The sequence below is a fragment of the Lynx rufus genome, unplaced genomic scaffold, assembly GCF_022079265.1.
Source record: "Lynx rufus isolate CCGP_SWC_20201006 ecotype Redwood Valley unplaced genomic scaffold, mLynRuf1.p SCAF_8, whole genome shotgun sequence".
Lineage (NCBI taxonomy): Eukaryota > Metazoa > Chordata > Mammalia > Carnivora > Felidae > Lynx > Lynx rufus.
This window is the reverse complement of record NW_025814896.1, coordinates 110,479,996-110,703,869: the sequence shown is the minus strand read 5'-3', so window position 1 is coordinate 110,703,869 and position 223,874 is coordinate 110,479,996. Positions and strand designations below refer to the sequence as shown.

Below are 223,874 nucleotides of genomic sequence, written 5' to 3'. Positions count from 1 at the left end.
TTTTTTTTTTTTGAGTGCTTTGTTTATTTTCAAAGTCCAATCTGTAATTTCTAAAGTCTTTCATTTTCCTAAAATATAAATCCAAAATACTGGAGCTTCTACAATTCAAAATGAATAGACTTTAATACACAAAGTTTGTTTCCCTTAAATACCTTTTTTTAAGTGTTATTTGCCATTTAACTGTTGAAATTTGAAAGTGAACATTATTATTTAGTATTAGACACATTTTGTAGGATCAAGCATATGAAATCCTTAATACTTTTATTTCCCACCGATTCAAAAGCACTTACAGAGTTCCTGCTTTACGCAGGTCAGTAGGCTCACTGCCTTGGGGTAAACAAAAATGAGAGAGCCTGTCCCTGCTTTCCAGAAATTCATCAAAAGAGCCACACAGGAAAAACTGAGCTCCCAAGGCAAATTGGTAAGCATAATACTGAGGCACTGGACAAGAGCAGAACTAGGAAACAGTTCCATTCTGGGTGGGGGACAGTGGAACATGATGAAGTCACACTGAATTTGATTCTGAATGTCATTTCAATACTTGAAGTTATGAGGAAAGGGTTACAATATAACCCAGCACTTTCACTCCCAGTATTTACCCAAGAGAAATGAAAACATACATCCACATAAAACTTGCACATGAATATTCATAGTAGCATTGTTCATAATAGCAGGAAAGTGGAAACAACCCAAATGTCCATCAACTGATGAATGGATAAATAAATTGTGATAGAGCCATAGAATTGATTATTAGTTGGCCATAAAAAGGAAGGAGGTCCTGATCCATGCCACAACATGGATGAACCTCAAACACATTATGCTAAATGGAAAAGACCACATATTGTATGATTCCATTTAAATGAAAGTCCAGATTGGGCAAAAAATCTCTTTGGGATTCTCTCTGTCTCTCTGTCTGTCTCTGTCTCTGCCCTCCTCTGTGCACTCTCTCTCTAAAAAAAAAAAAAAAAAAAAAAAAAAAATAATTTAAAGATTAAAAAGATAACATCCTGGTGACGGTTGCACTCTCAACATGCATGATGTCACTGAAATGCATAGTTTAAATGGGTGAAATGTACGGTATGTATTCTATCTCAGTAAAATTGTTATTAAAAAAAGAAGGAGATTTTAGGTAGAAACCATAGTTGAGAGCCATTGAGTGCAAAACCTTATTCAGGTAACACAGCTGACCTGTGTGGCAGGAGCTTAGTCAAGTAAGTCAGTGAACATGGGTCATGGAGTGGGAACCTCCAGAGGAACGTGGCCCTGCCAACACCTCGACTTTAGCCCAGTGAAACTCACTTCAGGCTTCTGGCCTCCAGAAGTGTAAGAGAATAAATGAGTGTTGTTTTAAGCCCCCAAGTGTGTGGTAGTTTTTCAAAGCAGCCATAGAAAACTAATACAGGTCTCAACCCCTGAAGAGTCACACATATTTGAGAGGTATTTGCCTCACAGTTTTATCTCTTCTACTGTTTTTAGTCAGAGTTTAAACCAATAGTGAGAACACTGTACATCTATCAACTGTAGTCCCTTCATCTGAGACTGTTCTGAGGACATGCAGGATTGGGACAGGCCATAGTTACAGACAGAGAATCACACAGACGTCAAGGACAGGGTTGACATTTAGATATAAAGAGTAAATACCTAAATGGAGTGTTTGCCATACTTTGTTCCTTAGTCTGCCTTCCTCTGCATAATCTCCCCTGGATTCAAAGTTGAGCCTCAGGGGTTACTTCCAGATAACATACACATCACTCTGTGTATGAATCCATCCTCTCTCTCATGTGTTTTCCACGGTCTGCTCGACCTCTTCACCTCAATATTCTGGCAGCAACACAAACAGCATCTCCAAATGAGAGCTAACATTTTACACCCCATACGTGCTCCCCTCATCACGTGGACAGATGTGCGGTGGCCTTCCTATTGGCTTAAATCCTAACGAAAAATTGTATAATAGATAAAAGTGTGAGACAAAATATCTCTCAAATATGTGTGGCTCTTTGGGGGTTAATCCTATTGAAGCCTACATCCTAATCTGGCTACTCACCTTCAAACAAACCTGGAGGTAATCTCTGGCCGTACTTTCTCCTTAATCCTCACAACCAGTCACCGACTCCTCTTGGTTCTGTCCCCAGTATCTTTCAGGCCGTCTTAGCCTCTCAGCCTTCTGGTCTTTCAAATATAGTCTCCTCCTGCTCCAACCCATTCTAAACACAACTGTTTCAAAGAGCTGGCTGGGTCATACCGCTGCTCAAAAAACGAAAGCCTTATTTGTTGCCTTTGGGGGTTACCAGGGCACCAACTCATTCTAAAATATTTATTCCATCTATTCCATTCTGCTTTAAAGAAAGTTCTTTATAGAATGACCACAGATGATAAAGATTACAGAATCCAAAAATCTCTATTTTGCAACCCCTAATGAAATAATGGATCCAAACAACAATCTCCAACCATTAGGTGGAAGATTGGAAAGAAACTTTATAGTAGATTACACCACCAGAACCCACGGATCAATCTTAAGATCACTGAAAATGAAACAACCAAACATTATGTTACTCCTGAAGAGATGTCAAGGAAAGTATACACCATCACCTATGCAGTATTCTTGGGGAAAAAACTTGAACCAGAATCAAATCAAGCTTCTAGTCCTAACTAGACACCATGGGGATACCATCAGTCAAGTCCTGAATGAAGGAAATTCCACAGGATATATGATCTAGTTCCTTCCTCAAATAAATGGCAAGAGGAAAGAAATTTAAAACAGGGGTAAATGTTACAAAGCAAAAGAGACATCAGCTAAATGCAATGTTGGATCCTGATTTAAACAACTGGCCAAAATATATTTTTGTGAAGAAAACTGAATACAGACTGGTTACTATACAACCATCAAGGAAATATTAATTTTGTTGAATGACAATGTATCATGGCTTTGTTAAAATTCAAAAGATCTTAAGTCAGAAATACATTTTTAAGTATTTACAAGTGAAATGATACAAGGACTGAGAGTTGCTTTAAAATACTCCAGTAGAAGAAAATTTTAAAAAGGAAGGGGGGTTGGGACATCTGTGTGGCTCAGTCGGTTAAGCATCTGACTCTTGATTTTGGTTCAGGTCACCTCACAGTTCATGAGATCGAGCCCCATGTCTGGCTCTGCACTGACAGTGCACAGCTGCTTGGGAGTCTCTTGCTACCTTTCTCTTTGCCCCTGCCCTGCTTGTACAAGCTAGCTCATTCTCTTTTTCAAAATAAATGATTAAACATTAAAAAAAAAAAAAGGAAGGAGGTATATATAACAAAGAAGGCATAATATTGATATTTGAATGAATGAATGAAACATAGTTTCATTATTCTGTTTTTGTGTATGCTTTAACATAAAATTTATTAAATTAAATATGAATAATATTAGAATCATTCAATATTCCATAATATCCCATAATGAAATATTCCACAATGAATTCCAATATTCCATAATGAAAAGTTAACATGCCAGGAACCTCAAGTTATGGTGGACACTCCAGTAGGGAATGGATGTTGTGAGTTTGTTTCTAGTGAGGGTCCTGGATAATCTGAGTCTTGGAGAAGCTGGTATTTAGACTTCTAAACATTTCATCTCAGATACATATGCATGTGCACGTATATATGTATGTATACATATATATCTTCACATATGTCTGGCTTTACAGCTGTGGAACCTGTGTACAAAGCTCCATATTCAAGAAGTGACCCATGGTTAATTACTGAACAAAGTCCCCATGTGTTCATTTCACTGGGTCCCAAATTATGTAGCTGCCCATACACACACACTTATCTATGTATATGTGTATATATAAAAGCTAAATCACATATGTGCATAAATAACTTTATCCTCCTCCTGGATTTATCAGTCATTCAGTTGTTAACATTTTGCCCCATTTGCTTTTTCTCCCTTCACATACATAATGATTTTCACTAAACATTTGAAAGTTGTCCCTATCATGCCACTTCACCCCTAAATATTTCCTCATGCACTGCCTAAGACCTCTTCCTGCATGACTGCAATATCATTATCACACCTAAGAAAGTTAAAAATTATTCTATAATGCCATCTAATATGCAGTCCATACCCAAATGTTAACTGTCCCCAAAACGTCTTTTATAATTTGATGGGTTTTTTTTTAATGTTTATTTATTTTTGAGAGACAGAGAGGGAGTGTGAGTGGGGGAGGGGCAGAGAGAGAGGGAGACACAGAATCTGAAGCAGGGTCCAGGCTCTGAGCTGTCAGCACAGAGCCCGATGCAGAGCTTGAACTCATGGACCACGAGATCATGACCTGAGCCAAAGTCAGACGCTTAACCCACTGAGCCACCCAGGCGCTCCAGGTTTTTTTTTTTTTTTTTTAATCTCTTTTTTTTTTAACATCCAAGATACAATCAAGGTTCAAGTATCACATTTGGTCATTATACCTCTCTATTTAGAATACTTCCTCTACTTTTTTGTGTGTGATATTGACTTTTTGAGAAGCCCAAGGTAATTATCTTACAGAATGACTTAATTCAGGATTTGTCTAATAATTTCTTCATGATTGAGTTCCAGTTAAATGCTTTGGCAAGAAAACTAAATAGGTGATAGTACATAACTCTTACATCAGGAGAGGCCTAATATTAGGTAGTCAGTCCCACCTTCAGTGATGTTGATTTAATCACATGGTTATTAAGGAGACCAGGAGGTCTTTCCATTGTAAAGGTACATTTCCCTTTCCCCCTTGTAACTGATATATCATCTGTGGGATTATATTTAAATCCTTTGAAGATCTTGTTCCCCAACACCTTTTCAACCAATGGTTTTACCCTCCATTGATAAACTTTGCCTTGATCAAATACTGCATTGAGAATTGAAAACCATATTAACTGCCTTCAATAACTTTTTAGAAATAGCTATAGCCTTTATAAAAGCCTTTCTCTGTGACTTTTCTGCCTAGCCTAAACTTGGCTCACTTTAAAAACTGTAAAATTATATGACAGGTTTTTTCCCCTCAGGTTTTTTTCCAAGATGTCACCCAAATTATCTTCTGGTATTCTCTCCAGCAATTCAGGGAAACAAAGTATACCCAACATTCTTAGGTGTATCTTTTCCAGAACTCAAGCCATGGCTCTTGTCCAGACTCCTGCCCATATTTGCTCCTCACTACTTGTCTAAATCCCTAGCCTACTTAGAAGTCTCACCGGAATGCCACTTCTAAGCCATATGCCATGATACCTCAGTAGAAAGTGATCTCCTGGAAACTTCTCCAGACTGATTCTTCTCTGTGCTTACCTACTGCCTTCTAGCACAGTTATCTCTTTAAAGTGTTCTAATAGAGGGGCGCCTGGGTGGCGCAGTCGGTTAAGCGTCCGACTTCAGCCAGGTCACGATCTCGCGGTCCGGGAGTTCGAGCCCCGCGTCAGGCTCTGGGCTGATGGCTCAGAGCCTGGAGCCTGTTTCCGATTCTGTGTCTCCCTCTCTCTCTGCCCCTCCCCCGTTCATGCTCTGTCTCTCTCTGTCCCAAAAATAAATAAACGTTGAAAAAAAAATTAAAAAAAAAAAGTGTTCTAATAGATACAAAATGTATTTAAGATAAAAAGAGTACACAGTAAACAGTAGTGAATGCAACATCTGGTTTAAGACAAAAAAAGTGAGGAGTGCCTGGGTGACTCAGTCATGATGCTTAAGCATCCAACTCTTGACTTTGGCTCAGGTCATGATCTCGTGTCTCAGGAGTTCGAGCCCCACATCTGGCTCCATGCTGTAAGTGTAGAGCCTGCTTGGAATTCTCTCTCCTCTCTCTCTCTCCAAAGTAAATAAATAAATAAACTTAAAACAAAGTGAACTGTTATCTTTGAAGTTTACTTCCCCTATCACACCACTTCCATCCCTCCTCAGAAAACCACCATCAAAATGTAGAATTTCTTATTCCTTTCTTTCCCTTTATTGTTTTACCACATTTGTTTGGGTTTCTAAACAAAGTATTTCATTTAGCGTGGTCTGCAACTTTATGTAAATAGAATCATTCTGTATATGTTTTCTGTAACTGGCTTTGTTGGCTTAACTTTATGTTCCTCAGAGATGTATCATGTTATTGCACTTAGCTATATGATTCGTTCATTTTCACTGCTATATAGTATTACAATGTATGAAAAAATACATTTATCCATTCTTCTTGTGATGTACATTGTTTTTTGTTCTTTTAGCTGTTATGAACAAGGTTTCTATGAACATTCTGGTAGGCAAGCATGTAGGAACCAAATTGATGGCTTTGAGGGTATATACACCTTCAACTTTACCAGATCATACCAAATTGTTTTCCAAAGTGATTGTATATCACTTATCTTCTTATGAGTACCATATTTCTCTAAATTAGCTATTTCAAACAGTGAGAGATCTCATATATTTTTGGCCTAGAAACAGTGGACATTTAATGAATATTAATTGATTTGCTAATATTTTAAAAATTTGAGAGATATTCTCCCCTATGTTTATAATAAGAAGATAAGCTCAGGAAAAGAAAAGTGTCTGAATGTTTTTGAAGTAAAAAAAAAAAAAAAAAAAAAAAAAGATTCAAACCTTCTTAAAATTTAGTGAAAAATTAAGAGGAAAATAAAAATAGAAGGTAAATACCCAATAGGTGTCCCTAGAAGATTTTAGACAGTTATAGAAAAATTGAATATCCAAGGCAGGATACTTTTTTTAGAAGAGCTCTAACATGTGCTTTGTTTCTTATTCTCTTTTACATTCCTCCACTCCTTCAAAGTCTCCAGTATTTCAGATGCATGAGGCCGTTTCGTGGGTTCGGGTGACAGTAATTTTTGCAGAAGAATTTTCTGTAATGATAGTGAGTCAATACTAATAAACAGAATACTGAAATGAATGAAAGTCTGATTATTTTCAAGTACTTACTTCTCTGCCATCAAATACGTCTGAGAACTTGCCGTCCCTTAGCTCTTTAAAAATCTGAAAATAAAACACACACACACACACACATATATATATACACATATATATATATACATGAGGAAGTTATTCACTCAGGAGGAAAACCAAACTTGCTTCTTGGCCCAGAAGCAAGCAGGACTCTCCTCTCCCGCCTTTCCCCATCCTTAACATCAACATGTTGAAGTGCTAAGAGCGTCATCTGCATTACTTCCCTTCATCCTTTTTGGCATCCTACGTGCTAGGTATTTTCATCATCCCTGCTGTCCAGAGAAGGCTGTTGGCTCCAGCAAGTCGGTTTACTGAGCTTCAGACCAAGATATCCCTCCGGTTGCCTAATACCTTTAGCAGCCCCCCACTGCCCCCATAAGAAAGTCCATAATCTTGCGTTAATTTAGTCCCAACATGTCTCTCCAGTGTACCAACCATCCCTTCCTTGTCACTTACTACTCCAAGAAAAATGATTCTGTCTGCTAGTCCCACCCTCTGCACAAGGAAGGCTGGAATGATCTTTCTTCTATTTTGGCCTATTAGAAGCCAACCAATCCTTCAAAGCCCAACTTAAATACTCCATGAAACCTAAATCGCTACAGCTAGAAAGATCTCTGTCCTGTTTCCCCAAGACTTCGTGTCTTTTCCCAAAAACATGTAGAGCATTCTCTTATAGTATCTTCCCTTCTAAAATAAAAGCTCCATGAGAACAAGGCTTATTCACATTTAAAACCCTGTAGCACTTAGCACAGTGTCTTAGGCAAAGCAGGCAATCAATAAAATTTTACTGACTGACTCAAATAAGAAGAAACAGCTTTAGTTTTGTGAGATGTACACACCTTCAAAAGAAGACCAAAGTTTCTGGTCTGAAGCAAAAAGTTTTGGTTGCCCAACTGTGTGAAAGATTAAATCCATATTTCCTTCTCAGTCAATACTAATATATTCAAGTCTATCCTCACATAAGGGCAGTTACTGTAGCAGCACTTTGGAGATGACTGCTAATAATTTTTGTTGCTTAATTCTTTTTTGTGATATTATTTACCTGTAATGTTTCTGAAACAGTGGGACATATGTAAAGGAGTTCCGCGAGAATTAGCCCCAAAGCAAAGATGTCCACTTCGTTTCCATATTCTTGTAAAGAAATCTAAAGAGACCAAAATATGTTTATATTTGTTACTGATAGATACCTGATATAAACATCCATGGCTTCTCAAACCAAAACAGCTATTTGACCAAACTATCTTATATCGTGTAACAATGCGTGTTTATTAGCAAGATCTAAGGAGTCTCACTGCCCTGGTTCAAATGTGTCACTAACTGGCTGCATCACTCATGTAAATTAACCATCAATGGTGGAATAATCTCAGCCGTAAAATGGGGATAACAAAAATTTCAGCCTCAGAGCTTGACAGTAGTGTTAAATAAGATGCAGGAGGCGAAATAGTTAAGAGTTCCCAGTAAGTGGCTTTCATGCAAATGTTCATATGTATTCATAATGTTCTATAACTGGAAGCAATCCAAATGACCATCAGAAGAATAGAGAAGCACACTGTGGTATATTCAGGCAATGGAATAGTACTCAGTAATGAAAAGGAATAATCTGCTGGTATAAACAACCACTAGAGGTTCTCCAGCAGACATTAGTTTGACTGAAGTAATCAAATACAATAAAAAAATCATACATAAAATATGATTCCACTCATATGAAGCTCAAGACAGGGAAAACTAATCTGTGGTGACAGAAATCAGAGCACCGGCTGCCTCTGGGAAGGAGGGAGGGACTGGAAAGGGCCTGAGGGAATTTTCACAGGCGAGGGAGATGTCCTACATTTTCACAAGCGTATGGGTTTCCCAGGTATATATGCCTTTGTCAAATGACAAATGTACCTTTAAAATACATACACTTCATGATGTACAAATTATTTCTCAATAAAATGTTTTTCAGTTTAAAAACCACTAAGGAAATGAAAAGAACAATGAGGAATGATTTTTTCAAAAATATTTTAGGGTGACAATACAGGGTGCAGGAGTTAAAGTTTGTCTTCCACTTTCCTATTCCACAAAAAAAAATTAAATTATGTTTTTATGCCACATGGTTCCCAAGGGGAAAAGGTGGATTTCCTCTCTACCCTAGGCTCTCAAACATCAAAAAGGTGAAAACAGACAATAAGCTATCAACCAAAAATGGAGACTATCAGAGTAATGAAACTACACATAAGACAAACATTCAAATGTTCTCCTTGATGATGGTTTCTTGTTATTTCTTTGTTTAAAATGTAGCGTAGAAGATTTTAAGTTGTCATACAAGAACATTTCTGTAATATGGTTAACAGATACAGAATCAATATCCAAAATATATAAATATTCCTTACAAAGAAATTAGGAACAGATAACCTAATTAAGAAAAATGAGGAGAGCACATGAATAGAAAATCTGCAGAAAAGCTGTAAGTACATACATATGTAGATGGCCTACCTTACTAAAAATCTGAAAAATGCAAACTAAAACATCAGGATACTCTCCATTCATCACCGAGGCCAAAATGCAGTCTGCTAGCACCCTAGTCTGGTTGGGAGTGTGAAGGAGAAAGCAGCATTGTCCTACACTTTGGGAGGAGGGCATAATAGAATCACTTTTTTCCGAATGACAGTTTCACAGTATTTACCAAATTTGAAATGCACCTGTCAGCCTACTCAGTAATTTCACTTAAAGGAATCGATTACAGATTATCATGGAAATACTCATTTTTAGGGGCACCTGGGTGACTCAGTTGGTTAAGTGGTGGACTCTTGATTTTGCCTCAGGTCATGATCTCATGATTGTGGGATCGAGCCCCGTGTCAGGCTCCACACTGAGCACAGAGCCTGCTTGGGATTCTCTCACTCTCTCTCTCTCTCTCTCTCTCTCTCTCTCTCTCTCTCCCTCTCTCTCTCTGCCCCTCTTCCTGCTCACTAGCACACTCTCTCTTAAAATAAATAAACTTAAAAAAAAAGAAATATGTGTTTTTAGAGTCAAAGATAAGGAGGAAAACACGTAAAAAGTTGGTAACAGCCTAAATAAACACTCATCAATAAGGGAACAGTTAAATAAATGATGGTATAGCTATACTTCAGTATACAATACAGTCGCTAAAATGGATGTCAGATCCGTCTGTGCTGGTACGGAAAGATTATGATACATTGTTGAGTGAAAAAAAAAGCCACAAAATAACAGTACAGTCAGTTATAGAAACATCTCTTTATATTTTTGTGCAAAAAGTCTGCATATATATACAAATGTGTGTTTATAAATGTCTATAACTCACAGAAAATGATCCAAAAGGATAAACAACAGACTCTATGAGAAGAGTAGGAATAGAAAGTTGGGTTAAAGGGAATTTTCCACTTTCTTCCTATATCCTTCTGTGATGTTTTAATTTTATAAGAGGTGTCTGTTATCTTTATAATTAAAAATACAAAAGAAATGAAAACTATATAGACAGAAAGGAAAGGGACCTCACCTGTTCTGGGCTCATGTATCGAAGAGTTCCTGTATTCCTTGTCCGATTTGCGTAATTTTTCAGGGATGTCACAAGTCCAAAGTCTCCTATCTTTACTTGTTTTGTATCTACCAAAAACACGTTACCTGGCTACAAAAAAAGAAACCCAATATTGAATTTATAAGCACCAATTTGACAGACTGTTAACACATATCCAAATCACATTTAACAAGGGCTATTTTTATAGTTCCTTATAAGACATTTACCCTTACACAGGTAGCCCCAAACAGGATATTTAATATCACAGGTCTTTAAAATGCCAGTTGAAGAAGTAAGGATTTCTCTGTCTAAGAGAAGGCTTTGGGCATTGCTGCCTTCAAGTCTCTGAAGACATGTTTAATGTGAGGTGGATTCACTCTGTACGGTACAAAGGGATGGATCCAGGACTGGTGGGTAGAAAAAACCAAAAGGTTTGCTTTAATATATCCTAATAAACTAACAGTGTGGTCCAAGGAATGGGAATTTGAGAGTCCCCATGTCAGAGAGTATTCAAGGTGGGGCTGGACACCCACTTGTTAGAAATGTTGCAAATATGAGTCCAGGATCTGTTGGGGATTGAAGTCGACACCTTTAAGATCTCTTCTAAGTTTGAGATTCTCAGAATGAGTCTCTTGTCAATGATGTTGTAAGATAGTGCATGCAGCAACCATAGTAGAGAAGCTAGAAAAGTTGGAAGATGGAAAGAAGGCTCAGGAGTATTAAGGTCTGATCTCTGAGCAACTACAGACACGGAACAAACATCGTCTGCAAACAGACACAAGAAAAGAACACTGTGACACAGGGCAACAGGAAGTATGGGGTACAGGAGAGAACGGGCAAGAGACGTGCTAGAGAAAGGAACATCCAGTCAGCACCAGTCAGTTTCGAGAATTCATCCAGAGCAGGGAAGCCTGGGAGTTAATACCCAAACTTCTGCATTTATTTGCAGGTTACTTTATAAGTAAATAAATGTGCTTAATTTGTTACTTAACTATATATATCTCCTATTCCAAGGTGAAGGCATAGCCAATCGAAATGTATTTTTCTGAACACAGTTCTTACAACATTCCAACTTCAAAGAGCACCTTCAGATACTAAAGCAGATGAAAGTAGGTGGACTCCAACACAAAGGCCTTGGCCATCCAGCTCCTGGGCAGACCAAAGACACAATATCTTTTATGGGCCAATTATTCCTATGTAGGCCCAACAACCACAACTGTGGGTCCTTCTTTTACTCAAGAAACTCTTTTGTTTCATCCTTATTCTTGACTATTTTAGATGGGTGGGGTAAGCAAACAGCCAAGATCTACACAGAAAAGGTGCTTCTCCTGGATCCAGAGTCATCAGGAAAGGCTACATGAAAAGCCTGAGACCAGAGAAGACAAGCAGGAGAATGTTCCACGCAAGAGGAAGAGGAGCAAAGCCTCCGTGATAGGATTCAGCATGGCCAAAGTGTGACGGAAGTAGGCCAATTACAGGGAAGAGAGAGTGAGGGAGGCTGTGAAAAGCTGTTCTGTCTTCTTTGATTTTGATGAGGAGGTAAAATGGGAAAACAGCTCATCTCAACCATAAAAGAAGCTAGGAAGCCAGCAGAAAATAAAAATACAAAGGTATGCTGTGTGTTCCAAGTTCTGGATTACAATTTTCCAGTCATGGGGTAGAAATGACTAACCAAATGCCAGGAAAGTTCTAGACTCTGGACCCAGTAGCTATGATTGCCGTCATGAATAATGACTGATAGGGGCGCCTGGGTGGGTCCATTGGTTAAGCATCCAACTGCATCTCAGGTCATGATCTCAAGCCCCACATTGGGTTCTCTGCGGTCACCACGGAGCCTGCTTTGGATCTCCTGGCCCCCTCCTGTCAGCCCCTCCCCCACTTTCTCTCTCTCTCTCTCTCTCTCAAAAATAAATATTTAAAAAAAGAGTAATGGGGCGCCTGGGTGGCGCAGTCGGTTGGGCGTCCGACTTCAGCCAGGTCACGATCTCGCGGTCCGTGAGTTCGAGCCCCGCGTCGGGCTCTGGGCTGATGGCTCAGAGCCTGGAGCCTGTTTCCGATTCTGTGTCTCCCTCTCTCTCTGCCCCTCCCCCGTTCATGCTCTGTCTCTCTCTGTCCCAAAAATAAATAAACGTTGAAAAAAAAAAAATAAATAAAAAATAAAAAAAGAGTAATGACTGAGAAATTGGGAGAATCATGTTCCCAAAGCCAGTCATCAGAGTCCCTTCTGCTTCTCAAACAAGCCTGAGTAGCAGCAGAGGCAATGACAAAGCAGCCCACTGGCTGTGGTAGCCACAGTAATTCTTTGCATGCAAAGGTAGTTTACTGAAGCAGTGTTTGCAAGCGGAGTATACAGAGCAGCCAGATAGGACCAGAAGTGAATGAGCTCCTTCCTATAGGGCTCACTGATTTGTCCTGAAGATCCTCTGAATGGTCCTATGGAATGGTATTTGGGGCAAGATCTAGATCCATTCTAACTTCAGAGGATCAGAGATATTATTTCCTCAGGACTGTTAATCAATTCTAAAACTACAGAAGATACGTTTTAGAATGACTAAACCATAGGGGCGCCTGGGTGGCTCAGTCGGTTGAGCATCTGACATCAGCTCAGGTCATGATCTCGCGGTCCGTGAGTTCGAGCCCCGCGTCGGGCTCTGTGCTGACAGCTCAGAGCCTGGAGCCTGCTTCGGATTCTGTGCTCCCTCTCTCTCTGCCCATCCCCCGCTAGCACTCCGTCTCTCTCTCTCTCTCTCTCTCAAGAATAAAACAGACATTTAAAAAATTAAAAAATAAAATAAAATTACTAAATCATATTTATCAATTCCTAACAAAGTACATTTTCATTTACCTTAAGGTCTCTATGGATTAACTGTTTGCAATGTATATAATCCACACCTGTTGTTATTTGTTCATACAATTCCAAAGCCAAATGTTTGTCTGGTGTCTGGCCTCTTCTGCTGTCAATCCATTGCTCCAATGTCCCTTTACCACAGAATTCCATTTGGATGAAAAGGCACTTAGTCTTTGGTCTGGATATAAAATTCACAGTATATTACAAATAGCAATAAAAAAATTTTATAAAAAAATAACATTTCTTTTTAAAATTATACTTCATCTTCTTAAGAATCCCAAAACATGTCTGAAGGCAGAAATCTAGGGGTGCCTGGGTGGCTCAGTCGGTTAAGTGTCTAACTCTTGATTTTGGCTCAGGTCATGATCTCACAGTTCATGAGATCTTGCTAGCATCTGGCTCTGAGCTGTCAGCACAGAGCCTGGTTAGGATTCTCTCTCGCCTCTTTCGCTGCCCCTCCCTTGCTCACATATGTGCACACACATGCTCTCTCTTTCTCAAAATAAGTAAATAAACTTAAAAAAACATGAAAATCTAAAGGTAATAAACTTGAATCAAAATACAATAAATCATTTTTGATTTAAATTGTAAGTTCCCAAATGTCCAGAGCTTTATTTGTTAAGTAATTTACAAAGTATGAGACTGCCCATTCTCTAATGGTAAGGGTCCTTGATCACCTTTGCTAGTAGAAAGGAATAGGAACACCAATACAATGGAATTAAGGAAAACCAAATTGCATTACTACATAAAGTAATTCTGGAACATTTTAATTCACTATTGGCCTACTGAGCATCTGTTTTGTGAAAGGCCCAGAAACAAAGGGGAAACAAGTTAGATACTATCCTTGCTGTCATGGGGGTTATTAGTTTAATGAGAGAGAAATACAGGAAAAACAAATCGAAAACAATAGTGTAAGGATCGTTTCTCAAAGAGGAATGCCAACAAATTGCTATGACATATACTTGCGAGGACTAATTTTGCTAACCATGTTTTTATCTTGCTTTATAAACTAAGTTGGCTTCAATATTAATTTATTTTCTTCGAACTTCTGTTGGTTAGAAAATAGGAAAAGAAAGCCAAAAATCTGCTGAAAGCTGAAGAAGTCCTGTCTGTATGCTGATGGTGAATGAGTCCTGAAACTAATGATAAAGTTCTCAATCACATGGGGTGGATGGAGCTGGTGCTGGGGGTGGGAGTCGATGAATGAACAGACCCTCATTGTCCTCAGGATTTCGGTGAGGACAGTCCCCAAGAAACACCGGCTGACTTTTCAGAAGCAGATGCCAGGTCTTTAGAGACCTCCAGTCCTTTGTCAGGGTCTTACCTGAGACAAAGCATGAGTGATGCAAGGTGGGGTACCTCCTTGGTCTTAAATTATCTTCAATGCCCACCACTCCACTGTAAGTGGTGTGGTTGTATTCAAAAGGGACCCCTTGGGGTGTCTGGCTGGCTCAGTTGGTAGAGCATGTAACTTTTGACCTCAGGGTCATGGGTTCAAGCCCCACGTTGGACATGGAGCTTAACTTAAAATATTAAAAAAAGAGAGAGACAGAGAGAGACAGACCACTTAACTGCACCCCAACAATCAGGAGTCTCTGAGAGGGACAGAAAAGTGTTGGCAGCTGAGGAGGGGTTTCCAGCTGTAGCATCCATAATGTGTTCAAACCTTCTTCCTAAGACTGCATGTACAGCCTAGCCTGAAGCCGGGGTAAGTGAGCAAGCCTACAAATTAAACAATGGAGACAAAAAAGCTAAACCTGAGATTTTCAAAACAGATGAGGACAGGGATACCTGGCTGGCTCAGTCAGAAAAGCATGCAACTCTTGATCTTGGGGTTGTGAGTTCGAGCCCCACACTGGGTGTAGAGGTTACTAAAAATAATAAATAAACTAAAAAAAAAAAAAAAAGTATAAATTTAAAAAAATAAAACAGTTGAGGACAATAAAAAAAATTTTTTTTTTAAATTTTTTTTTTCAACGTTTATTTATTTTTTTTGGGACAGAGAGAGACAGAGCATGAACGGGGTAGGGGCAGAGAGAGAGGGAGACACAGAATCGGAAACAGGCTCCAGGCTCTGAGCCATCAGCCCAGAGCCTGACGCGGGGCTCGAACTCACGGACCGCGAGATCGTGACCTGGCTGAAGTCGGACGCTTAACCGACTGCGCCACCCAGGCGCCCCTAAAAAAATTTTTTTAAGCAAGTGTGGAGCAAGGGATAGAAGCAAGGACAAGATTATTGTCTCAAACGGTGTTTGTGGTTGGTGATTATTAAATGTAATAACTAATGGCCTTATCTTCTGACCTACACCAAGTAAATAACAGTTTCTTCCATCCTGTTAGGGCTATGAGAATTCTTTTTAGTTACCTTGAAGTGTTAATGCTGTCCACAGAATGGTAATCATCGCCAAACCAGCAGCTGTAGTAGTGAACGATATTTGGGTGATTGAGAGCTGCCAAAGCTTTTACTTCACGCTCTGCCTTCCTGATTTAAAGAAACAGGGAACATAAAAGTGTCAGCATCATCCCTGCTATGAACTACAAGTCAGGTGACAGAAGACAACTACCTACTCTCCCTTATGAAACAGTTGCCGTGGTTCCCACACCCTGAGTTTTTAGAATGGAGGCCAGGAGTACTCGAAAGGAAAACTGAACACACAGAAAAAACATGGCTGTCCTCACTCTCAACATGAGAAAAAGCAGTGACTTAATCAAGTTCAAGCATCAGACATTTTAAAAGCCATTTGTGGCCGTCTTTGAAATGCCAGTCAAGCAATTTTTGGTTGCTAATTCATACATCATATTTTGTTTAGCCTTGTGTTGAAATCACTTTGGATTTCATAAGCAAACCCTAATAGGGCAGCAAGGGTAACCCAGGCAACATGATGAACCTAACTCAAAATTTTAAATGTATAACAGAAATACACAAAGGAGATATCTACGCAGAGAAAGCAAGACTTCACTGTACGTGTGGGAGCTTTATAGTGATCTGGAGTCAAGAGCTGAGAAAATGCTATGCTACATGGAATAAATAAATTTGAGATTTCAATGAGGAGAAAAGATAAGCAAACATTCTACACTTCCATTTTTTAATTTGCAAAGTTCCATAACTACATGACATAACATTTATAAAAATAAAGGGAAAAAAAGTACTCATCCATCAACAGTCCTAACACAATCAGTTATCGTTTGGATTGTTTCTTATAGTCTTTCTTCCTATACATTTTTATATACTTGTAATAATAGTATATAGTTTTTAACCTATTTCTCCATATAACAGGTTATCTTTACCATTTTCCTTGTTACACAATTTGTATAACCATCATGTAAACTTTTTAATGTAAGATTTCTAAAGTATAAAAAAGTAGAGCAAATAGATTCATGAACTGCTACCTAGCCATTACCCAAATGAAACTGTTATTAACTCCTGGCCAATCTCGTTTCATCTATACTCTCACCCACTTCCTCATCTTCCCTGGATTATTCTGAAGCAAATTCCAGCATCATATCATTTCATGTCTGAATATTTTCCGTATGTAAGCTTGGCCATCGAACAGGGGAGAGAACAAAACATACTTAATCATTTCTTCGTTGCCGGACCTTTAGTTTGTTCTAATTTTTCACTGTTATAATGACACAGTGATTTACATCTTCTTGTATAACTTTTTCCATAATTTGGATAATATCCTTAGAATAGGTTCCCAGATGGGAAATCCATGGGTCAAGGTGTATAAATATTCCAAGTATATTTTTTTAAATTTAATAATCATTTCTGAGAGACAGAGAACACAAGCATGGAGAGACGCAAACAGAGAGGGAGACACAGAATCTGAAGCAGTCTCCAGGCTCGAGCTGTCAGCACAGAGCCTGATGTGGGGCTTGAACTCACGAACCACGAGATCGTGACCTGAGCTGAAGTTGAATGCTTAATCGACTGAGCCACCCAGGTGCCCCTCCACGTATATTTTTAACTGTGTTATACCAATTTATGAAGCTACTAAAAATGTCCAAGATACTGTACTCTTATCATCATTACATATTACCATTAAGAAAAATGCTACTGAATGGAAAGAACAACACTTCATTCATGTTAAGCAAAATAATGTAACGGAAAAAAAAGCCTTGTTTTGATGCCAGGTGGACAAGGCAAGGCATTGTCCGTGGGAAGGGAAGTAGGTGTGTCTGGCTGAGATGAGGAATGGCCAGGACTCCATGCCTGCTTCTCCTTTACTTATGTCATTTTCCATAGCTCGTATCTGTTTCCCATATCCTTCCCTAGTCCTTGAGGGATAGGTCTACCAAGTTATACATAGTCCAACTGTCAGAAACCAACAAGCAAGATTGGTGAACCGGTGAGCTTGTGATTTAATACTTCCTTCCCACATGTTCTCTTTTCTGAAGGAGTTCTATCCAGTAAGTGGGAAGGGTGGGAGTAAGTGGGTGCAGACAATACATGAAACAAACATGGGGAGCAAGGGGTTATAGTGGGAACACAATGGATCAGCATTCCAGAAAACAAGTTCTAAATCTCCACCTTGTTACCATAGTAGGTAGCATCCAAAGATGGTCATCAATTCGTGTCCTCCCCATACATACATCCACTCCTCAGATTAAGAGGTAGAGTCTATTTGCCCTCTACCTGAGTCTGAGCTGGCCTTAGTGATGTTGTTTAACCGATATTATGTGGAACTTCCAAGACTAGGTCAAAAGTAGCCTTTGCTGTTCCCTCTTGGGATGACTTTCGCTGAGGACAATCCTTCTTGGAACGCAGCGACTAGGTTGTGAGAAGCCCAGGTGACATAAAGAGGCCACGTAGAGGCGCTCTGGTTAGCAGCTGAAATTCCAGCCCACAGCCAGCATCAACTGCTAGCCATGTGCGACAGCCATCACTAGCCAAGCTTTCAGATGACTTCTGACAGCAAATGCGTGAGAGACCCCGTGTGGGGATGGCCCAGATGGCCACAGCCAACTCAGAGGACCATGAGAGATAATAATACCTGTTATTTTTAAGCCACTACATTTTGGAGTGGTGTATGATGCAATAATAGACAAACAGTTACCTATTTACCTTTGACAAATCAGTTCCCAGCTTTGGGTCTCAGTCTCCTAGTCCTTCCGATAAAGGAGAGGAGACCAGAAAATCTCAAAGGTCACTGTAAGCTAGATGATTCTATTACTTCTGTTTTCATCAAGACAAGCTCAAAAGAATGATCAATGGTATATTCTTTTTTTTTTTTTAATAACCACAGTAAAGTGAGGTCATTTCACAGTAAGCCAAGCCCCTGATGATAGAGCAACATTTTTAAGGAAGACTAGAAAAAACTAAATAATATGCTAATGAAGAAGAGAGAAACATAAAAAAAGAATAGTGCAGGTTCACACACCTCATTCAAAGAAATAAAACATTTACTACTTACTCGCTATCATATTTAACACGTTTAACAACGTAAGTCTTCCTATCAATTCTGTGTTTTGCTTTGAAAACTTGGCCATATCCACCTGAGCCAATCGGTTCTATTTCTGTAAAATCGCTGGTAAACCTTAAAAGATAAAAAATACATGGTTATTCTGAGGTTCAATGGTCACTGCCCACCCAGCCTCCCAACCCTTCCACTTTCCCTTAATGTCACTGGCAAAATGGACTCTACAAGAAACAAGGCTCTCTCCTTCTAAATGAGAAGAGTCTACTCCACAGAAACTCTTGAATCACAAAGGATAGCTACGCCTGCTCCTGCTCCCAAAATAACAGACCACCTCTGGTAATTACGTTCAACTTCTGGCTTTTGTACCAGCCAGATTTTATCTCAAGTATAAAACTTTAGAAAGAAGTGCCATGGGGCACCTGGGTGGCTCAGTGTGTTAAGTGTCCGACTTCAGCTCAGGTCATGATCTCACAGTTCGTGAGTTCAAGCCCCACGTCGGGCTCTGTGCTGACAGCTCGGAGTCTGGAGCCTGCTTTGGATTCTGTGTCTCTCTCTTTCTCTCCCTCCCCTGCTTGAGCTTTGTCTCTGTCTCTCTCCCTAAAAATAAATAAAGATTAAAAAAATTTTTTTAATAAAAAAAATAGAGAGAAGTGCTGTATTATGTTCCACAGCTATCACCAAGCTGTCATAAGAGAAATGAACATGTTCTCTGAGCCTGCCTAGGTCTGTAACTACCTGGGGTTCCCCTCTCTCTCCTGTCCTGCATTCCATCATTAAGCCCTGCCAATTCTAGTTCCAAAACCTATCACTGGTATGCACCCACTTTCCTCATCTCCAACAGCTATACACTAGTCCAACCTTCTATCAGGCTCCTTCATGAGCCACACAGCAACCAGTGTGAAAAAATGGAGTATGATCATGTCTCTCTATTGCCTAAATTCTCCAATAGACTCCTTTTCATTAAGCCAAAGCCAGAAAGTCCTTAGATGGCCTATAAGGAGTCTCCTACTTCCCTGCCCAGCCTGTCTCATGGCACCGTGTCCTTGTTCCCTGCACTCCAAGCACACAGCCTTTGCTCCTTGAACACTCACCTACCTTTCCTACCTTTACTTTTCCACATGTGGCTCTTTTGCAGAGCCACAGAGCTTCTCCACCTCCCTGTTGTAACTCATCCTCCAGGCGCCCCCACACCGGTGACCCTACAGGAAGCCTTGCTTCACCCCTCACACTAAACCCAAGGTTCCTATTTCCACTTCTTACCATGTCATTGCTTCTAAGACCATACGTGGTAATTACAGATTTTTCATGGAATGATTCTCCCCACAAAACTGTGAGGGCGGAAGATGTTTCTATTTGTTCCACTCTAAATCCAATGCCCAAAACTGTGCCAGGTGTGTATTAGGGGCTTATGAAATGTTTGCTGATTCTTTTAAACTTGTATTCAGTGTCCTCCTATTGCAAATAGGCTTCATTTGTTTCAGATACTTTATTCAAACCCAAACATGCAATCTACCACAAGGGGAACCTTTTTCCAAAGTGAAATCTGGAATGGAGCTGGAAAGTGGAAAACATATTCAAGTGGAGATGTTCGGATTCCTGCAAGAGTCTTTTCTAAGAAATCATTGGTTTATAGAAATATTTACCTTCAATATTAAAAACGTCCATGGATGTCAGAAAAATTCACGTAACTATCCAGTAGATCTACACTTACCACATTCCACCTGGATTCATCTAAACTTTCCGTCTCCAGGAGACAATGATCCTTTGCGGATCTGAGTGTACTAAAAAATTAAACTGTTCAGGTAGAAATATAATTTAGCCTGGCTGACGAACAACAGTCCCTTAAGAAACTTTTGTCGAAGGGGCGAACATATCTGTAACCAGATTCTTTGTCACAGCTTTCCCTCTTACCTGAGTTCCACAGAACACCTGCTGTCTTTTGTCACAGGAGAGTTAAATGTAGGTGCCAAACTTCTAAGATTTAAGACAAGAATATGAAACTCAAATAAAACTGAAATCAAATATAACGTTAGAAGAAGTTTTATGTCATGCACTAGTTTTTTTTATATATTCAGTCAACTATTAGAATTACAGGGTTGAAAGCATTCACCTTTTCCTTTATAAAACAATAAATTTAACAGCTCTCCTCTGTCAACTAATGATTTTTCATTCCTTTTCTGAGTCCTTATTTACTTATTTATTTATTTATTTATTTATTATTTTTGCCTGAACACATTTATTGCTGGTGTGCCCCAGCCTCCCTTTTTCTCCCTCCAGACTCAGAACCAAAGGACTTCTATCTGCTTGCACTGTCATTCCGGTCATTTTACCCTTTGTACTTTATTCCTTACTGGCCATGACACCTGCTTTTGGAAGTTCAAACCCCACTTAAAACTAAACCTCTTCAAATTGCTATCTTCCCTTTAAGCCCTCAGGTTCCTAACACCATCAGCTGTTAGGCCATCAGCCATGATGCCTGATTCCCGTCTACATCTCACCCACAAGGAATAGTCTTAAAATCCTTTCTCCATTGCTTCTTCCCCCAGTTACTGGAACCATACTCCCTCAAACCCTGCCCACTCTTCTCGTATGGTCTGTCTTGCAAATTCTCCTCACCCTCCTCACTGCCACGATAACCAATGGCTGATGTCTGGATCACCTCACATGTACATCTCTCTTCTCTCCACCCAAACACCCACATCAGGAATCATCTTTCCTTGACACACCTCCTACTCTTCAGAATATATCGGTGGCTCATAATGGCTCCTACTGCCACCTCATCCTCACGGCTGACTTATAATTACGTCCTCGTTTTTCTCTTCAGGTCAAAAAAACAATCCATGTGGGGCGCCTGGGTGGCTCAGTTGGTTAAGTGTCTAACTTCGACTCAGGTCATGATCTCACAGTACATGAGTTCGAGCCCCATGTCGGGCTCTGTGCTCACAACTCAGAGCCTGGAACCTGTTTCAGATTCTGTGTCTCCCTCTCTCTGCCCCTCCCCTGCTCACATTCTATCTCTGTCTCAAAAATAAACATCAAAAAAAAAAAAAAAGAAGAAGAAGAAGAAAAAGAAAAAGAAAGAAACCAATCCACCATCATTTATGTAACATTTGGTCTTTTTCTTTTCTTGCCCAAGTCATTACACCATCTCTACCCTACCTGGCTGTCTGTAAAATAACATACTTCATGGGAGAGTACTTCCCTAAGCCCACATCTGTCAGCCTCATCCAAAATAATGCCCTTAACCAATGAATGTAGTGACCCCCTACAGGCTTTATGTCCACAGTGCAGTATATACATCCATTCAAAGATTTCTCTACATATTTACAATTATTCGTTTGTAGATGTCAAGCTTTCTGTGATCCTCAACCATGCTTTCCACCTCTGAAACTCCACACAAATGACGATGTATAGTATTCTACAAATACTAAAGACTTAGTAAATAAGGCTAACAAACGAAGTCTGAAATAAAACTTCGTTTCAAAATACAGTCACTGCATAATGATACTCACCTTTTCACCTTCTTTTCACTATTTCTGACATTGTCCTATAATAAAAGAAAATGAAACATAGTTTCAGATGATTAAATCAATTCTCTTGCTTGACCTTGCTCTTCTTCCTGCTGTACTTCTAGATGGTTCTGTGACATTTTTTTGGTCCCTTAGATGAACAGCATCATCAACTTGTGTACTCTCGTCACGCCCTGCTTCTCAGGTTGGCTACATCAGTGTTCTCATCTATTATAGCAACCAGATAGACATGGTGGGAAGGGCAAAAAGGTCCTAGGGCATGTTCAGCAGAAGCACAGATTCCCCTGGTACAGAACGTGGCCTCCCTGGCGACGCCCCGGGCTGGTGGGTCTCACCAAGTCATCCACAGTGCTAATGAAGAAGAAATGGAGCTCAGGGACTAGTTTAAAGTAATACCCCAAGTGTTTCTGATCTGATCAGTTAAAAATGGCAATGCTGGGGCGCCTGGGTGGCTCAGTCGGTTAAGCGTCTGACTTCAGCTCAGGTCACGATCTTGCAGATCGTGGGTTTGAGCCCAGCATCGGGCTCTGGGCTCACGGTGCAGTGCCTGCTGGGGCTGCTCTGTCTCCCTCTCTCTCTGCCCCTCCCCTGCTCGTTCTCTCTCTCTCTCTCAAAAATAAATAAAATTTTTAAAAAATCCAAACTGTTTAAAAAAATGGCAATGCTGAAATATTCATTTTTAGCAAAAATTAACAATTTAATTTAAAAAAATTTTTTTAACGTTTATTTATTTTTGAGACAGAGAGAGACAGAGCATGAACGGGGGAGGGTCAGAGAGAGGGAGACACAGAATCTGAAACAGGCTCCAGGCTCTGAGCTGTCAGCACAGAGCCCAACGCGGGGCTCGAACTCACGGACCGCGAGATCGTGACCTGAGCCGAAGCCGGCCACTCAACCGACTGAGCCACTCAGGCGCCCCAACAATTTAATTTTAATAGTTAAGAAAAAAAGAGGAGTCCTGGATATATCTCAAAAACTAATTTCACATAGCTATTCTTTATTCATATTCACTTTTATTCTGGTAGGTTTGGTAACTTTGTAGTTTTACCAAGTTGAGTATGTTGACACAGAGTGGGGAGCGTCGAACTAAACTTTTGAGCTCATAGCACCTACCAGCCTCAGTATTGTGTGATGACTAAGCTATGGTTAATTTAGCCATTCTGTTAATGGACAATGTTTTTCTTCTAATCTCCTCCTGTTACCAATGCTGTTGCAAAGAACGTGCTTATCCAATGTCTCTGTACATACGTATGAGTGTTTCTCTAGTATACATTCCCCAGGAAGGGAACTGCCTGAAGGCACGGCACACACACCCTCCACTTCACTACGTGTCGCCAAACCGTTCTCCACAATGACTGCACCAATTTACGCTTCCACCAGCAGCAGCGTATAGTGGTCATAACTGGAACACAGCTGTGCCAATGTTTAGTACTGCCAGACTCAAATTTTGCCATGGTAACGGGCTTAAAATGATACCTAACTGTGTTTTGATTTGCATGTTCACGATTACTATGCAGTGAAGCATCTTTTCATATGTTGGGGCCTATTTGGGTATCTCTTCTCTGACCTGTTTGTTCAGATATTTTGCACATCTTTATACTGAGCCACTTTTCTTTTTCTTATTGATTTGTTCATCGCTCGTTATAAACAGGACACTTTTATAACACTAATCATCACCACAAAAATTATCTGATTTTTTAATTTACTTTTGAGAGAGAGACAGAGAGAGAAAGAGAGAGAGACAGAGCACGAGGGGGGAGGGGCAGAGAGTGAGCGAGACACAGAATCTGAAGCAGGCTCCAGGCTCTGAGCTGTCAGCACAGAGCCCCATACAGGGCTTGAACTTGTGAACTGTGATATCATGACCTGAGCTGAAGTCAGATTCTTAACCGACTAAGCCATTCGGACGCCCCCCAAATTATCTGATTTTTAACATTAGTTCTGATTTTTTAAAACAAGAGCAGAACTGGGGTGCCTGGGTGGCTCAGTCAGTTAAGCATCTGACTCTTAATTTCAGCTCAAGTCATGATCCTAGGGTCTTGGGATTGAGCCCTGTGTTAAGCTCCGTGCTGAGTGTGGAAGCTGCTTAAGATTTCTCTCTCTCAAGCCAAACCATAAGAGACTCTTAAAAACTGAGAATAAACTGAGAGTTGATTGGAGAGGGGGGTGGGAGGGAGGGGGGTTGGGTGATGGGCATTGAGGAGAGCACCTGTTGGGATGAGCACTGGGTATTGTATGGAAACCAATTTGACAATAAATTTCATATTAAAAAAAAAAAAGATTTCTCTCTCTCTCCCTCTGCCCCTCTCCCCCACACATGTTCGTGTTCTCTCTCTCTCTCTTGAAAATAAAACAGGAGCAGAATTATATTAATGGACCTTTCAAGTACTAATTGATAGAAGATAAGCATGATCATAGGAATATATGAAAACATGAAGGTGAGTAGGGAGAAGATGAGAGTGAATAGTGGAGGAATTTTGCATGTGAGGAATGGGAGTTAATAAAGGAGGAAGTTAAATGCTGCCACATATCAATATGAAATAAGAGTGCACCAGATAATAGAAAAATTACGGTTGGGTACGGGAGACACTTTTAAAATGAGGAAATACAAAGAAAATAAGGAAACTAATTAGGAAGCTAGAGGCTAATACTATACCATAGGAGATGAAGAATTGTTTACACGGCCCCTGTCACAACTTCCTCCTGATGAATTTTCCAAGAAATCATTTTCAGATGGTGATTCAGAAGCACTGGAAGAAAGGGGAATAATTGTTAATTTGTGAATTCTGCCTATTTTTTGTTGATCAGTAATTTCTTTCTCTAAATTCTCCTTCAACATTTTCATAAAATGTGCACTTTCAGGCAGCAATCTTAATTTGTTAAATATCACAGCTGTTTGCTCATACTTACGATATGCTTTTCACCAAATTGTTGCTTCCAGAGTCACCAGGCGAAGTAATCAAAGAACCAGCTAATACCGAGTCAGCTTTCTGAAAGAAAGAGTACCCCTTAGGAGTTTGAAGACCAATTAAATTATTGCTCCATACTGACTCAGTCTCTGCGTGCTAACTACCACATTTATTTACGAATGCTTGATCTGGATTTACAAAACAACCCTGAGGGGGGTGCCTGGGTGGCTCAGTTGGTTGGACGACCAACTCTTGATTTCCAGTCAGGTCATGATCTCACAGTTTGTGAGTTCCAGCCCTGCATCAGGCTGTGCTACGAGTGCAGAGTCTGCTTGAGACTCATTCTCTCTCCCTCTCTCTGCTCTTCCCCCGCTCATGCACGTGCTCTCCCTCTCTCCCAAAATAAATAAATAAATATTCAAACAAACAAACAAACAAACAAACCCTGAACTGCTGACAGAACTTTGATCTCTGGGGCCTCATGGCCCCATGGCTCATGGTTCATGGCTCATTGGTGAAACACAGAATGGAGGAATCCTTTTGCTATGTTACTGGCTGTCCTGGCATCATCTAAACACAGTCTAACCTTTCCAGGGGAATTCTACCAAACACTTAAAGAAGAGTTAACACCTATTCTTTTGAAGCTCTTCCAAAAATATAAATGGAAAGAAAACTTCCAAACTCATTCTATGAAACCACCATTACCTTGATTCCAAAACCAAAGACCCCACTAAAAAGAATAGACCAATTTCTCTGATGAACATGGATGCAAAAATCCTCAAGATATTAGCCAACCAGACCCAACAATACATTAAAAGAATTATTCACCACAACCAAGTGGGATTTATACCTGGGATGCAGGGCTGGTTCAATATCCACAAAACAATCAATGTGCTACGTCACATCAATAAAAGAAAGGACAAGACCCATACGATCCTCTCAATAGATGCAGAGAAAGCATTTGACAAAATACAGCATCCTTTCTTGATAAAAACCCTCAAGAAAGTAGAAATAGAAGGATCATACCTCAGGATCATAAAAGCCATATATGAAAGACCCATCGCTAATATCATCCTCAATGGGGAAAAGCTGAGAACTTTCCCCCTAAGGTCAGGAACACGATAGGGATGTCCACTCTCACCTCTGTTATTCAACATAGTATTGGAAGTCCTAGCCTCAGCAATCAGGCAACACAAAGGAATAAAAGCCATCCAAATCATCAAGGAGGAAGTCAAACTTGCACTCTTCAAAGGGAATTTTAAAATTTAAAAGTTAAATCCAAAGGCAGTACGTACCATTGAGGTTTTCTCTGAAAGTATCTGCTCATACGCAAGCTTAGCGGCTGACTGTTTGGCTTCTTGCTTAGTACTACCTACACCAATACCGTATTCTTTCTGGCCAATTTTGCATCTACAATGAAATCTAGGAGAAATGATGGAGAATATGTAACCCAAATACCAAAAAACAGTGAATCTAATTTATGATGTGGAAACAAACACATATTAACAAAGACCTTAATATGATGTGATAGGTAGAATTACAGTTGGTAGCTTGTATGATATAAATCTTCAAAACTGGCTGACCAGTTTCCCAGAATAACCAGGATTGGTTGACATCCTAGCTTGCATTTTCCAGCCAACTTCTCTTTGTTGCTTCACTGAAATTCTGCAAAGGTTGGGGCACCTGAGTGGCTCAGTTTGTTAAGCATCCAGCTCTTGACTTCAGCTCAGGTCATATGAGTTTTAGCCCTGCATCAGACTCCGTGCTGACAGTGTGGAGCCTGTCTGGGATTCTCTCTTTCTCCCTCTCTCTTTGCCCCTCCCCCCCTCATGTTCTCTTTCTTTCTCAAAATAAACAGATACAATTTTTTTAAAAAAACTTTTAAAAAATTCCTTGGGGCACCTGGGTGGCTCAGTTGGTTAAGCTTCTGACTTCAGCCCAGGTCATGATCTCAGCATTCGTGAGTTCAAGCCCCACATCAGGCTCTCTGCTGTCCATGCAGAGCCCGCTTCAGATCCTTTGTCCGTCTTTCTGTCTGCACCTCCCCTGTGCTCTCACTCTCTTTCAAAAATAAATAAACATTAAAAACATTTTTTTTAATTCCTCAAAGATCAAAAGATATGGAGGAAAAGAAGGACGAGAGAGATCTGGTAAATTTTTCAGAGATGCTCAAATGGAAAGAAAAAGCCTGAGTAGGGAAAGTAGGACCTCTACAGTAGAAACAATAAGGTTATAGTGTTTTGTAGGGAATGGGCAAATCATAGATTTGTTCTAACTTCAGCATTTTCTGTCCCCTGCTCATGTGCCCCCAAACCTAAGAAAATCCCCACAGTACAAAAGACAAAAGCCCCATGCTGAAGTCCACACACCCCTCATATTATATGTAAGAATATTTGTGGTTAGGCAAGGATACTTGGACAATTACATGAGAACTATATTTAAGGTAGCAAAGCAATGGACATGGTAAGTATCATCGAGTTACTATATATTACCGCAAAATTATTCTAGTATTATTTGCCATAGAGGCAAATACATCCAACCAGGGTGAGTCTTTGCTGCTGGGCCCTGAAAGCAGAATTAGGTTGAATGACTGGAGGGTTTCTATGGCTCTTATTCTCTCAGACACCTCTAACTAGACTTCTCTCTTTTAGGGAACTGACATTAGAGCACTTAAGCCAAAGGAACCAAACAGATGAGCTATGAAAAAATAAAATGGCCTCTTACTTTATTGAGATTGACCCACACACTTCACTATTTCATGCCAATGAATACTATCCTGCTTTTCTCATCCTGGTTCTGGCCTAAAAGCCATCAGAGTAAAATAGTCAATAGCTGAGTCAATTCAGAGGACAGTGGGGCACGTGGGTGGCTCAGTAGGTTGAGCGTCCGACCTCTGCCCAAGTCATGATCCCGTGCTTTGTGGGTTCAAGCCCCCCGTCGGTCTCTGTGCTGACAGCTCAGACCCTGGAGCCTGCTTCAGATTCTGTGTCACCCTCTGTCTCTGCCCCTCCCCTGCTTGCACTCTGTCTGTCTCCCCAAAATAAACAAACATTAAAAAAAAATTCAGAGGACAGTATCCTAAGGTAGTTATTTGGGTTATTTGTCAGTCAGATTTTTTTTCTCTCATTTACCTGGTTGGTTGTAGCCAAGAAACAATCCCCTTCAGACTCATTTGCTTTCTGCTTTTCCTAGTTCTTATCTATTCTTTATCCTTACTTCCAAAGTCTTGGCAGCTCTGAAGCTCTACTCCATCCCTCAAATCATATTCCTAAAATCCTGGTCTCCTCACAGTCTACGACTAAAACCCATTTCTTTTAATACCTGGTATTTGTCTAGGGAGTGACACCATTTAACTGAATTTGTAGGACAAACACCTGGACAAACAGCTCTCTAATCTGATGATGGTAGAAGGAGAGTCATTTTGCCTACACGTGTGGCACAGCCATTTTCATCTAGCCACTCCCGCTGTGACCCCTGGGATGGAAATATCTCTGCACCCCCACACTCCCAAGCAGGGGCACCTCACACTCTCATAGGTCTCCTGCAGACTAAACCATCCAGATATACCTCAGAAACAAAGGATTCCCCAGATTTGATCTATTATGGTACATGGGTCCCAAGTCTTCAGCAAGTAAGCACTTTAATATTTCAATTACAAAGATGTCCAATTGCGTATGAGTTCTATAAAACCTTCCCTGCAGAATATACAAAAAAGGAAGACAAATATTTCTGGAAAATTAGACATGAAACAAGCCCGTTATATTGCTGTTATATTGCTTAGATACAATGAAACAGAAGGAAAAGCTGAATTACGTCTCACCTTTCAGGCCCAGGTTCTTTCAATTCACATTGTTCATAATTTACAGACAGTTGTTCCTTCTGGGCAAGCCTATTGATACGGCCTATGAAATTCCCAGTGGATCCTAATCCTAATCCTTCTGATGAATGTGTTGTTGGCAGTGATACAGAACTAACTGCCTACAAAGAAAGAAAAATCTTGCTTAATATACATGAAAACAGAAGTTGAACTATTTTGATAAATACTAAATAAAATTTAGTTTATTTAATAAAATTTAATAAGATTACTAGAAGAATAATTTGAAAGGCAATTTAGATCTTATGTGTTGTCCTACTCTACTACCTTGAGTACAAGTCTAAGTATGTATCTTTTTCTACCAGAAAAAATCCACAAGGGTAAGTGTTAACCATAGGAGCCACCATTTTCCTTTGATAGTTTCCTAAAGAAAAACAAAGTAGTTAACTTTCTTGTTTATCCACGCAAAATACTATAACACTGTCTCACTCACCCTTTGTAAATCTCAAAAATGAAGACAACCAAAATTGAAGTAAAGCCATATCCTGGATCACACCTTAGTGGGAAAGATGAATATAATAGCACATTCCTTCCATTATAAGAATGGAATGTACTTTTTTTAATCTGACGAAAGCTTGTCCAAAGTTTTTCTATTTAATTAATCTTGTCAGAGAACTAACTTTTGGTTTTACTGACCATCTTTATTATTTCTTTGTTTTCTTGTACATTAACGTCTGACCTTGTTATTATTTTCTTCTGCTTCTTTAGGGGAAGGCATTCTATTGTTCTTTTTCTAACTTCTTGATTTGATTTTCTGGCTCATTAACAATTCATGAGTTCACAATTTTGCCTGATTTACTTTTCCCAATTTGAGTTACCAGGGAGACATCATCGAGTAAGATTTTTCAGGAAAGTATCTTGAAAGTCAATGTTTTCAAATGTTCAATATGTGAGAATGATCCTCTCTTGTCCCACATATAAACGAGCTCTTGTCTCATGTTACAGCCATTTCTCGACTATCCCTTGGCTTTTAACGTTGCTATGGAGAGTATGATTTTTTTTCATTTTTATATACTTTTAAAGTATTTATTTATCTTTGAGAAAGAGAGAGCACAATCAGGGGAGGGGCAGAGAGTAAAGGACACAAGAGGATCCGAAGCAGGCTCCACGCTGACAGCACAGAGTTTGATGTAGGGCTCAAACTCATGAAGCTGAAGTCAGATAGCTAACCAACTAAGCCACCCAGGCACCCCTTCATTTTTACATTAAAAAAAAATTGTTTTTAATGCTTATTTATTTTTGAGACCGAGAGAGACAGAGCGTGAGCAGGGAGGAGCAGAGAGAGGGGGAGACACAGAATCTGAAGCAGGCTCCAGGCTCCAAGCTGTCAGCACAGAGCCCTACGCGGGGCTCGAGCTCACGAACTGTGAGATCATGAGCCAAGCCAAAGTCGGACGCTTAACTGACTGGGCCACCCAGGTGCCCCCATTTTTACATTTTAAATAATTTACTTTTGGGGGTGCCTGGATGGCTCAGTCGGTTAAGTGTCCAGCTTTGGCTCAGGTCATGATCTTGAGGTTCGTGAGTTCGAGCCCCGCATTAGGCTCTGTGCTGACAGCTCGGAGCCTGGAACCTGCTTCAGATTCTGTGTATCTGTCTCTCTCTGGCCCTCCCCTGCTCATGATCTGTCTTTCTCTCTCTCTCTCTCTCTCAAAAAATGAATAAACATTAAAAGAAATTTTGAAAAAAAATTTTTTTTAAATAAAAAATTTTTTTAAATTAAAAAAAAAAATTTCTTTTCTGCCTAGATGCTTGCAGGATTTTGTCATCACGCCTAGAGCTCAGGACTTTCCCAATGATTGATCGATCTTGTTCTTGGTGGCTCCGTATTTTTCTATGATCTGTTGTTTTAATCTGGATGCAGGTCTTCCTTTATTTCAGAAACATTTTTGACTGGAATCCCTTCAGACAGCTTTTTCTGTACTCTTTACTCTGTTCTCACCTAGAACAGAGCTCTTGATCAGGCTCTCGATCATCTGCCCTCCTGATACATCACCCTCCTCACAGTCCCTCCACCTCTTTGTCCTTTCCCACTGCACTGCTCACTTAGGTGGAGGGGTCCTGCCAGGACCTGTCGGCTCATTTCACACTGTTTCCTTTCCCCATTCTTCCAACTTCAGAGGCTACCACTACCATTAGCATTCTAAATAGGTATGGCCAAGCTTTGCCCACTATCTCCTAGATATATCTTTCATTCAGGGCTTTACAGAAATGGAGACAGTGGGGGGGGGGGGGGGCGGAACTTCTGAATGTAAAAGAACTTGTGGGAGCACCTGAGTGGTTCAGTTGGTGGAGACTGACTCTTGATATCAGCTAAGGTAGTGATCTCTCAGTTGTGAGACTGAGCCCCTTGTCGGACTCTGTGCTGATAGCGTGGAGCCTGCTTGGGATTCTCTCTCTCCTTCTTCCTAAGCTCCTCCCCCACTTGCCCTCGCTCTCTCTCTCAAAATAAATAAATAAACTTAAAAAAAGAAAAAGATGGGGTGCCTGGGTGGCTCAGTCAGTTAAGCGTCCGACTTCTGCTCAGGTCATGATCTCATGGTTCGTGAGTTCAAGCCCCGCATCAGGCTCTGCGCTGACAGCGCGGAACCTGGAGCCTGCTTCGATTCTGTGTCTCCCTGTCTCTCTGCCCCTCCCCCGCTTGCACTCTGTCTCTCTCTCTCTCTCTTTCAAAAATAAATAAAACATTTTTTAAAACTTTAAAAAAATAGGGGCGCCTGGGTGGCCAGTCAGTTAAGCGTCCGACTTCTGCTCAGGTCATGATCTCATAGTTCGTGAGTTCGAGCCCCACGTCGGGCTCTGTGCTGACAGCTCAGAGCCTGGAGCCTGCTTCGGATTCTGTGTCTCCCCCTCTCTCTGCCCCTTCCCTGCTCATGCTCTGTGTCTCTCTGTCTCTCAATAATAAATAAATATTAAAAAAAATTTTGTTTTAAAAACTAAAAAATTAATTAATTAATTTAAAAAAAAAAGAACTTGTGAATGGCTCTACTTTGTATGGGTATTTTCTCACAGAGAAAAGTTAAAAAGGGCATTTACTCACCTTGTTTTCTTTATTAAGTATTTCAATCGCCAATTTGGCTGCAGCATTTCTGGCCTCCTTCTTCGATTTACCTTCAGCTTCTGGATATTCTTTCTCATCTATGATAACTTGGTATTTAAACCTGATTACAAAGACAATATTCATAAAATATTATAAAATTCATACATTATCTAAAGACAAGTGTTCTAATTACACTGCCTCCTGTGACTACCCTGAAGGTTTAACCCATTCCACATAGAATTTAAGCAGTCACCCCCAAACACCAAACAGCACATCATCTTTGTTCTAAAGCTAAATTATTATTTTTTTCTTTTTTTTAAGTTTATTTATTTATTTTGAGACAGAGACAGAGAGACAACAGGCAAGGGGCAGAGAGAGAGAGAAAGAAAGAGAGAGAATCCCAAACAGGCTCTGTACTGTTAGTGCAGAGCCTGACATGGGGCTTGAACTCACAATCTGTGAGATCGTGACCTGAGCAGGAATCAAGAGTTGGATGCTCAACCGACTGAGCTGCTCAGGTGCCCCCATAGCTAAATTATTGACTTCAAAATTGTGCCAGAGTGGCCATTTTCCCAGTTCATATTTTATGGAGATATACCTTTTAAAAACCCCAGCAATCAGATGTGCTTGGGTGGCTCAGTCGGTTAAGCATTTGACTTTGGCTCAGGTGGTGATCTCGAGGTTTGTGAGTTTGAGCCCTGCGTCGGGCTCGGTGCTGATAGTACAGAGCCGGGAGCCTGCTTCAGATTCTGTGTCTCCCTGTCTCTCTGTGCCCCTCCCCCACTTGTGCTGTGTCTCTATCAAAAATAAATAAATGTTAGAAAAAACAAAACAAACAAACAAAAAAACAGCAATTTGAAAGACCTAGTTGGCCCAGTCAGTCGAGCATGCAACTCTTGATCTCGAGGTTGTAAGTTCGAGCCCCACATTGGATACAGAAATTACTAAAAAAATACAATCTTAAAAAAGAAAAAAGCAATGTACCTTAAGTTATGTGGAGGTCCTGTCTTAGACAGTTCCTGATACTTAAGTACCATGTTGTGCTTCTGACAGTATACATTAAGTTCTTCTATAAAAAAACTTGGTGGACGATGATTGGCCATTTCTTCTAATAACCTAGAACAGAAGAGATGTTTGAAAAAAGTAACACAGAACATATTTAATCTGATTTTCCCAGTCCAGTTTAGGAGACAAAACAGGGTAAGAAGAATCTTCTTTAGAAGACTCATCTCTGGGCACCTGGGTGGCTAAGTTGGTTAAGTGTCCAACTTCAGCTCAGGTCATGATCTTGCACCTCATGAGTTCAAGCCTCGCAATGGGTTCTGTGCTGACAGCTCAGAGCCTGGAGCCTGCTTCCGATTCTGTGTCTCCCTCTCTGCTCCTCCCCCACTCGCATGCGCACGCGCGCTCGCTCTCTCTCTCTCTCTCTCTCTCTCTCAAAAATAAACATTAAAAAAAGAGACTCATTTCAGCCCCACATAAATACAGAGAAGACTTTGTTACAAAACCTTTTTCTCTCATGAACTGCATACCAAAACTTTCTACTTTCATAACTCAACTGGCCAAAAAAGGAAAGGGATCTCTCTCTTCCACTCCACTCTCTGTTTCTAGTGAATGTCAGGTACAAGTTTATCTACCTGCCTGAGAAGGTAAAAAGGCTACAGGAGTAGAATAAGAATTCTTCATGCTGAGAAGAAAAAGGTCGAGAGTACATATATAAAGTGAAGTTTATGAAATCATTAAAGACTTTGCAATGCAGAAATAGACTTCCATATGAAATCTCCAAAATCTTTCTTTGAAAAGCCAATTTTAGGTAAATTTACCTGGGTAAATTATGACCCCAGTTTATGGGTCTCATTGGACCAAGACAGTAGCAATGACTTAAATCATAAGAAAAATCTAAAAAATATATAGAATCTAAATACAGGAGCTCAAACTGTAAAACTCTTAGAAAAAAAGACATAAGGGTAAATCTTTATGATCTTGGATTTGGCAATGGAATCTTTGTTATCACAGCAAAAGCACAAGCAGCAAAAGAAAACACAGATAGACTGGGTTTTATCAAAAGTAAAATCATTTGTGTGACACAAGCCACTATGAAGAAAATGAATGTACAGAATGGGATATCTATAAATCATATGCTGATAAGGGTCTAATATCCAGAATATATAAAGAACTTTTACAACCCAACAACAAAAAGACAACCTAATTAAAAACTGGCAAAGGACTTGAACAGACATTGCTTGTAAATATTCTAGTACCCCAGGGTCCAGTCCTTGGATCTCCTCTCTCTTCTAACACTCACTCCCCTGGTGATCGCCTCTAGAATTATGGCTTTAAATTCCACCTACACAATGGTGGTGTGCAAAAGAACACTTCTACCCCTCCCTCCTGACTCCTAACTCCTTCTGTCCAACACGCTGCCTCCTGAAATGTTCTTGGCTCTACCCCTTCCACTGCCTTCGCCTGGCCAGCTCCTATTTCCTATAGATCTCAGCTCAAATGTCACTTCTCAGACACCCTTGAAGAGGTCCTGGTTTGGTGCTCTATCACAGCTCTTGTCCCCTTTACTGCAATTGCTTATATAACTGTGCGCCAACAGAGTTCACAAGCTGTAAAAGGGAAGGGGGCAGGCTGTTATAGAAGTGGCTCAATAATCAATGACTGGATGCCCAAGTATCTGCAGACCTCCCCCCCCCAAGACCTCCCCCGCCATGACTTGTCACATGCTTTTCTCTTTGTTGTGAATGCAATATGTGAGCCCTCTGTCTACCAGGCAACTCCCACTCATCTGTGAGGCTCCACAAGTCTTCTTTGATGTTGGAGGGCCCACTAGTATTCCTCCAAGGCCCGGCCGCTCCACTTTGCCCAGCTCTGATAACAGCCCAGTGAGTTCTTTGGGAAGTAGGTTCTATGTCTTACTCATCTTTGTATATCAACACCCAGTGGGCAGTGGTAAGTGCTGAACAGGTGAACGGTATACAGGAGAATGAAAGAATGACTCATTAAAATTAAATACTGCACGTTCAATCCCCTCGTCTTCTCCTTTTTCTTTATCTGCTGTTTTCTGTGTATCCTTTCTTCATTTATTCAGTAAATGTTTATCAAGTGTCAGGCACTGTTCTGACCATGAGTATACAGATGTGCACAGGACAGATTATAACTCTACCTGCATTCCACTGAGGGAAGACAGAAAATGATCATGTACAGAAACAAATAAAAGGAATGGATAATATGATGATCAGATGGGGGCGCCTGGGTGGCGCAGTCGGTTAAGCGTCCGACTTCAGCCAGGTCACGATCTCGCGGTTCGTGAGTTCGAGCCCCGCGTCAGGCTCTGGGCTGATGGCTCGGAGCCTGGAGCCTGTTTCCGATTCTGTGTCTCCCTCTCTCTCTGCCCCTCCCCGTTCATGCTCTGTCTCTCTCTGTCCCAAAAATAAAAAAAAAAAAAAAAATATGATGATAAGATGGCTGAAAGTGCCACAGTGAAATTAAATAGGGGTGCGGCATAGAGGATGAGCTCTGTTGGTGGGGACAGAGGGAGGTGGTTGTAGACACAGTGGTCAGGAAAGACCTTTCTTAGGAGGCAATATTTAAATGAAGACTGAGTAATGAGAAAGTCCATCATATTAAGATATGGGGGAAGAGTATCTCAGGAGCCAGCATGGCCTTTGAAGGGATAACAAAAAGATCAAGGGGACTGCTGCACACTGAATGAGGGGGAAAGAGTAGGAAGTGAGACAGAGAAGTGGGCCAGTGCCACCCACATAGACCTTGTGGTTCACGGTCAGAACTGGTGGATGTTACTACAATTGCAATAGGAAGTTAGTTACAGAAGGTTCTCTAAGTAGTGGGGGGATGTGATTGGATTTACATTTTAAAGGATTACTCTGATACTATGTAAAGAACAAGGTACTCGGGCAGGGACAGGTGTGGAAAGGGAAGCAGAGCACGCGCAGAAGTAAGGAGACCAAAGAGAGGCGGCTGCAGTGGTTTGGGCGAGGGGTGCTGGTGGCTCCCAGTGCCTGGAGCCCGAGCAAAGGTAAAGCCCTCACATGACTGCTTACTGTCGTAGAGACAGGCTTTACAGCCACACGGACCTGGGCTACACCCTCTCTGAACCTTTTATTTATGACTTGAAGACAGGAATAAAAGCACCTGAGTTCAATGTTGTGGGGAATAAATCAGATGAAAAGCATCCAGCAGAGTCCTTCCCACACCATTAACCTTCAATCAATGGCGCTCCTGGTCTGCAATTCCAAAATCCAAACGGCACTGAAAATTGAGGTTTATTTTGTTTTCATTTATTCGTTTTGTTTTTGATAGGTGTGTAGCCCCCTGTCTAGACCTGAAATGACACGAGCTAGCTTTATGATACTTTGCTGTCCACTTATACAGTTCACTATGGAAACTGTTTTATTAGAGAGTGCTGCCCCCAAATCCCGCTGACAGCATGGTATAATAGACAGGATGTATGCTGCCCTACCTTTCTAAAATCCAAAAACCTCTGAATACCAGAACACATCTGGCCCAAGGGTTTTTTTTTTTTTAATTTTTTTTTTTAACGTTTATTTATTTTTGAGACAGAGAGAGACAGAGCGTGAGCAGGGGAGGGGCAGAGAGAGGGAGACACAGAATCTGAAACAGGCTCCAGGCTCTGAGCTGTCAGCACAGAGCCTGACGCGGGGCTAGAACTCAAGGACCGCGAGATCATGACCCTAGCTGAAGTCGGCCACTTAACCGACTGAGCCACCCAGGCGCCCCGAGGCCCAAGGGTTTTTGATAAGGATCTGTAGACGTACCATAGGAACAGTGTCATTTACTTTGGTCACAACTATGAGCCCATATGTCAGATTGGGAGGGGATCACAGACTTCAAAATAGCAGTTATGGAAGAGACCATAAGTTCTCTCAAATGCTCTAAATCCTCTGTACTCTTAATTTTAAGTAACTGCCCATCATCAGAATTTAAGTGAAATATACGTGCAACCTAAGAAAGTGCTGAATTAACATGTTTGCAAAAGTACTTACAAGCCTGGAAAAAAGAAGCAGCAGGTTTCTTTTCCAACTACTGTAAATTAATCTTGTTTTAAATCTATGTTATCATTTTCCTAAAAGAAATCCCCACCTAAATCACTGACGAGTGTTATGTATCCATCTTACTCATGCCCGGAAGTCACTATGACTGTGGCTTTGCCCCTTCTGGCAGACTGTTAGCTCCTTGTGGGCCCAGCCCCCTCCCGGGCCTCCACAATGCTTGCCACACAACACGTATCATCTAGTATCTGACTAATGAAATGAGTAAACTATAGGTCCAGGGTTATGGATCCTCAGGGTCAAATAAGCAAATGGCAGAAGAGCATAATCTGCCCCAAATTCAAAACTCCTAAGTGACAGCAAAGTCTATCTTTCAGCCCTCCTTCGGCAAGACATTTTTAGTGCTTAAGAAATCACAGGCTGGGAATGCAAACTGGTGCAGCCACTCTAGAAAACAGTATGGAGGTTCCTCAAAAAATTAAAAATAGAACTACCCTATGACCCAGCAATTGCACTACTAGGTATTTATCCACGGGATACGGGTATGCTGTTTCAACGGGGCACATGTACCCCCATGTTTATAGCAGCACTATCAACAATAGCCAAAGTATGGAAAGAGCCCAAATGTCCATCGATGGATGAATGGATAAAGAAGATGTGGTATATACACAATGGAGTATTACTCGGCAATCAAATCAAAATTTGCAACTACGTGGATGGAACTGGAGGGTATTATGCTAAGTGAAATTAGTCAGAGAAGGACAAGTATCATATGACTTCACTCATATGAGGACTTTAAGATACAAAACAGATGAACATAAGGGAAGGGAAGCAAAAATAATATAAAAACATGGAGGGGGGCAAAACATAAGAGACTCTTAAATATGGAGAACAAACAGGGTTGCTGGAGGGGTTGTGGGGGGGGGGATGGGCTAAATGGGTAAGGGGTATTAAGGAATCTACTCCTGAAATCATTGTTGCACTATATGCTAATTAACTTGGATGTAAATTTTAAAAATAATTTAAAAAAAAACACAGGCAATAGGAAGTCTCGTTATTCTGTAATTCAAAAGAGAATTTATGAATTGCCATTCATTAAACAGATATTTAATGAGAACCTATTATGTACTAGGTGCCCAGGCAGTACCAGTGAACAATACTCTTGTGAACTTACTAATGGAGGAACTCAGACAAATCCATAAAAAATGTCACAGGCTGAAAACTACCATGTTGAAAACTGAACCAGAGTAAGGGGGGACTGCCAGGGAAGGGAGGTGTTTTGTTTGTTAATAATAGTATTCAGGGAAAGCTACTCTGATATAAGTGACATTGCAGGAAGCACAGGGTAAAACAGGGGAGTCTGGGTGGCTCAGTGGGGTGGGGGTCCAACTTCGGCTCAGGTCATAATCTCATACATAGGTCATGATCTCACCGTGGCTGGGTTGGAGCCCCGCATCAGGCTCTATGCTGATAGTGGGGAGCCTGCTTGGGATTCTCTCTCTCTCCCTCGCTCTCTGCCCCTCCCCAACTTGTTCTCGTTCTCTCTCTCTCAAAAACAAATACACTAAAAAAGAAGAAGTGCAGGGTAAGGTAAAAGAACGGCCCAAGAAGGTATCGGGGGAAGAGCTTTCCAGGAAGGGTAAACAGGCAGTGCAAAGGCCCAGAGGCAAGCATATGCTTGGCTGTATCCCAAGAACAGCAATGGGGCCTGCATGGCCGGAGTGGAGAGAGCAAGGGGCCTTGTCTGTGCCATTTACGGAATTCTGATGAGACGGTAAGCCATTGGGATGATCCGAGCAAAGGGTTGTCCTGTTCTGATTAAAAGGACCCCTGGGGCAGCGGCAGTGTTGAAAAAAGGCAAGGGGGAAAGGATGGTAGGGAGTTGGGGCAGGGGAAGGAGGAAGGGATGGGGGCGGGGGAGAGGAGGAGACGGGGCGGGGGGGGGGGGGAAGGTGGGGGGAGGGCTAAGGCCAAGCAATCGGGAAACAATTAGAAGTGTCTAGGCAAGGGATTTTTAGCCAGGGCCTATTTAGCCAATCTGTGAGAAGTCCAGGCCTCCGTATTTCCGATCTGTCACATTCCCCACGTATCTGTTTTCCACTAGATCCCCCGCCCCCGCACCCCGCACCCCACCACCCCGCCACCCCGGCCTGGGAAATTCGTTACTTGCTCTGACCGAAATTCTTCGCGGAAAAAAACAGCTCTCAGTCGCCAGGGCGCTGAGGGATCCCCTCCCCAGCTGCGGGCCTCGGACAGCGCTTCCGCGCTGCCAGGCCGGGGGTCCGCGGCGTCTACCCCCGCCGCCACTTCCCGGGCCGGGGCCGCGCCCCTCGCCGCGCCCAGCACCGCCCCGCGCGCTTGCCGCGCGCCCGGAGCCCCGCTGCTCACCGTGCACCGCCGCTGCCGCTGCCGCTGCCCTCCTGCCGGGTCCGGGCGGCTCGCTCTCGCTTTCCTTTTCCCCGCCGGCTCCGCCTTCTATGACCGCGCGCGGCCCCTCCCGCACCGACTCGGGATCGCGGGAAACTCGAGTCTCCTTCCGAGTCCGCGCCGCGCGCGCTGCCGCCCACGTGCTGCCGGCTGCCCGCGGGGCGCGCGGGGACTCCCCTGCGGCACCCCCAGCTCCAAGCCCTCCGGCTTCCAGGTGTGTTTGTGGCCGGAAGGGTCCGCCGGGAGGAAGGGAGGACAGAGAGGTGTCCAAGCGCCCGTGGCGTGCGAGGGTGGGTATTATTCGCCCCATTTCAGGATCGAAGACACTGAGTAAATTAACTCGTCCAGAGTCCTGCTGCTGCTAAGTGGCAAAGTCAGGAGTCAACTCAGGGTCAGGCCTGTAAACACCGAAGTACTTCGTCCCCGTTCCCTTCTGCCTCCTAACTTTCACGAGACTGGGGATGAAGAGATCTGAAGGCCTAGCCTTCCTTCGGTCAGTTTCCACCCATTTGTCTATTCATTCAACAGGTACTTGCCAGCGCTGTTCTAAACACCGGCCGCAGGTCCAGCCATTAGGAGAGCTACCTGCTCCCTGTGGGACCTCGTGGAGTTTTGCTCCCGAAGCCCTTACGGGTAGTCCTCGGTTTATAAGAAACTGACACAGCGAAGTAGGTACCCATTACTGTACCCATTCAACAGATAAGAAAACTGAGGTCTGGGGCACAGAGAAGTTCAGTAACACAGAAGTTAAGTAAGCCGGAGAGCTAGAATTAGAATTACAAGTCTGTACCCTCAACATCTGAGCTAGAGTGAGGGAGTGAGGTGGTCCCAAGATGGACCTCCGATATACTATTGGTATTGGGCATTGGCTCTAGGACTCATTGCCCACTCCTCTTCTCCATCCCTCCGGAGTTTCAGTGGCTAAACTGAATGGCTAAATTTTCGGTGGTTAAACACTATATTTTCTTTAGAGCCCAGGTCCTGGGCAGAGGATTTAAATTCTGCAAATGTGAAGTACTGGTGGAAAGTTTGAAAGATAGATAGGAGACAGACCCATCTTTCTGTGGGATTTCCAGATGACGGAAAGCTCCAGAAATAGCGGGGATTTGCATGAGACCATTTACCAGGTTTGTGGGTGCGTGGTGTCTGTGACAGCAGCAACAGCAGTAGCAGTGACAGGTTTTCTGAAGGCCCTGAACTGCCCAAGAGAGTTTAAAGACAGGAAATGACAATCTCAAGCGTGGTGAGAGGATACAAGCTTTAATAAATGCCCAGAAGGACCTCTTATTTCATGTAGACTCAGGGCTGATATTGCAGAAATTAGGTGCAGAGTCTGCAGCTGCAGGTAACAGAATTTTGCAATACAAATTTAATTTGCAGCCTCCCCAGGTCTCTTCTATGAACATTGAGGGCATTGAATGGGAAAGAATGAGGCCCTGGGAATTTGGGGGGATTTGAGTGAATCCAAGTACTACTGCCCTCCCAAATACTGCTGAGCCTTCAACAGTCCTCTGCCCATGTTTGGTAAGAGTGGTACAGCCTGGTTTGAAGATTATAAAGTAATCACCTTGCAGGGAGGTGCTGATTCTCCAAATGCCCCATACCTACCTCATACTTTCACTCCTAGAACTAGAATCAGATGCTAGCATGCCCCAAGAGGATACGGACAAGATCTGATCCAGAGGAGATAGTTTATGGAACAAAAGATTTGCAAACTTCCACTAATTTTTATCAGCAGAAACCCAGGAAATATGCATGGAAATGATTCGAAAGGTGGCATTTAGAAATGAATGTAATTCAGATTATGCACTCAGTGTGCTGGCTCCAGCAGCTGGAAATGGCTCATTAGAAATATTACTGCAACCTGGGCTCAGGGGTGGCCCCATTAAATGAAATTGTGATGCCAACTAATACAGATAAATCAAAAATACTCAGGGAGTCAGGAATATTGGAGTAGAATGATGGCATTCATTCACTCCCTAGCCATGCTCCCCGAGAAGATCCAAAGGACCCTTCTTCCTCAGGCATTGAGGAAAATATTGGAGTGAGGATCCATTGGAGTGATGTATCCTTGATGTATCCTTGAAAAACTCTGTAATGCCTGACCACTGTAGATTTAGAGAATGTCAGTGGGAGGTGCTGCCATTGGAAAAGCTCCCTAATTTCAGTGGGGATTATGGCAGGTATCTAAGACCCCCATGGCACTCACCCCTGCTCTGTCAACCCACAGCACTGAGCTCATGGAGAGTTCCCTGTGACCAGATGACTGAGAAAGAAAAAATCGAATGAAGCACAGTATACTGGCGTTAATCAGAAGTGGATTGATGTATTAAAACAGCCCCTCTGGAAGGTGGCCAGAAAGGGTATTGGGAGAAAGGAAATCCAGCAGGCAGAACTTTGAGCAGTACATTTCGTTGTCACTTGGAAAGAGAGCAAGCCAGTGGCTTGAACACACCCAGTGTCTCGCAGGCTAGCTGGAGATTCAGAGATTTGGAAGGAAGAAGATCAGAGGGTTGGTCATAAGCGGTCTGAGGAAAATGGTGTGGGTGAACCCCTTGGACACGATGAGCATATAGTGAATGTTCATCAAAGGCATCTACTACTTCTGAGGAGGCTTTTGAGGAGCAGGTGGCCAGGAAGACTTCTGTAGAGGTCAGTCAGCTTTTCTCCAGCACACCCAGTGCTTGTTCACGACGAACAAGGAGACGACAGCAGTAGCAGGGTATGGAATGTGTGAGTTCATCGACGCGAAATTCTCATCAAGGCTCATCTGGCTGCTGAGCACCCAGCAGTCTCCCATCAGGGACCAACTCTGAGCCCCAGTGTCAAGCACCATACCCCAAGGTAGACCAAGCGGCCACTTGGTGGCAGACAGGTTACACAGGAGCCCTTCCATCTGGAGTGCACAGGGATTTGCCCTGTGGGGAGTGAGCATTTATTTCAGGTACGGATTTGCATTTCCTTCCTACAGTGCTTCTGCCAGCATCATCATTGTTGGATATTCTGTATACTTGCTCACCATCACAGCCTGTCTTGCTAAGAAACCCGTTTTACAGAAAAATGAGGCAGTATACTGACTGCTGTAGAATTCAGTAGTTTTATTATGAACCTCGTCACCCCAAAGCAGCTGGCTGTACAGGGCAGTAGGGTGGAGTATTGAAGGCTCAGGTGCAGCCCCAAGCAGGAGTATACTGAGTGTATACTCAGCTGAGTGTACTGTCCTTTGGGCAGTGGATGTTCTAAACCAGATTGCTGTTTCTTTCATGGCCAGTACACCTGAACTCAGGAAACAGTAGAAGTGAGAGGGTTGTGTTCCACAATGAAACCTAGTCATGCCCTTGCAAAATAGTGCTTCCTGTTCCTATGACATTGGGCTGTGTTTCCAGTAGGAGACACATAGTTCCTTGAATAGGAATTTGAAACTGCATCTGGACATTTCAGGTTCATGATGCCATCAGGCCATCAAGGAAATAAGGAAGTTACCAAACCAGCTGGGCTGATTTATGGGAAAATAGTGATGTAGCCACACAACGGAGTTAGAGACAAGCATGTCTTTAACTCAGGAGTTCCTCTTGAGTTCCTTCTAGTAATTCCCTGTTCAATGATACATGTTAGTAGAAATCTACAGCTGTTCAACAAGACAGGACTGTTTAGGGCTCAGATCCTTCAGGATTGAAGGTTTATGTCACCCTACTGGCTGGGAAGATTTCTGAGGGCAAAGAGAATAAGGAATAAGGAATAAGGAAGTAATAAACACCAACTACAGTTTCATAACCTGTTGCATTTTTCTTCCTTGCTTTGTTTTTGTATTAATAAACTTCTTTTCATTGCTTTTCACTTTCCTTTTCTATAAGATTTGCTGGTAGTGGTTAATTTTATAAGATAGTCTTCTGGTTAGAGTGTCTTACGGTAGAATTTGTGACTAAAAGAGAAGAGGGAGGAATATCACATAGCCATGGGTATAAAGACTAGGGGCTCGGATAAACATGTTTTCATTTGAAGAAGGGAATGGGTGCATTAGGTGGGAACATAGTTCTGTTGTCTGCTTGAAAGATTATTAGTGCAAGCAGTGGACTGCACGATATTGTTCATTTTTATTTAGCTTCCAGTCTCATTCCTTTCTATGTCTCCCTGTCTCCTGGATTATAAAGTATGGAAAGTTAAAATCACATTGTCCGGATTTTTATGGAATTAAAATTCTGGAGTTCTGCTAATGACTGATGAGCCGTGGTGCAAGGTTTGGAAGATGGAAGGAAGGAGAAGGCCATCCTCATGTGATAGAATGAGCTGATGAGCAAACTTCTGTGCTCATGACTCCAGGTGCTCTTGTCAGTTCTCCAAGGGTATGGTGCATCTGTGGCGACAGCCGTGGTAGAAGCAGTGTCAGTGACAAGGTCCTGAGCTCTGGATGGCAGGTGCAGTGGAAGTCTCCTGGTTTTCATTCTGCCAACCTTTCCGACATATATGCATTCATTTCCCACTGAATCCTTATGCTTGACATACTTATAGTGGTTTCTGTTTCCAGTACTTCCCAAAGAGAAATCTCCCCCAAAATGGAGGCTACACTGAGGGGGTAGAGTTGAGAAGTGAAGGTTGAGAATCGGGCCCTTTTTTGAGCTCTGGATCAAGACTAATCTGAACCAGACCCATCCTAGGCCAGTCAGTTGTAAGACTTCTCCCCTCCTCTTCTTTCTACTATAAACCAGTATGTGTTTGATTTTCTGTTTATTACATCAAAAGGATCCTGACTGATTTATATTCTAAGTAACACTTCTTGGTTTTTTTAAAAAAAGTCCCTTCGTTCATTAATTTATTCAATAAATATTTATTGAGTGCCTACTATGTGCAGCATTGTACTGGATACACGATGATGGCACTATGTCCTTAAGTGTTTATGTAGAAATTAGTTTCAAAAAGATAGAGTATAAGAAAGGAAGCAGCCATTCAGTTGGTCTTTATTTTTTTAAGTTTTTAAAAAAATTTTTTAATGTTTATTTATTTTTGAGAGACAGTGAGCAGGGAGGGGCAGAGTGAGAGGGAGACACGGAATCCGAAGTGGGCTCCAGAGCCCGATGTGGGGCTCAAACGCACGAACTGTGAGACCATGACCTGAGCCGAAGTTCAACACTCAACCAACTGAGCCACCCAGGTACCCTTTAAGTTTTTTTTTTTTTTAAGTTTATTTATTTATTTGGTGAGAAAGAGAGAGAGAATGAGTGGAGGAGGGTCAGAGAGAGAGGGGGACAGAGGATCCAAAGCGGGCTTTGTGCTGACGGCAGAAAGCCTGAGGCGGGGCTCAAACTCAGGAACCATGAGATTGTGACCTGAGCCGTAGTTGGACGCTTAACTGACTGAGCCACCCAAGCACCTCTTGGTTGTTCTTTATATACTCTAAATAGTAGCCTTTTATTTAGTAACTTCTTCAAGTCTCTGCCCTGCCATTTTACATTTTTGGGTTTCACTTTCTTAATGACACAGTTTTACTTTTTAAGATTTTTTTTTTTTTTTTTTTTTTTTTACTTTTTAAACTACATCCAGCCTGGGGCTAGAATTGACAACTCTGAGGTCAAGAGTCAGGACTGGGCCAGCCAGACACCCCACAAAGATGTTTAGATTTTAATGTAGCCAAAAACATAAATTGTGTCCTCTTTGTGCTTTCTGTTTCTTCTTTAAGAAATCTCACTCTAGTTATAAAAATATTATCTTGTATTTGCTTCCAAAAAACTAAAGCTTTAACATCTTTTTTAAACATATGGTTGTTTAATTTGCAAGAAATTCATTTTTGTGAGTGATAGAATGTGAGAATCTGATTTTACTTCTTCTGTATCATAACCAATTGTCTTAGTAGCAAATATGGAAGAGTGTAATTTCTTCCTAGATATGCAATGGCAGCCCTGTCCTCTATGGGTCAGTTCAACAGCTCTGTTTTGCTCTATTTGTCTACTCCTGCACCAGTCATGGGGGTCTGGGCATTAAAACCCAAGCCTCTGTTGCTGACAAGTCTCTCAGTAAATGGTGGCTTAATGTCATCTCTGATTATTACTTGGTCTCCTTCTCTGTTCCATCTGTGGTTTTGGGCCCTGATGAGTCCACTTACTCTACTGGGGGCTGAGAAATTCAACTAAAAGAATTTGTAAGAATTTTTATCCAGACTTTCTTGGTGTTCTGAGGGAAGGGTTTTCAGGTTATGTAATCCACCATACTACCAGAAATAGTAGTCCTGCAGTCTTTCTCAATGCAAATTTTTTTTTGAAAATTTAATATTTATTTATTTTTGAGAGAGGGAGAGAGAGAGAGACAGAGTGCAAGTGGGGGAGGTGCAGAGAGAGAGAGAGGGAGACACAGAATCCGAAGCAGGCTCCAGGCTCCGAGCTGTCAGCACAGAGCCTGATGCAGGACTCAAACTCACAGACCATGAGATCATGACCTGAGCCGAAGTCAAATGCTTAACTCACTGAGCCATCTAGGCACCCCTCTCAAAGCAATTTTATTTAACTTTTCTATGAACCCTTCTATTCTTCACCGTGACTAGCTATGGTGTAAAGATTAGGGACTGTTGAGAGGGTTCGTCCAAAACTTTCTTTACCTTCTCTCGTAAGTTCCACCTTACTACCTAGGGTTCTGTAGCCGAAAAGCCTTTATGCCAGAATGACACAATCTCTAATATTTAGCTTTGAATTAAAGGTTGTGTTAAATAGACATATAATGCCCCTTGAGAGTGGGGCCTCCACGGGGCTCACTGCAGGGACATACACAGAGTAGATGAGCAGTGAATGCATTTTCCTTGAATTATATGAGGATAGGATTTATTCATCTTAATTCAGTGCAGAGTTGGAATTAAATCCCCCCCGACAGTAAGTCTGAGATAACTACAAGTGCTTTGGTCTGTAGTGAGGGACAGAGGAATTATTCTGGGAGGACAAAAAATTGTGCATCACTGGGAGCCCTGTCTCATCTACACACCATTCAGACGCCAATTTACGTGTGTCTCTGATAGTATCTGCTTATGCTCTTATGTGAACCCAGAGCATGAAAGAAGTTACAACCCCAGCATGCCACATGAGCAAGAGTATCCCCTTTGGACAGCTAAATGGTCTTTCCTCAAAAAGCAAATGGGCGCCTGGGTGGCTCAGTCGGTTGAGCGTCCGACTTCAGCTCAGGTCATGATCTCACAGTTTGTGGGTTTGAGCCCCGCGTCGGGCTCTGTGCTGACAGCTCAGAGCCTGGAACCTGCTTCGGATTCTGTGTGTCCCTCTGTCTCTACCCCTCCCCCGCTCGTGCTTTCTCTCTCTCTCAAAAATAAATAATAAACATTAAAAAAAAGTTTAAAGGGGCACCTAGGTGGCTCAGTTGGTTGGACATCTGACTTCAGCTCTGGTCATGGTCTTGTGGTCTGTGGGTTCGAGCCCCGCATCAGGCTCTGTGCTGACAGTGCGGAGGCTGGAGTCTGCTTCAGATTCTGTGTCTCCCTCTCTCTCTCTGCCCCTTGCCCACTCACTCTCTGTCTCTCTTTCCCTCAAAAATAAATAAACATTAAAAAAAAAGTTAAAAAAAAAGTGAACAACTCTGCACTCAAAAACTTCAATGTTATCATTATTAATGTTTTATTTATTTTTGAGACAGAGAGAGACAGAGCATGAGCAGGGGACTGGCAGAGAGAGTGAGAAGAAGACACAGAAATCGAAGCAGGCTGCAGGCTCTGAGCTGTCAGCACAGAGCCCGATGCGGGGCTCAAACTCACAGACCGCGAGATCATGACCTGAACCGAAGTTAGATGCCCAACCCACTGAGCCACCCAGACGCCCCAATGTTATCATTATTATTAAATTCATATTATGTATATCTAAACGTTGTTTAATTATCATTAGTTGATTATTTGATCAACTTAATTTCATTATTTAATAATCATTCAGGAAAAGAAAATACCCATGCCTGCTGAATTGGCAATCGGATGGCAGTAGGATTCCTACTTCAAGGGTGGCAGTAGGATTCATACTTCAACTTTGCTCCTAGGGAAGTGCCTGCCAAGCACTGTTTGAATTTTTCATCCATTTCCTGGTTCTGAGTTTCACTGAACAAATTTTTCCAATCACCAACTTCACCTACAACACACACAAAAATAACAGACCCGGACACCTGTTAGAAGATAGTTTCCTGATTTTTTTTTTTTTTAGCTATTTATTTCATTTTATTTTTATTTTTATTTGAGTATGGTCGGCACACAGTGTTACATTCGTTTCAGGGCTGTCACATAGTGGTTCGACAACTAGACACACTATGCTGTGCTCACAAGTATAGCTACCATCTGTCACTGTACAACGCCATTTATAATACCGTTACCTGTGCTGTGCCTTTTAGTCCCATGACTTGTTCCTTACTTAACTGGAAGCCTCTACCTCCTACTTCCCTTCACCCATTTTACCCATCCCCCTATTTCTTCTTGATTTTACCATTTTTTCAGTGCAGCATTTCACTTTGAAATGTGAAATGGAGACATGAAGAAAATTAAGCAGTCTTAAAAATGAATGTAATTCCTCCTGTAAAGTTAATGGTATCCATTGGGGCCTCCCCATCTGTGGCATAGTAGGTGATGTGCTTTCTTTATATCACCGAAGGGACTGTTGGCCTCAGTCATCTCCTAGCCCCACCCCTGTCTCAACACTTGGGACCTAAAATTCCACTTTTTGAGAGTCATTCTTTTCTCCCCCTCTGTAAAGTCTTTTAAATACCTCACCCCTTGAGAAGTTATCATTTTACAACAGGTTTTGGTTAAGACCTCAGATGCTGATAATTTTGCAAAAAGTTACTACTTTGCCTGAGATTAGGATATGTTTTTCTTATTCCTTTTTTTTAAATTTTTTTAACGTTTATTTATTTTTGAGACAGAGAGAGACAGAGCTTGAACGGGGGAGGGGCAGAGAGAGAGGGAGACACAGAATCGGAAGCAAGCTCCAGGCTCTGAGCCATCAGCCCAGAGCCCGACGCGGGGCTCGAACTCGCGGACCGCGAGATCGTGACCTGAGCTGAAGTCGGACACTTAACCGACTGAGCCACCCAGGCACCCCTCTTATTCCTTTTAAAAACATGGGGCGCCTGGGTGGCGCAGTCGGTTAAGCGTCCGACTTCAGCCAGGTCACGATCTCGCGGTCCGTGAGTTCGAGCCCCGCGTCGGGCTCTGGGCTGATGGCTCAGAGCCTGGAGCCTGTTTCCGATTCTGTGTCTCCCTCTCTCTCTGCCCCTCCCCCGTTCATGTTCTGTCTCTCTCTGTCCCAAAAATAAAAAAATAAAATTTGAAAAAAAAAAAATTTATAAAAACAAAGGAAGTTGGGGCGCCTGGGTGGCTCAGTCGGTTGAGCGACCAACTTTGGCTCAGGTCGTGATCTCACGGTTTGTGAGTTTGAGCCCCGTATCAGGTTCTGTGCTGACAGCTCGGAGCCTGGAGCCTGCTTCAGATTCTGTGTCTCCCTCTCTCTCTGCCCCTAACCCACTTTCATTCTGTCTCTGTCTTTCTCAAAAATAAATAAACACTAAAAAAATAAAAAAAAAACAAAACAAAGGAAGTTGCTTCTTTCTTTAGAATCTTTTGGTGATTTGGGTTGAAGTTGCAAGTTCCTTGTTGCATAGCCATTGAAATGTATGTTTATAAAGAGGGTTTAATGATAAGGAAGTGCTTGGATGTATGAAGGGAGTAACATAAAACACAAAGCTGTTTACAAATGTCATCCACTATAAAAAACATCACAGAATGAGGCTGGAAGAAATATGCCAAAAAGTTAAACTTGCCTCTGGTGGGAGAAATGTGAATAATTTTTAACGTTCTTGCACATTTACCTGTGTCTTCTGAATTTTTGCAAAGAATATTGTAAAATACTTAAGTTACCACTTTATTTTAGAATTTTTCTGTTCTGAATAGCGGCGTGATTAACGCCTGGGTGTTTCAGTTGGTTGAGCGTCCGACTTTGGTTCAGGTCATGATCTTGCAGGTTTGTGAGTTTGAGCCCTATGTCGGGCTCCATGCTGGCAGCTCAGAGCCTGGGGCCTGCTTGGGATTCTGTGTCTCCCTCTTTCTCTGCCCCTCCCCTGCTCTCTCTCTCTCTCTCTCTCTATCAAAAATAAACATTAAAAAATTTTTTTAAAAAGCAATATAAAGAGAAGTTCTATTTTCTTCCCCCTCCTTTAAAGCTAATCAAGCAAGGCATAAAAATCAGGGGTAAAGTCAGGAATCAAGCCCAAGCTAGATTTACATTCAATGTTCCATTCACAGTGGGTATTTTAGATGGGTCTTCATTTGATAAAGTAAAGTGGAGTAGACTCAAGTAAACCTACGTTCAAATCCTGACTCCATCGATCATTAGTTTTGTGGCAACGGACAAATTAATTTCCCTGAGCTTTGGTGCCCACATTTATAGAATTAAGGAATTCATGAATTTTTTTGCTGTAAAATTTATGCCTAGTAAAAGGTCTAACACATAGTGCTGCCTCTAAATCATGTTATACTTTATATATATATAATTTTTTTCTTTTTTTTTTAATTTTTTTAACGTTTATTTATTTTTGAGACAGGGAGAGACAGAGCATGAACAGGGGAGGGGCAGAGAGAGAGGGAGACACAGAATCTGAAACGGGCTCCAGGCTCTGAGCTGTCAGCACAGAGCCCGAAGCGGGGCTCGAACTCACGGACCGTGAGATCATGACCTGAGCCGAAGTCGGACGCCTAACCGATTGAGCCACCCAGGTGCCCTATATATATATAATTTTAAAAAACTGGTAATACCTAAGCTATATTATCATAAACTGTCATAAGAAGTTAGATTGCCTTTAAAAAAATCACAGTTCCCAACCAACAGGGCAGTAAGAGGTGGCCAATGAGGTATAAAGAAGTCACTGATGAAGCTTCCCACAAAGTTCTTTAAAGGGGCCCCGCTCAGCTAACATGCGATTCTGTATCTTGCTATTCCCTGTTTATTTTAAAAATATATAATCCTTTAGTTTTAATGTAATGGTGGAGCTGTGGCTGTTGTCCTGCCATACATACTGGCAAGCAGAAAGGTACAAGGAACTTAGTACTCTAAAAGATACTTTAGATATTGTGGAACTCACTCAGTCTACTTCTGTGGAATTAGTACACAGTAGAAGTATACTACTCAGTGGAACTCAGTCTACTTTGAACTCACTGTGTCCAAACTTACTGAGGGAGAAACAAGAAAATCCTGTCTTAACTGAAGATAAAAGTATTTGGATTGGGGCACCAGTCGGTTAAGTGTCTGCCTTCGGCTTGGGTCATGATCTCATGGTTCGTGGGTTCAAGCCCCACGTCTGGCTTCGTGCTGACAGCTCAGAGCCTGGAGCCTGCTTTGGATTTGGGGTCTCCCTCTCTCTCTGCCCCTCCCCTGCTGGTGCTCTGTCCGTCTCTCTGTCTCTCAAAAATAAATATACATTAAAAAAATTATAAAAATAAAGTATTTGGATTGCCTGTTACATGCAAACCAATGGATGTCCCAGAAACAAATGCGACTTTACCTTTGCGGAACAGGAAGGGCCCAACGGCACCGTGTGTTTCCTGGGACTTTGCTCGCATTGCTTGGAAGGTACTCTGGGCTGAGATGGTTTGGATCTGCTCCCCAGTTAAAGAGAATCCAAAGAACTCAGCAATTTGTTTTATTCCAGCAGTCAGGTTCTGAAAACAACATTTTCAAGGATAAACTTCTTTCTATGGGAATTGTGCCCGAGCAAAGACAGGTTTCTTAGCCAGAATGGATTTACTAAGCCTACCTCTCCAACTCACCTTTTCATCTCTCTCTTTGGACTTTCTTTGATACTTCTGTATCAATATTTGAGATAGCCCTACAAAATATTCTGTATTGTTTTTACTTTGTAGTTTCAATGGGTGACTCTTACTAAACTCCTCAGGATACAAATAATGATAGCAAGCATTAAGTAGTAGGTCTTATCTAAGATGATACTCATTTTATTAAAAAGCACCAGTCTAGGGGAACCTGGGTGGCTCAGTCGATTAAGCATCCGACCTTGGCTCAAGTTATGATCTCCCAGTTTGTGAGCAAGCCTTGCATCGGGCTGTGTGCTGACAGCTCAGAGCCTGGAGCTTGTTTCAGAATCTGTATCTACCCCTCTCTCTCTCTCTGCTTCTCCCTGGCTCTTGCTGTCTCTCTCTCAAAAATAAACATTAAAAAAAATAATAAAAAAAAGCACCAGTCTAAATGAGCTGAGGAAATCAATGTATTTGTACATGCCCATTCCAATTCTCTTTTCTTCTGAATCCTATTTATAGCTATTGTTTAATTCTATCCAGAAAGTCTAATTTTTAGAATCCTGAAAACTAGAAGGAATCTTGAAATTAATCTTGTCTAAATACCCTTGTAACCAGTATCCCTACCAATGAAGATTCAAAATCTTCTAGAACAGTTTCTTAAACTGTTTTTTCTACAAAATACTAATTTACTTCAAGGTGGCTATAGATGTTTTATGAAAAAAGAAAAGAAAAGAAAAGGAGAGTGAAGGGTGAGGTCAAATAAGTTTGGAATCCTTTTGGTTAAATAAAGAGAAGTTTGTTTTGTTTTTCCTACAGGATCTCTCACTCTTGACTATGTCAACTTGCAATGTGAATGTCCCAAAAGAGCCACAGTCCCCAAATCAGTTTGAATAGGCAACCTCCAAGCAAGAATTATTAACATCTGGGCAACATGGCATTCCATGGAACACAAGTTTCAGAAACATCATTGTAGACTAGAAGGATAAAAGACTAAATTAGTATGTTCTCTCATGTTACATAAATGCACTCGAGAAACAGAAGGGATGGATTCATTCATACTTCCCTTTGATAAGCATGTCAGAGGAGACTGGTGTTAATAACCCAATTCCTCTAGAAAGCATTTGGCATGCTCCCTTTTTAACATACTTTCTCTACTGGAGTCCAGGACTCTGGCTTCCCTCCTGCCTCATTAGCCCCTCCTCCATCTCCTTTGCTGGTTCCTCCTGTTTCCCAAACAGTCTATATGGGGGACTCTAGGGCTCAGTTCTTGGTCTCCTTCTCTTCCCTATGTATATACTTACATACATGTAAGTATGTAATCTCATGGCTTTAAATGCCATCTATGTGCCAAATTTATATATACAGCCCGGCACTCTCTCCATTCAACACATTTATAGTCAACTTGACCTCTCCATTTGGATGACTAATAAACATCTCAGACTAAGCATGTGCAAAGCCAAACCCCTGATCTTTCCCACAATCTCATTTCACCTGCTGGCATCTCGTACTCAAGGGACGACAATTCAGTCCTCTCAGTTGGTCAGGCCAATAATATTGGAGTCTTATTTGACTTCATTTTTCTCTCACTGCTCTTTCTCCCATCCAATCCAGCAGCAAATCCTAATAGCTCTTCTTCAATAAATATTCAGAATTTAACTACTTATTACTTCCATTGCCACTTCTGGTCTAAGCCACAATCTTCCTTTGCCTGGACTACTATAGTACTCTCCTCATGGGTTTCTCTACACAATCTTTGCTTCTCTCTAGTACGTTTTCATACACCAACCAGAATGAACCTGTTAAAAACACAACTCCTATCACTATTCTGCTCGAATCCCATAATGGTTTTCTATTTCACTCAGAGTGAAGGCCAAAGTAATTTCAATGGCTGGCCACATTATTCCCCACACTCCTCTCTACCCCACTCCCTTGCCTCTGTTCTCATTGGTTAATCTCCCCTGGTTCACCCCTACTGACCCAGCCACATCCGCCTCCTTCATATCACTTAACCATACCAGGAACACTCCTACCTCAGGGTGTTTGCTCCAGTTGGTTCTGTATGCCTGGAAAATTCTTATTCCAGTTACCTACTCTGCTTACTCCCTCATCTTCTTTAGATCTTTGCTCAAATCACATCCATTCCATGAGGTTTCTACCAGCTATCTTATATGGGGATTTGTCCAACATCCCAATTCCCTACCCCTGACATTTCCAGTTTTCCTTAATCAGTTATACCATTTCTTTTTTCTCACATATTGTAAACATTTTTAAAATGTTATATTTATTGTTTTTCTCTCTCCCTGCCTCCTCCAGCTAGAAGGTAAGCTTCTCCAGGGCAGTGAATTTTGTCTGGTCTGTTCACTGATGTATCACAAGGGCCTAGAACAATGCTGGGCAGCACTAAATGTTCATGAATGGGGGAGGGGAAGGAAAAAAAAAGAGGTTAGAGTGGGAGACAGCCAAAGCATAAGAGACTCTTAAAAACTGCAAACAAACTGAGGGTTGATGGGGGGTAGGAGGGAGGGGAGGGTAGATGATGGGTATTGAAGAGGGCATCTTTTGGGATGAGCACTGGGTGTTGTATGGAAACCAATTTGACAATAAATTTCATATATTAAAAAAATAAATAAATGTTCATGAATACCAATTTAAAAAATAACATTATATGGAAAAATCAATTCACAGCCAAATGCACGTTCAATTCCATCTCAGTTGAAACCTACTTATTATTTCTGCCATTCTTAAGTTGGACTATCTACCACAGAAGGAAAATAAAGCAGCCACTGTTAGTAATAAGTTGCTAAGCATTATTTTATTTCTGTAAAATAAACAACCTAAGCCCCTATGCACTGTGTTTTTTTTTTCCTAGCATTGTACCACAAATCTGGAATATTTATTTTTTTAATTGAATGCAATATTTATTCACACAACCAGACATTAAAAGTAGGTTCTCTATGTGATATTTTATAATAAATCTTGCTATAGAATGTCAATAATCAAAATCTTACCTTTTTCAGGTCTTCGTATAATATGAACTTAACATTTTCATCATCAAGATGTTTGTTCCAGTTAATGGCAAAATCAAAATAGCTTCCCCAGGAAACTAAAAATATAAGGAAAAAATTCTTAGGGAATTTCAAATAATTGAGGTTAAAATTATAGATGGTTAATTTATGCTTTAAAATATAAACTATATATATGTGTGTGTGTATATGCTCAGACAAGATGTTTGTATGTCATTATAAATCCCTGCTCCAGAAGAACTGGCATACGGCCATTCCTGTGTCAGATTTCTATTCATTTTATTATTTTCATAAATAATAACTAAGCAAGTTGCAAAAGTGATTTGATAAAAACTACCAGACATTCATGAATATTTAGGTGAATAAAATGATTCAGAAATAGTGAAAGGTACACGAAAAACGACAGATAGTACCAGAAAGAAAAGAAATGATGAGACAGATGTTTTCTCGATCAGCATTGTCCAATAGAAATTTAATGAAAGCCACATCTGTAAATTTTAAAAAATGCTTATTTATTTATTTTTGAGAGAGAGAGAAAGCAGAAGCAAGGGAGGGACAGAGATAAAGGGAGACAGGATCCAAAGCAGGATCTGAGCCTGGTTTGCGGCTCGAACTCATGAACTGAAAGATCATGACCTGAGCCAGAGTCAGAGGCTTAACTGACTGAACCACCCCAGCATTCCCCCCACCACATCTGTAATTTTAAATATTCCAATAGCCACATTAAGAAAAGCAAAAAGAGGGGTGCCTGGGTGGCTTGGTTGGTTAAGCGTCCGACTTCGGCTCAGGTCATGATCTCACGGTCCGTGAGTTCGAGCCCCGAGTCGGGCTCTGTGCTGACAGCTCAGAGCCTGGAGCCTGTTTCCGATTCTGTGTCTCCCTCTCTCTCTGCCCCTCCCCTGTTCATGCTCTGTCTGTCTCTGTCTCAAAAATAAATAAACGTTAAAAAATTTAAAAAAAAAAAAGCAAAAAGAAACAGGTGAAATTAACTTTAATATTTTATTTTGTTTAACTAAATATATCCCAAAATATTATCATTTCAGAATATAATCAATATAAAAAATTACTAAGGAACCATCACACTTTGTTTCTAAGTCTTCAAAAGCCGGTGGGCATTTTACACTTACAGAGAATCTCAATTTGAATGCCAAATTCTTTATCAAAAATACTTGATGTATTTTTAGACCTTTTTTAAAGTTAATTTGTTTATTCTGTGAGAGAGAGACCACAAGTAGGGGAAAGGCATAGAGATAGGGAGAGAGAGAGAGAATCCAAAGCAGGCTCTGCAGTGTCAGTGCAGAGCCTGATGCGGGGCTCAAATTCACAAACCCGTGAGATTGTGACCTGAGCTGAAATCAAGAGTCAGACCCTTAACCGACTGAGCCACCCAGGTGCCCTGGTGTATTTTTAGGCGTTTACAACTTAAGTTGAGAAAGTAGATTCATATACTCAACTTGTACCAAATTCATTTAAAAGTTTCCAATAACTGAATTATCTGGGTTTTTTTTTTTTAATGTTTATTTGTTTTTGAGAGAGAGAGGGAACAAGCAGGGGAGGAACAGAGAGGGAGGGAGACACAGAATCTGAAGCAGGCTCCAGGCTCCTTGCTGCCAGCGCAGAGTCTGATGCGGGGCTCAAACTCACGAATCTTGAGATCATGACCTGAGCCAAAGTCAGATGCTTAACCGACTGAGCCACCCAGGTGCCCTGAGTATCTGTTTTTAAATTTAAACTAATTAAATAAGATGTAAAATTTAACTCCTCGGTTGCACCAGTCACAATTCGCGTGCTCATTTGCCACATGTAGCTAGTGGCTACTACACTGGACAGTGAACATCTAGACACTGATTAGCTGTGCTGCTTATTAACTGTATGACTTTGAGCAACAACCGAAACCTCTTTGTACCTTAGTTACCTCATTAGTAAAATGGCATTGTTGTCAGACTTAAATGAATTAACAACATCAAATGGTTAAAACAGTGCCTGATTAATAGTACCCACTCAGCAAATTTTAGCCGTTACTGTCATCGCTAGTAATAATAATATTCTCAGAATTCTTATCATCATCATCGTTATCATTGAAGCCCTTGCTTTGAGCCAGGCTATTTCCACATGTTTTCTTTGTTGAGGCAGACACTGTATGTTTCATACCCAATATCCAATATATTCCTGTTTTTGCTGCTAACCAAACTCTGGTTAGTTACTTGGGTCTAAGCCAGTTATGGGAATTCTGGTTCCTGTTTCTTAGCCTCCCTTCGCGCTGTGATTGGTCTCAGGATATGGTTCTGGCCAGCAAGACACAAGCAGAAGTCTGCTGGAAGGTTTCTAGTAAAACCGTTGCGGTCTTGATGAACCTCCTTCAGGATCTGAAAGTGATGCTTGGAGGCACAGTAGCCAGCCTGAGAGTATGTTGCAAAAGGCAGAAGGGAAAGGCCAAGGGAGTGGCAGAGGCGTTGGCTTTGCCATCACTGGGCAACTGAACCAGCTGTCTCTCTTCAGGCTTCTTGTTGAGTGAGAAAAATTAAACCTATCTGTTTGGGCCACTGCGGTCAGGTTTTCTGTTCTTCCCCATGCACTATTAATTGATAGTTACACATTTGATCCTGGGATCTTTAAAGCAATCCAGGGTGATAGGTACAGGTTTTATACCTATTTTGTTGGTGGGGAAATAACCGCTTTAAGGTCACACAGCAAGTTATGGGTTTTGTCGTCTTTCAACATCTGTCTGACACCAGAGCTGTAGTGCTGCCAAACAAAATGCTCTACTGTCCTACTTCCTGCAGGTCAGATATTCTTACCTTTCCTTTATAAGTCAGGAAACCAATGTTCATAAAGATTAAATGTCTTGGGGCGCCTGGGTGGCTCAGTCGGTTAAGCGTCTGACTTCGGCTCAGGTCACAATCTCGCGGTCCGTGAGTTCGAGCCCCACGTCGGGCTCTGGGCTGACAGCTCAGAGCCTGGAGCCTGCTTCAGATTCTGTGTCTCACTCTCTCTCTGCCCCTCCCCCATTCATGCTCTGTCTCTCTCTGTCTCAAAAATAAATAAACGTTAAAAAAAAATCAAATGTCTTGCTCAACATCACCCAGGTGTGAGTGATTTGAACCTGAATTTAAATTCAAGCTCTGCTACTTAGTGGCTGTGTGACCTTTTTATGCCTCTATTTCCATCTTTACAAAAGCGGACAAGTATAGGATTTGTCCCCATGGGGTTCTTAAGAGAAATGGAAATTTTGGGGAGCATCTGGGTGGCTTAGTCGGTTAAGCGTCCAACTCTTGGTTTCGGTTCAGGTCATGATTTCATGGTTCGTGTATTCGAGTCCCTCATCAGGCTCTGTGCTGACAGCACAGAGCCTGTCTGGGATTCTCTCTCTCCTTCTCTCTCTGCCCCTTCTCCGCTCTCTGTCTCTCAAAATAAATAAACTTAAAAAAAAGAAATGAAATGTTAAAATGTACGCGAGAGATAGTATATAGTGCCTGGCATGTAGTAATTGCTCAGTAAGTGGTAACTATTCTATCTAATATTAATTACTGATATATAATAATAAATGATGAAGCCAATCCAGTCCTCCCATTCCAAATCCTGCATGTTTTCCAGTACATTGAGCTTCCTTCATAAGTTGAACGTAACAAAGCGTGCAAAGAAGAAACTTTGCACCACTTAGTGAGTGGTTTCCAGACAAACAAAACTTTGATTGTGGTGCTTCATAAGCACCTTCTGTGCACTTTCCCCCCCTCCCCCCCCCCCAATCCCAATACTTAATCTGTGCTTAGGAACCAATACTGTACCCAGTGGCCATGCATGTGGGGCGTGGTGTTGCTGTGCTGGTCACCTTTAGAAGTGGTCCTCTTTGGGCGCCTGGGTGGCTCAGTCGGTTAAACATCCCACTCTTGATTTCAGCTCAGGTCATGATCTCACAGTTTCATGTGTTTAAGTCCCACATGGGGCTCTGCATTGACAGTGCAGAGCCTGCTTGGGATTCTTCCTCTCTCTCTGCCCCTCCCACACTTGCGCTGCTCTGTCTCTCTCAAAATAATAAATAAGTCCGTGAGTAAATAAATAAATAAATAAATAAAACTTTGAAAATCATGTTAGGATGAGCACTGGGTGTTGTATGTAAGCGATGAACCACAGGAATCTACCCCCAGAACCAAGAGCAGACTGTACACGCTGTTTGTTAGCCAATAAAATAAAATAAAAGTGGTTCTCTTAGAGTGACCTGTCAACAACTTCTCAAGGATCATGTGGCATTAATTCTGCCTTCTATGACACTGCCAAGACTGAAAAGAGCCACCAACTAAAGGAGGCATCTTTAATCTCTGGCCATTATACCCATGGAAGCAGAGTCACTGGGGCTTACAAGCAGTGGGACCACTGGCAAGTGTTTTAACTTTTTGGATTAGTTTTCTCATCTGTGCAAGGGGCTGGAAATACTTTATTCATAGTTTGTTATAGTCTTAAATGAAATCATGCACATACAACACCTCCTTTAGTACATTGGAGCATCAGTAGGCACTTACAAGAGTTTTTTTTTAAGTAATCTCTACACCTAATGTGGGGCTCGAACTCACAACCCCAAGATCAAGGGTTGCGTGCTCTGCTGACTGAGCCAGCCAGAAGCCTCAGTAGGCACCTACAAAATTGCAGTTATCAATAACCAGAGGTAAAACATCAACATGGTCTAACAAAGCCTTTTCCTTTCTGGCAAACAAATAGATGTGTTTGCTCGACGTCATGGTTTTATCTCTCTCTCTCTCTTTTTTTTTTTAATCATTGTGTTATATAGAGACTTAGGGGAAATTAACCAGAGATGCTTTTCTACATGACTCTGTATAGGCCTCTTGGTCCTATGTCTGTTCTATGGCCACCTCATACTTATAGGCAACATGTAAATTGCCCAAATTATTTTTAAAAACAGTAATGTATTATTGTTTGATGTGCAGAACTAGTGGTGCTATAAAACTTCATTAAAGTTTCATTAAAAGCAACTTTTTGGGGGGCGCCTGGGTGGCTCAGTCGGTTGAGCAAACGACTTCGGCTCAGGTCACGATCTCGCGGTCCGTGAGCTCGAGCCCCGCTTCAGGCTCTGTGCTGACAGCTCAGAGCCTGGAGCCTGTTTCAGATTCTGTGTCTCCCTCTCTCTGACCCTCCCCCGTTCATGCTCTGTCTCCCTCTGTCTCAAAAATAAATAAACGTTAAAAAAAATTTAAAATAAAAGCAACTTTTTGGTTCCTGGATCCTCCCTAGTCTTCTTTCTTTACCTTAAAATACATTTGATTTTTTGTACTTTTGTGGTCATCTGTCAAAGTAAGAATTCTTTCACCAACAGCCATACCTTGGCCTTTCATGAACTGTCTGAAGAATTCATCCCAGGAGCCATAGCTTGGAATATCAGGGACATCGTTGTGGAAATGGAAAAAAGATACTGCCGTATCTTTAGGGTTTCGAAATATCACCAAAATCTAGAAAGAGAAAATTAAGTTAATTTATTCAGGTCTATATTTTGAACTTTGGAAAAGTGAAGGGGTGAACAATATCATTGTGTAATCTTGTATACGACATAATTTTGTTAACATACAGAGAAACTGAAGAAGCAGGGGTGGCAGATGGGGAAGTCTGGGGAGAGGGAAGAGAAAAGAAGAAAAAGCAGACTGATGTTGTAGCAGAGAACTTTTGCTAATGAACTTAGACATTAAGAAGGCATGTGTAGAAGATATGAAAAAAACAAGGTGCCTGGGTGGCTTAGTCGGTTAAGTGTCTGACTCTTGAGTTCGGCTTAGGTCACAATCTCATGGTTTGTGGGATTGAGCCCCAAGCCAGTTTCTGCACTGACAGTGCAGAGCCGGCTTGAGATTCTCCCTCTCTCTCTCTCTCTCTCTGCCCCTCCCCCAGCTAGCATGTGTTCATGCGTGAGCAGTGCACACACTCTCTCTCTTTCTCAAAATAAATAAATAAACGTTAAAAAAAAAGGAAGATACCAAAAAGGAAAAAAAGGGCAAGCTCATTAGAATAGTCATAAGGGCATGATCTGGAAGGGTAAACCACAAAGTAAAAATTGCAAAATAATATTAAAGAAAAAGTAATATTAAGGACAATGAAAATAATGTTCAGAGTTTGGTCAGCGAAGATCAAACAATGATAAGAGTAGCCAAAGCACCTATAGTTATGTTTGCAGGACATGAAGTTTGCTATTATACGTGAAATTCAGAAATAAAATTGCTTCAGACTTCACATAAATAATGCTCACCAGAAAGAACAAAAAAACACAACTTCTCGTTTTCCTATCGCATTCTTTTGTTAAACTCTCTAAATATCTTAGTGGGATTCTGGAATCTATTCACTATAAAACAGATTTTAAAATATGTTCAATTCTAGGTATATGTTTTATATCCTAACTGAAAATGCATTCGCTTTGAGCACAACAATAGCAAATATATTTGAAGAAAGAAACAACAGAAGAAATGCTAAATCACACGTTTCATTTCTCAAAATTCTATGATAAGATGCAGACTTCATCACATAGCTCAGAAAGACAATATCTAGACATTAAAAACTTCAAACTGAAATACGAGTAGGGAGGGACACTCACCTTGGCTTTATTCTTGAAGATGGACCCAGGTAATTTGTCATAATGGAGATGAGTTGCCAGAATCCTTGGGGATGGAAATTGTTTCATTCTCTTAAAAACAGACATGGTAAAGTAAAAGCGTGTATGTCTTATGGTGAATTTCTCTTAAGTGTAGTATCTGAATGGTAGTTCCAAGTATCACTACTGTGCCTTTTCTATTTCCCCCTCCAATTTTTTAAAATTTATTTGTTTTCTTAATTTGTGGGGATGAGGAATGGAGAAAGTCATAAATAATTTAAATCATCCTTTTGGGAGGCGCCTGGGTGGCTCAGTCGGTTAAGCGTCTGACTTCGGCTCAGGTCATGATCTCGTGGTCCATGAGTTCGAGCCCCGCATCGGGCTCTGTGCTGACAGCTCGGAGCCTGGAGCCTGCTACAGATTCTGTGTCTCCCTCTCTTTCTGACCCTCCCCCATTCATTCTCTGTCTCTCTCTGTCTCAAAAATAAATAAACATTAAAAAAAATCATCCTTTTGGACCGCCTTATAGAGTTTGGCTTACCATTTTGGAGGGGTCTTTTTTTTGAAAATTTTACCTTTTCTACAATCATACTAAATTCTTTTTAGAATTGATTCTTTGCAGCTCATAATTTGTGATCTATTCTGTCTTCATTTGGCTCTCTTCTATAGTCAAGGTCTTTACCAGAAATATTCAAGTTTTTCCATTGGTCTCCCAAACCCACTTTTAATATCTAGACTTTTTTTTTGTCAACAAAATTCCATGCAATCAAATATCCTAACAGAACCTGGAAGTGCACAGTCACTTGAATATCTGAGAAATATTTTACTAGAGAAATTCTTGTCAATGTAAGGACTCAGTGATTGATTCTGTGTGTGTGTGTGTATGTGTGTGTGTCTGCTTCTACTGATAATTTTGAAAATGAAGTTACCTGTTTAATCTGCCAGGGCTAAGGGTTTTAGTACGTTATATGGGCTAAAGCCTCAAGTTTCATTTCCACACTTGTAGAGGTCACTCACAGCTGGGGCACATTATTTCAAGTGGTAAAATGATATTTAGACGTTTATAGCCAATGTTTCTGTAGAAACTTAGTGGACATCAGACACCAGCTCGTGTCATGATCTCGCAGTCCATGAGTTGGAGCCCCGCCTTGGGTTCTGTGCTGACAGCTCAGAGCCTGGAGCCTGCTTCAGATTCTGTGTCCCCCCCCTCTCTCTCTGCCCCTCCCCTGCGCGCTGTCTCTCTCTCTCAAAAATAAATAAACATTAAAAAAGAAGAGAAGAGAATAGTCATAATACTTGATTTACATCAAATTTCCCTAATTTTTAGTTTTGAACATCACTTTTACATTCATTCACAGCAATCCCCTCAGGTGGATATTATAACCCCCATTTTAGAGATTAACAAATGACTCTGAGGTTTTAAGGGCTTTGTGCAAAATCACACAGATGGTAATTTTCAGATTAAGTTATAGAATGCAGTTTCCACTGCACTGCATGGCCAAAAATCACAAAAAGACATATGAGAAATGGTAAAGTTCCTAATAGGATTAAAGAAATATCCAGGGAGAAAACGGGAAATAACTAACAAAACTGATGTGTCAACGAAAATGTGTGATGGGGCCAAACTATAAGCAATGTAAAGACTGGATATAGACATATTTTAAGAAAATACATGTATTTAATTTTATTTATTTTTGTAAGTAATCTCTATGCCCAATGTGGGGCTCAAACCCACAACACGGAGATCAAGAGCTCACATGGGACACCTGGGTAGCTCAGTCTGTTGAACATCCGACTCTTGGTTTTGGCTCAGGTCAAGATCTCACAGTTTGTGGGTCTGAGCCCCTCATTGGGCTCTGTGCTGAGGCACGGAGCCTGCTTGGGATTCTCCATCTCCCTCTCTCTCTGCCCCTCCCCTGCTCATGCACTATCCCTCTCTCTCTCTCAAAGTAAATAAATAAATTTAAAAAATTATAAATAAAAGGGGAGTTGGAGGGGCGCCTGGCTGGCTCAGTCAGAGCATGCAACTCTTCATCTCCAGATCGTGAATCTGAGTCCCAATTCGGATGTAGAGTTTACTTTAAAAACAGTTGGAGGGGCACCTGGGTGGCTCAGCCGGTTAAGTGTCTGACTTCGGCTCAGGTCATGATCTCTCGAGTTCGAATTCGTGAGTTCAAGCCCTGCATCGGGCTCTGTGCTGACAGCTCAGAGCCTGGAGCCTGCTTTGGATTCTGTGTCTCCCTCTCTCTCTCTCTCTGCCCCTCCCCTGTCATGCTCTGTCTCACTCTGTCTCTCAAAAATGAAGAAATTTTAAATAAAAATTACTTTTAAAAAAAGTTGGAAAGCTAGAGAAATGTTAGCATAAATTTTAAAGGTGATGATACACATCCTCTTTAGATAAAAGGTTATGCAGTGGCCTGGAGAGGAAAAATCAATGGGGCTTTTCATCAGCCCGTTCATCTCTACCTAGGAAAGTTTCTTAAAACTCCTGTCCCCACATCCTGAACTGGTCCTGACCTCCCACCTCTGGGCCCTGCTGTGGCTGCTAGGCCTCTGCTTCCTCCTGACATTGCAGCCCCCCAGATCCAGGATGCACGCTTAGCTCCCCACTCCAGCCCAGCCCCAAGTCCCTGGATACCTTACCTGCCTGTGTTTTTCTGTTACTTTAACCCAATCCATGGAAATGGGCTTCCTTCCCCCTAGGATCCAACTTTTCAGTTTGTATTTGTCATCATGCCATGTGTCTCTCGTTTTCCAGAAACCCCTTCGTCAGTCCCGATCCAGTGACTTAATTCTCAGTAACTGAGTTCTTCTGTCTGCTTGTTGGGAGTCCTGGCGGTAAGCACCTCTGAAAGTTTTGCTGAGACTGTAGCCGCCCCCCCCCCCCAAATGCGTTTCTGGCAGGGCTGGGGCTGGCCCTCCTCCCACCTGTCCTGTCCAGGCACTGAAGTCTTGAGGCAGATCCTTCCTCCCTCCCTGTCCTTGCCTTTACTGTCTGGGAACAGAACTTTCTGTCTCACACCCAAGCCTCACCTGGTTACATTGGTAGTGGGAGCAATAACGTGTGGTAAAGTGAATTAGAACAGGTAAGGGGGCGCCTGGGCAGTTCAACAGGTTAAGTGTCCAACTCTTCATTTTGTCAGGTCATGATCTCACAGTTCGTGAGATCGAGCCCTGCATCAGGCTCTGTGCTGATAGCATGGAGCCTGCTTAGTGTTCTCTCTCTCTATTTCTCTCTGGCCTTTCCTTGCTCATGCATGCTCTCTCTCCTTCTCTCTCTCCTTGAAAATAAATAAATAAACATTAAAAAAAAAAAAAAGAAGAACCTTAGGGTGCCTGGGTGGCTCAGTTGGTTAAGTGTCCAACTTCGGCTCAGGTCATGATCTCATAGCTCGTGAATTCTAGCCCCGCGTCAGGCTCTGTGCTGACAGCTCAGACCCTGGAGCCTGCTTCGGATTCTGTCTCCCTCTCTCACTCTGCACCTCCCCTGCTTGCACTTTGTCCCTCTCTGTCTCTCTCAAAAATAAAAATTAAAAAAAAAAGAACCTTTATGCACATCAGTGGCTTACTCTCTCAGCTACTACCCTTTCCCATCCCCCACACACCAGAGACATCACTGATACAGGGACACCAAAGATAGTGTCTTATTAGGAAAAGACTGGGGGGTGCTGACATAAACTGAAAGCAGAATGATCCAGGCCTTAGAGGAACCCTTCTCTTGCCATCCCACCAAGTTTCTGTCTTCAGAGAGAAAGTTTTTATGGTTTTAATTTTTTTAAAGAGATCTTATTTTTTAAGTAATCTCTACACCCAACATGGGGCTTGATCGTACAAACCCAAGATCAAGAGTAGCATGCTTTACTGACTAAGCCAGCCAGGTGCCCCTCATTTTAATTTTTTTCTTCAGGTTTCTCGGCTTACTTTCCCTCCTAGTTCTCTTTAATAAGTAGGCTGTCCATATTGTGCAGAGGTTAAGAAGCTCAGATTGGACAATTTGGGTTCAAATCTTGGCCCTGACATTTATAAGCCCCTTGACCTTGGGCAAGTCTCTGACGGTTTGATCTTTTGAGAAACGGTGATGAGGTTTTTTTGCCCTGAAATGAGACAATCCTTGAAAGGTGCTGGGCTTAGATGGTACACACAAAATAAGTTGCAATGATTATTAGTATTAGAACTTTCTGAACACAAAACTAAAAAAATCCCCCAAATGGAAGAAGTCTTTCTATGATAATTTACTATAAGTTTAAAGGCTGTTTTGTACTAACCTGATATTTTTCTGGGTCCCCACATTCAAGAATTGGAAATTCTGGATATTCATACTTTTTGTTAGATTCAGCAAATATTAACTCACTAATGATATGTAGAATCCAATTTGAACCTATAAGAAAAATCAGAGAATCAAGCTCATTAAAAGAACCTTGGTATAGCAAAGGCATGTTACTTGTGCATATACATCATAAAAATTAAAATCTATAGCCACTCTGTGGTGTGTACAATTGGTTCTTCTGCATTTGAAATAAACTGGGCTATGGAAAGAAATAGAGTTTTGTGGAAAATAGAACATACTTACATTAGTATAAATTCAGGTTACCTTATTTTTCAGATTTCTATTTTAACAAGAGGCAATTCTTCTTAAATCTACAATATGTTCCTTATAGAACAATGTTATGTTATAGAAATGATTGTTTATTATATATCACATATTATTGTACCTTACATTAGTAAATATTTTCTTTGAAAAAAAATTTTTAATGTTTATTTTTGGGAGAGAGACAGACAGACAGACAGAGCCTAAGCAGGGGGCAGGGGGGCAGAGAGAGTTGGAGACACAGAATATGAGGCAGGCTCCAGGTTCTGAGCTGTCAGTGCAGAGCCCCGATGCGGGGCTCGAACCCATGAACCGTAAGATCATGACCTGAGTCAAAGTCAGATGCTTAACTGACTGAGCCACCCAGGTGCCCCAGTGAATATTTTCTAAAAAAGTATATATAATTTTGAATTTATAAAAACTCAGCATTAAATAATAGAAAGAAAAATATCAAATAAAGATGACTTTAGTAAACACTTAGAGATGAAATAACAGTTTAAAAAATCAGATTGTGTAAAATAGGGACTTAGATTCTGGGTTTTTTTAAATGTATTTATTTATTTTGAGAGGGAAAGAGAAAGGGGGAGAGAGAGAGAGAGAGAGAGAGAGAGAGAGAGAGAGGAAGAGAGAGAGCGCTCATGGGGGAGGGGCAGAGAGAAAGGGAGAGAAAGAATCCCAAGCAGGCTCTGTGCTGACAGCGCTGAGCCCCATGCAGGGCTCGACCCCACGAACCATGAGATCATGACCTGATCTGAAATCAAGAGTCAGACTATGTCACCCCGGTGCCCCACAGATTCTTAATTTATCCTCCATTGATAAATGACCATTGTAACACTGGTTTGACAAGCTGGAGGATTGATGATGTTTGATCCTGAAAAATAATTACATGGAAATCATCATATACATTATAGACATGGCCATGCTCCTCAGTCAAAAACCAAGATGAAAATCTTTCCTGCTCTCAGTGGCTGATGGCAAATGGACTTTCTTGCATTTCTCTTTCTGGTTGCTAGCCCCACCATGACTCCCTTTTTGCATCCATCATCCTTCCCTCAGACCCCAGGATTTCTAAATCTAGCAGTTCTGGTTATTGATTTCACAAGCTATGTTCTTAACCATCTTGGTCGTCCTCCTCCCTGACTTCTGGCCAGCTTCATGCAGAGAGGAACCGCCTTCCTCCCACCTTTGCCTTGCACCCTGCCCAACCTACTCCTTATGAAAAAGCGCCCTTGTAGAAAATGACTTGTTATTTACCACACTTTGGATAAGATGCAAGCACTATGTCATTGCTTCTGGCTTCAAAGGTGTCCAAGGCCTGGAAAGTTTCTGAAGTGCACATGGTGATGGGGTACGGAATCCCCTGGTGGGTGAAAAACAAGCGAGAAAGTGCAGTTTCTTTTGATTTTTCCAGAGCTTCATCAATGTAGTCAATAAATTTCGACTTGTTGGCCATGCTGGCTGTCTGCTAATGAACCTGTTCTGTGGTTGTCCGGTGGCAGCCATCGCTTTTAAAGGAGTTTTTCAGGAGGTGGAATAAAGGACTCCTCCCATTCACATGAGAAACAAGTCATTTCATTCTCACCCCTTCCTCCCCCACCTGCCTGTTTGCACGCCCACCTCTGACAAAAGACAAACCACAGGTGCAAAAACAGGCTGAGGATCAGGGAGTATTACCCCAGGGGTTGATTATATTACCATTATGGACAATCCTCCCAAGGAAAGGAAGAGTAGAATCTCTGACCAGACGACAGTAGATAACTATCTAGCAAATAGTTCTTTAATTGAATCAGACATACAATTTTCCATCACCGAATTGAGGAAATTTTAGAAGTCAGCAGAACATATCTTACTGAGGCAGGTAGTACACGTAGGGGAGCAACTTTCAATGTCCGTTTTACAGAGGGAAAAAAGAGCTGACCAAAGAGGGTTCCCAGTTAGATAGGGTTCTGAGTTTCACCTTATTTATAATAATGTCTTTTTAAAATGTTGGTAAAAAGGTAGAATTGGAATGTCCAACTGTCTTACTATTTTTGTATTTCCTTATGTAACAATGGGATGCTATTCACTGTAGGTGGGAAGGTGGTGTATTTCAGAATCTCCCTCCCCACCCCCTCCCGGCCAAAAAGGGAGGTAAGATTGGACTCCCTGCCAAGCTGCTTAGTGGGATTGTCCCTTACATTATAAAGAGTCTTTGTTTACCTGAGTAAGGTAGAATTTAAGGTATTAATTCAAATACTGCTGTTGTCCTTAGCTTGCTTCTTAGTGAGTAAAATGTTAAAAAAAGACAATATGCCTGGATCCTGTTTTGACAGTAATGCCTGTAATTATAGGAGGATTTGGAGGACTATTTGGACTTGGTAATGTGAGCTCTGATTCTTCTTAGTCTCCCTAGGCTCAGGGCAAATGGTCAGTCTTACAGTTCTACCTCCTTGACTCTGTTTTATCTGCAAGATTTTATTTTTTAAAGTATTCTCTACACCCAATGTGGGGCTTGAACTCACAACTCCAAGATCAAGAGTCGCATGCTCCATTGACTGAGCCAGCCAGGTGCCCCCCCTACTTGACTCTTAAGTGTCTACATGCATGATGCAGGGAAACAGCATGAATGATTGTAAAATAACCTACATTATATGCTCGTGTGCACTGGTGTGCTTTTGAGTGCAGGTAGGCCCCAGGTTCTTCCATTTAGCTCCTGGATCCACCTAGGCTGGAGATAAGTGGTGGGGGACCTCTCAGACGGCACTGCCCAGGCTTGGTTCACGCTCCTTGGTGGGAGCAGCACAGAAGGTTTGTTCAAAGCTCCTTTTCTTGAGATTACACACATTGCTCCCTCTTTAAAAAAAAATTTTTTTTAATGTTTATTTATTTTTGAGAGAGAGAGAGAGAGAGAGAGAGAGACAGATTGTGAGCAGGGGAGGGGCAGAGAGAGAGGGAGACACAGAATCTGAAGCAGACTCCAGGCTCTGTCTGAGCTGTCAGCACAGAGCCTGACACATGGCTCAAACTCACAAACCACAAGATCATGACCTGAGCGGAAGTTGGATACTTAACTGACTGAGCCACCCAGGCGCCCCGAGACATTGTTCCCTCTTAACTTCTTTTCTTTTTATTTTTTTCTCTAGGCTATGGACTTACGCCAGATGACAGAGAGAGACAGAGAGAATTCTGGAAAGAGAGATTGAGAAAACAGGTGACAAAAAATGTCTAGGGTGATTGAACTCAAGTCTGGTTAGTAAAGCAAGCAAGTGAGGATTAAGAAGCATATGTGCCCATTGGCCGCAGGCTGATTTTTAGGGGCAGGTAAATCGGCCCCTCCTGTGCCATCCCTCCCTTTATGGAGTGGGATGCCCCTTCAGGATTAAATTGTGCTTTTTTTGTCTTCTTTAGCAAGAGAAGTCCTACTTGCTAGTGTAGTACAGGATTGAAATTTACTTTGGAATCCTACATGCAGGGAGAGGGCATAGCCTCTTGGTATTCGGGGGAGTTTATTAAAAATTGGCTTCCCTCTTTAGAACTTGAACACCAGAAAGTCAGGGATGATGTGTATGAGTTAGTGGATGCTGAAAACATTCAGGATCCAGGATGGTTTATCTGGTGACACTTTGACATCCTAGAATGGGGACAATGAAGAACCACTCCACTCCAGCCCTGGGCAGCTGGCAAGGTCCTGTCTCCACTGCCCGTGTTTCAGGGACAGTGCCACCAGAGGCTCAGTCACCCACTGTTCTGTGTTCTGTGGCCCTCCTAAGGGAAGGCTGGGTTGTCACCAAAATCCTGGGCCTCTCTTTTCCAGTAGGTGCCTTTTGGCACCAGTGGCCATGGGTCATCTAATCTCTGTAACCTCATGCCAGTTAATTGAAAGAGCTTTATTTGGAGGATCCCAGACAGGTTGGGTAGCTGCTCTTTCTCTGAGATAACCATGGGAGAATGGTCAGCAAACCTCCTACGTATTTATTAGTGAAGAGATCCCTGCTGCCTTACACCTGCTACTTCTGAGTCTTTCCAATTGACGCTGGTGGGAATCGGTGCTGCTTTGAAAATCTGCCATCAGAGTCTTTCCCACCACCCCCAATACCCTCTGCCCTCTACCCCAATTCACTGATTGTATTAACTTAACACAAGTCTCCATTGGAGTCTATATTTCTCCTGTTCTAAAACTTGTGGGCAAATGGTCCTTACCTGCAAACATGTTTGTGAAATCTATGATGGGGTCCAGGATGTGTAAAAAATGAATATGAGGATGCCATATAAGTTTCGTGTAATACCAGGAAACTCCCACTCTAATGGACAGCCTCCTTTAATTAGTTTATATACACTCTCAGTAGAAGTGATTGCGTCTCTGTGCAATTATTTCAGCCTTTGTTTTCAAGTTTTTTCTTTTCTTTTCTTTTTTTTTTTTTTTAATTTGAGAGAGAGAGAGAGAGAGAGGGAGAATCTTAAGCAGGCTCCATGCTTAGCACAGAGCCCAACTCTGGGCTTGATCCCACGACCCTAGGATCATGACCTGAGCCAAAATCAAGGGCCAGATGCTCAACCAACTGAGACGCCCAGGCGCCCTTCTTTTCTTTTCTCAATCTGAACCATTCCAATTTACCTTTTCGTCTTGTTTTGTCACCCTGGTTCATATATCTATGTGTGTATGTATATAACAAATATAAATATAAATTATATATTATATCATATTGTGTATTAAATACAATATATATTAAACAAATTCCTGGAAGTCATTGGGGCTGCTTTTGAAATGGGAAATATTTATCCTGGGTGAATCTTTGAATAGAAATGAATCTCTAAAGACTGCACATGTCTTGGCTGGAGGAAAAAGAAGAACATTAACAGAGTAGGTAATAGCTGGGGGTGGAGTTCTGAAAAGTTTTGAGAAAAACTTTTAAGTTTTTTTTAAAAAACTTAAAAAAAACTTTTTAAGTTTTTTAAGAAAAACTTATTGCAAAAACAATAACTGACAAAATGAAAAAACAGACCAAAAAAAAAAAAAAAAGAGATCTTAGGAGAAAAACTGGAGAGAAAGTCAGATATATAATATTAATAGAATGGGGGCTCAAGCCAGAGATAGTTACTATAGAGCAGATAGAAGAGATAGAGACTATACAAAGCCCAGACGTTAAGCGGATACTGATAAAGCCGTGTTGTGGAAGTTGGGGATCTGGATCTGTAGGGATCTGAGTGATCTTGACTAATGACATGCTCTAAATTAGTAGTTTGCAGATCCACATTTCTCACAACTTACGATGGTTTAGTTGTGTAAATGAACCATGTATGCGGCACTGTGGGGGTTGTACAGGAAAACTGGGGCCATCACAAAGAGCTCCTCAGAGGCACTTCCTTTACCTGGCTTTGACAAAGACAGCTCCAACTAGCTTGCCGAAGACAACTCATCCCTTCTCTAAAACCTCAGGGGTCCTTCAGATTAGTACCAAGACCCTAGGGGCTCCTGGCTGGCTCAGTCAGAAGCAAGACCCTAATCGCTGTGTACTTCTCATTGGCTATTTGTGAATGTATTTTACCCCCACTAGACTATAACCTCAATGAAGGTAGATCTGTGTAACTATTTTGGCTAGCCCAGGCTTCGTCTTGTACATAGTACCATAATAGACCTTTATATTCCTTTTCTCCTCTTCCTCCTTCTCCCCTTCTTCTTCTCCTTCTCTTCCTTTTGGGTGGTATAGGCAGTGCATCTCAAAATTCAATTTACAAGCGAATTGTCTAGGGATCTGGCTAAAATGCAGGTTCTGATTCAGTAGGTCTGCATTTCCTACAACTTTGTTTTGTTTTTTAAGTAGCCTCCATGACCAGCATGGGGCTCAAGCTCATGTCTCTGAGTTGCTTGCTCTACCGGACTGTGCCAGCCAGGTGCCCCCGTAGGTCTGCATTTCTAAGAAGCTCCCAGGTTGCTGATTTATCACACTTTGGGTTGCAGAGTGTAGAAAAATAATTGAGCACAGGTTTTCCAGTCAGTGTCCCGAGTTCAAATCCAATTTTAACTCTTGTTAACTCTGTGCTTGTGGGCAGGGTAAAACTCCCACCTTCTCTGTAAAATGAGACACTCATACCACCTAGTATGACATAGGGTTTTTCTGAGGATTAAATAAATTAACGTACATAGGCGGCAGTCAGGATCTACTTTCTGTAAGGAAAGCACAATAACGGGGCACTTGGCTGGCTCAGTCGGAAGAACATGCGTTCCTTGATCTAGGGGTCGTGAGTTCCAGTTCCACATGGAGTGTAGAAATTATTGAAATAAATAAAACTTAAAAAAAAAATAAAAGGACCACAATAGGGGCGCCTGGGTGGCTCAGTCGGTTGAGCGTCCGACTTGGGCTCAGGTCACAGTCTCACAGTTCCTGGGTTTGAGGCCCGCATCAGGCTCTGTGCTGACCGCTTGCTCAGAGCCTGGAGCCTGCTTCGGATTCTGTGTCTCCTTCTCTCTCTGCCCCTCCCCCGCTCACGCTTTGTCTCACTCTGTTTCTTAAAAATAAATAAATGTAAAAAAAAAATTTTTTTTTAAAGGAGCGCAATAAAAAGTAATCACGGGGCGGGGCGGGCCCAACGCCGGGAGGGGCGGGGCTTTGGCAACACTCGCGCATGCGCAGTCCGCAGTAAGCGCCTCAGGTAAGAGCGAGGGCTGACTCTGGTTGAGAGTCCTGACTCTTGACCCTCGGAACGTTGAGCCGAGCAGGTTTTCTTTGGCGGGGGTAGGAGGTGGGGGTGGGTGCGCGCTAAAGTTCTGGGTTCATACGGAGGAAAGTTGGGTGTCGCTATATCCATCCATTCAGCGGGAGAGTCGCGGGAGAGGACCGAGTGTTTCCGGGTCGCTCGGCGACCTTGGCCCCGTGACCGGGCAGTGCAGCCTGCGATGATGCCCGCGGGAGTCGGCTGCGGGCCGGGCGGGAGCGTCCGGGGAGCCCGGGCAGGCGGGAGAGCGCGGGGGGCCGCCGAGATACACCGGAGACCCGGGGGGCTGGGGGCCGCGCGAGGGCCTGAGGATCGTGGGTAGCCAGCCTGAGGCAGCTCCCGGAGGCCTCGCTGGTTCCTTGGTTCTTGACCGTGGGAATCTGGACAAAGTGCTTTAGCTAATCAAACCCAGGGACGTAGCTGAGAAACCTTGCTCTCCAACATCTAGCGTGCGTGTGAGAGACCTTGCTGTGTGATAAATCGTATTGCCTGCAGATGCTGAGCCGTGTCGGTTTCCAGCTGTAGTGGACGGATGAGGCGTTTTCAGACGCAACATTTGCACGTTTAAGCTTGTGCACCCTTAATCAGCGTCTCAGCCCGGTGCTTTGTGAACCCCCATGACGCACAGCCCTGCTTTCCTTCGAGCCCATTCGGGGACTGCTTTCTTTTAAACTTCGCCTAAGTTCTGTCCTTCTCCAAAATCTTGTCTAATCTTGTTCCTCCGCTGCTAGTTAGTAACCTAACTTCGTCGTGGACAGGTATGCCTTTGGTGGTCTTTGTCAGCTAGGCTTTATCAGTCGTTATAAACACCTTTACTGAAGTCGAGGGACTTGTAATGTAAAATGTGTATATATATTTTTCAAAAAGGTGAACGCTGAATTATACAGTGTTACTTGTACTTTATGTTTTGAACCCTTAACCTCACCTTCTCCCAACAGAACAAAACCAGATTTTACTTGGATTCCATAACTGTGGTTATGGCTGCAGGCAGGCTTTATTTTTAAGTTAAAAAAAATATTTTTTTCACCCGTTGAACATTAAAATTTACCCCACGAGAGGTCCCTGTACCAATCATGACTTACTTGATGTCAGGTACGGCATTGTAAACAAAACAGTTCTCCATTCCCACTCACTCAGCTGCCTGTTGGTTACATGCAAGTTCTTTATTAACTTCCTCTGCTTTGGTTTTTAAAGATCCGAATAATAAAGTTTTAATCTTATAGTCCCCAGGGTGATCATATTATCAAAATGAGGGAAAGGAATTTTGGAGGGAAGGGACACCTGGTAAAGAGATTAATAGGATAATCCCACAAAGTAGGGTATTTAATTACCCCGTCTGAGGCATTATAAAAAGGAGTCAAAAGGAAATGGTGCAAACGCGTGACCGTGAGCAGAGAGCTGGGACTGTAGAATATCACAGAGCTTACCATCTCTGCACAGATGTTAGAGAACAAACACTATGACACAGCATACATTGACGATATCAAAATCCTAAGATTAAAAACGACTGGTTTCTCCTGTTGTTGGGGTTCTAGGGAGGCAGAGTAATAACTGGAGTTTATGTTTCATATACTCAGTAAGAGTCATATGTTATTTTCTTGATTTATATAGCCCCTTTCCCTTGTTTAGCTTTTACATTAGAGAAAGAGAATGAAGACTCAAACTCTTTTTGGTTGGCTTTTATTTTAATTGAAGCGAATCAAGATCTGAAGTCTAGGTTGCCACTTACTGGATGGTGGTGATCGGTTTTCCTAATGTGGTACAGGGGCCTCTTGTATACAAGTCATTGGAGTTGTGTGCAAATGGGCACCTTACTGGGATGCTAACCCTCAACTTGCTGAATCAGAAAGCTGGAAACTCGGGAACTGCAGGGTGAGGCCCAGGAATGTGCATTTTTTTTTTTCAACATTTATTTATTTTTGGGACAGAGAGAGACAGAGCATGAACAGGGGAGGGGCAGAGAGAGAGGGAGACACAGAATCGGAAACAGGCTCCAGGCTCTGAGCCATCAGCCCAGAGCCTGATGCGGGGCTCGAACTCACGGACCGCGAGATCGTGACCTGGCTGAAGTCGGACGCTTAACCGACTGCGCCACCCAGGCGCCCCGGAATGTGCATTTTTTAAGAAGCCTTGTGGGTATGTACTTAGTTTGAAAGTACTTTTAGAATAGCACCTCCCCAGAACAAGTTGATTTGTTGCTCAACTTTGAAATGCTTGGGCTGTGGCACCTAGTTCAGTATATGCTGTATAAATAAATGAAAACCTCCAGCTATGAAACATGTACAACCACTTACGGAATAGCCTTACTTTTTGTAGGGTACTTACAAAGGGCTTTCACATATGCTGCCCATTTAGATCATCTTAATATTTTTTTGGTTAAAAAGAAAGGATTTACCCTCTCTCTCAACATTCTATATTCTTAGATAATTAAAAATCTTAGTTCCATAAATTGTTAGTTCTTTTTACAGTGCTTTTTTCAGTTTTATCTCCTGCCTGTGCTTTATCCAATGGTGTCTTTGGTTCATTGTGCCCCTTAGGGGTGGAGATTGAAAACTAGGAATGTGGGACATCTAATACAAATAAGTATACAGTATACATCATTCAAACTGGGAATGAATTATTTTTATGGAAGTGGTATTAAGTTTGTATATGTTCACTCAGGTTTACATGTTGTTATTGTTAAACTTAGGATGGCCCGCACTATGGAACCACTGGCAAAGAAGATCTTTAAAGGAGTTTTAGTAGTTGAACTTGTGGGCGTTTTTGGAGCATATTTTTTGTTTAATAAGATGAACACAAGTCAAGGTAATCCTAATTCAGAAGTTAATGTTTTCTAGAGGGGTGTACAGTCTGTTAATGCATTTAGGTGCTAAACAGTTTTAGAGAAATTGCTTCTTCCAGGTATTAGGCATTTTTATGGGTATAAGAGGAACACGTGGTGTTAATTATGGACCTAATGACTCTTCTTCCTAAATGTTGTTTGTAGATGAAAGAGAATGTTTCACACTTCTATGGATTTTACTAGTCGGGGGCATAGAGCAAGTATTTTTGGTCTGGCTTAGTTTGGGAACATGGGTGGAAGAAATTCAGCCTGCCAATTATGCCTCATCGTCTGGTAGAGTAGTGGTGGCATAGCTGAATCATCAAGTAACCACTCTCAAAGGCTATCATATCTGAGTTCTTCCTGTGTGTCAATATTGGACACTAAAAACCTTTCCCATGCCACCGGCTATCACTGAAAGTGCTTGACATTTTGTGGGGGGAAATTTTAGAGTCCTCAACTTTTTGAATTAAGTGCTGCTTTCTTTCCCTAAAGCAGATAATAGTAGTCCTGGGTGGTGGCCATCTTTGAAACTTATCATGTGTCTTCTTAAAGTATTTTAGTTCAACACTGTGTTCTGGATGCTATTCGATCTCACAAAGTCTCTACACTTTTCAAGTGTAAGGGTGTAAAAGAAAACATCGACATGGAATTTAAGAGCAAATTAAAGTTTCTAATTATATTAAGAGGGTAAAATAGAATCCATCGAACAATGAATTTTTATGGATTCCATTTTGCCTTACTATGGAATTAGAAATATGTCTACTCAGTTTTTTTATCTCAAACGTCATAGCTAATGTGTCTCAAACGCATTAACAATGAAAAGTTGCTTTTTGTCCCTTTTCTAAGTAAATTACATCATGTATACAAGCCAAATTTGAAAAACTCCAAAAGGAACTATGGGAGGCAACATGTAAGGCAAGTACAACTTACACCCTGTCCAAAAGGATATAGTTCCTGATTGCCAGAAGGACCTTAACACAGATTCTTATCTCATAAACCCTAAAGCTAGCACTAATTATGGAATCTATGCTTTAATATTTAATTTTAACACTTTTTCTCCATCAGATTTCAGGCAAACAATGAGCAAAAAATTCCCCTTCATCTTGGAAGGTATGTTTTAAGAGTAATTTTTTAAATGACCAATTAATGGTTGAGACTTTAATTTTGTGGTGTCCATTTCCAAGAATTACTGCCTATCCCTATTTTAGCTCCTCTGAGAACACAGGGTGGAGAAGATTCTCATTTGGAGATGAGAGTAGTTAGCCAGTGGTTAAAAATGTAGACTTTGGAATGAAACCTATCTGAGGTGGTGATGGAATCAAATCACAACCTAAAACTTGAGTGACCTCTGGTTTGCTAATTTCTTGGGAGCTGTTTCTCCATACAGTAGTGATAATAATGGCCATCTTTATGAACTGTTGTAAGGATTAAACAAGATGACATTGTGTAATCACTTAGCGCAGTATCTGCTATAAAGTAATGCTTAATAAATAGTGCTTATTATAACAGTACAGATGCTAGAGGGCTTGTAAGTGAAATACGTATCCTACTGTCTTTTTTACTTTACTATTAAGAAATAAGGAAAAGAGGTTTGATTTCTTTCAATATAGTTTAATTTTGACACTTTTACATGATTTTATAAATGACAGCTGTCTTTATTTATAGTTTATTACAAATCCATTGAACAGTCTGGAATGTATGGAGTCAGAGAGCAAGATCAAGAAAAATGGCTGAATAGCAAAAATTAAGAGTAAGTACAATTTTACTTATAGTTTATTTAGAAAACAATCAATTTCTTTGCTTTTTAATTTTCTGAGTGGTTTTTGGCCTCTTCTTTTTGAAATTTTTCTTTTTCTTGATGATACTTTTTACATCTCTGTTGTGTAGCCAGTCATCACGTTCAGCCTCCCATCTAAGCTGTTTGAGACCTTTGTGGGGAAGAAGAAAGATGAACACACCATGTTGTAGACTCCTGGCCCCACAGAACAAAACAAGAACTTCTGGTCTGCTGTGGCTTACTCATTTCCCATCCACTATGCAAATCCCCTGCTCTTGTTTGTTGCTTTCCTTCTGCATTTATTGTTAAAGATTACTGTTTAACAAATAAAAGACTAGGTCAACAAAGGAACAAATACCCTAAAGATTTTATTTCCCCTGAACGCTTTTATTGGCAAAAAAACAGAAGCCAGTAACAATATCAGAAATTATGTCTATAAAGTACTTATAAAGCTAGTAAGCATACTCACAATATATAAAAACTGCCTCTCTAAAAGAATTAAACAGTTTAAAGTAACTACAGTCTTTATTAAAAAATGTTTTTTACATTTATTTTGAGAGAGAGAGGGAGACAGAGTACACAAGTGGGGGAGGGGCAGAGAGGAGAGACAGAATCCCATGCAGGCTCCGCAGGATCCACAAATCATGGGATCATGACCTGAGCCAAAATGAAGAGTTGGATGCCTAACTGACTGCATCACCCAGGGGCCCCAAACGTAACTACAGTCTTTATTGCTGTAGTCTAAATGCTTTTTAATCCTACATGCTCCCCAGACACTGATGAAAAAAGCCATTCCTTCAGGGTTGTAAGGAACCATTTTATTTATCCTTACTAAAAAAGGTTGTCTAAAAATACGTCTTCGGAAGTTGTAAGTTAAGGCTATTTAAAAACCTCCATAAAAATTCAAGTTACTTACTTGCATTGTCTTTGTTAGCCATGGCATTCATGCCAATGTTATCAAACTTGGATCCCATATTTTCATCCAGTAGGTGGCCAAACTTAAAAAGAGATACATTTATTAGAAAACTCAAAGCAGTGTAGAATAGCTAGCTTTTTTTAAAAAAATTTTATTTTTTAATCTCTCCACCCAACATGGGGCTTGAACTCAGAACCCTTAGATCAAGAGTCCTGTACTCTACCGACTGAGCCAGCTAGTTACTCCCAGAGTAGCTAACATCATGAAGCAGTATTTTAACCTTACCTCTTCAGCTGATACAAATAGGCTGGAGTCATTGAAATTTCCTTTCTTTTTTTTCCTTGGTCCTAAAAAAAGTGTAAGTGTAGGTTATTAAATTGTAAATCCATTAATTTTGGAAAAATACAACATTTTTAAGTTGAAGTATAGTGGGCACACGTTACATTAATTTCAAGTATACGACAGTGATTCAACAATCTTTCAACATAGTTTTGTTGTAAAAAAGTTGTATTGGGGTTAAAATACAGAATTAGTTTCCTGATAGCACCATTAAGTAGGTGGCATTTTAAAATAAATATATTTTATTTAAGAGTTGGTATATAGTACTTTTAAAATTGTATCCTAATAAAATTGTTTAGATGACAAATAGTGTCTTCTTGACTGCCTTTCCGATTTGGCCACTGATCAAGGTTTACCTAATTTCATAGTATCAGGCAAGATTAATTCTAAGGGTGACATGGATGAATTTTGGAATTTTTAAGGCAAACTGTAAATTCTCATTAAGTCAGAGGTTTTATTCTTTGGACTAACAGTGAAGAAAGTGATGGAAGGTATATTATGTTGTAAATGAAATTTTTGTTTACACTTCTCAAAATGGTTCTCCTTAGAAAAAATAACTCAACTTATAATTGTGAATATAAACTTTTTTTAAGTTTGTTTATTTATTTATTTATTTTGAGAGACATTGGGCGCAAGAGAGGGGTAGGGGCACAGAGAATCCCAAGCAGGCTCTGCGTTACCAGCACAGAGCATGACACAGGTCTTCAACTCATGAATGCGAGATCATGACCTAGGCTGAAATCAAGAATTGGGACGCTTAACTGACTGAGCCACCCACATTCTGAACATAAACTTTTCAAAATAAAAAACTAGAACATCTATTTCTAATATTCATTAAATTTTAATTCATACACTAATAAAGATTTTTTAAAAATGGCTCTACTAGATGCAAAGAATTTGAGTAATATTGTTTCAGAAAAAGTGAAAATGGATAAAAACAGTATTTCTAGTTAATATATTTTAGATAATGTGATTTTAACTAGAAATACTGTTTTTATCCATTTTCACTTTTTCTGAAACAGTATTACTCAAATTCTTTGCATCTAGTAGAGCCATTTTTAAAAAATTTTTATTAACTATGGGGCACCTGGGTGACTCAGTTGGCTAAGCATCCAACTTTGGCTCAGGTCATGATCTCAGTGCGTGAGTTCAAGCCCCAGGTCAGGGTCTGTGCTGACAGCTCAGATCCTGTCTCCCTCTCTCTGCCCCTCCCCCATTCACATTCTGTCTCTCTCTCCCTCTCAAAAATAAACAAACATTAAAAAAACCTTTTTTTGATTTTTATTTACTTTTATTTTTTGAGAGAGAATATGCATGTGTGAGTGGGGGAGGGGGAGAGAGAGAGAATCCCAATTAGGCTCCACATTGTCAGCGCAGAACCTGACATGGGGCTTGATCCCATGTACCATGAGATCATGACCTGAGGCAAAATCAAGAGTCAGACACCCCATAGTGGGCCAATTTTTAAAATAGCTTTATTAGGGAATAAAATTCATAATAAAACTCAGCTGTTTTTAAGTGTGTAATTCAGTATGTTTTAGTAAATTTACAGAGTTGTTCAACGTCATCACAATGCAATTTTAGGACAATTCCATCAACTCCAGAAGATCCTGGTGCCCATCTGCAGTCATGTGCCCTTTTCCCAAGAAGGCTTTTGCCTTTTCTGGTTATTTCATGTAAGTGGGATCATTATGTGGTATTCTGTATTTGGCTACTTTCACTTAGCGTAGTATTTCTGAAGCTCATCCATGTTATAACATGTAACAGATCAGTACTTAATACCATTTTATTGCTGAATAATATTCCATTATCTATTCTTTAGTCAACAGACATTTAAACTGTTCCCACTTTTTGGCGGTTAATAATAATGGTGCTACTAACAATCATGTAAAGTCTGCATTGATACCAAAGCCACTTTTGATAAAATAGTTTCTACAGCATTTCATCTCAAATTTTGTGTATCCTTAAATGGGATACTGTTATTGAGTATTTTCTCTTTAGCTAAAATTCCCATTTGTGTATAGCACTTGGAAACGCGTTTTTGGTGTTCACTCACATTATATGTATACATCTATAACTTCAACTGGTGAGCCCTGTTACTGCCCTCTTAAAGTTGTCTTAAGGTTTGTTTATCCTTAAGGATATCCAACATTTGCAAATATAGGGTGAATACCACCCACCTCTCCCTCTGCAATTTATCAATGTTTGAAATTCCTTTGCCTTCTTTTGTTTTAATCAATTATGTCAGGTATCCTTTAATTCAAAACTATTGTCAGCTGAGATCTAACATCTTTCAGGCTCTGGTCTTCAGAAATAATAGTAAGGTCACTGAGAGCGCATCTTTTAATGAAAGTCTCAGTAGGACTTAACGATAAAGCAACATTTTTAAGTTTACTTATTTGAGAGAGCACAGGGGGGAGGGGTGGAGAGCGAGAGAGAGAGCCCAAGCATGCTCTGTACTCAGTGCAGAGCCTGACATGGAGCTTGAACTCAGGAATGCTGTGAGATGATGACCTAAGCCAAAACAGTTGCATGCTTAGCCGACTGAGCCACCCAGGTGCCGTTTTCATAATTTTAAGTAATCTCTACACCCAACATGGGGCTTAAACTTAGAACTCCAAGTTGCATGCTCTGCTGACTGAGACAGCCAGGAGCCCCAATGTTTCTTTTTGGAGATGATTTTGGGGAAAGCTGTCTTATATTTGAGAACAGGCTAGTATTAAATTGCCACCTTACACCACTCAACGGATGACAAAATCTGAAAGATAATGTTATCATTTACATATCAGGTAAGTCAATCTAATTAAGAGGACTATGGTTGTCAGTACTTGAAAGGGCTTATAAAAGTTTTGCAGGTATAAATGTCTGAGAGACTACTACCAAAATATAGTTACTATTTTTGATACTTATTAGCAAAAATATTTAATGTCCAAAATATTTTAACATTTAATTTTAAAAGAAATGTTGTCAAGCATTTTAATTATTTTTAACTTTGCAAATCTATTTTTATTCGTTATCAGTATTTATTAGTCAGCAGAAACGAGACATTAGAAGCAAAGCATAGAAAAAAAGTAAGCCTATGAATTTATCACAGATTTCAGGAATAAAATATAATGCTTTCTACATCACAAAAAATTTTTTAATGTTTATTTAGTTTTGAGAGAGAGAGAGAGAGAGAGAGAGTGAGAGCGCACAAGCAGGGGAAGGGTAGAGAGAGGAGACACAGAATGTGAAATGGGCTCCAGGCTCTGAGCTGTCAGCACAGAGCCTGATGTGGGGCTTGAACACACAAACTGTGAGATCATGACCTGAGCCAAAGTCAGACGCTTAACCCACTGAGCCACCCAGGAGCCCCTTGCTTTCTATACATTTATCAAAAAGTTAAAATTGTCACCTGATACAGTACCTTTTTCTTTTATTACCACTTTACAAGTGTTAACATTAAAAGGCATAATCTGTTATGATATACTTTATAGATGATCGAGAGATTTAAATAAGAAAAAAGTTATGAAGAGAAAATAATTGAAGGCATATGTGGCAAACAACTTTCACATATTAAAAATAGAGAAAACCGTTATTATCCATTATAAAAACAAAAACTAAATTGGACTAACCAATTAAGAAGTTTCCCAAAATAATAATGAGTGGTAACTTTCCCATAACCACTGTTTAGGTTTAAAAGAGAGTAAATGCATTCCTTACCTTGAAATGATCCAGCAAAGTCCAAATCATTTGCACCTTTCCTTTTGCTTCTCTTTGTATTGATTTTGGAGCTGACGTCATCAACTTCTATTTCAAAAAACCCAAAACAAAAAACAACACCATGCTATTAAGCAATTTAAAAAACAGAACTGCCACTGGGCTAAGAAAAATGATTATTTTGACTAACTTTTAGAAATAATTACTACTCTAAAATTTAAAAAGGGGAACGTAACAGCTCAACAGGTATTGAAGAGACAGCTTAAGTGCTGATTAAAATAAAAGCCCAAACACCTGGGTGACTCAGTAGGTTGGGTGTCCAATTCCTGATTCTGGCACAGGTCATGATTCCAGGGTAGTAGGATCAAGCTCTGCATCGGGCTCTGCACTGAGCACGGAGCTTGCTTGGGATTCATATTTCTTTCTTTCTCTCTCTCTCTCTCTCCCCCTCTCCTTCTGCCCCTCTTCCCCAGCTCATGCTCCTTAAAATAAAATAATATATATACACATATATATATATTTATGTGTATATATGTATATATGTGTGTGTGTATATATATATATAATATATATACACATATAAATAAATGCCCAAAACTCAACTCTTTAAAAGAAAAAAAAAAAAACAAAAAAACACAAAAAACCCTTCAGTTCCAAATAAAAATAAGAGGGGAAAAGGTCCTATTTAAATTTTTGGCCGATCTCATTATTAATTTGAATATAGGATAATATGTAAAAAAAAAAAAAAAAAAAACACTGTAGTAGAAAAACTAGCTTACACTGAGGAATAAAGGAAGATATGTTTTTTTGGCCCATATTTAAAAAATACCCTTACTTTCCTCATCCGACACATCCATGAATGTTCCTCCATCTTCATCAATTTCAGTAAATTCTTCATTCAGACTTCCTAAAGAAACTTCATCATCATCTAAGTTATCAAATAGGTCATCATCACTGCCTTCTGAATCTTCATCTTCTGGGTCTTCCTTAGCACCTTTTTTTTTCTTTTTTATGTTGCTGAAGAAAACCAAAAACTTGTAATGGAGAACATTGTTTTCCTAAGTGTTTTTTGGTGACCAGAGGGTACTAGGCTAATAAGAGCACAGAATCTCTATTTAATACACTAATGTGTATTTTATAAAGGTCTAAAATGAAAGTACAAATTCATTTCCCAAACTTATTTCAATAAACTTCTTCTACACATCATAGTCCTGTACTTTACTGTTCTGAGGACAATTTGGGAAATGCTGAGAAAACAACAAAGTTAAGAAAAGACCAAAAAAGTTGAAGTATTTTACCCAGCAAAATCAAGGTCATCCTTTCCAGAGGTGAAACAATTATCATCTTCAAATGTGTCTGTCAGAACAATATACAAATTGTCAGATATAGCAAAGAATAACAAAGTTGACCTATGTCTTCTATTTGAATCAATTAACACAGTTATGATTGTGCTAGTTATGACAAGCAAACACCAAAACGATATAAATCTGATTACTGCTGGTGTGTTTGATTAATCTACATAAACCTATGAATATACTGACCTTAATTAAATCCCCAAACTAACGTGGATTCCAGTTAATTTCAACTTCTTTCTACAACTCTTTTATGGAAAGAGGGTAAATATCAAAATACTTAGCAATGTGTAGTCCTTTTAAGTGGTTGTTGTTTAAGCGCTTACGGTATTCTATCTATACGATGCACAAGAAAAACAAACTCAATGTAAGCTTTTCTAATTTCCCATTTTTTGTTTTAGCCTAAGTATAGATTAAAATTTTTCTAGCTCTGTGGATCACAAAGGTAAAACAGATGAAACAGCAGACTACTGCTACGAATAGTGCAAGGAGATTATTAGTAAAAGTAACAATGGCTTCTCTTTTATAAGAGATTAGGCCTTAAGAAGGAATACATACCATGTAAATACAAACTTATTTTTCCCATTAATAGTCCATGCACAATCCCATACATTTCTCTGGAGCAAGTGTAGGTGAACTACCGTATGCCACCAAGGTACTTCTCAATCCTCTGTTGTCATTTTCATGGCATTCTTAGCTAAATGATTTTTCTAAAACTAAGATTATTACTACAACTAATATTCCAATATTCTAAAAGGAAATAGAAATAGATTATTTTACAAATTGAAGAGCTGACAAAAACAAATTACCAATCATCTTTTCAAATTCCTCATCATCCACATCTTCTATACTTTCTTCATCTGCATTCCGTTTTTGTTTCTCCTTAACAATAGCAACCTTTTTATAGTATCTAAAATAAAACAGATGTTATATATTTGATAATTTTATGAAAGAGCCCATTTAACTATAATTAAAGCACCTATGACCAGTGACACAAACAAATGTAAAAACTTAACTCAGCTGGATATAAATGACTAAAATTTGCATTTATTGTAGAAAAAGTTTTGAATTAAAATAGAAGCCTCTGGATGTGAAGTATAATACATTTCAAAGATTTCATAAAAACACTTCATCTTAATTAAACGGCATAGTAAAAAGTTGTTTTAGCATCAACACTAACGATCTAAGTGTTAGAATAAGACCAACTGTGACTCTAGAGAATATCTAATCACAATATTTTATCAGTCAGATGCATCCTCTTACAAGGGTACGGTGAAACTTGGCATTCTGCAAATGGGATCATACCCTCAAAATTCTTCACACAAAATGTTTTTTAAAAAGCAAATCAAGGGGCGCCTGGGTGGCGCAGTCGGTTAAGCGTCCGACTTCAGCCAGGTCACGATCTCGCGGTCTGTGAGTTCGAGCCCCGCGTCGGGCTCTGGGCTGATGGCTCAGAGCCTGGAGCCTGTTTCCGATTCTGTGTCTCCTTCTCTCTCTGCCCCTCCCCCGTTCATGCTCTGTCTCTCTCTGTCCCAAAAATAAATAAACGTTGAAAAAAAAAAAAAGCAAATCAAATCAAGTGGAATTAACCAGTCAGATAATGATAACAGTACTAGTAGGTTTAGGACTTCTCTCTACAGCAGCACAGTGAATTTTGCTAATTCTGCTTAGAACCATGTTTTAGACAACTTACTCATGAGTTGCTTATTATGTTAGACTGGTAACAGATTGAAAGCCTATAAGACAATTACTATATTAAAAAAATAAGAAAGGTAAGTTTCATAAAGTCAAGAGTCATAAAAAATTCCCCCAAATTTACTTGTTCTTAAGTTTCACTTACATATCCTTTTTTTTAATTTGAGAGACAGAAAAAGCGGGTGAGACAGAATGCACATAAGCTGGGGAAAGGGGTAGAGGGAGAGAGAGAATCCCAAGTAGACTTGACACTCAGCAGAGCCCGAGGCAAGGCTTAAGACAAAATCAAGAGTCAGACGTTCAGCCAACTGAGACACACAGGTGCCCCAGATTTCACTTAGATATCTTAAGATTAGCAAACTGAATGATTTATAAATTCCCTTTGCAAAACAACAAAAAACCTACCTTCTAATCTTTTCAAGACACACCTATGTTAATGAAACATTTTATGGAATCTAAAAATTTCAATTTTAATAGTACCCCAAATGAAACTGTATTAAGTATATTACCTGTAGAAAAATAGTTCATCCACTGGTATTTGGCTTTCTTCTTTTGCAAGGAACTCCTTACTGTTCACTACGAAAACAGATTAAGACAAAAATTTATTAAAGTAATCCTTTTTTATGTTATTCAAGCTCTTAAGACTACATACAGCATACCTATAACTCTAAAGTCTCAAAATGTTAAGGAAGATGGACAGAAGGCATCTTCTAGTGCATAGGACAATCTCTGGAAAAGTCTGAGTGCAGAAGACCCAACATTTGAAACTATTTGTCAGCTACAATGAAGTATGCAGCCACCAGTGCATCACAGAGAAAGAACATGGTTCTCTCATTGTCCTCCAACTGCATCCAGGATCCCAATTTCTTTTTTTTTTTTTTCAACGTTTTTATTTATTTTTGGGACAGAGAGAGACAGAGCATGAACGGGGGAGGGGCAGAGAGAGAGGGAGACACAGAATCGGAAACAGGCTCCAGGCTCCGAGCCATCAGCCCAGAGCCTGACGCGGGGCTCGAACCCACGGACCGCGAGATCGTGACCTGGCTGAAGTCGGACGCTTAACCGACTGCACCACCCAGGCGCCCCAAGGATCCCAATTTCAAGAGAAAATTAGAGTTCTCTTAATAATCACTTTAAATTTTTTTTTTTTCAACATTTATTTTTGGGACAGAGAAAGACAGAGCATGAACGGGGGAGGGTCAGAGAGAGAGGGAGACACAGAATCGGAAACAAGCTCCAGGCTCTGAGCCATCAGCCCAGAGCCCGACGCGGGGCTCGAACTCACGGACCGCGAGATCGTGACCTGGCTGAAGTCGGACGCCCAACCGACTGTGCCACCCAGGTGCCCCTCTTAATAATCACTTTAAACTTGACATTTTCATCTCAGAAAAAAGACAATAATGCCTGCCATTCTGGAACAGGAAGTAAACGTAAACAGAATTATCCACAATTTTACATAATACTAAGACGGAAACTAAGGAACAAGAACAAGGCACTATAGGAATATTAGTTTTCCCTCTTCTGAATAAAATTTTCTAACTCCTCTTGATTAAAAGCAGATTTGGGTGAATTCTAACTATTAACTTTGGGCAAGTCCATTTACATCTCTGGGTCTCTGTGAAATCAGTTGGGAATTAAATGATTTATAAGGTGCAAATTAACCCTAGTCTCTGAACAAAAAGCTGTGACTTATTATATAAAGAAATATCTGAATACAGAAACAGAATCAGGTCCACAAGATGGGTACTCAAAACCCACAGAAGGTTATCAGCTAGTTTAAAATGATGCTTTGTGGGGCGCCAGGGTGGCTCAGTTGGTTAAACGTCTGACTCTTGATATCAGCTTAGGTCATGATCTCACAGTTTGTGGGATAGAGCCCCACGTTGGGCTCTGCTGCTTGGGGATTCTCTCTCTGCCCCTCCCCTCCCCTACTCTTGCATGCGTGCGCACATGCTCACTCTCTTTCAAAATAATAAACATTAAAAAAAAGGGGAGAAATCTATTAAAAAGAAATGATGCTTTGTGACAAAAGCAGTTGTGGGTTTTCTGCTGAACCCATATTAGAGAGCTTAAGATGGTATTCAACTATGAAAGATAGTTATATGTGTGTGTGTGTGTGGGGGGGTCATCACCAATAAAGCTATAGATGATACAGAAATGGCAAAATATTGATAACTGTTCAAGCTGGTGATAGTTATAGGGGGTTCATTATACTATATGTGTATTTACTCTGGATATGTTTGAAACTTTCTGTAATGTAAAAAAAAAAAAAAAAAAAAGAAAAGAAAAGAAAAAGCCCAGTCAGACATGGTAAACTCACGAATGCATACACATTTTTGGGAGTAAGAGATGGATAATGTCTCTGGTGCTCAGTTTTATTCTGGTAAAGTGGAGGAAAGAATAACACAACTTATGTATTATTGACTTGTTCATTTCAACTGTCCAGGCTTGATGCTTACCAGCAAGACTACGAACATCCTTCACAAAATGTTTTCTTTTTGGCTGCATCACAACACTATCTGTGTTTTCTGAAATGTAAAATCAAGACAGTGCAATGTAAAACCTAGTTGTATGCTCATTTTATTTATTAAATATCAGCACTGAAAACCAAATAATTAAATAGAAGCATACCTTTGCCTTTATGTGGCTTTGGATTTCGGTATACAAATCGATCTAAGAATCTCATTAATGTAAAATCCTGGAGTGGGTCCCCTGAATACTGAATATGATTTCCCTGAAAGGCGGACAGGGTGGGAGGATTAAGAGCTTAACTCAAGTTATATAGATGCATCCAGATAAGAAAAAAAAAAAAAAGGAAAAACACAATGCACAAAGGCACAAATATGCCATAAATGATGGTTCAAATATCCGTCTCATCCCTCTTTACTTGAAGAATTACACACACACTCATATATACACATATGTACTTTATGATGCACTGCTAACTTTATCAATAGGCCAATGATATTAATACTATAGGTCATCTATTAACCAGGAACACTGACGTGGCAAACACAGCAAATGGGAAAGGAATGGGCACTCTTTCCTCAGGAGACAAGCCAGAATGTAGTTAAGTAATGGCTGAAGTTTTTTAATATCCTGTATTTCCATTCACCTCAGAGTGGAAGGACTTATCTGCTGCACTGTATTAGACAAGCCACTGCTCCTTTACAACAGCAGAAAATGTTTATGATTCTATGTGGTAGACAGAAAACAGTGTATGACCAATTATTGATTATCTAAAACTAGATTATTTATTCTTATTTCTTATCTTTGTAGTATTTTAGACTTACCTGAAGGATAGTCTTTGCAAAAAGGGCCACAGAGGGATGAAAATGCTCAGATAGCTAAAAAGAAAAATGTGAGCAAAATCAACTTTTACTACAGTAAATCCAAAAAACTGAAACTTGAGCCAATACATTAGAGAAGATTCTCAAAATTTTGGTCTCAGGAGTACTTTATACATTTAAAAGTCAGGGACCTCAAGAGCTTCCTTAATTTAAGTGGGATATATCTACTTTTATTTACCTAATTAGAAATTACAACAGAAAACATTTTTTTAAGTTTATTTATTAATTTTGATAGAAAGTCAGATGCAGGATTGGAACTGTGAGATCATTACCTGAGCTGAAACCAAGAGTCAGATGCTTAACCAACTGAGCCACCCAGCCACCGGCAAAAGAATTTTAAGTTTTTATTTACTTAAATAATCTGTACAGCCAAAGGGGGGGCTCAAACTCGACCCGGAGATCAAGAGTCACACACTCTTCTGACTGAGCCAGCCAGGTGCCCCACAACAGAAAAATTTTACACAACTGTTTACAGTCAACTTAAAATAACAATGAGCCTATTATACAGTAATGTAAATAACAGGGTTTACCAAAAGTTAAGTTTCAGGATAAGTAACTATTAGAAGAGCAGAATTATTTCACAGTTTTGTAAAACTACTCAATGGCTGGCTTAATAGAAGACAGTGGATTCGCATACATGCTTCTGTAGTCCATGTTATTTTTAGTTGGAAGTATATGAATGGTCTTTCTTCACACAGATACATAGTTGGAAATAGGAGGGTTAACTAATAGTCTTTCACATAATTGTGGATTTTCTTCTTTGCTACTACACCCAAACTGAAGATTAGTTGCAATATGGAATCTGAAACCATTATCAATCAGCTTTTCGTACTTGCTACTTAAAATTAATTAGTCTACTTTGAATAGATCTCTTATTCATGACTTTGTAACACTGTGCATCAGTCGTTTGGAAAATACTGATTGAGTTATGCAGTTCTTCCAAATGCTGGTTACATTATCACAAAAATTACACTGGTGGTATCCCACTGATTTTATCAGAAAAGTTTTTACATATTGAGAAAATGTCTAGTTCAAGGTGGTGGTTACAAGATTTCTAAACTTTTAGTCTTTGCTTAAAGGCTTGAATTTTAAGGGTGCCTGAGTGGCTCAGTCAGCTAAGCATCCGACTTCAGCTCAGGTCATGATCTTGCGGTTCATGAGTTCGAGACCCACATTGGGCTCTGTGCTGACAGCTCAGAGCCTGGAAACTGCTTCGGTTTCTGTGTCGCCTTCTCTCTCTGCCCCTCCCCGCCTGCACTATCTCTCTCTCAAAAGTGAATAAACGTTAAAAAAAAAAAAAAAGCTTGAATTTTATCACTGACCATAAATACTGTCAGCTGTTTCACTTGAAATGAGAGATTCACTTCATTCACTTTCAAGAAAATGTCTCCCAAATACCCAAATCTGAATAACCGGTTTATCAGTCAGCCAGTCTTTCATGAAAAAAGCAGCTAGTTGAGCTTACAACAAACTACACATGTACTTTTCCTAAGACACGAGAAAACCTTCATACTTACTTAGGTATGCACAAGTATGTTATGGATTCTTGCTGTATATGCACACAGAATATAAAAAGACATGTACTCTAGGGTAAAGATCATCACTAATTTTTCCTGTTTCATCATTCCTATGTGATACTGGCTTTTTTTGGTTTTTCTTGGAAAGTAAGTGGTAATGAAGAATATAATGGCCATGAATGCAGTATGGTGCTACTGTCCCTATGTGTGCTAAGGCACAAACAATTTTATCCATTTTAATATCATCAGTACCACGGTCAACACAGTTACAAAGGCAAATAATGTGCCTTGGTGTCACTATGAAAGTAGCTATGACCTTGTAGACTCATTGAAAAGGTGTGAAGGACACACAGGAGTCTATAATGAAGCACTTGTTTAACCAAAGGTAACATAGAAAGTTTATTGGATATATTAATTCCTCTAATGCATTTATTTAAAAAAACTTTTTTTTAACGTTTATTTATTTTTGAGAGAGAGTGTGTGAGCAGGGGAGGGGCAGAGAGAGATGGAAACGTAATCTGAAGCACACTCCAGGCTCTGAGCTGTCAGCACAGACCCGGACACAGGGCTTGAACTCAAAAACTGTGAGATCATGACCTGAGCCGAAGTTGGACACTTAACAGATTGAGCCACCCAGGTGCCCCTTCTCTAATGCATTTAAAAAGTAACTATATTTGTAAATAGTTCTATCTACACAAAACTTCTCAGGGAGATCTAATGCATGAAGCAAAATTTACCCTTTATATAGAGTCCTTATATGCAATAACCTGCTAAAAACACAATTTCTTTTATTAGTATTAAGATGTTACATTTATTATTTATTAATTTTGCATGCGCATTATTTAAGATTTTCTACATGTGAATGTAGAAACGTATAAATGCGTAAATTTAGGGGTGCCTGGATGGCTCAGTCGGTTAAGCGTCCGGCTCTTCATTGCAGCTTAGGTCATGATCTCACAGTTCATGAGTTTCAGCCCTGCAGTGGGCTCTGCGCTGACAGTGCAGAGCCTGCTTGGGATTCTCTCTCTCCCCTCTCTATGCCCCTCCCGTGCGCATATGCACGCTCTCTTAAATAAACTTCAAACAAACAAACAAATAAATAAATGTGTAAATTTAATGTTTAGCAGAGGCCACAGAAGTATGAGTTACAAAGCATTACAGCTGGGTGACATACTTCAAATTGGTTCCTTATGCCAATTAACTAATGTCTAAGCAAGTAAACACTATCATTTACAAGAAAAATGGAAACTTCAAAGTGTTAAATCCATGAGGGCAAATAGAAAGCGCTATTGAATTAAAAGACAATTTAAAATTACTTTACCTTTTTGAGTTCCCAAAGACTTGTGTTTTCAGCTCCACAGAACAGAGGGTTTCTACTGAATGGATCATAGGTCTTTAACTTTTTGCCACCTGAGAATAAAAAAATACTATTTCTCAAATGCTTTATTCCCAGCCCAAGAGTTCACTAAAAGCTATCACCATTAATGTCTCCAATAACTATAATATGTATGTGTATATGTAATGTAACTACAATTTTCAACATTCTTAGTTAGCCAGGTATCTACCTAGATTAAAAATTCTAAGCCCCAACGAGAATTAGTTATGGTACCCAAAATAGCATTTGCTACCTTGAAATAACAAACTGAATAAACCAGGCAGCAAAAGGTACCCAAATCTGGGTCAATTAGGTCGTTAGTGTTAAAATGGCAAATAACCTGATGATGAAATACATCTAAATTCTTTCAGAACTTTAAGAGCACTGAATATTTGTTATTAAATTATGTGCAGAAATAATTCTCACTTCAAACAAGTTTTACATTATCTTCATGTTTGCAGAAACTCAGGATGAAAAATTTAAGAGAACTTTCAGAACAGATCACAATGTCTCTACTTCACAATGTACATGCTCATCATCTTTCTGATGGATTCTTTTAAAAACTTTCCTGCTTGCTATCATACTTCTTTTATATTTCACAGGCAAACTGAATCTGGGGAGATGAAATAATTTGACTAAGAGTCCCATGACAAGTTTGAAGAAATGGATCTGGCCCATTTCTTGATCTCCAAGGTTAGTGTGCTTTTCTTTTAGAGCCTCAAATGAAGAAGCTGCATTTCCAAAAGGTATTTGCTTTATTTTTTAAGATCTAAATTACTTTAAAATGTGCTATTATCTATAATATTATTATTAAACAGATCAGTGATTCACTATATTAAAAATTTAGTTCTAAGTTCCTGAATATATCTGGTTATAAAAGCTCTATTTTATTTTATTTTATTTTATTTTTTTTCAACGTTTATTTATTTTTGGGACAGAGAGAGACAGAGCATGAACGGGGGAGGGGCAGAGAGAGAGGGAGACACAGAATCACAAACAGGCTCCAGGCTCTGAGCCATCAGCCCAGAGCCCGACGCGGGGCTCAAACTCACGGACCGCGAGATCGTGACCTGGCTGAAGTCGGACGCTTAACCGACTGCGCCACCCAGGTGCCCCTAAAAAAGCTCTATTTAAAAAAAAAAAAGAAAGAAATACTGAGGTCTTCTAAAATGGTATACTATTAATTTCTATTAAGATCAAAGGGGAATCCAATTCCCTGGTTTAAAAGTTCAAGAGAAAAATTTGAAGATTAAGAAACTCACCTTTCAAATTATCAAAGTGCACCCAAGAAGCAGACTCTGATTTTTTTGTCCCCACAGGTCCGTCAGACACAGTTTCTTCTATCTCAGCTTTTTTTACTGTATCTGTTTCTTTATCTGCATCAGTGAATTGTTCTGTGTCTTCATCATCTCCTATGTCAATAAAATTCTCTTCATCAGACTCCTAAAACAATGTTTTAATAAATCTACATTAATCAGCTGAAAGTCTGTATTTAGTTAAGTGAGGGAGTTCTGAAGAAGATCCACTTATTGCAATAATGGTGAAACATGAAAGTTCCATCAATCAAATTGATAATGAGAGGATTCCATGTTCTTTTTCCTAAATGTAAAAGGAATTAAGTTTTCAGCCACAATTCCCTGAAGACTTTGGGGATTTTTTTTGGTTTTTTTTTACATGAAAACATTCAGCCCTCAAATTTCTGACATGTTATAAATAACCCTATGAAGTAGGTGCTGATATGTCCATTTCACAACCAAGGAAACAGGTTTAAGAGATCTACTAGCTTTGTAACTATCTGTAACCACCTCATATAATTTTAGTTTAGTACAGTTTATTATGAGTAAAGGGATCAAGCAACATGCCCACCTAGTAAACTGTACACCTGGGATTAAAATCTAGGTCTGTCCAAATCCAGGACTCACACTTGTTCATGTTCCAGAGAACTAAGTTATTGAAGCAAAGAAGAAAATACCAATATATTTCAGAACCCACTCGATTTAAAAAGCAGTTGTGAAATATACCGGATGATCATCTAGTTGGCTTCTTAAACCTGGTTTTGCTTTAAGGATCTCCGACACAAGATATAAAGCTCCACATATGAATGGTGGCATCTGTTCGCAAGTAACTTGGAGTAACCTCTTCACAAAAGCCTTGACCCTGCGCAACACGATGTCCGCTTTCAGAGACTTGTAGACAAGATTAAGAAACATGGCTTGCTTAGAACACAACATCAACCCTGGATCCAACATCTTCCTATAAAACAAAAACAAGATCAAATATTTATTCATAAAATACCTCCACAACCAGCAGCAGAGGCAGATGCTAACCTCATCTTAGTTAGGGATAACCTTCCTGTTTATTTTACAACAAGAGACTATTTCTGGTAAAATGGAAGTCAATGACCAAAACAGAAAGAATGATGATCTTGGGGGTGTCGGGTGTGTGTGTGTGGGGGGGGGGGGCGGGAGTTATCACAGGAGAAAGAGGCTTTTTGTGGGTTTCTTTTCCAAGTGTTTCTCCATTCTCTAGGATAACAGCCTAATTTTTATATGGATACAAAACCGTACATGAAAGGCTAATCCAAAACCAAATACTGAAAACTGACTTATGAAAGCAGTGGACTAGACCAGGGCTCTTCTTATCCTTGTAGTACTACCTCCTACCTGGGGACCAGAGGCAGCCTCGACATATTTCTTTTTTTTTTTAATTTTTTTTTTTTCAACGTTTATTTATTTTTGGGACAGAGAGAGACAGAGCATGAACGGGGGAGGGGCAGAGAGAGAGGGAGACACAGAATCGGAAACAGGCTCCAGGCTCTGAGCCATCAGCCCAGAGCCTGACGCGGGGCTCGAACTCACGGACCGCGAGATCGTGACCTGGCTGAAGTCGGACGCTCAACCGACTGCGCCACCCAGGCGCCCCTCGACATATTTCTAATGAAAAACACACATGTAGAGTAGAAAACCGAACATGATACTTTTAAAATTGTCTTTATCCTAGTTGCTGAATCCTAGAGATGCTTCAGACATTAGGATATCCAGAATTAACACAATCCTTGGTATATGCTCATGTGCAGTATTATTTCTTATTCTAAGCACTTCTATTAACTTTTTCCCATTAATACTAGAAATGGAAATATTTCATCTTGTGAAACATTTTCATATTGCTCTGCATCTCAGTTTTCCCCATTTGTCAGTTCTGTAATTCTGGTGATATTCTGAGATCTCCTATATTATCTAATCTTTGATATTCAATTTTCTCTCTGCACATTTAAAATTGTCAGTATTTCCATCTGTTTTATGACTCATTTTTTAAAACACTTGAGAGTTTAGATAGGTGTGTCCCCACCACTTGGCAGAGAACATGCTCTGGAAGTTTTTGATAAATCATATTTTTGTAAACGAAATCATCTGTTTCCTTTATCCTTCAAATAATATTAGGGAATTTTTGTTTATAGGGAATTCTGCTTAAATAAAATACTATAAGAAGGCTTAGATGCCCTTTGAGGAGATACATCTGTGAGAGCTCCTGGCAAGCAATAATTTAAAGAATTTAAGAATGTACTCCTCAGATATTAGACTGTTGTGTTAAACACTGAGATAGTAAATGGATATTAGAAAAGTATGTTTCCAATAGACTCTAAATGTTGTCCAAAAGGTTCTTGTGACCATCAAAAGTTACAAAAAAAAAAACCCTAGGACCCTGAAACCTCTACATTTTCAGTCCTGGAACTCTTTCCAAAGTAAAGAAGTTTTTATTACTTAAAAAAATTGTAGACTGTTAGGAGTTATGGAAAGGACTCTTAGATTTTCTTTAGTTTACCAGTGCAGTCAGTACCGTGCAACATTATGAATTCCCAGAGCTCGAAGTCCAGGATTTGCCATCTCAGTTGGCCTTGTCTTGTCTGTGTGATTTTGCACAAATCACTGTACCTCACAGACTGGAGAGGTGTTAAAGGGAAGAAATTCATGTGAGTAACATGAATAACAATAGCAGCCAACACTTGCAGAGCACTTATTGTATATGAGGCATTATTAAACACAACATACATGTGAAGATTACATGGTTTAACATATACATGGACTCAATAAAGCCCCAGTTCTGTCATTTTTTAGCTATGTAACCTTGGGAAATTTTAGAACAATTAACCCTACAGGAGAGGTGCACTCCTTTCCATTTTACAGACAAACTGGGCCACAGTAAAATGGGATCAATCATGTTTACCAACAGGGTTTTAAAGAGGATTAAGTAATTTGTCCAAAGTTACACAGCAAACTAATGGCTGGGACTCAAAGCCAGGCGCTGGGTCTTAAGTTCAAAATATTAATTAGCACATTGTATTTCTTATAAAATACATGTATGTAAAATTAGTAAAATGAATTAGAAAGGAACATAGGGGTGCCTGGATGGCTCAGTCGGTTAAGTGTCCGACTCTTGATTTCAGTTCAGGTCCTAATCCCAGGGTCGCAGGACTGAGCCATGCGTCAGGCTCCATGCTGGGTGTCAAGCCTCCTTAAGTTTCTGTCTCTCCTCTCTGCCCTGCTCCCCCACTCACACTTTTTCTCTAAAAAGAAAAAAAAAAAAAAAAAGGAACATATAGCTTGTTGGTATACTTGAACAATTCCAAAGTGTTTGTTTATACACTGTTCAAAATACCATCCCTCAATAGGTGTCAGGACAATTGCAAAATTCAGTAAACAAAATCTTAATTCTAATAACTAAAAAATTCCAAAAATGCAACCCTAGCCCTCCCTAACAGACTTTCTTTCTTTTTTTTTTTTTTTAAAAGGCATTTTTATTTATTTTTGGGACAGAGAGAGACAGAGCATGAACGGGGGAGGGGCAGAGAGAGAGGGAGACACAGAATCGGAAACAGGCTCCAGGCTCTGAGCCATCAGCCCAGAGCCCGACGCGGGGCTCGAACTCACGGACTGCGAGATCGTGACCTGGCTGAAGTCGGACGCTTAACCGACTGCGCCACCCAGGTGCCCCTCCCTAACAGACTTTCTTATGTACCATCTGTCTTCCCCATTATAAACGTAAGCACCTCTAGGGGTAGGAATTTTGTCCAGTGCTATAGCTGGAGCACTTATAACAGTGTCCAGCATATAGATGTCACTCAAAAAAAAAAAAAAATTCCTGTTGAATGAATTACTAAATGGCTGTGTGAAGGGCAGGGGGAAGAAATATAGGGCTGAGGATGGGAGTGGTGGGAAATTTTAACTGCAGTTCTAATTTTTTAAATTTCCTTTATTTTTTAAAGTTTATTTTTGAGACAGAGAGGGTATGCATGTGAACTGGGGAGGGGCAGAGAGAATCCCAAGCAGGTTCCTCCCTGTCAGCACAGAGCCTGACATGGGGCTTGATCTCAATGAACCACAAGATCATGACCTGAGCCAAAACCAAGAGCAGGATACTTAACGGACTGAGCTACTCAGGTGCCCAGCAGTTCTAATTTTTTAATATTTGAAAGATTTAAAACAAATATAGCAAAATGTTAAAGTTGAAATATTAGGTGGTAGAATATGGATGCTTTCTTTGGGGAGGGTATTCTTATGAATTTTAACAACTTCTTAAAACAAAAAGTAATGTATGCAAAACATTTAACAGTTTTCCAAGAAGGAAACAAAGATTAAGTGACTTACTCAAAGTCGGTGATTAGCAAGTTGCTGAGGAGGGGGACCCAAAATCCAGTTTTCTAAGTCTTTTTCCCCAAAGTGGGGCACAGTAGGTGCTGTATATTAAATCACATTATTATTAAATCATGTTATTAATGGTATGTACTTACCTATATAGTGCTGCATAATATCGATCTGATATTGTCTGCTGAGAATTCATTACTTGAAAAAGCAACATTAAAGCCTGGACGCTGGTATTAAAATTCACAACATGTAGCACTTTAAAGAGCGTGTCAACCTGCTCCCTCACTTTGTCATCACCAGTCTGGGCATAAGGGTATGCTCTATTTACTCCTGTTAAAAGGGCACTAAGCATTTTTGATTCAATATCTTTTTTCTTGATACAAGTCCGAAAAAAACAAAAATAAAGAGTAATTAATTTATTAGCTAATTCACTTTCTTCATGGGAAAGGACCATTTGATTTAAAAAGCAAATTGCATAATACTGGGCTTTGGAGCTGATATTTGAGCGAAAGAGCAGTCTTTCTACTTCGCCACATACAACTCCTTTCATATTTGGATGTTTAGAAAGCAAGGTCTCTAACAGATGGGAGGCTTTTGTGGCTATTCTGTTCTGAGGATCTCCCAGTTTATTTACCACCTGCACAAGAAGAGCCTTTTCTTCCTCTGGTTTGTTGCAGAGAAGTTCATGAGCTACCACAAGGGCTCGAGTTTTAGTGGCCACTAATGAATCATGACTTAAAGTTTCTAAGACCTGCACAAATTCAGCCACTAAATGTTTCAGCTGGTGTTCAAAATACCATAATATCAGCCTTCTATCTCTTGAGTCCTTGTTGCCACTGGACAACTGTTCCAGTTTGTTGAAAGGATGCTGGCTGAAAATCCGTAGTTTCCGACTGTCTGGCAAAAGGTCTGTAATCAGTAACTCTTTGAAAGTATCCAAAGCCATGAGGCACTGCTGTTTGCTACCCTTCTTTTTAACAAGGCTCACAAGAGTTTCTACAAACTGCAGTGTGTGAATAGCATCATCCTGAATAAGAAGAATCATGGCTGCCATCCTGTCACCTAGCGTCCCTGACGACACAATTGCCTTCATCCAGGTAGAAGCAGCTCCCTTTTGATTATTTGTCTTATTTTTGAATAAGTTGATTTCATGCTCATACAATTTCTGAGCTAAGGTTTTGTACTGAGACACAACATCCCGAGGCTGGGGTTCCAAAGAATACTCGTTGCTGTATTCTAGATCATACCATTTGCCTCCAGGCTTGAGCAACAATGTCTGTCTCTCACAAAAGTCAAAGATGTCCTGTTGTTTATCTTTCTTAACTTTTGGTGTGGCACTGTTGTTCTCACCAGAATGCTGTTCTGGCCTCTTCTTATTCTTCACCTTACCGAGTGATGTCCTTTCACTTTCTGCTGCGTTTTGCTTTTTTTTATCTACTTTAGATTCGCTTGCTTTTTTGCTGGCATTTTCTTTTTTAGCTGGTTCATCTTCTTCAACTAAGAAAGCTTTTGCATACTTGGCCAAACTAAGATTTTGAATAAATGCTTCTAATTCACCTTGCTGAAGGTCGTCAATTGCTCCTTTTTTGCCTCCATCCACCACTTCCTCATTTTCATCCAAGGTAGCCAGCATAAGGTAATCTTGCTGCATTAAAACATAAGAAAGTTTAAATTACAAATCCAACAGTTTAGGTAAGTTTCAAAAGTTAATTTGAAATCTGTATCTTCAAAAGCAATTAAATTCAATTACCATGGTATTGCCTGGGCTCCCACCCCACAACCAAATAAATACTTGATGAATTAAAGATTTATGTGAAAAATAAAACCATAAATAGGAGGATGCACACTGTAATTCAACTAATTTCAGAGTAGAGAAAATCTTTCCAAATCTGACATACACTGCAGGCCTTTAAAGGCAAAGATGGGTATGATTGTCATTCACAGAAAACATGCAAAAGTCAAAACACAAATACGGGGAAAAAAGTAATGGCAACTGACATCAAAGTAATTGGGCTTAATATTTAATACAAAAGTTCCTACATGTCAATTAAGGAAGTGACAACCAAAAAGAAAGATTTGCAAAGGATATAAACAAATGGTTCACAGAGAAAAATGTATTTTTTTCAAAATATGAAAGGATGCTCAACCTCACTGACATTAAGAAAAATCCAAATTATGGGGTGCCTGGGTGGCTCAGTTTGTTGGGTATCTGGCTTTGGCTCAGGTCATGGTTTCACGGTTCATGGATTCGAGCCCCACGTCAAATGAATCTGTACTGTCAGCATACAGCCTGCTTCAGATCCTGTCTCCCTTTCTGCCTCTACCCTGCTTGTGTGCACTCTCTCCCCAAAATGAATAAAACATTAAAAGGAAAACAGGATTTAAAACCACCACGATTTTCTAATGTGTCAGATGAGCAAAGATAAAATTATGACAGCTGGTGCTGGGGAGAGTGTGAGGAACAGGCATTTTCCTACATGGTTGATGGAAATGCAAACTAGCACAACCTCTACAGAGGGCAATTCGCTACCTTCAAATCAAAATACAAGACACACTTCCTTCGATCCAGCAGTTCCATTTCTATCAATTTGGGTTATACATAACACTTACAATGTGGGAAAGGATTTATTTTCAAGGTATTCACTGAAGCATTATTTAAGATAGCAAAAAGTTGACAACCCACAATAAATGGCTGGTTAGACAGATTAAACAACGATTTATGCAGGCATAAAACCAATAAAACCAGTGACACAACTGCATATACTGATAGGGAAAAATCTTCAAGACAGCAAGAAAAAAAAGACACACAAAATATTATACAATATGGTATCTTTTGTGTAAAAAAGAACCTGTGTTGTGTGTTTGCTTGGAAGATATCCAAGACACATAAAAATAATGGAAAGGAAATTGCATGGCTGGACATAAAAGCGGGAAAGACGACTTTTTACCGTGTACTCCTCCTTTTTAAGAGAACCTTTTTGTAACATCGGAAATATTATATATTCAAAAATTAAGTACAGGGAAAATTGTGAATCTGCCCCTGTAAAGTGCATTTCTCCTGCCCCCATGTCTCCCCCTCCCCAAGCTATAGTCTCAAACATTTACTAAAAAAATAAGCTAAATTCTGCCAGGTATTTGCTCCAAACCTTTTAAGGTTTTCCATCAAACCCAGGGACAGGCCTACATTCTTACCTTTTTTACTTCATTTCTTACACTGTCTCCTTACCTCACTGCGCCTCAGCTACACTTGACATTTTTGTTGTTCAGAGAGCAGCATGGCTCACTCCTTTCTTTCCTAGTTTTATGCCTAAACATCTCCGTGATGAGTTCCCCGATCACCTCATGTGAAACTGTTACGCCCTTCCCACTCATTACCCTCTTTTCTGATTTTCTTTTTCTCCGTGGCACTACTCAGCATCCGACGTTCTATGCATTCAAAAGTTGGTTACTGTTTCTTTTCCTTAATTAGGATGTAAATTCCGAGAGCGCAGAAGGCTTCTAGAGCGCACAGTAAACACGTGCATGTACTCCGTGAGGACAGAAGTTAACGTTCCAACCGCACTGGAGTACAGAACACTGATGCCACGATGTCAGGACCCAAAAAAGGTCAGTCCTCTCTGACTTTATGGAGTGCCAATTATCCATCAGTGAAAATGAGTGACCTACATCCTAAGAAAGGCCATAGCGTAAACACGTTCAATTCTAAAGCACTCTTCTCTCGTAGAGAGCAGTAGAAAAGAAGTGCAGGAAGGGCACAACACAGTTTCGAAGCTGGAATCGGGGTTCAGGACACCCTCCCCCGCCACTCGCCGGATCACTTGCGAGACCACCCCGGGCGCCTCTGTCCCCTTGTCTGAGTCCGAGGCCATTACCTTGGTGCCTCCAAGCCGTAATACTTCCTCCAGAGAGAACCCATTTTCGGCTTCATCGTTATCCTCTTCGCTGTCCTCGTCCGGATCTTCTACCGCCTCCTCTCCGCCCCAGGGCCGTTTGGCATGGAACTCCAAAGGCTTCCTGGCGGCCGCCATTACCAGCACAGCACGCGCAAACAGCCCAGAGCCTCCTTTCGTTTGCCTGAGTGACGTACTTCCTGCAGGGGCGGGCCCTCTCCCGGAAATGGCTTTACTCCACACCCCGGGACTGCGCGCTGCAGCCTGCGAAGTTCGGCATGAGAGTCCTTGCAAGGGTAGGCGTGGGGCCGCTGTGCTCCGCGGCTCGCGCGGGTAAGCGTTCGCCTCGCCAGAGCCCCGGTTGCGGTAGAGACTGTCTGGGGTGCCTTCCTCAGTTGGGCGCTCCTGGGGTGCAGGACGCCTCTTGGGGGTTTTGAGGTGCAGACGAGTCCAGCCTCAGACCCCAAATGGCTGGTCGCGGGCACTGTGCGTTCCTGCCGGCGCCTGGTGGGCTTGCTTCGTGCGAGGTTAAGAGTTAACGCAGCTGCTTCGGAAGCACTCAGGCTGCTTGCACTTGCAAAGAAACTAAGATTTTTTCATGGTCCCGTTTAACTGTTTTTCGCAGTCATTCCCTGTTTTTGGAGAGGGAAATACTTCAGTTCCGGGAGAGAGCCGGCAGAAAACCAGGTGACACCAATGCTGCGGCATCTTGTGTACAAAATCAAAGCAACTGGCCCCATCACTGTGGCTGAGTACATGAAGGAGGTCTTGACCAACCCCGCCAAGGTACCAGTCGGGGAGCCCGAGGACCAGGCCCTGCTCTAGCGGCCTTGAGGTGTGAGCCAGGAGGGGTGTGCACAGGGAAGCCCCAAGTCCAGGCAGCGGTGGTGCCTTCTGCAGGGGAAGAGCCACTCCCACAGACCTGGAGATGGAGAATTAGTGTCAGGTGGTTAGGGATGGATCAAGTCAGTGGCAGTGCCATAAAGAAGGGAGAACGAATTCCAAAGCTGTTCAGGAGGCAGTGTAACCCACTGAATTTAGGAAATGAGGATGTCTTTCCTACCTGGGCTGATTGATGGTAGCTGGTGGTATCATTTCTCTGGGAGAAGGGAATGTAGAAGGAGAAAGAGCAGTAGCCTCTTTAAGAGGGAGGGAAAGGACAGAATTCAATCCAATATATGAACCTGAAGTGCAGACAGGACTTAAGTGGAAATCTACAATAGGCATCTGGAATTATGAATTTAGTCCTGGAGCTTTGTCTGTGTTGGGATGGCATTAGCAGGCATTGGAAGCATATTCTGGGTTTCCTTTTTGGGAATGGAAGGTCTAGTTCTTTACGCTTCAAGGATTAAGCACTGCCCCTGCTCTCTGTCCTGGATTTCCTTCTCTGCTCAACAAAGCCACTTGGTGAAAGCTGGGGTCCTTTTGGTTTAGAATGTATTACCTGTTGGTGGGTCGAAATATGAAATCTGGACTTCTGGGGTTTGTTTGGCCTATTGCTGTTGGATGTGGTGAAGGCAGGGATCCTTTCATACCTATACTGAGTGCTACCACATACCAACAGTTCACATAGGGAGAAACTTTAGAACAAACATCTGTGTGTTAGAGTGAGGGTTCATTCATCATTGATTCAGGCTCCAAAAGGACCAGGCACTATCTCAGCCACTGGGAATACTGCAGTGGACAGTGGAACATGGCACTTATGTTCTAGTGAGGAAATGATCTATAAATAAGGAAACAAGATAATTATAAATTGTTGCAAGTGCTTCTGAAGGCAAGGAAAAGAAGAAAAAAAAAAAAACCTCAACGGGTTGGTGGGGTTGAAAATAAGTGGTGCAGTGGGAGTAGGGGTTGTAAAAGTTCCCTTGGTAGGTAGGTGGCCAGGAAAGGCTAGATGGTTGAGATGGGCCAGCCTGGCAAAGAACTGGGAGTGAGTCCCCGATGGAGGAAGGGGAAGTACAAAGTTTTGGAGCTGGCAAATGTCTTGGCATTCACAGAGAAAAAAAAGGCACCAGTATGGCTGGTGGGTGGTGGCTGGGGGTGGCAGGTAATGGTGAGGAAAGTAGATGAGTTTGAGGGAGGAGCCAGTTCATTCAAGGCTTTCCTGGAACTTAGACTTTTGTGTTAGTGCAAGAGGAGAACATCAGGAGGTGCATTTGATGCATATTGGTGATGACATCCAGGCGGAGACAGCAAGTGAGCAGCTGGCTGTAAGGGTCTAGAGTTCTTGAGAAAGATTGGATATGCATATATTAATTTGTTCACCAGTGTATGGATGGTGTTAAAATCCAAGGAATCTGAAAGAATATATTTAGAGAACCGAAGGTTACCCTAGATTAAGCCTTGAGGAAACTCTTTGAATTTAGAGTAGAGGCTTTTTTTTTTTTAAATCAGCCTTAATTTTTATTTAAAATTTGTTAAACCTTTTTTTTTAATTGGAGCATAGTTGATACAATGTCACAGTAGTTTCAGGTGTACAACATGGTGATTTCGATGACTCTACCTTATACTATGCTCACCACAAACGTAGCTACCATTTGAAAGTAGAGTTTCTTAACCTAGGGATCCTTGAATAGAAACGGGGCTGTGACCTTGGATGGGAATAAAAATTACACCATTTGCATTAGCTTCTTTTTTTCCCCCATTTTTACTGAGAAATAATTGATGTACGTCACTGTATAAGCTTAAGGGGTACAGCATGATGGCTTGATGTGCACATGTTGTGACATTACCACAGTGAATTCAGTTAATATCCACCTTATGTAGATACATTAAGAAGAAAGGAAACAAAATGGGAGAAAAATTTTTTTCTTGTAATGAGAACTCTTAGGATTTACTTTCTTTTTTTTTTTAATTTAATCTTTTGTTTTTTAAAATTTACATCTAAACTACTTAGCATATAGTGAAACAATGATTTCAGTAGATTCCTTAGTGCTCCTTACCCATTTAGCCCACCCCCCTCCCACAACCCCTCCAACAACCCTCAGTTTGTTCTCCATATTTATGAGTCTCTTCTGTTTTGTACCCCTCCCTATTTTAAATTATTTTTGTTTCCCTTCCCTTATGTTCATCTGTTTTGTCTCTTAAAGTCCTCATGTGAGTGAGGTCCTATGATTTTTGTCTTTCTCTGACTAATTTCACTTAGCATAGTACCCTCCAGTTCCATCCACGTAGTTGTAAATGGCAAGATTTCATTTATTGCTTGCTGAGTAATACTACATTGAATACATATACCACATCTTTTTTTTTCTTTTTTCTTTTTTCTTTTTTTTTTTTTACCACATCTTCTTCATTCATCCTTTGATGGACATTTGGGCTCTTTCCATACTTTGGCTATTGTTGATAGTACTGCTATAAACATGAGGTTGCATGTGTCCCTTTGAAACAGCACTCCTGTATCCCTTGGATAAATGCCTAGTAGTGCAATTGCTGGGTCGTAGGGTAGTTCTATTTTTAGTTTTTTGAGGAACCTCCATACTGTTTTCCAGAGTGCCTGCACCAGCTTGCATTGCCACCAACAATGCAAAAGAGATCCTCTTTCTCCACATCCTCGCCAACATCTGTTGTTGCCTGAGTTGTTAATGTTAGCCATTCTGACAGGTGTAAGGTGGTATCTCATTGTGGTTTTGATTTGTATTTCCTTGATGATGAGTGATATTGAGCATTTTTTCATGTGTCTGTTGGCCATCTGGATGTCTTCCTTGGAGAAGCGTCTATTCATGTCTTTTGCCCATTTCTTCACTGGCTTATTTGTTTCTTGGGTGTTGAGTTTGATAGATTGTAGAAAACTTTGTAGATTTTCGATACTAACCCTTTATCTGATATGTCATTTGCAAATATCTTCTCCCATTCTGTCGGTTGCCTTTCAGTTTTGCTGATTGTTTCCTTTGCTGTGCAGAAGCCTTTTATTTTGATGAGGTCCCAGTAGTTCATTTTTGCTTTTGTTTCCCTTGCCTCTGGAGACGTGTTGAGTAAGAAGTTGCTGTGGGCAAGATCAAAGAGGTTTTTGCCTTCTTTCTCCTCGAGGATCTTGATGGCTTCCTGTCTTACATTGAGGTCTTTCATCCACTTGGAGTTTATTTTTGTGTATGGTGTAAGAAAGTGGTCCAGGTTCATTCTTCTGCATGTCGCTGTCCGGTTTTCCCAGCACCACTTGCTGAAGAGACTGTCTTGATTCCATTGGATATTCTTTCCTGCTTTGTCAAAGATTAGTTACCCATACGTTTGTGGGTCCATGTCTGGGTTCTGTATTCTGTTCCATTGATCTGAGTGTCTGTTCTTGTGCCAGTACCATACTGTCTTGATGATTACAGTTTTGTAGTATAGCTTGAAGTCTGGGATTGTGATGCCTCCTGCTTTGGTTTTCTTTTTAAAGATTGCTTTGGCTATTCGGGGTCTTTTCTGGTTCCATACAAATTTTAGGATTGTTTGCCCTAGCTCTGTGAAGAATGCTGGTGTTGTTTTGATAGGGATTGCATTGAATATGTAGTTTGCTTTGCATAGTATCGACATTTTAACAATATTTGTTCTTCCTATCCAGGAGCATGGAATCTTTTTACATTTCTTTGTGTCTTCTTTAATTTGTTTCATAAGCTTTCTATAGTTTTCACCTCTTTGGTGAGATTTATTCCTAGGTATTTTGTGGTTTTTTTGTGCAACTGTAAATGAGATCGATTCCTTGATTTTCTATCACTTCATTGTTGGTGTATAGGAATGCAACCGATTTCTGTGCATTGATTTTGTATCCTGCAACTTTGCTGAATTCATGAATCAGTTCTAGCAGTTTTCTGGTGGAATCTTTTGGGTTTTCCATATAGACTATCATGCCATCTGCGAAGAGTGAAAGTTTGACCTCTTCCTGGCTGATCTGGATGCCTTTTATTTCTTTGTGTTGTCTGATTGCAGAGGCTAAGACTTCCAATACTATGTTGAACAATACTGGTGAGAGTGGATATCCCTGTTTTGTTCCTGACCTTGGGGGGAAAGCTCTCAGTTTTTCCCCATTGAGGATGATATTAGCATTGGGTCGTTCATATATGGCTTTTATGATCTTGAGGTATGATCCTTCTGTCCCTACTTTCTTGATGGTTTTTATCAAGAAAAGATGCTGTGTTTTGTCAAATGCTTTCTCTGCATCTATTGAGAGGATCATATGGTTCTTATCCTTTCTTTTATTGATGTGATGAATCATGTTGTTTTGTGGATATTGAACCAGCTCTGCATCCCAGGTATAAATCCCACTTGGTTGTAGTGAATAATTTTTTTAACGTATTGTTGGATCCGGTTGGCTAATATCTTGTTGAGGATTTTTGCATCCATATTTATCAGGGAAATTGGTCTATAGTTCTCCTTTTTAGTGGGGTCTCTGTCTGGTTTTGGAATCAAGGTAATGCTGGCATCATAGGAAGAGTTTGGAAGTTTTTCTTCCATTTCTATTTTTTGGAAAAGCTTCAAGAGAATAGGTGTTAACTCTTCCTTAAATGTTTGGTAGAATTCCCCTGGAAAGCCATCTGGCCCTGGACTCTTGTTTTTTGACAGGTTTTTGATTACTAATTCGATTTCCTTACTGGTTATGGGTCTGTTCAAATTTTCTATTTCTTCCTGTTTCAGTTTTGGTAGTGTATATGTTTCTAGGAATTTGTCCATTTCTTCCAGATTACCCATTTGATTGGCATATAATTGCTCATAATATTCTCTTATTATTGTTTTTATTTCTGTTGTGTTGATTGTGATCTCTCCTTTTTCATTCTTGATTTTATTTATTTGGGTCCTTTTTCTTCTTGATCAGACTGGCTATGGTTTATCAATTTTGTTAATTCTTTCCAAGAAATTTGTTAATCAAATTTTGTTAATTCTGGTTTCATTGATCTGTTCTACTGTTTTTTTGGTTTTGATAGCATTAATTTCGGCTCTAATTTTTATTATTTCTTGTCTTCTACTGGTTTGGGGTTTTATTTGCTGTTCTTTTTCCAGCTCCTTAAGGTGTAAGATTAGGTTGTGTATCTGAGATCTTTTTTCCTTCTTTAGGAAGGCCTGGATTGCTATATACTTTCCTCTTATGACCGCCTTTGCTGCATCACAGAGGTTTTGGGTTGTGGTGCTATCATTTTCATTGACTTCCATATACTTTTTAATTTCCTCTTTAACTGCTTAGTTAGCCCATTCATTCTTTAGTAGGATGTTCTTCAGTCTCCAAGTATTTGTTACCTTTCCAAATTTTTTCTTGTGGTTGATTTTGAGTTTCATAGCATTGTGGTCTGAAAATATGCACGGTATGATCTTGATCTTTTTGTACTTACTTAGGGCTGATTTGTGTCCCAGCATATGGTCTATTCTGGAGAACATTCCATGTACACTGGAGAAGAATGTATATTCTACTGCTTTAGGATGAAATGTTCAGAATATATCTGTTAAGTCCATCTGGTCCAATGTGTCATTCAAAGCCATTGTTTCCTTGATGATTTTTAAAAAAAAATTTTTTTAACATTTATTCATTTTTGGGAGACAGAGACAGAGCATGAGCGGGGAAGGGGCAGAGAGAGAGGGAGACACAGAATCCGAAGCAGGCTCCAGGCTCTGAGCTGTCAGCACAGAGCCCGATGCGGGGCTCAAACTCATGAACTGCGAGATCATGACCTGAGCTGAAGTCAGACGCTCAACCGACTGAGCCACCCAGGCACCCCTCCTTGTTGATTTTTTGATTAGATGATCTGTCCAATGTTGTGAGTGGGGTGCTGAAGTCTCCTACTATTATGGTATTACTATCAATGAGTTTCTTTATGTTTGTGATTAATTGATTTATATATTTGGGTGCTTCCACATTTGGCACATAACTGTTTACAATTGTTAGGTCTTCTTGCTCTGTAGACCCCTTGATTATGATATAATGCCCTTCTGCATCTCTTGATACAGTCTTTATTTTAAAGTCTAGCTTGTCTGATATAAGTATGGCTACTCCGGCTTTCTTTTGTTGACCATTAGCATGGTAGATGGTTCTCTATACCCTTATTTTCAATCTGTAGGTGTCTTTAGGTCTAAAGTGGGTCTCTTGTAAACAGCATATAGATGGGTCTTGTTTTCTTATCCATTCTGTTACCCTATGCATTTTGATTGGAGCATTGAGTCCATTGACATTTAGAGTGAGTACTGAAAGATATGAATTTATTGCCATTTTGATGCTTGTAGAGTTGGAATTTCTGGTGGTGTTCTGTGGTCCTTTCTAATCTTTTGTTGTTTTTGGGGTGGGTGTGTGTGTGTGTATATATATTTTTTTTTCATCTTTTCTCCCCTCAGAAAGTCCCCCTTAAAATTTCTTGCAGGGCTGGTTTAATGGTCACAAACTCTTTTAATTTTTGTTTGTCTGAGAAACTTTTTATCTCTCTTTCTATTTTGAATGACAGCCTTGCTGGATAAAGAATTCTTGGCTGCATATTTTTCTGATTCAGCACACTGAATATATCCCGCCACTCCTTTCTGGCCTGCCAAGTTTCTGTGGATTGGTCTGCTGCAAACCTGATCTGTCTTCCCTTGTATGTTAGGGACTTTTTTTCCCTTGCTGCTTTCATGATTCTCTCCTTCCCTGAGTATTTTGTGAATTTGACTATTTGACTATTTGACTTATTGATGGTCGGTTTTTGTTGAATCTAATGGGAGTCCTCTGTGCTTCCTGGATTTTGATGTCTGTATCTTTCCCCAGGTTAGGAAAGTTTTCCACTATTATTTGCTCACATAACCCTTCTACCCCTGTTTCTCTCTCTTCCTTTTCTGGGACCCCTATGATTCTGATGTTGTTCCTTTTTAATGAGTCACTGATTTCTCTAATTCTTAAATCATGCTCTTTTGCCTTAATCTCCCTCTTTTTTTCTGCTTCGTTATTCTCTATAAGTTTGACCTCTATATCACTGATTCTCTGTTCTGCCTTGTCCATCCTTGCCGCTGCTGCATCTATCCATGATTGCGGCTCAGTTAAAGCATTTTTAATTTCATTCTGGCTATTTTTTACTTCATTTATATCTACAGAAAGGAATTCTAATCTATTTTCGACTCCAGCTAGTATTCTTATTATCATGATTCTAAATTCTGGTTCAGACATCTTGCTTGTATCTGTGTTGGTTGAATCCCTGGCTGTTGTTTCTTCGTGCTCTTTCTTTTGGGGTGAATTCCTTTGTTTTGTCATTTTGAAGGGAGAAAAGGAATTAATGAGGTAGAAAAATTGAAATTAAAAAAATTAAAATTAAAAAAATATTAAAGTTAAACATTAAAAACACACACATACACACAAATCAAATAGATAATGCTAGATCCTAGGTGTGTTTTGGTCTGGGTGTTGAAAGTGGTTTGACAAAGAAAAAAAAGGGGGGGAAGGAAATCATTTGAGAATTTGAAAAAATGAATACACTGAAGTAGACTAAAATGAGATGATGGGGGTAAAATAGAATTTGAAATAATATGCACAAAAATCAAGAATATAGTAGAAAAAAATTAAAATATTTTTAATAAAAGTTAAAAAATAAATATGAATTTTTTCATTTTCTGTATTTAAGAAAAAAGAAAAGAAATGAAAAAAAATAAAATCGTTTGAAAATTTGAAAAAGTGAAAACACTGTAGTAGACTAAAGTAAAATGGTGGAAGTAAAATAGAATTTGAAAAAATTTACATAAAAGCCAAAAATATAGTAATGAAAATTAAATAAGAATATTTTTAATAGAAATTGAGAGTAAAAATGAAGTTTTTCTGCATTCAAGAAAAAGAAAAGAAATGGAAAAGAGAAAAAGAAAGAAAAAAAGATTGTATGAAAATTTGAAAGATTGTATGAATACACTGAAGTAGACTAGAATGATGGAAGTAAAATAGAATTTGAAAAAATTTACACAAAAGTAAAAAATATAGTAATAAAAATTAAAGATATTTTTAATAAGAATTGAAAATAAAAATGAGTTTTTTCTTTTTCTGTATTCAAGAAAAGAATTGTAAAAGAGAAAAAGAAAAAAAAGAAAGAAAATTGAATAGATGAACCTGCTAACAGATTGAAGTAGGACTGAAATTGTTTCATTTTCCCCTAGAAGTCAGTCTATGTAGCTCTTTATAGTCCATAAATTAAGCCGATGGTGAGACTTGTGTTCTTAAAGAGCAAGGTTGGCCCAGTTGGGTGGGGCTCAGTGTAACAGCTCTGCTCTCCACTAGATGGCGCTGCTAGCCTATTGGGGTGGATTGTTGCGGCACTTGCAGGTGCATAGGCGCATGCACGGGAGTGGAGAAAATGGTGCCTCGCAGCTACTCAGTCTGTTCTCCCAGATCAGCAATCGCACACCCATCCTCTGTCTTCAGCTCTTGTCCACTCCCCGCTTTTTCACTCTCCATGATCCCAGGCAGTACCTCTCTCCCAAGTTTTGTCTCAGATGCGGCTGTTTTCCCTGGCCCCTTACTTCTGAAGGACTGTGGCTTTGACCCATTGTGCCCCTATGCGGGATGGTCTCACCGAGCGATAGCCGAATGAGCAATGGCCGAACGTCATCTGCACCCAGGAACGCCTGCTGTACCCTGCTGTTGCCGATGTCCTGAGGCTGCAGCCAGGTGCAAGCCTGTCCCAGAAAATGGTCGCAAGACAGTGTAGCAACAGCATTTCAGGGATTATGGAAAATCACAACACACATCTGGCACCAGGCCTCACTCTAATGGCCTTGCCCCAGCACCAGCGAATGTGGCTGCCTTCTGGGGTCTACTGGGACCAGGTGGCTTCAACAGTCTCTACCAAATGTCCTTTCATCAGTGGAACCACTTTTCCCTGTGTGGCCCGAGAACCTCCTGGACCCCACCTTGTTCCTGGGGATTTGCCCTTCCCACCAGAGCACCGCCAGGTATTGAGCGGCTGAGTTGCAGCCTTTGTGCTCCCCTTGTTTACAGTCTTAATGGAATTTAAACCCTCTCCTTTCTCCCTTTTTAATTTAGTCCCTGCGGCTGTTTCCAATTTTCCACTTTTTCCTCTAGCTGCTTTTAGATACTTTTAGATACTTTTCCCGTATCCAGCCCCCCCCCCCCCCCCGCCTCCGGTCTCCATCCTGCAAAAGTGGTTCCACCCGCAAAAGTGGTTCCCTACCTTCCGCGGCTTCTCGCTTCCCAAGTTCAGCTCTCCACGCCATGTGCCTGCTGAATTCTGTGGTTCAGGCTGTGCAGATTGTTGTGTTAATCCAATCAGTTTTCTAGGTGTGTAGAATGGTTTAGTGTTGGTCTGGCTGTATTTCGTGGACACAAGACATGCAAAAAGCTTCCATGCATTTCCGCCATCTTGCCTCCTACCCTCTCTTTAACATTTCTTGTCAGGCCAGTTTGGTAATGATGATCTCCTTTATCTTGTTTTGGAAATTCTTTGTCTCTCCTTCTATTCTGAATTTTAATCTTGCATGGTAGAGTATTCTTGGTTGTAGGTCTTGTCTTTTCAGTGCTTTTAATATAGCACTCCTTTGTTCCCTGTAAAGTTTCTGCTGAAAAATCAGCTCATAGCCTTATGAGGTTTCCCTTGTATGTTACAGTTTTCTCTTGCTTCTTTAAAAAAAATTTTTTTTTTTAAATGTTTGTTTAGTTTTAAGAGAGAATGAGCTGGGTAGGAGCAGAGAGAGGGAGACACAGAATCCAAAGCAGACCTCAGGCTCTGAAGTGTCAGCACAGAGCCCAATACGGGGCTCAAAGTCATGAAATGCAAGATCGTGACCTGAGCCAAAGTCGAATGGTTAACTGACTGAGCCACCCAGGGGCCCCTCTTGCTGCTTTGAAGACTGTCTCTATTGGGGCACCTGGGTGGCTCAGTCGGTTAAGCGTCTGACTTCAGCTTAGGTCATGATCTCATGGTTCATGGGTTCAAGCCCCATGTTGGCCTCTGTGCTGACAGCTTGGAGCCTGGAGCCTGCTCCGGATTCTGCACCTCCCTCTCTCTCTGTTCCTTCCCTGCTCTCACTCTGTCTCTCTCTCTCTCTCTCTCTCTCTCTCAAAAATAAAGAAAGATTTAAAAAAAATGAAAAAAGAAAAGACTGTCTTTATCATTACTTTATGCGGTTTTAATTATTATGTGTCTTGTTGTGTACCTCCCTGGTTTGTCTTGTTAGGTGTTCTGTGTGCTTCCTGGATGTCTGCTTTCTTCCTCAGATTAGGGAAGTTTTCAAGTATTATTTCTTGAAATAAGATTTTCGCCAACCTCTCTCTCTCATCTTTCTGGGATTCCTAATAATGTGAATGCTATTATGCCTGAAGATGTTGCAGAATTCCTTTAACTTATTCTCATTTAAAAAAAATTTTTTTTAAAGGTTTATTTATTTTGAAAGAGAGAGAGACAGAGCACGAGCAGGGGAGGGGCAGAGAGAGAGAGAGGGAGACACAGAATCTAAACAGGCTTCAGACTCTGAGCTGTCAGCACAGAGCCCGATGTGGGGCTTAAACCTATGAGCTGTGAGATCATGACCTGAACCTAAGTTGGATGCTCAACCAACTGAACCACCCAGGCACCCCTAAATTCTTTTTCTTTTTGGTCTTCAGTTTGTTTGCTTTTCATTACCCTGTTGGATTACTAATCTGTCCTGCATCCTCTAATCTGCTGTTGAGTCCCTCTAGGATATTTTTCATTTTAGTTATTATATTCTTCAGCTCTGACTGGTTCTTTTTGAATATTTTCTATCTTCTTGTGAAGTTCTCACTGCATTCATTCACTCTTAAGTCTGCTGAGTTTCTTTATGGCCATTACTTTGAACTCTTTATTATTAGGGTTATTGCTTATCTGAGTTTCATTTAGCTGTTTTTTCTGTGATTTTGCTTTGTTCTTTCATTTGGGACATAGTCCTCTGTCCCCTCATTTTGTTTCACTCTCTGTGTTTGTATATATGTATTTGTTAAACCAGCTACATCTTTTGGTCTTGAAAGTAGTGGCCTTGTGTAAAACAGGTCTTCTGATACCTTATGTGCGGTCTCCCCTGGTCACCAGAACCAGATGCTCCAGGGATATCCCTTGTGTGGCATGTGCCCTCCTGTTTATATACCACAGTTTCTTTATCCATTTATCCATTGATGGACACAGGCTGTTCCCATGTCTTGCCTGTTATAGACAATGCTGCTGTGAACATGGAGGTGCAGGTCTCTTTTCGAGGTAGTGTTTTCATTTTCTTTGGATATATTCTAGAAGTGGAATTGCTGAATCTTATGGTATTCTATTTTAAAGTTTTTGAGGATCTTCCATACTGTTTTCCATGGTGGCTGTACCATTTTACAGTCCCACCAACAGTGCACAAGGGTTCCCTTTTCTCCACATCCACACCAACATTTGTCATCTCTTTTGTTTTTGATGGTGACCTAACATGAGGTGGTATCTCATGGGTTTAATTTGCATTTACCTCCTTAGCTTCTGAAAGTTAGCATTTCTCTCATTATGAACAGAGGAGACATCCTGTGGCATCAGTAATACCTGTGACTTTAACATTAGTGGAAATCACTGATGTTGTCATACCCAACAGAGTGATCGTAGGTATCTCACAATACCATTGTGCTCATCCGTATTTCAAAACTTTGTTACTTATTGGACCTTAAGTTTGGCTTTATTAACATACTTCTAAAGCTGCATATATATTATTATATCATCAGTTTAGTTTTTAAATATTGGATAAGTATTTTTCTTTTTTTTTTTTTTAACCCTATGTGTTTTAAAGTCTTGCATTTAAAAACATTGTATGAAGGGATCCATAGTCTTCATTAGGCTACCAGAGTGGTTTGTAATGCACCACAAAAACATCCCTGCAATCTTCACTTATGAAGAGAAAGGCTAGAGGGGGAGATGATGTATGAAGTGAAAAGTTGTTTTCTGTTTTTTTTTTAAGTTGAGAGTGACTCAAGTATATTTCTGCTGCTGAGAGAGGGAAGTTAAAGCTATAAGAGAAGGGGATGATAACAAGATCCTGGCCTATGAGGGCTGTGTGAGGAGAGGCAGTGGTCCAGAGCACAGGTGGTGGGATTAGGTTTGGGTAAGAGCAGAAGGTGAAGGCATTTCATCCTTTGAGTTCCGAGGAACGAATGGGAGCAGGTGGAGGCCAGTTGGGGTCAGGAAGCTGAGTCAGTCCTATTTTGTAACATTCTTTACTTCCTGTGTAGACTGGAGCCCAGGTCACCTGCAAAGAGTAAGATGGGAAAGAAGGGGCTTGAGGAGCATAGAGGAATTTTTAACAGAATTCTTGAGTATTTCTTGAAGTTTAGACAGTATGCTGAAACTTGGAATAGTATGATAAATAAGATAGTTCTCTATCCCGAATAACTGTGTTTTTTGGTGAGGAACACAGATACATAAATAAATAAGCACATAAAAGGAAGCACTGCATTTAGTCTGAAGTTGGAGGGCTGGAGGAGGAGGTCAGGGAAGGTGACATTTGAGCAGATACTCACTTTTATTGAGTGTAAGATTGCCAGGGAGAAACAGGCAGGGAGAAAGGAGAGCATCTGCAATGGCATGGATTTGTGGACAAAGAGGGCTAATTAAAAAAAACAACAAAAAAACTTTTCTTGGAAATATAAACACAGTAAGCAGGATCTTACTGTGTTGGGTGTTGGGAGCAGGGAGGGGCTGGCGGGTGTGGAGATGGATGTGGTGTGGCTTCTGCCTTGATGGTCAAGGAGGGGTCATGTTGGGATAGTATAGTTCTGCAATGTGATTGGTGCTGTGTAAAGTTTAAATCAAGTCACAGTGCTTATCATGTTTATTTAGAAGACGGAACTTTCTTACCAAATGATTATGTCATTGTATACGTTATGTAAGATTCTGGAGGGGTGTTTTACAAAACTTACTTGAAAGTTAATCCATTTTCTCCACTTTCTCTTTTTACTCAGGGATATTACGTGTATCGTGACATGCTAGGAGAAAAAGGAGATTTCATTACTTCACCGGAAATAAGTCAGATCTTTGGGGAGGTAATCGTCAATTTCAACTATAAAAGAAGCTATTATCTGGGCGCCTAGGTGGCTCAGTTTGTTAAGTGTCTGACTCTTGATTTTGGCTCAGGTTATGATCTAACAGTTCATGAGCTCGAGCCCTGCGTTGGGCTGTGTGCTAAAGGTGCAAAAAAAGCCTGCTTGGGATTCTCTGTCCCTCTGTCTTTGCACGCCTCTCTCTCTCTCTCTCTCTCTCTCTCAAAACAAACATTAATTAAAAAAGCTAGTATCACAAATACTTGAGAGCAGATCAGGTTGTATTCTTCTGTAGTAAGTAGTCTTTTACACCTTTGCTTTTGTGATTCATCAAAAGTTTTAATTTTTAATCATTTATATGCTGGAGGAATACAGAATAATAGAGAAAAGAGAGAGAGAAAAGTGAAGGGAGAAAAGTTGTAAAACCCTGAGGAGTTCGTGGGGCGAGATGTGGTCTCAGGCCCCACCCTGCCGTGGTTGTACCGTAGTTCCAGTGGAAACCCCCCTCACAAATTTTCAATTCTCCTCAGGAATTCCAGTTCATTGATTTCCACATAAAAACCCCCGATGAATTTAGAAATAGAAAGTAGTACACAAGAGGAAGTGGAATCCAGGTATTAAAAATGGTATTTGTGCTAAAAAGCCATGTAATCGTATCAGTCATATGAATGTAAAGAAATGGCATCATCTTATTTCATATGTCTGTCTGCTGTCCCAACAGCAGCACCTTTCTGGAAGTGCTAGCCTCTTCCTTGTGTCAGGGGACCTCTTACAGTGGGGCTGCCTTTTAATGGTGCTCTGTTACTAGGCTTCCTAAGTGGTGTCTTTTGTAATGCCGCCTCCATGAGGCTTCTGGGTGTGCATACATATATGTACATAGTAAATGACATACATGTGGTCATTGGCAAATATTTTGCTTTCTGGCATAAAATGCATATTTCCTTGGAGTTTTATATACTTTTACGCTATAATATTTCAGTATAGTTTTTTTTTCCTTGTCGCAGCTGCTAGGTATATGGTTCATTAGTGAATGGATGGCCACTGGAAAAAATGCAGCTTTCCAACTGGTGGAACTGGGCCCAGGCAGGGGTACCCTCTTGGGAGATATTTTGAGGGTAAGTAATAAAAGTAACGTCTTCAGAGTCTCGTGTACTTGCCTGAACCCTCGTTCTTTTGATTTGTTTGCAAACTTCATTGACTTCAGTGGCTTTCGGTCCTCCCTCCTTACCTCCTCTTTCTCCGCTAAAATACAATGTCAGAATGATATAATGAATCATTACTTATTGTTGTCTGTTTGTAATCTAAAAAGTGAGGGTAGAGGAGAATGTGAAAGGGAAAAGTTTAAAACCTTTAGAAGACATCATGGGAGAATATATTTGTCTTCTAGGTGAGAAAAGAATTTGTGAATTATATAAAGGTAGAAGCCATAAAGGTAAAGATGAATAGAGGGATAATTTCAACTACATTAAATTTAAGAAGTTATTGTTCTTTAAAGAAATTAGGAATTTTTTATTCTTCAAAGACACTGTAGGGGCGCCTGGGTGGCTCAGTTGGTTTAGCGTCCGACTTCAGCTCAGGTCATGATCTCATGGTCTGTGAGTTCCAGCCCCGCGTCAGGTTCTGTGCTGACAGCTCAGAGCCTGGAGCCCTCTTTGTCTGCCCCTCGCCCGCTCATGCTCTGGTTCTCTCTCAAAAATAAACAAGCATTAAAAAAAATTTTCAAAAGACACATAAAGAGAGTGATAAGACAAGCTGCAAAATGGGAGGAGTTATTTGCAACACATAAAGAACTGGTAGTTAGCATACATGAAGAATTCCTTTCAATCATTAAGAAGGTGACAGATAACTCAATAGAAAAGTCAGGCTAAAGATGTGAACAGGCCCTTCATGAAAGAGGAAGTCCTCATGGGCAGTAAAAACAAAAAGATGCTCAGACTGATTGGTAGTCAAGGAAATGAAAGTTAAAATCAGAGTGAGATACCACCGTGTCCGCAAGATTAGCACATTTGGCATCACCAAGGGTTGTTGAAGATGGAGAGATGGGGAGCAATGGGGACTCGCAGACATTGTTTGTAAGAGTGTAATTTGGGGTAAGCACTTTGAGACGTGCTTTTTGGGCATCGTCTGCTAACGTCACAGTAACTTATACTGTATGAGCCAGCAGCACTTTTACTGCTAGACGTGTGCCCTACAGGAGCTAGTGCAGATGTCTACCAGGAAACATGGTCAAGAAGACAGCAGCATTGTTTAGAAGAGCAAAAAAAATGGAAACAACCCAAATGCCTATCAATGGGAAAATAGATCAATAAATTGTGGTGTAGTCAGTCATACAGTGGAACATCAAGGGTTGTGAAACTGCGTGAAATCACAGCAGAATGCACAACACTCAGATGGACCTCAGTGTCTTGTGAGTGAAAATAACAATTTGTAAAAGAATCCGGATCATATGATTGTATCTATATAAAATCCCCAAATGTCAACATTCAACAATTTGTGTTTGGTGATACAAATGCAATTGGGAACATTTATAAAGAAAGAGCAGGAAATGATGGTGGTGGCATCTGAGGGTGAGGGAGGACACGTTTTCGAAGGGAAGGGTCGTGTCACTTTAACCAAAGATGCAGTATCTTTCCATGTATTGTTGTTTCTAGCACTCTACCTAATGTTTTGTAAAAACACTAAAGAGGAGGAATATTGTTTATAGTACGTGATAAGTAATTGTGTTTGTTAAACTTTTGTAGTTACACTGTTTTGGAATCCATTAGGCTTTTAAAAACAAAAACACATATTCAGTATACATTTGAATGTCTTGATGCAGTATGATTTTTGCTTGAAATTTGGAATCAAAGGATTTTTAAAAACGTATAACATCTGACAGATAATCCTGAATATATCATATTTGGGGGTAAAAGAAATGAACCACTGTTTTAGGTTTCCAGTGTTCTATTTTATCGCTTTAAATTGGCAAAGTCATTTGAATACAAAATACTTAATAAGGTTCTCAAATAATATTGTCTTGTTTCAGGTACAATAAAAATCAAGCCCACAGCTCTTAAAATGCATACAGGATGCTTCTTTAGATCAAGTCCTAAGAACTTTAAAAAGCTAAAGAATTTAAAAGAATGTTAAGAAAATGGACAAAGACATAATTACGGACTTGTTTTCATTTTTTGATCATAATTTCTGAAGGATTTTTCTCTTGGGAAGTTTTCCATTTGTAGTTTCATTTCCAAACGAAATTTGGAAAAATTGTCTTATTATTAGCCTATACCTGCTTATTCAGATCTCAAAAATAGGAGGCAAATCAGCAGTGAAAATTACATTCAAATGAAAAATACTATTGGCGTACTTTATGCCTTGGCATTGAATTTTTAGCATTGAGATATTGATAAAATATCAGTGTACTCCTTTTTTCTTCATGTTTACAACAGTTATAAATGTGTGTGGCTAAAAAAAATTAAAAATTGAAAGAACTGCGAAGTTAAACTGTCAAGTTTTTAGTGCCCTTCGAATTTGATTTCCTGAGAACACAGCTGAAACATCTCAAACATGAGATTATTTCATAGACATAGCAGCTTCATAAAATCAGGGGGATATATACATTTCATGTTTTTGTTCTCTCTTCAGACTCCCTAGTCTGATTATTTACTGGATGCTAAATCTTTAATGTTTGTTTGTTAGTCTTAATTCTAATTTTTCTCATTAGGAAACCAAATTGTGCATTGTTCGTCTTTCATGTAGACTGTAATAACTGATAGCTTATGAATCTCACGGACTGCTGGAGAGTGGCTTGTGTGAAGTTCCTCTGAAACCAAATTTTACTTCTGTGACATGAGCAAAGTGTTAAGGGAAATGGTTAGAAAGCCTAAAATCTACTCAACACATTGTATTTTGCCATTTTTTTCTTTCTTTTTGTATTTAGGTATTCAGTCAGCTGGGATCTGTGCTGAAAAACTGTGACATTTCAATACATCTGGTAGAGGTGAGCGAAAAACTGAGTGAGATTCAAGCATTAACACTGACTGAAGAGAAGGTCCCTCTAGAGCGAAATCCTGGATCCCCCGCGTATATGAAAGGTGTTACTAAATCTGGGATTCCAATTTCCTGGTACCGAGATCTGCAAGATGTTCCAAAAGGTAATTAGTTTACACTGCGTGATGAGCTAATTTTGATTACCACCTACCCCAGCGATGATAGGCGACCACAAACGTGTAGAGCACTATAGTACGTTGACGCGATGCCACCAGGACCCTTACTCATAGGGAATAGCAAATTTGTTTCTAGAAAGTAGCATTGTATTAAAAAAATAACATGCCTAATAATAAGGAGAAATGCCTTTCATATGGTTTTGCACAAAAATGTAGATAGATCCCTATTGTACCTTTAAGTTTTTCCTGACCCCTAAGATAGCACTGACGCTGAGGCAGTCCAAGGCGGTGGGGACTGATGGAAGCAGAGTTAGGTGGTTTGAGTTTAACTGTCTCATCTTTTGAACATCCTTGCTTACCTTCAGAGAGGTGGGAAAATCCCTGCACTCGGCAGGGACCATCCACTATGTTGATGGACCTCTGCTCCCACCTAAAGTGGTGGTCTGACCTTGGCAAGCCACCTCGGCGAGTCCTGGGCTCAGCTGTCTCAGATGATTTTAGGAAGTTCAAAGCCTCTTTTAGCTAACAAATTTGGGTTCTGATTTCTTTCATGCCCTGTGATGAATAAAGGGTTAAATTGATAATTGGGATGTTTTGGCCGTCGGGTCCGGATATGTGGAAAATGAGGACGGTAGTAATTGGTCTTGAGCGTGTTCTCAGAGTAGGCGAAGCAGTGCCTGACGTGGATGATTCTCTGGTAGCGATGGTTGTGGAAGCCACCTCAGGTTCCTACTCGATCCGCTAGGCGCTTTCTTTTGTTGATGTTCAAAAGAACGATTAGATATTGCGTTAATGCTGAAACTATTTTTTCCTTCTGTTTTTAAATAGGGTACAGCTTTTATCTTGCGCATGAATTTTTTGATGTTCTTCCTGTGCATAAGTTTCAGGTATTGATGGGATAAAGTCATATTTATAATTGAATAACAAAGGGGCTTATGTTGGAAGAATAAACGTGAATGGTATTTGATTACTGTTAAAGTTAACTCTGTTTGGAATTCTGATGAATATAAATAATTGAAAAGCAAAAGTAAACGGTTAAGTAGAATCTTAATTGTCTTAGGATAACTATTAAGAATGTTTATTTCCCATAAGAGACTCTTAAACACAGAGAACAAATGGAGGGTTGCTGGAGGGGAGGTGGGGGGGGATGGGTTAAATCGGGGATGGGCAGTAAGGAGGGCACATTTTGGGATGAGCACTGGGTGCCATAGGTAAGAGATGAATCACTGGAATCTACTCCTGAAGTCAAGATTACACTGTATGTTAACTAATTTGAATTTCAATAAAAAAGCTTATTTTTCCAAGGACAAAGATAGGTGAGAATATAACATGGTAAATGGCTTTATTACAAGGAAGGATTACGTTTTAGCCAATAGTTTTGATATCCAAAGATTAAAATTTTTCCTCATTGAAACTGAAGTGAGCAGACTTAAGATTTGGTGGTAATGTATGTGTCCTGGTAATTTTTAAGGCTAAGAGCATGCATTGATTTGTTAGCAAAAGCTTTTGATTAGTCCTTCAGAGTCTGTTTTCCATGTTAGGGGGCACTTTCCATGCTGCTTAGTTTATCTTCAGCTCCATCACTTATCTAACCAATACTAGTAGTTTTCATCTGTCCGTCTTACTGTTTGAAGGAATTGAAGTAATGCCTTCAAGTGATCTTAGGTGGTAAAATCCTTTGTAAATGTTAGTCATCTATCGTGTATATGGCAGGAGAGAATTAATAGTTATTTTGGGGAGGCAGTTTTGAGGAAAAAACTTGTAAGAATTAGTTTTTATGTGTTATTTTGTGTTTAGAAAACTCCGCAAGGATGGCGAGAAGTATTCATCGATATTGATCCCCAAGCTTCTGATAAACTGCGGTTTGTTTTGGCGCCTTGTGTCACCCCAGCGGAAGTCTTCATACAAGTAGGAATACCATGCGAATCTTCATAGTCTTGTTTTCTGAGTTACTGCTTTACAGGGGCCAGGAGAGATTTGCTCATAACATATGCGGTGCATTTTATGAGTGGGAAGTGCAGAGGCTATCGAGTCAGGAGCCTGGGGTAAAATCCTTTCTTGGGTGCGTGACCTTGACGTAACAGGGAAGTTAGTAAGCACTTACTCTGCAAGTTCTTCTTCACCTTCTCCCTTCACTCACTTCCCTACCACGCGGTGATAGTATTGCCTACCTGATGGTACAGTAATGCAACAACTGTTTAATGAGTACTTTGTATATGTGACTCTGTATTTTCTCATTTAATTCTCAAACGATTATGGAAGCTTCATTCTACACTGCCAAAATGGTTCATGTGCTGCTGCTGCTTTTGCCCTCAAGGAGTAATCACAAGAGCCATTCTTGTGTTTAGGGTTCAAAAAACCCTATACTTGTGAGGAACGTTTAGGTTTTGGATTGCATGTTGTAAAAAGGTCTACTTTTTGGGCCATAACTAAGTACTTTTTCCTCAGAAGTTACTTGTTTCAAAATCACAGGAGCTTTTAAACATGAACCTATCAATTAAGTTTTGTTTTTTTTTTTTCCAGAGCATAATTAAATTCAAATAGCAACCTGAGTGCTTGGGGGCATTTCTGTTTTTTCATATTCTAGCTTCCCAGTTTTACCTGAGTGAGAAGCAAATTCATAGCTACCAAGAGCTAACCCCCTGCTCCTGGGAGATACAATTGTTTTCAGTTCTTGACTTAAGTGAGTGGTACTCACGAGAGAGGGAGCGATGACTTTCCCTCTCATTTGAATGGGGCAAATGGTGACAGAATCTGCCATCTTGAAGAGTGGTCGAAGATGGTAGGTATGTCACCACAGCACCCCGAGGTGTCAGTTTATGCCTGAAGTGGCTAATCTCATGGGGTTACAGTTCAACCACAGTAATGTATTTTATAAAGCTGGGGGATGGGGCACCTGGGTGGCTCAGTTGGTTAAGTGTCCAACTTCAGTTCAGGTCATGATCTTGCACTTCATGAGTTCAAGCCCCGTGTTGGGTTCTGTGCTGACAGCTCAGAGCCTGGACCCTGCTTCCGATTCTGTGTCTCCCTCTCTCTCTGCCCCTCCCCGACTCGTGTGTGGGCGCGTGCTCTCTCTCTCTCTCTCTCTCAAAAATAAACATTAAAAAAATAATAAGGCTGGGGGCTAAGTGCTTTATTGTTTGATTTAAGCCTCACGATAAGCCTTGTGTGTACATGATGAGGAAGCACTCTGCAAGTTGAAGAAACTTGTTTCTAGTAAGCAGTACGAAGAGCAGAGACTGAATTGCTAAGTGTGTGTGACTCCATACCTGTTAGCTCTGTGCCATTAGAAGCAAGATCAGGGCAGGTCAGTACTTCATTTTTTTTTTTTTTTTAATATTTATTTTTGGGAGACAGAGTACAAGCAGGGGAGGGGCAGAGGCAGAGGGAGAGGGAGACATAGAATCTGAAGCAGGCTCCAGGCTCTGAGCTGTCAGCACAGAGCCCAACGTGGGGCTCAAACCCAAGAAGTGCAGGATCATGACGTGGGCCTAACTGACTGAGCCACCCAAGCACCCCAGAACTTCATTTTTAAGAGTATATTAGGAAGGAGCAAAAGTTAATGCAGGTTTTCATAATAAAGACCAACGCTTTTTCCCATTTTCTCAGGAGTTAGTGTAATGTCATATATACTAGTCAAGTTGACAAGTTCTAATACTGTCATTTCACTTTTTAGACTAATGGGCACTAAAATAAACAAACATTAAAAGAATCATCTAGACTATTAGGCACTTATTAAGGACCCTTAGTAAATAGTTGAATATCTTGGGAAATTATGGCCTCAGGTACAAGGTCATGAGCTGAGGTTTCTAGACAGAGGGCATATCATTGGAGTATCTTTTGCCCTAAAAGAAGGTATCAAAACATACTTACTTGCTAGGGTCTATCTTGTTATATTGGATTTATTATCATTTGTTCTTTCAGCACAAACTATAGAGCATCTGTTATTTGCCAGGCACTATTCTAGGCAGAGAAAAATTCCTTTCCCATGCATTCAGCCCAGGGGAATATATTTATATGAATTACGAGCATAATATCACCATAAATAAAACTATAATGAACCAGCCATCTAGGGGTTTGGGAGGCATATGCCTTTTTATAAGAGGGATTAAAATTAAGATATCTTTGTAAACTTAGTGGACGGCATCAAAGCACTAGGGAGTTCCATATAATAAAGAGGACGTCATGTGGAAAGTTGAGTGTGGACAACATAATGCGTATTGAGGAGGAGTGTATTGTAACCAAGAAATGCTCATTATAGAAAAACCCCAAGGAAACCGTTCTTTTCAGTGATGCATTTTGATGCAGCTGTTCCTTTACCAGAGTGATGAAACGAGGGATCACGTGGAAGTGTGTCCTGAAGCTGGTGTAATTATTCAGGAACTTTCTCAACGCATTGCGCTGACTGGAGGGGCTGCGCTGATTGCCGATTATGGTCATGATGGGACTAAGACAGACACCTTCAGAGTACGTATAATTCAGCAAGATGACTTCTCAAAAGTTAATTGGCGTGCTCTATTAAGTTTTTAGGTTTGAAACTCATTGAAGATCTTTATCTTTGGCTTCTACAGTGGCTAGCATTGTAATATCACATTATTTTGTCATGAATATTCATTTATAGTATTGTAATTCCTTCTCTATTCCATCACTGTGGGCAGCATCTTCAGGCACTCCAGGCGGCACTTTATATTGGGTTTTCCACATAGCATCTCATTGAAGAAAGGGTGCTGTTTTAAGAGTTTGGAAACCACTGATTCAGGCTACGTTTTTCTTTTTAACAGCTGTTATGTAAAATGTACTAAAATGATAGCATTTCCTTAATCTTGATAACCACAAAAGGACAAAAATTCATCATTTTAAAATTATTTTCAAGGGGTTTTGTGGCCATAAGCTTCATGATGTCCTTATCGCCCCGGGAACTGCAGACCTAACAGCTGATGTGGACTTCAGTTATTTGCGCAGAATGGCAGAGGGAAAAGTAGCTTCTCTGGGTCCAATAAAACAACAGACGTTTTTAAAAAACATGGGCATTGATGTCCGGCTGAAGGTAATGATTTATTTCACTATCTTAAATATTTCAATTTTGTAGTATTTCTAATGTTACACTATGTGTTAACCAACTGGGATTCAAATAAAAAGTTGAAACAAAAAGTTTTGTAGTATTTCAAAAAAAACCTTTAAAATAATAAGTACGTCTGGCCCCAGCGCTCCTATTGTTAGCCAGATGCTTGGTATTGCTATTGTAGGGTATGGTGGAACCAGATCGCCTGTTGTGGCGGGGGAGCCTTGTAAGTTCCTGTGTCTCCGTGTGAGGTAGATTTAAGACTTCCAAATGGTGTTCGTGTTTGTTAAGAAAACTTGACTGTGTTTATCGGTAGATCAAACCACCTGGGAATATTTGCTAAACCTACAAATCCACAGGTTTGGGTCTTGGCAACCTACGTTCCCCCCGCCCCCCCAGTAATTTTTATTTTTTATTTTATTATGAGAGAGAGTAGAGGGAGAGGGAGAGAAAATCCTAGGCTCCATGCTCAGTGTAGAGTCTGACACGGGACTCAATCTCATGACCTGAGCCAAAATCGAAAGTTGGACGCTTAACCGACTGAGCCACCCCGGCGCCCCAGCAACCTGGGCTTTTAGTGAGCACCCCATGACTCTTGAGGCAAGTGATCAGAAATCCCGTCTTAAGTAGTGCTTTACTGAGTGGCTAACAGTCATGAGTGTTGCTGCATGTAACTAGGAATCCTTCTGGTTATTTCTTCTAAGAAGTTTTTCCTTTCAGGTTCTTGCAGACAAATCAGATGAGCCATCCAGGCAGCAGTTACTTCAGGGGTATGATATGTTGATGAATCCTAAGAAGATGGGAGAAAGATTTCACTTTTTTGCCTTGCTACCTCATCAGAGACTTCATGGTGGAAGCCATCCGATGAATGCGTGTCAGTCAAAACCTTCTCCGTCACCTGTAGCTGGGTTTGGTGAACTTGCCTGGAGGTGATATCTCAATGTGGACGTTTTACCCCTAAGTCTGCCTAAGAAAGCAAAATAAAGGGAACCCATTCACATATATCACAGGTAAAATCCATATCACAGTATTTTATGTCTCACAGCCAATAAAAATAGCCCATTTTAGATACAGTACAACTAAACATTGATCTTTTAAGGTTGTGTGTGGCTTTTGGCACAATTGTGTGCTTTCAGCTTAATGAAACAAGTTACCATGAAACAGAGTATCCTTAATTTTTTTAAAGTTTATTTTGTGGAAGAGAGCGTACATGTGAACATACTGGGGAGGGGCGGAGAGACAGGATCCTAAGCGGCCTTCATGCCATCATTGCAGACAGAGCCTGATGCAGGGCTCGATCCCACAACTGTGAGATCGTGATCTGAGCTGTATCAAGAGTTGGACACTTAACCAACTGAGCCACTCAGGCACCTTGAAATGAATATCCTTTAATTAATAAGGCTAGTTGCTGTATTTTTATTTTAAAAAGTAAACATGGAACACTGATTGGTTTAGTTAAAACTGGAAATCTAAGTGGCCTTTCACAGGGGATGGGTTAAATAGAACTATCCATAAAGTATTTTTAAAAAAAGAGGTAGAGTAGTATGTCCTTACCTCTAAGAAGGTAGTAAATGAAAAATGTGGTCAAGTAAAAATGTTTTATAGTTATGATTCCATTTTTGTTGGGGAGAAGCTGCATTTAAAGAAATGCTTAATTTCATAGAAATTAATGCAGACTGGTGGTTTTCTGTGATAGTTACTTATATATAAAAAGTGAGGAAAGGATGCCAGTAATTACTATCAAATATGCCAACGTAGCCTCTCTGGCTCTTGATTTTGGCTCAAGTCCTGCTCGCACGGTGGTGAGCCAGAACTCGTCAGGCTCTGCGCCGAGAATGGTGCCTGCTTAAGTTTCTCTCCATCCCCCTGCCCCTCCTCTGCTGTATGTGCACACGTGCTCGCTCACTCAAAACAAAAACAAAAACCCCAACATGGAAGTGGGTTTGAGGGGTAGAAATTCATTCTCCTTTGTGGTATTTAAATTTTTTTACCCTATGAGATTAAAGGAAAAGAATACCAGCCATGTTTTGAACTTACAGCTTAACCGTATTCGAAGTTTGCTGGCGGAGTGATCAACCCTTGGTTTTTTATTGCTTCTCTGGCTTCCCTCAGAACAGGACTAACATTCTGAATCTCACTCTTAAAATGAAGATGGAGGCCTTATTTTTCCCGTGCTGCCCAGCCTTGGGCCATTCATAGTCACCCTTATTTTTTTTTTCCCCTGCATTTTCTTTTCTCAAAAACTTGGTTGGGAGAATGTGGAAGGTGAAAATGCCTCATATTGGCCCCTCTCAATTATCTAGTAGTTTTACATTTAATGGGAGGAATCAGGCAATGCCTTGTATCTTAAAACTTAGAACATTTACTTTGAATGGTAAGTCTTCTAGCAGTGGCAGTAGTTGACTATTTGATGATAGTTCCCGAAAAATCTATAGTTGTAATTACTCTAAACTTTCATTCCAAGAAATGAGACCTCCAGATAATTACCTCAGATTTCATATAAATTGAAATAATGAGTTTTTTATTTTAGGTAGTTAAAAAAAAAAATCAGTGTTTTAAATATAGCATTAGTTCCATTTACAAATACTATTTCCAAAATAGTTCTTTTACCAAGGCCTGGGAAGACAACACAATCTAATAAAATTTTCTTTGGATACCTCTACTAGAGATAAGCTCAGGTTTTCACATAGAAAAGTATGGTGATATGGAAATACATTTTATTATCAGGTTTCTTTGAGGATATTTACAAAAGTGGGATGTAACAAAAAATATAAAAATGTACTGAACAGTGTCATTATAGACTACTTTGTACATTACCAAATGTTTCTAACAATTATTTCTTATACAAAAACAACTTCAAGACAAGAAGGTTATGCAGGTTATACAGTATCTGGAGTAAATTACTCCAAATTATCTGACAGTGCCTTTACAAATTTTTTAAGAAAACTTCTTTGCATTCAACAACACAGACACAAAGAGTGCAATTAATTTCATGGCTTGTAGTTTGATTACATAAGTAGAGCAAACCATTCCAGTTAATATTCACCTTCTGTAGTAAAACCACAATAGGGTGCCTAGTGACTTAGAACTACTCCATTTTAGCACATTGATATAAACAGACTTAGTTTGGACACATTTGGGAAGTCATCCTTTCCCACAGGGAAATTATAGTTCTAAAAGGTTTTGTGAAATTAATTTGGATTAATTTTTTAAACTCCTGTAGGAGAAGAAAATACCAGGAGACACTGTGGAATGTTTCCTGGAGAGGTTTATGGGAGGCAGTGCAGCAACATGGTTAGGAGGGAGGAAAGGGACTAGAGCCACACTGCCTGAGTTCAAATCCACATACCACCTGTGACCTCCAGCATCTAGGTACTTAATTTTCCTGTGCCTCAGTTTCCTTATCTGTGAGATGGAGTCCATAACGTACTCCCCTTCGTGGCTGTCATGAGGGGAACTAAAGACATGTTGAGTTGAAAGCATGGGAACCACGTTTGCTACTATCTCCACAGTAATTTTAGTCCTAGGTAAGGGAGTAGCTTCAGGGATCTCTTAAGACCCTCTCTTACACTGTATACAGGGACATTCTTTTCCTTTGCCACCTCAAATTCAGTGGGCAGTGACAGTTAACGCTTTTATGGTTTTTAGTTTATTGAATATGGATATGTTCTTCTATATCTGATCATCACAACACTGTGAGGAAAATAGAGGCAAGGGTTATAATCTTCGTTTTTTAGACTGATGAGGAACTTGAGGCTTAGATAGATTGGAGCCAAGACGTAAAAGACTGGATTTTCTGACTCCCAATCTTTTGTTGCTCTTTTTGGTAGGAAAAAAACTTACAGTGATTACTGAGGAGTGAAAAAACAAAAAGCCGCTAGTTTTTTAATAAGTGGGTGGTGCTAGATCCTGAACTTTTTTGCCGGGGGCGGGGGGGGGGGGGAACTATTAGTAACTTGTTAAAAGCTATGGAAAAATCTAACCTCTTAAATATTATATCTGAGTAGAAAAACATTTCGTTAGCTGGTTGCCAGTGCTGAAATGTAAAAAAACAAAACAACCCCCCTCCCCCACAATTTATAAGGGCAGGGCTACGTGATCAGCAGAGCAGATGAAAGAATAAGTGTTTCATGCTCTACCCCACCCACTCTCCCAAACTGCTTGAGATGATTGATTTACAAACATTCTGGATATCTGTAAAACCTTCCAATAAATTAAGGGAAGAAAAACTGGATAAGCTCTTTGCTGTTTCCTGCAGCATTAACTGATCCTGCACTGGCCTTACTTTTAGTAATTTTCTTCCTCAAATTATTCAACTCTGTGTAAAGATAAACTGTGTAATGAAAGTTCCCACCTAAACCTACTGAATGTCAGAAACCAACCATGGTGTCACAGAGCTGTGGGTCACAGATACGGGAGTTCGAGTACGCAATAGGGGGGCTGGGCTCCGAAAAGACATCCTTACTACCTCCGCACTTAGACCAGTGGGTTCTCCCCCCAGGTTTGTAGTATCGTTTGACCCCAAAATTATCTTAGAGGGCCTTCCAATATACTCACAAAAGGTGACAACTTAATTTCTATCTTGTAGAGAGCACATTAAGAATTTCAACTCCAAAATGTTAGGGATCACTGTTTTGGAGTCGACTGACCTAAAGAAAAAGAAAAAGGTACAAGAGTCTAGAGCTCCTCTTCTAGGCATGCAGGAAAACCCCCTCAATGCCTCTGTGGTCAAATATTTAGAGTTCTCACAGGAAATCACATGCTGGGAGCCCTTCTTCAGTTCTCTTTAAATGCAAACCTATTTAGTAATCAACTTTAAAACTCTTGTGTGATTTGGTCAAGCTATACAATGGCTGGACTCTAAGCCTGCCTTTTTCTCCTTTTTAAAAAATAATGTAACAGGAAAGGGAAGATAAATTAAATGCCACTATAGTATTAAAGTGAAGGATTAGGAAAAAAATATAAAAACCAGTCATTGCTTATGCTATAAAAATTTATGAAAAGCTTCATCTTGGTTCCGTTATGTGTTCTTATTACTCAGTTTCCCCTCTTGTACCTTCTCACGATGAACTACAGTATTGGTGTCACGGATTCCTTATCACATTTCCCCGTATCTTCGCATCCTTGCAGATGATAACCTACAAAGAACAACAGTTGTGCGGCAAAGTATCAGTCCATAACGTGAAATCCTTCCTTACTGACGTTAGCTCATTGACAACTAAGGATCTTCTTCCATATCATCTGGATTGGGAGCCATAATGAAGTGCTTTGGGTACACAAGATTGTGGGTGTATGCATGTATTTCCCAGCGGGCATCGTCACTTTCGTGCGTAATGTAACGTTCACCAATGCGAGTTTCAAATTCTCTAAGGTCAAGCCAAGTCTGATAGTCCTAGAAAAAAATGGAATTATAAACTATAAAAGAAATAAAATACGTTGAACTTTTTTTTCCTAACCCCATAGCTGCAAAATTGACAGTCTCTACTATGAGTACTTGCTATACAGTAAGTTCCATTCGTATTATTTTAAATTAGCAATGTTAAGATACTTTTTCAAATTTAGAGTCTCTAATGAAGGAAGTAACTAGTTTCTAAAACTAAAACTAAAACAAAACTGCCTGGGGCTTCTGAGATGGCTAATAATAATCACTAAAACATTCTGTTCTAAATTCTGACCTTATGCCCCACCTTACTCCTCAAAATAGGGGAAAGTACTTAGAATCTACTATCAGGATAATTTAATAATCACTGCAACTGTGCATTTGTTTTGAAGTTAATTCTACCTGCCAACCTCCACCCCAGTCCCCTTTAGAGTAGTTCTAAAGCTTCTCTTTACTCTGAAGCTCGGGGGTTCCTTTTAAGAAATCTATGCAATAGCTTTTGGGGGAATTAAGCCAAACATTTTTATTTTATTTTATTTTTTTAAATGTTTATTTTTGACAGAGAGAGAGAGAGACACAGAGCATGAGTGGGGGAGGGGCAGAGAGAGGGGGAGGCACAGAATCTAAAGCAGGCTCCAGGCTCTGAGCTGTCAGCACAGAGCCCGATGTGGGGCTTCAACTCACAGACTGCAAGATCATGACCTGAGCCGAAGTCAGATGCTCAACCGACTGAGCCACCCAGGCGCCCCTGAGCCAAACATTTTAAATGGCATTTCATATATCATTAGTGCAAATATGAATCTTTTAAGTGGGCATCTTAAAAGCAAAATCTATTTGACAAAATAACATGCTTATTTTACAGAAAGGGGAAATGAAGCATAAAAGGCCCTATATAAAGGCTAAATCATTGCTTTCAGTTTATGGGAGTTGAACTGCCTATCAGTTCTGCATGTGAATGGTATACAGCAAACCTTCCAGAGATTCAGCCATAGTACAAAGTAATCACTGAAGAACACTTAGAATATTCTAAAACGTGTAGAATCTGCTGATCTTAGAGTAGTTTGATTAGGTGAGACACATTACAATGAATGGCTCCAATGGGGATCACCAGAGAGAGATTTGTTTTTTTACCTGCAGCCAGGGATGGCTGAGAGATTTGTCCACACTGTAGCGCTTTCTCATCTTCACTTGAAGGAGGTTGTTTATCAAGTCAATTGCTAAGAGGAGAGAAAATCCAACCGGTGAACTGGGTGTATGGGGCACCCACACATACCGTGACTCTGCCTGGAAGGCATTCAAGCCACAGAAATACAGGGTGGGCGACTTTTCTCAAGAACATGGCCTTCCCGCTGACACGTTAGTGGTCCGTAAACGTTCACTGAATTTAGAGCACCTATTTTATGAAGTGTGCCTGTTTTGTTACAGAGGCGGTGTCAAGTCCAGGTTAACAGTGTAGACTTACTGCGTGTGCCAGAGGGTCACTTTCCTCTTCTGTAACATGAGGTTATTGAGAAGATGAAATAACACACATAAAGGGCTTAGAACGGTGCTTACTTAGCACGTAAGTGTTAGTATTATTATTATTTCCAAATGAATTAAAAAACTGATTACAGACTGACGTGTTGTTGCTGTCCTCCAGTGACACCGTTCTCTAGTCCCCGGCTTGGTCTGCAAGGGAGCCAAAGCCACTGCCTTGCCTCTACAGATGTGGCCGGACTTGCACGATCACTTCTCATCAAAAGTGTTTAACAGGTTTTATACAAATATGTTCATGGTGTTTTGGTGTGAGTGGGGAGATCTTGGCATACTTATTTTGCCCACTTATTTGAAGCAACAGAATACCACAAAACCAAAACCACCATGTAGCTACATACTGACTTCCACCTGTATGACGATACGCGTGAAATACCGGCACTAAGGCCTGGACCCAGGGCTGAACCAAGGGGAAGAGTCCCATTATATCACTTCTGTTTCTCTTCCGCACACCACAGTATTTAAGTATGAACTTCCCTGTGTTCAATACTTCAAACTTTTATCCATTGTTCCTTAAATGGTTGTCCACCATGTGCATCATAGTCATTTGGGGTGTTTATTAAAATGCATTCCTGTGTGTCATTCCAACTGGTGAACTGGAACCTCTGAGATCTAGCCACAGGTTTTTGCTTTAGTACGCTCACCAATTGATTATTCTGAAGTCTACAGACCACACTGCCCCAGGAACTCTAAGAGGATTCTGGGAACACCCAGACCCTCCTATAGTCTTCAATTAGGTATTCATTACAAAGAAAGCCTGCTACTGCCTTTACATGTTGTTCCTCAAACCTTCCCAGTTTAATGGACTGTCAAATCCCCAAGATTAGGTCTGGTACTTTTGGAAAACAAAAAAGGCCCGTGTTCCAAAGGTTGGCTAAATCCAGGTGGGGGTATTCCCCAGTAGGGTTCTATTCAATATGGGGCTGTTAAAGAAGTGTGTGCCTTTCCTGTCAGCGTCCGTAAACTAAAGAGACCCAAACAAGGCATTCTTGATGGGTACAGAACCAGGGCCCGCAAGCTCAAAAACCTTCACCAGGCAGGGAAAACAAATGTTACCATGCCTCCTAGGATTGGTCCACAGGGGAGCTGAAAACTGAAGAATGTCTATATCATTCGTTGTAGGTATAAAGAACCTGAAATACAGGTCTCTGAAAATAAGTAATTCTGAAAAGAAAGAATACTTCAGGGAGAATATCTCCTCCTAGTAGCCTAAGTAGATCTTACACAGTTCAGAGGAGGGGCTCCGGGAAGACTTCACAGATGAGCCACAGGCTAAGGGGTCCCTGAAGGACTGGAAGGATTTCAATAGTGAGGAGGGACTGAAGGCAGGGAAAGGTCTAAGCAAAATGCAGAAAGCAGCTGAGAAGAGTCAGCAGCTAGGTTTTAGATCGGGAGCAGTGGAGGGGAGGGCAGAAGGTGAACTTGGGCTATCTCTGAGAGACCTACAGATGCAATGTGGTTAAAGGGAGGCCGTGATGTAAGGGCACAGTAAGATGGAAGGAGGGCTTCCTGAAGACCGATCTGGCAGCAGTGGTGACTGGGAAGCACCGTCAAAAAGTCTAACGGGTAGAACCCTAGGTATTTTAGTAGCTTCAAAGGGAGGAAATTGGGTCCTGGGTTAGTGCTAGGTGTGGGAACTTTAAGGAAGTTAGAGATGAGACCGTCAGGAGGAAGAGTGCTCACGAACTGGTAACTGGTTGAATTTAGAAGAGGAGTATGAGAAATTAAAAAGAGAAGTCAGAAGAAATAGGCTGATTTGGGATCACAAAGATTTTTAGACTAAAGGGCACCGAGCTATATATATATATTTTTTTTTTACCTTCACCAGAAATTTCTCTCCACGGATTTGGTGGGTACATAAACGCAGCATTTTGGATTTGGTCATTTATATCTTCATCTTCATTAAAAGGAAATGTGCCACTGAGGCTCACATAGACGATAACTCCCACTGACCACATATCTAGAGAACGGTTGTAACCTTTGCTCCTGAGCACTTCAGGGGCTAAGTATGCTGGAGTCCCCACCACAGACCTCCTGAATGACTTTTCACCAATGATGCGTGCAAAACCAAAGTCACATAGCTTCACCTGCAAATTAAAAAAATGTTAGTTTTGTATTATTATCTATGTGTCAATCTATTATGCTTGTCCCTAAATGGTACTGTATCATTTCATTTTTAAAAGTTCTGTTTTTTTTATTTTGAGAGAGAGCGAGTAAGCAGGGGAGGGCAGAGAGGGAGAGAATCCCAAGCAGGCTCTGCGCTGTCAGTGCAGAGCCCTAGGTGGGGCTCGATCCCACCAACAGCTCATAACCTGAGCCAAAATCAAGAGTTGGACCCTTAACCAACTGAGCCACCCAAGCTCCCCGATACCGTATCATTTCAACACACTTGCCAACTGTACTGATCACGAATGTCAAATGATTGTCAATAGGGAAATTGTAAAATATGCTTTTCCCAAAAGGCAGATACATTTATGATCCTGTGATCTTCTGCCAACATGGTATGAAAAACTTCCCTAGTGCCTATTTCAAAAAACCACTTTGAAGTTTTAGCTTCCACAATGTCAAATACCAGCTGGGTGCTGTAAGTGGTCACAAAGTTTTGTTCGTCTGTTTTTAACATTTATTTACTATTGGGAGACAGACACAGAGCATGAGCAGGGGAAGGGTAAAGAGAGGGGGAGACACAGAATGCCAAGCAGGCTCCAGGCTCTGAGCTGTCAGCACAGAGCCGGATGCGGGGCTCGAACTCACAAACGGTGAGATCATGACCTGAGCCAGTCGGCTGCTTAACCGACTGAGCCACCCAGGCGCCCCTGGTCACAAAGTTTTTTGATGAAATGGAGGGTGCTGATCTTTCAGCATCTGACTTTAAAGGAGATAATTTTCTGTGAAAAGGAATTATAGGTTTCATTTTTAAATCCTCAGTGACTTCACAGCGCCTGAAAACATAAAGGCCCTCAGTAAATGCTGAATGAAAAATAAGTTGATATTTTTAAAGCTTACCCTTTATTTTGTTTAATCCTAGAACCTATATTCCCAAGGATACTGTCAATTGGCAAATAACTTGAGTGTAGTAAAGAACTACGAGGCTGCTTGAAAGAGGAGCAAAGGTGTTTCCTGTGACTGTGGAATAAATTATTACTAGTGAGATGTTTAGATTTGAAAAAAGTTCTGTCTGAAGGTAGTCACGGTTACTACAATGTCCTTTTGGGAAGAAAGTTCTGAAAGTGTGATGAGCTTGGCAGAGCTCAGAGCACTTCTGCTGCCCATCTTCTAGTGATGTTCAGATTTTGGTGATTAATGATGCATCCATGCCGAACAAGCAAATGCCAAGTACTTTCCGGAGGAAATGCCCTGCCTCATAAACTGTCTTCACAAAAAGCATTATGATACATTGAGAAAAAAAGAGATTTGGCCTCTACAAACCAACGGTACCAACAGTGCCTGGAGAGTGTATGATGAAGGTGTATTCAAATGCTGCTGGCTTTCTAGGACATGGACCCTCACGCACATTTTATGGTAACTGTTCCGCGTCATTATTGAATGTGATTCCCTCTTTGAGTATTGGAAGAATAGGATTATCGACCATGAAGACATATGAACTCTTCTGTTGTTAGATGCCGCATTTCAGCTAACATCTTGATAAAGAAAAGTTGCCTTGGCAGTTTGGCAACTGAATAAAGTGTGGCCATGGCTAGCACTTAGGCAAAAAGGCACGTCAAGTAAATGATGTGATTTTCCCTTTGTTCCTAACAGAGGTAAGAGAGACGGAGTTTTAGCCTCACTGTAGGGGGTGTGCGTCCTTTGCCCAAACTATTCTGAAGATCAAATGAGGTAACGACGTATGGAAGCACTTTATTTAAAACATCACGCCAACTATCAGGGAACCTTTTTTGGCCTCACAATGATAGGGAATCACTTTTAAGCACACAGGCATTGTAAAAGAATAGGATTACCTCCTTAAACGAGTTGAGTAATTTTTAAAAATACGTCTTTTTCTTTGAAAGACGATCTGAGTTGCATTTGACTCAAGTGAAACAGCTACTTGTCCTTAGCGTAGCCAACTAATTGTGCGTGTTTCAAATCTACATAAACAATAGTTTGAAGGAGAGAGTCTAGCTGATAGTTATGGGCACTGCCAACACATATTCCACAGGAAAATATTTCAAACTTTGGGTTTATGAACCATTTTGTAGGTTATTAAATAATTTTGGATCAAGGTCAACACTCTTCAGCGAAATGAAGTTTCACCAAGTAAAACAATCAGTGCATCACACACAGGACACACACACACAAAGGGGATACGCATGTGAGTGATAGCAGTGATGGGAAATGTAATTCTGACATAGGTTTTGGTGAAAATGTTTGAAATAAAGTGCCCTAAAGAGGAAGAGGAGCTGGCTGCCTGCCTCAAAATCTATGTCCCCCAACGTAGGGTCACCCCTCTGCCTCATTTTATGGGGAGTTTGTCCTGAGCACCAGGCACCAACCAAGGTGGCCTCTCCTAACTTCATTCCCTGCCCACGAGGAGAAGTGACCTGCAAACAGTCTACATGCAAAAAAGATACTCCTTAAGGTCTGCTGAAGTCTAAAAAGTCTTCATGAAAATAAACAATATGAGTAAGCTGAGTTCAAATTACTCAAGGATTAATCCTCACTGGCAGTTACAGGCTAATTACTTCTGTCAACATGTTTATGTATCCGAACCGACACCACCGCCTCTCATTATACGGGTGCTTTGTAACGTCAGACGCTCAAGGTTCCGGAGAGTATCTCACCTGAGGAAATGGCTCTGCTGATGCGAGCAGCACATTTTCTGGCTTTAAATCACAGTGCACGATATTTTTAAAATGTAGATTCCTCAAGGCAACAAGGATCTGTTATTGAAGAAAACAGTTTTTTCAGTGCCTGGAAAAAATCATAGTTCATCCCCACCTGGCCTCTCGAATGGCATAATTGGAGAAGTCCACCACAGTTCGTCAAGATTTAACCGAAGTGGTAGTTACTCTGTTCTCCACGGTTAATAATTCCCACCATATCCCTTTATGTAAAAAGCACTGCTATTTAATTCTCTTCATTTTAAAGTATTCTCGTTTCAAAAAAGAGGTAAAATACCTGTGTCACCATGAATTTAGTAATTCGTTCTGGAAGTCGACTTTTCTCACTGGACAGAATCATTTCCAACATATCGCCATGCAGCTTTTCCATTACTACAAAAACTCGTTCCGGAGTTTCAAACATGCATTCCAGGTTTACAATCCCAGGATGGTGCAAATTCTGAAGAGTTGCAGGATGTTTATATGACCAACTTAAGTAGAGAAATGGTTTTACTATGCAAATATCTAGCAATGTGCTACGATTAACTGTATGCATCACATGGAATGGGAAGAAAATCAGCTTAGGGCAACAGGCACTAAAAGCAAACAGCATCACGGATTCTGATTTGCCAAGATCTGTGGTGGAGAGTGGAGAGTGGATGCACTGAGGGGAAGGAAGGTGCATCCTAACTGATTACATAATTGCCCTTGTCCATTACTACTCCTTTTCCTTCTCATCTTTTGTCTTCTGCCTCTACTCTAAGTTTATGTTGTCCATGAGTGGGCACCAACTGCCAATCAAACTTTATGGTAAATTACGCAGAGCTGTGGCTCTTTGGGGCTGTATCTCTGCTCAAGAAATGGTTCTGTTTTTAAGGTAGTTTTTTGTCTAAGCCCGGATCTTCAATCACGCCTCGATTTGGTCTTCCCTCTTTCGGGCTCAGCATCTCTACCTCCATCACCTCAGGTTTCTTGAGCACCACTACGTTACCAGGGCTAGTGAAATAGAAAGCTGAATGTGATACAGATTCTGCTAATAAAAAAAAGCAATCTATCTTACCGGTTTAAAAAAAAGCCAAAAACCCAAAAAACTTTCCTCAAAAGTAAATTTGAGAAGTCAGTCATGCTCAAAAACATTCAATGGCTTTTTACTCTGGACATAAATCTATTCCTCTGCTTGTATTTTCACATCTTCAATAACATGGCTTCATTCGCCCTATTCAATTTTAAATATGCTCTATTGGTCCAAGTGATTTAACTTTTATTCTTCATTTATAGAAATCTATTTTTCTTACACTGTTTTCCTTATTATGGGTACCTAATTATGCCAAGAGGGCAAACTTCTTTTTGGCTTATGTGAGGCTGAGTGCCATCTCTATGTTTTTTGAACCTGCCGCCATCTCTCAATTCCCACCGTAACTGCTTTAATTTCAGCTCACGTTACCTCTCTTTGGGACGACTGCAGTATTTTCCACCAAACACCGTCTATCCATGTAGCAATACTTACCCCATGCTACTATGTCATGTGTATCTTACTCTGTAGCCTAGGAAGTTCCCAGGGAGCAGAGACTCTGTCTTAGTCATTTTAGGTCAATGTCTGAATCATGGTTGGTGTTTTAAAAAATGACTAGCAAGCACGAAATAAATACTGTTTACTAATCAGTTTAAAACAACTTAATGAGGTGGTATTCCAAGTAGCAAAATATAAAGTGTCACAGCTTTATAAATAAACAAAAGTGAAATGCGTGTGATAATAGCGGTAAGCAAGGGGAAGACTCAGAATATCACAACTCTGATCAACTTAAGAGTTGGTAGTGTGGCTGGCTGTCCCCATGCTGTAGTTGTCCGTCTCCCACTCTCCTGTGAAGCCGTATGTATACACATACAAAACCAGAAGTACGCTGTAACATTATTGTCTCTTAACTTCTATTTGTTTAGATGTCCTGTTTCCTCTGGAGTCTGTTTTGGGAAGTTATACTTTCATAGAGAATCATTTTCTCCAGGTGTTCAAATTTATCTGATCATGTTGGTCACGGCAGCATCTTAAAATCTCAAAATGCCTTTACATTTTTTTCAGTATTTGTGGTCATATTTCTTATTTTTTGCTTTCCTTAAGTTTATTGTTCATTCTTTAACTTTTTTTTTTTTTTAAAGTAATCTCTACACCCAATGTGGGGCTTCAACTCACGACCCCGAGATCAAGAGTCAGTCGCACACTCTCCCACTTGAGCCAGCCAGGCCCCCGTCATTCTCGCACTTCTCAAGTTGGATTCTTAATTCATTTATTTTCATTCTTTCTTGTGTAAATATTTGAGCTTATAGTTTTGTTTTTTTTTTCTGAGCAATAGTCTAAAAGCTGATATACAGTATTTTCATGATTATTGTCTAAATACTCTGATATCTTGACTTTGTTCTTTAAGAATTAAGATATTAAAAAATTTGTTTCAGAGGGCACCTGGGTGGCTCGGTCGGTTGAGCGGCTGACTCTTGATCTCAGCTCAGGTCATCACCTCAGGGTTGGGAGTTTGGGCCCACACTGGGCTTTGCACAGGCCGTGGAGCCTACTTAAGAAAAAAAAAATTCAGGAGGTGGGAGCTTTTTGTTCTCTGATTTTGTAATTTATTTCTAGTTTTATTGCATTAGGATCAAAGAACACTATCCTATGGCTTTTTTGAATTAATGAGGTATTCTTTGTTCTCTGTTTTTTTTTTTTTTTAAATTTTTTTTTTTTTTTTTTTCAATGTTTATTTATTTTTGGGACAGAGAGAGACAGAGCATGAACGGGGGAGGGGCAGAGAGAGAGGGAGACACAGAATCGGAAACAGGCTCCAGGCTCTGAGCCATCAGCCCAGAGCCCGACGCGGGGCTCGAACTCACGGACCGCGAGATCGTGACCTGGCTGAAGTCGGACGCTTAACCGACTGCGCCACCCAGGCGCCCCTGTTCTCTGTTTTTAGGACACAGATGTCAGTATCAAGTGGTTAGATTAGCTTCTGCTGTTTAGGCCTTCTACGTTGTTAGTTTTGGCTACTTCATCTGCCAGGACCACTAAGTGCTTGCCAGTTCCTCCCTGGCTCTAGTTTCCTTTTATAAATCTTGCCACTGTTAATCTGCTGTGATCTGCATTCTTCCACTGTCAAAGTGCCCTTCTTCACTTCACTTACTGTTTTCCCTTGAATTAAATCTTACCAGATCATGACCCCCTTGGCCTTCTATTTGAGGAGGCACCTGGAGAGGATATCACGACTGGAGAGGTCAGAAAGAGCCAGCAAAACCTGCTCTGACTGCGGCCCCTCTTCCTGCACGCACCCCTGGCTCCCCCTGCAGTGTTTCTGGAAAACTCCTACCTATTTTGTAGGTCTGAACTCTCTTCTATTTTTATTAAAGACACAGTATACATTTCTGTTTATCATTTTTCTTGTAGCTTTTGGGTAATTTCCAAGAAGAGGTGGGGGAAATGCTGAATTTATACCACAGCGTATAACCAGAAATTTCTCTCTGAAGTTTCTGATGACATTTTCCCATTAACACAGTAGCCGTGAGAGTGCCACACATTTTCCATTACTACTCTATACCTACCCTCTTCAGGCAGGGGCAAAAGACATTTTATATTACCTTATCCCCATGAAACAAAGGTAAAAATCCTCCGTTTCCTTCCTGCCCCACAACACGCTCCCCAGATGTGGCCGTGTTAACAGTTTACGTAGGTATGGACCCTTTTCTCCGCATAACCGCTTGTACATATCTACAAAGTAACACATTACCTTAAGGAACTATACAAGTGAAACCATTCCACGCTTCCATTGAAAATTTTAACAATGTGTTATGGGTTAATTCCCCACATAAACACATTTATTCAATAAATATTAAATGAGTATTTGCTGTGTGCCAGTACTATGCTGGTAGTCCGGATTCATGAGTACACAAAATTGACAAATACGTCTCATCTCACTGAGCTTATTAATTCTAGCAAGGTTGGGTAGACGCTAGGTAATAAACTAGTAAATGACCCAGTGTGAAGGTGGTAAATGCTATGGAAAGAAGAGGAAGGGGCGCTGGGGGTAGATGGGTGGATAATGCTGAACGGAATGCAAGGGCCTCACGAGGAAATAACATCTGGGCAAAGTCTTGAAGGAGATAAAGGAATATGCCATACAGATATGGGGCGTGCCAGCATTCTAGGCACAGGGAATAGCTAAAGCAAAGTCCTTGAGGCAGGACCATATCTGGCAAGTTTGAGGAACAGAAAGTCAGTGTGGCCACCATCTGGAAAAGAGACTCAATGTGTTGAGTGTGGTGTCTATGATGGAACCTTTTTAAAGAGATTTTGATTTAGCTGAATAGAATATGTGCAGATGTCCAAAAATGTCACGTTCTCATTTCTATTAAATTGATAGAAATACAGAGCTTATCACCAGGCACTCAAGAGAGAGGCTGGATGTTCCTGGGTAAACTGTAAGGTCACTCCTAAGTCAATGATTCTATAATTGTCTCTCCCTGCCATTGGAAAGGCCAAAAGTATGGTCTCAATAATATGCTTGGTCTTCACCCCATCCTTTCTTTATAAAGATGAAGACACGGTGGGCGCCTGGGCGGCTCAGTCGGTCAAGTGTCTGACTTCAGCTCAGGTCACGATCTCACAGTCTGTGAGTTTGAGCCCCACGTTGGGCTCTGTGCTTACAGCTCGGAGCCTGGAGCCTGCTTCAGATTCTGTGTCTCCCTCTCTCTCTGCCCCCTCCCCTGCTCATGCTGTCTCTGTCCCAAAAATAAATAAAAACATTAAAAAAAAATTCACACACACACAAAAAAAGATGAGGACATGGGGAAGAAAAACTACGGCTGTCGGCGGAGCTGCAGGGGACTTACAGTACCAGGATCAACTACCAGGCTGCGTTCACCCAGACCTTTAGATTTGTTTAAGGAGGACTACGTACAAGAAGAATCAGAGGCAGTGACTGGAAAGTAAGGATGACCGGGCTGCCAGGGGAGGCAGGAACCAAAGGGTGGAGCGAGTGAGCGAGTACAGAAGTGCCTCGCGACCCGTGTGGAAGGGTCTCGCTGAAAGGCTCATACAACCAAATCTTGCGGAATGAATTTCAGCAAATGAGTTACTATCTGAAAGAAGTCTGCTTTAAAAAAATGTATTTACCATATTCACATTGTTCTAAGAGAACTGTAATTCAAATATAAAGTAGCCTAAAGCTGGTCCTCACACTCAACATTCGTTGAACTTACACACTGCAAAGAAACTGAAGTCACAGTTTTACACACACACACACACACACACACACACACACACACACACAGGAGATCCAATGTGGCAGAGAAGAAAGAGCATGTGGTGTGGAGACAGACTTAGATTCACACTCTGAACCTGTCTTCTTCCTGCTGGATGATGTTAATTAAGTTTAGTTTCTGGCACAAAGTAAGCCATTCACGACATACGATTTGAACAGAATCTATAACAAAGAATATGGTATTAAATTTAAGATGAAAATAATATATTTGGAGACATACTATAATCACTTAACTGTATTCCCCATAGGGCACTATCAATGAAAAAACCCAGAAGGACAGAATACAGCTTTTGCACTGTGCATTACCTGGAAACCCCTAAATTTAGCTATTATGAGCCACAGTTCATAACACGATGAAAAAAAGCTTCAGTGTTTAATTCAAAGATGTGTTCGTGATCAAAGTGACAAGGATGAATCAAGTCTTAAGAATATATCCTTGGGGCACCTGGGTGGCTCAGTCAGTTGGGTGTCCAACTCAGGTCATGATCTCACTGTCTGTGAGTTCAAGTCCCACGTCAGGCTCTGTGCTGACAGCTCAGAGCCTGGAGCCTGCTTCAGATTCTGGGTCTCCCTCGCTCTCTGCCCCTCCCCTGCTCACACTCTGTCTCTGTCTCTCTCAAAAGTAAATAAACATTAAAAAAAAAAACCCTTAAAAAATATATATCCTTAATGGTTTTTTTTTTTTTTTGCATACTAGTTGGACAATGAGCAAGATTCCAAAATTAGATGTGAAAAAGATTTCTAACCATATCCTAATATACTCTGAATGCTATTAATATTCTGTATGAAGGTAGTTTTATAGGAGGAAGCAACTTGAAAGGACCACAGGTAGCTTGATCATAATCTTTTGATTATCACGCCTCTGAAAAAGAAGTGAGGCAAACATTACTGCTAGTAACTGATAATGTAATACACGTAAAATTAATCCTTTGTTTATACATTTCTTACCTGCTTCTTCAAGGAAGCCTAAGTTCAGTAGACTATCTTCTTGAACTTCACCCACAAGCAAATGGGGGCTCTGACAGCATTAACTATTTATCACCATGATTTCTTAAATATTATGCAAAAGCTACACAGTAAATAGATATTTGCATATTATAAATGATTTAGGATATTCATAAAAATAAAGATAAAGCTACATTTTAGTCTTCTAGATGACCCCCAAAAGAGGTAAAAATGTTACATGAAAATAAGAAGACAGTAATTTATTTTATGGGAGTTAAGTCATTGTCAGTATATCTTTAAAAATACACCTCAGTGGACTAAACCATTATAAAATTAAACCTTTGGAGTTGTGAATTAGTAAAATAGCAAATGCTACTGTTAAAAAGTCCACAATTTTTAAGCGACTTTTTTTTTTTTTTATAGCAATTGCTATAATCATCAAGCAGATCATCTGTGAGAACTGAACGGGTATAGCACCGATCTCCTCATCAAATGTGGTGATACAGAACTATCAAGTGTTTTGAGCTTCTGGAGAGACGAATTAAGAGTTTTGTTGTTAAGATTTTACTTATGAAAATGTGTTCTAAACAAACTACTACCATAATGGCAGTTCTTGTAACTCCTAGGTTACTGTAACTTAATTTTTCCTTTAAAAAAAAAATTAAAAAAAGACTTAAGGATTTAATGCAGATGTCCACCAACCTCTCACTAAGCCAAAAGGGCATAATATGAAAACAAAACAGAAAACAAGCCTTATTCTTATCAGCACAGTAAACAGACCTGTATTTAAAAACTCATAAATCAAAATTAAAACCAATACAAAGCAACTTGGTTTTTTGTTCTTTACCTGTAAAATAGCCACTTCATTACGGAGTTGACTTTCCTGTTTTGTGGGAAATCTCATCTTATCAATTACTTTAATAGCCACATCCCTTCCAGTCTTTCTGTGTTTTCCTATTAAAAAAAAAAAAAAAAAGTATAGAAAAGTAAGAAGCAGCAAACTGTCAGCTCATCTACAACATAAATGCTTTATCAGGAAGCTGTCCACAGACCAAAACTGATATGTATTTCCTCTTATATTTCTTTTCTTTGGCTGATTTTGTTCTCCTTCACTCACCTTTAATTTTAAGAAGCAAATTGTTTTCCCTTAATAGTAGCTGTCCCTAATGACAGCTTCATTACTCAAAACAGCAGGAAATTTGAATGAACTTGGGGGCTGAAAAATAATCTACCTTATTAGTTAACTACTCTTAGTCTTCAGAGACTGTCAAGATAGAAACACTGTATCAATGAATTAATTTTACTAGGTTCACTGAGTCAGCACAAAGTTATTTAACCACACTTGGAGCAAGCCTGGAGGCAGAAAGGCCGAGGAGGAGACTACTTAAACAGTGTCAGCAAGTGAGGACTAGGATTTAACATTACCTTCCTTTTATACCTCGGATCATAGCTCATGAAAGTACTTTTATGTACAATTAGGTTTAATTAACAACCCTGTGAACTATGCAGGTAAAGGTTTATTAACTCCATCCAACAGATGAAGATACAAAGGCATGGTGAGCTTAAATGACTCTGCCAATATCATAAGTCACAGTGAGATCTCAGGTCCTCAGACGTGATATAACATTCATCCAACAGCAGATGAACGGGGCCATTTGTGTTGGACATCCAGTAGGGCATAACCTCCAATAAACAAGCTCACACGCCGCCCAACAAAGCTCTGAGCCATTGATTTTTCCCTCACAAACATCTTTATGCTACAAGAAGAGATAAAGTAAGACTACTGTGGAACTAATTTCCTGATTCTTTGTTACTTTGTAAAGTCTGCGGTTGAAATGAAGAATGAATACTCAGTTACAGTGAAAAGGGCTTAGCTGAAAGAATGCAAGTCAACCCTGAAGAAACAAGCCACTGGACAAAATTGTGACAAGACGTAACAGCTAGCAGAGGTTTTCAAATTTCACAATTTTCTGGAGTATGTATAATATGCAGCAGGCTGCAGTCACTCACCTCCATAGACGATGCCAAACTGGCCTGAACCAAGCACCTCATCGGCAAAGATCTGGTAAACAGTACTAATGTCCTATTTGGGAAGGAGTAAGCAGCATTATTTGCCCTATGAAACACGGTCAGCATCTCTAACTCTTCATTCTAACACTTAAACACATTTTTATTTTTATGAGGCAGCTAATTTTCATAACAAATATTTTATGAATATAGACTTCCCATGTCCTAGAAAAGCCCAGTTTTAATACTATGACTCTTAATATGCAAGTATAATATATTCAGCAAGATCTTTGGGGGGGAAAATGCCTTGAATAAAAGACATCATGCATTTATTAAGTAATCATCTATAAACAGTAAATTAACATAAAAAATTAAGAACAGTATTTTACTTATTTCACCATCAAAGAAATTTGCTATCTTTGATTTGAGAGAAAAACTTACAAGGTTCATATTATCGAAAATTTAGGCTAATTTTGAAAGGCTGGTGACAGCGTATGTGTGAGAAAGTCTGTCAGTGAGACCCACTCCCCAATCTTCTCCCCTGCCCCACTCTCTCTTGGTGGTGGTTGCTGCTGTCGGATTATTCTTGGGAGGGCAATCCCCGGTCCCCTCCACAGCTCTGTGATCCCGGTCTCCCTTTTGTTTGGGGTCTGTGCCAGTCTGCATGAAGTCAGGGGCTCGATCTCTGTGGCTCTTACATTCCCAGCCAGTGCCTGTCTCACGGTAGTAACTCAAATAGAATCACATAGGCCTCAATTTTCTCAATTGGTAAAGGGAATATAGTAACACCTATTTCACTGGATTTTTAAGCAAAGTAAATAAAGATATCTACAAAGTGTCAAGTCCAGTGCTTAGCATATAAAAATCAGTAATTCCATAAATCTGATTTCCTAATTTGTTTTAATTAGATAATCTTAAATTGTTGACTCCCCTGGGACGTTTTCTCATCTGTAAAAAAAAGTATTGGTCTACATCCCTAGGTTCCTCCTAATTTAAAAAATGCCTATGATTTTATGATTATCATCAACATTTATTGAACCCTAACTGTACACAGGGCTCTGCAAAAGGTAGCTAATTTGTTTGAAATTTTTTTTTTTTTTTTTCAATGTTTATTTATTTTTGGGACAGAGAGAGACAGAGCATGAACGGGGGAGGGGCAGAGAGAGAGGGAGACACAGAATCGGAAACAGGCTCCAGGCTCTGAGCCATCAGCCCAGAGCCCGACGCGGGGCTCGAACTCACGGACCGCGAGATCGTGACCTGGCTGAAGTCGGACGCTTAACCGACTGCGCCACCCAGGCGCCCCTAAAAGGTAGCTAATTTGTGGAAGAGACCTAGTTAAGAGCCTTATGATGTATTTGGGAAGCAGAAAAATCTATTAAAAAGATAAGGAATTCAGGACATATCAGGGTCAAATAAGTACTACATTAGAGGCTATCCTAACACCTTGTCTTTTACTAACTCACCAGAATAACCTACACTCTCCACTCCCTCTGAAAAGCATATATTGACTGATGTCTACCACAGCCTAACAAAATGCTTGTGGCCGGTATCCCAATGAGTAGCTCTTAAAACTGAATTTACTCCCCAAACCATTTTGCCAAATGTACTTGTTATAGATTACACAAAAATATAAATATATTTGATAAGTCAATGAAACACACAAGATTTCTATGAAAACTAAGTAGTTTTACAAACTCCAGATTGGGGGAGTGCGGATTCTGTTCTCAGAATATTTCACAAGTATCCCTGGCTCTACTTTAAAGACACAAAAATAGGAAATTATAGATATTATGGGGGTGTATAATAAGAATTTGACTGGCCTTTTTCCCTGGTTTCTTAGAGAGAGACTCTTAAATCCTGGGAATTTCCCAAGTCACAGGAATATCTCATTCATGTAATACATGAGCCCTTTAGATCACACCTGTGTTAAGCTAACAAGATGACTTAGGATGAGGAAATATCACTGGAAAGACTAACCACGTGATTAGAGGATTGGGGCTTTGAACAGTCCAAACTCAGGGGAGGACACGAGGGGGCAGGAGACTGAGTTCAATCATGTAGCCAATGATTCAGTCAATCATACTTAATGAAACTCAAAAAAAACCTTTGGACACCACAATCCAGGTAACTCTCGAGGCTGGTGACACATCTATGTGCTGGTAGGGTTGCATACCCGGACTTCAGCAAGAGAACGCAGAAGCTCTACATTCAGAACCCTCCCAAACCGCACCCTAGGTGTCTTTAGTTGGCTGGTCCCAATTTTTATACTTAAGCTGTAATCAGAAGTCCAGAGCTTTCCTGCGTTCTCAGAGTCATTCTAGTGAATTACTGAACCTCAGTGTGGGTTCATGGGAATCCTCTGGATTTGTAGCCAGTTGGTCAGAAGTACGGGTGACCTAGAGACCCCTGCACTTGTGGCTGGTCTCTCAAGTGTGGGCAGCCTTTTGGGAACTGTACCCTTCGTCTGCGAAGTCTGCACGAAATCTGGGTGGTTAGCATTGGAACTGCATTACACATGTGACTGACACAAGAAAGACAAAGTGCAAGTCTGTTTAGCAGACCCATAAGAATCTCAGTCCTGTGACAACAGCAAATGAATGTGCATAGGTATGTTTTAAGTTATAGTGAAAATTTTAAGGTTTGTAAGAATCATTTTTATATGCTTCCTAACTTTAATCGACTTTTTAAAAAGTTTAACCAACCAAATTTTGGTTCTAATCAAATTAGATGAGGGGACATGTGCTATTCAAATAATAGCTGCCAGAAAAGGTTTTTTCACAAAGATCAGCTCTAAACCTTTCCCCTTTTCAGCTATGAATGTGCATGTCCCTCAAGCTCCTTCAAAGTTAGTGACCTCACGTTCTTGTTACTCCTCCTTCCCTCCCCAAGAATCTGGTGTCTCTCGTACCTGCCACTACAACAAGAGATACACAGATTACATCTCCTTGAGACCCTCTATTTCCCATAGCGCCACTGGATAACGTGTCTTCGCCGCAATCCTAGAATAGGCAACGTTTATATGCTAAGAGCTAGAACAGCTGGATGCCCCAGGTGGAACATGGTGAGAGATTTTTATCAGAGAAATTTATATATAGTCAATGAAATATTTTATGACTTCTTTTTCCAGCCTTTTTTCTTTCTAATCCATGGTTGGCAAACTAGTTGGTAGGTCCGCTGGGTCTTTTTGTACAGACTCCTGATCAAAGAATAGATTTTACATTTTTAAATGGTTAAAAAAGAGAAAATAATGGTATCTTTCGACACATGAAAGTGACATAAAGTTCAAAATCAAGGGTCCATAAATGCAGGCTTATTGGAACGCAGCCATGCTCATTCCTTTCTGTACTAAGGCTGCTTTCTCACTACCATGGCAGAATCAAGTAATTGAGTGTGGTCCACAAAGCCTAAGATATTTACTATCTATCCCTTTATAGAAAGTTTGCTGGGGCGCCTGGGTGGCTCAGTCGGTTAAGCGTCCGACTTCGGCTCAGGTCACCATCTTGCGGTCCGTGGGTTCGAGCCCCGCGTCGGGCTCTGTGCTGACAGCTCAGAGCCTGGAGCCTGTTTCAGATTCTGTGTCTCCCTCTTTCTCTGACCCTCCCCTGTTCATGCTCTCTCTCTGTCTCAAAAATAAATAAATGTTAAAAAAAAAAAAAAAAGAAAGTTTGCTGACCCCTGTTACAATCCTCAGCACATACCTACATATATACACCAGCCAAACTGAACCTATTCACTATTCCTTACAAGTCCTGTATGTCCTGCTTCTTTCTATGTGCCCATCCTGGTCCCTGTCTTGTATGAAGTAGTATTCCCTGCCCTCACCCTCTCAGCCCTTGAGTCAAAATCCCTTTCCATCCACTTGGGCACAGCTCAGGATTCACTTCTTGTAGGAAGCTTTCTCTGCTGACCCAGAAAGAAGTGGTCTCTCCCTTCTCTTTGAACTAGTCTGTCACTATGTAATAGTCTACTAACACTTATGAAAAAGTTAACTTTATTTTCACAGTTAAAAAAATCTGCCACACTTTCCTTCATAAGGCAGAATTCCTTAAAGAAGTTATCAGCCCCAAAGTCTAGCCTGCCTGGTGTCTTTAGGCCAACTGGTCAATACTTTGGCCTAAGAATTATTATTTTTTTGAATTTTCTTTAACGTTTATTTATTATTGAGAGACAGAGAGAGACAGAGCATGAACGGGGGAGGGGCCGAGAGAGAGGGAGACACAGAATCCAAAGCAGGCTCCCGGCTCCAGCTGCCAGCACAGAGCCCAACATGGGGCTCGAACCCACAAACCGCGAGATCATGGCCTGAGCCAAAGTTGGACGCTTAACCGACTGAGCCACCGAGGCGCCCCATATTTTTTTTTTTTAATTCAAGTATAATTAGCATACAGTGTTATATTAGTTTCAACAGTTCTATATGTTTCTCAGTGCTCATCAGGATAAATGCATTCTTAATCCCCTCTATTTCCCCATCCCCCCATTCACTTCCTCTCTGGCAACCACCAGTTTGCTCTCTGTGTTTAAGAGTTTGTTTTTTATCTCTTGAACTGATTTTCACATCTTCATTTACCTATTTTAATTATCCAATTTGCATATCTTAGCTATAATTTTCAATTTTTACTTACCACATTTTCCTGGATCTGACAGTTAGATACAGAGATACTAGTAGATAAATCTTCTGTAAAACAGAAGAACGATGTAAGAGCAAAGGACAAAATTGTTATAGGACTTAATAATATTAACATCTGCTGACATGCAAGTGCCCACAGTACATTAAGTTTTATAAACTGGCTGAATTAAAAATTGGCTAATTATGTTCTTTAAAAAAATTTATCCACACACACAATACTAACCCAGTAACAGGAAACTGGTTAAATAAAATATGAAACATCCACACAAAGAAATCCTATCTAAACATTTAATGGTGTAGAGCTATAATACTGAGTTAGAATGCTATCCACAGCATATTAAGTTAGAAAGGCAAGTTGTAAGGTAGTAGCAGCATTTGATGAAGAAAATGATACTTCCGATGAGTGAGAGAAGTAGGGTTGGGGAACAAAGCCTGCTCTTTATACACTTCTATACTGCCTTCATTTTCTAAAACATAAAAAGCATGCATTACTTTAGTAATAATAAAATTTGGGGTGCCTGGGTGCTTCAGTCGGTTAAACGTCTGACTTTGGCCCAGGTCATGATCTCGTGGTTCATGAGTTCAAGCCCTGTGTCAGGCTCTGGGCTGACAGCCTGCTTCAGATTCTGTCTCCCTCTCTTTCTGCCCCCCTCCCATCATGCTCTCTGTCTCTCTCTCAAAAACAAACATTACAAAAACTTTTTTAAAAATTAAAATTAAAAATTAGACAAATCTACATATACTAGCATTGAAATATATCTGATATATATTAAATAGTGGATAAAAGCCAGTTCCAAAAAGAACAAAGAGTATGACCACACTTTTCTACAAAAATAAAATATAACAATACAGCACAGATAGCATAAGCTTCCCTTCTCCCCAAAGCAAGAAATATACACCAAATTGTTCATAATGGTCTTCTGAAGGAGGAGGTATAGGACCAGGAATAAGGGGGGGGTGTTACAAGTGTATAGGAAGGACTTCTTCATCTTACATTCCATAATGCTGTAAAATTCAAATGTTTGTATTATTTTGGTACGCAATGGAAGTAACTGACAAGAGAAAAGGGCAGCATGGGAAGTGAGTAAGAGATTAGGTCTCAAACATCTAGAATCTTGGAGACAACTCAAAGACAATATGAAATTTCCTTTACAATCCCAAATACAAAAATTAACAAAATGTAAGCAAACTATACATCAAAAACTATGCATCAAAAAATGACTGTCAAAGCCTGCATTTAAAAATATTAAATCAATCTTAAAATATTTTAAATAATTAAAATATTAAATATCAATGAAACAAAAAAGGCACAGCATCAACGATACAGAAGTATCTAACACTATGCTTTCCAATTGTTCCGGTTTCCTAGTGTCAACGCAGATTGTTTCAAAGGCCTCCACTGTCCAGCTCCACCCAGTTTTAATTTCTATTGCTTCCCAGAACTTTACACCACAAAAATACTGTGCTACGTGCATTGTATGCATTTATTATGATTCACACTTTAGATGAGAGACTGTAGAGACCAAGGTCACACAGACAGTAAGCGGCACGACTGCGCATCATTCTCTAGCACTCTCATGCAACCCTTCTGCTTTTCGAGATTCTCAACCTGACGGAGGAGGTCCATGGATGATGGGCTAGAGGAGGTTCCCATATCCAGTTATACATAAAATTTGTATGTATGCTCCTGTATTATTTTCTGGGGGAATAGGTCCATGGCTTTAGTTAGGTTATCAGAGTTCTGTCTAAAATCCCCCACAACTTTAGCAGCACTGTAAATATCCATTAATTCATCCTCTTAGAATCAATGTTAAACACCAAACATGGTCACGGTCATTATCTTCATCCCATTGATCACACCCGTCTCCTTAACTAGAATAACACTAGCTCTCTACCGTTCCCTTTTAGCTTTTCCTATCCTAACCTACTTGGGATCCAAGGTCAAGATCCAAATCATGAAGTCTCTGCTTACTCCTTCTATCCATATCCGCATCCTCCAAGTAATGCATTACTCGTTTTTGCGCACTACTGCTTTATGCTGCTACCTAACACTTACTTATGTATGTGTGTCCTATCTCCCTTAATTTCTGTGTTTCTTTCATACTCTAGCTCAGAGCCTAACATAATGCCAAGAATAGGTGCACAAAATAATACAGTTGAACAGAAATAAAGTACATGTAGGAACTGGTTGATACCTATTTCAATTTAAATATATCTAATAAATGGTGTTTCCCCAGAAATAACATAATACCAATGGCGTAAAAGTGACATTATATTATGGCTTTCACTTGATCCTTTACAAAATTTAGCTTTTATTTTATAAATTTTGTTGGTGCAAAGAACATGTGTTTCAACAATTTTTTTTAATTTCTGGCTTCATAGATTTCACAAGTATGACGTGAACCGTAATTCGTGATCACCTCTTTATATCCCACCATGAAGCAAAATACTAACACTAGCAATTTACTTTAATCCACTGAGAGTTCATGGAAACCAAAGACTGTTCTATTCCTTACTGGTTCTCTTTCCTCGAATGCTGACAACCCCACAAAGTAGGTACTATCACAGAGAGGTGAAGTTTTGCCTAAGATCACCTAATAGGTTGGCAGAGCCTGGAGAGGGAGACTGACTCTGGAACCTTTTCTTTCATACTGGGGGTTGTATGTATACACTATAACCAACGTGAATTGTATAAAGGAATTAACCCACAGTATTGGTTACTAACGATGAAGCTTAAAATGAGCGTTAGAAATACATAAACACAACCACACCCACAAAACGCTTAAGAACCAAAGGGGGGAAAAAGCCATCAACAAGCTTATTGCTTACTGTGATCTTTCCCTTGCCCCGGAGAAGTGCAAACACTTGCTTGAGGGGTAACAGGCATGAGAGCTTGGCGAATTGCTTTTTCCCAGCTCTGTGCTACATCAACTCCAATTCCAGTGGCAGCAAGAACAGGATTGTGGGAACTGTCTCCATTGTTCTCCCCAACAAAGTATACCATAGTGTCAGTGATGATTTCAAAACAGTGTGGGTTGCTGCCTTGTGAAATGTTTGTGAAATCTTGTGGCGAAGATATGCGGAGAATTTCTGAAAGTGGAATTTCCTGCAGTAAAAAATCAAGCATTAAAAAATATAAATACATCTTTGTTTTTATTTTCAAATACGCTAAACAATCAAAGATACACATTTCTAGCGAATGCACTAAGATGAACACAAGTATGTGGTACACGGAGCACGCAGTCAAGTCTTACAGTAGTATCTGCCATCAGTGATCTGCCAAAGGCAGAGCCTGGAGCGTACTAACCCAATGTTCCAGCCTATAGCAGGTTGTTAGAATGCAAGGAAGGAGAGGACTGGGGAGAGTTAACCGCCACTGTATCCAACACTTGTCCCTTTCCAACTGTCATTAAATCAACTCAACAATTACTTCTCTGCCAGCTGCTGTCTGCAAGATGCAGCCCTCAAAGGAAAACAAAGCAAAAACAACAGCAAGAGGAGAACGCTAGCACAGGTTGTTCACGCACTCCATTCTGGTTCTGCCCACAACTGTAACAACTCTGTATGTGTAGTCTACTCCCTGAGGCAAAAAAAAAAAACGAAAAAAAAAACAACCAAAAAAACCTATTTAAAAGAACCCAACCAGCTCAAAGTCATCAGTTTCTGATCTCTCTCTTAAGGATACAATCGCTCCACTTACAATTTTGTTTGGTGTCGGTCTGTGACATGGCCAAGTGTGGAACAAGCCAGGCAAAGAAGACTATACAAAAGCGAAGCAGCAGCATGTGGGAATCGGGGCCTAAGATCAAATGGAGCAGGGAGAACATGGATACCACACCGGCCTCTTCTGGACAGGCAATGATCATGAACAGCCCGATGTAAATCATGGTGTCCAGAAGAAAATCAGCAGCAACCTGACAGGCAGGCCAAGACCAAAGGAACACACAACAAAAAACATCCTTTGGTAGCAGGGCTGCTGTGGGGGGTGAAATGGAGGGTGGGGGAAAACTGTTTCAACAAGGAACTCAAGAGTGACTTATAAGCGATATTAGGCAGAGTCATAATACACAGTATATGCCAATATAATAACTAACAAATATTACTTTAATATATCTGGAAAACATACTATATTTTAATGTATGTTATTTTTTTAAATGTGGAATCTTTACCTTATAATACTTTGATCCAGATTCATTTTGAAATAATGTGAGACATTTGCTGTCCAGTCTCCAATAATGCCTCTTTCTCTATAAAATAAAGGGCATACAACTGTTAGGTATAAAAATAATGATTCTTCCAAAGTACCTGTGCCTTTCTTTCTTTTTCCTTTCATTTCTACTCATAAGTTTGTATGTCTGAATAGGTTTAAAATTCACAGGGGTCAAAATTCTGCGAACAGAAAAAGGATATGTAGTCATAAGCATACTCGAGTCCACCCTACCCCACGTAAGCAACGGTAGTAGGTTTCTGGGAATCCTTTTAGAGAACTTTATGTGAGCACGTGCAAATACACGTGTGGTATACATGCACTGATAGGTAATTCATCTGTAGGCTACATTTCTAATTTACCTATTGGCTTGCCAGGTCAAAAGATATGTACACATGTAATTCTCCTTGACAGTATTAATTATCCTACGTATGATTTGATCCAATTTATAGTTTTATCAGCAACATGAGTACCTATTTACTCAAACCTTCACTAATCTAGTATGTCACTAAACTTTTTGATCTTTGCTATACTGATAAAAAAAAAGGTAATTCAGGGAAATTTTAAATTGTACTTTTTATTAAATATGAGATCAAGCTCTCATCTTTAAAAGTCATTTGTATTTTCCTGCCTGTGAACTCTGGAGATATTATTTGTCCATTCTTTGTATTTTTTTTGAATCAATTTGTTGGTATCCTTTACATATCATGAAATGAAACCTTGTCTAGAACATGACTTTAGAATACTTTTTTCAGTTTGTCATTTGTCTTTGCTTTTTTTGACATGTGGCTTTTTTTTTTAATGTTTCTTAAAATAATTTTGTAAAATGAAGATTTTGGCCGTTTTAAGTTCATAGCCTAATTAAACGGAAGGTACAGAGATTTCTCATATATCCCCTGTGCCCACACATGCAGAGCATTCCTGTGACCTACATCCTTCTTCTGAGTGGTACATCCACTACAACTGATGAACCTACACTGACACATCATAATCACAAAGCCCATAATTTGTAAGAAACCACCAGTCTTCCAAAGTATCTATACCACTGCATCCCCATCAGCAATGAATGAAAGTTTGTATTGCCCTACATCCTTGCCAGCATTTGGTGTCGACAGTGTTCCAGATTTTGGTCATTCCAATAAGCGTATAGTGGTATCTCACTGTTGTTTTAATTTGCATCTCCCTGACAACATATGATGTGGAACATCTTCATCATATGCCTGTTTGCCATCTGTACAGATCTTCTTTGGTGAGGTATATGTTAAGGTCTTTGACTCATTTTTTAATTGGGTTGTTTGTTTTCTTACTGTTGAGTTTTAAGTGTTCTTTGTATATTTTAGAGAAGTCTTTCATCAGATGTCTCTTTTGTAAATACTTCCTCCTAGCCAGTGGTTGTCTTATTCTCTTGATACTGTCTTTCGCAGAGCAGGAGTTTATAATTATAATGAAGTCCCTCTTATTATTTCTTTCATGGATTTTGTATTTGATGTTATATCCCCAGACCTCTTCTGAATCTCTACTGCTCTACTGGTTTGTGAAGATATTTCAACGTTCTGCCTTTTGAGAACTCTTTACAAATGTAACTACAGTTCCAATATACTATGTCTTAATACATATTACATCCTCATTTTGATTTTAAAAATGCACAAAATAAAGTACGTAACAAACTTTCACTACCATATTAAAATATCTGTGACTACTGACCAGGGTGTCCCTGCTGGTGTAATGGACCATCCACCCTTCCTTCACCATCGTGCTGCTCTTCCTCTTTGTGTGCTTGATGGATTGTACAACCCTCATCAGCGGAATATTACTGCTTGTTGACGGACTACAAAACATTTAACATTTATGATAAAATATCGATAATTTGAATTTTTAAAAAATCCTATGAATACTGTAAGCTCACTGGCCTTTTTAAAGATAACTGAGCTAAATTTTTTCAAAATCTCTTACAGAAATAGGTTAAGAAAAAGAAATTAATCCTTTCATGATGATACACAGTTGATTTATAAAAGACTAAGACAATCCTGAAAGTCCTCATTATGTGTCATCAATATTTTTTGGAAGGTCCCAACACAAAACAATGAACAGAGCAGAAAGAATCTTCCCCAACTGGAAGATCTGGAGCCTGGAAGAGGGTCTCATTTGGGACTGCTGTTGAGAAAGCTTCTTTTGCCCCAGGCAGCATGATTAATTAGTAAATTCGTAACAAGGTAAAAAGCAAGTATACCTATTCACAAAATCACATGGTTCAAATGTCAAATTCCATTTTTCATGTTGTTAACAAAAAGTATTTCTAATAGATACTAATAAAATGATTTATAGCTACCAATTAAGAAAATAAAGTACTGCGTCAAATCAGGTAATATTGAAACATGGGTCAGAAACAGCACAGCTGGAAGTAAAAGAACAATTTGACGGGATATGTGTGAAAAATACATGGTTTTTCAATTTGAATCTCAGTTAAATATTTTCTCTTAAATTATGAAATATTCATGATTAGGAAGCTAGCTAAGTTCTCTTCACAGTCTCCAAACTGGGTAAACAGTAAGTTTTAGTTCATAATGATAATGATAATGATAATAGCTGTAATCTAATGACAAGCCAAAATGAATAAATGACCACTCAGTTATGTGAGATTGATAAATGATCCATTTTCTCTAAATACTTCTTTATTGCCAGTGAAGAACAAAACCTGCCAAAATATTCACATTTTATTACAAAGTAGTGTATCCTACAAAGCTGTATACACAAAAAACTGAATTTCTATAAACATAAGGGGATATTTATAAGTTTTATAATCCAATAGCATTTTGCAAAGTGCTAACAGTCTAATTGCGGTAAAATGAAAACTGCCCCCAAATCTGTCACCATCATCTCTGTGCAACATTCGGCGGGTATATATTCTCACTGGTGTTTCTAACATCTGATAATTTGCCTAAATGAAGAAGCTGGTTGCTTTAATTGATAGTTTAATTCCGGCACCTTGTGGTGGCTGTTCCACAGCCAGATATAATATCTAGACTACATTTAAATAAAGCATTTTTCTCTTTAACAAGGATTCTCATACTTTTCCATCTTGAGTAGATGGCAAGAGTGTGTAATTTATTTCAGAAATACTGTGGTGCATGTAAAGGAACTAGCAATACTTTAACTGGATGGTAAATTACATTCTAGGTTCCATTGAAAGAAATGTGGCTTTTTCTTTCTTAATGAAGCACCTGGACAAATCCTGCATTTGGAAGTAGCTTGCAATACGCACACGTGCATTACCTGATGGTTTTCACAGCTTCCTCATCTCTTTCCACATCAAGATCAGACGGATCCAAGAAGAACATTTTATCTTCTGGAGGAGATGGTTCTTCAATGTCATCCAAGCCCCGGCTACCATCACTGTTCATGTCACTACTGTCAATATCCATTGGTATATCTGTATCTGTTCCCAGACTGGAAGGTTCTGGCAAAGTTTTAAATGAATTCAGAGTTTCATATTAATGGGAGAGCAATACATGTAAATAGAAAAACTATATTAAATGTGAAAAAAAAAAAAGGTTTTAAAACTCTTAATGAAAATAGGAAAATATATGGATAAAGAGGTATTTAATAAAGGAAGATATAAAATGCACACACCCTAAGGCAGAAAATTAATTAATTTGCTTAAACAGAACTTAGGGGCACCTGGGCGGCTCAGTCAGTTGAGTGTCTGACTTCGGCTCAGGTCACGATCTCACGACTCGTGAGTTCGAGCCCTGCATCAGGCTCTGTGCTGACAGCTCAGAGCCTGGAGCTTGCTTCAGATTCTGTGTCTCCCTCTCTCTCTCTGCTCCTACTCCGCTTGCTCTGTTTCTCTCTCTCTCAAAAATAAATAAAAACATTTAAAAAAATTTTTTTAATAATTAGAACTTAAATTTCTGTATGACAAAAGATACTAGAAGCAAAGCAAAAAATTAGCCACCACTATTGTATGTTGGGTTAACTGGTCCAGGGCAATTTGTTGGGGAAAGATAAATAGTCTGTTCCAAAAATGGTGCTGGTAGAACTGGATTATCTACAGGCAAAAAGGTGAAACTGGACCTCTTTTGTAAACCAAAAACAAAAATTAAAGTGGATCACAGATCTAAATGTAAGAGTTAAATCTATAAAACTCTTAGAAGAAAACATAGGAGTAAATCTTTGTGACCTTGGGTTATGCAAAGCCTTCCAGATAGAATACCAAAAATATAAGTGACAGAAGAAAAATTAAAGTGGACTTGATTATAATTAAAAACTTTTGTGCTTCAAATGATACCTCAAAAAAGCAAAAAGTCTGCCCAACAGAAGGGAAAAAAGTATTTACATATCATATATCAAATAAGGGACTTGTATCTCAAATGTTTACAGAACTCTTAAGACTCGATAATAAAAAAAGAAATAACCAGTTGAATGGGCAAAGGACCAGAGTAATAGAGATTTCCCAAAGCAGATGTAAAAATGACCAACAGGTATGTGAAAAGATGTGCATATCAATTAGCCATCCACGAATGCAAATCAAAACCACAAGGAAGTATTACTTCATACTCAGTAGGATGGCAACAATCCAAATGACAGATAATAACAAGTGGTGGTGAGCTTTCAGAAAAACTAGAATCCTCATACACTGCTGGTAAAGTGAGTGTAAAATAGTGCAGCTGCTTTGGAAAAGTTTGGCAGTCCTCAAAATTTTAAAACACGGAGTTACCATATGACTCAACAATTCCACAACTAGGTATCTACCCAAGTGAAATGAAAACATATGTCCACAGAAATTGTACTCAAAATGTTCATAGCAGCATTATTCATAATAGCCCCAAAGTGGATACAGCTCAAATGTCCATCAACTGGCTGGTGAACAGATACATAAAATGTGGTTATCTTCATGCAGAGGAATGCTATTCATCAACAAAGCAGAACGAGTACTGATACATGTTACAACATGGAGGAACCCTGAAAACATTAAGCTAGGACAAAGAAACCAGTCACAAAAGACTACATATTATGATTTCATCTGTATGAAAAGCTTAGAATAGACAAACCCACAGCAGTAGAAAGTTGATTAGTGGTTGCCATGGGCTAGTGGGGAAGAGCGACGAGTGACTCCTAATGTGTATGGAGTTTCTTTTCAGGGTAATGAAAAATGTCCTAAAACTGGACTGCACTGATAGATGCCTAACTTTGTGAATAAACTAAATGTGCCAAGTATGCAAAGTTTCTCAGTAACACTGCTTAAAAAAATGATAATCCAGAACTCAGAGAAGGTATTTACATCAAGTATAACTGACAAAGAACTATTAGGTAGAATTATCAACAACTCCCTGCAAATCAATAACAAATAAACAGAAAAATGGACAAAACATGTGAACAGATAATTTATAGGGGGAAAAAAACCCTTAAGAACCAGTAACCATTTGAAAGATGTTCAAACTACTTAGTATACATTAAAACCAATATAAATAGTATTTCATATCCATCTGTCAAACAGTAGTAAAGTACAAAAATACATGAACCATAAATCTGGAGGAAACTTTAGTCTATAGCAAAGCTGCATTAATTCAGAGTAACCCAAATGAGAAAACCAATCACGATCTGTCAATGGTGTTAAGCAGCAACCATAAAAAAACATGCCACAGGGGCGCCTGCGTGGCCCAGTCAGTTGAGCGACCGACTCTTGGTTTTGGCTCAAGTCATGATCTCATGGTTTGTGAGTTTGAGCCCAAAGTTGGGCTCTGCACTGACAGCGTAGAGCCAGGTTGTGATTCTCTATCTCCCTCTCTCTCTGCCCCCCACCCTCGCACTGTCTCTGTCAAAATAAATAAACTTAAAAAAAAAAATGCCAGGGGCGCCTGGGTGGCGCAGTCGGTTAAGCGTCCGACTTCAGCCAGGTCACGATCTCGCGGTCCGTGAGTTCGAGCCCCACGTCAGGCTCTGGGCTGATGGCTCGGAGCCTGGAGCCTGTTTCCGATTCTGTATCTCCCTCTCTCTCTGCCCCTCCCCCGTTCATGCTCTGTCTCTCTCTGTCCCAAAAATAAATAAACGTTGAAAAAAAAAATTTTTTTTTAAAAAATGCCATAAAAGAAAACATTAAAATCTTAAGAAATTCAATTTCCATTCCTTATACTTTTCATCCTACAGAACTACTTACATTTAATTTTTACCAGTCCTGTAAATGTTAAATAAAAATTATGCTTGGATGATGGGTATTGAGGAGGGCACCTTTTGGGATGAGCACTGGTGTTGTATGGAAACCAATTTGACAATAAACTTCATATATTGAAAAATATATATATATATTACAGGCAAACAATAAAAAAAAATTATGCTTGGAATCACTATTCCTTCCCTCCAAAAACATAATCACTATATAATCTTGAAAAAAGAAAAGAAAAAGGCATATGAGGGAATATGTTTAGCAAATGATTATTTGATGGAGAAAGAGATAGTGAGGCAGCACAATGTGTTCTAATGACTATGGACTAAGAAGCCAGATCATATGGGTTCAAATCCCAACTCTATAAACTGTTGGCTATATTTCTTGGGCAAGTTATTCAATGTCTTTGTGCCCAAGTTTACTCATCTGTAAATACTTAACTCAAAGGGCTGTTCTTAGGTTTAAATATCAATGTATGTAAAGAGTATAGAACTGTGCCTGGCACACAGAAGCAGTCAGTAAGATTAGAACTATGAATACCTCTAGGGACAACAGCAGGGTGTAAAAAGAAGTATTTTATGTCTAAGGATGGAAGAAAATATGCAACACCACTGGCAACATTAGACTACAAACGGTAGGTGGCTATAGGAAAAATGGGAAGGCATAAATAAAATAAGATACAATACAATACAATACAATAAGTGTACCTTTACTGAGTATCTGTATTTTCCTTGATTATTAAATTTAAAAAGCCAAAGTTTAAGAAACAAAGTAAACAAAATAAAACATGCAAATATAACCTTATACAAAGATAATACACAAAAGAACTGTGACCTTTTCTGATCGTTTAGGTAAATTAAGAAAAAGAATTTTACCTCCATTGAAAGTGACTTCTCCAAGACAATCTCTTGGTACTTTTGATGCACAGCGTTTATGGCAGTTGAATTTACAATCTGAAATAAAATATTTGGTTTATTAATGTATGTAAAAAGTCAAGCAGTATCAGATATGCTTAGAGACTTTTTAAAGTTTTCCTTTACTAAGAACTCAGGTCTTGGAATAAAGGTCTGGTTTCAAATTCTGATGCCACCTCTTAATAGGTATTCAACTCCTCAGGGTTCCATTTCTTTTTTTTTAATTTATTTTTTTTAAGTTTTAATGTAAATTCCAGCTAGTTAACATGATGTAATATTAGTTTCAGGTATGTAATATAGTGATTCAACACTTCCATACATCACCCAGTGCTCATCACAATGCACTCCTTAATCCCTATAACCTTTCTAACACTTCCCCTACCAACCTCCCCTCTGGTAACCATCAGTTAAGATGTTTAACTCTATAGCTAAGAGTCTGTTTCTTGGTTTGTTTCTATTTTTCCCCTTTGCTCGTTTGTTTTGTTTTTTAAATTCCACATATGAGTGAAATCATATGGTATTTGTCTTTCTCTGCCTTATTTTGCTTAGCATAATTCTCTCTAGCCCCATCTACCAAGTGGCAAGATTTCATTCTTTCTTATGGCTGATTAATATTCCACTGTATATATATGCCACATCTTCTTTATCCATTCATCAATCTGTTGATAATGGCTGTTTCCATAATTTAAATATTGTAGACAATGCTATTATAAACATAAGAGTGCATGTTACCTCTCTGAATTAGTGCTTTTGTACTCTGTGGGTAAATACTTCTGGTGGGATTGCTGGATCATAGGGTAGTTCTATTTTTAACTTTGTTTTTTTTAAGTCTATTTTTGAGAGAGAAAGAGAGCATGAGTGGGAAAGGGGCAGAGAGAGGAAGAGAGAGAATCCCAAGCAAACTCCAACACCGTCAGCACAGAGCCTAACATGGGACTCAATCTCACAGTTTGTAGGATCATGACCTGAGCTGAAATCAAAAGTTGGACGCTTAACCGACTGAGCCACCCAGGTGCCCCTATTTTTAACTTTCTGAGGTATTTCCATACTGTTCTCCAGAGAGGCTGTACCAGTTTGTATTCCCACCAAAAGTGCAAAAGGGTACCCCTTTCACCACATCCTGACGAAAACTTGTTTCCTGTGTTGTTGATTTTAGCCATTCTGACAGGTGTGAGGTGATATATCACTGTAGTTTTGATTTGTGTTTCCCTGATGATAAGTGATGTTGAGCATCTTTTCATGTGCCTATTGGCCATCTGTATGTCTTCTCTGGAAAAATGTCTATTCATGTCTTCTGCCCATTTCTAATTGGCTTACTCATTTTTTGGCTGTTAAGTTGTATAAGTTTTTTATGTATTTTGGGTACTGACCCTTTATGGGATAGGTCATTTTTAAATATCTTCTCCCATTCCACAGGTTGCTGCCTTTTAGTTTTGGTGATTGTTTCCTTTGCTGTGCAGCAGCTTTTTATTTTGATGTGGTCCCAACAGTTTATTTTTGCTTCTGTTTCCCTTGGGTCAGGAGACCTATCTAGAAAAAAGTTGCTATGGCTCATATCAGAGAAATTTTTGCTGTGCTTTCTTCAAGGGCTTTTATGATTTCAGTTCTCACACTTAGGTCTTTAATCCACTTTCAGTTTATTTTTGTGTATGGTAAAAGAGAGTGGTCCAGTTTCATTCTTTTGCATGTTGCTGTCCAGTTTTCCCAACACCATTTGTCAAAAAGATTGTCTTTTTCCCAGTGGATATTCTTTCCTACTTTGTCCAAGATTAACTGACCAATACAGTTGTGGGTTCATTTCAGGGTTTTCCATTCTATTCCACTGATCTATGACCACTAATTGGCAGGAGAAAAAAATGGCACCAGCTCCTTTGTTCCCAGAAAGGGCTCTTTGTGAACTCTGCTTCTCAGGGGCATGCTCCAAGAAGAGCAAATAATCTCCTCACTGTGTGCCCCAGGGATTCTTCAGATTGTTGCTTCCACACTGTCTGCCCCCAGGTTGTCTGCCTGTCTTGTCTCTGAAGGCAGCCCCAATACCTCTAGACTCCCAGATTCCAGTCTGCTGATGCTTAAAACTTCAGGCTTTAATCTCTGCTGACTGCAAGAACTCAAGTAATTCAGCCCCTCTTGCTTTCCAAGCCAATGGATGAGGAAACATTCTCCTTGGGCATTCCCTTGTGCATTCTCTCTCATCCTTCTCATGACCATGGCTCCCTCTCCTCCACAGCAGCCAAGATCCATTTCTTCCCTAAACCACATCCCACACTTCCATCCTTCTTCATTGTGGCTTCTTTTCTACCTTTAGTTGTAGAGTTTGTTCTGCCAGTCTTCAGGTAGATTTCTGGGACATTTAGGATGCTTTGATAATTATCTAGTTGTATCTGTGGGATGAGCGAACCTAGGTTCCTCCTACTTTGCTGCCATCTTCCCCAATTCTTCTAGGGCTCAGTTTCTTTATCTGTAAAATGAAGCTAATACTATTCATATAACCATTGCCAAAATGTTGCTGGCAGCTCCATTAACTCATACTCATCTTTCCATGTTCCCCTTGACAGTTTCTCAGGCTGACTACTTTCCAATATATGTCAAGCACTTACTTTCAGTTCCTAATTATTAGGACCTGGTGCATATGCAGAAGAGAGACTGAGATTCTACAAGCTTTTATTAGGAATTAGTAAGGGCTTTCCTATACAGCCTTGTAAGGAAAGGCATGAGCTTCTCATGCACAACGTCTCCTACCTTTATATATAGTTCTCTTCAGCCTGCAAGAACATCAGAGTTGATAGCACTGCAGATGAATGTCAGGTACAAGCTATTTGATACTACAAGTAACTCAGTGGTTCTCAAACTCTGGTTCCCAGACCAGCAGAATCAGCATTACAAAGAACTTGTTAGAAATGCAAATTCCTGGGTGCCACTCCAAACCTATTACATCAGCAGCTGTGGGAGTGGGGCTGAGAAATGTGTTTTAAAAGTGTTTTTTAGGTGATACCAAAATTGAGACCCTCTGCTATTACTACTGTCTACTACGCCCTTCCACCTTGGAATTCCATCTTCCAGCAATATCCGGAAGAAAATAATTTCAAGTCCTGACTTAGAATGATTTTGTAGCCCTTGTGATTCAAGAAAGTTCTGGGTATCACACCAATGGCATAAGGTAAAGGTTATTTTAAGAAAAAGTCCCATGATTAATAATTTGGTGGGTGACCCAACTTGTATTAAATAACACTGTCTTTTTAAATGAAAGGCCCTAGAAAAATTCATATATGATATTAATATTAACATCTTCCATTTACCTTAAGTAATTGATTTGCTTTTTATCTCATGAGGTATGCAAACTGTAACAATAACAAGATTTCCATTTTCGCTTTGAAAATGTAGAGCCAAATTTGTGGCCTGTCGGCAGCAAGTAGGTAGGTTCTAATGGCAGGCATTTTTATTTCTCTGTACTCTTACTCATGTTCTTATTAACTTGTTCATATTTTCTTATATTTTATGTATGCTTTCAAGCTGTCTTGAAGTTTTAATATTACAAAGTAGAAAATAAGCAGGTGATGGGGCACGTGGGTGGCTCAGTCAGTTAAGTGTCCAACTTCAGCTCAGGTCATGATCTCACAGTTTGTGGGTTCAAGCCCCTACATTGGGCTTTGCACTGGCAGTGTGGAGCCTGCTTGGGATTCTCTCTCTCTGCCCCTTCCCCGCTCTCTCTCTCTCTCAAAATAAATAAATAAACTTAAAAAAAATTTTTTTAAACAAAAAAACAGGTGATTGAATGAGTAGCTGCTCTTGGAACTGTGTATCTTCTCAAATGATCCAGTGTAACTGTTTTAACTAAATTACTGTTTTCTTTCTTAGCTTGACAAGTGAATGAAAATGACTGTTTTACTTTTTAATATCCTAATTCATATCTTAAAAATATAGAAATCACTGGGGTGCCTGGGTGGTCAGTCAGTTAAGAGTTTGACTTTGGCTCAGGTTCATGAGTTCGAGCTCCACATCGGGCTCTGTGTGGACAGCTCAGAGCCTGGAACCTGCTTCGGATTCTGTGTCTCCCTCTCTCTCTGCCCTTCCACTGCTCACACTCCGTCTCTCTCAAAAATAAATAAATATTAAAAAAACTAAAGAAACAAAAAAGAAGTCACTGAAATAAGTGATTGTTTCTGACTGATAATTAAAATAGCTTAGTTATACAGAAATATATATATTTCTGAACCAATACATGCTACTTTCTGAACCAATACAAGCATGAAACATTATTTTTTTAGAGCTAAGAAATTAAATCAATAACCCAGTGGCAGAGTTAACTGGTTTTATCTCAAAATTCACCAATCTACATATTTATGTTAGGTCCTCTACAAACTATCGTACTGCTCTGCATATGGTTTTAGAATGTTTCTGTTCTGTTCAGCAGAGCAGCACTACTTACAACCTTTTCTAAGATTATCTGTTGGCTAGAATTTGTACATCTGTTATTAATGTTCTTTCCCAAAACATTCCTTAGTGGCTGCTTGCCAATATACTTTAGTGTTGATATTTTAAAGTATTAATTTATATATTAACTCATATTTAAAAGTAAGCTGTTGAAATAAAATTTCAACATTTAATTATGCCTGCCTGATAGTTATTAACTACCTGGCAACAAACGCACAACCTGTCCTCTATCTGATGTTCTCCCATGTTGCCATATATTGCCAAGAAAAGTTTTCTCATATACTTAAGTCAAATTTATGTACAATTATTTTATTCTGTATTGTAAATAGGATTTATTGTTGCAAAGACCTCAATTCTAATGTTTTATTTATATAAAACTAGATAATTCAATTCCACGTCACTTCTATTATATAAAAAGTATGTTACCAAGAACCGTTAAAAAAAATCACATAAGTACATAAAATTATAGACAGGCTACTTACACCCCATCCTGGCTCAATAATTAATAACACATTTTAAACTGTTTTGGTTTTCACTACATTGTTCAGGAGTGTTGTGAAGGAGATACGAAACAAAAGTTAAAATCATCTTTAAAAACATAAAAAATAACACAACTGTAGGAAAAAATATTCCATTATTCTATTAAAAGCCTGGTTCAATGAGAGATGTTTTTAGAATACGATGATAGTGTTCTGGGTTAGTACCCGAATATGGATAATCCCTATCACATTTCCAGTGGCTTCTACTTATATTCTTCCTATTTCAGTATGATTAGTCTCTGGAATAACAGTTTTGGTACAGCTTTCCTAGCTACATAATTATAAATAAAAACAAGAAAACTCTTGTAATATATTTGTGTGTGTGTGTGTGTGTGTGTGTGAGAGAGAGAGAGAGAGAGAGAGAGAGAGAGAGAGAGAGAATGTTTAAGGGAAAGAGGAAAGCATTATTTTATATTTTGGGTACATTTGGCTCTGGAATCAGAAAGACTTAAGCTCAAATATCTGCTCACCTGCTTACTAACTGTCCCATACTGATAGGTGTAGAGCAGCCATACCTTACAGATCCAAATTCTAGCTTTTCTGTATTGTAGTTCCTGGTACATAGTCCATATACTGCAGAGAGCAATAGTTGTTGATAAATATGAATGTGTGTGTATGCATGCATTTTTTTCTTTTTTTAAATTAACAACTATGAAACCAATTTCTTTGCCTATGCTTCTGAAATATAAATATTTTGAAACAAATTTCCTAACAAAAACCTATGAATTTTATTTAAGAAGAACATCCAATCCTACCTTTACACTGCATTCCTTGGCGAAAGAGGCCTTTCAGTAACCGCTTGCAGTACTGACATATTGTGGGGCGGGTGTAAGAGTGAACAGCAAATGTGTGTGGAACTTTTACTCTGCACATTACCATCTTTTCCATCCAGATTGGGCGACCACTCCAAGAAGGAATTCTCTTACTTGGTTCTTGGTGAACATGTGACTAAAACATAAGTAATTTCCATAAGTATTAAGTATATTAAAAACAAAGTATTAAGAGCAGGACTTGAGATCAAAGTCATTTATTTTGAACACTAAAGCCAAAAATCTAAAAATGTGCATCTCAGCAGTTTCCTCTGGAAGCTTAACTTACCATCACTTGAATGTGAACAGTGCAGATTTTTTTGCTATTATTTATACCAAAAAAAATTTTTTTTTCATCCTCACATATGTATATTCATTGATGAACTATTTGCCAGACATATATAGCGTTTTACAAATAAAAAACAAAAGCCTTAAAATGAATTTATGACATGTTTAAATCCCTTGAAAAACCTAACCAAGAAATGAATCATAATCATGAACCTTTCTGAATAATAATAAATTCAGAAAGTTTATTGTTGTTCATGTTGAATTATTGAACATGATGTCTAAAAATATTTTGAAATAAGTCTTGGTTTTTCAAATGTATTTTTACAAATACTAAAATATGTTTGTTAAAAACTTAAGTCTAGGGGCGCCTGGGTGGCTTGGTCGGTTAAGCGTCCGACTTCGGCTCAGGTCATGATCTCACGGTCCGTGAGTTCGAGCCCCGCGTTGGGCTCTGTGCTGACAGCTCAGAGCCTGGAGCCTGTTTCGGATTCTGTGTCTCCCTCTCTCTCTGCCCCTCCCCTGTTCATGCTCTGTCTCTCTCTGTCTCAAAAATAAACGTTAAAAAAAAAAAATTAAAAAAAAAAAAACAAAACTTAAGTCTAATGATGATGACATAAAAAATGGCAGATACAAAATTAGCTAAAACTTTACCCCTCAGTACTGCTACTTTAGGAAGTCCCGTGATATTTTAAGTATTTTCTAGTTATTTGGGCTTTACTCCCCCAGAGGAGCAAAGAGGAAAACTAAAGATGTTGATTAAAAATTTTTGTGTAACCTGAGAGATAACTAGATTTTTCTAACTATGATACTTTCTATATGTACAAAGAAAATAATCAAGTTAAATTATAGGCCAGTTCAATATGGCTCATCCCATTCATTCAGCATTCACTGATTATTATACTACAGCCCAGACCCTCTGCTGTGTATTGCAGAAACAAAAATGAATACAGTATAGTCCACGTTCTCAAGCACAAAACACCTATCATCTAGACATATTATAGATTTTGTTGTAGCTGCTTGTATCTTCACTGCCAGAACTGAAGTCCTGAGACCTTTCATGCGCCTTCCATAACTTGTAATATCTAACTCAGAGAAGTTGAGTCAACCCATAAAAGCAAAAGAAGCCAGAAGAAACCTAGAGACAGAGAACTGTATGAAATAAATGAAGGGAGGAAGAAAAAAAAAAAGACTGTTTGGAAGAAAGCAGGAAGAAGGTTAAGAAGAAACAGAAAAGGACATACAAATGGAGAAGAACATTATAAAAAGAACACAAAAATGGTCTCTGATGGATAGTTTTTCACTACTATGTAGCCACAAATGTCCCAAAGCATATTAGGAAGCAGTTTAATTTAAGAAAAGTTACAAAACCAATGTTAAAACCCAAACCAAACCTGCTTCAGCTCTCAGGATCTCCCGCTCTAGCCTGGCCCTTTTCTTCCACCGTGACGCTGGGTACTGAGCACCGCAGCGATCCTGCAAAGCTAGTAATGGAAGCCAGCGGGAACGAGAAACAGATGTTGTAGGCTTTTGTTCACCCCTGGCTCCCTATTCTAGTGGTGATTCAACACTCTGCTCCTCTTGCTCCTGCTTCTACCACTTTCGGTTTGTCTCAAGTTTAAAGCACACAAGATGGAAGAAGATCGATTTTGCCAGCCATCATCAAATATGTAGGACACCCCTGTAAGGAAGAACTGTCATAACAAATCCCTTCATATGCCAGTGGCCAGCGAGTGACTGACTGCCTTTGGGCAGGCCCTCCTGGGACTGGGTATTAGGGACATGGTACAAAGCATGTGTGCAAGGAGCTACTCAGGAGACTGGGCTACAGCAGCCACCTAATTTTTCATGTTTAGTACAAAGTTACTTAAATATGAAAAAACAGGCTCAAAGGGATTAATATTACTTAAATGCAAGCATTATAATCAAGACTTAGCCCTAGGTCTTCTGTCTGTGGGTTTTTTGGTTTTTGTTTTTTTTTTTTTTTTGAGAGAGAACATGCACGTGATAGGGAGACAGAGAGAGAGAAAGAATGAATTTCAAGTAGGCTCCATGCACTGCACGGAGCCTGACACGAGACTTGATCTTATGACCGTGAGATCACGATGTAAACCAAAATCAAGAGTTGGACGCTTAACTGCCCGCACCCCCTGCCACCTAGGCAGGTGCCCCTAGCCCCAGGTCTTCTCCATGAAAGTCCAGTCCCATCTTTTTCCCATCTCAAACACACCTGAGCATAGGCTACAATCTCATCAGGGACCATGGTTTACCACTCTCTTGAGTGAGGAAGGCAGGAAAGGTATGGAAGACTGAACCAGAATTTGGAGGAAGGAGGATACTGGTAAAATTACCTGTGGAACATTTGGTGAAAATGGGACCACTAAGACTAGAGTAACTAGAGTGAAAGTTCTTCTCTTACCTTGATTTAATGGCCCCTCTTTACAAACTACTAAAATTCTTACTTCTTTATTAATGAGAAGCCAGAAATTCTCTAAAAGTAATCCGATTATTTCCATGGCATGGGTTTCAACTAATGTCTAAAGTGAACATTTGCCTACAAAAACTTTATAACATGTTGCCAACTCTCAATCAGATGTAATAACAAAAGCAATAAAAGCATTCAAAGGGGGGGGGGAATTCCCTAATTATACATATTTGACTTTGGAATATTATTCAGTAAAAAAATGCCTCCATTTTTATGCATACGCTTAGTTCCAACAGTTTCTACCTTGATTCTGTCCTGTCCTGGCCCTTCAGGCCTCTGCCCAAATGTACTGCAAGGAATATTCCTCCTTCTCATCTCCAAAGAGCCATCATTCAAGTCTGGTCTCTCTAGTCTTAGTGGTCCTGTTGTAACCAAATTCAGTGACCATCTTCTCGTCCCAAAGACTAGCTTCTGCTCCTCTGTCTCTTTACTCACTTCCCTTACAATGACTTCAGGCACTGCAACAGAAACTGCCTTCTTACATGTAAACAATGACAACCCCAGAGTCAGATTCAGAAGTTTCTATTCCCGCCTGGCCTTTTTTCCAGCTTATCTCAGTGGTCAGTGAAGTTTAGTATCTCGACTACTCAGAAACTTTTCCTCCTCACATCTTATCTAAGAAATCAGGATGAGAGCTGCTATGCCTTCCAGGACTGTGGTGAGGATTACATGAGAAAAGACGAGTAAAGCATCCATCATGAAGCCTGGCACGTGGAACTTAGGAGGCTCTCACCGGGCAGCCATTTGGAGTCAGCTCTTCTCTAACCTTTGTTCAGATTCAAGGCTGCACTCATCTCCTCATTGGTATCTCCTATATTCCTTTAGTGTGTCCTCTTTTCCCACGCTTCCCTCTGATTTTCCTCCATGAGCTCTTCTCTTACTGTACCTTTTTCCTTTTTGAGACTGCATGCGTGGCCTGATAGAAGCAGCCTTTTTTCACACATTCCACTCTACAATTTCTACTCATTCTACAATACTCTGCACGATCTAACCAATTCAAACATGTCACTCTACTTCATACACTTCCCTAAGGAATTTTCATCTTCAGTATAAAACAGAAACTAATGAATTAAATTTAACCTGATTCATCTGCTCTGTCCTGCCTATTTCCTAATCTAGTACTCCTCATCTAGGGGGAGCTGGCATCCCAGCATCAGTTGTGGGGCTCTTAAAACAACACGCCTCTATCCTACAGACCCCATTGCGACCTAAGTTTCCTGTGTAGTTCATGTATAAAATACACTCACTTTTCAATCACCAGTCCTTTCCCAAGCTCTTGTATATGTTTCTAATAACTCTTTGCTCTCAGTTCTTATGCCACAGCACTCTTTTTTTCTAAGTTAAACATCTCACATTAGTGCTAAGCAACAGGGAAATATGGGATTTTTGTGAAAGAACTTCAGAAGCTTTTATTCTAAGGTGCCTCAGTATAGCAAAATCTTGTGACCAGGATATCAAGCCAATAGCCCAAAGGCTTGGTTTTGCCATTAATTTATGGAAGACCAAAGGGGTTACAGAAACAACTAAATGATAAGATTGCAATCTATGGATGGAGGTCACTTTAAGTACTATCAAAAGAACAAGGGAGTTATTTCTTTCTCTCTTGATCTACTATTTTACTCTTCACGGGTACAATATGTTAGGAAAAATCCCTGATCTAAAAATAATTAAATCTGGATTTAATTCTAATGTTGCTTACGAATTTGCTCGGTGACTTGAGTCAAGTTACTACTTAACCATTATAAGTCTCAACTATCTCATTATGTACAGATCTACTAAAATATCTCACTGGAATATTGTGATAATCACTGGGTTCATTCATTCACTCATTCTTACATCACTGAATATAACATATTCAGTGAGTATAACATATACAGAGTATAACATATTGTGCTGGGCACGGTAGGGCACACAAAAGACCATGAGCATTGTCTTCTCTAAACAGATCATGAATTCCTTGAGGACACCATGATATTAAGGTAGAATGATATACACACCATTAGACAGGTCTGAAAAGTGGTTTGGCATTCGACCAATAAAATAACTTCTGGGTAAGAGGAAAATTCAGGAAAGGCAGCTGTTGGGCTAGGTCTGAAAAAAGCATGGAGGAGGGACACCAATAAGAGCAAAGGGAGAGGGAACAATCGGGTGTTCAGGAAATGCTAAATAGAACGGATTGTTGGAAACAAGAGAATATATAAAGGTTTCCTAGTGGGGAGCGATATAATCAGAGTTGTGTATTAAGCTCTAGTGAAATAAGATGATCTGACTGTAGTGTAAAAGATGAGGTAAAAGTATGGGAACCAGGATACTGGTTAAGAGGTTAACACAGTGGTCCAAGTGATAATGTGGTCCCAAAGAAGATAATACGCAACTCATTACTACTGGTAAACTCTGTCTCCAGTAATATATTTTAATTTTCTTAAGTGTAGGAATGTTTGTAGTCTTTAGTGTATAATTTATGTCCTAGGATGATGTCATATACCTCATAGAAACATAAGGAACAAGTAGTAAAATGCCTTCTTATTGCCTTAAAATACATACCTCCTCTGTGGGAAGGGGTACATATTCAGTCTGTAGGAGTCTTGGAACTGAGAGGCCAGGTCCTGGCAGAGATACATTTGATAGACGTCTCTTTCTTACTCCACTACAGTTATTTGGAATCTTGAAGGCACATCGTTTATGATAATTTAATCCACAGCCTAAATAAATTTTAAAAGGTAAAAAAATAGATTAAAGAAACTTAAATATATAAGTATGTTACATAAAAAATAGATGCTTCTTTTATTTAATTTACTTTCTCTGGCAGCAATAGTTATCCTAATTAAGAACCTGAATGAAAAACTAGGCAGAAGCCAAAAAATTCAGTGTAAATTATTGGGCTCCACCCCAGACCGACTGAATCAGAAATTCTGGGGATAGGTCCTAGCAAAGTATGTTTAACAAGTCCTCAAGGTGATTCTGATACATGGTAAAGTTTGAGAACAATTAGCTTAAAGCACTTCAGCAAACTGTAGACTGTGTACCAAATTCCTCCCATGATATGTAAAAATTGTATGAAATCCAAATTTCGGTGTTCATAATTAATTTTATTAAAACACAGCATGTTGTTCATTTCTCTACATCTTGTTTATAGCTTCCCTGGCCCAAAGCAGATTTAAGTAGCTGTGACAGAGACTATTAACCAATAATACTTAAAAATTTACTCTCTGGCCCTCTGCAGAAAAACTTTATTGACCCTCCACCTTAGAGTACTCAGAAGACTAATCAGAAATGTGCACCTGCTTCCTACCCCGTAGCAATTCTAACGCAGAAAAACTAGATCTGTCCAGTTCTAAACACTGGTTACTACCTAGTCACCAACCAATGATCTTATTCTTTCATTAACGATTAGAGAATGCAAATGCAAAATCCCCTTTCAAAAGACACCAAAACTCAGAACACATACCTTCACATTTCAGTCCTTGACGTACCAATCCCCAGAGCATCTCACCACAATAATCACAAAAAGTAGGAGCTTTGTAAGAATGTACATAGAGAGTATGTGGACGAATCTGGAAGTCTTCTACTGTGGCCAAAGCTTTTAAAAAAGACAAGTACCAAAATAAAACGTATATCTGCAATTACAATAATATTAAGAATGTTGACCATACTCATTTATGTCAAAGTATGTGGAATCTTTTTTTCTTTGTAAGTTTCATTCATCATAAACTATTCTCGGCATTTAATATTGTGGGTTTCAAACTATTTTAGGAAGTTCCTCAGGTCCAAATAATTTGAGCTCCAAAAGGAGGTCTGTGGGTAGATATTTCAATCTTCAAAAGAATATTCTCATAGTGACAAGATCACAAATAGTTGTTAGGTCTAAAACTGTTTAACTTATAACACACTAGGAAATAGAACACTAAAGTAAAAACAAACAAACAAAAAACAAACAAAAAAACCCATAAAACTGTGGAACTTAACCTCAATGGTAAACACTCTGAGTTCTAACAGGATCTCAGTATAAGCTCTTTCCAGAGTCTGTTCTCCATAGTCCTGGTAGTTAAGAAAAAGAGACTCTAAAAAACAGCAGCTATCAAATGGGAAGGATCGAGGACTAATAAGGAAAGGTGAGGGGAGAGAGGATCTCAAGAACAGGTGACAAAGATGAGTCTGAAAAGAGGAAAAATTGGTGGCAGGACTCTGAACTCTTGGCTGGCTTTCCTTTTCCTTCTCTTCCTTCCTCTCACACCCTTCTCTCTCTCCCTCCCTCCTTTCCTGTCAAACAAGAAATTCTGCAGGCCTACTAGGTGCACTCTCTGTTCCTTTACATTCCTCACTAAATCCTGCCCACCTGCTATTGGATGAGATCAGAAACAGAAGGAGCTAAGGAACAACAGGTGGCAAGAACGGGTTGGGGGGGGGGGGAAGGAGGGAGGTAAGAAAATGTCCACTGAGAACACATAGGGAAGGAGCATTATTTAAATCATGGGAATGATCAGCACTGCAGTTTTCTCTTCCACATCTTCATTACTTCTCCTTTTTTCCTGATTTTCTTTTTTGAGCCTCAATTCTCTTCCATGCTCTTCATAGAAATGGGGATAAGCGAACTGAATTTTAGTATAATTGTTTTATTTCAATTTATTTCAAAGAGTATATATTCTTCTGCCAGTTCAAATGATAATTCCCTTAGCTTAGTAACACTCAAATAAACAATTCAGGGCTTATTCTCCTACTGTGTCATCTGTGATATAACCTTCCTGAAAGTAAAAATCACCTGGTAGCCGTTACAATAGATGAAAGAAGTTAAGCAACTATAGTATAAAGACTAAGTATAACAGAACACAGCATTTAGCACAAAAAATAATGCTTGTTGGGAAAAAAAAGGCAACAAAATAAAAGAAGCTACTTACCTGAAAGAACAACTTCTACTAGGTCTCCTTCATGTATTTCATCTGCTGAGGTAATCAGCTGCAAAATATTTTCTGAGTTCATGTCATGGCGAAAGAGAAGAATTTTGTCATACATGCCAAAGAATCCACACTCTGGAAACTACAAGAAAACAGTCTTATATCAGTATACCCACAGGTTTCCAGTTTTATAAGTAAATGTCTCAATCTTATGAAATAATTTTAAGTGTAGTTTTTAGCCTAACACGGTCTGAAAACAATTGTATTAATATCTAAAAGATCAACCATGGACTCAAGCATCCTTGGTTAATTGTCAAGCTCAAAAACAAAACAGCAAACTTAAATATAATCATTATCTTTAGTAAAAGCTCATGTCTCTTAAAAACGCAGGATTTCATGGGGCGCCTGGGTGGCGCAGTCGGTTAAGCGTCCGACTTCAGCCAGGTCACGATCTCGCGGTCCGGGAGTTCGAGCCCCGCGTCGGGCTCTGGGCTGACGGCTCAGAGCCTGGAGCCTGTTTCTGATACTGTGTCTCCCTCTCTCTCTGCCCCTCCCCTGTTCATGCTCTGTCTCTCTCTGTCCCAAAAATAAATACACGTTGAAAAAAAAAAATAAAAAATAAAAAAAAAAACGCAGGATTTCTTTATTCAGTTATTGATGAAGAATATAATCTTGAACTTAGCTGCTACTCTATCTCACACAGCCTGAGAGATCAGCATTCTTTCCTGTCCTCTAGAACGGAGCTTCCTCTCTAGCTACTAGCCACATGCAGTTATTTTAATTAAAATTAAATAAAATTAAAAGTTCAGTTCCTCAGTCACTCTAGCTACATTACATGTGCTCAATCACCACCTTGGCTACTGGCTTGGCTACCATTTTGGAATGTGCAGATATAGAACAGTTTCACCATCACAGGAAACTCTACTGAATAGTGCTGGTAGAAGGTTAGCAATTCCCAAACTATAGTCACAAGAGTATCAATTCCAATATTTTTGACAAATGCACCTACAGCCTCCAGCATTTACCTAATACTTTCCTCTTAGAAAACCTTTGGCCAGAGCAGGAGACTTGCAGATCTGTTTATATATACCCTATGTATATTATTTCAAGGCTTCTACAGTTTGTGACTACAGAGCTGACACTTTGGGGACTGGCATACCAAGGACTAAAAATATGGAGGTATGAACTCTAAAAGTTTTTATAGTTAATAAAGTTATGTAAGGGAAACTTGTAAGTCTTTGCCTCACAAAATAACTGTTTAATTTCTAAATCAAAATCAAGACCATCTTCTAAAATATCAGTGCCTTGGGAAATGCTGCTCAAAGTATTTCAAATTAGTTTATCTCAGGATTGTACACACTCATTGACTTATTTTGGCTCCTCACAGAGAATCCTTTGATGGACTATATAGTATGTCACTGGCCTGCACTGAATGGTCTGATATGTATGTCATACTAAACCATAAATGTATCTATTGCAGGGATGTTGCTGAGGATACGGACCTACTTCATATGGTAGCCCTTCTTTGTGAGGACTCATAAAAGACACTTATCTGGTTGGTTTTAGAATATGAACAATTTGATCATGTAACTAATCATGTTTACTTTGCCCACTGGAAAAAGCAAAGTCAAATATGTAGTTCACTTCCAGCGTGAGTCTAGGATCTTAGGCATGTGTTTTAGGTGGAGATACCTTCTCCTTATCTTCTGAATTTAATTTTCCCATTAAAAATTCTTGTATATTTCTCTAAAAAGGTCTAAATTTTATTGGAAAATACTAAATTAAAAAAATTTAAAATAATGACTTAATTAGAAATTTGAGTTGATTTGAATTTTTTTAAGCCTGAGTAAATAATGAAAAAGTACAGAAATATTCAGAATCTTTATATTAGTTCTCCTTTCAATTATCTGAGTTACCAATAATACTTCCAAAACTTTATAATATGCTTTAAACATATACCTAACAGTACATAATTTTCAACTGCAAATATAAAAGTAGGGGTGCCTGGGTGGCTCAGTTTGTTGAGTGCCCAACTTCAGCTCAGGTCATGATCTCACGGTTGGTGGGTTCAAGCCCCGTATCAGGCTCTCTGCTGTCAGCACAGAGCCCACTTTGGATCCTCTGTTCCCCACTCCCCTTCTCAAAATAAACAAACTTAAAAGAAAAGAAAAGTACAGAATCAAAAATGGAGTTTTATTTAATATTAAAACTTGAAATTAAAATTTTATGAAGTATCATCAAATTAGAAAATCTCCATAAATTAGTTGCAACAATTCTTAAGTATTAACAAAAAAGATTCCACTTTCCATCCTTATAAAAATATCTAACAAAATATTTGTATGAATAAAATTCCTTTTAAAAATTCACATTTCTGCATGTCTTCTATGTGCAAGGCATTGGCCCCATGGTTTCTAAAGGTAAGACAGCCCCTCCCCTCCCAGAAACTTATAATCTAGTAGGAAGATGGAAATAAAACAAATATATAACCTGATAATGGAAATGACAAAAATGAAAAATAAATAAAATTCTAGAAGAGGGAATAAAAAACTTTAACTGGGAAGGTGGAATGTCACTTTAACAGTGATATTTGAAGAGAATCATAAAAAGAAAAGCAGGGTTTCTATGGGCAGAAAGTGAAAGTGAAAGTACAAGGGTCATAGCTGAGAAAATACAAGGTAAATGGGACAAAGTAAGTGGACCCCTATGACTGAAGAATGAGGGGACGGCTGTGCAGAAAGAGGGCAAAAATGCACACAGGAGCTCAAAGGGGGCTATACTTAAAGAAACTCGGGAGTCAACAGAATGGGGTTCAGGCTTTGCCACCTACTAACTATAGAACCTTAGATAAGCTACTTAACCTCCCTATGCTCAGCTTCTTGTCTATAAATTTGGAATAAAAAGGGTACTGGCTTTATAGGATTCTTGTTAAAATTAAATTACTTGATGTTATAAAATAGTACCATGATCAGTAAATGCTAGGGGCTCATATCCCATACGTTAGGGGGTGGGGAGGAGAGAGAAAGAATACCAGAACAAGGCAGTGACATGATCAAATCTGTATCTTAAAAAGAAACAGGATGAGACCAGAGCAAGCTCCTAAAGAAGACTGAAGCCATTGGTCAGGAAAGAGGCATCAGGGTCTGGACTATTCAGTAAGAAGACGGAAAGCAAGACAAGAAAGAACACTTCTAAAATCTATCTTTGGCAAATTACAGGGATCATTAGCATTGTTTTGACCAGCCCAGAAGTCCCAATAACTAAAGAGCTAAATAAACACATTAATGACAGAAGAAAAACGTTTAAAAATGTGTGGCTGAGAAAAAAAAATGTGTATAAAATAATCTTCTTGATAAACACATGACCTAGTGAATCCATACTGGCATTAAGAAACCGAAGAGCAAATAAAAAAAAATGATAGGGAGTATTAAGAATATTTACTTGAAATAAGCATTTGTGTACCAGGTTGGAAAGCCCTCAATGATAAAGAATGAAGTAATTTTCTGGACTAGCAAATGTTTACATACTTTCTTCATCTATATGTTTGAGAAATTACAGAATTCCAAGAGAGGAAAGTGTATTAAATAGCTTGTAAAAAATAGATTTCTGCTATTCACCAATTATGACTTATAGGTGTGTTTCGTGGAATATTTAAGAATCATCTGAAAGTGAAGAGTCAGCACAAAATGAAGTAACAGAAAGTAGGGCCTGAAAAAAAGCAAGAGAATATTAAATACTGACCATCAGAGAAACAATGTACCCAAGCTTTAAAAACATTTTGAAGTCTTAAGGCATGTGTACACTAAAGATAAACATCTAAAAAGAAGAAACAGGGAAATAAACCATGAGCACACAGTTTAAAAGATCTAAAAAAGATTATACTGAGAAAATGCCCCCATAAAAACCCCAAAACCAAATGATTTGAATATACAGGTATTGACCATCATTTTTAAAAATTCAGAAATAAGTTTTTAATGTTTATTTTTAGAGAGAGAGAGAGAGAGAAAGAGTGTGTGTGTGTGTGTGTGTGTGTGTGTGTGTGTGTGTGTGTGTGAATGAGTGAGCAGGGGCGGTGCAGAGAGAGGGAGAGAGAGAATCAGGCTCCACGCGTCAGTGCATAGCCCAACATGGGGCTCAATCCCACCGTGAGATCATGACCTGAACCAAAATCAAGAGTCAGAGGCTTAACCAACTGAGCCACCCAGGCGCCCCCAGAAATAAGATTTTCAAGCAAGAGTAAATTCTTAAGCCATGTCTCAATTCTAACCATACACTAGAATCACCAGTGGACCTTAAAATGAAACATGCTAAGGCTCTCTTCCCAAGTTTATGGTTAAGTTCTGTGGAATGAGTCATGGACATCTGAATTTCAAGTTTACTTTTACATTATTCATACATTTGTTATGTATACTCTTTTTCAAAAACAGATTTTGTTTTTGAGAACAGTTTTAGTTACAGAAAAACCGGGATAATACATAGAGATCTCATATACCCCACACCTAGTTTCCCCTATTATCAACATCTTATATTAGTATGGTACATTAATTACAACTTAATGAACTAATATTGATACATTCTCATTAACTAAAGTCCATACTTTATTCAAGTTTCCTGAGTTTTTACTCAATTTCCTTTTTATGTCCCAGGATCCTACACAGGATACCACATTATCTTTCACTGTGATGTCTTCTTAGGCCACTTTTGGCTGTGACAATGCTTTCTCAGACTTTGCTGTATTGTGTGAGGATGCCACCATTAAAATATATCTGATGTTTTTCTCATAATTAAAATGGAATTATGAGTTTTGGGGAAGAAGACCACAAAGGTAAAGTGCCATTCTCCTCACATCATATCAAGTGTACCTACTACCAACATGATTTATTGCTACTGATGTAGACCTTGATTATCTGGCTAAGGTAGTATTTGTCAAGTTTCTTCACTGCAAAGCTATTTCCTCTGAACCCCTAATACTGTGCTCTTTGGAAGGAAGTCGCCGTGTGCAGTCCACCCTTAAGGAATGGCAAGTTACATTCCTTCTCCTTGAAGGCAGAGTATCTATATAAATTATTGGGAGTTCTTCTGCATGTGAGATTTATCTATTTTCCCCCATTTATTTATTCATCTAATCATTTTTAAACACACACACGCACGGCCTCACAGATATTTACTAATACTCTGGGATACAATATACACTCTTTAAAAATAGAATTTTATTTATTTTTTAATAGGCAATTTTTTCACATGGTTCAAAATTTTTACAGTACAGAAGAGTAGAGTGCAAAATCTATGCCTGAGTTTCCAGTTATCCCTGCCATAGTCAACACTGTTGCCAGTTTTCCCTAGCATCCTTCTGAAGATATTTTATGCATAAAATGTTCTTATTCTTTTTTAAATTTATTTGTGAGAGAGAGTGCATGGCACGCATGTAGGAGAGGGGCAGAAGGAAAGAGGGAGGCAGAGGATCTAAAGCAGGCTCTGCACTGACAGCAGAGGGCCCGATGTGGGGCTCCAGCTCACGAACCACTAAATCATGACATGAGCCAAAGTTGGACACTTAACCAACTGAGCCACCCAGCCATCCCTCTTCCCTTTTTCTTTCCTTCTTTCTCTCCTTTCTTCCTTTCTTTCCTATTCTATTCTATTTTTTAATTTATTTTTACAATTGCATAGTTTTATCTTACCAGTTTCCCACTGATGGGATATGGATCAAGGAATAAAACTAAGCCCAAACTGCTGAGTTCAAATCCTGATCATTTCACTTACTATTTAACTGTGGCTAACTTACTTAACCTCAGTTTCTCTATCTGTAAAATAGTACCCACTTCATAAGGCTGTCATCAGAATTAATGAATGAATACACATACAAAGTTAGAACTCCTGATCCATTTTGGGCACTCTATAAATCTTAGCTACTGTTTCAAATCTTTTTTTTAAGTTTATTTATTTTGAGAGAGAGTGTGTGTGGGTGCATGTGCACACACGAGCAGGGGAGGGGCAGAGAGCTAGGGGGAGAAAGAATCCCAAGTAGGCTACACACTCAGAGTGGAGCCCAATGTGGGGCTCAAAACCACCAACTGTGAGATCATGACCTGAGCTAAAATCAAGAGTCAGAGGTTTAACCGACAGCCACCCAGGTGTCCCTCAAATCCTTTATTACAAACAACACCCAATATATAATCTTACATACTTACTTTTTCTACTTTTTGAGTATATGATTAGGACTACTTCCTAAAAGTAGATTTGCTAGGTCTAAGAACATCCACATTTGACATTTTTAGATATTGCCAAAATTCTCTTTATAGAGGTCATACCAAGTTATATTTCCATAAGTAATAAACTGAGTGCTTGTTTTTTCCACATTCTAGTTTATAGTGTTGTATCAGCTTAGGCCGCATAACAAATATAGACTGAGTAGCTTAAACAACACAAACTTATTTTCTCAAATTGCTGGGAGCTAGAGTCCTGAGACCAGGGTACTAGCATGGTCAAGTTCTAGTGAGAGGCCTCTTTCTGACTTGTAGACAGCAGCTTTCTTTGCTAAGTGCTCAGATGAGCTCTCCTTCCAAAATGCACATGGGGAGAGAGAGACACAAACCTCTTTCTCTCTTCCTCTTCTTATAAAGCCACCAATCCTATCGAACTACAACCCTATGACTTCATTTAACTTTAATTACTTCCTAAAAATCCTATCTCCAAAGTCACACTAGGTGAAGGTTAGGGCTTCAACATATGGATGTAGGGGGTTGGGGTGGAGAGACACAATTTAATCCTTAGCAAATCTGTTAATATTAGGTAAAACATGGTATTTCAGTATAGTTTTAATTATGAGAAGTTGAACATTTTAAATGTTTGCTTATTTTTGAGAGTGCATGCACACGAGCAAGAGGGGGCAGAGAGAGAAGAAGACATAGGATCTGAAGCAGGCTCTTCACTCTTAGGACACAGAGAGCTCCCCACTGTTGATGTGGGGCCTTGATGCAGGGCCGGAACTCATGGAACCATGAGATCACAACCTGAGCTGAAGTCAGGTGCTTAAATGACTGAGCTACTCAGGTGCCCCAAGAAGTTGAACATTTTTTACATGTTTAAGGGACATCTGTATTTCCTTTTCTCTACACTGGTTATTCATATTCTTTACCCATTTCTAATGGATTGACAGATCTTTAAAACTCCAAATCCAACCATTCTTCAAAATGCATCTCATTATGGGGGCGCCTGGGTGGCGCAGTCGGTTAAGCGTCCGACTTCAGCCAGGTCACGATCTCGCGGTCCGTGAGTTCGAGCCCCGCATCGGGCTCTGGGCTGATGGCTCAGAGCCTGGAGCCTGCTTCCGATTCTGTGTCTCCCTCTCTCTCTGCCCCTCCCCCATTCATGCTCTGTCTCTCTCTGTCCCAAAAATAAATAAATGTTGAAAAAAAAAATTAAAAAAAAAATGCATCTCATTATGTGGGAAATACTTAGTAAGTCCTGGACAACATATCGAACACACACACAAAAAACACACTGTTTATTTAACAGTATATATGTTGAATTTCTCAAATGATCTGATGCAATAAAACATCCTATACAGAAAAAGGGAGCTTTACCAAAGCAACAACATGGTTACCTAAGCCAGACTCCAGCAGAATAAAGAACAAAAGAGAACTTTTTTTCCCTTTCAAAGTTGTATAATTTTAAGAGGAAGAAATATTCTAGCAAACTAATGAAAATCAGTTCTTGACTATATTTATGAATCCACTGTTTTTATTGGGCTTTCTCTTTATCATCCAGAATGCAAGTCTTAGCTAATAAAATGGTATAATGCTTTCTAAGCATTCTACTTTCACAGGGAAGAAAGCAATTTTGCAACAAGATTAAAAGAGCAGCAGAGGTGGTAACACGCTTAGTAACTGTCAGTTATTGTCAAGGGCTATTGCATATCCTAAACTAAGGTTCTCAATCAGGGCAGTTTTTTCCCCCAGAAAGTATGTGGTGATGTCTTGAGACACTTGGGTTGTTACAACGTGATGTACTGGCATCAAGGGGGTAGAGACCAGGAGTGTGGCTAAACATCCTCTGAGGCACAGGACACTTCAGAGAACAAAGAATTATCCATCCCAAAATGTTGATAGTGCTGAAACTGAGAAACCCTGCTCTGGGCAACAAAGGGGTCAAGAATATTGAGAGACTGGAAAATGTGGAAGGAAGTTAACAAAGTTCTGAAAATTAGACATGCCCATATTTCCTTCCCTAGCCTACCTCAGCCTTGATTAAGAGAAGAAAAGAGGAAATGAAAGAAACAGCAAAAGAGCTAGCAAGGTAGCGCAAAATAGGCCTTTAATTTGACTTCATTCCAAGTTGCCCCAGGCATTTCTACACTTGCTTTCTACAGATTGTGCCAAATGAAGTCTTTTTCCAGTCCATATGGGAGAGTAATGGAATTTCATTGTAAGTGAAATTCTCACCCCTTATGCACTGCTCTTTGCCCACTTCACATTCTGTACATCTTTACTTTTGCAGTAAAGACAACTTCAATAATAAAAAACAGATCTTATCTTTCAATAGCCATTTTATGGAAGCTACTTTTGATAGTATTAATTTGTTTGTAATTAAAAGTTCCCTTGCTTCCGGGGCGCCTGGGTGGCTCAGTCGGTTAAGCGTCCGACTTCAGCTCAGGTCACGATCTCGCGATCCATGAGTTCGAGCCCCGCGTCAGGCTCTGGGCTGATGGCTCAGAGCCTGGAGCCTGCTTCCGATTCTGTGTCTCCCTCTCTCTCTGCCCCTCCCCCATTCATGCTCTGTCTCTCTCTGTCTCAAAAATAAAAATAAATAAATAAATAAAAGGTTAAAAGTTCCCTTGCTTCCGATTCTGTGTCTCCCTCTCTCTCTGCCCCTCCCCCACTCATGCTCTGTCTCTCTCTGTCTCAAAAATAAAAATAAATAAATAAATAAAAGGTTAAAAGTTCCCTTGCTTCCGATTCTGTGTCTCCCTCTCTCTCTGCCCCTCCCCCCTTCATGCTCTGTCTCTCTCTGTCTCAAAAATAAAATAAACGTTAATTTAAAAAAAAAAAAAGTTCCCAATACTTGCAAATAAAACTCCTTCAAGCAATACTATAACTTGAGAGATATTTAATGTGAACAGTTTAAAGTTCATGTCATAAAATTCATGTCATGTCATAAAATTCTATCAGTAAAATGTTAGATGAGGTAGAAGTTTTCAAGTTTTTAATTCTACTTGGTCAAATACAATTTTTACACGTTAACAAGCTTCAGAATTTAACATTATCTGAACAAAAATTTATTATTGTACACCTTTTTAAAGGACTATGGGGTTTTCTAGGTGCAAAGGGAAACCACTGGAGTGTTTCAATGGACATCTAATTTTAATAAAAACAGTTTACATGGAAACATAATGAGTAAAATGCAATAATCTTAATTAGAATAGATAACTATACACACACACAAACACACACACACCCATGTAACTACCACCCAGCTCAAGATATAGAACATTCTCAGTGCCACAGGTTTATCTGTATTCACTTAATTTGAGAAGCTGAATACTAAGGTAATTTTAAAGTCTGATGTCAAGTAAATCATAGAAAGTCTAATAATAAACCAGGTCATAGTAAATAAGCTCCACAAGGGCAAGGGCATTCTCTTTTCATGCTCCCTACTGGACATCCAGTACCTAGAACTTGGTATTTAACTTACTGGAAAAAAAAAAAAAAAACCTGTTGATTACAGAGCAAAGGTAACGAGTTTCAAACTAATATAATTCCCAGAAACAAATACACTATTTAACATCATTTTTAGGGAAAGTATGTAGTTGAAGAGAAGAATTTCAAAGACTATTTCTTTTATTCATGTATTTTGTTTATTTATTTATTTTTGAGATAGACAGTACAAGCAGCGAAGGGGCAGAGAGAAAGGGAGGGAGAATCCCAAGCAGGCTCTGCACTGTCAGCACAGAGCCCAATGCGGGGTTTGAACTCACAAACCCTGACATCATGACCTGAGCCAAGATCAAGAGTAGGACACTTAATTGACTGAGCCACCCAGGGGCTCCCAATGACTATTTTTATATACAGATAGTAGGCACTAGGGTCTAGATGAGTCAATGAGAAAATTATTCAATGTTTACTCTGAATTTATTCTTAAAAAAATTTTTTTTAAATGTGTATTTGTTTTTAAGAGAGAGAGAGTGCACTTCAGCGGGGAGAAGCAGAAAGAGAAGGAAAGAGAATCTGAAGCAGGCTCCAGGCTCTGAGCTGTCAGCACAGTGACCAACACAGGGCTCGAACTCACAAACCCCAAGATCATGACCTGAGCACAAGTCAGACGCTTAACTGACTGAGCCACCCAGGTGCCCGTACTCTGAACTTATTCTTCACTTTCATTATTAATCTCCAACCCAGGATTTTCTGGATATGACATAGTAGAAGAGCTGCTTCATTTAACACCATTTCTCTTTGACACAAAACAGAGTGATCTTTTTCCGTTACCTTTTTTCCTTGTTTTGCTATTAGTTCTGATTATCTTTCATTCAAACTTCCTGGAACTTTCTAGTCTATCCAACATCTTAACCTGAATATCCAGAAGAATTAAAAAAAAAAAAAATCTTTCTTCCGGTTTGAGCCTCCAGATTAGTAATGGTTGCCTGGCACTATTTTGCCAAGACAAAAATGCAGGCTAGATGTCACCTAGCCACTGCAACACAGCTGTAGTAGAAAGAATAGAGCAGGAAAAAAAAAAAAAAAACAAACCAACACATAATGACAACCGGTTTCCAGAAGACAAAAGATACAGCTGGGGTTTTCGCTCTACTTTGGCAGGACCTGAAAATTATACCTAATCCATGTCTGCAGAAACAATGTATTCAGTTGGCAAGTAGACCAAAATCACTCCTAAACTAGGATACATAACCAAAGACTCTTTAGGTCTAGTGTCATGTAAATGGTCAAAACTAAAAACAAATGTTTTAAATCAGCTAAAAGCAGAGTCTGCTCTAGTAAGATTCATTTCAATTTCAGTAAACACCATCACAGCTTAAAATGAATTGCTGTTGGCCAATTTCCTTTCCTACTCCTATTACATCTATTATATTCATTCAACAAATTAACACAATAGCAGTAGCGTCACAGTGCTATTTTCTAAGCTTCTTGGCAATATGAAATCAAGAAGGTGGGGAACTAACACTGAGAGTAGTTACTATGCACCAGGCATCATGTAAAGCACTCATCATAGGCTACCTCATTTAATTTCCTCAAAACTCCTAAAACGAGTAATCCGAGTCCTCTAATAAACACTTAATCTCTATTTTTTATAGTTTGTCATATGCTAAATACTAAAATCAAAAAGCATAAGTAAAGCAATGTCAGTGTATTGAAAGAATGCTATACATGCTTTGGTATTTACTAAAAATTTAAGAACACTACAGTATTGATGATCTTCCCAGATCAGAGAAATTTTAAAACTGAGTATTACTATTTTGAGGGTACTAATTATATGCCAGACACTGAATTAAGGGCTTTACATTTATCACCATAACTTTTTAATGAAGGTAGGAATCATGATCCCCATTTTGCAGATCAAGATCTGAAGGGGCACCTGGGTGGCTCAGTTGGTTAAGTGTTTAACTCTTGATTTCAGCTCAGATCAAGATCTCACAGTTCATAGGATCGAGCCCCGTGTTGGGCTCTGTGCTGACAGTGTGAAGCCTGCTTAAGGTTCTCTCTCTCCCTTTCTCTCTGCCCCCCAAAATAACACACACACACACACACACACACAAATCTGAAGTAACTGACCCGAAAAGAGTCTATAATCATAAAGCAAGAAAGTGAAAGAATTCAAAATCTCCAACTGAGTCTGTCTCTTTGGCTTTAGAACAGTGCTACCTCTTTCTTGGATTATTTTTTTAAACATATGCCAATAACAAAAAATAACAGTACAGGTTTAAACACTAATGTAATTTTGACATTGAGAATCCATGCACAATCACTGTAAGATGGGCAAAGCTTTTGACCTGTTCCCTCTGTTTTGATTTGCTCATTCATTGTAATTTGACTCTTTGATAGTGACCTCCTAGCAGAGGTCCGGTTTCTGCTTGGCTCAACCCCAACTCTACCTCCTGGTCAGATCTGTCTGCCTTCTCAGTTCTCCTGATAGCCACTCTCACTAGCCCTCTGAGTTTCACCAGTTTAAGAATTCTCTTCAGTGGATAAACTCCTAGAGGGCAGAGATACTGTCTGTTGCTAAGTCTGCTTTATAAGCTACTATGTAGATAGAGGAATCTAATGTGTAAGTCTAAAAATTTACATTCATTCCTGAAACTAATATAAATTGCATGTCAACTAGATTTCAATAAAAATTAAGATTTACATTGTATAATTATTTCCATGCTCACAACAGAAACTGTATACTATACTTAAACACACCCAAGCCAAACTAGAAATCCTACCTGAAAGCTCTCAAGCTACAATTCACACCAAGATATTCATATTCACTACTTATTCAATTTTTTTAATGTTTGTTTATTTTTGAGACAGAGTGTGAGTGGGGGAGGGGCAGAGAGAGAGGGGGACAGAGGATCTGAAGCAGGCTCAGTGCTGATAGCAGAGAGCCTGATTCGGGGCTCAAATACAGGAACCGTGAGATCATGACCTGAGCTCAAGTCCTAGGCTCAACAGACTGTGCCACCCAGGCACCCCTAATATGACCCTACAATAGTAACAGAAGTTTTTTTTATTTCTCCAAAGTTCAGAAATTCTATTTCTACATAGTTTAACTCAGGGTTTTTCAACTTCAGCACTACTAGCATTTGGGGCCAGATAATTCTTTGCTGTGGGGGGCTTCCTGGTACATCAGAGTAACATCCCTGCCCTCTACCCTTCAGATGCCAGTAGCACTCCCTCTCCCCATTAGTGACAACCAAAAAAAGTCTCCAGATATTGCTAAAGGTTGTCAGGGATCAAAATCACTGGTTTAATTTAATCTTATACATTAAAATTAGATATTGGAACTATAATACCTGCCAATTAAGTAGTGCTAATCTACATTCTTACATTAAAATTAGATATTGGAGCTATAATATCTGCTATTTAAATCGTGCTAATTTACATTCTTACAAGGAAAAAGGAAAAAGTTCACTGATGTCCTCAGAGTGAATAACTTTGAGAATTTCAAGTATTTCAAGAAGCTGGCCTTTTGCACAATCCCAGGAAGAAAGAGTTCTTTGAACTAAATATCTGAAAATCTAAACTAGTCAGAGCAGATTGGACACAGCTAAGGAACTGATACATGAAATGGATCAGAAAAGAATATTGGTGCTTATCTGCTTATTTCTTTCTAGAAGTCATTTCATCACTAGAGGGAACTACCACTATAGATTATCTACAGTATTGTTTCAGCAGTAAAAGTACAGTGTGTCCTTTAAAAATGTCTACTGAGACTAAGGCATTTGCGGGGACAGAAAGGTGAATAAAACAGAACCAATCTCAATGTAATATAAATGTTGGACGCATTTCAAATCTTCAAGGAAAGGAAGCTGAATTTTTGGCTTATGTTAAAGACAACAACAACAACAAAAGAAATTCCACCCACTCCACCCTCTGGATGTGTCATGAAATTGGACTGAATTCAAAGAGTGACCACTTTCGGTCACATCCAAGTTTTAAGCAAAGCTCAACTATAAATGATCTGTTAGATATTTTCTTGGAAACAAACAAACAAAAAAAAACTTTGGTGTATATGTATTATCTGTGTTAGTTACAATTCAATCCCATTTCTAATTATAAGCCTGAAATCATTGATTGTTCTCTATTTCTATGAAGTTTTACCACACCCTCATCTATACTGGAAATACCAATTTCATTTTTCCCGATTGAACAACATAACTAACCTGTATTTATTACTACATTTTGAACATTTCCCCGCATGCCTGTTTACTAATTTAAAATTTTTGTGAAGTTTATTTTTGTATCATTTGACTAAATATTTAGAGATCAGTGTTTTTCTTGCCAATACATGAACTCTTTGCAGAATAAAGATATTAACCTATAGAATACTTGTGTAGTATTTACCCAATCTTATTTTTGTTTATATTGTTTTAACATATGTAAATACTTTAATTTTCAACTCAAATCTATAAATGGTTCTTTAAAAAAAATTTTTTTTAGGGGCGCCTGGGTGGCGCAGTCGGTTAAGCGTCCGACTTCAGCCAGGTCACGATCTCACGGTCCGTGAGTTCGAGCCCCGCGTCGGGCTCTGGGCTGATGGCTCAGAGCCTGGAGCCTGTTTCCGATTCTGTGTCTCCCTCTCTCTCTGCCCCTCCCCCGTTCACGCTCTGTCTCTCTCTGTCCCAAAAATAAATAAACGTTGAAAAAAAAAAATTTTTAAAAAAAAAAAATTTTTTTTTAAATGTTTTTATTTTTGAGACAGAGAGAGACAGAGTGTGAGCAGGGGAGGGGCAGAGAGAGAGGGAGACACAGAATCCGAAGCAGGCTCCAGGCTCTGAGCTGTCAGCACAGAGCCTGATGCATAAATGGTTCTTTTTCCTTGTGTTTCCTTTTCCTGATCTGAAAGTGAGATATCTGTAAGTATGATGAATATTCAATTCCATTTTATTCTAATTTTCCTTTGATTTGAATCTCATACTTAACCTTTAATTCCTCTGAAATTTATCCTGGTACCAGATATTAAGTGCCAGGTCTATGTTAATGCCCCTTTCACTGATTAACTTGTTTTCTAAACACTTTTTTTGAGAGAGAGAGAAAGTGCATGCAAGCATGAGCAGGGGAGGGGATCTGAGAGAGGAAGAGAGAATCTTAAGCAGGCTCTCTATGCCCAGCACAGAACCCAACCCAGCAAGGAGTCTGACAAGGAGCTCAGTCTCACAACCATGAGATCATGACCTAAGCCAAAATCAATAGTTGGATGCTTAACTGACTGAGCCAACTAGGCATCTCTTCTAAACTCCATTTCTGAAAAATGATTCTCCTTTATTCCTCATTTCCTTAGCCACATACTTAAAAGTACTGTGGTTCTATTACCGTTTAAAGTAGTATATAGTTTTCATTACTGTAGCTTTTTTTTTCTCTCTTTCTCTTATTTTTCAGACTTTTAACTTAATGCTTTCGATTACTTTTTATCCTAAATAAACTTTAGAAAAATACTGTCATGGTAAAAAGAATCCCAATAAAATCTTGAATGGAAAATTTAATTTAATTCGGGAAGTAGAAATTATATATGATTGGTCTTCCTTTTTCGGGAATATGAGTATACATTTATTTCACAAAGTCTTTTATTAACCACTTCACAAAATTTTTGAATTTTATTTATATTTGGATTCATCCATTCTTAAGACAGTTATCAATAAATACTTTGATCAAATAAATATTTTGATCATTTTTTTTTCCTAATGGAGATAGTATTCTTGGTTAGTTTCCATGTCCTTCTTTTTTCTTTAATTTTTTTTAACATTTATTCATTTTTGAGAGACAGAGCATGTGAGTGGAGGAGGGGCAGAGAGAGAAGGAGACATAGAATCGGAAGCAAGTCTCCAGGCTCCAAGCTGTCAGCACAAAGCCCACCACAGGGTTCAAACTCACAAACCGAAATATGAGATCATGACCTGAGCTGAAGTCGGATGCTTAACTGACTGAACCACCCCACATGTCCTTCTTTTGATATCAAAAGTTTCAATTAACTATCCCTATGCCTTTAAAGTAGCTCTATAGGCTCCTTCTGCCAGTTTTATTCTTGGGAATGTGCATACTGTACAGGAATATCCTAATTCCATTATATTAGATACAACAGTCTAAGGGTATAGAAACACCGACAGGCATGTTTACTCACTGCTCAATAATAGTAATTAAGTACTTAAATCAGTTGAACTCACAATTATTATTCTGAAGTCACATCTGTAATCACCATTAATCTAAAGAATCACAGAACTACTTCATCCCCTGAGGAATATAGTACAATATTCTAAGACAAAAACACAGGTTTTCAGGAGCTAAAGAATGCACGTGAAATAGACACTAACAGCCCAAGAATAGGTGATTAAATAAACCACAGAACTGATATACCATTAACCTCCAATTTTCTGTACCTTTAAAAGGAGCATTTGCAGAGTGAACAGAAAATTGTGAATAATTTACCTATACAGATTAAGAAAACTCAGTTGCCTTCTACACAGCAGAAAACAGTTTATGACCTGTGTATATTCTGTAAAGCACAAAAGCAAAACATAAACTCAACTACTAGTAGTTTTCACTCATTTCTGGATCACTACTAATTTCCAATAAACTCACAGAAAAGCGTTCCCAAAGTATGTGTGACTAAAGTTTTTTCACTTTAGAAACCACTAAGATCAGATTAATAAATAATATCATTGACGAACTAACAATGAGATTGCTATGCTAGGTGCGGGGCTGTTTTATAAATGTACCATTTAGCGTACATACACACACACAAAGCTATGAAATGAGCACTTTTAAACCTCATTTTTTAGATAAGAAACCAAGGTTACACAACTAGTAAGTGGTAGAGATAAAACCCAAATTTGACCTCAAAGCTCCTATTAAAAAAAAGTTTATTTTTGAGAGAGAGACAGAGTGCAAGCGGGGGAAGAGCAGAGACAGAGGGAGACACAGAATCCAAAGCAGGCTCCAGGCTCCGAGCTGTCAGCCTGACGCGGGGCTCAATCTCACAAACTGCGAGATCATGACCTGAGCCGACATTGGACGCTTAACCGACTGAGCCACCCAGGTGCCTGCCCCTCGAAGCTCGTATTTTTTTTAACAACCATAGTATACTGTTTCATATGAATTTATTTTGTTTATTCAACCAAAAAATATTTGTTGAACATCTATTGTGGACACAATGTCTGACCTTACAGAGCTTACGATTTTTACGTTCAAGTAAAAGAACAATCACAATCAATACAAAACTTTAAATATAAGTTGTCCAGGAGTAAAGAGCATAGCACACGGTAATTAAATGGATATACAAAAAATGTTATGTTTTACTATTCTCATAATCTCCATAAAAGGCAACTGATGGTTTAATGTACTATAAGAAAAATGATGGGGGGGATTGTAAAGGGATTACCATGAACAGAACAGAAATCACCATGAATTTCTTAAATAATTAGGTCTAACTCACCTAAAATTTAGAGCACAAGGAAGCACAATCGTACAGATTTATTCATTTAACCATGAAAAAAAAAAAGGTCCACATGTACATAAATACACAGGTTTCTGACTACTGAGGATGTTAAAGGCATCTTGCTTTATCCATGCCACAAGCTATCAAAGTAGTAGCAGGGAACTGTACCAGCTGCTAAGGTTTATTTCCCCAGGCGAAGGGCTATAGTTGGTGATAATACAAGCAAAGGGTAAGGTTAAAACAAGTTTTCATAACTCCTGAATGAGATGGTAGTTCTTCCTTGAGTCATTTACCATTTTGTACTTTCACCTCAGGTCTTACCATGATCTAAAGTAATTTTACATTCACTCAACTTCTCTTTTTCCAAAGCATAAATCACTGGGGCAGGAAATTTATCTTTCATCTTGGTAACTCCACAGTCTCTAGCACAGTGACTGAAAAGAGTAAGTGCACCACAAATATTTGTTCAATTGCATGAAGCCGTAACAGATAACGGCACCTAGGTAAGGGGTCACTGTACTACACTATTTAGCTCTCTGCAAACTGCCAAGTAAAAGAAATGAAATCACTAGTACTTATTCTTCTATCTAAAATTTTCAACTATCATATTAACCTATAATCAGATGCAGACCTCACTGAATTTTTGAATTTGCATGCAAGATTCAAAAAATATATAATTTTATTTTATATAATGGTAAACTCATAACAAAATATACAATTTAAGTATTTGGAAAAAATATCTTCAGATTATTTACTTATCTGGCCCTTTAAGTTTATTGATTTTCATTATACTTGAGGTTCTCAACCCTGGATACTTCTTAGAACCACAGACAGAGCTCTTAGACTCTCCAAGCCCAGAGAGCCTGACTCAACTGGTCTGGGAAAGGGTCTGCTAAGTTTCCTGGTTGTTCTCAGGGGCAGCCAGAATTGAAAATCACTGTTACAAAGTTGCATAAAACCTTGAAACCACATACATGGAGTTTGTAAACATTTAAGAATCTTGATCTTTCACAACACATGGCCTGTGATAAAAGATTTTTAGAAGTGTAGCCACTTTTTCATATACATATGACAAAACAAAGCTTGAAAATTTTGCTCCTAATTAAAAATTTAAAAAGCTGGTTATCAGAAAATGCTCACTGTCAGAGTAATCAAAGTATCTTGTGGGGGCTTTTAAAAGTAGATTGTATATAAGATTTTATAGGTTAAAAAAATAGGCACACACGTTGAAATAAAGTACATTTATCAAAGTACACCTATTAGAGGTTGTTCATTTGATTGAATGAATCAAGATAAGTAAATTGGTTACAACAATTTACTATCTTACCAAAAATTACTGAATCGTGGAAAACTTTAACAAGGAGCTTGGTTCACACTTCTTCAATCTATTTCCAACAGTAGGCTGGGAATGAAAAATGTTTTAAAATAATGCATTCATTCAGATGTGGTCATGGCACAACCCAGAAGTAATTCAAATACAGCTTTTCCATTACACTGTATATTTCAAGTGAAAGCCTGTATTAGAAAGAACATAAGGAGGAAAGCAAACAAGAACATGTTCAGGAAAATTTGTAAGGGTAGTAAAAATGGGACACAGGAAAAGACTCAAGGAAGCTTTAATGAATACAAAAAGTCTCCCAAGTTGAGGAAACTATAACCTTCAACAAACCCCAGCAACAAAAACAGAAAGAAAACCACAACAAGGCATATCATATTCAAATTGCTGAAAACCAAGAAGAGAAAAACTGTAAATGAAGCAGAGAAAAGAAGATATTGCATACACTTTGGATCTAACACAAAGTAATACAAATGCTAAATACGTGATAAAATATAAAAGGTCATTTTTCTCGCTTTTAATTTTTTTAAAACATAGTTAACTGTTAAAAGCAAGAATAACAATGTGTTGTGGGATCTGTAGCAACAGTTGATCCTCATCACTCACAGATTCTGTATCTATGAACTTGCTAAAATTTATTTGTAACCAAAAATCAATATTTTGTGCTTTTGTAGTCATTTGCAGACATGGACAGAAGACAAAAAATCTGTCACTGTGCACGTTCCCAACTGAAGTCAAACAAGGTGATGTTCTGACTTCTTCTCTCAACTATCATAGTACAAAAACGCATGTCCTTTTCACGGGCTATTTATTTAGTGTCATGTGTTCTGAATTTGGGGGTTTCAATGGTGATTTTTCTATTTAAAATGACCCCCAAGCATCATGCTGAAGTGCCATTCAATGTTCCTAAGAGCAAGTAGCCTATGATATGCCTTATGGAGAAAATACATGTGTTAGATAAGCTTCATTCAGGCATGAGTTACAGTACTGTTGGCCATGAGAGCAATATCAACGTACCAACAATATATATTAAGTACGGTGTCTTTAAATGTCTTTTAAGTACATGCATAAATGTCTTTAAATGTCTTTTAAGTACGTGCATAAAACAAGGTTACGTATTTACTAGTTAACAAAAGTTTTCTGACGAGATGCTCACAGAAATCTAACCCTGTATTTCCCCTAGGAGCAGTTGTTCAGCATTCACTAAGTCAATGTTTGAGGTCATTTTATAGAACATAACTATCACAAATAATGAGAATCAACTGTCTACAGAAATAAAATGTATGACAACAGTAGTACAAGTGACAACAGAAAGAAAATAGAAATATACTATTCTAAGGTATATATTACATCATACGCAGAGTAGTACGATACTGTTTGAAGACATCTCTGATGAGTTAAAGATGTACATAAACTAGAGGAAGGGTTGGCAAAAATTTTCTGTAGAAAGCAGATACTAATATTTTAGGCTTGGTATACCACATGGTCTCCATCAGAGCTACTTAATTTTGCTACTGGAGCATACAAGCAGCCACAGGCAAGATACAAATGAATGAACCTGCTATGTCCCAATAAAACTCTACTCACAAAAAGAGGAGGTAGGTCAGATTTGGCCCACAGATGTAGTCTACTGACCCTGGCACTAGAGCGATTGCCGAAAAAACTTTTTGAAGGGTATAGGAGAGATAAAAAGGGATTACAGAAAATACTCAATTCCAAAGAAGAGAGAAAATGACCCAAGACCAGAAGGGACAAACAGAAAACAGTATGTTTAAATGCATCTATACTAAACATCATATTAAATATAAATGGTCTAAACCTTTAAAAAGCAGAGTTGTCACACTGAATTCAAAAAGAATGACCCAAGCATACGTAGTCTACAAAAAAAACCCCATTTCACATATGAGAGGTTATAAGCAGAAACATAAATGTGGTAAAAACATACCACAATGCAAACAATAATTTTTTAGAAAAAGTAGGAATGGTTATATTAATATCACACAAAGATGACTTCAGAACAAAGTACATTACCAAAAATAAAGAAGAAAAGTTACACTGAAAAATAAATCAATATGTCAAAGGCTGTAAAAATCCTAAATGTGTCTGTAAATAATAGTCTCAAAAATAAAACAGAAATTAATTGAAACTGAAAGGACTAATAGGCAAATCTAAAATTACAAAGATTTCAATACTCCTTTTTCAATAAATAATAGAACAAATAAAAAGAAATCCATAAAGATACAGAAAACACTATCAACCAACTTAACCTAACTTTTATAGAAAACTCCACTTAAAAAAAAAAAAACTTGCATATGTAACATTCAGAATGTAGTGTAAGACAGAATCTTACACTATAAAAAACAAAACAAAACCGTCAAATTAAACAGATTGAAATTAAAGTATATTCTTGGACCAAAATTGAAATAAAACTAGAAATCAATATAACAGAAAAGTATCTGGAAAACTTTCAAATGCTTCCAAATTAAACAATCCTTGGACTGCAGATGAAATCACAAAAGTAATTAGGAAATAATTTAAACAAAATGTAGATGAAAATACAACATATCAAAGTTTGTAGCATACAGCTAAAGTAGTGATTAGAGGAAAACTTACAGAGCTAAACACATATCAGAAAAGACAAGACTCAAATCAATGATCCGATGTTCCACCTTAAGAAACTGAAAAAATAAAGTTATGCATAAAGAAGATAGAAAAAAAGAAAATTAAAAAAATAGAAAACAGACAATAAAGAAAATCACTTTAAAGGATAATAAAACAACATAAAGCACAATTTTTGGCGATAGATTTGCCAACTTAGATGAAATGAAAATTTTCCTTTAAAGACACAAAATAAAAACTGCACTCACAAAGAAATAAATAACCTAAACAGCTCTATGTTCATTAAAGAAATAGAAAGCGATTTAAAAATGTTCTCATAAAAAAATTCCAGGCACAGTGGGCTTCATTGGTGAATTCTATCAAATATTTAAGGAAGAAATAATATCAATTTATACAAACTTATTCAGAAGACAGGAAGAAAATACCTCCAAACTCATTTTGTGAGGCCAACATTACCTTGATACCAAAACCACACAAAGATAATAGAAGGAAAAAATATAGGCCAATACATTTCCCATTATCTTAGAAAAATATTAAGAAAACAGAGATATATTGAATCAAGGAAAGCATAAAAAGGAATATATGATGCCCAGGAATGTAAGGGTGGTAACATTCAAAGTATAAGCCACACCAAAAACCATAAAATACCTAGGAATAAATCTAACCAAAGAAGTGAAAAATCTATACACTGAAAACTATAGAAAGCTGATGAAAGAAATTGAAGAAGACACAAAGAAATGGAAAAAGAGTCCATGCTCCTGGATAGGAAGAACAAATATTGTTAAAATGTCAATACTACCCAAAGCAACCTACATAGTCAACCCGATCCCTATCAAAGTAACACCAGCATTCTTCACAGAGCTAGAACAAATAATCCTAAAATGTGTATGGAACCAGAAAAGACCCCGAATAGCCAAAGCAATCTTTAAAAAGAAAACCAAAGCAGGAAACATCACAATCCCACACTTCAAGCTATACTACAAAGCTGTAATCATCAAGACAGTATGGTACTGGCACAAGAACAGACACTCAGATCAATGGAACAGAATAAAGAACCCAGAAATGGACCCACAAACGTATGGGCAACTAATCTTTGACAAAGCAGGAAAGAATATCCAATGGAATAAAGACAGTCTCTTCAGCAAGTGGTGCTGGGAAAACCGGACAGTGACATGCAGAAGAATGAACCTGGACCACTTTCTTACACCATACACAAAAATAAACTCCAAGTGGATGAAAGACCTCAATGTAAGACAGGAAGCCATCAAAATCCTTGAGGAGAAAGCAGGCAAAAACCTCTTTGATCTTGCCCGCAGCAATTTCTCACTAAACACATCTCCTGAGGGAAGGGAAACAAAAGCAAAAATGAACTACTGGACCTCATCAAAATAAAATGCTTCTGCACAGCGAAGGAAACAGTCAGCAAAACTGAAAGGCAACCAACAGAATGGAAGAAGATATTTGCAAATGACATATCAGATAAAGGGTTAGTATCCAAAATCTACAAAGAACTTATCAAATTCAACACCCAAAAATCAAATAATCCAGTGAAGAAATGGGCAAAAGACATGAATAGACGCTTCTCCAAAGAAGACATCCTGGTGGCCAACCAACACATGAAAAAATGCTCAACATCACTCATCATCTGGGAAATACAAATCAAAACCACAATGAGATACCACCTGTCAGAATGGCTAACATTAACAACTCAGGCAACAACAGATGTTGGCAAGGATGCAGAGAAAGAGGATCTCTTCTGCATTGTTGGTGAGAATGCAAGCTGGTGCAGCCACTCTGGAAAACAGTAAGGAGGTTTCTCAAAAAACTAAAAATAGAACTACCCTACGACCCAGCAATTGCACTACTAGGCATATATCCAAGGGACACAGATGTGCTGTTGCGAAGGGACACCAGCACCCCCATGTTTATAGCAGCGCTATCAACAATAGCCAAAGTATGGAAAGAGCCCAAATGCCCATCGATGGATGAATGGATAAAGAAAATGTGGTATATATATACCATGGAGTATTACTTGGCAATCAAAAAGAATGAAATCTTGCCATTTACAACTATGTGGATGGAACTGGAGGGTATTATGCTAAGTGAAATTAGTCAATCAGAGAAAGATAAAAATCATATGACTTCACTCATATGAGGACTTTGAGACAAAACCAATGAACATAAGGGAAGGGAAACAAAAATAATATAAAAACAGGGAGGGGGACAAAATAAAAGAGACTCATAAATATGGAGAACAAACAGGGTTACTGGAGGGGTTGTGGGAGGGGGGATGGGCTAAATGGGTAAGGAGCACTAAGGAATCTACTGAAATCATTGCTTCACTATATACTAACTAATTTGGACGTAAATTTAAAAAAATAAAAAATAAAGTTGGGGCGCTTGGGTGGCTCAGTCAGTTGACTGTCCAACTTCGGCCCAGGTCATGATCTCACAGTCTGTTGGTTCGAGCCCCACGTTGGGCTCTGTGCTGGCAGCTCAGGGCCTGGGGCTTGCAATTTTGTGTCTCCCTCTCTCTCTCTGCCCCTCCCCTGCTCATGCTCTGTCTCTCTCTCTGTCAAAAATAAATAAACATTAAAAAAATTTTTTTTTAATAAAAAAGTTAAAAAAATAAATAAAAATAAAAAAATAAAAATAAAAATAAAGGAATGGAAAACAAAGTATAAGCCAACATACTTCATCATATTAACAGACTAAAAGATAAAAATACATAGACACAGAAAAAGTATATAATTTACAATCATTCAAGATAGTAAATCTCAGTCTACTATGTACACAGACAGGAATTTCCTCAACTTGATGAAGAACATCTAAAAAATTACATCAAATTTAATGGTCAAAGACCAAATGCTTTTCCTTTTAAGACTGATAACAAGGTACAAATGTCCATTCTTATCACTTCTATGCAATATAGTACAATACAGGCTTAGCCTCCATTACAAGAAAAAGAAATATTGGCAGACAAGGCATATAACTATCTTTATTTACAAAAGACCAGATCATCTATGTACAGAACTGTACAGAATTTTTTAAAGTTACTAAAAGTGATAAATGAGTTTAGCAAGGTTGCAGGACACAATAACATTGTACAAAAATCGTAGTGTTTCTATATAATAAAATGAAAAATCAGACAGATTTTTTAGAACCCCATTTATAATTGTATCAAAAATATGAAACACAGACAACAAATGATGTACATAATTTCAATAGACATTTTTGGTAGAAATTGTCAAACTGATTTTATTACAATGGAAATGCAAAGGATACAGATTGGTAAAAATCATTTTGAAAAAGAAGAACAAAGTTGGAGGACTTAATGCACCTGATTTCATGTCTTTATAAAACTGAATTCAAGACAATGTGAAATTAGTTTAAGGGTACACATGTAGGTCAATAAAGCAAAACAATGTTCAGAAATAGACCAAAACATATGTGGTCAACTGATTTACGATAAAGGTACTAAAGTAATTCAATGAGGGAAGAAGTCTTTTCAACAAATGGTCCTGGAAAAATTTGATGTCTGATGCAAAGAAATGAAGCTCAACCTTTATTTCACACCATATACAAATTTTTGTTTTGAAATGGATTGTAATGAGTTAAATAGTGTTCCTCCAAAAGATGCAAAGTCCTAACCCCCAGTACCTGGGAATGTAATCTTTGGAAATAGGGTTTTTATACACAGATGATCAAATTAGGATGAGGTCATTAAGCTGAGCCCTAATCCCATATGACTGTGTCCTTATAAAAAGGTGACATTTATAAACACAAATATTTATAGAAGGAAGACAATATGAAGACACGAGAATACCATCTACAAACCAAAGAATGCCTGAGACCGTTAGAAGCTGAAAGAGAGGCATGAAACAGATTCTTGTAGCCCTCAGAAGGAACAAACCCTACTGATACCTTAATTATAGACAGCCAGCCTCAAGAACTGTCAGAAAAATTTCTGTTAAGTCATGAAGCTGTGGTAGCCCCAAGAACTAACATACATATCATAAACATAAAGGAAAAGCTAAAACTATGAAACTTCCCGAAGAAAACATGGGACCAAAAAAATCTGTTATCTTCATTTAGGCAAATACGTGTTAGATGTGAAACAAAAACACTATCTACAAAGGAAAAAATTGTACTTCATCAAAATTAGAAATTTTGGCTCTCCAGATGCTACTGTTAAGAGAATGAAAAGAGTATATATAGTGTATTATAATGAAAGGTATACAAACTAATTTAGATCAGACAAAATAGACTTTAAGCCAAAGACTGTAAAGAGACAACGATCATTATATAATGATAAAGCAGTCAATCCTTCAAGTGGATATAATATTTGTAAATATTTATGCACCAAACATAGAGGCACCTAAATACATAAAATCTATAAAGTTAATATTAATAGACCCAAAAGAAGAAATAGACAGCTATGCAATAATAACCAGGACTTTAATACCCTACTTTCAACAATGGACAGATATCCAGACAGAAAATCAAAAGGGAACACTGGAGTTAAACTACACATTAGATCAGACACTTAACAGGCATTTACAGAACATTCCATCTAAAAGCAGCAGAATACATACTCTTCTCAAGCAAACATGGAACATTCTCTAGGACAGATCATGTTAGACCACCATGGAGCCTGCTTAAAATTCTCTTTCTCTCCCTCTGCCCCCTTCCACACTTGCGCGATCTAAATAATTAAACAAATAGTGCTGGTAGAACTGGGACAGACACATGCAAAAGAATGAAACTGAACCCCTACTTTACACCATACACAAAAATCAACTCAAAATGGACCTGAAACCATAAAACTCCTAGAAGAAAAAATTGGGGATAAGCTCCTTGACATCATTCTTGGCAATGATTTTTAGATTTGACACCAAAAGCAAAGGCAACCAAAGCAAAAATAAACAAGGGCTACATCAAATTAAAAACCTTCTTCTCAGCAAAGGAAACCATTGACAAAATGAAAAGGCAACCTACAGAAGGGGGAAAAAGTATTTGCAAATCATATATCTGATAAGGGTTTAACACCCAAAATATATAAAGAACTCACATAACTCAATGGCAAAACAACAAGAACAAACAACCCAATTTAAAAATGGTCAGAAGAACTGAATAGACATTCTCCCAAAGAAGACATACAAGTGGCCAACAGGTACATGAAAAGGTCCTCATTATCACTAACCATCAGGAAAATGCAAATTCAAACCACAAGGAGATATCACTTTATGGCTATCATCAACAAGAGATAACAAGTGTTGGTGAGAATGTGGAGAAAAGGGAACCCCTGTGCACTGCTGGTGGGAATCTAAATTTGTGCAGCCACTATGGAAAACAGTATGGACATTCCTTGAAAAATTAAAAATAGAACTACCATATGACACACCAACTCCATTTCTGGGCATATATCTGAAGAAAATTAAAACACTACCTTTAATAATCTGCACTCTATGTCAATGCATCATTATAATAGCTAAGACATGGAAACAACCTAAATGTCCATCCATGGATGAATGAATAAAGAAGTTGTGGTATATATACAATGGAATATTAGTCAGCCATAAAATAAGGAAATCCTACCATTTGCCACAGCGTGGATGGACCTTGAGGGCTTTATGCTAAATGAAATAAGTCAAGCAGAGAAAGACAACTACCATGTGATCTCACCTATACGGAGTCTCATATAACTTAACTCACAGAAACACAGAGCAGATTGGTGGTTACCAGAGGCAGAGGACAGGAGGTGGGGAAAATGAGTGAAGGTGGTCAAAGGGTACAAACTTCCAGTTATAAGATAAATAAGTTCTGGCAATGTAATGTACAGCACGGTGACTATAGCTAAACATTTTTTTTTAATTAAAAAAAAAAAGAATGGTTATTTATTTTTAAGAGGGAGACAGAGTGTGAGCAGGGGAGGTGCAGAAGAGACACAGAATCCGAAGCAGGCTCCAGGCTCCAAGCTGTCAGCACAGAGCCTGATGTGGGGCTCGAACTCATGGATCATAAGATCGTGACCTGAGCTGAAGTTGGACACTCAATCGACTGAGCCACCCAGGTGCCCCTATAGTTAACCATTCTTTATTGTATACCTAAAAACTGCTAAGAGAACAGACCTTAGAAATTCTCATCACAAGAAAAAAATTTAACTATGTAAGGTGATGTATGTTATCTAAGTTTATTGTGGTCATCATTTTGCAAAATATACATATATCAAACCATTATGTTGTATACCTTAAACTAATCCAAATTTAGGGATGCCTGGGTGGCTTGGTAGGTTAAGCGTCCAACTCTTGATTGCAGCTCAGGTCATGATCTCATGGTTCATGAGACTGAGCCCCATCTTGGGCTCAGCAATGACAGTGCATAGCTTGCTTAGGACTGTGTCTGTCTGTCTGTCTCTCTCTCTCTCCCCGTTCCTCCCCTGCTCATGCTCACATTCTCTCTCTCAAAATAAATAAATAAACATTTTTAAAAAACTAATACAAATATATCAATTATATCTCCATAAAACTGGAAAAAATGAGAAGCAACATAAACGACTAAAATAAGAAACTGGTTGTAAACTACTATGCATCAATATAACTGAAGCCTTTAAAATGATGATTATTTACACTATTACTTAGATTAAAAAGAGAGAGAGAAAAAAATGAAAAGCTGCCACAGACTGGAAGAAAGTATGTGCATTTCATATCTGATAAGAACTTGTATCCAAGATGTTAAAAAACTTTTATACTTCAATAACATAAACAATCTGTGTGGAATTTAACCAAAGAAAATAAGTGAATAAACCCATGCACAGATAACCAATCTCGTTAGTCATTAGGGAAATGCAAATCAAAGTCACAAGGAGATATCATTACACATCAACCAGAATGGTTAAATTAAAAAGACTGGAAATACCAAGTGCTGGCAAGGATATGGCCATTATACACCCGCATATTTACCCCAAGGAAATGAAAACACATATCTACAATCAAAATTTGTATGAGAATGTTAATAGCAACTTTATTCAAAATTCCCCCAAATTGGAAACAACTCTAGTATCAATCAACTGATGAATAAACAAATTATGGTATATGCACACAATGGAACAGTACTCAGCAACAAAAAAGAACTACCGAGGTAACAGCATGGATGAATTAAAAACAAAGAACACTGAGGTATGTGAAAGACAGCAGAACAATAGACTACACACTATATGACTTCATTTATATGAAAATCTAGAAAAAGTCAAACTATAGTAACAGAGTGTAGTGCAGTGGTAGCCCAGGACCAGGACAAGGAAAGGAGACTGCAAAAGTGCAAGAGGGAACTTAGGGGGTAATGAAGATGCTCTATATCTTGAATGGGTGATAGTTGCACAAACTTCCTACAATTGTTAAAACTCCATCAATGGATTTTATTACAGGTAAATTATATATATTACGTCTGATTTTTAAAAAAGTAAACACCTTATTAAAATAGCTATTAAAGGGAAAAAAAACTACATATATGGCATACTTCTATTTAATGCCTGAGAGGTACTAGAAAATAAAGCAATATAAAATCCAATCTTAGCCAATAAATTAATTTAAAAATGTAATGGTCATTCCGTTTAGATCACTGTGCTGTTATTTGAAAAAAATATTGAAATATTATTTCTGAATATGGAATACATGCAGAAGACACAAAATCTAAAAGGTACACAAGGATATACAATGAAAAGTAAATCTCCCTTTCACTCTTGTTTCCCAGTCACCAGTCCCCTCCTGGAAGAAATCTCTCTCTCCTTCCAAGGTAATCAAAAAGCAATGCAGCGATCATATATACATGTACATATGTATAAGTGTGTGTAGTACAAAATGATAGCACAGCATGCCCTGTTCTACACTTATTATGTTATCTATATGTCCTATATACTTTGCAGATCTCTCCCTCCCCCAACCATGTCCACACAAAATGTTTCCTTTTTTAATAGCTGCAAAAACTTTTATAGAATCCCACAAACTACACTTTGGATCACTGCAGGGGTACTTTAAAAAGCCTTACAAATTAATAAACTTCATTCTTGTACCTGAGGTCAAATTCCTATTCCTTATATCTGAGGTCAATTATTACTAATATATTGTTAACACTGGATGGCAAAAATGTAAAATAGATGGAATACACATTTGGTATTATGACTAGATTAAAAATATTATTTAAAAAAATCTAAAATATCGTTAACATGGAATCTTATCTCAGGCAGTCCTCCTCTACTAATTCAAAAGGAGGACTGCCCTCCAGGCTTACTTCACTAACTTTTAGAGGCCTTTCCTCTGGTCCTTCAAAGTAAGAGCTCTTTTCATCACTTTTCCGCCTTGTTGGTTTCTCTACAGAAAGAAAGTTGGGAAGGTTCTTCTCAAGGAATAATGATTCCATTTCAAGAGTCACAGCAGAACACTAGGGCCCAAATCCTTAAAAAGTCCTAGAACACAGGAACTCTATCTTATTAAAGTTTGATAAAAATCAGTCCTATTCTCTCCCCCCAGAAAAACCTTACTTTTCTTTCAGAATTTTCTATCTTGGTTACCAGCATCACCACCCATCCAGCCACCCGCGCTCCCGTCTTCTTCAATAGGCTGTCAAGTTTTACCAACACTACTTGCCCAACACTCTTCAAATATATTCACTTCCCAACCATCTCAGTTCAGATATTCATTACAGTGGCTTCTTGCCTGATCTCCTTATTTTATGTCACACTGAGTTACACATTTAAGCTTTCCCAAACACAAATCTGATCATGTTGCTTTGCTGCACGCAGACCTTAGTTAAATCTCTGCTCTTACAGGAATCAAGTGCAAAAATTTCCTTTGCATGAAGAAGGCACTGCGGTGCACTGAAAAGAGTATACAGGTTTTGGAGTTTAAAAAAGACCTGTGTTTGAATTCCAACTTTCAGCAAGTAATTAAATGTCTCTGAAATTCAGTTCCTCCTTTATTCAACAGCAATTATATCACCCACACTCTTCCCACTCAGTGAGGTCCTTGGAGAAGGAGCATCAACCTCCCCTAAGACCATATTACAAATGCTTAGACCCACCCCAAACCTACTGATTCAAAACTTACATTTTAGAAGAATCACTAGACAACTGGCATATACATTAAAATTTGAGATGCACCACAAACTATTGTGAGGATTAACTAGAAAATGTGTGTAAAGCTCCCAACATAGAATAGGCACTCAATAAATATTATTATAATCTTCCTCTTGTCCCCTTCTGTATCTTCAATCATCTTAATTCTTTTACCTGGAATGTATTCCTCACCCCCTATATTATTGAAATCTTGCTCATTCTTTAAATGTCAAATAAAATGCTACTTTCTGTATGAAGTCTTCCACATCCTTCATTAACCTGAGAAGAGCACTCTCTACCTTAACCTCACTTTCTACTTTTCATGTTTTACTCTGTTTCTTTCAGTAGACTGTAAGCTTTTTGAGAGAAGGGATATATGGTTAATCTTCCCAACCTAAAATTTAACCAGTACCCCATCTTTTAAAAGGTTCAGGTAAATGCATTTCCTAAGAATAGATATAAGAAAAGCAGGTTAGTGACCCTCAGAGCCCTGGCAGCTAACCTGGAGCTGTAGAGATGTAGGTAATGAAAATGGATGACTAATGAGCAAGTACCCAAGAGGGAAGGAAAAAACAAAAGAACTTCTGACATGATTTTTCCATCCTCCAAATGAGTTAGGGATCCATGAAATGTCTCTATAAAATCTCAGAATCTGAGCTGGTTGCCTTAAGATTTTTCTCTGGTTAGGATCTGGAGTAGGTCATCCCTTGAAACTCCTTTTTCCTTTAACTGTCTCTAGCAGTGAAGACCCAATTTTGATTAAATATTTCATAATCTCACCACTGTAATTACACACTAGAAATCATCCCAACTCAGTCATTGATAGATTTGGAAATTGTAATCCAAAGAAGTCAAATCACTTGTGCAAAGTTAAACAGTAAATAAGCAATACAGCTGACCTAGATTCAAGCTCAAAACTCTTAGAAATGTGTAGTATATTTATGCCCTATATATGCTACATATTTTTGCCAGATACATCCCCATATCACTATAATACTGATTCAAATTCAGTTCACTATGATATTTCTAGAATCAATAATTCTATATAAAGTTCACCCTAAGTTATCTTTTTTTTCCTTCGGCTCTATCCTGTTTACTTCCTTGGTATCACTGTAATTTTTCATGGATTATGATTTTTAATCAAGTTTTCTAAGAGTTTAACCCATCTGACCCACTTCTCACATCTATATTAAAGAAGAAGTAACATGAATTCTAAAATAATCCTGTAGGAAATCAGCATGCCTCTGTATAAATGTAAGAACAAAGTGAAATTTTAGAAGATTGAAAACAATAAATACAGACTCTGCCAAAACATTGGTTATAAATTTCTATAGGTTTGGGGTGCCTGGGTGGCTCAGCTGGTTAAGCGTGCAACTCTTAATTTCGACTTGGGTCATGATCCCAGGGTTGTGTGATGGAGCCCTGTGTCGGACTCTGCACTGAGTGTGGAGCCTGTGTGGGGTTCTCTCTCTTTCTTTCTTTCTTTCTTTCTTTCTTTCTTTCTTTCTTTCTTTCTCTTTCTCTCTCTCTCTCTCTCTCTCTCTCTCTCTCTCTCTCTCCCTCCCCCCCCCCCCGTTGGCACACTCTCTCACAAAATAAACAAACATTTTTTAGAATTTCTATGCACTCAAATAAAAAGGAAACATTAAAGTTACAAACTATAGTTAAGTTAAAAGCTTACCTTTAAATTAAAAACCTTGTCGCAAAAATATTTGTGAAAAACCTCTGTAACATTTAATGAAAGGGAAAATAAAAGCAAAAATACTTAAAGGCACGCAGATGGCTCTACAGATCTACAAAAGGAAAGTGAATCTTTAGGCCACATTTCAACAGACAAGGTATTGTTGACACACAGGCACAGATTATTTTTACAAACCACATCACATGTTTTAGACTATTAAATGCATCTCCATCAGAAGATAATAACAAACAAAGGTAAGAAATTAAAAGAAAAACAGGGGCGGGCGCCTGGGTGGCTCCATTGGTTGAGCGTCCAACTTCAGCTCAGGTCATGATCTTGGCTCAGGTTCGTGGGTTTGAGCCCCACATCAGGCTCTGTGCTGACAGCTCAGAGCCTGGAGTCTGCTTCACATTCTGTGTCTCCCTCTCTGTCTGCCCCTCCCCCACTCATGCTTGGTCTCTCTCTCTCTCTCTCTCTCTCTCTCTCTCTCTCTCAAAATAAATAAACATTAAAAAAATACTTTGGGGGGCACCCTGGTGGCTCAGTCAGTTAAGCATCCGACTTCAGCTCAGGTCATGATCTCATGGTTCGTGAGTTCGAGCCCATGTCCGGCTTGCTCTCTCTCTCTCTCTCTGCTCCTCCCCCATTTGTGCTTTGTCTCTCTCAAAAATAAACATTAAATTTTTTTTTTAATTTTTAAAGAAATTAAAACAAAAACAGGAAGATAAAGAGCATGAATCCAAATATATTAATCTTGTGCAATGATTTTTAAAATAAAAAATATACTAATTTGTTTGAACCATATGCTCAGTCCATCAAAAATAAAATGTACCCAGGGGCGCCTGGGTGGCTCAGTCGGTTAAGCGTCCGACTTCGGCTCAGGTCATGATCTCGCGGTCCGTGAGTTCAAGCCCCGCATCAGGCTCTGTGCTGACTGCTCAGAGCCTGGAGCCTGTTTCGGATTCTGTGTCTCCCTCTCTCTCTGACCCTCCCCCATTCATGCTCTGTCTCTCTCTGTCTCAAAAATAAATAAACATTAAAAAAAATTTAAAAAAAAATAAAAAAATAAATAAATAAATAAAATGTACCCAATTCACACTATGTAAATATACAGTTTCATGATAAAATAGAGAACATCCCTGCTTATCCACCAAATCAAGATTATTAAAGACATTTAGCTAAGGTTCCTTAAAAAATAGTATAGTATAGGGGTGCCTGGGTGGCTCAGTTGGTTAAGCGTCTGACTCTTGGTTTCAGCTGAGATCACTATCTCACACTTGTGAGATCCAGCCCTGTGTCAGGCCTGGATCTGGGCATGGAGCCTGCTTGAGGTTCTCTCTCTCCTTCTCCCTCTGCTTCCGCCTCTTCTCCCATTAGCACTCTCATGCTTGCTTGCGCGCGCGCTCTCCCTCTCTCTCAAAAACAAAAATGGTATAGTACAGGACAGGAGACAGGTAGAGAGGAAACAAAAAACTACCCTCAATTTCAAATTTTTATGTATTGTCATATATTCAAAACTCATTTACCCATTTTTTAAGCAAGAGAGAGTGGTCTTCTCATATCAGATGGCAGTTTAGGTGAAATTAAGACCAAAAGGGAAAGAAGAGAGTATAAAAAAGAGGGCGGAAAACAGCGCACCTAGGAAGAACACGTATGCACCTGGGACTCAGCCACAGCTGGGTCTTATCCTTTAGGGAAGCCATCTGGATGGCTTGCACCCTCTAACTCCTGTTTTCTCTAAAAACAAAGGAGATTTCTTAAGTCCTCTTGATTTTATACGGATTTTCATGCTCTTAAAAAGGAAAATTGAGGGGCGCCTGGGTGGCGCAGTCGGTTAAGCGTCCGACTTCAGCCAGGTCACGATCTCCCGGTCCGTGAGTTCGAGCCCCGCATCAGGCTCTGGGCTGATGGCTCAGAGCCTGGAGCCTGTTTCAGATTCTGTGTCTCCCTCTCTCTCTGCCCCTCCCCCGTTCATGCTCTGTCTCTCTCTGTCCCAAAAATAAATAAACGTTGAAAAAAAAAATTTTTTTTTTAAAAATAAAAAAAAAAAAAAGGAAAATTGAATAGGCAGTATTTTATTTTTTTATTTTTTTTTTAATTTTTTTTTTTCAACGTTTATTTATTTTTGGGACAGAGAGAGACAGAGCATGAACGGGGGAGGGGCAGAGAGAGAGGGAGACACAGAATCGGAAACAGGCTCCAGGCTCTGAGCCATCAGCCCAGAGCCCGACGCGGGGCTCGAACTCACGGACTGCGAGATCGTGACCTGGCTGAAGTCGGACGCTTAACCGACTGCGCCACCCAGGCGCCCCGAATAGGCAGTATTTTAAAGTTAGGATATAGGCTCCAGTTGTTAGGACCTGAAATTTCAGACCTTAGGCTTCTAGCCTATTAGCACTTTTCCCTAAATGATCAAAATTAGGACATAATCAATTGACTCACGTGTTAACTCATTGTTGCATGTATAATTTATAGAAAAGCATTAAGAACAATGTTAATTAGAAAAAGTATGGACATAAATAGTATGCACAGTACCTTCTGATAAACAATGGAGCACACAAGATCCTTGACAGCAGATAAAGATAGTTCCTGGGCTTCAATGGTAACACTCTCCCGTGTAAGGCCAATTTGCAGCAGAAATGAAATTGTATGCTCTGAGCCTCTGGAGTTGGTGAGTGATGGTGCACTGAAGCTTCCATTAGAGAGCCGGGCAGAGAGTCCTGTTTTAGGACTTGAACATGGAGAAGGAGTGGGAAGCACAGCAGGAAGAGTTGCAGGTAATACAGACTTCTGGGCTGATGGAGGGGAATTGTTTGCAGACATCTGCCTTTCTTTAATCTTTTAAAATAGTTGTCAATTCTTTTTCAGTGGTTATGAAGAGGCTTTTACAATCACAGGAGTAAAAAAATAACTGTACTTTTGGATTTAATTGAAAACTGCTGTATTTCCTCTTTTAAGCCACTCATGCCAATGACTGCATCTTCTACAACTGTGAGCTGAATACACAGAAGGTCCCACTTCCCCTAGTATCAGATGTCCCATCAAAAAACAGTCTTGTCTTCAGGACCACAACCAGGGATTTGGAAAGGATTTAACATCACTGAATTATCCTCATCAGAAAAGAGTTGACACTGCTTATTTACTAACCATCTTCATCTATTTTCTTTTAAGTCTACTTTTGTCTCTCTCTTTTAATTTCAGAAAATACATATTGAATAAAAGTTGTTTTTCTGTTAAGATGAAATCCTCCTGGTTTAAAAGAGAAGTGTTTAGGATTAATCTATTTAATCCTTATCCTTAGGTTCAATGATTTGATGGGATACTTTCTCAAATATCCACACCTTAAATCACCTTCTCAAATGTCTTCATTTTCATTTTTGGGGGGGTAAATTTTTCCATGATGAAGCACAAAGTTTTTTAAAACAGTACAGGTATATTTCACTTGAAGAATTGGTCCGCTGAGAAGAGTTGATGTTTTCTGAAATGTAGTCAGCCTGGAAGGAATTTTAAAAACACTCTTAATATTTTATACTCATTTGACATTATTTTCAGAATGCCAAGAATCCCTTTAATTTTTTTAAATGAGAAGTTTTGGTTGCATGTTTACAATTCACCAATAAATCCTAACGGGTAGTCGTTCTGGAGGTCTAGTTATCAGAGTCTTTTTTTTTTTTTTTTTTTTTTACTGTAGATATAATTTTAGGGAGAGCCTTCTGCTCACCACTACCACCACCACCACCAAGCCCATGGCACCCCTCACTAACACCCAAAATCTGAAGATCACTTTTATTCCACAATACACAACTGAGTTAAGACAAAAACAGAGAAAAACAGAAGGGACTAAAAGAAGGTTAAAACTGATATGGTCATAGAAATAAAGCACGTACCACTCAGCCATACCGAAGAAGTAGAACACTGTCCTAATAAAGACATGTTAAGAGTATTCTTTTTTATATTAAAAGTCTAATTCTACCAAAATATGATTGCTGACTTGCTTTTTGACAGATTTCTTGTAAGGCCAAGAAAGCAGAAGGGGACATACTATGCACAGTTATAATGTGAACAACATACTTAAGACAGGAACATAGGAGAAAGTGACCTTATCGTAAAGGGTTTCTATAAGTAAAAAGAGAGACAGCACTAGACTCAGTTATATATGTATCACAGTTTACAATAGGACATTTCAAAAACAAAACAAAAGGCATGACCCCCATGGCCTAAGTGAAATGGCTCACAAGAGATCTTTCTAAATTTTCCATATATAACCGTAAACAATTCCAATGATGAAAAAGAGTGAAGCATCCAATGTGGTTGCAGAATGACTCTCCGGAGAGTAGTTAATGGGGCTAAATAAATCAGGATGAACACAACAGAACAGCAAAAACATACAGATGTAGTATCAGGAATTAGAAAGCTCAGGGAAAACTAAGGCTTAGAAAAAATTACTTAAAGATAACAAAAGCTTTTATAGCTACATTCAAATAAATATTAACCCACCTTATACAGTACAGCACTTAACATCTCATAAATGCTTTACATACTTTACCTCGTGCACACCTCTTTGGAGACAAATATGACTTTTGCAGATGAGAAAATAGAAGCACAAGCAGATAAAGCAACGTGCCCAGCATCACGCAGGTAATTAAGAGGCAGAGTGGGAATCAGGACCCAAGTTTCATACTTTCTTACTAAGTGCTATCTCCATAAAATAACATACTATTTTTCAAAGAGAACAAGGAACTGAGAGAATCACTGCTCAGAGAGGATGTTGTTAAGGTTGAGCACGTACAGAAGGCAGAATTGCTCAACTTGTATTTTGCTGATCTTCTCTCGGTTTTTAAACTAAAGTTGTAGAAGGGCAATGAGAACCGAAACCCCAGCCTGGTGAATGAGGGAGACTAAAACAACTTTATGTAGTAAGTCTTGGGTTCCAGATGCAATTCATTCCACACTGCAAAAGCAATTAGCAAGTGTAATCACAAAGCTGACTCCTAAAATCTTAGAGAAAGAGCTCAGAAAAAAATAATCAGGGCCTGGAGATGGGTCAGGGTTGCTTCGAATTTTGGAGCTGGAGGAGTAGGGAAGTAGATTTCAGAAATCACAGACATATAAACTTAATTTTTAGTCAAATCTGAGAATAGATTATGAAAGGAAATGGTTTCTGAATATTTAGAAAAGAATATAATAATCACTAGATGTCAGCATGAATTAAAACAGAACAAATAATGCCAAATCAACTGCATTTACATCTTGGAAAAGAAGGATTACTAGACTTCTCAGATGCAAGGGAAAAAAATAATAACTTATAGTCATTGAGCTCCAACTATCTGCCAGACACTGTCTAACCACTTTATATGCATTACCTCATTTAATCCTCTGCAACAACCCATTTTATAGTTGAAAAAAACACGCTTAGAAATTAAAGTACTTGCCCAAGATCACACAATTAGCAAAGCCAGGGAGAAAAAAGTGTATTCTGGCCAAAACAGTATTCAAGATGGTTTTTCACACTATTTTTGCAAATATGTTGTTTGAGTGTGAGTTGGATGTTAGTGTAGCTGGGTAAATTCACTACTCTAGATCAGCCTGGATGAAAGAAGTCTTTAGGGGAGTGCCTCAGAACTCTGTCCTCAGCCCTATATTGTTTTTGATTATTCATAACATAAAGACACAGAAAACATGCTTATAAAATCCTCAGAGTGTACGATCCGGGAGAAATAAACTAAAATTAAAGTGAAATGTAACAACAGTGAGTGTAAAGCTTTACATTTGGTTTCAAAAAGTTAATGGAGAAGAAATGGAGAAGTGCTGATTTAGAAGGTATTCAGAAGGGGAGTTAGCCACCTAAGAGTTTAACGAGAGCTGCTAATCTGTAACTAAAAGAACTAATGCAAATCTAACCCCCCAGGACACTGAGAACACATCAGCACCAACCTGTAAACTCTGTTGCCAGTCAGCCTACCTCACCCCGTATTCATTTCTACAGTCCACATTTTTAAGAGCCATATTGATTAAAAAATAGTAGTAACAGCATGCATCTAGATAAAGGTGAAAACAATGTCATGTGACAAATACATGCTTAACAAAGCCAAACAGAATAATGGTGTTCAAACATTTGAAAAGGTGTTAAGAGAATAATCGGCTTTATTCAGTATCACTGCAGAGAAGTAAAATGAAGATAACCGCACTACTTGCTTACCTCACAGGAGGTCAAGAGCACGGAGCTACTGCATGTAAAGTACTTTCAACAGTACCCGGCTTACAGTTCAGTGCTCAGTTAAGTTTTAACAATTTTTACAGTGATTCCATGAGGAAATTAAGAAGGAAGGTCCTACTTTATGCTAACCGCTGCAATTGATATATGATACTTCATTACATTCTCAAGACCACTCTAGATTTGTTCCACTCTGTTTTACTGAAAAGGAACCAAAGTTTATAGTTGCTTACTCACAACTACACAGCTAATGTGAGATGGAACTGGGATTCAAACAAAAGTTTGCCAGGCTCCAAAGCCCGTGTTCCTTTCTGTTGCATTCCACCTCCAACAGCCTAACTACCCACCAGGTTTTCTCCTGAAGTAGTCAGTCACTTACAAGTAGTTTCAAAAGCTGAACAACTGTCATGAAAAAGGTAGCAAAATATCTATGAATAATACTGTATTCAGGTCAAATACTTCAAAATACAAGATACTGCTGTGTTCAATAATAATTTATTTTCAATGGATGTCTTCCCACTAAATTTCCATTTTATTATAACTGTCTAGTAATACAATCAACCAATTTATCAGAACTATTGATAACTTAATAAACTATATAAATGTTATAGTTTTGTATAAAAATATTTTTTACAGTTTCAGCATGAAAACAAATAGAAGAAACTAAGTGAGCTGTCTTTAAGCTTCTGCCCATTCATCCCAACTGTTTTCTCTCTCCTTTTATTTTATGGAACCCTGATTTTCTCTGTAAGATGCAAGACGTAGGATTCAAAATATTAACACTAAACATCAAAAAAATCCAAGAACTGTAATTTACTTTGTCTTTATGTTTCAATTAGAAAACAGAGACAAAAGACAATTACTAATTTATAAGCTATGTATCAATTAGATATCTTTATTTCTAACAGCTATGGATTGGCAAGCATTTCTAATACGTTTACTTGGAACATCTCAAATATTCTTTGGGGGGAGTTAATTTGTCACATATCCCATTCAAATGAGCTTACAGGATCCATCACCACTGCGGAATGGAATCAAAAGATGAACTATGAAAGGAATCGTCAGCCCAACCTGCCATATTACTACAGACAAGGTAAAACAAAGCCTATGACTTCGTAGTAACATCACAAGTTGATCTACCTTTCTCTCCCACTCCCTTACCTCCCCCCTGCATGCACATATCTCCTATCTTGGCAAAGCCTCTAATTACAAGCTCTAACAACAGCATTTTCATTCAACAAATATTTACTGAGTGCCTATTATTTGCCAGACTGTTACTACAGTCGCTGTGCTTATATAGCAGTAACCGATACAGATATGGCTACTGTTCCTTCTGGAGCTTACAGTGTGATGTGGGGCACACACATTAAACAAACACCATTCACATAAACAGCAAGGGAACTACAAATTATGAAAAGTGAAATGACCGAGTATACCAAAAGGACCTAATTTTAACTGGGGTCTCAGGCAAGGTGACTTTAAGGAAGTAGTGCTTAAGCTAAGACCTAAAGGATAAGTAGGAGTCAGGGAAGCAGAGAAGGGAGGATTCCAGGAAGACAAAACAAATCCAATTCTTACATACAGTGCTTCAAAAGGAAGCTCATTATTTAGTGTAGCCGGTGTCCTTTTTGTAATCAGGGCTAAAGTAAAGAGGGAAAATGCTTTTCTTATTCAGAACAGCATGTAATTATTTACCATGACTCCTACTAGTAATGGGTTGTCCTTGTTCAATTTAGTTTTGTGTGCTAGGAATGCTATTTTTTTTTCCCTCCTGTTAATATGTAGATGTATTCTTTTAGCACGTAAAAAAGCATGTGCCCTTTTTCAGTGCAATACTGACCAGTGTCCTGAGGTCATTTTGCCTTGATAACAGGCTTGATCTGGCTTAATAATCCTAGTGTTGCTTTTATACTGTATATCACATTAAAGTCAAATAACTTTTTGGTTTTTTAAAATCACAGTTTGCGGCAAATACAATTTCAAAAACTATTACCTTAGGTTAATATAATACTTCTCCTAAGAGATCAGCATTCAACTAAATTGTTGCTGCTAAAATTCTGTTGATCTGGATCAGTGACATTTGAATCTCAGTCCTTCTACTCTCAGAGAGAGGACAGAGAGCATACTATGTCTGCTCTCTGCTCAGCCACTGAAAAGTTTATCCGGTAATAAGATTACAGACTGCCAATCTGGCAATGCTGTAGGAATCTATGCTGGGCTTGATGGACCTTCATCGCCTCTCTTCGCCCCAGTGGTATCTGAGAAATCTGACTGGCTAACAGCCAATGAGCAATTTCTCACACAATGTCACTGTAAACTAACCACACAAGTGGAGAAAACTTTTCTGCAATGAAATTAAAACAAAAACATTTCCTAAGTGTATCATCTCAAATTTTTTGACGAACAGGACAACTGCTCCAAAGAGGGCACATACAAGTTCAATTTAAATTACATAATCAGAGACTCAAAGTACTAACAGAAAATTGTGAACCATAAGAATGATTATTAAATCAAGTTAAAATCTGTACTAGCAAATAATTTCCTCATATATCCAGGCCTATAAGAGTAATTTCTTTTAAAAATGAGCAATTCACTTCAATATGGTAATATTTTCATCACCTTTAAAATGTCTTTTTTTTAAATGAGAAAATGTCCCTTAAAAGTGCATTTAAATGATCATTTCGTTTTTTCTCTATGAGGTTTTTTCAATTCAATTTAATTTTTTAAATTTACTGTCCCAAAACTTGATTTATTAAAGCCTTTTTTTTTTGCATATGCCAGTGTTAAAAACAACCCACAAGAGAAATTTCTCTTTTAAAGAGGTCGTCTGATGACACTGAAAGCTTATAAAATCTGTATATCTAAAAGACTCACTACTATCTGAGATGCTTAAAAAATTACTCCAGATATCTTGAATGTGAATCATCCTAAAAAGTGAAATGCTATCCACCAAATTATTGTATGTAAACTGGCTTGTCAAATGCTCCAAACTCATCTGATCAGGTCTACCACATGTATATTAACTGCTAAAAAGCAAAACGTAAGGTGAAGGCTTTAAGTGACATGTTTAAAATACTTTTACTAAAACTTGTAACTTCTTTTTTAGCTGAATTTTCATGCTTGCTCTCAATTCAGATCCTAACAGGGGAGGAAGAAAAGGTTCCTTGATAAAATTAAACTAGTCTAGACCTAGATTGGGGTACTTTATATGGACGTCTTCGGCAGCAAATCCAGAGGTATTCCCAGCCTTCGAGGCATGAGAAGTTGGTAAGTAAGTAAGCTTGATCTAAGCAAAATCATAGTCGCTAAAAACGTAGGAAAGAACTGCAGCGTTAAGTACTAAGTAGAAGCAGTTGTAAGAGTAACACAATATAGCATTTTCTAGGGTACAGATTAAGGCATTTGAAAACTTTTTGTTTCATTTGCGGCTACAGCTTATGAAGGCTGGGTAGTACAAAATTGTAGTTCAGGGTGGAACTTATTCTTCCTAATCAAAGATGACACCGATATCTTATTTCCTGTGGGGATGGGTGTGGTCGAAGAGACAGTTATGTCCAAGCCATCAATCTGTGTATGGAAAAGTCTGCAGGTTTTACGCCTGTCCCTGGAATTTATATTCGTGCCTGCAGTCGGCAAGGCCTATGCTTCTGCCTGCGATGACTTCAAATAAAATATCCAACAGGCAATCGAGTAGTACGCGGTTATGGTTGCTGCTCAAAGAAACAGTCGCACTCCTCAGCGTTTCATCTCAAGAAAAACCTCCCGGGGTTAAGAACAACTCCGAGCAAGGCTGCAACTTGCAAAACTAAGCACAGTCAGGAAACTGGGGTGGGGGCTCCCATGCTCTAAGCACCATTTACTCCCCGCTCTGAGACGGCTGGAACTCCAAGTGATGAAATGAAAAAGAAAAAAAGGCTCATCCCAAATTCGGCAGCTTGACTGTCGCGGGTCTGGCGTCGGAAGCCAGCTGGAGGGACCCCGAAACAGACCGCTCCCGAGGCGGCCGCGCGCGCGGTGGTCGCCCGCGGAGCGCGGACCCAAGTTGGCCTCCGCGCCCACGCCGGAACTTGGCCCCATCTGGCGGCCGCGCCGGCGCCCCCGGCCCGCCGCGGCGCCCCCCCCCCCCAACCCCGCCCGCGCCTCCCGCCCAGAGCTCCGCCAACTTCCCGCCCGGCCCCGGGCGGTCGCCGCCCAGCCCCGCGCGGGGCCCGGAGTCCCGCCGCCGCCGCGTGCGGGTGGGGGAGGGGCCGCCGCCGCCTCACCCGACGGGCCGCGAGAACAAAGCGGCGGCCGCCGCGGCGCTAACTTTTTCGGTGTCTGATCCGCGCTCCCCGAGGCGACGACTTACAGAGGGAGAGCTCCGCCGGTCGTGAGAAACTCCACGGCCGCCAGCGTCTGGGTCCCGGACGAGGCGCCAGCGAGGCTTCACGCGCCTCGCACGATCCCGCCCGCCGCTGGCGCCCCTTCCTCCCTCTCCCTCCCGCCCTCCTCCCTGTCCCGTCCTGAGGCCCGGGGGCGGGGGGCGGGGGCGTGCGGGGCGGGGGCGCGCGGCCGGCGCGGGGCCTGCCGGGAGCTGTAGTTTCCGCGCGGGGATGTCAGTCACGCTATGCCTGCGCGCGGTGCAGGGGCAGCGCGAGCGCTGGGTCCTTTCGGGCTGGCCCTGCGCGCTCGGAGATCCCTGTGTCTCCGTGGGCGCGCGGCAGCGGGGCGCCACTGGGTATTTGAACCAGTTACACACGGCGCTTGATACCCATCATTGCCTCTCGCTCTTTTGTCGTCCGCTCTGATGGAGGCGACGGGGGCAAGGAACCGAGAGGTGGCAACTTGGACGGGAGGCTTGCAAGAGGTCCACAGCAGAGAGCAGCTACCCCCCTGAGAGCTCTTCTCCCTGCTCCCCGCCTTTCCCTCCCTCGGGCCTGCCTTCCAGGTGGCCGCCTGGCGCCGGAGCCCCGGACATCCCGCCCCGGAGGCAGAAACATCAAGAGCCCTCCATCTAAACAGAGTAAATCGAAGTGGCTACTTTCCATGTGTTTTGTGTTTCCTCTCTGTCCATCACGGAACTCCACGGGGTCCCCTACCATCAAAGTGAAGTGCAGTCAAGCATCACAAACCTCGGCTTCCACGCCCAGGGGAAAGAGAGTGACAATGCCTGGGGAGGGGCACAGGGAGGGGTGGGTGTCGGGATGAGGATCTAGAGGGAAAATAGACTATGTGGTAAATTACAACTTTAATGTGAGAGAAAACCCTGAGCAGCCGACAGTTGTCCCAGAAACGACCTAGTTCTTGTCTCAAGATTTTGTCTCAAAAATACTTAAGTAAAATATCTTGTAACAAGCTAGATGGGCTACTGTCAACAATCCATCCATCCTCAGGCGACGCTCCCAAGCAGCTTTTGAGAATAGAAAGAAAAGAAAGTTAAGTGGGTCCTTTCTTTTTATACTAAGTTGTCAATCTTAGTCGATGTCCCTGTATTTAAACTTAAGAAATGGGAATTAAAAAAAAATTATATTAAAGATGGGACAAGTAAGCTTGTGTATAATTCTAATGTACTCTGAAGATATTTTTTAGAAAAGACCTTTCTGAAACATTCTCAGGAATTGGAAGCTGCTAAATGTCCCATATCCCATATCCAGTAGTATCTACCTAATTCGATCTAATATTTTATATTTAGTCTTATTTTCTGCTCTTGTTTTATTTTAAAATTGAAAGTAACTCCACTCAAGTTTACATTCTTTTTAAAGAACGCTCTTACCTAACTTTGCCTTTTTCTTCCTTCCACTTCCCAACAGACGTTTTAGTCCAGCCCCAAATACTCTCTCTCAGCAAGATTCCCAGGACCTCATTGGAGCAGTTTACAGCCATTCCCATGTCACTAGTGACTTCCATGTTCTCTTGTGGTCCTTAAAGGGACAGAAGTTACTCTTCCTAGAAGTAACTTTTCTAAACGAATCAACCTGGTATTATATAGAGATTTAAGGATTTGTGTGTGTGTGTGTGTGTGTGTGTGTGTGTGTGTGAGAGAGAGAGAGAGAGAGAGAGAGAGAGAGAGAGTATGCATTTTATTTCCACTGTTCTGCTTCTCTTTTTAAAAACTAAATTGTCTCCTCCACTTTAGATGAATCTTTCAACAATGCATTCTAGCATAAGACTATCTTTGTAGCTGCAATTTTTTGCTTGACAGAAACTACAATTTCTTTAACTGAGTATATATCAGATCTACCTGGATTCCCCCTTCATAGGAATGTGTCTTTCCCCCTACTGAACTTGTAGAAGATCATGGATATAAAGGCGAGTAATATTTATCATTTATTGAACGTCAGCTCCGGGCCAATCACATTCATCCATTTTTATATCACCTTCTCTGTATATTACACATAACACCTCCCTTTTCTTTATATGCACTTATATTTAACTTTATATAATTTACTGTTTGATTACATACTATGTTCTAATATATTTGTAGAAATAAACTGCAAATATATTCATGTTTATGTCTACAAATGTATGTAGAACATAGTATATACGCAAAGAATCGCGGAAAGGATTGTCCAACTAAAAGGAGGATTAGAAAAACCAAGTAACTATAAGGAGAAGCTACTGCATATACTCCACCCAGGATTTCATATGGTGTCCCTAAAATTTAATAGTCAGGTAATTTGTAATCAAAAACAAATTACCTTGCTCATCCCCAGTAATTCCTGTTTATCTTTGTGGTTGTAAAATACGTTTCTCCAAGAAAGACAAAATAGTGCATAAATGTGCCTTTGGATTTCATTTTAATTAAATATTCACTATAAACCTTGCTTTTGAAATACTGTAAACTGGCCATAATATATCTTAAAAGTCAACTGAGAAAGAGAACACAAGCGCTACAGACCTGGATAAGGAGCCAGTATTAAAATTAACTCTTGTACCAATACTGGTCAGAGCAAAGGAATTAGACAAGTGGGCTCCCTCACTCACAGTCTGGAAACTGCACCAGCCCTAAAGAGCCAGAGGGTTGGGATGGGACTTAGAAGACAGAATCCAACCTAGTCCCTGCCATGTCACAGGTGCATGCCGCTCAATCTCACTAAGAATTGGTGTTCTTACCTGTGAAATGAGGGGAGATAATTGTGTACACCATGGGGTCATGAGAATGAAGAGATGCCTTGAGTGTACCACACATGCAATGAGCATCGGAGGTAGTCTGCCCAGGTACGCATCACGATTCTGCCACTGAACGGCTGTGTAGTCATGGGCATGCCAACATCAGTGAGCTTCCTTCTCAGCCTCAGTTAACTTGGATGATAACGGTCCTTATCCCATGAGCTGTGCAAGACCTAAATGACATAACAAATGGAAGACGCTTTTAAGAATTCACACAGTGAATGCTCAATAACTGTTAGCTATTACATTTAAGAGGTGGAGCTTTTCAGAGTGCCACAGCTCCTCCTGGAAGCACAGAGGGAGAAAAATTAATAAGCTTGAGTCTGTGAAGGGAAATTTAAAATAATAGCGAAGAGTTTAAATGACACAGGAATCCCTGTGACCATGGAGTAAAGTCCTTTTCACTTCATCAGGGAATATCCTACTGCACTGGTGCTCAGTTGACCAGAAACCATCACTTTTTCCACTAATAGCTTCAGGTGTCCCGTCCAGGATAAAATCACTACATGGTTTTGTTTGTTGGTTTTGTTTTTGTTTTATTTATTTATTTATTTATTTATTTATTTATTTATTTATTTAAGCTTATTTATTTTGAGAGAGAAAGAGAAAGAACAGGGGTGGGGCAGAGAGAGGGGGAGACAGACAATTTGAAGCAGGCTCTGTGCTGAAGGCAGAGAGCCTGATGTGGGGTTTGAACTCACGAACCAGGAGATCATGACCCAAGCCCAAGTCGTACACTTAACTGACTGGGCCACTCAGGCCCCCTGGTTTTGTTTTTAATAAAGTTAATCAGACTCTACTGAGATGAACATTTTACTATAAATTGTACTCTGATCATATATCTCAAATTTCACAATCTAAGATACCTCCAGAAAGAATTCTGACTATATAACCCTAGACTTTAAACTCATAGTTCCTTAAATGATGATGAAGTGTGCAGCTGAAGTCTAGTTGAGGTTAATTTGGCTTACATGCCTTTTTTCCTAGCTCCCCCTTAAGACTTTACAGTCCTTGGGGTGCCTGGGTGGCTCAGTCGGTTAAGCAGCCAACTTTGGCTCAGGTCATGATTTCACGATCTGTGAGTTTGAGCCCAGCATCGGGCTCTGTGCTGACAGCTCAGAGCCTGGAGTCTGTTTCGGATTCTGTGTCTCCCTCTCTCTGACCCTCCCCTGTTCATGCTCTGTCTCTCTCTGTCTCAAAAATAAATGAACGTTAAAAAAAAATTTTTAAGTAAAAAAAATAAAAAAAAAGACTTTACAGTCCTTGATATATTGATTCAATAAACATTTTTTTAACATTTATTTTTGAGAGAGAGAGAGAGCAGGGCAGGGGCAGAGAGAGAGGGAGACACAGAATCCAAAGCAGGCTCCAGGCTCCGAGCTGTCAGCACAGAGCCCCACGCAGGGCTATAACCCACAGACCGTGAGATCATGACCTGAGCCGAAGTCGGTCGCTCAACCGACTGAGCCACCCAGGTGCCTCTATTCAATAAACATTTTTTGTGAGGCTGCCATGTGCAAGGCATTAGATAGGACCTATAGGTGAAACAATTACTGATCTTGGGGGACTAACGTTTATTAATAAGGTATGTCAAATCTATCACACAGAGAAAAGAGTAAAAAAGAAATAGGAAGCAAAATAAAAGGTTAGAAGGTGGCAAAGAAGTACAAGACATATGTCTGACCTGGGAAGGCTAATCATATGGACAAAGAGGATTTTAGCTGAGCCTTGAAGAAGGAGTAGAATTGGAAAATATGGGGGAGGGAAATGAGGGGGAAAAAAAGAAAATTCCAAGTGGAAGCAACAGTGAGCAAAGGCACAGGGGTATGAAACATGGCGCACAGTTGTGGACCAAATAGTTTTGTTATGCTGAGCCATAGGACCAGACAGTCCTCACACAGTCATTTAAAAATTGAGATATAATTCACAAACTATAAAAGTTCACCTTTTTAAAGTGGTTTTGAGTTAACTCACAAAGGTATGCAATATTGCCACTATCTAATTTCAGAATATTTTCATCACCCCCAAAAGAAACTCCATATCCGTTAGCAGTCACTGCCCATGACCCCCAGAGGTGGCTGGACCCCCCAGGAGGCTCCCAATGGAGTCACAGGTGCTTGCAGTTGGAAGCCCTTAAGTGGACAGGTGGGGGGAATGGTGGGGGCGGGGTGGATATTGGCAGGACACCTGCTGTATTCACCTCACATGGCTTCAATCACAGACTTACAAATCTCTATCCATAGCCTTGATCCCTTTATATAACCACCTCAATGTTCCATAGAAAGATCACAAATTCAAAGTGTGCCAAACTAAACTCATCTTTTCCTCAAAACCTTTTCTTCTTCCTATATTTCCAATCTTAGTTCACAGTACTACCATCTGTTTAGTCATCTAAGACAGAAACTTCTTGGTTAGCCTAGACTTCTTTTTCCTTGATCTCAAACCCAATTAGCGACCAAGTCCTGTCAATTTCAGACCGTCCTATTTCTAGTGTTGTATTCCTCTTCTCCTTTTTCACTATGACTGTCTTAACTCAGGCCTCCATTAGCTTTCACCTGATTCACTAGCCATCTAAGAGATTTCTAAAACATTTCCCCCCCTTGATTGAATCTTTTCTTTAGCCCACTCTCCACTCTGCCACCAGAGTAAGAGTTCTAAAATGCAGAATATGATTCCTTGTGGCTAAAGTCCTTCAGGAGCTAACCAATGCCTTCATTATGCAAACATTTTAGCATGGTGCCTAATGTGCCCCTTCCTGCTTTACCCCCAATTCCTCACATACCTACCACCTCAAGCAGTGGTGAACTACTGACAGTTTCCCACTGTATTTTTGCTAATGTGATACTTGCCTCCCCCATTTCCACCTGGAAACTTATTTCAGTTCCAGCTCCATCTATGAGGTCTTTCCTATCTGATTCAGACAGACTGGGAATCACCATGCCTTTCCTTGTGCTCCAGACGTGCTGCTTCCATAGCACCTGTGACATTTTATCACACAACTCTCTCTCTCACTAAACTGTAAGCTCCTGGGGTGCCTGGGTGGCTCGGTTGGTTAAGCATCTGACTTTTTTTTTAAACAATGTTTATTTATTTTTGAGACAGAGAGAGACAGGGCATGAGTGGGGAAGGGGCAGAGAGAGTGAGATACAGAATCTGAAACAGGCTCCAGGCTCTGAGCTGTCAGCACAGAGCCCGACGTGGGGCTCAAACCCACGAACCGTGAGATCATGACCTGAGCTGAAGTCAGACGCTCAACCGACTAAGGCGTCCCACATCTGACTCTTGATTTTGGCTCAGGTTATGATCTCAGGGTTGTGATTTCAAGGCCAGCATCGGGCTCTGCACGGGGCTTGGAACCTGCTTGAGATTCTCTCTCTCCTTCTCCCTGTGCCCCTCCCCTGCTTGTGTGCGCTCTCTCTCTCTTTCTCTCTTTCTGTCTCTCAGCAAACAAACACCTGTAAGCCACTGAAAAGCAGGGACCACATAACTCATCCCTATCTTCTTTGCAGTATGCTTTGCCCACTCTTAGTACTTCCCTGAGATTTGGGAGTCAGTGCATAGGATGGAGAATGAAACTATGGGAAGGGATGAAATTATCCTGCAGGAAGACCAGGAGTGGAAATTATATTCATTGGGGTCCTACTATGTCGAAGGAGACAGGATCCTAAGGTTTGACTCCAGAGTTCTATGCTTTTCACCAATTATAATAGGACTGAAGAAGATCCATTCTATTTGGCAATGATAAGTTCATCATGTGTTGACTCTGGGGACAGAGGTGTCAGGAGAAGATTGAGGCCAAAGCCGTACTGTAATGAATTGAGGAGGTAAATGGAAGATGAGAAGACAGAGTAGACATTGATGGCTCTCAGATGTTCAGATTTCAAGGACCAAGACATTTACAAGAAAAACTGGAGAGCCTTGCTGAGTTGCCAACTTCTTGTTTTACCAACTAAGAACATTAAAATAAGGCAAGATTGCAATATCACTAATTATTAGGGAAACACAAATCGAAATCATAATGAGATGCTACGTCACACCCATCAGGATGGCTACTGTCAAAAAACAGAAAATAACAAGTGTTGGCAAGGATGTGGAGAAACTGGAGCCCTCATGTGCTGTGGATGGAAATACAAAATGGTGCAGCTGCTACGGAAAACAGTATAGCAGTTTCTCAAAAAATTAAAAATAGAGTTACCATATGACCCAGCAACTCCGCTTCTGGGTATACATACAAAAGAAATGAAAGTCTTGAAGAGATATTTGTACACCCATGTTCATAGCAGCATAAGCAACCTGAATAACCAATGACAGATGAATGGAAAAGCAAAATGTGGTTATATGTAATGGAATATTATTCGATCTCGAAACAGAAGGGAAGTCTAACACGTGCTACAACATGGATGAACCTTGAGGACATCATACTAAGTGAAAGAAGCCAGTCACAAAAATATAAATACCCACTTATGTGAGGTACCTAGAGTAGTCAAATTCATAGAGACAGGAAAATAGAATAGTGGTTGCCAAGGCCTGGAGGGAGGAGTGAATGGAGAATTATTATTTAACGGATTCAGAGATTCAGTTCTGCCAGATGACAAGAGTTCTGGAGATAGATACTGGTGATGGTTGCACAACAGTGTGAATGTACTTAATGCTAAACTGCACTCTTAAAATCGGTGGGGACAGCAAATTTTATGTTACGTATATTTTGCCACAGTTAAAAACAACAACAATAACAGAGCAAAACTCAGGAACTTACACCAACTGTTGCATTAATTTAAAAATATTTAGCATCAAATATGAAGGAAGAATGTAATAATAAATATTAAATACAGTTACCTTATTGACAAAACATTTTTCTTAATTTTCTCATTAAGGAGAGTCATGGACAAGTGTTAACATGGGACCGGCATTTGGGAACTAATGGTGTTCATTACATTAAAAATGGAAGCTAAAGGAAAGAGGGCAATAATTAAAGAAGGTAGGTCATTGCCTGTTGTTATTGGTTGGGCTGTGTTTTTAGGCACTATGACAAGTCAAATATTTCCTCATATGTTTTGGAAGGTACCACTCTGAATAATCATAAGGTATTTGTTTTCAGACATTCAATATTTTACTGAGAATTACTGAGAATTTAGTACACTTCCAGGTCCCTGTTTTTGTAAGGATTATGTTATCAAGCCTTCTACACATGTAAAGCATATGCTAAAGATGTGTGTGTACTGTAAAATGATAGTATTATATAACTAGCTGCAGAATATAATAAAGGTGAATATGTGAAACACTGTCACACAGAGATGCGTGGAATAAGCTATTACCTAGCCACCATCCCATGTTTCCTTCATATCTTTCGTCTCTAAAAACCCTGAAATAATTTTTACCGTATCCTATGCATACAGCATGGTCCTGAATGTCATGTAGTTCCTGTCTCAGCCACTAGCTTGTTTTCTCATTGGTGTTCCTTTTCTCTAATGTAAGAGTAGAGTTGAAAGAAGACCATCTTGCCTCAGAGTGGAATGATGATGCACCATTCTTCTCTGGTCACTTCCTTTGCCTGCAAAATTTCCTCCCAG

General features: G+C 39.5%; 6 protein-coding genes and 1 non-coding gene across 13 annotated transcripts; 3 read left to right on the top strand and 4 right to left on the bottom strand.

Moving 5' to 3' along the window:
• Nucleotides 1-5,764: 5,764 nt before the first annotated feature.
• Nucleotides 5,765-39,546, bottom strand: EIF2AK2 (eukaryotic translation initiation factor 2 alpha kinase 2). Of its 2 annotated transcripts, none has more exons than XM_047068442.1 (16): nucleotides 39,497-39,546; nucleotides 33,057-33,188; nucleotides 32,073-32,193; nucleotides 28,979-29,136; nucleotides 26,454-26,580; nucleotides 25,160-25,239; nucleotides 24,906-24,999; nucleotides 22,232-22,266; nucleotides 20,631-20,693; nucleotides 18,714-18,836; nucleotides 15,665-15,781; nucleotides 13,297-13,477; nucleotides 10,434-10,562; nucleotides 7,977-8,078; nucleotides 6,911-6,964; nucleotides 5,765-6,834 (listed from the first exon to the last, which is right to left on the bottom strand). In XM_047068442.1, the coding sequence occupies exons 2-16, from the start codon at nucleotides 33,173-33,175 to the stop codon at nucleotides 6,712-6,714; spliced, it is 1,626 nt and encodes a 541-aa protein (XP_046924398.1). In that variant the 5' UTR covers nucleotides 33,176-33,188; nucleotides 39,497-39,546; the 3' UTR covers nucleotides 5,765-6,711. The 2 variants fall into 2 exon arrangements, with proteins under 2 accessions (XP_046924398.1, XP_046924399.1); XM_047068443.1 differs by lacking the exon at nucleotides 39,497-39,546 and adding an exon at nucleotides 39,285-39,380.
• Nucleotides 14,740-14,812, top strand: TRNAK-UUU (transfer RNA lysine (anticodon UUU)). The gene has a single exon. It is a non-coding gene; the product is annotated as a tRNA-Lys (tRNA).
• A 7,960-nt stretch (nucleotides 39,547-47,506) lies between the features above and the next one.
• Nucleotides 47,507-66,952, bottom strand: SULT6B1 (sulfotransferase family 6B member 1). Its single transcript, XM_047069216.1, has 7 exons — nucleotides 66,754-66,952; nucleotides 65,177-65,289; nucleotides 60,915-61,004; nucleotides 59,661-59,787; nucleotides 54,314-54,408; nucleotides 51,056-51,212; nucleotides 47,507-47,637 (listed from the first exon to the last, which is right to left on the bottom strand). The coding sequence occupies exons 1-7, from the start codon at nucleotides 66,950-66,952 to the stop codon at nucleotides 47,507-47,509; spliced, it is 912 nt and encodes a 303-aa protein (XP_046925172.1).
• Nucleotides 66,953-72,178: 5,226 nt separating this feature from the next.
• Nucleotides 72,179-91,710, top strand: CEBPZOS (CEBPZ opposite strand). Of its 4 annotated transcripts, none has more exons than XM_047068441.1 (5): nucleotides 72,179-72,196; nucleotides 74,882-74,997; nucleotides 76,082-76,126; nucleotides 76,682-76,766; nucleotides 76,904-77,140. In XM_047068441.1, exons 2-4 carry the CDS (start codon nucleotides 74,883-74,885, stop codon nucleotides 76,762-76,764), a joined length of 243 nt encoding a protein of 80 aa, XP_046924397.1. In that variant the 5' UTR covers nucleotides 72,179-72,196; nucleotide 74,882; the 3' UTR covers nucleotides 76,765-76,766; nucleotides 76,904-77,140. The 4 variants fall into 4 exon arrangements, with proteins under 4 accessions (XP_046924397.1, XP_046924395.1, XP_046924394.1 ...); XM_047068439.1 differs by lacking the exons at nucleotides 72,179-72,196; nucleotides 76,904-77,140 and adding exons at nucleotides 72,242-74,064; nucleotides 91,639-91,710; XM_047068438.1 differs by lacking the exon at nucleotides 72,179-72,196 and adding an exon at nucleotides 72,247-74,064.
• Nucleotides 76,612-100,743, bottom strand: CEBPZ (CCAAT enhancer binding protein zeta). The gene is made up of 16 exons (XM_047068433.1): nucleotides 100,551-100,743; nucleotides 96,825-98,323; nucleotides 93,058-93,289; nucleotides 92,299-92,479; nucleotides 90,983-91,071; nucleotides 88,088-88,141; nucleotides 87,426-87,528; nucleotides 87,254-87,322; nucleotides 85,304-85,370; nucleotides 83,909-84,009; nucleotides 83,046-83,103; nucleotides 82,583-82,764; nucleotides 81,751-81,837; nucleotides 77,995-78,056; nucleotides 77,710-77,791; nucleotides 76,612-76,944 (listed from the first exon to the last, which is right to left on the bottom strand). Exons 1-16 carry the CDS (start codon nucleotides 100,704-100,706, stop codon nucleotides 76,805-76,807), a joined length of 3,162 nt encoding a protein of 1,053 aa, XP_046924389.1. The 5' UTR covers nucleotides 100,707-100,743; the 3' UTR covers nucleotides 76,612-76,804.
• On the top strand, nucleotides 100,644-126,488 carry NDUFAF7 (NADH:ubiquinone oxidoreductase complex assembly factor 7). 2 transcript variants are annotated; one of them, XM_047068436.1, is made up of 10 exons: nucleotides 100,644-100,901; nucleotides 101,194-101,354; nucleotides 114,424-114,504; nucleotides 115,506-115,616; nucleotides 118,424-118,637; nucleotides 119,478-119,536; nucleotides 120,447-120,557; nucleotides 122,973-123,116; nucleotides 123,523-123,696; nucleotides 124,432-126,488. In XM_047068436.1, the coding sequence occupies exons 1-10, from the start codon at nucleotides 100,847-100,849 to the stop codon at nucleotides 124,642-124,644; spliced, it is 1,323 nt and encodes a 440-aa protein (XP_046924392.1). In that variant the 5' UTR covers nucleotides 100,644-100,846; the 3' UTR covers nucleotides 124,645-126,488. The 2 variants fall into 2 exon arrangements, with proteins under 2 accessions (XP_046924392.1, XP_046924393.1); XM_047068437.1 differs by lacking the exon at nucleotides 100,644-100,901 and having other exon boundaries at nucleotides 101,322-101,403.
• On the bottom strand, nucleotides 126,212-215,628 carry PRKD3 (protein kinase D3). Of its 2 annotated transcripts, none has more exons than XM_047068434.1 (19): nucleotides 215,504-215,628; nucleotides 207,477-208,435; nucleotides 173,052-173,190; nucleotides 171,605-171,736; nucleotides 170,701-170,858; nucleotides 165,333-165,525; nucleotides 159,569-159,646; nucleotides 155,804-155,987; nucleotides 154,235-154,358; nucleotides 152,493-152,570; nucleotides 151,153-151,429; nucleotides 148,319-148,371; nucleotides 143,697-143,769; nucleotides 142,534-142,640; nucleotides 135,743-135,904; nucleotides 135,406-135,504; nucleotides 132,444-132,711; nucleotides 130,223-130,308; nucleotides 126,212-129,103 (listed from the first exon to the last, which is right to left on the bottom strand). In XM_047068434.1, exons 2-19 carry the CDS (start codon nucleotides 207,762-207,764, stop codon nucleotides 128,930-128,932), a joined length of 2,673 nt encoding a protein of 890 aa, XP_046924390.1. In that variant the 5' UTR covers nucleotides 207,765-208,435; nucleotides 215,504-215,628; the 3' UTR covers nucleotides 126,212-128,929. The 2 variants fall into 2 exon arrangements, with proteins under 2 accessions (XP_046924390.1, XP_046924391.1); XM_047068435.1 differs by lacking the exon at nucleotides 215,504-215,628 and adding an exon at nucleotides 209,488-209,740.
• Between the last annotated feature and the right edge of the window lie 8,246 nt (nucleotides 215,629-223,874).

Coding starts and splice junctions, on each gene's coding strand:
- NDUFAF7 (XM_047068436.1), top strand. CDS start 100,847: ATGAGAGTCCTTGCAAGGGTAGGCGTGGGGCCGCTGTGCTCCGCGGCT. Junction 114,505..115,505: donor TAAGTCAGATCTTTGGGGAG/GTAATCGTCAAT, acceptor TCCTTGTCGCAG/CTGCTAGGTATATGGTTCAT. Junction 115,617..118,423: donor TCTTGGGAGATATTTTGAGG/GTAAGTAATAAA, acceptor TTTTGTATTTAG/GTATTCAGTCAGCTGGGATC.
- PRKD3 (XM_047068434.1), bottom strand. CDS start 207,764: ATGTCTGCAAACAATTCCCCTCCATCAGCCCAGAAGTCTGTATTACCT. Junction 155,988..159,568: donor AGAAGTCACTTTCAATGGAG/GTAAAATTCTTT, acceptor AAACTTTGCCAG/AACCTTCCAGTCTGGGAACA. Junction 130,309..132,443: donor GAGAGAAATTTCTGGTGAAG/GTAAAAAAAAAA, acceptor CTCTCCTCTTAG/CAATTGACTTGATAAACAAC.
- SULT6B1 (XM_047069216.1), bottom strand. CDS start 66,952: ATGGCCAACAAGTCGAAATTTATTGACTACATTGATGAAGCTCTGGAA. Junction 61,005..65,176: donor GGGACCCAGAAAAATATCAG/GTTAGTACAAAA, acceptor TCTGTTTTTAAG/AGAATGAAACAATTTCCATC. Junction 54,409..59,660: donor ACAGTTCATGAAAGGCCAAG/GTATGGCTGTTG, acceptor TTATATTTTTAG/TTTCCTGGGGAAGCTATTTT.
- CEBPZ (XM_047068433.1), bottom strand. CDS start 100,706: ATGGCGGCCGCCAGGAAGCCTTTGGAGTTCCATGCCAAACGGCCCTGG. Junction 92,480..93,057: donor GCCAACTAGATGATCATCCG/GTATATTTCACA, acceptor ACATTGTTTTAG/GAGTCTGATGAAGAGAATTT. Junction 87,323..87,425: donor AAAGCCACATAAAGGCAAAG/GTATGCTTCTAT, acceptor TTTACATTTCAG/AAAACACAGATAGTGTTGTG.
- EIF2AK2 (XM_047068442.1), bottom strand. CDS start 33,175: ATGGCCAATCATCGTCCACCAAGTTTTTTTATAGAAGAACTTAATGTA. Junction 25,240..26,453: donor TTTCAGAGAAAACCTCAATG/GTACGTACTGCC, acceptor TCTTTCTTTCAG/AAAGCTGACTCGGTATTAGC. Junction 6,835..6,910: donor ACGTATTTGATGGCAGAGAA/GTAAGTACTTGA, acceptor CTATCATTACAG/AAAATTCTTCTGCAAAAATT.
- CEBPZOS (XM_047068439.1), top strand. CDS start 73,925: ATGGTGGTGATCGGTTTTCCTAATGTGGTACAGGGGCCTCTTGTATAC. Junction 74,065..74,881: donor GGAAACTCGGGAACTGCAGG/GTGAGGCCCAGG, acceptor TGTTAAACTTAG/GATGGCCCGCACTATGGAAC. Junction 76,127..76,681: donor ATTCCCCTTCATCTTGGAAG/GTATGTTTTAAG, acceptor CTTTATTTATAG/TTTATTACAAATCCATTGAA.